The sequence below is a fragment of the Monomorium pharaonis genome, chromosome 2 (genome assembly GCF_013373865.1).
Source record: "Monomorium pharaonis isolate MP-MQ-018 chromosome 2, ASM1337386v2, whole genome shotgun sequence".
Taxonomy (NCBI): Eukaryota; Metazoa; Arthropoda; class Insecta; order Hymenoptera; family Formicidae; genus Monomorium; species Monomorium pharaonis.
This window is the reverse complement of record NC_050468.1, coordinates 11,729,553-12,017,910: the sequence shown is the minus strand read 5'-3', so window position 1 is coordinate 12,017,910 and position 288,358 is coordinate 11,729,553. Positions and strand designations below refer to the sequence as shown.

The 288,358-nt window shown below is 31.4% G+C and overlaps 19 protein-coding genes, 2 long non-coding RNA genes and 1 pseudogene across 57 annotated transcripts in view; 15 read left to right on the top strand and 7 right to left on the bottom strand.

The window, feature by feature from the left end:
* LOC105834880 (F-box/LRR-repeat protein 20) overlaps nucleotides 1–17,962 on the bottom strand; it is a 24,272-nt gene extending 6,310 nt beyond the window's left edge. The window contains exons 1-5 of one of the 2 annotated variants that reach the window (XM_012677705.3): nucleotides 17,788–17,962; nucleotides 1,565–1,819; nucleotides 1,148–1,215; nucleotides 632–761; nucleotides 71–532 (exon numbers count right to left, since the gene is read on the bottom strand). In XM_012677705.3, the coding sequence (XP_012533159.1) occupies nucleotides 71–532; nucleotides 632–761; nucleotides 1,148–1,215; nucleotides 1,565–1,819; nucleotides 17,788–17,817 (945 nt within the window). In that variant the 5' untranslated portion in view covers nucleotides 17,818–17,962. The remainder of the gene's footprint in view (nucleotides 1–70; nucleotides 533–631; nucleotides 762–1,147; nucleotides 1,216–1,564; nucleotides 1,820–17,787) is intronic. The other variant, XM_012677706.3, reaches the window with a different exon arrangement.
* A 9,839-nt stretch (nucleotides 17,963–27,801) lies between these two features.
* On the top strand, nucleotides 27,802–29,331 carry LOC105837134 (peritrophin-1-like). The gene is made up of 2 exons (XM_028193549.2): nucleotides 27,802–27,879; nucleotides 28,572–29,331. Exons 1-2 carry the CDS (start codon nucleotides 27,873–27,875, stop codon nucleotides 29,069–29,071), a joined length of 507 nt encoding a protein of 168 aa, XP_028049350.2. The 5' UTR covers nucleotides 27,802–27,872; the 3' UTR covers nucleotides 29,072–29,331.
* A 4,085-nt stretch (nucleotides 29,332–33,416) lies between these two features.
* On the top strand, nucleotides 33,417–36,197 carry LOC114255266 (annotated as a pseudogene).
* Nucleotides 36,198–40,864: 4,667 nt separating this feature from the next.
* On the top strand, nucleotides 40,865–50,688 carry LOC105831547 (mucin-2-like). The gene is made up of 2 exons (XM_036282935.1): nucleotides 40,865–42,286; nucleotides 45,961–50,688. The coding sequence occupies exons 1-2, from the start codon at nucleotides 42,280–42,282 to the stop codon at nucleotides 49,977–49,979; spliced, it is 4,026 nt and encodes a 1,341-aa protein (XP_036138828.1). The 5' UTR covers nucleotides 40,865–42,279; the 3' UTR covers nucleotides 49,980–50,688.
* A 4,119-nt stretch (nucleotides 50,689–54,807) lies between these two features.
* LOC105831538 (cell wall protein DAN4) lies at nucleotides 54,808–61,536 on the top strand. Its single transcript, XM_012671735.3, has 2 exons — nucleotides 54,808–55,074; nucleotides 60,127–61,536. Exons 1-2 carry the CDS (start codon nucleotides 55,068–55,070, stop codon nucleotides 61,428–61,430), a joined length of 1,311 nt encoding a protein of 436 aa, XP_012527189.3. The 5' UTR covers nucleotides 54,808–55,067; the 3' UTR covers nucleotides 61,431–61,536.
* Nucleotides 61,537–68,723: 7,187 nt separating this feature from the next.
* Nucleotides 68,724–77,404, top strand: LOC105837392. Its single transcript, XM_012682154.3, is given in 3 exon segments — nucleotides 68,724–68,978; nucleotides 71,759–77,311; nucleotides 77,314–77,404. Coding segments are annotated over 3 exon segments (5,700 nt in total). The 5' UTR covers nucleotides 68,724–68,893; the 3' UTR covers nucleotides 77,376–77,404.
* Nucleotides 77,405–78,145: 741 nt separating this feature from the next.
* On the bottom strand, nucleotides 78,146–161,512 carry LOC105834609. 8 transcript variants are annotated; one of them, XM_036283221.1, is made up of 6 exons: nucleotides 160,498–161,136; nucleotides 160,016–160,204; nucleotides 130,738–130,873; nucleotides 89,593–89,824; nucleotides 79,530–79,751; nucleotides 78,146–78,692 (listed from the first exon to the last, which is right to left on the bottom strand). In XM_036283221.1, the coding sequence occupies exons 5-6, from the start codon at nucleotides 79,718–79,720 to the stop codon at nucleotides 78,437–78,439; spliced, it is 447 nt and encodes a 148-aa protein (XP_036139114.1). In that variant the 5' UTR covers nucleotides 79,721–79,751; nucleotides 89,593–89,824; nucleotides 130,738–130,873; nucleotides 160,016–160,204; nucleotides 160,498–161,136; the 3' UTR covers nucleotides 78,146–78,436. The 8 variants fall into 8 exon arrangements, with proteins under 8 accessions (XP_036139114.1, XP_036139115.1, XP_028050427.1 ...); XM_036283222.1 differs by lacking the exon at nucleotides 130,738–130,873; XM_028194626.2 differs by lacking the exon at nucleotides 89,593–89,824 and having other exon boundaries at nucleotides 160,498–161,135.
* LOC105834606 (serine proteinase stubble) lies at nucleotides 92,514–106,946 on the top strand. The gene is made up of 10 exons (XM_036283215.1): nucleotides 92,514–92,622; nucleotides 96,795–97,117; nucleotides 97,991–99,452; nucleotides 101,071–101,208; nucleotides 101,570–101,722; nucleotides 102,629–102,705; nucleotides 103,115–103,215; nucleotides 103,748–104,019; nucleotides 105,211–105,365; nucleotides 106,072–106,946. Exons 1-10 carry the CDS (start codon nucleotides 92,514–92,516, stop codon nucleotides 106,234–106,236), a joined length of 2,955 nt encoding a protein of 984 aa, XP_036139108.1. The 3' UTR covers nucleotides 106,237–106,946.
* On the bottom strand, nucleotides 102,758–103,171 carry LOC118644532. The gene is made up of 2 exons (XR_004962306.1): nucleotides 103,039–103,171; nucleotides 102,758–102,952 (listed from the first exon to the last, which is right to left on the bottom strand). It is a non-coding gene; the product is annotated as an uncharacterized LOC118644532 (long non-coding RNA).
* Nucleotides 113,659–117,164, top strand: LOC118644531. Its single transcript, XM_036283216.1, has 3 exons — nucleotides 113,659–114,182; nucleotides 116,124–116,486; nucleotides 116,611–117,164. The coding sequence occupies exons 1-3, from the start codon at nucleotides 114,125–114,127 to the stop codon at nucleotides 116,913–116,915; spliced, it is 726 nt and encodes a 241-aa protein (XP_036139109.1). The 5' UTR covers nucleotides 113,659–114,124; the 3' UTR covers nucleotides 116,916–117,164.
* On the bottom strand, nucleotides 126,145–129,278 carry LOC118644533. Its single transcript, XR_004962307.1, has 2 exons — nucleotides 128,330–129,278; nucleotides 126,145–127,964 (listed from the first exon to the last, which is right to left on the bottom strand). It is a non-coding gene; the product is annotated as an uncharacterized LOC118644533 (long non-coding RNA).
* On the top strand, nucleotides 129,273–158,484 carry LOC105834608 (serine protease filzig). Of its 2 annotated transcripts, none has more exons than XM_036283214.1 (8): nucleotides 129,273–129,991; nucleotides 146,415–146,502; nucleotides 151,483–153,839; nucleotides 154,192–154,654; nucleotides 154,862–155,051; nucleotides 155,658–155,923; nucleotides 156,196–156,350; nucleotides 156,885–158,484. In XM_036283214.1, the coding sequence occupies exons 1-8, from the start codon at nucleotides 129,731–129,733 to the stop codon at nucleotides 157,044–157,046; spliced, it is 3,942 nt and encodes a 1,313-aa protein (XP_036139107.1). In that variant the 5' UTR covers nucleotides 129,273–129,730; the 3' UTR covers nucleotides 157,047–158,484. The 2 variants fall into 2 exon arrangements, with proteins under 2 accessions (XP_036139107.1, XP_028050432.1); XM_028194631.2 differs by lacking the exon at nucleotides 129,273–129,991 and adding an exon at nucleotides 136,026–138,056.
* An 81-nt stretch (nucleotides 161,513–161,593) lies between the features above and the next one.
* On the top strand, nucleotides 161,594–171,710 carry LOC118644053 (ITG-like peptide). 2 transcript variants are annotated; one of them, XM_036283218.1, is made up of 6 exons: nucleotides 161,594–161,731; nucleotides 164,739–164,930; nucleotides 166,523–166,652; nucleotides 167,448–167,597; nucleotides 168,284–168,372; nucleotides 168,726–171,710. In XM_036283218.1, exons 2-6 carry the CDS (start codon nucleotides 164,769–164,771, stop codon nucleotides 168,867–168,869), a joined length of 675 nt encoding a protein of 224 aa, XP_036139111.1. In that variant the 5' UTR covers nucleotides 161,594–161,731; nucleotides 164,739–164,768; the 3' UTR covers nucleotides 168,870–171,710. The 2 variants fall into 2 exon arrangements, with proteins under 2 accessions (XP_036139111.1, XP_036139110.1); XM_036283217.1 differs by having other exon boundaries at nucleotides 166,520–166,652.
* Nucleotides 171,711–174,452: 2,742 nt separating this feature from the next.
* LOC118644118 (zinc finger protein 431-like) lies at nucleotides 174,453–179,015 on the top strand. The gene is made up of 4 exons (XM_036283213.1): nucleotides 174,453–174,884; nucleotides 175,818–176,949; nucleotides 177,496–178,061; nucleotides 178,410–179,015. The coding sequence occupies exons 1-4, from the start codon at nucleotides 174,855–174,857 to the stop codon at nucleotides 179,010–179,012; spliced, it is 2,331 nt and encodes a 776-aa protein (XP_036139106.1). The 5' UTR covers nucleotides 174,453–174,854; the 3' UTR covers nucleotides 179,013–179,015.
* Nucleotides 179,016–180,238: 1,223 nt separating this feature from the next.
* Nucleotides 180,239–188,112, bottom strand: LOC105830958 (peptidyl-prolyl cis-trans isomerase FKBP8). Of its 5 annotated transcripts, none has more exons than XM_012670717.3 (5): nucleotides 187,833–188,106; nucleotides 186,569–186,892; nucleotides 183,749–183,945; nucleotides 182,291–182,592; nucleotides 180,239–181,333 (listed from the first exon to the last, which is right to left on the bottom strand). In XM_012670717.3, exons 1-5 carry the CDS (start codon nucleotides 187,854–187,856, stop codon nucleotides 181,029–181,031), a joined length of 1,152 nt encoding a protein of 383 aa, XP_012526171.1. In that variant the 5' UTR covers nucleotides 187,857–188,106; the 3' UTR covers nucleotides 180,239–181,028. The 5 variants fall into 5 exon arrangements, with proteins under 5 accessions (XP_012526171.1, XP_028048980.1, XP_028048981.1 ...); XM_028193179.2 differs by having other exon boundaries at nucleotides 181,029–181,333; nucleotides 187,817–188,112; XM_028193180.2 differs by lacking the exon at nucleotides 187,833–188,106 and adding an exon at nucleotides 187,639–187,766 and having other exon boundaries at nucleotides 181,029–181,333.
* A 3,346-nt stretch (nucleotides 188,113–191,458) lies between these two features.
* Nucleotides 191,459–193,801, top strand: LOC105827756 (peptidyl-prolyl cis-trans isomerase B). The gene is made up of 4 exons (XM_012665852.3): nucleotides 191,459–191,653; nucleotides 191,905–192,112; nucleotides 192,190–192,374; nucleotides 193,311–193,801. Exons 1-4 carry the CDS (start codon nucleotides 191,582–191,584, stop codon nucleotides 193,443–193,445), a joined length of 600 nt encoding a protein of 199 aa, XP_012521306.1. The 5' UTR covers nucleotides 191,459–191,581; the 3' UTR covers nucleotides 193,446–193,801.
* A 136-nt stretch (nucleotides 193,802–193,937) lies between these two features.
* Nucleotides 193,938–198,313, top strand: LOC118644052 (glutamyl-tRNA(Gln) amidotransferase subunit B, mitochondrial-like). 2 transcript variants are annotated; one of them, XM_012665851.3, is made up of 10 exons: nucleotides 193,938–194,875; nucleotides 195,236–195,383; nucleotides 195,524–195,637; nucleotides 195,713–195,885; nucleotides 196,428–196,576; nucleotides 196,657–196,889; nucleotides 197,323–197,511; nucleotides 197,584–197,720; nucleotides 197,784–197,907; nucleotides 197,998–198,313. In XM_012665851.3, the coding sequence occupies exons 1-10, from the start codon at nucleotides 194,868–194,870 to the stop codon at nucleotides 198,214–198,216; spliced, it is 1,494 nt and encodes a 497-aa protein (XP_012521305.1). In that variant the 5' UTR covers nucleotides 193,938–194,867; the 3' UTR covers nucleotides 198,217–198,313. The 2 variants fall into 2 exon arrangements, with proteins under 2 accessions (XP_012521305.1, XP_012521304.1); XM_012665850.3 differs by having other exon boundaries at nucleotides 193,938–194,880.
* A 170-nt stretch (nucleotides 198,314–198,483) lies between these two features.
* On the bottom strand, nucleotides 198,484–223,746 carry LOC105827753 (protein phosphatase 1 regulatory subunit 12A). Of its 9 annotated transcripts, none has more exons than XM_012665838.3 (22): nucleotides 222,566–223,745; nucleotides 218,930–219,060; nucleotides 216,394–216,512; nucleotides 215,594–215,753; nucleotides 215,238–215,382; nucleotides 214,331–214,464; nucleotides 214,093–214,238; nucleotides 213,682–213,813; nucleotides 213,395–213,477; nucleotides 213,173–213,299; nucleotides 212,987–213,095; nucleotides 212,546–212,680; nucleotides 210,362–210,532; nucleotides 209,749–209,880; nucleotides 208,762–208,945; nucleotides 208,234–208,386; nucleotides 207,845–208,031; nucleotides 206,326–206,435; nucleotides 206,025–206,096; nucleotides 202,828–203,151; nucleotides 202,126–202,218; nucleotides 198,484–199,803 (listed from the first exon to the last, which is right to left on the bottom strand). In XM_012665838.3, the coding sequence occupies exons 1-21, from the start codon at nucleotides 222,812–222,814 to the stop codon at nucleotides 202,126–202,128; spliced, it is 3,096 nt and encodes a 1,031-aa protein (XP_012521292.1). In that variant the 5' UTR covers nucleotides 222,815–223,745; the 3' UTR covers nucleotides 198,484–199,803. The 9 variants fall into 9 exon arrangements, with proteins under 9 accessions (XP_012521292.1, XP_012521293.1, XP_012521296.1 ...); XM_012665839.3 differs by having other exon boundaries at nucleotides 207,845–208,025; XM_012665842.3 differs by lacking the exon at nucleotides 213,682–213,813 and having other exon boundaries at nucleotides 222,566–223,746.
* Nucleotides 223,747–225,851: 2,105 nt separating this feature from the next.
* On the top strand, nucleotides 225,852–229,459 carry LOC105834735 (ubiquitin carboxyl-terminal hydrolase 35). Its single transcript, XM_012677413.3, has 3 exons — nucleotides 225,852–227,646; nucleotides 227,957–228,180; nucleotides 228,445–229,459. The coding sequence occupies exons 1-3, from the start codon at nucleotides 226,157–226,159 to the stop codon at nucleotides 229,380–229,382; spliced, it is 2,652 nt and encodes an 883-aa protein (XP_012532867.1). The 5' UTR covers nucleotides 225,852–226,156; the 3' UTR covers nucleotides 229,383–229,459.
* A 2,682-nt stretch (nucleotides 229,460–232,141) lies between these two features.
* LOC105834734 (facilitated trehalose transporter Tret1) lies at nucleotides 232,142–241,323 on the top strand. The gene is made up of 4 exons (XM_012677412.3): nucleotides 232,142–232,915; nucleotides 234,054–234,325; nucleotides 238,242–238,666; nucleotides 240,299–241,323. Exons 1-4 carry the CDS (start codon nucleotides 232,885–232,887, stop codon nucleotides 240,921–240,923), a joined length of 1,353 nt encoding a protein of 450 aa, XP_012532866.1. The 5' UTR covers nucleotides 232,142–232,884; the 3' UTR covers nucleotides 240,924–241,323.
* LOC105834736 (putative nuclease HARBI1) lies at nucleotides 240,776–284,600 on the bottom strand. Of its 14 annotated transcripts, XR_004962136.1 has the most exons (10): nucleotides 284,444–284,600; nucleotides 284,010–284,185; nucleotides 264,939–265,062; nucleotides 264,642–264,727; nucleotides 262,027–262,119; nucleotides 261,049–261,111; nucleotides 260,688–260,765; nucleotides 258,600–258,834; nucleotides 251,613–251,675; nucleotides 247,502–247,772 (listed from the first exon to the last, which is right to left on the bottom strand). XR_004962136.1 is itself a non-coding variant. In XM_036282672.1 (9 exons), exons 2-9 carry the CDS (start codon nucleotides 284,082–284,084, stop codon nucleotides 240,854–240,856), a joined length of 762 nt encoding a protein of 253 aa, XP_036138565.1. In that variant the 5' UTR covers nucleotides 284,085–284,185; nucleotides 284,444–284,600; the 3' UTR covers nucleotides 240,776–240,853. The 14 variants fall into 14 exon arrangements, 13 of the variants coding, with proteins under 13 accessions (XP_036138565.1, XP_012532869.1, XP_012532875.1 ...); XM_036282672.1 differs by lacking the exons at nucleotides 247,502–247,772; nucleotides 251,613–251,675 and adding an exon at nucleotides 240,776–240,861; XM_012677415.3 differs by lacking the exon at nucleotides 251,613–251,675.
* Nucleotides 251,150–253,534, top strand: LOC114255602 (myb/SANT-like DNA-binding domain-containing protein 3). Its single transcript, XM_036282673.1, has 4 exons — nucleotides 251,150–251,918; nucleotides 251,999–252,118; nucleotides 252,244–252,305; nucleotides 252,470–253,534. Exons 1-4 carry the CDS (start codon nucleotides 251,621–251,623, stop codon nucleotides 252,953–252,955), a joined length of 966 nt encoding a protein of 321 aa, XP_036138566.1. The 5' UTR covers nucleotides 251,150–251,620; the 3' UTR covers nucleotides 252,956–253,534.
* Nucleotides 284,601–288,358: the final 3,758 nt, after the last annotated feature.

Here is a 288,358-nt window from a genome sequence, read left to right as displayed (position 1 = left end):
TCTGAGGTGCGAGACGCAATTGTTCCTCTTTGCATAACATGCGGATTTGCGAAGTCAATGAGATAAGTACCCTGCATTCGTGTAGATTGATCGCTTCGAGATTAGGACAGTAGCGTGCTAAACACATCACGGCCTTATCCGTCAGCTGGCGGCAACCCTTGCTGAGGAAGCTGCGAAGCTCCGGGCAACCTTTGGCGAGTGCGTCGACCCCATTGTCGGTGAGCAGTTCACACCACGAGAGATTGATGTGAGTGAGCAGTGGGCAGCCTGCCGCAAGATCCTTCAGGGACATGTCCGTTATCTCGGGACAGGAGTCCAGATTCAGCCGCTGGAGCTTGGGGCAATGACTGCTGAGAGCCGCGCATGTTGCATCCGAGATCCTCTTGCACTGGCTCAAATTGAGCTCCTCGATATTAGGACACGACTGGGCTAGGGTGCGCATCGAGTTGTTGCCGATGCTTTGGCATCCCTTGAGCGAGAGCTGCCTGAGGAATCCACCGCAACGCCTCGAGATATTTTCTATTACTGGTCCCTACACAAACGTCCATCCCACCCAGCGAGTTAGTCTATTTTTGTCTTTTTTTTTAAGTAGTAAAGAATTCGCTGAGGGACAATCTCTTTCTTTATTTACCTCCACGTCTCGTTGAAAATCGAAGAGATCGATCCTCTGCCAATTGGACCCATCGAGCGCCAACACATTCCAGGCCTTGCTTACTTGGGCACAACGGCATAGCGATACGACATCGAGGTACGAAAAAATTCTGTCAATCACAGAAGATTCGTTAGAGCGAATACTCGCGCATTATCGCATCTCGCGATTGCTTAACAACTTGCGAATGCGGGAGGAGAACAGTGTGGATTTTAGTTTTTCGCGAGATGTAGCGAAATGTAACGCTTACAGATCAGCCTTCCGTAGCGCAAAAGAACGAAGATAAAAGCATCTAAAGATTAGATCTATTTTTAGCATCTGCTATCGAAGAGTGGGACACGAGTGTCCTGGAATTCCCATCTTTCAATCGGCAAAACCGATAAGTTTCACTCGTATCCCGTCGCGACAGAAACAACTGTGTCGCTTCCCAACCGTGTTAAGCCGTGGCGGAAACGCGAAGCATATAATCTCGCCGTAGGCAAACGCACGCCCACGTACCTGAGTAGCAATTCTTTTGGCAGTTTCTTGTTAATCTGCGCCTCGTCATCGTGAAACACCCATGTTAGCTGCAATGGAAAGACAGGTGATTAAATACAACCTGTGCTTGACGTGAGCCGGACCGCGCTATCGCGTTATCGCTCGCGGAGCAATCGTAGAGAGAAAAAGAGAGAAGAGTCAAAACAATTCGTCTTCGTTGTACATATATCCACGCATTGGCGAGAATGGGAAATAAAGGTAAAACGTGGAGAGAGGCAGAGCGGAGGGAGGGGGGGAGAGAGATAAACATGGGATGCAACGTTAGACGTACGCTTTTCATAATGGGACATCGGAGAGGCGCGGGCAGGAGCCGTATTATGATTGTAAAGCTTTAGCATTGGCATGCCCGGACGGACAGAGTTCTCTAAATTGACTAACCTGCATGTAGGATTGCTTCATGGTAGTGACAGGGTTGTGAATATGCGTTTGCGTGTAATAACCGCCCTGATGATGATAATGTTGTTGATGATGATGATGGTGATAATGGTGATGATAGGATGGATGCTGCTGCTTCCACCATTGTCCACCGGTACCGCCGCCTCCTTTTTCCGTCTCCTCGAACGCCAGTACCCCTTGTCCGACCCCTTGGCCGCCCCCTCCTCCCACTCCTAATTGTTGGAGACTTACTTTTTTCTAAAAAAACATCCCAATACGTGTCATCTGCGTTCGCGCTGGCACCGCGACAAACGGAATCGCGGTCTTTGAACAATGCGATCCCCCCCCCCTCCCTCCCCCTCGTTCTCCACGCTCGAAATCGGAGGATTTCACGCAAGAACGAGTCCGTAGGCTCCACAAGCGGTGCCAATACGGATGATTAACCGTATGGTCTCTATTTGGACCTCTCAATCACAAACTTGTATCATTGCCTTAAGATTCTCCTTTTCTAATTCACTTACTGTCGTATCGTTATTCTAATTTGGATTTAAGGAGATTCTTCAACTTAAAAAAATGAATAGTAGTCATGGTAAGATGTTTCGTATCACATCTTTTAACAAAGGAGCTTTTAGCGCTGTCATCTTCAAAACAGCAAATAATATACCAAATGTAAACAACAAAAATAGTAGTTCGTTATTTAAAAATGTTTTTTTATAATAGTGTGACAAATATTGGTGGGAAAAATTTAAAAAGAGTTGTTTAATGAACGTAATAAACGATATTTTCATTAGTACATCATATTTAGAGAAATAATTCATGAACAATTCATATTGAAACTCTTTTTTTAATTTCAAAAAATGTCTTTAATAAATCTCATTCATTCTTATGTACAGTTTTCCAAAATAAATTCATACATTTTGTTTGCGATTAAATTAAAACTCTCCTTTCCACAAAATTCAAAGTTATTTAAGGAAAATTATACAATCAAAACTTAGAAAAATCCATGAATACCCGTATATTAATTATAACTTATGTTCAAAATTTGATCAAGTTCTTATATGTAAAGAAGAATCTCCTTAACATGTTCCATATCACCCCTTTCTTATTCGCTTAAAGACACTAATAACGTAATTTTTATTAATTACAATAGTCATATTATCATGATCTCAAGTAATTCTTACACTTGCTAAATCGTGGAGACAGCTAACGACCTCGCCGTGTTCCAGATATGCAACTTCCTTTCGTCACGTACTAATCGCCAATTAATGATTCATCGTCGATCCCGGTGTGAACAATAGCGTATGCAAAGTCGGAATTCAAATGATTGCGTTATTCTGATGTTATTTGGATTGGAAAGTGATACAACTGTTAATTCGCAAGTAAACGTCGTGTTTAAATAGAAGCGAACGACTTCCAATCGTGATCATTCACACACATTCATACATCGCTAAATCTTAGAACGACACACTGGATATGATATGGCATACCTAGACTTTTTTTTTTAAGATTAGCATTTCTATAATTATATATATAAGATGACTAATCTATCTGAATATGAATAGGGCGTGTCGTTCTAGAATTAATATAGTCCGCATTGCAAAATTATATTCATAAAGGATTTTTATATATGCTCTTAATATTGTTGCTGTTATTTATCCGTGCAATATCAATTATCAATTGAATCTCTCCTAAAATATGTAATTTTTTTAGATAGTATTCTTTATGCTACAGACTATACTGAATATATCACGATCTCACATCCTTCATTAATTAGTGTGGGATGTTTTCTGTCCGGCTATTCGCGTTCAATCCTCATCAAAAAGTTACACGGAAAGAATTTTCTCTTAAAATTTACTCTCAAAATCTGCTAATTGTGAGATAATGTGTGACCTCGAGGAATTTTACTATACTTTTTGATAAAATTTACTATACTTTTAAGAAATTTTATTACAAATATAATGAACTTTACTATACTTTTAGTAACTTTTACTAAAAAGTACAGTAAAATTCCTTGAGGTCACACATTATCCCACAATTATTAAATTTTGAGGATAAATTTTAAGAGAAAATTCTCTCCGTGTATCTCATGTAATTGGGGGATGAACGACAAGCGTATCTCACCAATGTTACGACGATCGGAGTAATATTTTTTTTTCCATCTTGGTTGGCTTCTTCGCTCGGCGTTTCGTTGCATTTTCAACGAGAAGAGCGCGACATGCTTGATTATCAGAAAGTTAATAGAAGTGGAAACAAGCGGTGAAGAACGATGCGCAAAGCACAGCGCGCGCGATTCCGCAAAATATTTTCAAGCGCAAGTTGTTTCCAAGTAAATCCCGAATATTTTCTTTCTTTTTTACGACTTAACCTTGTTTCATCTCGGAAAATGAAATAACTGTACATATCTGTGTGCGTATGTCCATTGTACGCATGCGCATATGTATCCCCACACGTAGGGCCACCGCACAAACTCTTCCATAACGCGTTACGTTACGTTAAGTACTCCATACGAATCTAAGTTGTACTTAAAATTTAACTTAAATCAACGCACAAAGAAATCCTTAACGTAAGAACTTAAGAACTTACGTTAAAAGTTTCTTTGTGCGTTGATTTAAGTTAAATTTTAAGTACAACTTAGGTTCGTATGGAGTACTTAACGTAACGTAACGCGTTATAGAAGAGTTTGTGCGGTGGCCCGTAACAAAATATTGTTACCGATAAATAATATTAACAAGTCGCTTGTACGTATGTTTTTATGATTTCGTATCATATCATATGTGTACTATATGTGTGTGTGTGTGTGTGTGTGTGTGTGTGTGTGTGTGTGTGTGTGTGTGTGTGTGTGTGTGTGTGTGTGTGTGTGTGTGTGTGTGTGTGTGTGTGTGTGTGTGTGTGTGTGTGTGTGTGTGTGTGTGTGTGTGTGTGTGTGTGTGTGTGTAATGAAGAATTATGTGTGAGACAGTGACTTCAGTTATAAAAATTAAATACGGCCTTATATTACAGGCCCTATAATACAGAAAAGTTGAAAAAAAAATTAATGAGTTCGTATTTGGTTACAATATTAATATTAATATTAGTATTAAAACACTATTAAAAAATTTTAATACTTTTTAAATTTATGTTGTGATTTGATATTTGTTCAAATCACAAACCATACAAAATAATTCTCATAAATATTTTACCACTGAAAGTAAATCCGCTAATAAAATCACTTTCTTCTTCACATTTTTAAAAAAAGTAAATTTAAAAATACCAAAAATAACATTTTCGAGTAAAATAATTCCCCCCAAAAATATGATGTAAGTAAAACATGACGTAATTCTACAATTTGTTCTCTACAAATCTATGATTCTTGTGTTCGCTGCTTTGTGTCCCAAACAAAAAAGTTTTACTTAAATTAAAAGAAAGAAGTTTGAAATCTTAATAAATAACCTTTTGAGAACATAATGGTAAGAATTTTGTATTTTTTCATAACAAATACTGAAAAAATAATGCAATGTAGTAGTTTTTCCGTAGAATCGAAAAATGGATGCAATTTTATTTAAATCAAATTTATTATACAATGTTTAAACAATGTTATTAAAACAAATTATAATGTAGAACAAGTTTGACATCGAATTCATAATCAGCGATTCCAGAAATTATCATGCAGATAATTATTCAAAGCATGAGCGAACCATTATTTCGAAAGAATCATATTTATCTATTATGCATTTAAGCTTTATTTCTAAGCTTAATTTATTCATAATCTTTTACACAAAATAGCCACAATACACCTATTGTATAAAAGAGAATATTTTTTCTTAAAACTTACCTAAAATCATAGTAATCGTGGTTTAACTTTCAAAAAAAATTTTATAATTTTATTAAAATTTAATAAAATTTTAGTAAAATTTAATTAATTATTTTATATTATAAAATAGTTTGATAAAATTTTATCAAATCTTACAAAATATTACTAAAAGTATAACAAAATTCTTTGAAGTTCGTGTTCTTTCACGACTACTATAATTTTAAAAGTAAATTCTAGGAAAAAATGTTGTTTACGTAGATATTTTAAGAGAAAACAAATCCATTTGAATTATCTTAACACGTCACATTTTTTAACTATTTTTGCTCAAAATTATTAAAAAAATGTTATTTTTGACATTTTTAAGTACAATTTCCTTAACAATGTAATATAATGGTGATTTAACAGATAATTTCATTAGCAAATCTGCTTTTCGCTAAAAATCTACAAGAATAAAAAAATCCACAAAAGAAAATCAATTTACTTAATTCATGATCAAATCCATGTCGAATAATGTAACTTTAGATAAAGAAGTTAACTTTAGACAATTATATTCCGTGTTGCAAACTATTCGAGATAATACAAATATCAAATATTATTAGAATACAATTGTCCCGCGCGAGATAGAAACAGATTAATTGTTTTCCACTCGACAGCTGCAAAAGATTTTTTACAAATTTTTAAAATATGATCAGTCGTTTTAACCATCATGTCGGTGTTAAAAATAAATTAATAAATTTGCTTACGTCTGTGAGATACGTATATGAAAGTTATCGATACAATGAGAGAATTTCTCATCTTGCATATCATAAAGATAAGAACTAATTGTTACAAAATTATAATGCAGGTTATGAAATTATAATTGCCAATTGCTACTTTTATGAACGTTTATTTATTTAATGCCAATTGTGTGAGATAAAATTTTGTATCTTCAGTTTCCTCCGCCAATAGAAACTAAAGACGATACAAAGCATAAGAATTGTCCATAAAGAATTTGGAATATATTGTAGTAATGTATATTGTTACAATACGTATTTATACAATTGTGTTTCTTAAAAATTTACTGCCTCAAAGATTCATACGGATATATAACGACTAATAATTAACAATAAAATTTTTTTTATACAGCGAGATTTCTGCCCTCTGGATAAAGATACTTTCGCAACACGTTCTTGTAAACTTAATAACAAAAATATTACACGCCACGACGATACCTATAACATAAAAAAATTAAACAAAAAATTGCTTGAATTATATGTACTTTTACAACGTGACATTCTAAACAAAAATTGTCATGCAGGTGTGGTTTATGTAAAATAACATTAGAAAATTTATCGAATAACTTTAGCTGTTTGTTTGAAATTCTTTGATTACAGATTCTCGTGATTCTTCGTGTTAATAAGAATCCCTTAATCTTTTGTGAATTTTGAATCGTTAAATTTTCCAATGAATCTCTACATCCAGCAATGTCCGGCCAATAAGCCACGATCTACGCATGCAAAAGGATCTCTAGTGTCTGCAGACAGCGTTAAACGTATAACGTTTAACAGACAAAGCCTCGCGAATTTATTCGATACGTGTCCGCCTTGAGTTAGAAAATGATCAATCCGCCCGTGGATTTCGCGTGCGAGGGGTTTATTTTACTTCGGCCGCGAAATTGGGATATACGTCCATTTCGTCATTGTGTGCGTCCTTGAAATAAAGCCTGGAAATGCTTTTATCAATAATGGCCGTATGCACAGATCGCGAGCGGGCACGAGGGCGAGCTCTTCAAACTTCCATGCCTTATCGCATGAAGTATGCAAGCGCTGCATAAAATTATACAGGATAACGAAGGCGATGGCCATCGATGCGACGAAGATACGCTATTGCGTTTCGGCCTTAAAGCGTAAAATACGAGCGCAGCCTCGTGAATAATTATGACTCGTATAATCTGGAATGATTCTCGGTGCGCGGCGAGCGAAATAAGCAAAATAACTACTGGGCGCAAGAGGGCCAGTTTCTATTTTACATTCCAAACGTATTGTAATTATATTTTCTCTTAGTTTCTCCCCGAACAAATTTAATATCTTCCAGTAACCAAAGGTAACCGTAATTTTTGCAGCAGAGCTAAATTTTATTTTAAATAAATGTGTCATTTCGTACACATACTGCTGATCAAAACGATATATCTATTCGCAATCGTTTTAATGATCATACGATTTGTGTAAGATCTAAAAATATCGAACGTATGTAATATATGTAACATATGTATCGGAAAAAGTAACTTAGATACCGATAAACTTATTGCTGATCGACCTCGAGATTAGACAGCCTTTGTGTCTGCGACGGTGTAAACAAGTTGAACACACGTGCGTCGGCTTTAACGGCATATCGTAATTGCAAATTTTCCTGCTGAAGATTAAAGCGCATCTGCACGTTCCAATGAGTATTAATAACTGTATTGTTCATCGACTTAAGAATTCATTACCAATATGTACTTTGCGTTGCATAGTGCATCTCGATCATTACATTATCGTCCTCAAGATATGAACGAGCACTTTTAGCCTTCCAAAGCTGATATCAAATCTGTTATAGTTACTGACGTTGAATCTGTGAGACCTATTTAATTTATATCTTTAAATATAAATTTGTGTCTTTTAATCGGTATATATATTATATATATATATAATTTAAAAAATATTAGTTGTAACCAATAAATGATTTTAAAATCAGTTCTTATAAGACAGGTTTCATAAAAAATTATTCAAGATATCAAAAAATGTTTTATAATAAAATTATTTCTCTTTATTCATATAAATAATTATTTTTAAAAATACTTTTAATGTAAACAAATAGAGGTAATTTTAAAAAAATTTACATAAAACATTTCTTGTATCTTGAATAGCTTTTTTACATACACACGAAAAAGGATAACTGCTTTATAATGACTTATTATTTATTGACCGCAAGTAATGTATACAAAGTATATCTATATAAAATTTCATTAAAATCAATTTGACACCCCACGATATCATTCTATAAGTTCAAATAACATAAGTTTAAATAACAATATACTTTAAGATTTATAAATGACGGTGAGTAGATCCATTGTCAGCTCTGGAAGGTTAATTGCACGATACATCAAGTGCCATTCTCCTTTTTGGCTCGCGCTTCTATTTCTCGATTCCGCTATATATACGTGTGCGCAGAAGGATTCCGTACGGGCGGACTCAAAAGCGGCAAAATAAGCGGTCACTGATTCGGCATTCGCCTTAAATACACACAGCCGTTGCCGTGCAATATAACATATGCGCTGCGGACGTGTGCTAAAACGCGGAAGACAAACAGGGGCGCGCGGGGAATCCCGCGCGCGCGCGCTTGTAAACAAAGTACGCAAATCGCGACACAACGCGACGTGACGGCGACGCGTCGGAGAAGAGGGGCGGGAAGCCCCGCGCGACGCCGCCGTTTTCGCGATATACGATTGTCTTCTATTATTCCTTATCTTTATCAGAGGAAACCGCGAGCGGTATCACGGCAGCGAGCGCGAGAGATCAATGTGGTCGTCAAGAATCTCCGCTTCGCAACCGAGGGGGGAGGGGAAAAAAGAAATAAGAACGATGCAATAAAAGAAATCGCTGACGACTCGATAATCATGAAAAAAGAAATAGAGAAAAGAAAAACATCTCATATCTTTATTCTAGAATTCCGTTTGCCTGGTTTAATCGTGAATTAGAATTGATTTATTCATAATTAATGTCTAATTATGAATTGGAATCGTTCGTCTGAGAAGATACGTAGTCAAATATTATTGAATTTCGATAAATTTTATATCAATATGACTTTTTTATATCAATCGACTTGATACTTCTTAGAGACTGCGCCGTTCGCACTCATGCTGTTGTCACGTTATTTTTATCATTTTTATAGCGTCATTATGAGAGTAATAACAGAGGGTTCGTTCGTTCTCTCTCCCTCTCTCTCTCTCTCTCTCTTTTCTCCCCCCCTCCCGCCCGAGATCTGCGTTTTTCTCGCCCGCGGTTCGTCATAGATTCTAACACACGTTTGGCTTTCGGAGAAACTCCATTGCATGCATCGGAGCCACGATACAGCGCAACGTCATTCCATGTGCACGACCGAATGCATCGCGCGCTTCCTAAGATTTCTGTTTACGTGTCCACCTGCTGCGACCATCTTCGCCACGCGATTTTCTCGAAATCCCGTTCGAGGCGATATCTCCGCCGTAATGCCGCCATCCAATCCTGCCCGTAGATCGAAATCGAGGATATAACACGGTTTCGGGAGAGGAAAGAGGAAAAGGGGGAACGACGAGCCGATATTTAACTGCGTCGATCGGAAAATCGCATCGCGCCCTTTCGGATATTTGAGCATCCTGTTTCTTGTTGCGGGATCACGTTGCGGAATTCCAAGTGCAATGAAACTATGCAAACTATCCGGCGTGAAAAGTTAGGATATCGAGAGAAATAACGCGCGGATGAAATAGTTAGTCTTTGAGCGGAAACGCCTCGGAGATATGTAAGATTTCGCCGTTGTATTTCTGAATCGATTTAAACCAAAATGTTGTAAAAAAAAATTGCCAATTTTATTTAAATACCTACACTATTATTTATACTCCATTTCACGTATACGTACATACATCACTAATATCATGTAATCAGAATTATGCCGTAAATTTCAAGTTTATGTCTATATAGATTGTTTGCGTATTGTTTACATTATGTTCACACGCGAATATCTTTTTCATGTAGATAATACAACCAATGCAAATTATTAAATTAATAAGTAACTGCTAAATTAAACAATATATTATCGAATTAAATAATTTTAAGAATGTACAATTTAAAAAATTTGATAAGAGCTATTAAATATCAATTCAAATTGAGTGAAATAATGCCAATTAAATATTTTTGGTCATGTTAACAAAATATCTTTAATTGGCATTATTTCACTCAACATTTGGTGTTTATTATTAGATTCTTTCTCAAGGTATCAATAAATGTTACATTAATCCTAGAACGATAAACTTATTTTTTTCACTTCAAACGACACACTGAGTATAAATTTACTCTATTTGTTCCCAAGCGTTCTGCATTGAACAGATGGAAATCAATATTGTGCTATATAAATCTCTTCGTTTTTTCATGACAAAGACGATAATATAATTCACAATAATATTAATTAACATTAAATACATTAAAAATTAATTCAACCAAGATAAAGTTTAAAAAACGCAAAAATAAGTTCCTTTTAAAAATCTATTACATTTTCGTCAATTTTTAACGAATTCTTAAAAAAAATAGCTTTGGAAAAGTAAAAGATAGATCTAGAATTGGAATAAAGTAGATTTGGGATATTTTTTTTAAGTATAATTATTTTGACAAATAAAGGTTGAAAAAGCGATAGCTTAGGAAAAAGGAAAAAATAAACAAACAATCTTATTTTGCTTTAAAATAATAAAAAAATGTTTATTTTTTAATTCAGCACAGTAAAAGTACATTATTAAAGTAAAAAAATGATTAAAATATCTTCACGATTCCAGTTAAGCGACTTTCGATGTAAAAAATGCCACTAATACAAAGTCAATATATGCAAACACATTTACTACTTTAAGATGCAGACAAATAGCACGAGAAAAGTTGTTTTAATAAAAAAAAAACAGTGTTTTGTATTGCGGCGTTCCAACGAAATGTAAACACGAACGACAAACTAGGATAAACGCAGAACTGGGGTATAAATGTACCCCTCTTCAGCTTTACGTCTATACTGTTCGGAAGCTAATGACGCTCCGACGCTAATATCTCTCTGCATTCCTAAGACTTTAAATTGAATTGTGGTCGGTGTCTCGAGTCGATCCCTTCATCTGCTAAATTAGAAGATAAATTCAATTTGTGTTGGGGTACAAAACTACCCCAGTGTGATGTTTTACGGTTAAAATATATCCTACCAATTTTAAACAGTATCGATAAAATAAAATAAAAATACATGGTATTAAAAATTAAAAACCTAATATTCCTAATAAAATCTGCAATTTTTTCAACGAGATCTATACATTATTATTCACATAAATGACACGTTAAATATAGTTTACATGTATACATGTAATATTAATTGTTTATGCGTAAACTCTGGATAATATTTCAAATATTTCAAACTTATTTATATGACGTCAGATATTACAATAAATAAATACAATTTAACATCAAAATAAATCAATTCTAAATTATCGACGTAAAAAATTACATTGTATTACATCATCTAATTTGCACATTTACAAAACAAATATGTATACATGCCTACACGTTCTTTCTCTCGTTTTCTTTCTGTAGCATATTAAACAAAATCAAATAAAAATTATGTGTTCTCACGAGATCGATCAAGATCGATGCCGTAGAGAAAGGAGGGAAAAGAAAAAACGCATTCGGACAAATGTTTGTAGTTCTCGAGTTGATAATAAATCCGAAACAAAACGTACTACGTGCAGCCCACTCGCGCGACCTCCATTGCGCGTTGCATCGTTGTATCATTGATATGCCGTTACGGCTTCTTGCCCTCGCGAAAAATCGCATCGCCCGTCACGGAAGCGCACCGTCGAGATGCCTAGGCACAGGTTTATCTTAGAAGGTGCTCAAACATATCTATAGAATCTGCCGGCTAATAATAAGCCGCGATAAAAACATTACGAATAATGAATATCTCTAGAAATGTTCCCTGAGAAAATTGGCACCTATCCCGATTAGTCGTACAATAGACAACAGTGATTTGTAAATGCAAGAGATTTTCGAACGTTATTTTACGCTAGACGCGGTCGATATGAGGATATTTGAGATCTTCAATCAGAATCGCAACGGGGACGGCGAGGAAGACGAGATAGTAAGAAATGTGTCATTTTTGTAAACAGCTGGGGACAATCGAGGCGCGCTAATGCGCCAAACAGACCGTTGATAAGGAAATACAATATATCGCGTATATTGTATATCGTTCGTATATTGTATTTGTTCAGTTCTCCGAGGCGGGAGATTGCGGGGTCTCAGTACCACGAAATCTCAGGTCGCATCGGCGTGTCGATGGCCGAGAGAGAATCGTTCGTGACGGGCGACACGCGTCGATGCGCCCGCGCCCGCCTACGCGCATTCTCCTCCTCTTCGCAGAACCACGAACGCGTGTTGCTAGGAAATTAGATTGCGAAGAATTGCGAACGATGCAGTTTCCAGCGTTCGAATATATCCGACGTGATTATCAGTGGACGATGAACGTCCAAGCGGATATCCGTGAGAAAAGTTGCGCGGGAAAAAATCGGAAAACAAACGCAGCGCGAGTAAAATTCGAGGCTCGATGTACTGACAGAATTTAGTAATAATAATCAAGCTTGAATGATAATTATTAAGCTTTAATAAAATAGTTTAAATTAAATATTTATAATACTTAATATAAAATATTCAATTCATATACCAAACATTCAATAATATTTCGTAGCCATTTAATAACCGATTAGTTATTAGTATTAAGTATGATTAGTATTAATATGTGTGTGTAAATGTTTGGGTGTATTAATCAAATATTGAATTGATATATCACTTAACATTTGGTAGCTATTACTAAACTTTCTTTCGGTATAATCGTTCCCGAAATTGAAAATGTTTCCGAGACTTAATCCTCGAAGGCAAAACATATTACTCATTTACTACAACATAAATTTAAAAAAGTTTTTTAATTGGAACATTTTAAATTGTTAAAATTTCGTAACATTATTTTTAAATGCAACTTTGGTGTAATTTTTTGGCCTAGTAATTATAGAGGAATAAAACTATTAATCTGGTTTATTCAGTTAAATTTTTATTTGAATTTTTTATAGAAAATTCAGAAACAACAATTAACAATTTTTTAATTATATTGTAATAAATAAACGACATCATGATTGCAGGATTTAAAAAGTGATCTTTTTTACTCAACATCTCCAATCCTGGAATGTATACTTTTTCATATTAATACCCTTTTTATATTTATAGGATACATCGAGGTAATTCCACGAAAGAGTTTCAGAAAATCGAAAAATGTTATGTTTTATGTTTGGAGCTTAACAGCAAAGAAAATACTGTGGTCTACATATTCATATAAGTTTCAAAGAATATTTGTAAATCTGAAGGTCTGTGAAGTATTTTACATTAAGCAATAAAAGGTAGTGAATTTTTGTTGCTATTGTGTTTTATACGAGTATATTCTGCTGTCTTAAGCTTTTGTAATATCTACATAAAAACTAGAGTAAAAGTATAATCTAAAAATGTTCCCCACATTAACAATCGTCACGTTAATTAGCGGATTTTGTTAAATTGCTATAGTAATATATTATAATGTTCTATAGTAATATATTATAATGTTATAAAAAATTTAAATAATGCATGGTGTAATAAATATTTTAAAAATATTCTTTATGATGTTTGTTATATAAGATTTTTTATCTTTTAGAAATATTTTGAAGGTATCTTTTAAATTTTTAAACGTTATCTTCGAGATATTTTCAGATATTTAAAACAATTTTAAAATATTGCATATCTAAAAAATATAGATTTTTTTAAAGAAATAACAAATACTTTAAAAATATCTTTTAAATATACACAAAACTTTCTTGTTTTTTGGATACGTCTGAAATTGGGCGAAAGTTCCCTAATATTTATATCTCATCTACGTTAAAACACATTTTGTTATTTTAGATGTTGAAACATTATAAAAAAGAAAAGAATATTCGATTAAATTGGAGCAAAGAGAGCATGTCGTGAAAACTGTTACTGATGGCATGGTATTTAGGAGCTGCAGAACATGCTTTTTACGATGCATTTCACATATATTTCACGATTTCTATACGAGTTTGTACAGAAAAGTTTAATCTAAACAAAAACCAATATTATGTTGTAAAAATAAAGTCCTTAGCACTTGTGTTGGGTGCCCCCTTTCGTTTTGATATGACACTCACATGAGATTATTTTATTCTTTTACTATTGTCCTAATTTCTCCATTCAATATTTTGTCTGAAAAGTATAATTTAACCTCCAAAACACAATATAAATACAATGTCATCATCATCAAGTATCATTTATTAACATCAATGTTATGGAGTTCATTTATAATCGTTGTATTTTAATGTTATATGATACTAACATGATTATTTAATAATTTTTTTTAATTTTTATAACTTCTATTCAATTTTATCTGGAAAGTACAATTCAATTTTCAAAGAACAATATGTAAATAAAAGATTTGGTCTTTTAATATTGTATTCTTTGGTCTTTGTAATATTAATATTAATTTTCAGTATCCATATTACCTTTCAAAATTAAACTTCATTAAATTGTAGGAGTAAATCAGGTAACAGTATTATGTCGCAAAATTTAAAGAATTTTTCAACCATTGGACTATATTCCTTAATCATATGAGTTTATTGCTACATTTTAATGTAAGGATAAAATTATTTTTTTTTAATATTGTTCAAAAAGTCCAAAATTATTTTAATTATCCCGCTTTAGCCCACATCTTTTGTATTTTCTTTATAGATTTTAAGATGTTAGAATAATTGAACCAACATTCTTTTAATGTAAAAAAAATCTTATTAAACGTTATTATGAGCTATAAAAATGTTCATAACAAAAAATATATTAAGCTTTAATAACTCCTAGTTGAAAGTTCAAATGACATTCTAGTAATATTTTAGGATTAATTTGAGGTTTTAATATCGATGAGATAGCGTGTTCAGAAGATAAACGGAGTCGTGAAAAATAATAATGTCCCACATCACACTTTTGCTCGGGAAAAATTCTCTTCCGAGACTAACGGGGAATAATGTTACGTGTGTCCACTTTCTGCCAATTGTAGGGTACTACTCTGTACAGATCTGTTCCTTTTAGCCGCGTTCCGTGCAATTTTCTACAAATTTGATCCTTTCCTCTTTCTCTTACAAAGCCTGAACATGTAGTTTTTGTTTTGTATACTAAAAGCACGGCAGAATGCAGTTAAAAAAAGTCATATCAAGCGTTGAAAACGCGGAGGAAACTAACGAAGAAAGAAAGCGGCGCTGCTGCGAGAAAAAAAAAAGAAAAGGAAAGGCGGGAAACGGGACACAAAGAGATACGAATCGATTCGCGAAGGGAAGTCTGATTACAATCGAGATGGATCCAGTCGAAAATCTAATCTCGCGATTATCTAACAAGTACGCGCGACAACCTTCTCCGTGTTCCGAGCATTTTTATATTTTAATTATTTATTAGCGCTCTTGCGCGCGCGCGTGGCGTAGCTTGTAACGTTTGACATACGGCCGCGACAGGCTCCCATCTGTGCACGCCAATAACTTTCCGCAATTTACAACTCATGAATGAAGTAATAAAAATAGCTGACGCAGAAATGGACTTTTATTCGCCGCGGCTGCAATAGCGCAGCGGCGGCGGCGTCGCGTCGACGCGCGTCTTCCACGGTGTCCGGGCTGCGAATAGAGGCGAGAGACAATGAAGGAGGATTTGTCAGAGGCGCTTCTTCGGCGAAAAATACGTCTATTGTATCGACCTGCGTCGCAAGGATTTTTCGCTTTGTAACAGTGATACATAGCGGTGAATGTGTTGAACGTACACGTACACATGTGCGGACGTAATTTCAGGTATCACTATTGTTCTTTCGGACAAAAATAGGTATATTTTGTTTTGTTGAAACGTAAATCGTTCCCGGGCCACCGCTGGAAGGGCACACTTTTTCTTTTTACTACCAAGAAATTAATTTCAACCCAACGTACGCCGGCGGAGCAATTACATAAAGGACAGCCGGTGATAAATTATGCGTGTATACGATATCCCGTGCCATTTGAACATGCCGGAGCGCCCAATGAGGTCCCCGGTAACGCGTTATCAACGAGTCCGAATTATCTAATCCAAACAGCAAGATAGGGAAGAGTCCGCGGTAAAAAGGAAAGAAAGAAAGAAAGAAAGAAACGTGCGATCCGTCGCACTTATTCTCGGCGCTGTTTAACGCACGAGGCGTAATTCTTTTATTATCGCGAAGCGAGCGTAGCAGCGACGAAGAAAATGTGTGTACTCTCGCAAACACACGTAAAAGCGCGCAACACCCACGAATTGTTCGATTCCCTTCCTTCTCCCCTCCCCCTCCCCGCCCCTCCCTTCCCTCTGTTGTGGAAGACAGCGAGGTGGTATGTATGTGTTATATGATACACTACGGAAACGCGCGGGTTCATTCACAGCTTCTTTATCGCACTCGCTCGCAGACGCACGTTCCTCGTCGAAAGCTGTACGGCCACGCGCGCGTCTACCTGCTTGTTTACGTGACACAGGCACGCGCGCGCGCGCGCGCGACGACGACGACAACGACGACGACGACGACGATGTTGTTGTCGAGGAGCGAGGGAGCGACGTCCGAGGGACGCGCGCGCCAAGTGGAGCACCGTCTGCCGTTCGACGAGATTCGCAAAGGCGCGAGCAACAACGAGCTCATTGACATTCCGTTCGCGCGCTCGAACGTCGTCGCCGTAGCTGTCGTCATCTTTGTCATTAACGTCGTCGTCGGGATTCGCTTCCGTGCACCGGAGAGTACGGGGAAATTTTTGCGCGTCGTCGTCGTCATCGCTGCTCGGACGCTGCCGAAGCGAAGAACAAAGAAGAGGATAGTAGCAAGGGCGCGGGGGAGAGGGAGGGGGAAGCATGCATTTAACAACGAGAACGCACCGCTGGCGACGTAGCCACCGCTGGTGACCGCGAGAACGAAAGAGGGAGAGGGAGGGGAAGGGAGGTAGAGAGAAAGAAGCGGAGTGCGAAAAAGAGAGGAATGAATAAAGAAAGAAAGAAAGAAAGGAAGGAAGGAAGGAAGGAAGGACGGACGGAAGGAAAGAGGAAAGACAGGACAAAGAACGGAGCTGGCTGGCTGACTCAAGCTAGCCAGCAGGCTAGAGCTAGGTCCGCTTTGTACAGTCGCTTCGGCTGGTCGATGAGAAATATATACGTAACACGCATGAAAAAAAGAGTGACAGCGTGTTGCCAGCCTGCCAGCCTGCCAGCCTGCCAGCCAAGCCAGCCAAGCCAGTCAAGCCAGCCATCCAGCCATCCAGCCATCCAGCCCACCAGCCATCCAACTTAGCTGGCTATAGCCACAATAAAACGAGAATGCCCTGACGCATGACGCCTCCACTGTCGTCGTCCTTGTCGTAGGTCGTAATCGTCGTCTCGACGTCGTCGCGACGCGAAACGGCGGCAGCGACGAGGACGCCCGTGGTGCGGCCGCCGCGCCTCGCGGAGGCCAGGGGAGCGGATCAGCTGTTCGCCTCGGCAATGACAACATTGAACACGCACGACCCCCCCGGACTCTGTGTGTGGCAGCACACTTCGACGCGCGTTTCCGCGGGGCCGCGTTTTACGGCCGCGACGTGCGGACGGATCGCCCGTTGACTTACCTCGAGCCTGGTGCGCCCGGAGTGTATCATCCTTTTGCGTCGCGTTATTTTTGCAAAACTTCCGGGAGTACCCGCACGGTGCAGTCGCGAAAAAAAAACCCGTCGCGCGGCTGAGCGAGTCGCTACGCTTCGCGAGAGAAATGGCCGAGTCTACTGAATGCTCGACGTGCGGCCGCGACGGGGGACGGAGGGGCACTGGACAGTGCGCCGCCGCTTTCCGTCGGCGCCGCGGCGGCCGGCCCCGCCGATTGGCCGGCGGCGGTCGACTTGACGACAGCGCGGCCAATCGCCGCGCCCGCAGCCATTGTTTACACGCTTCCCATTGGATCGTTATTTTTGTGGGAGTAGGACGACGACGACGACGACGACGACAGCGACGGCGACACATGCACTTTGTGTGCAACAACGTGAGAGAGAGAGGCGCCGCGACTCTCGGGCGCGCTCCGAAAACAAGGGAGACGCGAGACCACGCGCACGCGGTCGGTGTTGTTACAGGTAGCGCTGTTATCGACGTAGGATTTAAAAGTTGTTACCAAGCGCACACCGTCCCAAATAAGCGCGCGCGCGCGGAGTTAAGATCGGCGCGTGTTGCTAGGTCCGCTTTGATTCGCACTTCGAGTAGCGAGAACGCGGTCGGGAAATAGCCCCGTTGACCTGGATTCAATTATGACTCGACCGAAATATTTAATTTACGAACAAGGGGGCAGAGAACAGCGGAGAAGGGCCGAGGCGACGCGCAAGGTCTCAATGATCCGAACGGTCGTTGCGCGGTAATGAGACTGATTAACGCTGTCTGGGCGCCTACACTTTCCTCGCGTAATAAATTCCGAACAAATGGACGTATAAAATTGAACGCTTCAACAATGAAAAAAAAGTAACTTATTCCACGTTAAAACGTTCCATGAATGATATCATTGATGGCGCAGAGACAGGATATTGCGCAATGTAATCGATAATGATCAATCGGATAGGCATCCGATTAATTGCGTATACGATAGTAAAACGCACATACATTATCGTTGAAAAAAAATATCTAAAAGCACAGTTTCCAGATTAACAAAACGTAATCAATATTTTATATTTGAAAAAAATATAATTATATGAATAAAATATTCTGTTTTTTTAATGTTACAATAATTATATCAAGTTTCAAAAAGAAAAAGGATTTTGTACAAAAACCAAATAAATCCCCTGATAAAGTTAAATTTGCAGGAAAATAGTAACTTATAATCATTTAGTCTAGTGTAAATGACAATTTTATTTTGTTTCTTTAGATATATATAATAGATACAAGAACAAAATTTTAAGCTTTGAATAACATTTTGAGGATCCATTTAAAAAAGTAAAATTAATTTATACCTTGTACTTATTTGGTTTTTAAGGGAATTTTATGTATATATTTATTATCTATTTAATGTATAATTATATAATAATTTACCTTTTTCTTGTGGAACATTAATGATAAAAGCAAAGAAGAAAATATTAAATAAAATGTAATGCAATACTTTTTTTCTTTTATTTATAAATTTTTTCACATTGTTTGTAACAAAAATATTTTTTTATATCTCTTTGTATAAATATTATATTTTTTCTTCTGGAAATATAATATTTAGATATAAAATCACAGTTGTAAATTTAATATTAATATTTTAAGAATTTATTTTAAATTAAAGCACAAAAAATTATGAAACATATTTAGTTCTTACAAAAATTTCATATTTTACTATCTATTTATATTTTTATTTTCTGCTTTCTATTCAATTTTGATTCTTTTCGGTACAAAATAATTATGATATTATGCTGCTGATAAGAACAATGGTTTGGTACTGTAATCAAGATTTAAAAAACAATAAAATTATTTGATTCTATAAGATATCCTCCAATTTTATTAAATATGTGAGTCTTCCCAAATTATGATCAATAAATATAGCTTCAAACTAACACTAAAATAACGTTAAGAGAAATTTTTAACATTCTTGGAACATATTTTAAGACAATCTTTTAAGAATTCTACCTGCAAAAAGAAAGAGTATTAATTTATCTTTATTTTTAGTTTTTAGTTTTGCTTATCTTGAATCAAAAATACCTTACACCTTATTTTATTCAAAAGTTAAACTATGATAAATACAAATCTAAAAACAAAATATATATTATATATGTAGTTAAATTTTTAAATACAACAAAATTATTCTTCCTTAATAAAGTTAAATTAATTTTTTGTACATACGATAGAATCATTTGTGTTTTGTGTATTAGGTTTCTTTAAAACATTACGAACATTGGCAAAAATAACAATTTCTTCCTAAAAAATATGGCATCTAGCTAGGTGGCAGACCTGGTATGCCGAATTAAATTCGTACATGAATCAAAAATTTATTTTGAGTCACGAGTGATCCTTTCGTGTATAGAATGAATTATTTTTCTGCACTTGTAAATATTTATTTTTCTTTATTTTTAGTTAACTTTTATATTGCAAGTAATTTTTTTTAAACATATAAAAATAACACAATAATATAATTAAAGATTATTCTATTGTTTTTGTGTGCTCTTCTGTATCTTTTGTGTGCTCAAAAATTCCTTGTAATTCAAGTGTAGTTCAAATGAAAATGCTAATGGTCAACGGTCTGGTGCCCATTCATATCAAAGAGACGAAGAATCAATCTCTATCAAATCGATCCTTCATGATTAAAGATTATAATCTTTATTTGATGCATATTCATGCATGCTTCTAGTGACTACCTTGGCAAAGTACTTTCGATGACTTGCCATTTCGTTTCGAAAGGTAATTAATAAAAAATCTAATGTGTTCTCTACGAACTTGAACTTGACTCTTTGATACAGACAACAGACATGCAACTTTTATGTAACAATCATCATACAAAAAAATCAATATGCACATAAACTCCAATAATTTGATAATATTTTATCATTTAGATTTTTTAAGATAAATATAGCTCTAAATTACAATTGATAAAGCAATAAGCAAAACTTATCATTTCTTAATATTTTGTAACATTTTTGATGAATTTGGCGAGACAATGCTAGAACATTATCGGCATCAGTTTACTCACTCTTTAAATTACAATTAATTTATTTACACTGATTTGCGTGATATACTTATAACTGTAATAATTAGTATCCACTGACTTTTAGTGATTTTTATTCAGAATTACGAGTAGTGTATAATGACTAAAAGATCAATGTATTTATTCCACTAATTGACAGGTTATAAGTATACCACTGAAATCAGTGGTATTTTCATTGATTTTAATGATTTTTTACTAATTGTAATTTAGAAAGTATATTTGTAATTTTCACGTTGTTGAAAATTGCTAAACTGAAGACATTGCACAAAAAATTTTGCTAAATCAATGTTATCTATTGCTATATTTAAAAAATTTAGCTGAATACACATCTGAAAACATTTTTATTACTCTTTATAAATTATAATCAGTAAAAACTCGACCAATATACTCATAATCATTCATTGATTATCAATTAATGAAACAAATACACTGATTTTTTAGTGATAATACTTCAATTCTGAAGTGCAAATCACTGAAAGACTGTGAATATTAATTGATTATCACAGTTATATGTATGCCACAGCAAATCAGTAAAAATCCACTGATTGCAATTTAGAGGGTAGCCATTAATTATATAGAACGTTCGAACCGGCTACTATAATATCAAAACTTTTTGTACCATTGCTCATCATGCATCTTATATAATTATTATAATGTTTTAACATTATTTTCAGATTTATATCTTGTTAAATTATATAGATAAATTTTTCATCACCAGTCTATAAAATTAAGTTTTATAAAATTAAAAATGTTTTTCTGGCTATCATCAATTACGCATTTTATCATAGTACTAAATTTTGTTGAGTTGTAGGAAAAATTGCAATATTATTGATAAGCCGTGATATTAATGTGTTTTTCAGTTGTACAGAGTAGAATAAAAGTAAATACCCAATTTGAACTGCCTACAACTTTTAAATAAATAAGAAATAATCACAAATTTTTTTCACACTAAGTTGTGCTATTTTTTTATAGCATTTTTTAATAACTGTATACCCAAAAATTTCTTTATGTTCTTTATTTTACAATAAATATTTGTCTTCAATTTTGTCAACATCTGTAGGATACAGCATAGTATCCTTTCAATATCCCTACAGAAAAATCAGGAGCAATTAATTCAGAAACTCACATTAAATCGCTAAAATGAGAATAAAATTAAATCCAGTATTTTTCAAAATTTTTATTGTCTTGGATGCTCTATAATATATGACACCATTTTATTAATACACATCCTCTACCGATTCTTTTAATTTAGGCACTAAGAAGTCTGCAATTATCCTTCGATAATGCTCACTATTTATAGTAATAACATCACCAGCGGAGTTTTTGAAAAAATATAAACTTTTGTAGCAAAGATGCCAAATCAAACAGTTTACTAAATATAATTTTTTTACTAAAAGAAAAATGTCGAAGAATTGAAAATCAAATATTTCTTATGATGTTTTCTTCGATATTTATTTGTTATAAAAAAATTTATTTGTGAAAACAAAATATATATTTCTGTGAAATGCATTTCATTTTTCTTACTAATTGGTTTATTTCTTGGGAATAAAATATTTGGAGTAAAATATACGCCATTTTCTCCATTAAAAAATTTTAAGTATTTTTCTCTAAGAAATGGTTCATTTATATAGGGCAAAATAAATGTTTTATTTCCAGCGAATAAATTATTTATTTTTACGCACACTGAATGTTATTTGTTTAAATAAGGTATATTTTACAGAAATATTTTTTAAAAGTACATTTCACAGAATATTTTACAGAAATGTATATTTTGTTTTTACAAATAAATTTTTTTATAACAAATAACTATCAAAAAAAACATCACAAGGAATATTTAGTTCTCAATACAACATTTTTCTCTCAGTGTTCATTCACAAGGTAGTTTCCTGTCAATGCTAGAAGAAATCATTTACTCAATATCATTTTCAATTAAATAATGTAATAAAAATTAAAAATTCAAACAAAATAAAACATAAAAAGACGTTACTTTTTGTTTATTTAAAAGTTGTATGTTGTTTAAATTGGGTACTTACTTTTGCTCCACACTGTAGAATTCAATAGCAGATCAGTATGACAATCGTTATCAAAGTATTAGATCAAAGCTGATAAAAAAAATAAGATATTTGTGACATGCCGCAATCTGAAGAGCTCTTTAATCTTAAACGGTTCTCAGAATTTATTTCAATTACGGAACGGTTTTGCTAAAGCGTAAAAAAATTTAACTGAATATAGATTTAAAAATACTTTTGTTGAATCATAAAAGTAATTATCTAGGACACTAAGCATGATGATGAACAATACTGTAAAAAATTTTGACATTTTAACAAACAATTTAAACATTCTTTATAACAATTTTAACAATACAAAAAATTATTTTTAATATGTAATTAAATTCTTAGACACTTTAGCAAAATCGTTTATTTAAAAGTTGTATGTTGTTTAAATTGGGTACTTATTTTTGCTCCACACTGTAGAAGTGTCGTTTTTTCCGTGATTAAATTTAATATAACATAGTACACATAATTTTTTAACAATACGTTGAATATGTGTTCAAAAAACCCTTTATTGAGCGTCATTGTAACACTGAAAATTTATTACCAATAGAAAACTAGAAAACACCATTTTTTTTATATACTTATAATTACCAAAGTAATTTGTATATAAAAAAAGATTGCAATAGATACGCAAGTATTATTTATATTTTTGCAAAACCTATTGTGATTTGTAATGTTTAATACGTAAACTATGATCTTATACTCAGACAGATTTATAGTGCCACTTCATATTCTATCGTAATCTTTAACATGTAATAAAGATTTATAACGTCCTTTACTGATGATTTAGAGAGCTTCTGTATCTTTTAATCAAAGAACCTTGCACCCTCACAAAAATTTAGACGTAGTTTATGCAATCTTGTCATTATCAGTGACATGACATCGCACGACATTTATTTTAATTGTCGGTATCGATAAAGTGACTGAAATCAAGAAATAACATATACATTTAATGAGACAACTTTTAAAAATATTTTTTACATTGACTTTACTTCTACAGAGTAACATTTATCGTATCGTTTTTATATATTTATTTCTTTTTTTTAATTTTTATGAATTTACACATAAATTTATATTAATTCGGTATTTAAAAGCACACAGACATTACAATCAAATTAAAAAAGCACACATTATTTTTAAATGAGTTAAAAGTAAGAATCTAGTTATATTGTATATCCAGAAGCTGAAAAAATGTTATTAAGTTTAAGGAAGTGATTGCCATTTTACATCAAATTTATTATTTATTGCAGTATATTACATTTAATTATTTTATATACATTAATATTAATTTCTTTATCTCTCATTTTTATTGCAAAAACTTGTATTTAAACAAAAAGATTATTAATACTTTGTTTTTGCCTTTTTTTGTTAATTTTCTTAAACAAAAGCTAAAAATAAAACTTAAAAAATTAAACGTAAACTAGAAAGTGTCTTCTATCAAAGAGTACAGCAATTTTTGTAATGCTGTTTCATATTTTGTAAAAATTAATGTTTTCACAACGTAATAAGAAATAAACATTTGAGAAATTGAGCTCCAAAATTAGCGTTTCTTTTTATGTTTTTTTAACATAAGTCATTTGTACAAAATATTTACAAGTTAATGTATATGAAAATTGCTAGAAACCCTCCATTTCGATGTAAAATTTTTTTTGCTTATTATACAAATATCTTATACTCCAATAAGATATGCGCTATTACATAAAGTTTAGATACATGTATATAAAGTTAAATTGTTTTTTTTTTAAATTAAATTTTATATAGAAAAAGCAGGGTTAGGTCAGTTAATATATTTTTTTAACTAAATTAAATTAAAGTTAATAGATTATAAAATTAAGTTAGTTAAGTTAAAAGTTACATAAATAAAAAACTAACTCAGTTAAAGTTACGTTGAGATTACTTTAAGTCAAGTTAAAGTAAAAGTTAATTTTGAGAAGCTTTATTTATATTAAATTAAAAAGTTATGTAATTTATTTAAGTCATATTACCAACATAATTACAGTATCGATCATCAAATATATTTAATATTTTATTTGTAAATTAAATTATAATATTAATTATATGAAATAACAAAAAATATTGTTTTTATGCAAGAATAAATTTTTATTTTATAATTTTTTTCTTTCGCTCAGATAAAATTTTTAATTTAGAAAAAAAGTTGATAATTTAAAGTTTATTTATTAAAAAAATAACTATATAGTTAAAATTAAAAATTAAATTATTTAAAAATAACTAAATTAAATAAAAAATTATTAACTTTTTAACTTTATTATTAACTTTCAACTATTTAACTAGTTACTACCCAACCCTGAGAAAAAGTCATAAATGTATAAAACATAGATTTTTATTTCCATTTTAATTATCTAAACAAATCATATTTTTATCAATGTTAATACAATGTAATATTTAGTACTCGAAAAGTAAGAGGGTGCCATTTTAGAAAATCTATGCTAATATTGGTGACATTATTCTACATGTTAAATATATACAGAAGTTTTAATCTTTTCTGCATTTAGTATAATTATTTAAATTTTAAATTCTCCCCTTTCTAGGTTTTTAAAAAATTTGTATCAAAATTTATAAACCGTCCTTTGTTTTATTTCAATGATAATTTTGTAAAATATGATCCTGTAAAGTGTAAAACCATAAGGAGAAGGATAAGCGATAAAACGCTATATAAGTTAACATTACATATGGTACGAGTTTTAACAAGGTATAAACATTGCTAAAGTATGTAAACCAATTTGTTCTTTTTTTATAAAGGTATTGTGTCTCACAATATATATAAATTTTGGTTTCGACAGTTTAAATCTGGTAATTTTGATATTAATAATCACGCTATGAAACATTACAAAAATTGAGAACTACTAGAAAGATTATTGGACGAAAACGTCTGTCACGTAAAAACTGACGAAAGTCGATCGTTAATAACTTGATCGACAAAATCAAACAGAAATAGTATGTACATTATGTAAAGTCGCACGAGTGCAAAAGGCTGTTACGCTTGTATTGTATACCAAATTTTTTGGTTAGCTGTGCGTTAATGTGGTTTCTTTAGTGTCTCGCAAATTGACAGGTTAGCTAAGATTAGATTCGTGAAAGCGACAAACCATCAGTTAATTTTGTGAAAGTTACGTGCTTGTCGCGAGATGACGCGCATGCGAGTGTTAAAATGATTAAATGTGCTGAAAAAGTTTGTGCTGGAATGTTTTTCGGGGGTTCACGCCATGTATTAGAGAATAAGAACTGTGCAATAACATTAAAATGCTGAAATCGACGACTTTACTTACCCATAAAAAGTGACATAAAAGGGCTCTGCTCAAAAAGTTTGATAGAAATTGATAGAAATATATAGAAATTTGATAGAAGTTAATACGACTTTATCTGAATCTATAATTTTTATCGGACACTAGATTTCATGCTAGATAGAAAAGTTAAAAAATTCTATCGTTCCTTTATCGTATCTGAATCAAGCGACGAAAACTTTATCTGAATGTAATAGGTATTTTCCTATGTGATCTTATCTAGTTATCTTACTGAATATAAAAGTTCAACAACTCAAAAGCTATAAAACTATATAAATTAGTCTGAAATTGTTCTTATACGTTTCTATCAAAAATATGTTATAGAAAAATAATTATTTTCTATTGTTATGTATATAGAGATATTTAAAAGATACAATACGATACAGAAATATAGAAAGTCTTATATATTTCAGATAAACAATCTAATATTTACGAACCAAAAACACGATTTAATTAAAATTTTTCCTTATCTGATTCTATTAATCTTTTGACCACTTTCGCCGCACATGTAACAAAAACTGTTTATTGGGTAAGTAAACTGGAAAGTCATTTGTTGTATAACAACACCAGGCCGCATGTAGCTTTTCGTTTACAGCAAATTTTTAACTTGTATTGGAAAATTCTCCGGCACATAGCGCCTTCAGATTATCACTTATTCCGATGCAGATTCTTTAACACTGTTCTCTGGACAGCGCTTTTGAGATGTAATTAAAATATGTCAAAAAATTGACCAATTCATTATTCTTGATCTGTCTTTTTTTTTGCAAAAGAATACGAAATTAATCCGAGAGATGACAGACAGTTATAGAAAACAAAAACAAACATTTTTATGATTAAGATCCATTTTTATGATTAAATTTATAGTCAAACTTGGTACTTGGCACTCAAGTTGCCGTCATCTTGTTGCTTTTCGTCCAATCACGTTCCGTAAAATAAGGCGATTGAGGCGACTGCCAAGTGCCAAGTTTGACGACTATAAATTCAGGTCTAAATATTATTGCATATGTTATGTATCTAAAACAAAAGTTTATAAAAAGACAACTTTTGCGTATATTTAAATAACATTTTGCTATAAATAAAGATTAAATAATTCTGTAATTCTGCAAATATGAATGAATGTATTTGATCGGTAAGTTTCTTCTCAAAAAGTTTATTTAAGTTATTTTGTAATGTAATCTCTTATTTTTATCGATGGCGTTGAAATTTCACGCGTCAATAACAAGAAATACGATTCTGCCCTGAATATTATCTAAAAACATTTTAAAGCTTTAAATGATAACGCAACGTAAATGCATGGAAATATATGTACATATATATAATATTTTATTGCGCTGTTAAAAATATTCTTTGATACTAATATTCTTATATTTTAATTACACTATTTTGCTAATTAATTCCAGTAATTTTAGTAAATTACTTTTATCAATTATCATCAGTATTATTTTATTAAACGAACGTAAACCCTAGGACAATCAATCGATTTTTGTGTAAGTAGATATACTTTTGGGATATGATACTTCACGCAAGATCACTATCAAACGATAAGATAATCGATATAAAAATCGATACGTTGCAAATGCTAGTTATTGTATTTTTAACTGTCGAATGTGTGATACGTTTTGATATACCAATTAATAACCATAATGAGAGGTGAGTTTCTGAAAAATCTGTACTATCTTTGACAACCGGATAAGTAACGTGATAAGTAACGATTTAGTTTTATCTTTAGTCTATAAGTTTAACGTCAAAATTTTACTCGTCAAATATTATAGTGTCTCTAGGTCATCTGATTGAGTTTATTGTTTATTTATTTATTGTTTATTGATTTAATCTTCTTTGTGAATATTAAAGGAGAAGATTGTATTACAGTCGCCTGTTTATATTTGATACATTAACTTTGCTAATAATTAATATTTTAAATTGAAAGCTTAACAATTATATTTGTTGAAGTATTTTTTAATAGAGAATTTAGACTTAAAGTTAATACATACTTATTACATTGAATCTTATTTATAAAAATGTAGCGACAGTGCATAATGAGTCAAAGATTCATGGGAAGAAGAAGAAATAGAAGTAGTGTAATTTAAAAAAATGTTTTATTGCAAAATTATACATTTATTTAAAATAAAGATAAAATATTGTAAATGTGTGTACATTTACGCTTTCCACATACACACTATAGTACTAAAAAATATAGCATAAAATTGTAATACAATCAACTTATCGTACTATTTTGATATAGACTCCGATAAATTCAGTTGAATTTTTAAACCGTTTTTTCGCATAGGTATTAAAGAACTTATTTTTTTTTAATAATTGAGAACATATTTTGTAATTTACAGCATACTGTGCGATAATCATCGTCTCATTGACGCTCACTATTGGGGAATTTGCGAGTCAAATTCCAAAAAAACTGCCTGCGAAGATGCCCGAGTGTCCGTTGTTAGGCACTATCAGGATGCCTCATCCAAAGGACTGTACTTTATATTACATTTGCCGAAACGGCAATCGTGAACTTCACTCATGTCCCGATGGTCTGCACTTTAATAACGTTATTCAACAGTGTGACTGGCCGTCCGCGGGATGCCGTCCCGAATTAAACCGACCGGAGACTCTACCCCGTGAAATCGAGAGTGAGGAAATTATTAACGGCTGCATCGATCCATGTCCGATTTCGGATCCTACAGATAAAACAATACATCTCCCTTATAATGGCGACTGTACCAAATTTTGCACATGCAGCAACGGCATCCCGATTCCTCAGAACTGCTCGGCCGGATTGCATTTCGACAAAACGGTGTCCGTCTGCAACTGGCCGTGGCAAGCCAAATGCAAATACTAGACAAGCAACGAATATAGCGCAAAAAACTTTGCGGACGAGAACTAGAAGTAGAAATACAATAAAAATTCAGTTTTATCAATTCTCGGATTCTCCATACTTTTATCAATTAGTCGAGCTAAGGAGAGGCAAGAGGTGATCAAAATCGACGATTTGTATGCAAGCACTCTCTCGTAGATTTTTATTAAGGACATAAATGTAGAAATGTGTAAATGTGTATTATATAAATAAAAGATTCTAATAAAATAAAGTAATAGTCTAAATTTATATGCATATTTGTATATTATTACTTAAGCAGAAAATTATTCAAATTACTATATTGATCAATACTATTAACTGATAACAATATATCGATACTACCCGTATCATCATTTGATTGTTGTAGAAATAATAATTAAATTAATCTGAATGTCATTTTATTATATCGGAATTTTTAATCAATTCTTCTCTCATTTGACATGGTTTCCACAATTCACGATTTTTGGTATATCAAAAGCTATCATTTATCTTAACTTTTCAACTTTTTTAATACTTTGCAACTAAACCCAAAGTTAAAATCTTATTAAAATAAAACTGGCTTAAGAAAATTTAATTTAATAAAACTAAAAGCGCGAGTTGTGTATGTTAATTATACCACTAAATATATTACGTATGCTTTTAATAAGAAAAGATGGTAATATAGTCCGTGCGGATAATATGGTTACCCATATTATCTCCATTATTATTTGACGAATTCTGATAATTATTTGTGGTATTATTTGTTTAGTAACCTAATGTTATATAGTGGCGCTAATATGACAAAGCGCAACAGCCAATATTTCTTATAAGACATTTTTCCAATCAAGAATTTTGAAAATTTTTTAAGGTACATTTTAACATTTAATTACACATACTTCCTCATTCTTTTTACACTTAAACGCATTATCACCTAAATGTATATACGTTTGAATATTTCTTTGTCACTTTTTATTCGGCTGTATACATATCTCGAATTATACAAAATTAAACAATAATATAAGGTTAATATAGTCATCTAAGCGTGCTGGTAATAATATAATCACTTTCGAGATCTCAATATCGAGACAATTCCTGGATAAATCGATTGTCACTGTAGTATTAACTATTCACGTGACAATATACATATCGAACATGTCTTACGACAGAAGAAAGAGGATATATGTAAATGTATGTATTTTGCAATATTTGATTTTTTTTGTAATTATAGCACCAATATATTTTGGATACGTTCAACTTAATTTTTGCAACGTTTGCGAGCATCCTTGTTATTTATCAAATATCTAACAATTTGTTCTTTCAATTTAAAAGTTATTTTTATTTAAGTTCTGTTAACCATAAATTAAAAAATTACTTGCTTTTATATAACAACATATTTTATATAAACATATAATTTTCTAACAAAATTGTCACTTTTTTAAACAAAACCGATTTCTTACATCTATTTTTGTGGTGGCCATATTACCCTTCCTGTTTCTCTTCGGCCTATTACGCAGTGTCGCTACATTTTTGTAAGTAATATATAATATGGTAAATATTTCATAATTTTGAATTTAAAATCTAATGAACAACACTTTGATTAATATATTCATAAAATTTTGACTAAAAATATTAATTATTAACAAAGTTATTATACAAAATGTAAATGGGTGGTGTCATATTATCATCTTCTCCTCTATTTCAATATTTTCTCAAAGATAATTTAGTTTGTTAATTAAGCATTCTTATTCCTATACCCTAATAAACTTTCTAAAGATGTTCTTAGAATGTCCTTTGAATTTTGTATTAAAATGTTCTACAAATTCAGGTATAAGTACAACATTATTAATTATTTCAAAATTATTGCACTCTAAGTTGCATTATTAGGTTAATATTTGTAAATAAAATTTCTTTGGTTCTAATAAAAAGGGCTTTTGGATACATGCCACGTCTTGGTACAACGTTGCGCCGTCAATGCAACATTAATGGCCGCAAAAGCTATAAATAAAAAAATATTTCTTTGCATTTACATTTGGGTATACAATGTGTGCTTGTTAATTCAGAAAATGTACCAATACTGAATAATTTTGCATCTGTTTCGATATGCTTGAGTGACTATTTTAAAAGAGAAAAGTTTTGTCAAATATTAGATATGATAAGCGCGTACTATGTGATAAGCGCTTATATAAAAATCATTTCCTAATGATGAATTCATTAGTTAGCAATCTAACAAGCGAAGAAATAGATAATAGTCTTCAATTTTAGCGAATAGGTTTTTGCGATGAAAGGTAAGTGCCCGCGCTATTAACAGAATTCTGGTAAAGTGATAAAGTGAAAACAATATGGATATAATTGTTGAGTGACGAATATGCAGGGTAATCATTTGGACATGTGGACAAAGATTCAGAGAATATTTTATGAAATACAAATAATTATGTTTGGTTGTATGTAAATGTACAAAAAAGTGTAAAGTAATATTTTTAATAAATATTTTTAAAAACTTAAAATGTTTTTTACCATAAAAGTTCTACAATCCATCTATCTATGTCATAAAAGTTCTACAACAGTCATATTTTAAAAAATACATTTTTTTCTTTTAAAAAAAAAAGAATTTGTTACAACATATTTTTATTTTTATACATTTTTTTTACTTTAAAGTCTTTTTTATACTTAATTTTTCATGAAATAGTCTTGTTTAGAAACATTAATAAAGAATAATAGAAAAACATATTTAAATTTCATGAATTTTTACCTAATTTTATATTAAAATTATTATTTCCAAAATTAAATAAAATTAGATAAAATATGACCTTTACATTTGAGCTACTATAAAAAAATTATTAAATTGTATTATTTCAACAATACTTATTTAAATACTAATTTGTACATGTTCTTCTAAATAACTTGTCCAATTATCTAATCCAATCTAAAAATTATAATTTCTTGTGTATATGTGTATGTTTTATTTTTATTTAACTTATCATTTAAAAATTGTTCTTTATAAATGTTTTTCTTATGTTAGTCTTTATGTTTTATCAATTTATATTCTTCTCTCATGGTATTAGTTTAAATCCTATAAATTATGTATATAATTATGTATAATATGCATTATATAATTCATATTTAATTTTTCGACTGTATCGTTGTTTCTGCTATCTTCGGATTGTAATATATAGTTGGGTATGCCAGATGTCATTTTCTTCATTTTAGAGTAAAGAAAAAACCTGAAAAATATTATAAAATATCTATTAACATTTAACTTATTATTCGTCATTTTGTACAAAATTGTTTATTGTTTATTTTATTTTTAATAAATTCCGAATACAAGTAAAAGAAAAAAATTGTTTTTAAAAATATGTAACATTTTTCCTATATGCAGAAAAAACTTTTAAAAATCTTTACTTCAAGATTCAATGATTAAAAAGAAAAATAATAATCGATATCTACGAGATAGTTGAATTGTTCAGAAATCTTACACAGAATGGATAATTTTTAAATAGAAAAGGATTGATAAATTAGAATTAAAATGTTAAATAATATACGAACTGAAATATATTTAATATTTAACCAAATTTTATTACGGATATAAGGGAGAGTTGCCATATGTGTAGTTGTATACCACTTAAAATATTTTTGATTATATTTTACATTTAATTAAATACTATTTAGGATCCAAATAAACATTATAAATTGTATAGCTCAATCTTTAAGACGCCTATTATTACATATTAAATTTTTTATTAATAACAAATTAATGTATTATAAGTTTTTTTTTGTAATATGCTGCTAAAAGGTACGATTTATATAGGAAACCGGTTAAATCGTATCTGTGTGTCTCCTACATTGTATCTCTTTTAAAAATACTTAATTCGTGAGAGAAAATAATATTTATAAATAATTAGTAACATATTACAGAAAAAACCTATGTCTCCTGAAATTTTTAAATATTTCTAAACTTATAAATAGTATTGTAATTGTCTCATTAATAGTTTTTTCGACGCATATGTAACAAAAAAATTTATACAGATTTTATCTTCCCTTTTCTTTCCTTTAACTATAGAATAAAAAAATTTATATATTTAATTTTATTTTTTCAAGTTGTTATCGTATTTGAATGTAAAATTTAAAAAATAGAAAAAAGTTTTCTGTGAGTAAAGAAAAATGGGAGTGTAACAATCGTATCAAAACAAATTTGTTTGTGGGATTAATTTATATATTTTGTCGTTATTTAAAGCAAAAAACATTTTTATTATATTACCGAGCTGTAGACTTTTAAGAAAAACATTTTTTAAATTTATTTATCACAATTAATTTTTTAAAAATAACTATTATTACCTGTGTATTATTATCAATTCTAGGTATTTATTTAGTGGCTGTTTTATACATAGCCACACTGAATGCTGCTGCCCTTAATGAATCATCAAAAGGTGATTTTCTGACAAAATGTCCCAAGGATAATTCAGGGAACAAAACAATTTTTATATCTCATGAAAGTGACTGCACAAAATTCTACAATTGCCATATGGGAGAAAAAGGGAATCCACTAAAGTGTCCTATCATGGGCAAGAATGGAAATAGATTACATTTCAATCCTAAACTTCAGGTATGTGATTGGCCGTGGCAAGCAGGATGTCAAATATCGTCATCGACTCCAATATCAAATACTCCGACGCCAACGACTCCGTCACTGAAAACTCCAACGCCAACGACGCCGTCACCGAGTACTCCAACGCCAACGTCTCCGTCACCAATTACTCCGACAACTCCCTTATTGAATTCTTGCGTGTCAGACGGCAAAATACATCTGCTTCCCCACAAGACTATGTGCGATCATTACTATTCATGTTTTGAAGGTGTAAGAAACCCCATCTCTCAAAAATGCGATGACAATTTATTATTCAATCCAGTTCTTCGTGTATGTGATTATCCAGAAAATGTAAATTGCGGTGCTATCATTCCACCTACTACGGATATTGTGTCATCAACTACCCGCTTAATTACGACTCCGACATCGTTTTCACCAACACCGACAAAATCAGTAGAGCCTGCTCTGTGGTTATGCGTACCAGAAGCTAAGCCTTACAAGGTTCCCCACAGGACTTGGTGCCATTACTATTATTGGTGTATTAAAGGTATAAAATATATAGTGCCAGTAAAATGCGAAAGCTCTTTAGTATTCAATCCAGTGATCAGAGAATGCGATCGCCCAGAAAATACAGACTGCGGTGCCAGAAGTACTCCATCGCCAGTACCTACAACACCTTCAGAAACTACAATAACGACGACACAAGTTTCTCCACGAGATCCCAACAAACCTCGTGAGAATTGTCCTCCGAAGGGTTCAACCGAGAAAGCGCGGATAGCTCACCCTTGTCTATGTAACCAATATTACGAATGCAATGACGGTGAAAAGACATTAGAAACATGTCCATACGGCAAGCATTTTGACTACGTGAGAGAGGTTTGCGATTGGGCCACAAATGTAAACTGTATTCGGCCGATTCCAAACTTCGACGTTCCAAATTTTGACGTTCAAATTAATGACAATAACATTACATGCGCTCCAGAGGGCAGAACATTTCAACATGAGACTGACTGTTCGGCCTTTTATTTATGTTCAAATGGTGAAAAAATTTTAAAGCACTGTATGGCAGGACTTCATTTTAACATGACTATCCAGATATGTGATTACCCACAAAAGAGTTGCGATCTAAAAAGTTCCCTGCCAACAATCGATATAGATTTGTGCCCCCCTCCAAATTCTATAAAGAAAGTATTTTCGCCTCACGAATGTAAATGCACACAGTATTATGAATGCGTTGGTGGAAAAAAAGTTCTTCGATATTGTCCAAGTAATCTGCATTTTGATTACGTTAGGCAAATTTGCAACTCTCCAACTGAAGTCAAATGTGAAAATCACATAGCTTCGACAACGTATAGAACAGTATCCAAACAACAAAACGTTTCAGCACGAAATTAATTTCTCTAAATATTATTTATGCTCCAAGAGTAAAAAAATCTTAAAATCCTATTTAGAAGGTCTTCACTTTAACGTTAGTCTACAAATGTGCGATTATCCACAAAAGAAATGTAATCTAAATACACGTCTGCCGACACTTAGCCTAGGCATTTGCCCTCCCACAGATTCCGCAGAGAAGATATTGTTGCCCCATGAGTGCGAATGTACGCAATATTACGAATGTATTGATGGAAAACAGATTCTTCGAGATTGTCCAAATGGCTTACATTATTATAATCTTATTCATCAGATTTGCAACGTGCCGGTAGAAGCCAAATGCGCCAATCCCGTACCGACAATTCTCACAAAACAGTCAGCCAATATTCTTGATTTAAATAAAAGTTACAATAGTGAATAATGAAATACGTTACGAGTACGATTGCAGATCTTACTACAAATATAGTAATGGCGAGAAGATTGAGAACGTGTCCCAAGAACTTATTCTTTAATACAAAACTTGCGATTTTCTAGAGAACGTCATCTGCACTGGATCTGAGAATGTATGCCAACATAAAGCAAGTGCAGCACGACAACAGGAATCCTCAAAATTCTTCATGATACTGATTGTAATTTATATTACGTTTGCGAAAATGGTGTTAGTACTCTTAAAAAGTGTCACTGTCCAAATCTCATTTTTAATCCTATTTTAAAAGTCTGCGATTTCCCAGAGAACTATATCTGCAACCTAACACATACAAAAAGCGACTAATCTTCTTGCATCGGTATCTGTCCTGAAGAAGATCCCAAATATGTAGTATTACTTTCGAACAATAACTACAAAAATGTTCTGTCATGTCAAACTTCAATCATGTCCTGAGCTTTCCTATTTAGATTCTGTTCAAAAGATTTGTAAACAGAAAAAAGACGTCGTATGTGAGGTTCGCTCATACAATCAAAACAGCGATTTCATGAATAAAATGAGCCATAACAACAATTTGGTAGAACCTCTTACAAATGAAAATATTGAACATGGGACATGTGACATCTCGATCCATCTACTTGTATTGGTACTTGTCCTGAAGAAGATCCAGAGTATGCAATACTGCTTCCAAAAGACGACTGCAAGAAATTTTGTTTATGCAGCAACAGCCTTGCGTACGTCCAGCCGTATCCTGAACCATTTTACTTTGATTCTGTGGAGAAGATATGCAAACAGAAGGAGGATTGCCATTTGTGCAGTATGCGTTTGGTCGCTCGTTAACCAACATTTCGTTGAAATCCTGAATCATCTAATTTCAATTCTGTCAAAAAAATTTGCAAACAAAAAAAGATACCATTTGTGGGGTACGTTGTTTAATGAAGATGACAATTGTCTGTATACTGTTTAATAAAAATGACAATTACTGTTTAATAAATAGTGTTTAATAAAGATGACAATTTATAGAAAATGATCAACCAGAGGATAAATCCATAATATTTCTGAGGCAACATGATGGCAAACACAAAAGTTATTTCAAAAGTATACTTTAACTTCAATTTTTATTTAATTGTTCAAAAGTTTGCAAATTATTTATAAATTGTTATTAGTAAATTTTTCACTTTTTTTATAATATGGTGTCTAATGCAATAATATTACATAAGTGTTTAATTAATTTAAAAAAAAGCGTTGTTAAAAAAAATAAAGGTGTTTATTGTATATGTATAAAGAAAAAGCACCGAATTTGGAACAGTTTCCTAAATTCAAATCCCCTTATTACTCGAAAACTAAACATTGCACCGTACAAATACGATAAAAACATGGTTTGCTTGGTTAATTAAAAACCTAAAAACCCATATTTCATACATTTATGCCCTTTTCTACGTAAAATCTGCTAAAAACGAATTCATCAAAAACGAGAGTTTTATTTGCACTATTTTCTCTTGCAAATTGCACAATTTAAACAATAGTGAATGTATTATCAGTAATTAACATTACCATTATTTCACATATTTGTAGTTTCCTAAAACTGTTTCTTTTTATTTTTTTCTGTTGTGTTTATTTTGTAGTACAATTGTAAACATAAAGTGTGTGTGCGTAAATTGGAACACTCCGTGAAATATGGGATCTAGTAATGATAATTGTTACTATGCCGTGATCATAGTATTGCTAGGCCTTGATCGTAACTTTAATATATAACCTATATGTATAATAACCTAAATATTTCGAGGCGAGAGACAATATGCCTGTTAAAAAATATGCTTCTTAGGCGAACCTAACGGAATAACATAGAGTCTATAAAACTACGTAATTTAGGTAAGATGTACACAGAAAAAAAAGCCAATAACATATGTAATTGCGGGCTGCCAACTACATAAAGTACTCAATATAATAATATTTACTGTTAATGCAAGTACAAAGTTGATACTGCAATACATATATTATTGTATTAAGTATATCTGTAGTTGGTAGTCCACAACTACATATCTTATTGGATATATTACTTTTTTTTTAGTGCATAAATCAATAAAATGTAACATTAATAACTTTATGTAACAGAAATAACTTCGATCGTATAAGTGTTCCAAATCAGGCGCCTATTTGCCAGATGCCCTTTTTGACATGTATTACAAAAACAATAATTACACAGGACCATAAAATTTTTTCGAAAGCTTACTCGGACTAGATCAAATATTTCTTACGGATTTTGGGTCGCTGAAATCAAATCTGAAGCCCGTCTAACCCCATCACATTAAATTTTTTATTTATTCGAGAAAACGCCAAAATTGGGGATAAAACATTAAGTAATTTGAATAGGTTAATAAGTTTATGGGTTCAGAGTTGATAGGTTTATGAGTTTATTCAGAGCTTACGAGTGCATTTATGGGTTTATAAGTAAAGGAGCAGTGTTTCAGGTAATTACGACTTGTTACTTGATGTTTTATCCCTGATTTTGGTGATTTTTCTTTGAAATAAAGATACTGACATGATGGAGTTAAACAGGCTTCATATTTGGTTTCAGCAAACTTAAAATCCATAAGAAATACCTGATCTGGTAAACTTTTCAAAAAATTTTGTGTTCCTGTGTTATTTGACAGAAGATACTTTCTAATTTAAATTAATATTTTCAAAAGTGTTTTTCTAATCATTATTTAAAAAATATAGTCCAAAAACAAAGTGGTGTTCCAAATTCAGTGCCTTTCCTCTATAGCGCCGCGTTTGCACCGCGTTACCCAATCGCACTTTCTTGACAAAATAATTAATTATTGTAATTACTCAAACTATTATAAATATAATCAAATATAAGATTTGAAAATTTTAGTTTTCTAATAACAGCTTAATATTGTGAAATTATTTTGAAGAAACGAAATTATATAGATTTATTTGAGGTGTAAATCTTATAAGAAAAGTATGTTAAGTCATTTTTAATCAATAAAAATTTAAACAAAAAATGGATTTTTCTAAAACTTTGTATATATCTTAGTTAAATCAACTACATGAAATAATATTAACCCTTAAACTCCTTTTTTTAGATTTTAAAGAGTTTATATCAAAATTTATATACCATCCTTTGTTTTAATTTAATGATGATTTTGTAAAATAAAATTATCATGTAAAACAATAATGAGAAGGATGCTGAACTACTCAGTCGGATGGCATTTTGACAAAGCGGAATCCAACTGCAACTGACCGTGAAAAACTAATTGCCAATACTAGCCAAACAAAGAATACAACGCAAAAGATTTGGAGGACGAAAACTAAAAATAGAAATAAAACAAAAATTCAGTTTTATCAATTCTCACTTCTATCAATTAATCGAGCTAAGGAAAAGCAAGAGGTGATCAAAATCAACAGTTTAAATGCAAACACTCTCATCCCTTATAGATTCTTATTAAGGACATAAATGTAGAAATGTAGAAATGTAGAAATGTAGAAATTTTTTAATTATTATATAATTTTTTAGAAATTTTAATTTTTTAATTATTATATAATTAAAAAATTCTAATAAAATAAAGTAATATTCTAACTTATATGCATATTTGTACATTACTTAAGCAGAAAATTAATTATTAAACAGAAAATTACTACATTGATAAATGCTATCAATGATAACAAATTGATACTATCTGTATCTTACATTTGATTGTTGCAGAAATAATAATTAAATTAATCTAAATGTCGTTTTATTATATCAGAATTTTTAATCAACTCTTCTCTTATTCGAAATGTTTTCTACAATTCACGATTTTTGGTAAATGCCAAAAGCTATCATTTATTTCAACTTTCCAACTTTTGTAATACTTTGCAACTAAGCCCAAAATTATTAGGTGTACAAATAAGTTTCCGCCGTTTGACAAAAGTTAGCGCCACCAGTAAATTATGGTTAAAATTGTCAGATATAAAACGCCATTATCGTAAGATTGGACATCTGTCAACAACATAACTTTGAAATATTAGTGAATTTTTATCAGTGTAATATATTCTTTTGTGTGCAAAAATGTCGAGTTTTGAGTCGAATAAGCGGAAATTGCGGAAATTTTCGATTTACTTCTTCAATTTGAAGAAATCTGCAGCTGAGGCGCATCGATTGCTTGTAGAAGCATATGGTGAGGCTGCTTTAAGTAAGAGAAATTGTCGTGAGTGGTTTCAAAAGTTTAAGAACGGTGAATTTGACATCAAAGACAAAGAACGTAGCGGAAGACCGAAAGTGTACGAAGACGCGGAATTGGAAGCATTATTGGATCAAAATTCATGCCAAATGCAAGAAGAACTTGCACTTACGTTAGGGGTGACTAAAGTTCCGTTCTTTCACAATAAATGTCCAATTTTTTATTAAAAACGGCGGAAACTTATTTATACACCTAATAGAATCTTATTAAAATAAAACTGGCTTAAGAAAATCTAATTTATTCTCATAAAAAAACTTTAAAAAGGTAAAAAAGATACGCCACATACATAAACGCGTGTTTTTACAAATTATTTTGAGGTCAATAACAATTAGCCAAGAATATTTTTAAAAAAGACTTAAAGAAATTTAATAAACATCGATTTAAAAATTATATAAATATAATTAAAAAGTAATAACATTAGATAACTATATTTTTAAAGAACTTAAAAAAACTCAATAAAAATTTATTTAAAAATTATTTGAAAAATGGAAATGTTATCAATGATAACAGATAGTGAAACAAAAATTCTAGTAAAAATGTAAAATCGGAGCGTAAGTCGAATGTAAAAGGAGAGTAATAGAAGCGTTAACAAACCTTCTACGAAGCGTAAATTGAAACAATGAAATGTAAAAGAAGCGTTAACACTTCTTTTACATTTCATTGTTTCAATTTACGCTTCGTAGAAGGTTTGTTAACGCTTCTATTACTCTCTCTTTACATTCGACTTACGCTGTGATTTTACATTTTCACCAGGGAAACTTGACGTATCCGGCTCGTATTTTTCTGTAAGACTCTATGTTATTGATATTGATAAATGTCTATACAAAACTGTAATAAATACAAGCCGGGCACGCCAAGTTTTTTATTATTATCTCTTATCATTGATAACATTTTTATTTTTCAAATAATTTTTGAATAAACTTTTATGGAGTTTTTCTAAGTTTTTTAAAAATATACTTGGCCAATTTTATTATTTTTTAATTATATTTAATAAATTTTACATTAATGTTTATTAAATTTCTTTAAGACTTTTTAAAAATATTCTTGGCTAATTGTTATTGACCTCAAAATCATTTTTTAAAGCACGCGTTTATGTATTTGGCGTATCTTTTTTACCTTTCTAAGTTTTTTGGAGGATTTCACTCCTTTTTGTAAAAATTAAAGAATTACTTTTTTTTTTAATTACATTAAGTTTCATTAAACATACTTTTGAATGTGTTAATTTTATATGTATGTATGTATGTATGTATATGTATATATTTCTATAATTTAAGATATTTTATTTTATTTTATTTATTCTGCAAAGAATATGAATGCATTTTTAGCATTTCAAGGCTAGTTGCATTTCACTATACTTAAATCATTCATTAACACCGCTTTTTTACGCTTTTAGTACATATCATATTTGTATAATGTACCTCAATTTTATTTTTACTGTGATGAAAGATTCAAGAAAACCAATCAACATCGTGGAAAACTGTCAACAATAAAATTGATAACATCTCCTTTTTAAGAGTGGATTTTTGACATTTATTACATATATATCATGTATTTGTTAATGTTATATATTTATTATATTTTTATTAACTTATTATACTTTTCTCGCGTACCAATATTCAGCATTTACATTACAAAATAACTTTTTATATATTTTAGTTTTATAAAATTGTATGTAGGCGCATTGTGAAGCCTCTTGAAGAACAAACTGGCTTTACGTGTGTGTACATGATATGTGAATCTGTGAAAAACTCAAGTGACCTTTTTTAAGTGCAAAAGATCTCGAGATCTCGGAATTGAGTGTATCAATTTTAATCGGACTGGTCGCAATCGAAAGCTCACATTAATATTATATAATAAAATTGCCATTAGATTTTTTATTATAATTTTAGTTTCTGAGATATTTTAACTGAAAATGAATTTGACAGCTAAATTTCAGATAAGGCTTAGTAGCGCCGCGACATTTGCGCAGTGAAGTTTGTGTCAAGCGGCACGATTCTTCGGTGCCGCGTCGCTACCGCGTCACTTGATAAAACTAAGTTAAGAGCGCAACTTGTGTGTGATAATTATATCACTAAATATATTACGTATGCTTTTAATATTATTACAATATTTTCTCAAAAATAATTTAATTAGTTAATTAAGCATTCTTATTCCTATACCCTACTAAACTTTCTAAAGATGTTCTTAAAATGTCCTTTGGATGTTCTATGATTTCGGATATGGGTATGATATTATTAATTATTTCGAAATTATTGCACTTTAAGTTGCATTGTTAATATTTGTAAATAAAATTTCTTTATTTACTCCAATAGAAAGGGCTTTTGGACCCATGCCGCGTCCAGATACAACATTGCGCCGTCAACACAACGTTAACGCGTGTTTGTTAATTCAGATAATGTATCTGATACTAAATATTTTGCATCTATTTCGATATGCTTGAGTGACTTTTCTAAAAGAGAAAGGTTTTGTCAATTGTTAGATATGATAAGCGTGTACTATGTGATAAGCGCTTATATAAAAATCATTTCGTAATGATGAATTCATTAGTAAGCAATTTAATAAGCAAAGAAATAGATATTGGTCTTCAATTTTAGCAAATAGATTTTTCGCGATGAAAGGTGAGTGCCCGCGCTATTGACGGAATTCCGATAAAGTGATAAAGTGGAAACAATATGGAGATAATTGTTGAGTGATGAATATGCAGGGTAATCATTTGGGCACGTGGCCAAAAAGAACATATTTTGTGAAACGCGTATAATTATGTTTGGTGTGTAAATGTACAAGAAAAAGTGTAAAATAATAATATAAATATTTTTAATTACAATCTGATACTACAATATTTACAATCTGGAAATTATTGTTTGTCTATGTGTGTATGTTTTATAATTTAGTAATTTTTCTTAATGAATGTTTTTCTTATGTTAGAATTAATCATGTTTTAAAATTATATCATTCTTTTGTAATATTAATCTAAATACTTTGAATTATGTATTGTATAATTCATATTTAATTTTCCGATTGTATCGTTTCTTTCGTTACCTTCGGATTGTAACTATAGTTTGACATGTCAGATGTCATTTTCTTCATTTCAAAGTAAAGGAAAAAATCTGAAAAAGATCACAAAATATCTTGTATTAATAACAAATTAATATATTATAAGTTTTTTTTGTAACATGCTGCAAAGGGTACGATTCATATAGGAAACCAGTTATCTAAATCGTACCTGTGTGTCTCCTAAATTGTATCTCTTTCGAAAATATTAATTTGTGACTAAAATTAATTTAGAATAAAAAAATAATAAAAAATAATAATAAACTAATGCTATTAAGTGTACAACTTTGCTTCTGCCGTTTTTTTTTTTTTCGAAATTCGAGGCTTTATTGTGAAAAACTGATTATACATTTACGATTTAAAATATTGTCCATTGCTGGCCATTTTCTCCTATCTTTCTGGCAGCATACAAATCCCGCGTCGAAAAAACTGGTCATCTTTTGAGACGACCCACGAATCGATCCAATTTTTCACTTCTTCTTAAGAACGGAAGTGCTGGTCAGCCAGGCCGTGTGTCATTGATCGAAACAAGTGATAGTCAGAGGGAGCAATGTCCGGAGAATACGGCGGATGGGGTAGGACTTCCCATTTCAATGTTTCCAAGTATGTTTTGACGGACGACATAGGGTCGAGCATTGTCATGCTGCAAAATCACTTTATCGTGTCTATCGTTGTATTGCGCCCATTTGTCTTTCAGTGCTTGGCTCAAACGCATCAATTGCTTTCGATATCGATCGCCTGTGATTGTTTCAGTCGATTTTAATAGCTCATAATACACTACGCCGAGCTGGTCCCACCAAATACAGAGCATGACCTTAGAGCCGTGAATATTCGGTTTAGCCGTCGAGGTGGAAGCATGACCGAAAAGTCCTTATGATTTTCTGCGCTTGGGGTTATCGTAATGAACCCATTTTTCGTTCCCAGTCACGATACCATGCAGAAATCCCTTTCGTTTTTGCCTTGCAAGCAGCTGTTCACAAGCAAACAAACACCGTTCAACATCTCTCGGCTTCAACACTCGCACGGCACCCAATTTCCTTTCTTCTGAATCATTCCCATAACTTTCAAGCGTTTTAAAATGGCTTGTTGAGTCACTCCCCACGATCCTGCCAATTCTTCTTGCGTTTGGCACAAGTCTTGATCAAGTAAAGCTTCCAATTCTGCATCTTCGAAAACCTTCTTTCTTCCACTACCAAGCCAATCTTCGACGTCAAAATCACCGTTCTTGAAGCGTTGAAACCACTCTCAGCACATTTTTTTTCACTAATAGCGGCCTCACCATACGTATTTGAGAGCATTTAATGAACCTCAGCCGTAAATTTCTTCATATTGAAGCAAAAAATTAAAACCTCCCGCAAATGACGAGAATTTGGTTCGTAAGCTGACATTTTCAATCGAGAATAACTTTATGATGCAAATACAAATCGACTAATATTTCGATGGAGTTATGTTTACAAATGCCTAAGCTTATTGTATGATGTCTACGAGCTATTTATTTCGACATCCACTTACCGCTACAGCCATCAATTGGAAAACGGCGGAAGCAAAGTTGTACACATAATATTTTATTTATTATTTATCAAATAATAAATATTATTTATCAAATTAAAAAGAATATCAAATATTTAAAAATAAAAAATAGTAATAATAAAAAAGTTAAATAAAAAGAACATAATATTAAAAAATAATGAAAAACCATTAAAATAAAAATAGCTTAAATTAACTTTTTTCGATTGATATGCATATTACCGGTACGACATAGGAATCCTTATCGTGGTATGATTTAGGAAATTTGATAGATTTTATAAAAATATGGATGTAATTTTTGTAATAATTGCAAATATGTATGTACTGTAAGTGTAAAAGTAAAATATATTACACTAAACTCTTTTTTAAAACATAAAATTTAAGTGTAAAACTATTAAATTACATTATTATCAGCTATGAAAGTAAATAGATAAAGGATTTACATTAAATGTATTTAATTTTTTAAAATGCTGATAGTATGCGCAAAACGAGATATAATCTGTAAATTTTTTGTTTACTTTATTTCCCATTTACTTCATATTTAGACTTTATGAAATATTGTTTAAGTAAAACCCAGTGAGAAATAGTACATCGAATCGACATCGATTCGACATCGAAATCATCATTTCGAAATCATCATCACCTATAAAAGTTTGTTTATATTGTATTTTGATTCTCTCTCTCTCTCTCTCTCTCTCTCTCTCTCTCTCTCTCTCTCTCTCTCTCTCTTTCTCTCTCTCTCTCTCTCTCTCTCTCTCTCTCTCTCTCTCTGTGGTACGAAATTACGATTTTGGCGTTAACTAAAGAAAGAAACAAAAACTCCAAATTTTTTAACAAGATATTTTAAAAAAAGTAACATTTTTTATAAATAATTAGCAACATGTTACAGAAAGAATCTATGTCTTTTAAAAGTATGAACTCTCTCATCCATTCAAGATTTTATCTGGCATTTAGCGATAGTCTGGATGTTTGACAACAACTTTACAAAGACAAATCCCAATTATCACGATTTTTTTAAAATGGGAAACAAACATACTGGCTTTGTCGGTTTTAAGACAAATCTTGACTTGAACGTCTCAGGCCAATAGTTACAGTGGAAGAGTTGAATTGAGAACATGATAAATAATATAAATTTAAACAAAATATGATTAGAAACACATTGATTAAAGAAGATTACTAAATTATATGCTAAATAACAAAAAACAGTAACAAAACTGACATTCATGAATCAAAATATCATAAAATTATATAGAATTTTTATTTACTTCTCTCATTTTTATCAAACACAAAGAATTTTGAAGCATTTCTAAATTTATAAAATAGTATTGTGGTTGTTTCGTCAACAGTACGTCTTCTTCAACAGATATATAGCAAAAAAAATTTAAACAGATTGTATCTTCCCTTTCCTTTACCCATAGAATAAAAAAATTATATTTTTAATTTTATTTTATCAAGTTACTATAGCATTTGAATATAAAATTTAAAAAATAAAAATAATTTTTTTCTATAACAAGAGGAAAAAAGGAAATCCAAAATCGTGTCAAAATAAATTCTTTTGACAGATAAATTTATATATTTTGTTGTTAATTAAAGTAAAGAATATTTTTATTATTATTCCCAGCCTTTAAGAAAAAAAATACTATTTTTAAATTAATTAATTACAATTAATTTTTAAAAATAACTAACATTGTATGTGTATTATTATCAATTTTAGAGATTTACTTAGTGGCAATTTTACATATGGCCACATTGAGTGCTGCTGCCCTTAATGAAGCATCAATAGCTGATTTTTCAACAAAATGTCCCAAAGATAATCCAGGCAACAAACCAATGTTTATACCTCATGAAAGCGACTGCACAAAATTCTACGATTGTCATATGGGGGAGAAAGGGGATCCACTACAGTGTCCTATCATGGATAAGAATGGCAACAGATTACACTTCAATCCGAAACTTCAGGTATGTGATTGGCCATGGCAAGCAGGATGTCAGGTATCGTCATCGACACCGTCAGCGAGTACTACGACGCCAACGATCCCATCAACGAGTACTCCGACGCCAACAACCCCATCAGCGAGTACATCGACGGCAACAACCCCGTCAACGAGTACTCCAACGCCAACAACCCCATTAGCGAGTACATTGACGGCAACAACCCCGTCAACGAGTACTCCGACGCCAATCACCCCGTCTACGAGTATGTCGACGGTAACAACCCCATCAACAAGTACTCCGACGCCAACGAATCCGTCAGCAAGTACGTCGACGCAAACAACCACATCAGTGAGTACGCCGTCGCCAACAATCTCGTCAGCGAGTACTCCGACGCCAACAATCCCGTCAGCAAGTTCGTCGACGCCAAAGACCCCATCTGTGAGTACGTCGACGCCAACGACCCCGTCTGTGAGTACGCTGACGCCAACGATTTCGTCAGCGAGTACGCCTACCCCAACGACCCCGTCAGCGAGTACATCGACGGCAACAACCCCGTCAACGAGTACTCCGACGTCAATCATCCCGTCTACGAGTATGTCGACGGTGACAACCCCATCAACAAGTACTCCGACGCCAACAAATCCGTCAGCGAGTACGTCAATGCAAACAACCCCATCAATGAGTACGCCGTCGCCAACAATCTCGTCAGCGAGTACTCCGACGCCAACGATCCCGCCTTCAAGTACGTCGACGCCAACGACCTCGTCTGTGAGTACGTCGACGCCAACGACCCCGTCTGTGAGTACGCTGACACCAACAATCCCGTCAGCGAGTACGCCTACCCCAACGACCCCGTCAGCGAGTACACCGACGCCAACGACCCCGTCTGTGAGTACGCCGACGCCGACGATCCCGTCAGCGAGTACGTTTACCCCAACGACCGCGTCAGCGAGTACACCAACGCCAACGATCCCGTCTGTGAGTACGCCGACGCCAACAACCCTGTCTGTGAGTACGCTGACGCCAACAACCCCGTCAGCGAGTACGCCTACCCCAACGACCCCGTCAGCAAGTACACCGACGCCAACGACCCCATCTGTGAGTACGCCGACGCCAACGACCCCGTCAGCGAGTACGCCTACCCCAACGACCAGGTCTGTGAGTACGCCGACGCCAACAATCTCGTCAGCGAGTACGCCTACCCCAACGACCCCGTCAGCGAGTACACCAACGCCAACGACCCCGTCTGTGAGTACGCCGACCCCAACGACCCCGTCTGTGAGTACGCCGACCCCAACGACCCCGTCAGCGAGTACGCTTACCCCAACAACCCCGTCAGCGGGTACACCGACGCCAACGACCCCGTCTGTGAGTACGCCGACGCCAACAACCCCGTCTGTGAGTACGCTGACGCCAACAACCCCGTCAGCGAGTACGCCTACCCCAACGACTTCGTCAGCAAGTACACCGACCCCAACGACTCCGTCTGTGAGTACGCCGACGCCAACGACCCCGTCTGTGAGTACGCCGACCCCAACGACCCCGTCAGCGAGTACGCCTACCCCAACAACCCCGTCAGCGAGTACACCGACGCCAACGACCCCGTCTGTGAGTACGCCGACGCCAACAATCTCGTCAGCGAGTACTCCGACGCCAACAACCCCGTCTGTAAGTACGCCGACGCCAACGACCCCGTCTGTGAGTACGCTGACGCCAACGACCCCGTCAGCGAGTACGCCTTCCCCAACGACCCCGTCAGCAAGTACACCAACCCCAACGACTCCGTCTGTGAGTACGCCGACGCCAACGACCCCGTCTGTGAGTACGCCGACTCCAACGACCCCGTCAGCGAGTATGCCTACCCCAACAACCCCGTCAGCGAGTACACCGACGCCAACGACCCCGTCTGTGAGTACGCCGACGCCAACGATCCCGTCAGCGAGTACACCTACCTTAACGACCCCGTCAGCGGGTACACCGACGCCAACGACCCCGTCTGTGAGTACGCCGACGCCGTCAACAAGTACTCCAACAGAAGTTCCTACACGAGATCCCAACAAGCCCCGTGAGACTTGCCCTCCAAAGGGTTCAACAGATAAAGCACGGATAGCGCACCCATGTCTATGTAACCAATATTACGAATGCGTAGACGGTAAGAAGATATTAGAAACATGTCCATTTGGCAAGCATTTTGACTACGTGAAAGAGGTTTGCGATTGGGCCGTAATTGTAAATTGTATTCGGCCGATTCCGACTTTTGACATTCCAAACTTTGATCTTCAAATTAACAACTATAACATTACGTGCGCTCCAGAGGGTAGAACATTTCAGCATGAGACCGACTGTTCGGCCTTTTATTTATGTTTAAACGGTGAGAAAACTTTAATGCACTGTACGAAAGGACTTTATTTTAACATGACTATCCAGACGTGTGATTATCCGCAAAAAAGTTGCGATCTAAAAGATTCCCCGCCAATAATTGGTATAGATTTCTGCCCCCCTCCAGATTCTAGAAAAAAAGTACTTTTGGCTCACGAATGTAAATGCACACAGTATTATGAATGTATTGGTGGAAAAAAAATTCTTCGATATTGTCCAAATAATCTGCATTTTGATTACGTTAGACAAATTTGCAATTCTCCAACTGAGGTCAAATGTGACAATTACATGACTTCGACAACGTCTAGAACAGTATCTATAACAACATCAACTACAAAAACTCTTGTTAAACCACGCATAACATGTCCTCCCAAGGGATCAACGGAGAAAGCTCAGCTTCCTCATCCATGTCTATGCAATCAGTATTATGAGTGTGTGGAAGGCGACATGGTATTACGAACATGTCCGATTGGCATGAACTATGATGACGCAAATAAAATTTGTAATTGGACTACTAAAGTAAAATGTATCCAATCACTTTCTCACGACATCCTAATTAACGACCACGATACTAAATGCTCCCCGGATGGCAAAGCATTTCAGCACGAAACTAATTGCACTAAGTATTATTTATGCTCTAAGGGTAAAAAAATCTTAAAATCTTGTTTAGAAGGGCTCCACTTTAACGTTGGTTTACAAATGTGCGATTATTCACAAAAAGAATGTAATCTGAGTACACGTCTACCGACAATTGGCTTAGGCATTTGCCGTCCCACAAAATCCGCAAAAAAGGTACTGTTGCCCCATGAGTGCGAATGTACGCAATATTACGAATGTATTAATGGAAAACAGATTCTTCGAGATTGTCCAAATGGCTTATATTATGATCATGTTCGTCAGATTTGCAAAGAGCCGGCAGAAGTCAAATGCGTCAATCCCGCACCAATTCCCAGAAAACAGTCATCCAATACTCATGAGTCAGATAAATGTTTCAACGAAAATAGTAAAATACGTCACGAATATGATTGCAGATCTTACTATAAATGCAGTAATGGCGAGAAGATCTTAAGGAAATGTCCCAGAAATTTATACTTTAATCCAAAACTTCAAGTTTGTGATTTTCCAGAAAACGTCATCTGTGACGCTGGATATGAAAACGTTCCCAGTATGCCATCATCAAATAAGTGCGGCATGACAATAGAGATCACTAAAATTCCTCACGAGACCAATTGCAATCTATACTACATATGTGAAAAGGGCATCAGTACTCTTCAAAAATGCCACTCTCAAAACCTTGTTTTCAATCCTATTTTAAAAGTCTGCGATTTCCCAGAAAACTATATCTGCAACCTAGCACATACAAAAAGCGCTAATCTTCTTGCATCGGTATCTGTCCTGAAGAAGATCCCAAATATATAGTGTTACTTCCGAATGATAACTGCAGGAAGTTTTGTATGTGCAGCAACGGCATGGCATGATTTAATCATGTCCTGAGCCTTTCTATTTTGATTCTGTTCACAAGATTTGTAAACAGAAAAAGGACGTCGTTTGTAAAGTTCGCTCATAATCAGAACGGCGATTTCATAAATAGATCGGTTTGTAATAATAATTTGTAGAACCTTTGACAAATAAAAATATTGAATACGGGATTTATGACAGATCTCGATCTTCTACTTGTATCGGTACTTATTGTGAAGTACTGGATCTTTACGACGGTATATGCAGTACTGTTTCTAAATGACGACTGCAAAAAATTTTGTTTGTACAGCAACAGTTTGGCCTACGTCCAGCCGTGTGCTGAATCACTTTACTTTGATTGTGTTGAAAAGATCTGCAAAAGAAGAAAAATGCCGTTTGTGCAGTACGCACATTTGATTGCTCGTTAACCGACAATTCGTTGAAATCCTGAACCTTTTGATTTCAATTCTGTCAAAAAATTTGCAAATAAAATAAAAGATGCCATATGTGGAGTAAGTCTATTTAAAAAAGACGCCAGTTTGTAAAAAATAATCAACCAAGATAAATCCATAATATTTCTGAGGCAACATCATGGCAAACATAATAGTTATTTCAAAAGTGTAGCTTTAGTTCCAATTTTTATTGAATTGTTTAAAAGTTTGCAATTTATTTATAAATTGTTATTAGTAAATTTTTCACTTCTTTCATAACATGGTGTCTAATGCAATAATATTACATAAGTGTTTAATTAATTTTTAAAAAAATTTGAAAATGTAAAAGCGTTTATTGTATATGTATACTTACAAATATACATAAATCGTATATAATTTAATAACTACGTTTGATATAATTCTATTGTCTACTAATCTATGTTAAGGGAAAGGCATCAACGCTCATAAGTTACACAGGACCACAAAATTTTTTCGAAAATTTGCTCGGACCAAGTGTTGTTTACGGATTTTGGGTCGCTGAAACCAAATCCAAAATCTGTTTAACCCCGTCACGTCAGGTTTTTTTTATTTATTCGAGAATGACATCAAAATCAGGACTAAAACACAAAGTAACAGATTACCTAAAACACTACTCGTTTACACATGAATCCTTAGATCCTAAACTCTAGATCCTGAACTCATAAACCTTAGGCCCCGAACTTATAAACTCACCTATAACTCCTAAACCCACAGACTCTAAAACCAGAAAGCTTAAGTCCATGAAACTCATACCTGTAAGCCCTCAAAGAATAACTACAAACCCTGAACCCAAATCCATAGACCCTGAACACATTAACTCAAAACTCATTGATCCTAGACTCATACACCTAAAATTCATAAATCCCAAATCCATAAGCCTGAGACCCATCGCGATCCCAAGAATTCCAGAAATTCCGTAACAGTTCTGTAACTGTAAAGCGTCAAACTCGCAACCTACATAGATAGAACATAAATAATAATAAATTATCTCTGATTTTGGTGTTTTTTCTCGAATAAATAAAGAAAACCTAACGTGATGGAGTTAAACGGATTTCGGATTCGGTTTCAGCGACCCAAAATCCATAAGAAATACCTGATCTGGTCCGAGCAAACTTCCAAAAAAATTTTGTGGTCCTGTATTATAATTGTCGGTTTCTAAGACAATCATTAAATCTCTGTAGATGTCTTTTTATAAAATATATACCTTTATTATATATTTAACGTTAATTGTGAAAACTCAACTGTAATTCATTCGACGTTGTGGTAATTTTTAATAAATACATGAAGAACTTGCAGGCAGTCAAAAGTCACATTTTATTTTTTTTCATGTGTTCATTAAAAATTACTATAACGTTGAATATATAATTATCTTTAAAAATAATTGCAAGAACATATTATTTAGCAATTATTGGAGAAATTATAACCATTGGTCATCTTCCATGGTCATTGGCATATGACCATCATACGCTAATTTAATCTAATTTGCGTAGAAAGATTAAAATAGCCGACCTTCAATCAATATGTAATGACAACTTGGATTTCTCATATTTTAATAACAAAAAGTAGACTTAATTTAAAAATTTCAGAGAATTAATCTTTTATAATAAACTACCATTTAATACCAAATTTAAGCCCGAATTCAAGGGTAACGAAACAAGCAATTTTTTAGGTCATTTTTTATTATCAATTGCAATGTATTACATTTAATTGTTTCATACACATTAATATTAATTTATCTCTCATTCTTGTTGCAAAAACTTATATTATTATTTGTACAAAAAAATCATCAATACCGGTATACTTTATTTTTTGCCATTTTGTTTTTTGGATAGTATTTCGTAAACAAAAATTAAAAATTATACTTTACAAATGTAAACCAGGAAGTATCTTCTATCTAAATAGTACAGCAAGTTTTATAATCCTGTTTCATATTTTGTAAAAAATAATGTTTTAGCAACATAATAAAGATAAACATTTAAGAAATAGGGCTTCAAACCTGGAGTTTCTTTTTCTCTTCCTTTAATATGAGTTATTTGTACAAAATATTAACAAGTTAATGTATAGAAGAGATAATGAAAAAATAACGCACTTAAGAAAAAGTGGAATATTTTCAATAAAAAATGTTTCAAATGTAATAAAATAAAGGATAAAATTAAAGTTCAACATCTTATCTGTTAGCATGTAACTGATTTAATAAAATTTTCATTGAAACTGAAAAGAGTTTTGATGAATTAATTGGAAATTTGGTAGGTTCAATTAGAATCTGAACCGTAAAGTCGAACCTATCAGATTTTCAATTAATTCAACAAGACTCTTTTTTCATATAATACAAGAAAATATTACATTTTGGAAAGCGTTTATCTGCATCTTATTATCAATACATTTCTACATTAAAAGATTATTAGGATATATTGATACTATTTTCCAATTTTGTATTGAATTGTAGTTGAAAAAATTAAAAAAGAAATTGTTTTTGTTTATTTATTATTAAATAATGCCTAAAATAACAAAATCAATAAAAGTTATAGAATTTTCTATATTTTTAAATTATTAAAATAGAGATTATTAGAATAGAGTTATAAGTTAGAAATAAATAAAATTACGTAATGTTTTAGCATAGATAGTTCGCATTTTTTAATTAATAATGCCTATAAAAATATAATAGATTTAGATATATTTATATATATTAGCATGTATAATATATTGCGTCTACGCCGAGTTACCCGAGCGCACCTTTTGAGAAAATTATTAATTGTTGTAATTAGACAAACGATTATAAATATAATCAAATATAGAATTTAAAAAATTAAGAATTCAGCTTTTCAATAAAAGCTTAATATCAGAAATAATTTTGAAGAAACGAAAATATATAGATTTATTTGGGGTGTAAATCTCACAAGAAGACCTCTGTGTTTGAGAAAAAAACAGAAAACAACTGTTTTCTGAAATTTTATAACAAATAATATATGTAGTAAAATCCTAAAACAACTAGAATTCTAATCATTCTAAAGATTTTGTTCGCAGTTGATCCTTAATCAACAACCCCAAAAACCCTTTACAAAGTTTTATTAAAATTAACATTAATTTTTAAGTTTTAGTCCACTATAATAGATTCGCAATGTTAAATTTTAAAAATCTGACAACGAATTTATAATCAGCGACCCTAAAAACCTCTATATATCAAATTTTATAAAATACCGATAATTGAAAAATTTGTGCTTCAAAAAGATATAGGTCTCTAAGTGACCTACTATAACGCAAAAAGAGTTAAACTTCAAATTCTCTCTCTTTTAGATTTTTAAAGACTTTGTATCAAAATTTATAAATCCTTTGTTTTAATTTAATGATGATTTTGTAAAATAAGATTTTGTAAAACAATAATGAGAAGGATGCGGAACAATTCGGTCGAATTGCATTTCGACAAAGCGGAATTTGACTGCAACTGGCCGTGAAAAGCCAATTGCCAATACTAGACAAGCAAAGAATACAGCACAAAAGACTTCGCAAACAAAAATTAGAAATAAAAAAAAAACAAAAAATCAGTTTCATTGATTCTTCATACTTCTATCAATTAGTCGAGCTAAAGAGACGTTAGAAGTGATCAAAATCGACTTGAATGTAAATACTCTTATCTCTCTTAGATTTTTACATAAATGTAGAAATGTATAAATGTATTATAAAAAAATTTTTTTTTAATAAATTAAAATTCTAATTTTCATATGTATATTTGCACATTACTTAACACAAACCCATTCAAGTGTCTAAATTGATAAATGCTATCAATTGATAACAGAGTATTGATAACAACTATCCGAATTATTATCTTACATTTGATTATTGCAGAAAAAATAATTAATCTAAATGTCGTTTTGTATCAGAACTTTTGATCAACTCTTCTTTCGTTTGCACAGTTTTCTAAAATTCATGATTTTTGGTAAATGCCAAAAGCTATCATTTATCTCACCCTTTTAATTTTTGTAATTCTTTGCAACTAAACCCGAAGTTAAAATCTCATTAAAATAAAACTGGCTTAAGAAAATTTAATAAAACTAAAAACGAGTTGTATGTTAATTATATCGGTAAACATATTACATATGGTTTTAATATCATTTCAATATTTTCTCAAGAATAATTTAATTATTTAATTAAGTACTCTTATTACTAAATCCTAATAAACTTTCGTAAACTTTCTAAAGTCGTTCTTAGAATGTACTTTGAATGTTCTATAAATATGAATATAATATTTTTAATTATTTCAAGATTATTACACTTTAATTTGTATTATTATAAGCAAATGTTTTTAAATAAAATTTCTTTGCATGCACATCGGTGGTTACAATGCATATTTGTTAATTTATATTACATAATGTATGTGAATATTTTTGCACGGCTTTTCTAAGAAGATTGGTTTTTGACAAGAAAGGTTTTGTCAAATGTTAGATGTGATAAGCGCGTACTACGCGATAAGCCTCATGCGCTTATATAAAAATCATTTTACAATGATGAATTCGTCAGTTAGCAACTTAATAAGCGAAGAAATAGATATTGGTCTTCAACTTTAGCGAATGAGTTCTTCGCGATGAAAGGTGAGTGCTCGCGCGATTGATGGAATTCCAATAAAGTGATAATGCAATGGAAACAATATGGATATAGTTGTTGAGTGATGAACATACAGAGTAATAATTTGCAAGGCACATGAATAAAGAGAGAAAATTTTGCGCAATGCAAATAATTACGTTTGATTCTGTGTAAATCGACAAAAAAAAGTGTAAAATAATAATGTAAATATTTTTGTAAACTTAAAATGATTTTTGTCATAAAAGTTGTACAACAGTTATGTTTCGAGGATATATATATTTTTTCCGACTTGACATTTAGAGATATTATATACGTATTTAAAAGGAACATTGGGTTTTATTAAAAAATTGCATATATTACTATTAGGATTTTTGTGAAACAGTTTTGTATCATTTTATACATTATTGTTAATAAGTTTGGAAACACTTGCGATTCTCTCACATATTACGGAAAGTTAAATATTTTGTTAAAAAGAAATAGTATAGAAGTTTAAAAAATGCAAAAAAAGATAAAACTTTAAAAATTAGTCATCCTTTTAAATTTTATTTTCAAAATATTTTATTTGTAAATTATCTAAAACTAAAACTTAATATCTTTTCAATATTTTTTTACAGTAAAACGTTGCAGCGTTTAAAAAAATTATACAAAAGTGACTTGAAAATTAAAAATTTTATAAATACAGAAAAGAATTTATTACAACATATTTTTTATTTGCATTCTTTAATTTTAAAACTTCTTTTATACTTTTTATAAAAGGTTTTTATAATTTTAAAACTTTTTTATACTTATTTTTTATGAGATACCTCTGTTTAAAAACAATAATAGAAAATAATACAAAAACTTATTTAAATTTCATAAAATTTTATATAATTTTATCGTTATCGTAAAATTATCTCTTTAGAAATTAGATAAAATTTGATAAAATTGAATCTATACATTTGAGATACTATCATTATCAATTTCTATCGTTTCTTAACAATATCTCTTGTTTAAATATTTAAATACTAATTTGTATATATTTTTTATATAATTTGTCAAGTTATGTAATCCAATTTGAAAATTATAATTTGTTGTGTATGTTGTTTTATTTAGCTTATAATTTAGTAATTGTTCTTAATAAATATCTTTCTTATGATAGTCTTTATGTTAGTATAATTCTATAATTTATAATTTATATTTAATCTTTTGACCGTATTGTTGTTGCTATCTTTTAATTGTAATTATGAGTCTGTCATGCCAGGGGTGCTATTCCGTACTTACCGACCACTTACCGACAACTATTGGTGTCGTTGCGCAGATATTTTATAATTAAAAAGCCTGCGCAACGATACCGATAATTATCAGTAGCCAATACAGAATAGAGTCCCAGGTGTCATTTTTTTAATTTTAAAGTAAAGAAAAGGATCTGAAAAAATTCACAAAATATCTGTCAACATTATTTTGTTCAAAATTGTTTATTCAATGTTTTATTTTTAATAAATTTTGAATATAAATAAAAGAAAAAAGATAATTTTTTTAACCCTTGCTTGACGGCGTTGGGGTGTCCTTTTAGGGTTCCAACCATAAACGCCGATAAATTGTACAATTTTTATGCAATTAACGTCAAAATTTGCATACAAGGGTTTTAAGAATTGCTGATTTCAAATCTGATGTCGAAAATGTAAAATTTTAAATGGCAGATTTAAAATGACGGACCTAAAACATTCATATAAACGCAGAATCAAAATGTACAAATTTTACACAAAAACATTCTTTTAAGAGCTTTTGGGGTTGCTGATTACTAATTTGATAAAATGCAAAATAGTGGATTTAAAGTATTTATATAAATGGAATCTCAAAATGTAAAAATTATACACAAAAACATTTTTCGTCATAGTAGGCGTAAAGTAAAATTTCACGCCTACTAGGCATAAGGATTTCACGCAATTACACCATCTTGTAACTACTACAAAATAAATTACGGATCTAAAACACGATGGCTGGAAATCTACGACGGTCGCTGAGAGTTACATAGATTGTTCTATTGAAAAAAATAAAGAAAAATTGAGAATTGTATTGCAAACACAGTTCAAAAAGACAATGATTTTAACGATGTTCCAGCAAAACAAATAAAACTAAATGTTAGCAATGCTGATACGACCATACTTGACCACAAGCAGCAATTGGTTAATCTTTATATAAATCAATTACTCTTTATATAAATTTAAGGTAACATAAAATTCAGCCAAATACTAGTTATTTTTTATTAATAACGTGTAATTTTCGTTATTGGAATAAAAGTTATAAATACAATGTAAGTTAAAAAAATATATAATTTTTGCTATTGAAAGAAATGTAATGAAAAAATGTTTTTTCTTTTAAATTTATTTACGCAAGTAAAGTTATATTTATTTTGACTTAATTATCTATATTCTCATTTATTTATATTTATCAAAGTTTATTTTATTTAATTATTTATTCTCTTTTTTGATTATTGTATAAATTATTTTTTTGGTTGGCGGGGCTCCGCCCCTCCAAACCCCCGGCGGGAGCTTTGCCCCCTGCACCCCACCAGGGACTGCTTCCCTGGACCCTCTCCCTCCTTCATCATCTTCACCGCTTTCCTCCTTCTATCCATTCAAACACATGCTGACAGTGATATAATTTCAATTAGTGGTCTAAATTAGTGGCATACTTTACACCTACTATAATAAAAAATAATGTTCGCACTGCGGGCGTACAACTTTATGCCCATGGTACGAAAATAACTAATTTCTAAGGGTTTCTATGTTTATATATAAATATTTTAGGTCCGCCATTTTGTTGCGTTGGGCCATTTTGTTCGACGTTACACTGTAACATATTTTCGAATGTCTTATGTGATAATTTTAAAATAGGTGATTTAATTGTCTTTGCGGAGTTACTATTCGATTGATTATTTCCAGCGTAGTATAAATATCCACAATAAACTGTCATTCAAAATGATTAATTCAATATGGTGACATATACAATGTATTTGAAAAGTCCCGGACCACTTGTTTTTCTCGGAAAATATAAATTTTATGAAAAAATGTTTCAGACAAAAGTTGTAAGGTTTAAATAGGTCTTTTTACTGAATTTATTAGACCAAGGTCATCTTGAATTTTTTAAATTGCACTTTCTATTTTTTTATTACTTATTCTTATAGTTTATCTTGAGAGCTTTCCAAAACACTATAATTAAGTTATTTTCAAATGATAAAGCTTAAAAATTTCAATATTTTGACACAAAAGTTCAAATTATATTGTAGACATTTCGATTTCGATTATTTTACCTTAATACTCTACATAGCACGGAATATAGTAATATCGCACCAAAATTGCAATACATCAACAATTTTACATATTACAGTAAAATATTACAGAAATATTATTGACATATTACACGTTTATAAATAACATTAAAATATTAAATTGTAGCGATATTACATTTTAAATAACAATACGTTAGAATTGATATCACTTACATTAAATTAAGTAAGGGTTTATAATAAGTGTTAGTACGCTTTAAGCCGTAAGAAATTGATAAATCACAGACAAAAATGAGAAAAATAATTGATTGTAATTGATTAAATGCTTACGGCTTAAAGCTTACTCCAGCTATTTTTAAACTCAACCTAATGTTAAAATGTCATTAATAAGTACGTTTACACGTTACCTTTGGCTGGTATTCATAGTTGAATTTTATTTAAAGATTGTCTCAAGCAACTTAAGATGCTAATACGGTGATTGGCTGATCTGTGATTGGCTGATGGCATTCTTAACAGTACTTAAGATAATCTTAAATATAAGATTCGACTATAAATACCGGCCTTAATCAAGTTTAACGACAATGATAGTGCTTAGATTTCAAATTACATTTTTCAATAAAATGAAATGGCTGTGATTGGCCAGGCTAACAACCGATATTACTAAATCCAATTAAGAATAATGTGTAAACGTAATCATTAACATTAAGACGATATTACTTTATTATTTAACAAATATGTATTATTTTATAATTTATAAATATTTTTTTTAATTATAAATATAGAAAACAATATAAAAAAATAAAAAATAGAAAAATAATATTACAAAAATACTACGTAAATATTACAGTAATACATTCGTAATATATCATTATATTACTGTGATCCATTTCGGCGGACATTTTAATACTGTAGTAATATTTTGGTAATATTTCTGCAATATTTATACTATATTTCATTGTAATATTGTAATAGAAAAACAATATTTCTGTGATATTACCGTAATATTCCGTGCTATGTGTACTTTTATACACATGATCAGAAGAATCAATTGGTATATAAAAATACAAAAATTGCTTATAAAAAAAATATAATTGCAATATGCAGGTGCACACTTTTTTTATAAGCGATCCAAAAAATCCCTCGATACAGAGTTGTATCGAAATTGATAAACAAGAATAATTTGAGAGTTAAAGGGTTAAAGGGTTAAAAGTTTCGAATCTCGCAAATTGACAGATTAAACAAGATTAAATTCGCGAAAACAAAAAAAAGTTGGTTAATTTTGCGAAAGTTACGTGTTGCGAGATGTGGCGCATATGAGTGAAATGTAGCGTACTGAAAAAGTTATGCTGGAATGTTTTCATCACAGTTTATGTTATTTATTAGAGAATAAGAATTATGTAATAATGTTAAACTGTTGAAATCGGCGACTATACGCACACAGAAGTAATATGAAAAAAACTACTTCGACACACATGTATTATAACAAAAATATTTTGAACATAGATTTTAACCTTTCTTTCTCCATCTCTCTATCCATACAATAAAAAATTTATATTTTTAACTTTATTTTTACAAGTTATTACATTTAAATAAAAAATTAATATATAAATAAAAATTTTTATTCTGTGAGTAAAAGAAGAGACAATTTATGTATTTTGCCATCGTTCAAAGCAGGGAATATTTTCACTCGGCTATATGCTTTAAAGAACAAAATATTATTTTTTAAATTCATTTATCACATTCAATTTTTAAAAAACAACTGACATTGCCTGTGTATTATTATAACTTTTAGGGATTTACTTAGTGGCTATTTTATATATAGCCACGATGAGTACTGCTGCTCTTAACGAAGCACCAATGGCTGATTTTCAAACAAAATGTCCCAAGGAGAATCTAAGGAACAAAACAATTTTTATACCTCATGAAAGTGACTGCACGAAATTCTATAATTGTCGTATGGGAGAGAAAGGGGATCCACTACAGTGTCCTATCATGGATAAGAATGGCAACAGATTACACTTTAATCCTAAACTTTTTGTATGTGATTGGCCGTGGCAAGCCGGTTGCCAGGTATCCTCATCGACTCCAACGTCTAGTATTCCGACGGTAACAACCCCATCAACGACTTCTTCTACAACCCTGTGTCCAAGTACTCCGACGTCATCAACTCTATTACCGAGTATTTCAACAACCCCGTCACCGAGTACTCTGACATCAACGACCTCTTCATCAATTACTCCGACAACTCCCTTATTGAATTCTTGCATGTCAGATGGCAAAATGCATCTGCTTCCCCACAAGACTATGTGCGATCATTACTATTCATGTTTTAATGGTAAAGTAAATCCCACCTCTCAAAAATGCAATCGCAATTTATTATTCAATGCAATTCTTCGTGTATGCGATTATCCGGAAAATGTAAAATGCAGCGTTATCATTCCATCGGCTATGGATATTGTGTCACCAACTATCCGCTCATTAATTACAACGTCACCAAATCCGCCGTTGACTTCAACATCGTTCTCTTCAATGCCGACAAAATCAGTAGAGCCATCTGACTGGGTTTGCGTACCAAAGAGCAAAATTTACAAGGTTTCCCATGAGATTTGGTGCAATTACTATTATTGGTGTGTTAATGGTATAAAAGATACAGAGCCAATAAAATGTGAAACCCATTTATTTTTTAATCCAGTGGTCGAAGAATGTGATTACCCGGAGAATACAGACTGTGGTGGCAAAGGGACTGCATCACCAGTATCTACAGTATCTACAATAATTACAATACATAAAAGACCTACAAGACCTAAAAAACCTACAAAGCCCACAAAATCTACGAAATCTACAAAACGTACAAAACCTACAATACGTACGAAACCTACAAAACCTAAAAAACCTACGATACCTACAATACGTACAAAACCTACAAAATCTACAATACCTACAAAATCTACAATACCTACAATTCCTACAAAACCTACAATATCTACAACAGAATCCACAACAACGAATACTACAACAACAACAGAAGTTTCTCCAACAACACAAGAGCTCAACAAATCTCATGAAAATTATCCTTCAAAGGGTTCAACAGAGTAAACACAGATAGTGCTTATGTCTTACCCAAATCTACGTAATTAATATCGCAAATATGTAGACAGTAATAAGATATTATACGAGGTAGTCTCAGAAATACCAGACCTAACAAAAAAAAAATTTGGAAAAAATATCTTTATTTCTCAATATAGTCTCCTTTTAACTCAATACACTTTTCCCAGCAATGTTCAATAGCTTCGATTCAATAGCTGCTCTGTTTATAGTAAAAACCGTCGAACTCCTCAAAATAGCCATCAACCGCAGATTCTACCTTTTTATTGTTGGCAAATGTTTTACCACCCAGCCATTTTTTCAAGTTTGAAGAGAGAAAATAATCCGAGAAGGCTAAATCTGGTAAATAGAATGTGTGAGAAAGCAATTCAAACTTTAACTCATTAATTTTGGCCACCGCGATGTGAGCAAATGCAGCACCCATCTTGCGCACAGCTTTCTCATCTCCAAATTTTCAGTCAATATGCGATGTATAGCACTTTTTGAAATGCCTACGGTGTCTGCTAGCTCACGCACTTTCAGTCGACGGCCATCCAATACCATTTTATGAATTTTCTTCACCATTTCTGGCGTGGTCACCTCATTTAGTCAACCACTGTGATGTTTGTCTTGGCAGCTCGCAAGGCCTCGTTTAAACTCTGCCACCCAATATTTTACTGTTGTAAACAAAGGAGCAGAATCCTCCAGAGTATAATCTAGTTCGGTTTTGATATTGGTTGAACTGAGACCTTTTAAATTGAAGTATTGTATCACGATGATCAATTTTTTCCTTGTTTCCAAATTTACTGAGAGAGTTTACTATTGATGGCTGCCAAACAAATATTAAATAACGTAGCGTCTTCAAACTTCACACTTAAGCTTTATAAAGTTGATACTTTTTACCACAGTAATTTTTTTTAAACAAATGCCATTTATACGTTAAGTCGGATACTTTTGGGACTACCCTCGTAAATATGACCAGTCAACAAGCATTTCGATTACGCAAGAGAGTTTTGCGATTGGGCCGGAGTAGTAAAATGTATTTGGCCGATTCCAACCTTCGACATTCTAACATCTGACGTTCAAATTAATAATTATAATATTACATACGCTCTACAGAGCAGAAGATTTCAACATGAAACCAATTGTTTGATCTTTTATTTGTGTTCAAACGGCGAGAAAACTTTGGAGTACTGTGTGAAAGGACTTTACTTCAACAGACTATCCAGAAATGTAATTATCCAAAAGAGTTGCGATCTAAAAAGTTCCCTGCCAACATTCGATATAGATTTGTGCCTCCTTCGAAATTCAATAAAAAAAGTATTTTTGCCTCACGAATATGAATGCACACAGTATTACACTGAGAGAAAAATATATGATATTTACGACTATAATTGCATAGTAAAATAATTATAGTTAGAAATATCATTTTTATAGTAATTATTACTGTAATATTGGTAATAATAACTATATATTTATGGTAAATGCTTATAATGGTCATTTTATGCTACAACTAGTGTATAAATTTTTATAAAAGTGTATAAAAATTTTAATTTTAATTTATAGCAACCATATCATAAGTTACATAAACTAATATTATGGTTATGAGAACTATAATATAATTTAAATCAACTATAAATTTATGGTCCACTGGCACCTCAACTATATTTTATAGTTATTCAACAATATAAATTAAAGTTATTATTACTAATATTATAGTAATAATTACTATAAAAATAACATTTCTAACTTTATAATTATTTTACTATGCAATTATAGTTGTAAATATTATATATTTTTCTCTCAGTGTATGAATCCATCGGTGAAAAGGAAGAGTAATTATTCAATTTAGGGGAGGCAGCTTCGATGACCTCAACCTTGACATATGTTATCAAGATCACCTTCCTGAGTGACCTTCAAAAGATTTTAGCCGTCGCTCGTAATTCGTTAAAAAGTTATTAACAAAAAAAGTTTTATAAATATGATACATGATAATTATTCAGTATAGGAGTACATCACATGGGTTTGCGACTTTCCACGCGTAACGAGATCCACTCACACTCTCTCCCTCTGCTTACAGAGCGAAACGATATCCACGTTTGTACTTTATCACAAGGGTTTACGACTTTAGATTTGAAATTGTGGCCAAATAGCGACTTTAAAATGTTTAGTTAGATTAGGAAAAAATACGGGAAGAAGGTGCAGGGGGAGGGGCAGAGCCTTTCCCCCGTTCACACATTTTCTGTACCACACTTTCATTATAAATTAGCAAACATGCAAATCACACATTTCATATATTATTAAGTAATATAAAATATATATATTCTAGAAATTAAGATATATAACAGTGTTTATGCAATTTAATTATTTTTCCATCAATAATAAAGACTTAAGAATTATAAATTTCCTACTTGTTCTGTATTACATGGATTTGTGACTTTATCTGATACCATATAGATAGAATTGTAGTATATATATATAAATACAATTCTAATTGTAGTATACATTTTAAAGTCACTATTTGGCCACAATTTCAAATCTGAAGTCGCAAACCCTTGTGGTAAAATATAAGCGTGGACATCGTTTTGCTCTGTAAGCAGAGGGAGAGAGATGTGGGTGAATCTCGCTACGCATGGAAAGTCGCAAATCTATGTACTCCTATACTGAATGATTATCATGTGTCGTATTTATGAAACTTTTTTTGTTAATAACTTTTTTAACAAATTACGAGCGACGGCTAAAATCTTTTGATGGTCACTTAGGAGGGTGACCTTGATAACATATGTCAAGATTGAGGTTATCAAAGCTGCCTCCCCTAAACTGAATAATTATGTCACTTGTGCCACGTTGATAAAAAAAAGATAACTGAAATCGCCAAAAAGCGTTTGATAGAAGGAGTTTTAAGCTTTAAAACACTTTTTGGATTTTGTTTCTGCGATGATTGTTCACTAAGTTCCAGCGGTTTGGGAATAGCTTAAATTTTCGGTTTACGAAAAGTGTTCCTTTTTTTTTTAGTAGTGTATAATACACATAATACCAGCCAAGTTTTAAGCATAATTTTCATTTAGATCGACATATAAAAACCAAACGGCTGCGGATGCAGTTAGAAATTTAGTAACATTTTTTCTTGTTTTGATGACTAGGACAAAGCGTTCTGCCGTTTAGGAATAAGCGTTTCCCTGCGAAGGGATATTCTTGCGACAACCTTCGAACCAGACGCATTCTCGCGCTAGCCGGATTTAATATATCTAATGTACGAATAATAAAGTGTTTTTTATTCCTGACAACCACTTGTCTATCTATACAACCCTTACATAATTACATAATTTTTATAATTAATTCCAGTAATTTTCGTAAATTAATTTTATCAATTATCAATATTATTTAATCAAACGAACGTAAGCCTTAAGACAATCTTCCGATTCTTTTGCGTAAGCAGATATATTCTGAAGATATGATACTTCAAGATTACTATCAAACAATAAAATGATTGATATAAAAATCGATATCGATCGTTACAAATGCTAAGTATTGTATTTTTTACTGTCAAATGTGTGATACATTTAGGGCGGGTTTATCAATGCTCAGCTAAGTTAAATTTGACTAATAGTTAAATACTAACTGTAAGCTATGTGTTTATCAAAGCGGAATAACTAACAGTTACGCATAAACTGTTGGTTAAAGTGTTTGTTACAAACACTTTAACCAACAGTTTATGCGTAACTGTTAGTTATTCCGCTTTGATAAACACATAGCTTACAGTTAGTATTTAACTATTAGTCAAATTTAACTTAGCTGAGCATTGATAAACCCGCCCTTAATATACTAATTAATAACCATAATGAGAGGTAAGTTTCCAAAAATTCTGTACTATCTTTGACAACAACTAGACAAGTAACGTGATAAGTAACGATTTAGTTTTATATTATTAGTGGATAAGTTTGAACGCTAAAACTTTACACATCAAATATTTTAGTGCCCCTAAATTATCTGATTGACTTTTTTTCTGTAAATATTAGAGAAGAAAATTGTATTAATTTTTGTAATAATTAATATTTTAAATTGAAAACTTTACGATTATATTTATTCAAATATACCTTAATAGACATTAAACTTGAAGTTATTACATAGTTATTACATATAATCTTATTTATAAAACTGTAGCGACACTGCACAATAAGTCAAAGATGAAGCAAGAAGAAGAAATAGAAGTGATATATATGTAAACTACCACACAAAAATAAATTAAAAAAATTGATTTCAATTAAAAAAAATGTGTAATTATAAAATTATATATTTATTTAAAATAAAGACAAAATAGTGTAAATGTATACATACTTTACACTTTTCACGTACAGGCTGCAATACTAAAAAATATAAGTCAACAGTAAAATCATCGAATAATTTTGATATGAAGAAAAAAGGCTGTTATTAGATCTATTGTAAGGTTAGCTAAAGAGCTATATTAATAAAATTTAATTATTTTTTAATTTTGCGTTATTTGAAATGTACAGATGAATAGATTAAATAAAAAAAAGATCAAGTGTAGACACATGTAGAATAATGCACTCAAATTTAAAAAATCTATGGAAGTAATGCGTAATTAAATGTTAGAATGTACCTTGAAAGAGAGTTTTAAACTACTCAAAAATAAAAATATTTTGTAACAAGTGTCGGTTATAATGTATTGGCATATTAACATCACTACGTGACGGCAAGCGATTAAACAAATAATTTCATAAGATTCCAATTACAAAAATTCCTCATTTAATAAATGAAAATAATACAAATGGCTGTAATACCTACGCGGTTTATAATATCTTTTATAACACCTTTTTATCTATATACGAAAATCCGCATTGAACTTGGACAAGATTTAATCATTAAATCTAAGTAGGTTATATTTCCGAATAAGAGATAGTCTCTTATTGTTTATTTAACGCATACTGGCAAGAACAATCTAGCGTCCTCAATCAAAAAAGCCGATAATAATTCTTTATTACGTAATGGAATTAAAGCCGCTTTTTTGTCATCAAAAAATAGACGAAAATATAGACAGCAAAAGAACAGACGAACAGATTTTTTTGCATGTACACTTTAATAACGTTATGCAACGGTGTAACTGACCTTCTAGAATATAAATATTAATATTGACTGCATTGGTACATACATGTCCGATTTCAGATCTTATGGATAAAATAACGTATCTGGCGTATAATGGCAACTGCATCAAATTTTACAAATGCAACAACGGCATCCCGTACCCTTAAAAACTGCTCGGTTGGATTACATTTTGACAGAGCGGAGTCCGTCTACAACTGTCCGTGAAAAACCAACTGCCAATACTAGACAAGCAAAGAATACAGCGCAAAAGACTTTGTGAACAAGAACTAGAAATAAAAAAAAAACAAATATTCAATTTTATCGTTCTCTATACTTCTATAAATTAGTCGAGCTAAAGAGACGCAAGTAATTAAAATCGACGATTTGTATGTAAACACTTTCATCTCTCGTAGACTTTTATTGAGGACATAAATGTAGAAATGTGTAAATGTACATATATAATATAATAAAAAATATAGTTATACACTGGCGCAAAAAAACGAGACAAAAATTTTGACCAAATTTTTAGGCAATCTTCAAAGTGATGCAACTTTGCAAAAAATCATCCAAATTACAATACATGTACCTTTTTTTTAAATTAAAGGGCAAAACTCTACATTGAGAATCCCTAGGCGAAAGTTCGATTTGTTAAGTGAACCTTTTGTATTGAATAAAAACCAAACATGTTTTTCTTTTAATTAAAAAAAGTAAAAGTTTATTATCATTTTTTACAAGTTTTTCGTTAAAATCTTGTTAATATTAATCCAGATTCTTAAAGTTTATTCTTTTCTAAGCAATTTAAAAAAAACATGTCAATACGATGTTTTTTGTTGATTGCACTTGAAATTTGCACTACATTTTAGAGTATATTTTAGCGAATAAATACGGTATTTCTTGAATATCATGAATTTTGAGTATTAATATGATATTGCACATTGATTTTATTCGTGTTTAACTTAATCATACCGCCGTCATCAGAGTGACTTAATGTGACCACGTGGAGATTGACGGCCGGATTTTGCATATTATGTAGCTCTGAAATTCATCGGTGGAAATTTGCACTTACTGATCTGAATACAGCGGATAGCTGAGGCGCCAATTTTATTCAAGTCAATAGAAGGTTCGCCATTTTAGCAGCCTGCTCAGATTACACATAAATATACACATACACATACACATACACATACTTATACATAAAAAATAAAAATTCCAATTTCATTTAAAAAATCGGCCCTTTTCATATGATGTGTAAAATCCGATCGTCAACCTCCACGTGGTGCTAATAACGGCGATATGATTGAGTTAAACACAAATAAAATCAATGTACAATATCATATTGATACTCAAAATTCATGATATTCAAAAAATACACTATTTATTCGCTAAAATACCCTAAAATGCAGTCCAAATTTCAAACTCGTGTGCAATCAACAAAAAACATTGTATTGACATATTTTTTTTAATTGCTTAGAAAACAATGAACTTTAAGAATCTGGATTAATATTAGCAAGATTTTAACGAGAAACTTGTGAAAAATAATAACAAACATTTATTTTTTTTTTTTATTAAAAAAAACATGTTTAGTTTTCATGCAATACAAAAAGTTTACACTTAACAAATCGAACTTTCGTCTAGGGATTGTCAAAGTAGAGTCTTTACCTTTTAACTTAAAAAAAAGTACATGTAATTTGGATAATTTTTTGCAAAGTTGCATTACTTTGAAGATTGCCTAAAAATTCGGTCAAAATTTTTGTCTCGTTTTTTTTGCGCCAGTGTATAATAAAAAATTCTAATAAAATAAATTCTAACTTATATGTATGTTTGTACATTACTTAAGCAGGAAATAATTCAAATTACTAAATTGATAAATGCTATCAATTGATAACAAAGTATCGATACTATCCGTATCTTACATTTGATTGTTGCAAAAATAATAAGTAAATTAATCTAAATGTCGTTTTATTATATCAAAATTTTTAATCAATTCTTCTCTCGTTTGAAATGTTTTCCACAATTCACGATTTTTGGTAAATATTAAAAACTATTTATCTCAACTTTTCAATTTTTGTATAATTTGCAACTAAACGCAAACTTAAGTCTCATTAAAATAAAACTGGCTTAAGAAAATTTAATAAAACTAAAAACGCGAGTTGTATATGTTAATTATATTAATAAATATGTTACATATGCTTTTAATATTATTTCAACATTTCCTCAAAAATAACTGATATATAAAAGACATACTGTATGAATATTTTTGCACCTGTTTCAATATGCTTAAGTGACTTTTCTAAGAGAGAAGGGTTTTGTCAAATGTTAGATATGATAAGCGCGTACTATGCGATAAGCGCTTATATAAAAATCATTTCGTAATGATGAATTCGACAGTTAGCAATTTAATAAGCGAAGAAATAGATTGGTCTTCAGTTTTAACGAATGAGTTCTTCGCAATGAAAGGTGAGTGCTCGCACCATTAAAGACATTTCGATAAAGTGATAAAGTGAAAACAATATGGATATAATTGTTGAGTGACCAATATGCAGAGTAATTTGGGCACGTGGACAAAGAAAAAGTATTTTGTGCAACGCAAATAATTGTGTTTGGTCGTGTGTAAATGGATAAAAAAAAGTGTAAAATAATAATATAAATACTTTTACAAACTTAAAATGGTTTTTGACATAAAAGTTGTACAGCAGTTGTTTCGAGGAATATATATATTTTTTTCTTTTGAGTTAACATTTACAGTTTTCATATATGTATTTAAAAAGAACATTGGGTTTTATTAGAAAATTGTATATATTATTATTTTGGTAAAATAATTTTGTAATTTATACATTAATATTCATAAGTTTAAAAACACTTGCGATTTTCTCACATTTCACGGAAAGTTAAGTATATTGAGTTAAAAAAGTAGAAAAACTTTTAAAAATGTAAAAAGAAAAGGTAAAATTTAAAAACCAATCTTTTAGGCTCCATCTCTAAAGCGCTTTATGTGCAAATTATATAATTAAAAACTAATATTCTTTTAATATGCTTCTTACTTTAGACATTTAGATTGTTGAAAAAATCAGACAAAAATAACTTTAAAACTAAAAAAATTATAAAAAAGAAATAAATTTGTTATAATATATTTTTATTTGCATACATTTTTTTATTAAAGCTTTTTATACTCAATTTTTCATGAGATATTCTTATTTAAAAACACCGATAAAGAATAATAGAAAAACATATTTAAATTTTATAAAATTTTATTTAATTTTATAGTAAAATTATTGTTTGGGAAAATTAGGTAGAATTAGATAAAATGAGACCCATACGTTCGAACTACTATAATGAAATTATTAATTTCTATCATTTCTTAACAATATTACTTACTTAAATAGTAATCTGTACATGTTCTTCTATATAACTTATCAAGTTATCTAATCCAATCTGAAAATTATGATTTATTGTGTATGTGTGTATATGTTTTATTTAACTTATAATTTAGTAATTATTTTTAATGAATGTCTTTCTTTGTTAGACTTCATGTTTTATCAAATTATATTATTCTCTCTATATTCTGGTATTAGTTCAAATGCTATGAATTATGTGTAATTTATTATATAATTCATATTTAATTCTCCGACTGTATCGTTGTTTTTGCTTGTTCAGATTGTAATTATACTCTGGCACGCCAGATACCATTTTCTTTATTTTAAAGAAAAGGAAAAAAATCTGAAAAATTTCTCAAAATATTAACATTATAGTCATTTTGCACAAAATTGTTTATTGAATATTTTATTTCTAAGAAATTTTGAATATAAGTAAAAGGAAAAAAGTTTTCTTTAAAAATATATAACTTTATCTATGTGTAGAAAAAAACATTTCAAACCTCTTTACTTCAAGATTCAATGTTAAAAAAAATATTAATAATCGATATCTACAGGAAAGTTTAATTGTTCAATAAGCTCACACAAAATAGACAATTTTTTAAATAAAAAAAGGTTGATAAATCAGAATTAAAATATGAAATAATATACAAAGGTGAATATATTTAATATTTAACCAAATTATATTATAGATACATAAAATGCATAGTAAAAAATAATAAAAGTTCATTTACATTTTGATTCTCTTTGTAGTACAAAATTGTAATTTTGGCACTAACTAAAAAAAGAAACAATAATTAAAAAATTTTTAAGGAGACATTCTTATCATTCTTATCTTATAAATAATTACTTACAGAACATCTTACGGAAAACGTGTTACTTACAGAAAGAAAACTTACGTTTCCTGGAAGTATGGGCTCTCTTATCCATTTATGATTTTGTCTGTTCGGCAATAGTTTAAATGTTTAACAATAACTTTGCAACAACAAATCCCATTTATCACCTACTTTTTTGAGATGGAAAACATACATACAGGCTGTATCGGTTTTAAAACAAAATATTATCTTGACTTGAATGTCTCAGACCCACAGTTACAGTCAAAGAGTTGAATGAAAAACATGAGAGATAATATGAATTTTAACAAAATATGATCAAAAAAACATTGATTAAAGATGGTTATTAAATTATATCCTAAATAACAAAAAAAAATCTAATATTAATGAATCAAAATATAATAGAATAATATAGATTTTTTATTTAATTCTCTCAAATTTTTAAAACTAAAATCAGAAATTTATAAGCATTTCCGAACTTATAAATGATATTGTGGTTGTTTCGTAAATATGTAGTTTGTTGTATTTTTAATTAAGTGTAAAATATTTATAAAAGCTATAACCGAATAAAATGGTAAAATTCCGAATCGATGTGTAGTTTTTTGAATGCCTCGAGTCTAGCAAATTGACAAATTAACTAACATTAGGTTTGCAAAAACAACAAAGCGTCAGCCATTTCTGCGAAAGTTATCATATGCGTGTCGTGAGATAAAGCGCATATGATCAAACGGGCATTTATTAGAGAACAAGAATTGTGCAATAATATTAAAGTAGTGAAATCAGCAATTTTACTCACAAAAAAGTGAAAGTAAAAGGAACCACTTTCAACACACATGTAACAAAAATATTTTAACATAGACTTTGACCTCCCTTTCTTAGAGGGATTAATATATATATTTTGCTATCATTTAAAGCAAGGAACACTTTCATTATCTCACGCGGCTATAGCTTTTAAAAAATAATTCTTTTTTATTTTTCACAATTAATTTTATAAAAATAACAAATATTACATGTGCATCATTGTAAATTTTAGGGATATACTTAGTGGCTATTTTATATGTGGCCACGTTGAGTGCTGCTACCCTCAACAAATCATCAGTGGCTGATTTTCTGACAAAATGTCCCAAAGATAATCCAGGAAACAAAACAACGTTTATACCTCATGAAAATGACTGCACGAAATTCTACAGTTGTCATATGGGAGAGAAAGGGGATCCATTAAAGTGTCCTGTCATGGACAACAATGGCAACAGATTACATTTCAATCCTAAACTTCAGGTATGTGATTGGCCATGGCGAGCAGGATGTGAGGTATTGTCATCAACTACATCATCAAGTACTCCGACGGTAACAATCCCATCAACGAGTACTTCTACGACGACGACCCCGACACCGAGTACTTCTACAACAACAACCCCGTCACCGAGTACTTCTACGACGACAACTCCGTCACCGAGTACTTCTACAACGACGACCCCGTCACCAAGTACTTCTACGACGACGACCCCGTCACCGAGTACTTCTACGACGACAACTCCATCACCGAGTACTTCTACAACGACGACCCCGTCACCAAGTACTTCTACGACGACGACCCCGTCACCGAGTACTTCTACGACGACAACTCCATCACCGAGTACTTCTACGACGACAACTTCGTCACCGAGTACTACAACGCTAACAACTCCTCCATCGGATTCTTGCGTGTCGGATGACAAAATACATCTACTTCCCCACAAGACTATGTGCGATCATTACTATTCATGTCTTAATGGTAAAGTGGATCCCATCCCTCAAAAATGCGATCGCAATTTATTATTTAATTCAAATCTTCGTGTATGCGATTATCCGGAAAATGTAAAATGCGATACTACCATTCCATGGACTACGGATATCGTGTCATCAACTATCCGCTCATTAATTACAACGTCGCCAAATCCGTCGTTGACTTCAACATCGTTTTCTCCAACGCCGAGAGAATCAATAGAGCCATCTGCCTGGGTTTGCGTACCAAACGGCAAGATTTACAAGGTTCCCCATGAGTATTGGTGCAATTACTATTATTGGTGTGTTAATGGGGAAAAAGGTCCAGAACCAGTAAAATGCCCAAGTTATTTAGTATTCAATCCAGTGGTCGGAGAATGTGATTACCCAGAAAATACAGACTGCAGTGGCAGAGGTACTCCAGAACCTACAAAACCTACACCTACAAAACCTACACCTACAAAACCTACACCTACAAAACCTACACCTACAAAACCTACACCTACGAAACCTACACCTACGAAACCTACGCCTACAAAACCTACTCCTACAAAACCTACGCCTACAAAACCTACGCCTACAAAACCTACGCCTACAAAACCTACACCTACAAAACCTACACCGACACCAAAACCCGACAAACCTCGTAAGAATTGTCCTCCAAAGGGTTCAACGGAAAAAGCACGGATAGCACATCCATGTCTATGTAATCAATATTATGAATGCGTAGACGGTGAAAAAATATTAGAAACATGTTCATTCGGCAAGCATTTTGACTACGTAAGAGAGGTTTGCGATTGGGCTGCAGTAGTAAAGTGTATTCGGCCATTACCGACCTTTGACATTCCAATATTTGACGTTCAAATTGATGACTATAATATTACATGCGCCCCAGAAGGACGAACATTTCAGCATGAAGCCGATTGTTCGGCTTTTTATTTATGTTCAAACGGTGAGAAAACTTTAAAGCACTGTATAGAAGGACTTCACTTTAACATGACTATCCAGACATGTGATTATCCGCAAAAAAGTTGCAATTTAAAAAATTCCCTGCCGACAATTGATCTAAATGTTTGCCCTCCTCCAGATTATATAAAAAAAGTATTTTTGCCTCACGAATGTGAATGCACACAATATTATGAATGCATTGGTGGAAAAAAAGTTCTTCGATATTGTCCAAATAATCTACATTTTGATCACGTTAGACAAATTTGCAACACTCCAACTGAGGTCAAATGTGTCGATCCCATAGCTTCGACAACGTCTAGAACAGTACCCATAACAACAACTACAAAAGCTATTGATAAATCCCGCATAATGTGTCCTTCCAAGGGATCAATCAAGAAAGCACAGTTTCCTCATCCATGTCTATGCAATCAGTATTATGAGTGTGTGGAAGGCGACAAGGTATTACGAAAATGTCCGATTGGGATGAACTATGATGAGGCAAAAGAAATTTGTGATTGGGCTGCCAATGTGAGATGTATCCGGTCACTTTCATTCCACGACATCCTAATTAGCGACCATGATACTAAATGCCTCCCGGATGGCAGAGCGTTTCAGCATGAAGTTAATTGCACTGAGTACTATTTATGCTCTAATGGTACAAAAATCTTAAAATCCTGCTTAGACGGACTTCATTTCAACCCTAGTATACAGATGTGCGATTATCCACAAAAGGAATGTGATCTAAGTACACATCTGCCGACAGTCGGTCTAGGTGTTTGTCCTCCCACAGACTCTGTAGAGAAAATACTATTGCCCCATGAGTGCGAATGTACGCAATATTACGAATGTATTGATGGAAAACAAATTCTTCGAGATTGTTTGAATGGTTTATATTATGATCATGTTCGTCAGATTTGTAATGAGCCGGCGGAAGTCAAATGTGCCAATCTCGCACCAACAATTCCTACAAAACGGTCATCCAGCACTTCTGATTCAAATAATTGTTTGAACGAGAAGAACGAAATGCCTCACGAATATGATTGCAGATCTTACTATAAATGCAGTAATGGCGAGAAGATCTTAAAAAAATGTCCCAAAAACTTATACTTCAATCCAAAACTTCAAGTTTGTGATTTTCCAGAGAACGTCATCTGCGACGCTGGATCTGAGAACGTCCCCAGTATGCCAACACTAAGTAAGTGCGGCATGACAATGGGAATCACCAAAATTCCTCACGAAACCAATTGCAATCTATACTACATCTGTGAAAATGGCGTTAGTACTCTTCAAAAATGCCACTCTCAAAACCTTGTTTTCAATCCTATTTTAAAAGTCTGCGATTTCCCAGAGAACTATATTTGCAACCTAACACGTGCAAAAAGTGATCAATCTACTTGCATAGGTACTTGTCCAGAAGAAGATCCTGACTACGCAGTGTTACTTCCGAACGACGATTGCAAGAAGTTTTGCATGTGCAGCGGCGGTGTAGCTTGGGTCCAATCATGTCCTGAACCTCTCTATTTCGATTCTGTCCAGAAGGTTTGTAAACGGAAGAAAGACGCTGTTTGCGCGAAACGTTCATTAAGTCAAGATAACGCATTCACGATTGTTAAAATAGGCAATAATGATAATTCGTGGAAATCTCTGATCGATAGAGACAATAATGAACATGGAATTTACGACAATCTCGATCCATCTACTTGTATCGGTACTTGTCCTGAAGAAGATCCTGAATTCGCAGTGTTACTTCCAAACGACGATTGCAAGAAGTTTTGCATGTGCAGCGGCGGTGTAGCTTGGGTTCAATCATGTCCTGAACCTCTCTATTTCGATTCTGTCCAGAAGGTTTGTAAAGGGAAGAAAGACGCCGTGTGTGGGATACGCACATTCAGTCAAGATAATATTTTCACGATTGCTAAAGTAGGCGATAATGATAATTCGTTGAAATCTCAGACATTCGAGGGAGACAATAATGAACGTGGAATTTATGACAATTTCGATTCATCTACTTGTATCGGTACTTGTCCTGAAGAAGATCCTAACTACGCAGTGTTACTTCCAAACGACGATTGCAAGAAGTTTTGCATGTGCAGCGGCGGTGTAGCTTGGGTCCAATCATGTCCTGAACCTCTCTATTTCGATTCCGTCCACAAGGTTTGTAAAAGGAAGAAAGACGCCGTTTGCGCGAAACGTCCATTAAGTCAAGATAATGCATTCACGATTGTTAAAATAGGCAATAATGATAATTCGTGGAAATCTCTGACCGATAAAGACAATAATGAACGTGGAATTTACGACAATCTCGATCCATCTACTTGTATCGGTACTTGTCCTGAAGAAGATCCTGAATTCGCAGTGTTACTTCCAAACGACGATTGCAAGAAGTTTTGCATGTGCAGCGGCGGTGTAGCTTGGGTCCAATCATGTCCTGAACCTCTCTATTTCGATTCTGTCCAGAAGGTTTGTAAAGGGAAGAAAGACGCCGTGTGTGGGATACGCACATTCAGTCAAGATAATATTTTCACGATTGCTAAAGTAGGCGATAATGATAATTCGTTGAAATCTCAGACGTTCGAGAAAGACAATAATGAACGTGGAATTTATGACAATTTCGATTCATCTACTTGTATCGGTACTTGTCCTGAAGAAGATCCTAACTACGCAGTGTTACTTCCAAATGACGATTGCAAGAAGTTTTGCATGTGCAGCGGCGGTGTAGCTTGGGTCCAATCATGTCCTGAACCTCTCTATTTCGATTCTGTCCACAAGGTTTGTAAAAGGAAGAAAGACGCCGTTTGCGCGAAACGTCCATTAAGTCAAGATAATGCATTCACGATTGCTAAAATAGGCAATAATGATAATTCGTGGAAATCTCTGACCGATGGAAACAATAATAAACGTGGAATTTACGACAATCTCGATTCATCTACTTGTATCGGTACTTGTCCTGAAGTAGATCCTGATTACGCAGTGTTACTTCCAAACGACGATTGCAAGAAGTTTTGCATGTGCAGCGGCGGTGTAGCTTGGGTCCAATCATGTCCTGAACCTCTCTATTTCGATTCTGTCCAGAAGGTTTGTAAAAGGAAAAAAGATGCCGTTTGCGCGAAACGTCCATTAAGTCAAGATAATGCATTCACGATTGCTAAAATAGACGATAATGATAATTCGTGGAAATCTCTGATTGATAGAAACAATAATGAACGAGGAATTTACGACAATCTCGATCCATCTACTTGTATCGGTACTTGTCCTGAAGAAGATCCTGAATATGCAGTGTTATTACCGAACGATGATTGCAAGAAGTTCTGTATGTGCAGCAGTGGCTTCGCGTGGGTCCAATCGTGTCCTGAACCTCTCTATTTCGATTCTGTCTACAAAGTTTGTAAACAGAAGAAAGACGCTGTTTGCGCGAAACGTCCATTAAATCAAGATAATGCATTCACGATTGCTAAAATAGGCAATAATGATAATTCGTGGAAATCTCTGACCGATAGAGACAATAATGAACGTGGAATTTACGACAATCTCGATCCATCTACTTGTATCGGTACTTGTCCTGAAGAAGATCCAAAGTATGCGGTTCTACTTCCAAACGACGATTGCAAGAAATTTTGTTTGTGCAGCAACGGCTTAGCGTACGTTCAGCCGTGTCCTGAACCACTTTATTTCGATTCTATAGAGAAGGTCTGTAAACAGAAGAAAGATGTTGTTTGTGCAGTACGCACGTACGATCACTCATTTGTCGACAATTCATTGAAATTTTTGATCGATGAAGACAATAATGAACGAGAAATTTACGACAATCTCGATCCATCTACTTGTATCGGTACTTGTCCTGAAGAAGATCCTGAATATGCAGTGTTACTTCCGAATGACGATTGCAAGAAGTTCTGTATGTGCAGCAGTGGCTTCGCGTGGGTCCAATCGTGTCCTGAACCTCTCTATTTCGATTCTGTCCAGAAAATTTGCAAACAAAAAAAAGATGCTGTTTGTGGAGTACGTCTATTTAAAGAAGATGGCAATTTATAAAAAATAATACTCAACAATGATAAATCCGTAAATTTCTGAGCAAAAAACATGATGACAAAATTAATCATTCCAAAATTGTACTTTAATTTCACTTTATATTTAATTGTTCAAAATTTTGGAAATTATTTATAAATCGCTATTAATAAATTTTTCACTTTTTTTATAATTTGATGCTAAACATAATACGTGTTACATAAGTTTTTGATTAATATAAAGATACATGTTTTTATAAAAAATAAATATGGTCGTTTATATATATATATATATATATATATATATATATATATAGTCATTTATTTATAAAATTAATTGTTATAATGTTATAATGTTACCGTTATATTATATTATAATTTATTAATTATTGAAAACTATTGTTCACTTTTTAATTAATATTATTAAATTATGATAAATTAGTTATATAATTCTGTTATTTCTTGTTTATATATTAATCACATGTTTATTAAAGTATAGATATTTCAATTCTATTCATTGTTATTATGCATCTGAAGTATCAAAATAGAAGAAATAAAAAAGTGATACAAAAAGACCACTTTCAACCTACAAATAACAAAAAAGAATTTTTACGCACAAGTTAAATTTATATTTATATAAGATTAAATAAAATTGCAAATGTGCTGTATGTCAATTAACATCATAATTTTATATAATTTGATTAATCTCAAGAATTATTTCTGGCATTTATTTTCAATTTAAATTTTAACAAAAAGTTACATCTCTATCGTTCTGGCGTGTTGTCTATCATCTTCAAACATACTTTTATATCTACTTATTAATCAATCAAATATCCAAAAAATTAAATTGCTCGGAGAAAGAAGCAAAACTTAATGACAAGCATTATTCATAAATGCAACAGGATCATAAAGAGTTTCAAGAATTTATATATTTTAATATCAAGAGGAATTTAATCACTACTAGGAAAGGGAGAAGGACAATACACGGAAATTATTTATTGTACATTGTTATAATATTTGCCAGCTTCTTCCGAAAGAGAGCCGGTAGCATCGTATTGTGTAGCATCGTACGAAGTATGTTCGTCGTCATTCAGGCTCGGAAAGTCGCGAAGCAGGATTTGCTCTTTGTTCTGCCTGATGTTCTGTTGCCTTCGTTGTTCGTTTTGCCGCTGCGCATCCTGAATCATCTTCAGAGTCTCCCAAGTAGCGTTCAGCTCCATCATCGGTACAGCATCACTTCGTTTGCCGTGCCTGCAAATAATTATTAAAATTTTTAATTTTTGTATAATTAATTCTGTTTTCGTAATTATGTACAGTCAGATTGCAGTTCTTTTTTTTTACATTTCAAAATAATCTTTCATGCATAATTTATTGAAATCACTAGTATTTAGTATATGCATTCCTTATCATAATCAAATATAATAATGATCTGTTATTTCGCGTGAAGCTTGCTTTAATCTAATTCTTAGAGAGCACACTTCCAAAAAAACGTAAAGAGCACTGTCTTTTCATCAGTGTCTTTTAATGCATGCTGTAATGACGCTATTGTATATTTTATTGTAAAATAAATTACTGAATAAAGCTAACGATATGTATTTTAAGGTTCAATAGGTTTTATAATAATTTTTAAAAATTAACTGTTTAATTGTTTAAAAATTAATTGTTTAAAAAATTGTAGAAAAAAATTGCAAAAAATAATTTTTTTCTTTAAGTTCATAACTTTAATTCTTAATATTTTTAAATAAAAATGTAAGTGGAAACTTTCGAGATATAGTACTTTAAAGGGAAAAATAATTGCAATAATGCACGTTTCAAAAAAGATATTTTATTTGGAAAGTTAAAAATAATAATTTTTTGAAAAAATTAAAAATTTTAATTTTCATGTTTTTGATTTTATATTAATAAATACCTAAAAATATAAAAAAGTTTGTATGAGGTATGCCTGTATGTCCTCTAAGAACTAAAATTTATGAAGTAATTATTATATGTATACTTATAAATGTATGTACATCGTATACGATTTAATAATTTAAAGTAATTTTATTATCTACTAATCTATTTTTAAAAAAACATCATAAATATAATTACCTCGGTTTTGCTGATATATAACGATTTCGAAGGCAATCAACAAATCTCTGTAGTAAGATGTCTGAACCAATAGTCTCGTCTGATCTGACCAATCTAATCGGTTCTAGTTCGGCAGAAACAATCGTCATTCCGATAACAGTGACAATAAGTAAGCAACATAAGAAGTGGTCCAAATTCATTGGTCTCCGCATTTCGAAAAGTTTAAAGTAGTAGTCTCGGTTGCTGCAATGATACGGTGAAACTTGTATGCAAAAAAATAAGCTGAAGATGACGTAGCTAAATTTACATGTGCAACATTTACATTATTAATCCACAGCAGAGCGACAAATCATTTTTCTCTTTTTTGCTGCAAAAGAACAATCGCAAAAATTTTCCGTCTTCAATTTTTTAAATAAATATGATGCTAAATAATAGTTCATAATGAAATATTAATCGCAGAAATTTTACGATGGGCATACAATTGGTTTCAGAGATGTAGAGGATCAAACATCTATTAAATGAGTTCTTTGAGCTTCTGATTACGAATCTGATGTCAGATCTCAAAAATTCAAGATGACGGATCAAATATAATAGATAAATAGATAATGAAATAAGTTTCTCCAAAAATTGTTATCTAATCATGAATTCACCATCTTGAATTTTTAAGATCTGACATCAGATTCATAATCAGTAACTCAAAGAATAGGTACTGAGTTTCGAAAAATTCAACAAAAGTTCATGCTATCAAGTGTCGATAGTGTCATACTTTTTTAGTAGATGTTAAACACTTTGACCCCCTATATCTCTGAAAGCAATTGTATTGTTGCACGCGTCGCCTGGTATGATGTCCGGCCGCGCAAGTCAGCTGATCCAGCAGATCGATATTATCGATCGTCCGGTTGCCATAGAAAAGCGTAGTAGTTTGGTGTTGATTTTGGAGCTATCAACTGTGTGTATTTTCGGGAGTTTAAATAAATAGAGAGGGAAGACTCCAAAACCTCAAAATAATTGGGAAAGACCTTATTCCGTCGTTAAGAAGTTGAATGATGTATTATATTGTATTCGAAAATCTCCGCGTCACAGAAAAAAGATGGTGCATGCTGATAGGTTAGTTCCTTTTCGCGAAAGGGAAATTAAGAAATAGATAGAAGCCCGTTAATTTGGATTGCTCGGATTTAAAAAAATAGCCTTTTGCGTTAATTTGGTAAAAGTTACTGCGTATGTTTCTTTATTCCAATTATTAAATTACTTTCCATGGGGCAAAGAACAAAAAAAGATTGCTAGATTTTACAAAAAAAGAGGTTACCTTCAGAAGAAGACTACCACACCTAGGGTTTTTGAACCGTGATTTTTCCCTCGGATCGAAGAGCAAATGCCGAGGTATAAAGAACTTAAGAACCTTTTAAAAGGCAAAAGATCCACGATAAAGAATTAATTCCCCGCCCTAGTCCAAACATCAAGTAAGAAGCCCACAAGAGTAAAGAAGAAGAAAAAAGGGATGCAAGAAATCTTCAAAGGAGCATGTCCAACTCTATCTAAGAAGAAGACACCGCTCAAAGGACCTTCTTCGTGTTACAGAAAGACGCCGCTTGGTAACCCGTTGCAGCAGCTTGGGGTAGAGCAAGGAGGCATCAAGGCCTTCCGCCTTGAATTGTCGGGACGACAATTCTAAAAAAAGGAGGCAGTGTTGCACGCATCGTCCGGTATGATGTCCGGTCGCGCGAATCAGCTGATCCAATAGATCGATATTATTGATCGCCCGATTGCCATGAGAAAGCGTGGTGGTTTTGGTTTGATTTTGGGGCTGTCAACTAGGTGTATTTTCGGGAGTTTAAATAAATACAATGTATCTCCTTATCTTTATGAAAGTGTCTGAGAGAGAGAGTGCAAGAGCGCGTGGCGTGAAGTGTTCAGAAGTGACGCGTGAAAGACAACAGTATGTTCATTGTTAAATTTCTTTTCTGCAATTAATGTTTTATCATGGACTATCATTTAGCATTATTTATTTGAAAACTCAAGAACGGAAAAAGGGGCATTTTTTTGCGGTTGTTCTTTCCTGCTTTGTGTGACGCACAAATCGGTGATGCATTTCAAAGAAATATCAATCAAAATTTTTTTCGCTTAATAAGTTTTCAAAAATTGTAAAAACTCAGAATAATCAAACACCACAAACTTTATCTCCACGAGTTTATTTTAGCACGGTTATCTTGTGTTCTTCAATTTTTAATATTCAAATTCATATATTGTATACCATCGGTTATTGATCAGTCTAAAAATTCTTGGAAAAATGTTAAAAAATATATTGTTCCTTAAAAATACCGTGCAAAATCGTTACCCTATAAAATATGTATTCTATAGAATATTCAAATTATTATATGTATACATATTTCATGCTTTTTATACAAAATAACATAATAATTTATAAAAAAATATAACATCACTTTTTATTCTTTTTCATTTATTTTAACTTTTGAAGTCAAATTATCCTATAACCATAATTTTAATTACAAATTGTTAAAACAAAATGGAATTACTTAGGCTGTGAATGACAAGGGACAAAGTACAATATTAATTTTAATTTGCTTACGGAATCTACTCAAAAAGCAACAGGCAAACCAGAATAAATTCGTTAAGAAATAAATTTGCCACCAGTGAAATGACAAGGAGAGTGGTGAGGCAGTGTAATTTCGCTGAATATGTAAAATTCATTGCGCCGCGCGCCGCATTCTAATGCATACGATTATACATACTAGTTAGAAATAGAGAATACTACGGTCGATTATGACAATAACAAAGTTATCAATCGCGGAATTCGATCAGATATGTTAACTGATTACACATACCTGCGAATTTTTTCCGCGGTCTGGAGAAGAACAATAAATTTCCATAATTTTTTATAAGCTAAATCTAAATCGGCAAATAAAAATGTTCTATTATGTCAAGTTCATTTAAACAATTTTTTAAATAACTTTTTCATTTGTTTAAACAATTTTTTAGAAATAATTTTTTTGTTTGTTTAAAAAATAATTGTTTAATCTTATGTTGCACAAATTTTTCTGCTGAACATATTTTATTGAATTTTAGTGCATAGAAATTTTTGAATTTGTTAATTGCAAATCTAAAGTAATAATTTTAAAAATTAAATTAAAATAGTGAATTCAACGTTTGCCAAATTAAAAAAAAATTAAATAATGGTTTATTTATGTATAATATTTTATATAAAAATATTTTTTAGTAAGCTCATCTCAGTAATTAGCTTAAAAATCATTAATTTTTAACACGCTTAATACGTAATTAATGCTTAATACATAACTAATAATATAACAGCTTTTTAGAATTTAAAGTACAAAATACATTGCAGAAATATAAGATTTTAGCGAAATACAGATAATTTTTCAAAACATAAAATTTTTTTTTTAATTCTGATTTTAATAATAAAATTTTACATAGATAAAACAAATAGATAAATTTAAAAGTGATAGATTAAAAAACAGAAAAATAATAATATATTTATGTCATTTACATACACGCACAAGTCTTAGGAATTTCTAAAATAATATCAAACATCTGGTGAAATTTATCAAATTTTCCAAAAATCTTTTCGCAAACTTAACAACACTAAAGTTATAACAATTTCTTAAATTCACATAATTAACGATCAGAACTCGCCGATTATCAAGTAATCTTTGTAACGATTTGTATAACAGATCGAATAATGAATCGAACAATTAAAAATAATATCACACTTAAAACAAGTCTAAATCTAACTCACTGACATTTTATAATTTCTTTCTCAGCCTCACAGTACTCTAGTGTATCTTCTAGATGTGTCGACAAACGTTTCAGTGGTTCGAATCGACCGCTGAGCCGTCGACGGGGGTATATATACCTACGAAAACACTTTCCGATGCATCCCCTCGCAACACGCGATCAATCCTCGAGGTTCAACCCATCAATCGTTTTATTTTGTTGACAGAAAACATCATTGACGAGAATCAAGAAATCCAAGAACTGAACGAAGGATTAGATATAGAATAGAATGTACACAAGGAATATTACGAAAGCATTTCTGATTATACAAAGTTAATGAGGGAAATTATAATATTACTACTTCAACCTTTTGAGAAATTAATATTGAACGCAATTTAAAGCATTAACATTAATTTTCTGCTGTTATTTAAATATTATTAAACATAATTAATATATAATATTATTAATACTTTCATATTTTTTAACAAAATATTTTATTGTAACCTTTTTTTTCAAAAACATTCAAAATAATCAATTCCTATATAAACAGTTTCAACAGTGATCATAACTGAACATGACAATGCCACATGGCGGTTCGACAGGTAAAAACTTACCTGATGCAGGTAAATAGCAGAGAAATATATAACAAATCACAAACATTACTTAATTAATTAATAAATTAATTTGTAATATTTTGGATTATTTGCGTTATTTTGAAAAATTAATAAAATATTTAAAATAAGAAGGTACCGTCAATATTGACTTAATTTTCTATAAAAATGTATATTTATTAATTTGTATTAAAAATCCGCGTTTACAATATACTTTGTTACTTTATAACAATAATTTAAATAATTATTATACAAAAATAAAAAAAATTATGTTTCTTTTTATTGTTTTCTTTTAACATCTCTCTCTCTCTCTCTCTCTCTCTCTCTCTCTCTCTCTCTCTCTCTCTTCATTTTTTTGTAATCTATGGCTAACAAATATTATTAGATAAAAATGATCAAAAGAATGTTTTAAAAAGTAAAAAAGTTGATAATGTGAAACAGATTCTACAAGAAATAAAACACAATCTATGATAAAAATAGCAGAAAAAAATTTTATTTAAAAATTTTCATGATCTTAGTGAACTTAACGTCATTTGAAAGAGATTGAGATAATTGAGTTCAGTCAAACAAGAGATACTTAATAAGAAAAAACTCTTCTTTTCTTTGTTAAGAAATTAAACAGATTCTTTCTCTATTTAAATGTGACTTTTATGAATCTATCAGATACTATCTACCTCAGTAAAGAAATCTATGACAATATATTAAGATAATTTTTTGCATGATATTATATGTGCCAAAGCTCTGCGAAGAAATAAGTCTGTTGTTATTAGGAAAAATAAACTTTTGCACGATCTTATCATGATCATTCTTGCAATGTACCTGTTCTAATTTATAGCTGTAATTATAACTTGACATTTTGTAATTATTTGAAACTATTTAAGATTATTTAAGATTATGGAACATACATTTATCTATATTTTATCTAAAATTAAGTATTTCTTCAAACTTAGACTCCTATTTTTTATATCCCACCTTCTTAAGTTTTATTTGGAAATACAGTATCGCTGAATATTTATTAACTTTAAAATATTTTATAAAAATGTCAGTTATTATTCTAAAAAGCTCAGAAGAAGTTTTCTTATTTCGTCCTAGATATTAGATGTTATTTAAATCTCAAATGCATATTTAGATATAAAAAGACTATTTACGATCCCGTTACTTGGAGTCCAGTTACTACTACATTATTTAAAATAATCACAACGAAAGATACAATTGAAAGATTCTGTCTTGGAACCCTACACTTTATTCGAACGATTTCAATCAAGTCTTGTAAAGTTGCAGATACAATCTTTATCCGATTATTGGAATATATATATTTATATATAGAGGAAAGTCATCAATATACATATCACTTTATTTTTTAATAGTATTATTTAGTAATAGTATTTCTTAAACACAAACTAAAAATGAAAATTTTAAAGTATAATTAAAGTGTCTTCTATCAAATGATATAGCAATTTTAATAATACTGTTTCATATTTTATAATAATTAATATTTTAGCAATATAAACCTCTGAGAAATTGGACCTTAAAACTAATATAGTAGGCAGCAATGGTAAAATTCATGGTTTGATAGTAAAGAAGTTAGCTATGAAATAAATTGAACTAAGTGATATGAAATATAATTCTATATATTAAACAACAAAGTTGTATGGAATAAAAAACTAGAATTAAATGTTTTAAAAATAAAAACAATTTAAGAACTAAAAAATAAAGATAAATAATCTATTTAAAAAATAGATAATTTGTTTGAAATAAAATTGTTATGAAAAGAACACACATCTATGATCTAGCTATTTTTATCAATATTAATACAACCCACTGTTTAGTTTTCGAGAAATAGAAAGCTGCCGCTTTAGGAAACCTATGTCAATATTAGCAACCTTCCTTTTTATTGTATTAAAATTCTTATGTCTAGTTCTTAAAACAGTTTCAAGCTTAGATAGCTTCAAGGCAGATCAATTTTCAATCATATTGATATTTCAATTATTGTATTGCTATTTAATATTATGAATACATAGAAGGATTGGTACTCGCCTTTATTAACCACATATTAATCTTTGATTATATAATCAAATCGCAATCGCAAGAAAACGTCATCATCTACTAATAAGCATCACGAATTCAAGGAGTGTAATCAAGAAGACAAAGTAAAAAAAAATAAAAAAACATAAAAAACTAAAGAAGACACCATCAACAGAGTATGAGCGATCATCCGACCTGCAAACAGCGACAACGAGGTCGTAGTGGGGAAGACGAGAGAAACAGCCAAGGGTGAGGGAACAACACACGAGCAGAAGAGGAAGCTAACTACAGTGATGATGCTCAAGTCTTGATGGTGATTGTGATGACGGTGGTGGTGGTGGTGGTGGTGGTGATTGTGGTGGTGGTAATGCTGGCAACAGTAGAGGGAACCTCCGCAACAGGTAGAAGGAAGAGGGGCCGAGGAGAAGGAGGACCAGGTCGGGACGTTCCAGGCGCGCGAGGGAGACGAAGAAGAACGCGGGAGAGAACGGTCATTGCCACCACCTCACCTCGAGAGATGCCCGAACGCTAGAGTCCTCGTCGGCACGAAAAGCGCCGACCCCGACACGGTCTACCGTCCGTGGCTGTCCCGCAGTTTAGTTCGCCGTCGTTTGTACCTACTCGGCTTTACCTCCTACCTGTAGGGGGGCTTAACTTCTCTCTCTCACGAGGACGTGAACGAGCGCGCGCGCTCGGCCGATGCGTGTCGTCGTCGGCCTGCCGATTCTTCGTGCAGGGGGAGCGAGCCCGCAAGCGAGCACCTGGATCGGGGATCGGTTGATCCAGAAGTCGTGAACCGAGTAAAACCAGTTCGATAGGTGCCAGCCGTGGCGAGCAGGTCGAACCGGCGGCTGCCAGTCCGAGTGTACTCCAAGAGGTATCCTCCTCTTCCCGGGTGCCTGTCGCGAATCTGACTGTCGCACGCGACGTATGATACCTCGTGTCTACCGAGTAGATGTCCCGAGGTCGGTCGAAGGGCGTTCTCCAAAATCTGTGGTGGTTGCAAGGTCACAGATGAGACGTGGGGGCGCCGAGCGCAGGAGACACCCGACAGGCTTCGACCACGTGGCCGCAGCTGTTTACCGAGAATTCGCGATCGAGGGTGCAAGATCTGGATCTAACTGACATCGACACACACACACACACACACACACATACACACACTACACACACGCACACACACACGCACGCACACACATACACACACGTCACACACACACACACACACACACACACACACACACACACACACAGATTTCATCGTGGAAGGCGCTAAGATTCTAATTCAATGAGTAACCTCATCAAAGGAAGATGATACATCGCGGTGCTAACTGACAACTTGAAGGAATTTTGTAGCAACGTTGCAGCAGAAGCAGAAGAGCAACAGCGGTCTGTCGAGCGGTGTCAGTCAAGGTATGCTTACGGCTCTGTCTCAAGGTCCCGAGATATGAAGAAGCGTCATACTTTTTTGCGCGAGTGACCTTCGTCGAGATTACAATGGTCGACGATCGGTGGTGTCGTTTTTTATTGTCAGGGGGCAACGCACCTTCGCGGATAATTCAAGATAATTAAATTGATTTGATCGCGCGACTGGCGGTTCCTGCGCTGCCGCAGGCCTATCACGGTGGATACTGAACTTGGCCGAACAGGTGATTTTCTTTGCGGTCTCTCGTCCTTGATCCACGGAGTCGGCACCGGTGCGATTGATGCTTTTTATTGTTTCTGCGGTCAAATAATTATTGGTCGATAACTATTGATAGACGTCTATTAACGACGTTTAATTCCTCCTGAACGAAAAATATATCACCTTTACGACATTTGTAGGACTTTGCAACATTTAACATATTGTGGCTGAAAAAGCAATTGATAGTTTCAATTTCTTCGAAATGGAAACACGGCTCCACTTCGATCAACGAACTTATAGACAAAACGAAATGATGACAGTTATCAAATATGATAGATAATAATTTTACAGAATTAAGAAAACAGGGATATTAAGCCACTTATTTCCTGTTTCTCTTGTACTTATTCTGACGGGATAAATTTTATGAACACTATAAGGGTTTCGATAATCCGCTTTAAAGATAAATCGGCTACGTTTTATAAATAAATCTTCTTTAATTGATATAAGAAAAATAAAACAAAAGAGACGGAAGTGAGAGAGAGAGAGAGAGAGAGAGAGAGAGAGAGAGACGCGCAAGCCACACTTGGTTAACCTTAAGCCAAGCAAAACATGAACAACGGACTACGGTGGCACGTCAGTACATACCATATTATTCACTTGATGAACACGGTTTATTGCGCGAATAATCAATCTGGTGGTTTACGTGTGTATACGCGGCCGTAGCGTGTGTATCGACGAGCGGGACGTATTGCAAATCCGTTGTCGAAGTTAGCCGCATGTTCTTCAGGAGATAGCGGTATATTAGCTCGTTTCAGCTGAATTTCATTCGTACGTGGCCGGGCACGCGCGTGTGCGCGCGCGTATATATGTGTAAACTAATGTCTGTCTCGATTTTACGCAGCTTCATGCATAATTCATGAAGATTCACCTGAGAAAATTCAGGTATTCCTCAATCTGTTTATTTCAACGAGATGGTCGTTAAGTGCTTCTTTAGGGCGATATGAATTATCGCTCACATATAACATGCATTATTGTTTTTTTCGGAATATCTGGAACATAAATCCGTTAAGAGGCAATACAAAAAACGATTTTAAATGTAAAAGTAACAGTTTTTTTAATTAGTCCCATGTGGAATCTCAATTAAGATTAAAATAGCGGACTTGTAAGCTCAATCAAATGGTTTCGTAATGTTCTTGAATAATTTTCACTGGAAGGATACCGGCGTCATTTGAACTTTCTGGTTTTGCGCTTGCCGCATCCGCTCGCAAATACATTATCCGTTGAAAAGAAATCAGTTAATGCGGAGCGGCTCGCAGCGCACAAGATTGAAACTTACGGTTTTATTTGCGCGTAGTGTCTCGGCGCCAACCCACATGTGCACCTCACATTAGATACGTGAGTACAAATGAAAGTGGCAGGTACCGTTACCGCGCGCGAGCGAGTGCTACGTTACGACAAAAGCTTTTTCTGCGCGCGTATACGCCACGCATACGGTACACACGTGCGTTCTCCGTCGCTTTCGTCCGCCAATTAAGACTCGCCGTCGGAGGATGTGTAATTTTTTCCCGCGCGAAGGAGAGCATCAATTCCATAAATATCTAAAAGTGTAATTAACACGCTAACGAGAGAAAAAGAGTACTTAAATTCATACGGCGAGGTATGTCCTAAGAGCTATGTAAAAATAGAAATCAAAAGGGTAAATAATAGTAATATTATTTTATATCATAATATTAATGTTACTCTAAAATCGCAAAAGTCATTAACCTTTTAATCACTGCTGGTGCATATATCCACTCAGAGAAAAAGTTTATTTTAGTCTTTGAGCACATATATTCGCTCAGAATAAAAAGTACTATTTTTATTTCAACAATATAGAACGTTTCTTCATTACACTGTTTCGTCAAGAAAAGATTAAATTAATTAAATATATATTTTTTTATAACTCTTCGTTATGTAAAATTTGATTATGTGCATATTTTCGGCAAAGCACAGTGTTTTGGAATTATTCAACTTAGAAGGAGAGAGTTCATGCATTTAACAATCAAGCATATTCAATGAATCAATTGAAACTCACTTAGCATTTTGTTGAATTAAGTATGCCTCGTTGTAGTCAATTAGCACGGGTGTCGTGTATTCGAAGCTTTGAGTAAAGAAAGAATGTATTTCTACTAATTAGAAATGCATTGACCACAAGATGTAAACCGTTGTCGAGCGTTTTAAAACCCGAGTTACAGAACGGTGACCTGACCATCGGCAAGCCAACGCAATTCACATTGATGTGACATTTTATGCAGCTGAATTTCTATCTGTAAATAACGGTTTTTATAATTTCCTTGCAAACATGCACACTAGATAAAATCATTGCATTTCTTCCAGCAACAGACTGATGATTCTTTACAGAGTGGCTGTTAAGTATTTTAAAAGATTTTAAGAACTGATTTCTCATACTAATTCAAGATAAAACTTTATATGCTTATATATCTAAAATAATTTATAATTAATTTCAAAGCTGTGGCATGTCATAGTTAAAAGAAAAATTTTATTTTTCTTAAAACTTTCGGATTATCTTGAAACTTTATGTATGTTTGAAACATAAAAATAACGAGTAGTTTCCGAAATTTTTAGAAAAAACAAATTTTTCCTTCACTTTGACACAACTTTGTATTTTTGACACTAAGCCGTATCGTCGTATAAAGTTTTCATCTTAAATTAATGTAAAGAATTACCCCTTAAAATTCTTTTAGAATATTCAACGGCCATCCTAATGTATAGGTATAATAGGTGCCAATACATCGTCGTACAATCGTTTTCTATAATTAAATGTAACTTCTCATTATAATAAAAGTATCAGATTTTAAAAGATTATTTATTCAATGGTATACAGTATCGAAATATAAAAATATGCAAGTATCTCCAAGTTTTTTGTTGAAGAACAATATAAAAATCACCCTTAAACGTTTAAAAATACAAATAAATATCATATTTTGTAAAATTTTATTTATAATATTAGTTTATATATTAAAAATTATAAGAAATATAATATACGCGTGTAAAAAATGAAATTCTTTCTTGATGAAAAATATGAAAAACTTCTTTTAATATTTAAAAATATATTAGTAAATCAAATTAGTAAATCAAATACAAACAATAGTAGCTTTTTAAACAAGTCACGATTGTAAAGTTCACAATTATTTATATTAATGATTGGCTGTAAGTGACGCGGTCAGATTCCAAAGTAAGCAGCACACGCGCAGATTGACTCGTTCATCGACAGATGATCGCCTCTTACTGTTACGTGATTCGAGCTGCTCGGCGAAGTATAACGTTACATCCAAATTCCTGCCTCCGAATAACTGTAACCCGGTTCTCGCCGATTGCACGGCTACGCTTATCGAATACCTAACCACATTGCCGATGACTGAATGATTAATATCTGGCGAGATGACGGCCCGGAAGAGAAAGATGCGAAATCTTAAGAATTGGGATTTAGAGATCGAAAACGAAATCACGATATCGTGATCCAGAAACGAGCTGAAATCAGCTGAAGAATACTTTTCCTGATGGTTTGGAAAGATTTCTTCTTTTATCTCTTTTTCATTTTTGTCGATGACATACTTGCCGAATGTATTCACGAAGTGAATGTTTCTCGCAACCCGGTCGTTGACCGAGCCGGCATCTCTCGTCAAACTCAAATTATGTAAAAGGCGACACTGTCTCGTGCGACTTTAAAATTATTAATTTCATCGCTCAGCTGATCAGTTGCATATTTCGCCGGTCTTTTTCTTGCCAAGATTTTCGACAACTGAACAAATTTTGTCTAATTAAATAGAAAAGATCGAACAACGTAACAATAATTACATGTATCTCCAATTTATTTCTCAGCGAGTCATGTGTTGGAGAGTCAAGTGTATTACACAGATAAACAGGAACGAATCCTGAACTAATTAAACCCAGGTATAATTTCACGCATGATGGGCAATTGGTTCCGCCTTATCATTTATTCCTTAACAGTTTTTACAATTCCGGAGATAGTAACAGAATGCGAATGTGCCGTTATAAAGGAAATCGTATTTAATCATCAATTAATCACAATTAATTATACAACGTGTTTAGTTCTGCAGCAAGTATCGTACACTTGACTTGATGCCTGCGATGTGCACCTGCAGTATTTCTCGCTTGTTTATTCTGTTTGTTGTGAAAGATAAATGAGCTGTACTCCTTGATGCACGATGCAACGACGATTTCGAATATCAATATCACTGTGACATCGAGGGCATCAATCCGCGCCGAAATTATCGTAATTATAATAGATTCAAGTGACACGCCGCTCACTTATAGAAAAGTGGCTCGGCTAAGTGACAACCAGTAGCGAATTGAAACGGGCCGTTTGCGAGTAGCGCCGTTAAGAATTGGTATCATCAAAGGCGTAGTCACGAGTACACTGACGTCTCGCTATAATCAAATGCAATTATATCATGTAATTACGTCCAGACGGAGAGTCAGAGTTCCTCGCCCCGTTCGTTTCTCGTGAGAATCTTCCCAGATTTATGGTCGTGCCGCGGATGTCATGGCCGCCATTATCTAAATTGCATGTAAACGGGCTTTACAAATTTTTGGGGTGAATTTTTAATTATGTTCGTGAAAGATACGTGAAGATCAGATCACTGAGAGATAAGGAATTTCAAACGACAGTAAGTTAAACTAGATCGTTCGTATAAACAACGCAGATACGTTAGTTGGCGCCAATTACGGTCTCGAGGCTCAATCTTGATGTCTATAATAACATTTATATTTTAAGATCGTCGTAAAATTTTTACAGTACAAGAAAGAATTTTAATCTTGCGGAATCTCGTTTTTCTTGCTACTTTGTGAAAGAGTAATAACCGATAGCATGAAAAAGAGACGTATGTAGCGACAGTAAGGATCTTAGAAGGAAAACATTAGCCTTTCTAAAGAGCGAATCTAATTTCTTCCGGCTTTTCGTCTGTGTTTCAGATGTGCGACCGGCGGAAACAGGCCTGGGCCGCCGTTGTCATCGGCAACGTGTTGATCTACACCGTTGTTATCGCCAGCCCGATCTATGTTCCTCAATTTCAACCAGGAAGTAAGTACTTTAGATCGCTCTATTATTCGAAGGAAGAATATCGATAGTTTTCTTCCAGAGATAGCATCGGCGCGGTTTCGGGGAGTTTCTCCGTAATACGTCGCGTTCAATGATCGTGATTCGCTGATTAAATTGCCGTTACGTCGTCTTACGGAAATTACGTCGTGCCTCCGGCGTATCGTCCTCCGATTATGAGTAGCTCTAATTAGACATAATCGCGAACGTAACCGAATTAACCGACCAAAATAAGATCGCCGCGTTCTTTTAAAATTATGGCTTCCTATGGCCGTTAATTGCAAACGGTATTAAGATCCTGTTTAAAACTGTTGCTGATCCATATTGCCGGTAATACCGTCGATATTTTGAGATACAAATTTATATATGACGTTACTATCTTTTTTTTTTTTTTTTCATCATATTTTCGAACAAGAATCTCACATAAGCAACGATATTTAATTCGGAAATAATATTTTTTACACTTGGGAATTCCTTATGGGCATATTATTTTCTATCAACATTTCTCCAAGTTTTCCAAAATCAGCATTGCAACATGCACATTTACAAGTTAAAACGACGATCTAATTGTGACGGGAATCTTAAGTCGATTCTTACAAACCGGTGACATGTCTCTTGCCCGTTCCGCTGGCTCTTTCACGCTCGTTGCATTTTCCTCGTGTGTCAGCTGAGTAACGGATCGCTACACAAATACCAGTAACCGGCACGGCGATCTACGCGTGTGCGTAAGGCGCTCGCCCGTCTTCGTCGTGCAGCGACATTGAACCTACCTTGAATTCGTGTTCGAACGGAACGTGGGCGGACTGGTCAGTTTTCTGTGGAGAAGTGGGTCAACCACGGTCATCGAGCCGCGTGACTTACAGTGATTTTTCCGTTCCCGTCAACCCTCGATTCCGTCGATTTTCGCGTGATCGTTCCCGTCATGGCGGCGGAGATCCGCAAGATGACCGATCATTATCTTTTGCATTTTATTGTTTCCAGTTAAAACGCGCACGCGCACAATGCGTATTGCGTTCGAACTCTTCTTATATAAACCTAATTTTGCGACGTCATTTCTCCAGCTGCCATAACGCAATCGTTGTGTGACAATATAGCGATATGAATCGCTTTCGACGATTTCTTTCTTCTTTCTTCGCGAGACTTCCGCATCCGAGTAACGTTTGTCGCGATCAGATAAGCACTTTCCTACAATGAGCTATGCCGCGAGTGAAATTCTTCGCGTACGATCGCGTGGGCGTGCACGCACGCACGCATACACGCTTACGCACTCCCATATGGCATGACACCGCTTGAAATTCCGCCAGCTACACATAAAGGCATCACCAACTTTCTTTCATGCCGGTGACTAACTAACACGTCACTTCCGTCAGCACACATTTTCTAAGGATGACCGAACATGCGGGACTTTTTGGGCGAGCGAGCTTGACCGACTGACCCGGTAGTGCGAACGCTAGGACCGCAAACAATTTTACGGTTGATTTTCACTAGCCACGAAACATCCGTCGACCTGACGAGAGCCGGCAAAAGAAAGTAAACAGTCACGGAAAAACTGCTATGCTTTAACGACCCATTCGTGCCAGTTTGGTACATACGGAAACCACAATTTATCTGGTTATACGTAACTGTCAACCTTACTACCGCTAATTAATTTGCACGTTACACTTGCCAATTTATCGATTAAAAAATGAAATGTAAATCTCACTTGGACGTGCAATTTCGTGATACGACACCTTAAAATTTGTGTTTTACATCATGTCTTTATACCTCTTTCATTCGCAGTCTCGTCTAAGCTCGATCTACGTAGCGTTATTCGACGTAAAGTCTCACGTTCACCATGCTAAGTGATTTGTCACTTTCTTTGCCACGGCATACACAGAGTACACCAGGGGAATACCGTTTACGGGTTTTCCATGTTTATACCGTGAACAGTCCATCCAAGCACCTCGGGTCAAGTATGCACGTTTAATCATACCGAACCGGAGCACCCTGGAATGTATACGGTGTTTTCGTTGGGCCAAAGACCTCAAAGAGAAAAAGAGAGAAAGAGAGAGAGAGAGAGAGAGAAAATGGGAGACGAAGCAAGAGAGGGAGATTGTGAGGTGTCTTAGAGGGAAACGGGCTGTTACATTAGGCTATGACTGTGACCCACTTTTGGGTCGGGCAACTAGCTCATACATTGAAACTTAACGGTACCGAGATGCTTCGCCTCGCCTGACATCAATTCGTACCCCGATATAATGCGGCATACGCCGTATACGCATTAGGGTTTTACAATCGACCGTTGATATAAAATCGCGATTGCGAAGGAATTCAGGTAGAAGATCGTTTCCAGTGAGATTCATGACCTCGTCAAAATTTGTAACAGTTAAAGATGTCATTCACTTCACGCTGTTGTGCGTAACTGTTGGGTTTTCTTTCTTCAATCTTTGCTCGCATTGATAAACTCAACATTTTCGTTTTGTTTCTTGGTAAAATCAATTTTATTAATTAAAATCATTGCTACAATAGACGTTGCAACTATCACTTATCTATCTGTAGCCTCTTAATACAACAATGCTGTCTGTTTCCTAAAGTTCACGTGTTATTTCGGAGCGGAGAGCACGCTTTTTTACCTTTCTCTGATGTGCGCTGCTCTTTCGTAGCTAACTGTATCGTACGACCGTATGAGTCATTGTCAAAGCAGACTTCTGTTCATTCCGTTACACGCCTCTGATATTCCAGACTTTTTAAACTCAACGTGACATCTGTTTGTTTATCCACTTTCCGTTCTGTCGACGCACAATGCGCTAAAGACCCAGAAAAGGTTCCTGTTATCCAATTAATGCACTTGTGATCTTTAATGATTTTTTTTTACCGGAAGCAACAACTGTTTTAAGATTCAATACACTCAGCACAAGTGATATTAGTAAACGACTACGAAGAGCTCAATAAATATTGTCAACAAGCTAACAAGTAGTAGTAGCAGTAGTAATAGAGTGAGACTGCACCAGACCCTAGAGAGTTTCTTTTTGACTCCCGCCGGAGATTACAAACTTAAAAATCTGTATATGCGGAATGTGTGTAATCGAACTTGCGACTTGTCACTTACAAGTCCATCGCTCTCACGGAGCCATACGACATTCCAACAAGCTAATAACTTCTGCGTTCATAAAATATCACAGTTATGAATTTACGCGTCCACGTGATATTGGCGCCTGTTACAATCTCAGTGCACCAGAGCCATCCGTCATCTTTTCAATCTATTTCCTTTTCGTGATTCAGTTTCGCAATTATACGTCCCGTCTATGCCATCCCGCTCTTATCATCCGTAGTGGAACGCTCGGAAAGATCATTAAGAGAGAATTATAAAGAGTAACATACGTTGACGATATGAGATCGAAGTGTTACGAAGTCGGGCGGGAATGTAGAACGTATATAGTGAATGAACAGTTATAGACACCGGGTGAAGGTTGATATACACTTCGGAGGAGACTGGGAGAACACGGAAGCATTTATCTAACCACCGTTGATGACCATTCGAAGGGGAATTCCACCTCGAGGCACATCCATTCGTAACGTTTTATTTCACGGAAGTTTTTCTTCTCCCCGCGGTGAAGGAGTCTTTACTTTCGTATTAATGTGTGAGATAATCTCCCGAACGGAAGAGTCTTCTGTCTATCGCCTGAGAGAATTGCGTATCGTCGTGAGGCATCGCGACGGCAAGTTCCGGTGAATTATCTTTATTAGACGAGAGTGCCGTGTAAAAAGATATTTTTATACGGTTCTAACCACGTAAGTCAGGAATTAAATGCCGATGGCGTGGTAAAAACAATGTCAATATATAAACAATATTTTTAAAGCATTTTCTGAAAACTTACAGCTGTGATCATCAGTAATTATTCTATCTTTCAGTGACTCTCATTAAGAGGCGGGTACTCTCACTGACCAGAATCAATGTATTATCACTGAAAGGCAGCGTATATCAGTATATATCAATGATTGATATATATTGATATAAGTTATAAGTACAGCACTGAAATCAGATTATTCGCTGTTTTTCAGTGATTCCCATTTAGAGAGCAGTCCATTGAAAAAAAAAAAAACATTTAAGAGAATTGGTCGGAAATCGGCTTGTCATAGAGATAAATGTAATGATAGCCATTCCTTCGTTTTTGCAGGCACGGGAAGAAACATCAGGCACTTGCCCTGCGTGTCACGCAGGAGCGGTGAGACCGGTGTGTGCATGTTTGCGTTTACCTGCGCGAAGGCTAATGGCACGCATCTCGGTACCTGCATCGATCGCTTCTACTTCGGTAGCTGCTGCAAGATTGACGACGAACCAGACATCTTCCCGCAGGACAATAGCATCGACGACGGTCCGCCGCCGCCAAGGCCGTTTATCACGACCCACAGGCCCATCGGGAGCAGCGGCATACCGGAATACTTCGCGAGGCCTAAGCCGGTTGATGAAAAGAAACCAGTCGAGACTTCGCAAATCACGGCAAGTAGACGATCGCTAATGAAGCGGCGCGAGCCGGCTTAGCACGTTTCGCCATGTGTCAATAGAAATGAGCGATGTGACAGCTTGAAGTTCCTAGAGACGATTCGATGGAATCAAAGTAACGTCCTTCGCAAATAACTACTCTGTCAGATCATACGCAGCGAACTTAGAGTGTACGATAAAACAGATGTGGACCGATAATAAATGATTTGCAAACCTTTTTTATTTAAAGTAAATATATTGCCGCAATTTTATATTTTATCTTGTAAATTTTAATTTTAGAAGAAGAAATAAGTGTTTTTAGACGACAGTGTAACTTACAGTAATGGTAAAGAGTGAAGTAGTTTGGCTTACGATGCGCGAGAAGGAATGAGACGTGCTATTTTCCCGGCGCTCATTCAATTATGTTATAATAACTTTCTCTGTAAGTGAGATCATCGAAATAGACACACAGTAGCTCGCGTGACCTCACAATTGATTAATGAGTTAAAGAAAGTTGCTCGTTAAAAGCGCTTAATAATCAGCATGTAATATGTATCAAAAAATCTAACAAACACAAGAATTTTGCAAATTTTTGGATACACTATTGGTATATTAAATCAAATCTCAGTTAGAGAATAACAATCTTTATTGTTTATTGACGTTCAAAATTCAAAATACATAATAATCTTTATTTAAAATGTATTTTCTTTAAAATATATGCTGCACTATATATGTATAAAATACATGTATAAAGTACTTAAAATTTTAATTTCTTTTATACATAGAATTAGATATAAGTTAATTACATTAATCAAATTATTGCTTTTAGAGAATTAACTTTTATCAAATCACATTACGTCTACGTTAATTAATAACTTTATAATTTTATAGACGACATCTGCAGTCTTGAGTACGCAAAGCACGCAGACTTCGGCAAATACGATGAGGGACACAACGAAGCTCGTGACAAAGAAACCAACGATTACGACGATAGAAATGACTACGCAGACTACTCGCCTCTCGACGTTCCAAACCGTGCAAAACGCTGCCGGACCTAGCACAGAAGCCACATCGTTTAAGAAAACCAACACTACTGTAAATATTCCATCGAGTGTATCTCCAAGTACAACGAGGCAACCTACGAAACCGTCCACTTTGTCCTCTACCGTACGACCTAGCACCGTGAATGTAACGAAATGGACAACTGTTGCGACATTTTTTAATCAGACCACGAAGAAACCGATTGTCTCCTCGACAACAGCACAGAGACCAACGGTGCAAATCTCCCAAAAACCTCTCTCTTCGACTACTCACAAACCGATTGTTCAATACGAATCGACCACGACTACGACGAAGAACGTTCTCGCGACTACTACGCAGAAAATAGTGCCTTCGACCAGATTTCCACCCAGAAATACGACCTCCGTCAAACCACTGGCTCAGACAATCACAAAAAAACCTAGCACTACTGGGACAACAAAACACCCAGTGGTGACCACAAAGAAACCTACTACATTGACAAAGAGACCGTCAACTTCTTCAAAACCTCTCAGCTCGAGTTCCAGCTTTGGCACAACATTGCCAGTAACGACGAAGCCTCACTCAACATCTGGATCGTTCAGCAATGTTGGATCTTCCAGCGTGAGTGCCGATCGAGTAACGGAAAGTACTTTAGCCTCCACTGGGATTAGACCATCGACTGCGACGACAGCAACTACGAGCGCAAGCAGTCAGAGAACTACCGTTACGACGAAGAGTCCAGATCAGAAAGTGACTATTACAAAAACGACGACGCCGAAAACAACCTCCAAGACAACAACAAAATCATCGACGATCAAGACAACCACCGCTAGATCGACAACAGCTAAAACAACAATCAACAAATCGACTACGCCTAAACCATTGTCGTCGACTACCACGACGAAGTTAAAACCTACTAAAATCACTAGTACGACAACGAAGACCACCAAACCCGATTACACGAGCACCACGACGACCACGGAGAGAACGAGGCCGTTGTCGTCAACTGTCGGTTCAACGGTTGGCATTACGAAACCAAAACCCAGCACAACGAAGCCAACACCCTTGACAAAGCTGCCCGTGAACACATCCAGCATCGTGGAGGTCACTACGAGTATCTCGAGTTCGATATCCACGTTTACCGTTAGGAATGAGAGCACCTCGACCCACGTATCTCCTACCAAAGGTCAGAATGTTAATCACACCCTCGAGGAGATCCCGTTGACTACCTATTCGCCAGGATTAGTAACGTGGAGCTCGAACTCTGATGAAATTTCCACGAAGGCACCCAACGTAACGTCCTCGTCAACGTCAACGGCAGCTACATCGTCAGGTGAATAAAATATCAAATGTCTTTCTCTACATCAGAATTATAAATTAATTGAAATTACACGCTCAAGCTTCCTTTACTTATAATAATTACAGTATTAATTTAATTGTAATATTAAAATTGTAAATGTTAATTGTTTTCGACGTTAATTCTCATATTAGAAGTAGGAAGACCTTAAATATTTAAAGATTAATATCGTCGATCTGAAATCAGAGGTGAAAGCAATACTAAATTTACACAGCAGTCCGTCAACAAGCTTTCGCTATTCCCAGCGTTATGATGCATGCTGCGTGCCGTGCCATGCAACGTGGATCGTTATCATGATTTCCTACTGGCAAGGGCGTCGCGTTGCACAATGAACGTCCGTCTTCTTCGATTTTCACCGGTCAGCATACGGACGTAGAACGAATAAGGCTGCTAATCACGTTTCCGATAATTCCTCGAAGGGTCGTTCGATGCCGATGAAGGGAGCATATATAAAATTCGCGACTGCCAAGTAGAAAAAGAGTACTCCACAAAAATTTATTACCGAATGAAAAAATTAAATATTCACTTTTTAAAATTTCATGAAGCTTAAAAAATTCCAGATTTATTTCAATTTGCAAAATTTTTATTTTAAATTTGAGATTATTTGAAATAAATTTTTACTCTTTATATTTCTTTTTTGCCTTTTTCAATGATTGTAATTTATATTTTTTCGTGTAAAATTATTATATTTTAGTATTATCATATTTAATTAAAAAAAAAATACTATTTATTCTCCAAAGCAAAAAAATTCAGTTTTAACAAGATTTTAATAAAATTAGTCATTCGGGAATTTTATCTTAATCGAAGTACTGCCACGCGCGCCAAGTTCAAGAGGAAGTCACACCTCTTTAAACGAAATAATTGTATGTCGATCACAAGCAGCGCAAGAGTTACGCCGTGTAACACAAGTAGGTAATTCGTCCTGCGTTCATTCGACAAGCGGTTACTTTATTCCACCCGAACGAACCGAGCTCATCGTAAAGCCAAGGTCGTTCCTCGGACCCTAGAAAAGATAAATCGCGTGGAGACTATATGTGGATCATGCCAATAGCGCGGCACTCAAATATATCGCCGGGATAGAGTGTCGTAACGGTTCACAAACCGGCCATCTCAGGCTCTCCACCGACATTATACGGTCGACTCTTATATATCTCTGTCCGTCTCATTGTGCGAACAACACTTCGAATTATGTTCTAATAACTACGATTTGCTTCGCTACCTCGCAAAAGAAAGAAAAACAGAACCTGCTTTTCTCTCGACCACCCCAAATTGGTGAATCAAACCGGTTCGCGCTGCCTCGAATTAGCATAATATATCTGCTCGAAACTAACATTTCCTGAGAAACATAAGTCCACGAACTTAAAAAAAAATTCTTTTTATTTTTTCCGGTATAAATACAAAAGTACCTTGCTGCGGCGAACCTTTACCTAATTTTGAAATTAATTTATTTTCTCAACGAGTCATACATGCAATAAATGATTTATTTCTGATTCCTTTTAGATAAAAATAATTTCTTTATAGTTATCTCTTTAGCTCGTAAATTTGCGATTAATTAAAATACAATGGATTTTGTAATTTATTACGTTTGCTCCAGCGGCTACTGATTGGTCACCGATAACAACTCCGGATGGTTGGGTAATGATTCAGTCGCCTACCACCGAAAAGTTACCGCAGACTCAAGAGTCGACGACCGAACCGGTTGCGGAATCCACTATACAGTCTTTGACTTCTGGTAAGGCATATTAATTGTAGCCTTTGTGAATACTCCGCGGTTTGCGAGTTGCTCGCGATCGAAGAACTTTCAAGAGTTAGCAAACATAATCATGCAAACGAGCAACAACTTGAAAGGAATATCCTCTAACAAGTCGTAATAACATAAGAAATCGACTAGAACTTTCACAGTTTTAGTACATACTGCGACTCCATTTCAAAAATTCCTTCTGTAAAAGCTTATAAATATCACAATTTAAATTTTATATAACTTTTATATAAAAATTGTGTTTCAAATACACACACACACACACACACACACACACACACGTTTTTTTTATTTATTGTAATATATTCTTATTTAATTAATCTCCTATTTTCAGTCAATCCGATAACAGAGAGCACTGTCATCCCCCACACCACAAAGAGACCAACTCCGTCTCTTGTGACCACTTCGTCAACGATCCCCAGCGTTACGATCGACATGGAACTTCCGGTACCGATGGAGACCCTCAATATGTCAGACTACAAACAAGGTTAATACTTAAATGCTGAACAGATTACAGTGTAATATTACGACGAGCGCTTCATGTACACGAACGGGTGCATGAATAAAAGAAATTAGATCGTTCCCAGACTGGGTGACCGGAACGAATCGTTACTCGACTAGAACTAGTCTCAGGACTAAAAACAAAATGACAGGTGAAATGCGGAACTGGATTCGGGTCACTGTCGGAATTCACGTTATTTCGTTCGATTTTGCCCCAGTTAAATCCTGAAGATGATCTAACTTCTATTCGCATAGCGACGGTTTCATCTTCTCCTCGTCGTAATATTAAACTTCTCGTTTGATAAGGCAAGCATCTCTATTAATTCTAACATGGAAATCGCACGTATATGTATATCGTATATGTAAAAGCTTTTTCTGAATACAGAAAAAGATTTGTGTCAAATTTTTTTATTCCTGAAATATATTTCGATATCACAATTTAATACTACCATATATTTTTTTACTGTTTATATTTTATTTAAGTAGTTATAATCGCATTGCGTGCGATTATTTATAATATGGTAAACACTATAATTTATGGATTAACGAGACTACCCGACCACTTTGTATACCATTATCTAACTTGCCATTATCCTTGCATGATCAACAGTACAACTTAATTTAAATAATGATAGTACGTAGCCGTAAGTTTTAACGTCAGTAATTTCCCGTAATCAATGCGATGCGCGTCGGAGTGTCGCGAGTACGCAGACAATACCGTCGATACAAAAATTCCAATTCCGCCTGCGGGCAGATAAAAGAATTATGTGAGCGACGCATTCGCGCAACGGCATCGGTTAATCCAGTCGAACAAACACGCCGCGTCCGTTCTTCAATATGACCGTTCAATTGGGATTGATGCGATTTAATTCGACAATGCTTGTTCTTGCAGTGTGCGGACGAAGATTGTTCCCGGAGCCCAAGATCGTCGGCGGTGATCGAAGTGCCTTCGGAAAGTGGCCTTGGCAGGTGAGTATCGAAACTATTCGAATTTTCATTTTGCTTGCACGACATTATTTTATTTGGTTTGAACATTAATGTAACATAATTATTCAGTTCTTTTAGAATCCTTTACACGTTTTTTTGAATCAAATTTACCGATTACTTCATAATTAATATTGAATCCAGAATTTCAAAAAATTAATTAAAAAAGAAGTAAAATCAGGCCTTTCTGAGATTGTCACAGATTATAACTTATCGTCATTCGAGTCATCGTCTGCAACAATTGATTATTTTATATATGCAGAAAGACGTAATCATGATGACGGTCTTTCACGTCAACGACAACAATCATTTCATTACGTGCTAGAGATAATGCGTAGATCGATCGCGTTGCGCGGCGACTGTGATTTCCTGAACGTGGCGGATTTCCTTGCAGATCTCATTACGTCAATGGCGATCGCAGACGTATCTGCACAAATGCGGCGCGGCATTGTTGAACGAGAACTGGGCCATTACCGCAGCGCACTGCGTCGAAAGGTAAGTGTTTACCATGGTTGCGATACTCATAATCAAGTTTTCTCCCACTCGCATGGTCAACTCAATCATCCATAAAGAACATCCGCGATGTTCTTTAACGCGCGTTGCAGCGCAAAGTCTACTCGCGACACAGGCACGCGCTTATGTCGCTCGCGCGATAAAAAGAGATTGCCTCCGCCCCTACCTGCATAAATATTTTCTCATCTATTTCTCATCTATCAAATATATATTGAGAAGCGTGACCAAGCTTATCACGTGGATTGTCATCCTAAAGTAGAGCATCATAAGAAACTTTACGTTATCTTTCAGAAGAACGAGAGATTTTCTCTCGAATTTTTTTGTTTGTATTGTCACACCTCGATCTCTTTCCTAGAATTCTTTTCAATTGTTTAATGCTAAAACTTTTGATATACATTTTTATGTGAAATATTATGTGAAATCCGAAGGATTGTCAATAGTGTTTTGTTTCCAGATGGAATTTCCTAATAGCTAGTTAATGCACTTAATATGTACTTCGATATGTATTTTCTAGCGTGCCACCAAGCGATCTATTGTTGAGGATCGGCGAACACGATTTAGCGAATGAAGACGAGCCGTACGGGTATCAGGAGAGAAGAGTGCAGATTGTAGCAAGCCATCCGCAATTTGACGCGCGTACCTTCGAGTACGATCTCGCTCTATTGAGATTCTACGAGCCTCTTCTACCATTCCAACCGAACGTCTTGCCGATTTGCCTGCCCGACGATGATGAAACCTACGTTGGTCGTACCGCCTACGTTACTGGCTGGGGTCGACTTTACGACGGTATTAAAATGCACCGTCATAATTAATTAAAATTAATTAATGTAAAATGCAATACTCATTTGTATTTTACTCATTTAATTAATATCCCATATGCGAAAAGAACGACGTCGCTGAAGCACTAACAATTTAGCTAGATACAGGTCTAAAAGTAATTTTGTTGGAATATCAAAATAATTATGTAGAACACTCGAATACGATGATAATACTGCAAAAAGTTTTTAATATTCTAGTAACATCTAATATAATTATTTTGATGATCCAACATAATTATTTTTAGATCTGTATCTATAACATTGAGAAAATAATTGTTAACTTGAATAAATCAAACTAAGTTTTGCAATATAATTAAATTTCTTCAAGAATTTATGTTTTCAATTTAGGCCAATTTACATCAATGTAGATCAATGTTAATCTTAAACTCGACTTAACTTATCTTTTATCTTTTTCTGTTCTAACAATTAAAAAAAATAAAACGTAAATTAAACTCAGTATAAATGAATCTATATTGATGTAAACAAATTTAAATAAAATTAAATACAATTAAAGTTTTTATACAGGATTGACATTTGTCCCTACTATATTTAGGAAATGATTTAGGAAAAACCAATCATTTCAAGAAACTACTATCACAACTCCTCTAAAAAAGTCATTATCGAAATAATCGAACACGTGTTTTTTCCATTTTTTGCCATTTTGAACCGTTTTTAAATTATAGAGATGAAAATAGATTTTATAGACATCCTATATATATATTTAAATTAAATAGATAAAATATATTTATGTATATGTAAACTGAAAAAATATATTAAGTTGAAAATATTAGTCAAGTTAACAACTTTTTTCATTGTAACTAAATTTTTCTTTAGTAAGATTATTCTTTCGCATACACATTAATCAATATTGAGAATATTGTAGACTATTTTTTGTGTATTGGCGCATATATATGTTCAGGAAAAGAAATTTATTTTGATCTCTTGGCGCATATTATATAAACTCAAAGAAAAAAGTTTATTTTGGCTATGCAAATATGCGCTCACAATAAAAAAAGCTATTGCTTAGGTTCCGACACAATATTTCTTTATTGTGCTGTTTTAAAAGAGTTAAATATGATACTTTTATTAAACTGCGAGATGAACTACTACTATCACTCATCGTGTAGATGCTTAAATAAATTTTTATCTATTTTTGCAGAGGGACCACTACCGTCTGTGTTGCAAGAAGTTGCAGTACCGGTTATCAATAATACTGTATGCGAAGCAATGTATAGAAACGCAGGTTACATTGAGCACATTCCGCATATATTTATTTGCGCCGGCTGGAGGAACGGCGGATTTGATTCTTGCGAGGTCTGTTTCCATATCTTGTTTGCAATTTTATACAAAAAAATCATTGTTTGAACTCAAATTTTCAGAGATATAGAATAACTATTAAATAAATATTTAATCTAAAAAGAAATATATAACTTTAAGATATTAAAATTTTATTTCTGTCTTATTTTTTAAATACTTAAAAATGTTTTAGCTTTAAATGATATTTAGAATTAAAATACTATTTTGGTTTGACTTATTCTTTATCTTTTTCTACTTCTAAAAATTAGAAAAAGATAAGGAGTAAGTTAAACCGAGATTAAAGTTAATCTATATTGATAGAAATAAACATAAAACGTTTAAAACGTATAAAACTGTTAAACTTCAGTTTTAGTATTTTTAATCTAAATACCATTTAAAATTAAAAATATTTTTGATATATAAATATAATAATTAAAAAAACGGAAACAGAAATAAAACATTTTAATATTTTTTAAATAAACACTACTTTTTAATGTTACTGCTATATAATGTATTTTCAATTATAAATGTGTTTGTAAATGTATTACTATTGTATAATCACATATTTTTTAAATATTCTAACAGCTCTCTAGAAGATTACAACGTTTTTTAGGTAATTTTTGGATACCTTTGGAATATAATAATTGTGTAGGAATTCATTATTGTTGATTCAAAAATTTATAGCAATAATATACTTTAACACACTATTTTCTATTATCTTCAGGGTGATAGCGGCGGTCCGATGGTCATCCAAAGAGCGCGAGATAAACGATGGGTTCTTGCCGGAATCATTAGCTGGGGAATCGGTTGTGCCGCGCCAAATCAGCCTGGTGTTTATACGCGTATCTCGGAATTTCGCGAGTGGATCAATCAGATCTTGCAGTTCTGAGCATTTCAAAGAGCGTGCTTGAAATTCGCGCTTTTGCGTCGCGCCGACTCCTACGGACGTTTGTAACAATCGCCAAGCGGACGGACGGCACCATCTGCCGGAGCTGTGAGCTAAGTGCAATTTAGTGGAAAAATCTAAGAAGTCTCAGCGCGGGGATTCACAGAGATCTGTGCGCGTGTTGCGAACTCGGACAACATGTGGAGCCACTGATTCGATTTTCGCGTGTGAAGTCGCGACGTATGTACGCGCGATTTACCGAATAGATCCGATATGTTACAAGCAACGATACGGTAAAGGAACAAAAAATAGTATCAATTTTCGATATCGGAAACACTATCAGTGATAAGCACATTGGACTTTGTGACAAAGAATCGAAATTCTCGATCAACAAAGATTCCTTTATCTAGAATCAATTTAAAATAATTAACTTCAGGACATGGCACTACTTTCTTTAAGTAAATTATTCTTTTAAATATCTAGAAGCTGTTCAGTACATTAATTTCTTAAGTTTTAATCTTCTATCAAACATGTGTTGATTATTTCTTTTTAATGTGTTCAGTTTGCTCAAAGCCTGATTTAACGAAATATGAAAATACATGTGACTGCGCTAATGAATGAATCTAGAAAGAAAAGTTAGATCTGTTTTTAATTTGTTATTAATTTAATAATATAAAAAATACGCTAATTAAATATGTTTATTTAATCTCCGCAATAATTTAATCAATTATTTCCGAAAATAATTTTTAGAATTTAAACAAATTAAAATAATATGAATTAAAATACAATGATATATTTAATTCGAGAAAGTTAACAAAAAAATTTGATTTAACTTGGATTAAAATTGTTATTCGATATTTATAGATATGTTTGCAACGTAATATTCTGTTTACTTTCTTATTTATCGTTTAAAAGAATTAATCGTACAGCTACTGTGATTCAGAATTTACATATTTTTTAAACATGTGGTTACATAAAAAAATATAGTACTATAGAATAAGCTTTTGAATCACAGTATGCGCAAAAATTGTCTATGTAAATGTTGTTATGCAGTAAAACAAACATTCTATGTTCGATATAGTCAACAAATACTTGAAAAACTTGAGCACTTAAATATTATGTAAAAAAATATAATTTATAAAAATCCATATTTCTTAAAATAAGTTTTTAAACTTTTCCCTTTATCAATGAATCGTTTTATCTGTCTTTAAACATTTTTTATGCAAAAATTGTGAGATTTAAATGAGACCGCCCGTATACAACAATATTTAAATTTTAAATATGCATATAGCCGCGAACAGAATATACAGAGTATTTAAAAATTGTTGGATGAAAAAACATCGAGCCAAATTTCTCAGTAAAATTATATTCGATATTATTTTAAAATAATTTGATAAAACAAATAATCAGTATGCACTTTATGTATGTATCATTTATCAATTGTTTATGAAAAAATTTATACATCAATACCTGCAATGTAATCGAATTGCAACTGTTAATGTGATTTAATATTCCATGCTGACGTCAATCACATGCAGTTCCCCTCGTTACAAATTTACATAGCAATTCCCAGCAAATTCCAATGGGAATTTCAGTACATTCTTCGAAGCTCATGAATATCCAGTCATCCCAATTGATCTTGAGAAGAAATGAAGAGAAATGCGACCAACTTCATAAATTCTGTCTCTTTCTCTTCCTTTCTATGACGAGCACTTTCGTAGTTACTTGAGTCTAGTTTCAAGTGAAAATGAATTGACGGTGCACTGGTAAATGACAAAAACGTGCTCATTAATTTCAACTACTCGTTTGTGATCGACATCAAGCGACTCATTACATTTTGATTTAAAGATTATATACCACATAAATATATTGTGAGATAAATTTGATGGAATCGGAAAAAAGAATCGGGAGACAAGTGCACTGGTGCATATATATATGTACCGATTATTATTTAATTTAATTTATAAAAAAATCTATATATATAAATACATAGATTATATTATATATACATATGTATACACAGCGACATACATGCGCGTATACATGTACTTAATCGCGCACGTATTTCAGATGGGATTTATGAAGAGATATTCTGTACTGTTTTTTAGCGACGTTTTTTAGAAACACACCTTATATGATTGTACCGATTTAGTGCCGATTCTACACGACTGCGATTACTCGAAAAATACATTATGCTCGCATTCTCGTTATCGCGCGGGAGATATTGCTAACTTAATTAAAGGCATCGATAAATGTCGCCGCGCGAGATGCTGCAATCGGGATAACACGTTTCCGTTGCACATGTAAATATTCGATATCGATCGGATGTTGCGGTGCGGCAGGTTCTCACACCTACTATCCGCTTTTCATCTCTCGCCGCCACATCCGCCTTTGTATGTGTTATCAGACGAGCATTAAAAAACGATCGTTCGCATCCGCAAAAGCGGTATACCGAGTTGTATCGATTATGCGCCTACCATACCCATTTTTCTTTGTCTCTTTCTCTTTCTATCTTTCGCGTTTTACGTATGTACCGCGTTCATTATATACCTCTCTTACGTCATCGCTGGTGCATCCCCGCGATGCATGGCAAAGCCAACAATAGTGTGGGCGTTTGATATTTGCACACTGAGGGAGTTCGTGATTTCGAATATCGCCCACGCGTCGCAAACGCCTACGTCTCTGATGGCAGGTTGCCAGCGGCAAACGGGGACAGACGAGGGGTGGAATTTTGCAAAATTGAGTTCACTGTTTTAATGAACGGGACTCGATAAACTCCTAACTAGGTGGGATAGGCAATACGATGCCACGAGAAAGTGTTTGACACGAAAACCATTAAAAGTGAATTTCGAAAATTCGAGATATTCGTCTAACTATCTTTCTCATTCAAATATAAATAACATATTTTCTTATAAAACTTTGTCGAAACATATAAAACTTTACTAAAGTTATAGGCCATAAAATTTGCAATTGGGATAAATTAAATTTGTACATAAAAAGAAAACATTCTTGTTTTGAGAATATCTTCATTTTCAAAATGTTAAATAATGAAATGATATTATATAGTGTTAAACAAACATAATTTATTTATATGAAGAAATTTTGTACATTCAAGAAAAATGTGTTTTCATTATTTAATAATGATTTTCAGAAATTAAAGAAGAGAAAATATTAAGTAAAAAAAATTATAATATCTTCGAACTAAGAATTACAATTTTTTAATATTATTAATTATTATCGAAACAGTATACTATTTTTCTAAAATTTAGAATTATCAAATTCTTCAAGGATTAAATTATGTATAAACAAAAATATAATTTCTTATTACATAATATATATGACATCAAATTGTTAAAAATACAATATATTATAGAATATATTTTAATTTCATAGAGAAAAGTCACCAATCAATATCGACATAGATCTTTTAAAGCAACACCACCCTTATTTCTTGAGAACTTTAATTTTATTAATATGATAGAATTAAATATTAACATAATGTGCTTAGATAATTAAAAAACTATAAACCCCTTTATTATTCAAACATTTATGACTTTTATAAATCTGCAAGATTCTTACGAATTCAAAACGGCTAATGTTTCTGCATGCCTGTGTATGTAGGATAAATTAGGGTAAATGATGGGCATATGGAGAAGATGGCCAATGGCTTATAACTTCTCCAATAATTGCTAAATAATGTGTTCTTGTAATTATTTTCAAAAATAATCGATATTTACTATAGTTTACGTGCGTGTACTATTCATAACAATATTGTGGATACTATATCACGTTTTTACTTTTAACCCTTAAAGCGGCTTGGGAGTCTCCTGGTACCCCAAGCATTTTTTGAAAAAGTATATCACGTTCCTGTAGGCGAAATAGATGCCTATGACGTCACATAGTATTAGTTGGACATACCTTCTTTACAGTGGAGCGGTTTGTGAGCGTCGGTTAAGCTCCGGCTTCCGTGAAAACTACGCGGAAATTAAATTGGGGGCTCAAAAACCCCACTATGCACTAAACGTTGATTTTATTGAAAAAATATTTTTTTTTGTGTTTGAGAGACAATAAAAAAAAGATATTTGCTTTATATGTAATCGTCCGATCTGTTTGAAATATCGTGCATACACCTGTCTTTATTGTGCCGTCACTGAATAATGTTTTTTTGATTTCCTCTAAACTTTTTTTGTACTTACTTCATATTGTTATTTACTTTATATTACTTATATTAATTTACTTGTATCCTTAATATCGAAAAATTTTAATTTTCAATTGAATAAATTAAAAAAAAGTGTGTGTAAAAAGCGGTTGTTATAAACATTCATTTTTTTATAAAATTACACACTTTAGATTTCAAAATATATACCTTTTTTGAAACATGCATTGTAATATTATTTTTTCCTTTAAAGTACAACATTCAAGAGTATCAGGACAACATTTTAGCTCAAAATATTAAAAATTAAAAAAGTTATGTTTTATGTAAAAATAGTGATTTCTCATTATTCGAAATTTATGATTTTTTCCAAATCAAGAAAGCTAATTTTTGGCCAATCTAACAATTGTTTTTCAAATAGTTACTCTAAAACAGTATTCCAGGATTTTTCTAATAATAAGTAGAAATTTTAAGCCGTTCTTATTGCTATAAGCATTTTTTTCATGGGGGCTCCCATATACACCTTATAATATTCCGAGGTACGTGTGTGCTTTAAAGGTTGACTGCTTGCAAAGTTTTTTATGTGTTCATTAAAAATTGCCGTCGAATAAATTACAGTTGCGCTGTCACAATTAACGTTAGATACGTAACAAAAGTATGTAAATTGTAATGTGTGATTATATGTTCTATTTTTATTTCTATTTTTTAAATAAATGTTATAATTATCTTTCTCTCACACAGTTTAGGTAAGATGGAAGATGACCCGTTCTTTCGGAGTAAGTATATATATTAGTCAGTACTAAAAAAAATATCTATGATATATTAAATTTAAAATGTCCGGTAACTTATGACGAATTCGGTTGGATTGCACCAGTGCGCATTAGTGCGAACTGAGTGCGCTCTCGTTTAGTGCAGTTTAGTTTTTCCCATTCTAAATACAAGCCAACAGAATACGAAACACTGAATGAGGCCGCACTGGTGCACCCAACCGAATTCGCCATTAGTTCTCATCTTTTTTATTTGTGTGTGTGTGTTTTTTTTTATCTCTCTTTCTCTCTTTTTCTTCTTTATGTAAATAATGCTTTCCTTTTTTTTGACAAATTAAAAAAAAGTTGACAAAAGTAATATGGGAAGAGAAGCTCTATAGGAAATAAATTCTATCAAAAACGTAATAATAATTTGCATACAATAATATATATCGCAGAGGCAAGTACTATATCACCTCGCATATGGCTAAATTGAAACTATACCATAGTTACAAAAGAATGCGTATTGTATAAATATTATTTTATATGAATTTTGCGTTTACATTATATAAATTGTATATTTTATAGCACAAAAAATTGACAAATTACAAACCAAAGTTGACAAAAGTAATATAAGGAAAGAAGCTCTACACAAAATTACAAAGCATGCAGTATCAGGAAGTTATATAGTAACAAAAACTTTAACTATACTTTTAGTAAATTTAATACTTTTAGTAAATTTTATTAAATTTACTAAAAGTATAGTAAATTATTAATATATTTAATAATTTTTTATTGCAAAAATGTATATACTCTAAATAAGATGCTTAATACTACAAAATGCGTGATATCCAAATAAAATTGCCTTTTTTAAAAAAAGGTAAAAAAAGGCGCCAAGTGTGTGTATGTGTGTAAAAGTATGGAAAATTTATTTCCATATTTTTATCGTTTAACATTGATGGTTTATTGCGTTTTAACGACTCGGGTACGCCAAGTTTTTACTTATTTTAATCATTCAATTATTTGATCATCAAGCCCGTTTATTATTAAATATTTTAATAAAAAGTTATAATAAGTAAATTTTGTATAAATATTCTTATAATTGGCGCATTTACTTTATATCATTATTTGTGTAGAGAAGACAATAAAACAATAGGACAGTAAGACAATTTACCTAATATAATAGTTTTTTCTTAGGGGCGCACATACACACACTTGGCGTCTTTTTTTACCTTTTTTAAAAAAAGATAATTTTGTTTTATTATTTACATCACTTTAAATAATAAATTTATTTCAATTAACTCAAAACAATAAATATCTTAATATTACATTTGATCTAATAATATTTTATTATGTATGTAAAACATTATAATTTACATTTAAATATATTAATATTTAATATTTACATATTAATTATTGATATTATGTATTATATAATAATCTTGTATATAATAATTTTTGCATATTATATAAAACCTGTGTCAAAATAATACTTAATAGAAATTTAGTATTAAGAAGGGAAACTCGTTTAGGAGGTCAAAAAATAGCATAATTTTAATGATTTTTTTACAGCCACAGTAAAAGTTATCTTTTACAAAACATACTTTGGATATGTTTTACTTACATCTTAAAGTATACAAAAAATTTTTTTGTAAAAAGATATAAACATTTTGTTGCAAAAATGACGCAATGTTTCTGGCGCCTCGCCGCCGAAATAGACTCACTGTGTACCAAATGGCGCTCGTTCTCTTCATTTAAAACAAAAGAATCAAATTACTTCTTAAACCTTAAGCCAATATCTTCTAGGTGAACAAAAAAAATGTAAAAAAATTAAAAAAGTGAAAAATTTTAAGTAATTTAAAAAAAAGTTGCAACTTTTACAAAAAAATTTAATATTTTATAACAAAAAAGTTATAGTAAAATTATTTAAAAATTTTTTTTTTCATTTACCTAGAAAAGAATCTAATTAGCTTTTAAATAAATCAAGGTTTATTCAAATCGGTTTATTAGATTTATTTTATTTGGTACACAAATTACAAAAGCCTTGTTTTGAGATCGCGTTATTCTTGCAACAAAATGTTTATATTTAAAAAAAAATTATTTTGTATACTTTAAAACGTAAAAATGTAAAATATACCCAAAGTTTTATAAAAAATAACTTTTATTGTAGCTGCAAGAAAGAGCATTAAAATTATGCTATCTTTTCGCTCTGCTAAACAAATTTTTTTCGTTTGGAAATTTTATCTAACTTTTATCTTGCATACTAATGGAGATCATTATAAATCACTATTAAGTTTGTTAAAATATGTACGTCAGCAAGATTTTGATTTTATCACTTCTGTGGTATAGTTGGATGTTGGAACACAGTTTGTCTTCAATAAACATATAAATATAATATAATATACATATTAATTACAATATATATTGGCTAAACAAAAATTTTTTTAAAGATAACTTTATTTTTATTTTTTTATTATTATTCATGAACTTTGTTTTTAATTCAAATGTAAATTTTATTTTAAATAGTCTGGAAGTATGAGAACTTAAAAGTAAATTATTTGATTACAGAGAAGCTAATTTGATGAGATACAATCAAGTTCAAATATAAAATGTATGTATGTACTGAAGAAACAAATTAATTCTAAACTTTTTTATGTTTTTCTTTTTCTTCCCAAACCATTAAGAATTATAAATTAAAATTCTCTTCTTGATCTGCTCTCCCTCTACAACTTGTTGATCAAAAGATCATGCGCAGGATAAAAAGACACACTAAAAGACGATGTATAAAAGGATACTTTGATTCTATATGTGTCATTAAGATCAGAGTGCGTATTGAGAAAACATTTCAAAAATAATTTTGTTAGTATAAAAACTTCAGTATAAAAGGTCGATTGTTTTGCATTACGCTTCATCTTCGCCGTACATTAGTTAAAATTATTTTGTTGTTTGGTGTAGTTTTGTGCTACTTTGCAGAAAAATCTTTCTATGAGAAATGTTTGCAATATTCTTTACTTTTATGTTCGTAACAGCATATGCGGCAAATGAAATACGTAAGTAAATAATAATAAGCATCTGTTACACGTTTACATTTCGATTTTAATTTATTTAATAAAGAGTGAAAGAAATACGTTTGTTTTAAAATTGTATTATTTTATATTGTGTAAACAGATCTTAACGCAATAATTAAGTAGTTTAACAATTTGGCAAATCTTAACAATAAAAATTAATAAATAACTAATAACTCATTTTGTTAAAGATAAGTTTAACGTTAATTGCAGTATATACAAATATAAGAATATAAGTTTATTTACTTTGTCTTACATAAATCTAAATATTATACACTTTACTTTTTTTGTAAAATTCTCAAGCTTGAAATAAAGTTTCACAATCTTATACTTTTTATAAATCCAACAAAAATGTATACACCGATTGTATTTTCAAAGATTACACACTTTGCAAATTATTTAACACATATCTTTAACTTATTATTTATTAATTAAAAAATATTTGTTTTTATAAAAATGTTTTTTAAAACTTAAAATTGATATTTTTAAACAAATGTTTGTAGATGACGTAGACTACGTTTTATTTTGTGTTTGCAGCAATTGTATCATATTATTAGAATTTAATGTAGTCAGTGCAGTTTAGTGTTTGATCTATAAATAATGAAACGGAAAATAAAAAGATGTCTCAGATAACATTATATGTTTTATAGATCAGTATTTATTATTTTTTACTAATTAATTTTTAATCTTCGTAAAATCGAAAAACAGTGTTTAAATAAACTTTAATATTTTAAAATTGCATTTTTTTACATTTGTAGAAAATAAGTCTTAGGCCGGTATTCATAGTTGATTCTTATATTTAAGATCATCTTAAGTACAGTCTTAAGATGATCTTAATGCCATCAACCAATCACAGAGCCGTATTAGCATCTTAAGACATTACTTGAGACGATCTTAAAATAAGATTTGACTATGAATGCGGGCCTTAGAGGAAGTTCTATGAAATCTTATTTTACTTATGTTTCATAACAATTAAGAATATTTGCTAATAATTTTGCTAATAATTTGCCTTTTAACCCATTGCGGTTACTAGGAGTCCAATAAATCCCACGCTTATATCCCAAGTATTTATTTGCGTATACGATTTATCTATCTTTAATAAATCTAATATTCATTTATTCACGTACTTCCAACTTTTTTTTCTAAAAGCTGCCATGGATTTAGAAATCCATTCAAAAGACTGTTTTAAATAAGTTCCTTTTTTTCAATAAAATAACAGCCATCTTTATTTTTCTTATTACCTTAATTTAAACACAATAGAAACATTCTTCGCCTCTCCCGGTCTCTCCCGTCTCTCCCGGTCTCACCCCGTCTTTCCCGGTCTCTCCCCGTCTCTCCCCGTCTCTCCCGGTCTCTCCCCGTCTCAAAATAAGATTTTTTGCAACAAAAAGTTGCAAGATTATTTCTTTGAGTGTCCTTTTCTCTTCTTAAAATATAAGATATCTCTTCATAAAATATCTCTAATTAAAATATAGTAAATATTAATTGTTACATTTTACATAAAATATTTAAAATAACATTTTAATAATACAAAATTGTAATTTTGCAGCAATAAAAAATATTTTTACTTAGAAGTTTGTGCTTAAGTAATAACTATTATACATGTAAAAGCACTACTTTAATTAATTTAGTAGTACTTTTTTGTTACTTAGCGAAAAATTGACACAAAAATTAGAAGAAAATTATACAGAAGTCACGTAACTTCGTTTAGTAATCACATTGAAACATAATTATTAGCAAATACTTTAAATAATTCAAATAGTTATATACGTTACATTATTATTTAATTTCATTATTTGAAATATTTGAATTGATATTGGTAGTATGCAAAAGTAAGTAAAATAAGTTTGCTTTCCGCTGTTATCTACCTTATTAAATATTTAATCCAAACTACAAGCTAAACTAAATAATTTGAACTTTTTCTAGCTTCCTACATCCACCCGTGTGGTCGAAAAGATCCCAACTACAGTCAATGTTTTGCAGACAACATTAATAGTGTGAAGAATTATATTTGCACAGGAATACCGGAATTGAATCTTCCTCCGCAAGAACCACTAATTATTGACAAAATTGATATTTTTGACACGAATAATCTGAAATTGTCTACGAAAAACTCAAAAATAAGAGGAATTTGTAATTTCGATGTAACTTCTTATAATGTATCTTCTGACAAGCTTCATTTCGAGTTTAGTTTCATATTCAAAAATATTTCCATGGACTCCGTCTACAACGCTGAGATACGTTTACTGGTGTTACTTGCTAATGAAGGACAAATTCACATTACTTCAGGTATCATAAAATAGTCAATCTTATATTAAATTAAAACACAAGTTTATTAAAAATATTTACTTTAACATAAAAATTTATAATTAGTTTCTTTCATAAAAATTACTATTTATGTTTTCCTCCGTAGATAACATAGACGGAAAGATAAGTGCAGATGCGAAAATAGTAATCAAGAACGGTAAAAAACAATTATATCCATCAAAAATAAATTGTAGTCTCAATATAAAAAAATTAAATTATAAGTTTGATGAAAGCGAGAAAAACTTAGATCAACTACACAAAGTTTTTATCAAAACCATAAACGAAAATACAGAGGAAATAATTAATATAATTACGCCGAAAATAGAAGAGGCGGTGTCTAAATTATTGATTTTTGTTATTAACACTATTGTCTATAATAGATTTGAACAATTGTTTCCCGATGAAGCATAAAATGTCTCAGATATTCATATTTTGTTCTTATTTAGAACGATTCATCTTTAGATACTGTATGGATCATTTCACTTACTACAGAGTATCTAAAAATATATACAAACCTAAGACAATCTTATATTTAAACTCCAACTATGAATACAAGATATTGAAATTCTTCATCATAAAGTCGTTTTACGCATCCCATAATGCAATCCGATTTAATTAAAGAAAAATTAAAATATGTTACCTGTAATATATTTTCATTATATTATTTTATATCTTATAATGCGTTCCGATTCAACTAAAAAAGAATTAAAACATATTAGCTATAATATATTTTAATTATATTAATTAATAATAATATTATAAAAATAAGCAAAATGTTTTATTTAGGTTAGATAATAAAAGAAAATATCGTTTAATCATTATAGATTACTAGCGCAATAGCACAGATTAATATTTCATTATTATAAATTACTATCGTAATGGATTAGTGTGAAATAATATGACATAGAAATATTATTTTTATCTTTGTTTTACTTTGAACGTTATACTTATTACAATAAAAATTTAAAATTATGTTATCTGATATGTATATATCAGATAGATAGATAATAGTTGCAAAACACATATTTAAGAATTGGTATATTTAATTTTTGTCAACATATATTAGTAAAATTATAATATCATATTTTGTAATCATAATTTTATACTTGAAATTAACAATGTCTCTTACTTAACAATGTTTAAAAAATTAAGATCGATAAAATAAGGATCGATGTTCAATGTAAAGATGAAAGAATTCATATTACTCTTGGCGCCTAATAATATGGTGAGCCTTAGTATTATTAAAAAATTGTTTGTTAATATACGTATATAATTTTATTTTCCCGGATTAAGGACGCAGTTAAAAATACTGTGTTTAGAGATGCGGCATGCAATTCATGTAAGCTGAAAGCTGTGAAAATTTATGAAAAAATTATTACATTAAAAAAAATCGAGTATTTCCAACTCTGAACATTTCAGTTAAGTTTTTAACAACTAAATATTTTGTTTTATCTTACAAAATCTTTAGTTACTTTTATTATATTTACTTTTCTTATGTGTATTCTAAACCAAATAATTTTATTCTCAGACTTTACATCCAAAATTTAAACATTTTTTTTACTAATTTAACTTAAATAAACAACATAATAGTGAAATATTCGTTTATATAAATTAAAATACAAAAAGACAATATTAATTCTCTATACCTTAAAAACCTTTTTATAATAAAAAAATATTATGTGACAATTTCTTTGATTTTTATTAGGTATGAAAAAGCCTTGTCATAACAAAATAAACATGTTTGTAAAATAGATCTTGTAAAGAGATAATACAGCGTGCGTAAAAATAAATAATTATTTGTTAGAAACAAATTTTTATTTTGTTATATTTAAATAACAATTTGTTATAAAAAAAAACACAAAAAATTAAGTTTTCAATATTCCCATTTTTATATCTCAATGTATGACAGGCAGTGTACTCGAGCTATTATCGCCAAAGTTGATACTAATTAATATAATTTTTATCTTAAATTGTTTTTTTACACATTTTTTTTATTGCTACAACACAAACGTTACAATAAAAAGAATAACACAATATGTATAAAGTAAATAACATACTTGTTTGTTTAACAACTAAACAATTTTGTTGGGCATATTTTAATTAAAATGTTCTGTCGTTCTAACAAAATTTTGATTTATAAAATAAAACATTTTCCCTAATGTAAGTATTGAAATCTTCAAATTGATATTTTGGTTCTCTCATCTTTATATTCTCTTACTTACACTACTTACACTGTATTCTCTGACTTAAGTCCATAAATTTATTTATAAATTTTATTATATTATTTTTGTATATTTATAAGTACACTGAAAGAAAAAGTTGTGAAATCAATAAAAAAGCAACTTATTGTTTCAATTAAACGGTGTAGTTGCGGGCTGCCAACTAAATAAATGATACATGCAATTTATTTGTTATTCATTGCAACTTCTATTAAACAAATTATGTATATAAACGAATCAATGACATATAATATTAGTAAATACATATCAGAGTGTAACAAATTTTCAAAGTTGAAAATTAAATACTTTATAATTATGTAATAATGCTAAATGTAAACATTACAATCGTATTTCAATATTAATCATGTACAACTTATACTTGATTTGATTAAATATACAAATAAATGTATAAGTTATAGATTTACATAATTTATACATATGATTGAATTAAGGCGATGCTGGATTGCCTCTCAAACTTGATCGAGATCGATAATGTAGAGTCATTCGTGCACATCATTAATGAGATTTTGTATACATATTTTTTATAGATTTGGAGATTCTTTTTCAGAATTAAAGTACACATATATTAATATCCATCTGTGAATTGGACTTTATATCGAGGACAAAAAATTTTTTTTTTATTGCTCTACTTATCCGACTTTTTACGCGTATATAACCTATAAATTTTCGCTTCACAATTTCGTCTCAATTAGGCACTAAAATCTAATTTTCAAAACTCGACACTGTTTGTTCTCGTCGTCTACTACCCAGACAGCACAGGACATCCTATGAACGTTCATTTTGTGTCCATTTTGAATCCACACGTCCATGGACATGAAATGGACGTCCATCTTATGTCCGATTTCAGACATTCATCAATGGCCAATATTTGGACGTCTATAGAATATTCGATCTTGGGCCCGTATTGTCAATTTTAATTATTAAAACAGTCTTAATTACTATCTCAATACACGTGATATTTTCCAGATCCTTATACAATGAGTCCCAGTATACATAGAACATAGCAGCATCATTGCAGCAAGTTATAACATTGTAGCAATATTACAGCAATATTACAAAATTGCAATATTGCAATGTTGCTGCAATATTCTGTGTTTGCTGGGGTCGTTCGTGTCCGTCCTTAATTTTTATCATTTCTATATATAGAAATTCTATATATAGAAATATATAGAAATTATTAAATGATTTGTATGTATCATCAAGATATATGTATATATTTATATATGTAATATTTTCAAATTTTATCGGTGCCTATAATTTATATATAACTTTAAATATATTTATAATATCGATCTGTATTATTAATAAATAAATATATATATATATATATATATATACATTATATTATATAATATATTATATTTATTAATAACAATTTTTTCTCGTTTTTGGAGGAAACTCCACTCCACAGACTGGTAGCAATGCGTATTCTGGAGAAGGATTTCCAAATCCATAAAAGAAATAAAAAGATATTGTTAAACAAAAATTACTATCTTTTTGTTGGTAAAACAAACAACTCCAGCATCCCCTTAAGCGTTGATTTTTGTTTTGAAAATAAAAAAGTAATTGTTTTGACAGAAAAGATTTCTGGATGCAATGCTATTAGCCTTCAATCTAGAATAAAATGAGATCGATATAGAGCCAATCATATTTAGTGTTACAAAGAAAATATTTTAATCTTAAATAGAAAATTCTTAAATCTAGAATAAAATAATCTTGATGCTATCGTTTTATAAAGATTTAAGGTACGATAGAAGATTCTCAAATCTAGAATAAAATAATCTTTATGCTATCTCTTTAATTTTCTCAGATGGATTCAAATAGAAATTTGTAGCAATCTTATATAATATTCTTGCAGAAATGATGTTCGATGTTGTATCCTTCACCAACGCCGTACACTCAAGAAAGATAAGTTATGATAAGAGAGAAGACGTAATACCGATTCACCGATGTCCAATATCCATTTCACTCGCACTCGATACTAATGCCGTCTCTCGCTCAAGTGCGAGTGTAACGGATATTGGACACCGTCGGTATCACGTGTTCTCATCATAACCAAGGTTTGTAAATGAACAACGGGAGGAGAAGGAAAGTCTTCCCACTCATATTTAGTTATTTGGTTCCCAAATGGCGGCCGTAGCTTCCAACTGTTTAACCAAAGTCAGAGCTGTCAATGAATCAATATATGTATGACCAACTGTCTTATAATACTATGGTCATCTTTTCCCTAAAAGTTGTGAAAGATGACTTGTAAAAGTTGTGAATGAAAATATAAAATTTTCATTAAGTATTTTCTCTTTAATGTCGATAGTGTTACATGCTATAAACTTCAGTAAAGTAATATATCAAACGCTATTAATAAAAATAAAGGTGTTTTTTGCATTTTTAAAAACTATGGCCCGAGTTTACCCTATTCAATTTGTATACATTCGCAACCAGGATGATTAAAATTTGTGTACAGTCTATACAAACTTACAATTAAAACAGTGCAAACATTATAAATAAAAAAATAAGCTATAAATAAATACGCCCACACATTTTGTACGACAGATTCGATTTACGCCTTTACCATGATGTTTCTCACGCCGGATATTAAAGTGCTAAATGCATGCATTGCATGGAGTTAATATCCTTGGCGGCTATAAATTTTCCCGATATTAACGGTACGTTAAAGATCGAGCTCGTGTTTGACAGGATCAGCTTTCCTTCTCGTGTGAAATATATTGATCGATTAGCCATGAAATATCTCTCAGATACAGTTAAAATTCAATGGACTCGTCTCGGAGCATCTATCTCGCTCGTTGTTGTGTCGAGATAAAAACTTTAACAAGTATGTTATTTATGATAAATTGCGATATGTATTTGACAACTATTGATGATTGTTATTGTGGTTCCCATATCGTTCGTATGATTGTAACCGTAAAATTGATTCCAAATTAAATGTAGCAGAACAAATACGTCCCTTATTTTAGAGACTTGTTCACTAGAGCATATCTGGCACGAAAGCAAATATACGAGAGAAAATTTCGCTTAGTGAAAATCTTCATTTTTTTCAGCTGAAAGTAAAGAATAAAAAAAACCTTTTCAATTTCTTTTTTATACAATTTTCTTGTTGGAAGAATATTTCAGAAGAAAAATTAAAATGCAGTAAAATTGTATTCAAATACCATTTTAATGAATAAATGCACGAGGGAAAATCTTTTCGTGATCACAAATAAAAATACACGATGTTATTCAAATGTCAATCTGTCTTTTCATAGCATGCAGAATTATCGTAGAAAGATGTAGAAAGTTAAATTGTAATTGCAAATTGGTAAAAAAGCTATAGTACTGTTTCAAATAGACTTTAATAAAATTTTAATTCGTAAGATTATATGCTGTAAGGAAAGATTGTCGTGCAGAATTTGTAGAACAGTAAAGTGCATAGTATATATACCACTATAGACACTACGCGATAGACATAAAAGTAAAACAATAAAGTGAATGAACAGCATTAATGGGAATCGAGATTGAAAAGTTTGTTATTTTACTCAACTCAAATAGAAAAGAGAAAGAGAAAGAAAGGCTCCATTATAATTTCCAGAATAGGTAAAAAGGTTCTTTCTATGTTATTTCTCACTATATTTATCATAGTAATGAGTTTGAAATATACGACTTGTGCAATGTGTATATGTGTGTATAGATGTTTATCCATGTAGAGCTCCATTTATTATTGTTAAATATTCATAGATAAAATCTTTCGAGCCAGTTAATTAATATCTCTCTCACAACACTGAAAAATTGTCACAACAAGAATATTTTTACTTATTCATTTAATGTAGCGTTTTAATTTATTAATTTAAATGTTTGTTTTTTAAATTATTAATCAGTATAATATATATATATCTGTAGGTTTTTCTATGCAAACCTCGATTTATTGAAAATTAGATCAAACTTTTCAAGTCTGTTAATTAATATTTCTCTCACGATGCAGAAAAATTATCAACAAGGATATTTTTAAAAATTTGTTTTACTTGTTAATTTAATGCTATGTTTTAATTTACTAAGAAATACGTTATTAGCCTTTTGAACGTCAAATACAATGCTCTCTGTGCGCGCACGCACAGATTTTTTTAAATATTAAAATAATCTATATACATTTTTCATATAATTTCAACTTAGTTATAAATTTTGACGGATTAATATTTAAAGATGGATTAATATTTAAAGACGGATTAATATTAAAGATCTGTAAAAATTCTTTAAAAATATGAAAAAATTAAAAATTTTCTTTCTTTTTTAATATATCAGTCAGTTATAAAACACACACACACACAGAGAGAGAGAGAGAGAGAAAGAGAGAGGGGGGGAGGGAGAAGGAAGAGGAAGAAAGAGAGTGTGGGTCACAATTTTAATGCAACAGATATCCTACATTAATTATAAATATCTTTCAAGCCTTTGCCAAAATAACTTTTTTTTATAATTTTTGATGTTAAATTTTGATAATTTCAAAAACACATTTAATTTTGAGCACAATAAAATTTTTCCAATACGTCATATATTGTAATTAAAATATGCCAAAATACAGTAAAGTAGCACTTTTCTTTGACTATTTTTAAAGGTTTTTGTTACATAGGATGTGTGTATAATATAAGCTTTATAAACGATTGTACTATTGAATTTTTATCACAAATTCTTAAAGTTGTTTATAATAAAATAATTTAGTAAATAAAATCGCATTCACGTTTTAAAAAATACGGAAAACAATTATCCTCATTTTTGCTCAAAAATAATTTTATTGAGTATAATTGTTATTAGTTTCGAAACTTTTAATTACTTTCAATAGAGCAAAATGTAGTAATCAGAAAACTTTATAATTCTGAAAAGAAAAGCAACTTTCGTTTTACTATCTATAATGAAGTTTATACAAGGAAAATAATGACGCTTTGTATAGTATACCCCGATCAAAGTATGAACCGGCCTAGAAAGAAGAGAGAACCGCGATTTTTAAATTATATTTAATGGGGTAAACACGACACAATCATTGCAGACTATTTATGCGATAGTACAATTCTTTCGGAATGTGACTCTCTCTCTCTCTCTTCTCCTTTCTCGTGATTTCATTGGCACGCTGTGACTCGGGCGCGCGGTAAAATACTAAGCTTGTTAAAATAATGTTTGCACTCAAAAGCGATTTATGTGAACAACTTTTCCCCGGCACAATGCTGTAATGAAATCTAGTGATATTCATGTTACTCGAGTCTTGATCGACACGTCAAATGACTCTATTCGACTTTTTTCAGATCGGCTGTACATCTTGCACTCGTGCGCAAAGAAAATGTAAATTTCTAAACATTGCTGTAAGTTTTCTTTGATATATAATTTTTTTACTTGAGATGATGGGTGTTCCGCGTCTACCGATTTACACTTATTACTTTTCTCTTTACGCTCTATCATGTCTTTTTTAGATCAGAGTTTCCGGAATGCTGCCTCCATTCCACCTTATCACTTCCGGCTTAGCGTGTATTTATAATTATCGATTCCATACGGAAAATAAGTAAATTATTATAATTACCAAATTAACACGGACGAGTGATATCACCAAATATTTTATAAACAACCTAAACCGACGAGTAAATTTGAATTAAGATAAGCACTTGATATTGATAGTAAAAAGTTAAAAAATAAATATCTGAAATTAGATCAATGTCTATAATAATTAAACTTGATAAACTTTCTTTACAAAAATAATCTCCGATACTATTAAACTTCTTGCAAAGCTCTTTAAACTTATTATTTTCATCTTACTTCATTACTTTTAATTTTACTCAAGGTGCTTTTTACAGCATGCATTACGTTAATATCTTTAAACTTCTAACAAAAGACAGTATAATTATGTACTAATTAGGTATTTATAGTCTTTTAATGTGTAGAGAAATATTAGCGCTCATTAATATAATGTATTACATTCCTCAATATTATTACAATTTACCAATAAAATTTATTTAAAAATATCATGATAAATAAATTAAAGGCATTTTCTGTATATATTAAAACATTATTGCATTCCCTTCTTCTCCTTCTCCCTCCCATACATAAATATCAATATTGCATCACAGCACAGAATTCAGTAAAATAATATATTTTTTTATTTGTTATTATATCCGCTATATTTATCTGCTATTTTTAATTTAAAATTTTTTGCTATAGATTCGATGACCTTAAAAATCTTATATACCAACTTATATATATAAATGCAACAAAATTTAGCGTTTTTATTCCACACGCTAAATCCGCTATTTTGAAATTAAGTAACAGATTTTTTTATAGCTTTTTTATAATTTTTATATCAGCCTCCAAAATAAACTTAGAAAAAAATTGCTATCTTAATTTATGGATTCGAGACATATGCATTTTTTATTTTTACTCTATTTTAATATTACGAGATATGCAAATTAAGGGATGAAACTAATAAGAGTATTATATAATTTATTAACTTTCTAACATTTATTTAATTTTTAAATGTTATTACTCAACTCTTGTATCATAACAGGGAAAAAAAACTTGTGAGATAAATCAAAAACTGGTGAGATACGACAATTTAGCCACAATACAAAGTTTTATTTAAGAAATCTAGAGAAACAGATTGCTCAGAAATCTTTCACAATTTTTTTTAACAAACTGAATAAATTTACAAAAATAAAAAGGCGATAGGTAAAATTGCTCGATTTTTACTGCATAAATATAACATAGGTTATACATATCATCTTTTGGGTTTCTGAATACGGTGGTAATATTCTTATCCAACTAAACCCATGAAAAAGGGGTCGAAATTTACTTGAAAAAAATAAAAATAAATCATTTTGATCCTTTTAAGATAAGGAATAAGTAGAATAGTAGTCGACAAGCTGGCTATATTTTATTGTAAATCACAGTTTCACGACGTTTCCGCTATAGGATTTGGTCCTTCTCAAGTGCATTAATTAATTACAGAGAATATTCGCAGGACAACAACTGTTCATAAGCTCGTGCCAACGAATTCATAAAGGTTCTATAAAGTAACAAAGGAAAAAATATATATATATGTATATGTGATAGAAGCAAAAACCTAATAATGAATCCGTGAATTTACGATCTCATGATCAAAAAAACAAACAAATGTATAAATAAATTACAAGGCATTCAAATCAGTAAAATAATTTAAAAAGATGTTACAGACGTAATTTAAAAACGTAATATAAAAAAGTGTCAGGCACAATCAAAGGCAACAGAAAGACTGAATATATTTTTCTCATTGGGACGGTAAGAATGTCAAAAAGTTAAACATTAAGGGGCCTTGATTATACCGTTGTAAATGGTGTTTAAATTTTCTGTATCTTTCTGCAAATTGATAGCACTTTTATTCCTTTTTATGAAAAACATTTCAGCTATCTCCCTTTTTCTTCTATTCTTTTCGCAATGTAAGATATGGAAAAATTTAAGATAAATTTAAAATAAATTTTGAGCACTTATGCATGAGTTTAAATGAAGAAAAATATTACCACTGCATGTAATAAAACCCAAAAAGCATAAGAAAACGTATATAACTTATATTGTATGTTACTCTTGTAGAGCCAAATTCGATTAATCCTCGTTATTCAAGGGACATTTATACAATGTATAAAGAGTAGAGAAAAATTTCTTATTAACAAACACTTACATAAATGTATAGCTGAAATATACTCTGTTTTTCAAAATCACAGTTTTGCAATGATAGCTCGTTAATCCGATTATGGCAAACTTAACTAGAAACCTTCAGGAAGTTTGCTGCTATCACAGATAAACCACTATAAAATAAATCGAATAAAAAAAATAATAAAATGGCAGCTGTCACTAACAAAAAACTTGATTTTCAGTTTAAACGTTTTGTTAATAATAACTGCTATTTTATTAATTTTTATTCACTCTGTTATGTAGTAACTCATTTAAAATTTTTCAAAGATTTCTAGTTTTCACTTTCGTACATTTATTCAGTTCGTCTGAAAATTTGTTAAAGACAAGTATTTCGGGCAATCTGATCCTCTGCTCCCGAATGTCACTCGATGATCGAAAAGTAATCATCTGCCACACAAGGGCGAACGCACGATGTTCCCCGATTATTACGGCCGATGCTAAACTACTGAAAATGTCACAGGCGTGACGGGCCCGGTGGATGGATGTTACTGGATCGGGTTAAGTGGCTTTGGTGAAAGCCAGCTACCTCCGCCTTTTCCTTATGCAGTCACGAAACCACCGGGTACCTCTATGCCGCGCGTATCCGTCGGCAAACCGTCACGTCGACCTTCACCCGACGGTCGCGTCGCGTCGTGTCGCGTCGTCGTCGATGCAAATCGACGGGGAATAATAACGCCGCGCAGTCGTAAGTCGAAAGGTTTTATTTCCCCTAATCGGGACAGCGGGTAAGTCTGAGACGCGTGGACTTACATACGCGGGGATCTCGCCTCTCTCGCGCGCGGTGGATTTACCGGTGAGATGTACGTGAAAGTTGTACGCAAGCCTGCCGATTGATAGCGACGCGAAAGCATCTCGATGATTGGGATGTAAGGCGATATTCAATCGCAGTGTTAGAAATATGTATTTGGACAGCGAACATGTCAACAAGAAAAATATCACAGCTTTCCTAATCTCAAATCTCCCTTTTGTGACAATAAAATTAGGAGGTATTGATTTTTTTTTGCTATTTATCATTATAATGTTGATCGCTGGTTTGTCCATTTCAATTGTTAAAAAATGTTAAAACTTTTAATGTACTTTTAATACATATGTACAACACTGATGAGCATAATTTGGTATCAAGTCTTTTTAAGTATAAAGCGTATGCAAAAGAATCTGTGCTTTCCTGTTAACGCGATGGATCTTAATTAAAATTCGTAAGTAGCACACCAGTATTAACATGCAAACTCAGAAAGAAAAATTTAAATGGTTTTTGCAAAAATAAAAATTAGCTACGTGGAATAAAGCAACTGGCAGCTAAAGTATAACAGTGAAATGCGTTGTCATGAGTTTTTTTCAAATAAATCGTAAATTAAGAGGAACTCCGGTAATCGCGCAATCATGCTATTTATTTGAAAGTATATATATTTCCTCGACACCGAGTAATCACAAGTTTGTACCTTATCATTGCTCGTCGTGCCGCTCTCAATTTTTCATCGAACTAAAAAAGGCGCGTTGCGGTTCAATTCTGATTCGAGATCAGGATGACCTGCATATTTTGAGAAAAAAATTCCAGGAAATTACTAGGAAACGTAATCATTCTACATAGCATCTTTAATGATCTTTATTACGTGCGTTTACTGTACACTTCGCGTGTAAAAAGCTAACTTCACGAAACTGAGAAAATTATTGCTTATTTTCGCACTGAGAAAATTACTGCTTATTTTCGCATTCAATAATTATTGAAGATTTAAGTTAAATTAGCACATTAACACAAAAAGAATCACAATCATAAATAAAAAAGAATCTGTAAAATGTTATCAAACTTTCAACGCCTTCTAAAAACGCTCAAGAATGAAAGACGCAATTAATAAATGTAGATGAGCGAGAATGGAGGTACTCCGAAAATCGTACCTTTCCCGAGGGCCGATTAAAATCCCATTAGTTTAGTCTGTTGAAAAAAAAAAGAAAGGAAGTATATTTTCGATCGGCCTAACGGTGATTTCCGAGTTGCGTGTAGCGTAATCACGAGTGACCAATCCGCCGTAATAAAAATAGCAAAGGTTGCGGGAACGGACGGTTTGCTTCTGTAACTTGCTTCGTAGTGCTGGAACCGATGGAACCGACGAGATAGCGAGCGCCTGGGAGCGCGAAATGCGTCGGCGCTCCGCGCGCTGTGCCGTGTGATCGATCAACGGATTTTCTTCAGGATCAGCCGTGGCGTAGCCGTGGCGCAGGGTCACGGTCTGACCTTGGTGGGATACGCGATGACGTCGCGGGAATTTGTCGACCGGGCACGCGTTTGGGATGACGCTCGACGTTCCTAGGCAACCACGTGTCATTTACTTAAAAAATAAAAAAGGACATGGTTTATGAAAGTAAAGGAGTTTCAAGAACGATACGTTATGGGTATGGCAGACGTTTTCTTCAGATTGGCATTTTTATAATTTTAAAGGTTGATTAATCTACCTAGCGGATTTAAACACACCAAGATAACCTTTCTCTTTAACAGCGTTAATCAACGAATAATCTTTAGATAATAATCACCGAAAGTTCGTACTATGTCATACCGAGACGTGATGTTTGTTTTTGAAAGCCTAAGAAGCAATTGTTTCACTCTCAATTAATCTGTGTAGTAAATTATCTAATAACTGTACGCGTCTGTGTGTAGATATTTATCTATTAGATGATTTTAATAATTTATGACAATTTATTCAGAGACAAAACAACTGGCTCTATGATATTTTTTTTCTTTAAAGTTTCTAATTTTCAGAGCGCTACAAGGAATCTTTTTTTCTTAATTTTTTTTCTAATAAATATAAATTTTTGAAAAAAAGATTAAAAAATTATTTTTTTGTAAATGTTTAATCAATAAAGATATAAACATTAATTTATTATCGATGTATTCTTTGATAAATTCAAAAAATTACGATCACTTTTATGAAAGTTAAAAGTAATTTGATATACTGTACCCAGTGTATCGTTTTTAAAGACTTTTCAGAGAAAATGCCTTGTTTTAAAAATAAATTGCGAATAAAAATAAATTTTGATTACTAAATAATGAGGCCATAAGCAAGACAGTAAGACGGCGCGATCTTTTCGGTTCTTTCGGAAGGGAAGATGTAGAAGAGACAAGAAGAAATGTAAATTATAAAGATCGTGACATATACGGAGGAAGAGATGAGGAGGGCAAAATCTTTTTGCCCGCTTTATGAGAATCCGCCGTGAGCGTCTGCACGAGGAAAAACGAACGCTCACGTCATGTGAAAGGGCACGGAGCAATCCTGACCCAGTTTTCCAGCCGTGTCCTGGGTCATGACCATCGATTGTTTTCCCTCTCTGGTCATGGCTTCGCGACCCAAATGTTTTGGATCTTCCCTGGGATTAGGCGCTGTAACGATCGCCGGAAATTTATGGCGTTGCGAGGTGTCGTGCGCGCGAACGTGTGGTAGTAGCTCTACCGCTAAGAGAATACTATATCCACCACCATCACCATCACCCATCGCGCTCGTAGTTGATATCGTAGCTTGGATCTGGTCGAATCGGTTACAGGTGTCTCTGACCGGCGCGTATGAGGTGAGTTTAATTAGGATTTATGTCGACGGTGTATGTAGTCTTTCCGGATATTTCGCTGGTAGCCGCGGGAGAGACTGGCGCGAGACTTTCGAAGCTTCTCCCGGGATGATCTTCCGCTGAGAAACTTGTCATTCGAGTTCGCGCGTGGACTGTGAATTAACTTGGACACACTCGGAGAGCGAGAAGAGCGAGGGTGTCTTGTTAAAATTATATGGCATTTATCGGATGGCCTGTTATGTCTAATTGGAAAATAGCACATCTTGCAGGCCCAATTCTCCCCCTCCCCCCTCCTGACTGGACGTGCAATATCTTGTTTACTGATAAAATAGTCACGATGCCACAGGCATATATGACTTTGAGAGGTAGATTAGATCATAAATAAATTTGCGGATACTTTATTAAACAGCCGCTATAACTTAACGTTATTAATCAGCGTATCTAAATAGCTACATGTGCTAGGTGAGGTATAATAATTTATAGGACAATAGAGACTTCGAATCTGTTAGTGCTTTAAACAGGCATCGGCAATATCTCGTTATCATGTAAATTACCGTAAAGGTGTAGGTAATACGATGCGTAGCTTGTGTACCCTGTTTCATTGCTATTGTTGTCCGTGTATGGTACACGCGGTGCGATCGAGGCATCGAGTTTCAGCGATAATAAACGTAATGTCGTGTTACTTTCTACATTTCTTTTCGGTTCTATAAAATACATTTATACAGAGCCACGGGCCTTAACCCACTTACCGAAAGTCACGATCACGGTCAATGCTTGTGTGCTCGATCTTGCAGCATGCGTCATGTTATGGAGAGAAAAGTATCGTCTACATCAGCCGGAGAGAATTATTTGATAATTTGATAGTTTCACTAGCCGACGGATCAGCTGCAACAAATTGCGTTAATAACTTGCGTTAGTACCTTTAATACATAACGTTTAAGGCGTTAAAGATTAATCGTACGTGTCCGGCCAAACTTGACTAACGTAGTTGAGCTAATTAAAGTATGTTTACTATGTGCGCTAGCGTCGGAGGAGAAAATGAAAAATCACACGCCCGATTAACGCAATTTACAGTGTATCCTACGCAGATATAAAGCACGCGGTAACGAGGTGCTTGTATGGCGCACCTGTACCTGTGAAATAAATGAGATTCCATTCAGTAGTGGACAGCACCGTGCGCCAAAAGATACAGGTCCTGACCCACTTCGGACCAGTCACGTTCACGATCAAGGACTGAACTTCTCGTATACTCTCGAAGAAGGCGTATTCTCAAGGCGGAAGCTGATTTCGATGATAATGATTATTCATTTGGGATCTCCGCGCGATGGTCTTCGAGATTAATCTCATATGCGTAAAGAAAAACGCTAGATGAGATGTCATCTCTCTGGAATTCTCTCACAGTCGAAAGTCGCCAAGTGAGACTAAAGTACCGTATGGGCCTAGCACACACCCGGGAACGTTGTGTGATCAGAAATTTCTGTTCCCAGAATCACAGCTCAATTTTAAAAACGTTGACCGTGTATTATTATTTTCGTAATCAATAATATTAATCTTCTATTTATACCCTTTATTTATTTTAAATATCTCTATTTATTTCAGGCGACTGAGTAACTCGCATAAAAATTAATTTTTATTACTTTTATAAAAGTATTAAAAAATTATTCAGTAATTCTTATGTATACTTCAACATTTTTAGTATTTGTATGGTTAATTTTAACAAATTGTATATAAATGTTATAACTAATTAGCTCTCTGTCAAAATCAAAGAAATGCACATTTTAATTTAAAATTTTATGACTTTAAAATAAAAATGACTTAAAAATAAGTACTTTCATACCGTGACATTTCAAACTATAAAAAAAAAGATTCGAGTGTCGACTAATCAAAAAGTTAAATTATTCAGTAACCTGAAGATGACATTTTTAATAGTTATAATTTGAAAGTGTATTGTATTTATATGTTAAACAATGCATTTTATTAAACTAATATTGCAAAATTTAAAACTCCTTAATTATAAGAATTCTTGACTATAATAATTTATAACATTTAACGCAAATATGATAGCGACGTTCTTCGTATTTTAGCTCAAAATTATCGCTTAAAGTTTAATTTATTTTTAATACTTCGTAAAATTCTTTCAACATAAACAAAAATTAATTAAAAGTAAAGAAATATATAAGTACTCAGGCACACGATAGGATGTATCATGCGTACTCTAAAGTTTTTATACGCAAAACATCCTAATTCAAGATCATGTTTGAATTGAAACCAGCAACATACCAAACAAATATTTTGCATTTATGCAAAATATCCATATAAAAATGTAAATAAAATGTGAAATTTTTTTTGTTTACGATATATTTTATCATAAACTTTGATCAAGTTACATAATGTTTTATATAAAATTTTAAAATGTTATTTTGAAGATTAATAATAAAACTTATATTATTAATCAACTTAAATAAATATGTTATCATATAAAAATGTAAAAATGTACAAGATTAATTATTGTATAACACTAGATTTCGAAGTTACTTTGAAATTATTAGTAAAATACTTTACTAATATCATTCTTCCGTTCTTCCCTCATGAGAAAGTAAAATAAAAAATATAAAATTATTCAGGAGAAAAAAAATAAAATTGCGTATTTTAAAATTAAGTTATTTATTATAAATTATTGAAAAATAATTATGTAATTTTTTTCCTTCTTCTGAACAACTTTATATTTTTAACTTGTGTCACATTTCTCATAAATGTGCACATGTATAATACTTCATTTTTTTATCTTGTGTATGCACAATGTTTCCAAAATTTCAATTGTCGACAAAATTGTCTGAAAATCATGAAGATGTTGGAAATTGCTTAACATCGTCATTTAACATCGAACGAAAAACAGATTCCCAATAAATTCAATGACAATGTGAAGAAGTTAAGTTTCGCGATATCATTCGAATGCGTGGTCAAGCATTAATACAAAACAGTACCTGAAGTGAAAGAGCTATGAGAACCGAGACCGTTATCAATTACGCATTCCTGCGTTGCAAGACTGCGTTTGAGAGAACCATACATGGATTCTTCGAGGCCCGTCATAATTTCACTATGATTATAGAGGAAGCAAATGGTTTCGTGGTTTCACCATCTCGTACGAATTACAGGATACAATTGTCAATTATTGATGCAAGTTCACGATGACGGCGCGTTGTCATTGCTTTGGAACAAAATTGTTGATTTCTATGAATCATATTTCCTGCTGTAAACCCTAATCAAATTTTATTAACAGCTAGCTACGACTATCATCTAATATCAGAACTAATATTGATAACGGTTTAATTACACTAAAGCTAAAGTATTCAATAAACGTGAATAAATATCATAAACGCAGTTAATGTCACACAGTATTTATCAAATATTATTAATTAATATCTTTAAAAGTGCTATTCATATTTTTCTTACATCAAAATTACTGGTAAAAATTTATCCACAAAATTCAGAATTATTCTTATAAACGGAGAAAATTTTATATCAAAAATTACTTATGTACGATAGTATAACCACGGACCATAAGAAGAAATTTCAGAGAATTATATCATAAATCAAGTAAATACTATAATAATTTGATGAAAAACACAGTAAAAATTTTCATAGATTCTTGATCCGCGCTTACTATTCACCATAGTAATTTCCACTCTAAACTTTTCTCCGTGTATTTTAACATATTATTTTTACTTTTTTTCTAATTCATAGGTTACAAAGTAGTAGAATAATTAAATTTAATTGTTAATATTATTTTAATGTAGATAAAATTTTATTAAACGTTATTTTAAGCTCTCAAAATGTGAATAACAAAAACTATATTACTTAAATTAGCACATGGGTGAAAATTCATAGTAGCACTGCAGAATTAAAAATTATTATAGATATTAATGTGCCAGTAAATATGTTTCTTAATAAATAACACATAAATATATTTTATACAAATTATTAATTATTAATAATTATACAAATTAAAATTATTAATAATTATACGAGATTATTATATAGATAATTACATAATTTACATTGTAATATTTCAGCTTTTCCTCTTCTCCATAATATCTTTTAAAAATTTAAACGACAACTATTTAACTATTTCAACTATTTAAATAGCTTTACAATTTAATAATTACTATTATTCTCACACACTCTCTTATTATATTGTAAATTTTATAATTATATAAATAAATAATATAATCACACGTGTATAAAATACGTGTATAAAAATTGAGTTCCGACATAAGTATAATCACATAAAATCGACACGGTCACGACGATCTGATTCTGAAATGAAGTGAAATTCAGTTACAGTATACTAATTAAAATTCCTGGTAGCGAATTGCTATCCGCGAAAGCTGTGGCGTACCTTGTCGAATGTTTCGTCTCGCTCCGATTACACAAATAGGATTACGAATAACCTGTTTCCTTTGTAAGCAGAATATTTCAATAAACAGCGTGACAATAATGCGTACAGTTAAAAATAATTTAAAAATTTCAAAAGACAATTTCTAATACGCGAGATAATTAATTAATCCAATACAGACATTTATCAATTTAGTAGTGTATTAATTATTTATTTTTAAATATCGAAAGCACTGTTTGTTAGTACTTTTAATGCTCAAAATAATTAATTAATACAGCATTAATTAATACATTAAATTGGAAAATTTCTATAAAGATAATTAATGTTAATAATTCATTGTACATCGATATTATATAATATTATATGAAATGCATAGCCATTTCGCTACAATATATGCACATATGGAAGAGCTTAATAGTACAAAAACGACAAATAACAAGATATAATTTTTTTATGTTATAATAATATATATATTATTAAAATGATAAAGTAAAAAGGACATTAAAATTTATTACAATATCTCCTACTAATATTGTCTCCTCCTCCGTCCCTCTAAATTTATTACTCGATAAATGTTTAACGATACAAAACGCGGCTTTAGCAATGCAAATTTGCTGGCATTGTTATCTCGACGCATTATATCGTCGGCTTCTCTCGTACGCGGTGTATGCGCACGCTGAAAGCTCGAAAGTAATCGGAATCAGGCAATATTGCAATCTTTGCATGCAACTACCATTATTATGATAATAAGAATATATACGTGAGTTTCGTACTTTTCCCAGTATTGCAATGTGTGATAAAAAGGCACTTCAGACTCTTCTCCTCGGTTAGCTGAATATATATCATATTTTCTCTCATCTTCTGTGCGTACTTGCGAAAGTTAATTTAATTAAAAATATAATTTCTAATACACGAGATAATTAATACATTAATTAATAATCATTCTACCGCAATGAAATATATATATACGTACAATGTATGTACGAAAGTACGTGCGCATTGCATATTCATGATTTTCATCCAATAATCCGCATTCCGTTAAATATGTACCATTAACGGTAATGAAATAATATCATTAGTGGGACAGACCTTTATATCAAGCAGACGACAGACGCGCTATACAAGTTGTATTTATCTCGTAATACAACTCGTTACAGCACTCTATTGTAATTACCCTCTTGTATCTGGAAATAGGAACACTTACGCGATGAGAGAAACCAAAGACGCACAAGATACCGGAAATTGGACGTTTATTATTAGCCGTTGATGAGATCTCCGTGCGCATGCACAAGGAAGAAAATTGCGAAGATATTAAATACTGTTGATTGTAAGAAGACTGAAAATTAATTGCTACACTTTCAAGATAAATTGTAGACAAGTATGCGGAAGAATTGTTTTTCTGTCAGATATTTAATTAAAAAATAGTTTTTTTACTTGAATTCTTCTTCATTCAGGAATAGTTGTTTTTACATTATTTAGAAAAATTACATTATTTAGAGGTCAATAGAATATCCGATTTTTAAATTCTTGAAACTAATTAAAACTAAAATATGCATTAAAAAAAATTAAAGATTTGTTTTTCTACCAGAAACTTAATTAATAAATAATTTCTTTTTTTACTAGAGTTTTTCTTTATTCAGGAAGTCTTTTTTACATTATTTAGAACGAGGTCAATAGAATTCGGAATATCCGATTTTTGTTCTTGAAACAGACTGAAGATAAAATATGCATTAAAGAGACTTAACGTTTATAAGTAACAAAATACTAATAGTTTCATAACTACAATATTTAATAATGTACAAATGTTACGGACGTTTCCGATACAATAACTACTGCTCGAAAGAATACTCGAGCGAATAACATTGTAATATGCCAGAAAATGTGTGCTTATATTACGGGACTTGCTTTTCCGCTCTATATCTTCTTAATAAAGAAAACTTATTAATTTCTGTAAGTTATGATAAAAAAAGTACTTTAGAATTTTTCTAACATAATAAGGGAAATTCGCGTGCATTGATTTCTTTTAGAACGCTTTCAAAGAGGCAATCATTGCTCCCTTTGTTTAATCAAGATACGTAAAGTTTCCGTTAACAATTTATGTTATTACAGAAATATCAGAGGTCGACGGTTTGTTATAAAAAATGTCGTCGAATTTTTATTAAAAAAACAATTGGATGCAACCAGAAGTTGCACGGAAAGTCTGAAACATTTAACATAAGCGATATCTCTTGTGAAACGATCATCGTTTCACAAGAGACGGGAATAAATGACAGAAAAAACTAGAATTCTATCATCGGAAATGTATTTTCTACAGAACGAAATCTCAAAGGCATAAAACTCATTTAATTATGTTTCCGCGTAAGGAAGCACTCACTTGCAGAATATATTTTCACGCACAGTATATTGAATCGGTAACCATGCATCCCTTCTGTTATATCTATTTGTTGGCATCTTTATTTAAAGACAATAGTATAATATTTTGACGTCAAATCTGAATCGTTTCAATTATTCAATTTGCCACCTTTGTTGAGTCTTTATTAAGCGGTATTACTTTCATGAGTCGTAGATAATACAAATGCTAATGCGGCACAGAATCGCGCGACTGATGAACTGCGCAGCCTTGTCGCTGACATTATCAGCTGACTTATATGCTGTCATCGCGCTCGTCGAGCGATTCTCATTTGGCTTTTCCATTCGGAGGTCTCCTTCTCTTCTCCGGGAAGAGTAGCGATGAGAAGGCGTCGAGTAGGATCGCATCTCATTTTCACGATGATATCGCGAAGCGTTTCCTGAATGGGCAGACAGAACCTGGAGCGGCCAAGAGCGGCCGGTGGATGAGTAGGACAGTGTGTCGCCGTCCTGCACGTTGGGCCCCGTTCTTCTCCACGTGACCTGGCCACTGACCCACTTTGGTTTCTCCTGGTTCCCTCTCTCTCTATCTTTCTCCCCGATGGTCCCCCTCCCGACCCCCACAGTTCGTACTCGACGGCTTCTGTCCTCTGTGAAACGGTGGTCCTCCCCCCCTCCCTTCTTCGACGCACCGGGCTTCCGTCGAACGTTGCATTGCCACCACCATAAACGACTTCCACCATCGAACCGGCCACCACCACCGATCTTCGAGTCGAAGGCGCCGCTTATGACTTAGCCATGCGACTCCAGCAACACATGCCGTGGCACAAGGTACGACGGCCAGACAGGTACCATCCCGTTTGCTAGCCGGATGGACGATCGCGCGGTACAGATCGGTGCGAGCGCGTAAGAGTCACAGAGACAAGATCTCCAAGTGCGAGCAGCAAGTCCCGCGAGGACGAGTCCTGGTACCGCTGATGCCGCCTATGGGCTGACCAGTGTAAATACGCGCGCGACAATAAGAGCTCAAGACACGTGAGATCGGTGCACCGGTTCGGGATTCGATCGCGGGTGTAGCGCACATGCCGGCGACTCGACTGACAAGACGAGAGCGAGTTGAGTGAAGAAGTGCGAAAGGGATCAGTGAGATCTCTCGATAGGGGAAGCCACGCGGAAGGGACGATCCAAGGGCAAGGTCGCGTTTCCACTCTCACGCGGAAGCAGACCGGAAGAGCGGACCCGTCGTCTGCCGGAATCAAAACGACGTTATGAGACGCGCTTAACGTGCCCTCTCGGTTGCATCCAAGGTTAATGCGCTGCACGGTAAGTGGGCTCGGCTCTTAAGGGATTGTTTGATCGATAGTGCGGATGGTGCTACGAGCACGAGATAATTTCCCTCGTGTGCTAACTCGGAGGTACTACTCCATCTTCATGATGCATTGCACTCTCGACCGGGGAGCTTTTAACGAATTTAGCAGAATGTGAATTAAGTATTTCTAATAAAAGCGGCGCACATGCAAGTAAGTGAGAAAAGAAAAGAAGGAGATTTGTGTCTTCCGAAAGAATGAATGAATAAAAGGTCATCTTGGATTTTTTTAGATGTTTAAACCGCTTATTTTTTATAATTAAAATTTATTTCTTGTGAAATTCTAGAGAAAATAATTAGTGTTTTCCTTTTGTTTCATATATATCTAAACATAAAAAATATGTATCGACCCTTAGATCATTTTTAAAATTCTTTTGTAACAAAATTTTTAACATCACAATTATTACATAACACAATCAGCTTTATTAAATCAAGAATTTCAATTTAATTAGCAATGTAACAATTGGAGTATTTCGTTGGTAGATCAATCTATTCCAAAATTTAAATGTGTCATAAGTGTGTCGCAAAATCATCCACTCTTAAATGTGACATATATGTGTTGTAAAAAACTCTCACAAAATTGAATTAATTAATTAAATTAAAATGTACAGAAACGGTATATTTAAAAATCGTGATTTTACAGTTCATCAGCTTGCGATTCATTTGTTCTCGCGGGAGAAAGTTCAAGCAAGGTAATCGACCTAAAATTCGATATCGACCTCAGGGATCGAACCTGTCTATCAAAACTAGGATCGAGAAGCCAGCGTAATCGCACGGATAGTAATTTGACCGTGGAAACGGGAGAAAGCCGCGTTCTCGACAGTTAAAACGATGCATTCCGATACACAGGTAGAAGAATACCATTTGGTATGCCCCGCTGCATCCGCGCGCTATCTCGATCTCATCTATCCCGTATCTCTTTCTCCTTCCGCGTATCTTTCGTCCATTCGTCATTAAACGAAAGCGCGCCCGGCGCGACGCGTCTGCCCGAGCTAGACGCCGAAAGTTGCCAGGAAGATTTCTGCGGCACAGAAATCGATGACGCAAGTAACAGGTATCGGCGACCTGGCACGCCGCGCGGACCTGCCCTCGTTCGCCGGCAGACGAGACGCGCGGCAAAGATGCACCGACCGTGAAACTCGCACACCTGAGTCACGAGAGACTCGGCACCGCGAGAATTATTTACGCTTCCAGCTTTACGTTACTTCCAATTTCGTGCGTGCACGCAGCCAACGGTCACGCATAAAGCTGGCGAATCTTGTGCATGGCATACGCCATAAACACAGTTGTGCCCGGTAAATATTATTAAGTTGTTAGAAAAATTAAGTAAAAAGACGTCGACGTTCTTCTGCGCCAATTTTTACTTGACCGTCTATTTTTTTAATATTCTTCCACACACCCATACTTTGTTCATATTATCATTCTTTATTCTTTATTATATATGTATATATAAATGCTCACTATTTAACCAAACACTTCATGCGTGTACGAAGAAGAGAAATCCTAAAGAAATCATAGTAACGATTGATTTTGTAAAATCAAGTCAAATTTTCACTTTTAAAAGTTCTAAAATCCCCTCCCATACTTGACGAGATACTATAAATGGACGAAACATCTCCCATGTTGACCCCTAGCAGCTCCTAACCGCGCACATCCTTTACGCACGTGCACGTCCAGTGTATACCTAAGTCAGGTATGTGATGGCGGGTCGTAACGGTTGTCTTCGACAGTTCGTTGTCACTCTTTCCAATCATGTAAACTCATTCGCGCATTTAACGCTTCTACGCCTTTAACCGGTTAATCCCCAGAAAAAGATTTGCATTTGTAACACATGGTGTCTTTCAGCGTTAATTCATACGCAAACAGAAATTCGTCCCTAATACGGATGTCGTGCGGGCAAAAAAGAAGAATTGAAAAGAAGAAACCTGTTGAGTTTTTTTTTTATGCATAACTCATGTACGTCGATATCTCAACATCTCTTTACGTACAAGATATCTTAAACCTTTTAATTTTAATAAAAATTTAATTGGGAAAAAATACATATAATATATATACATATAAGAACGTTGTAAATCTTCAAAAATTGTATTTATAAAATTGTAAAATGTGAGATTATACAAATAAAGAGGTAAACCAAACTCAATCTGTAAAACCATTTATCTGTTGAAATTTAAATTGTATAAAAATCGTATTGAGAACAGGATTTCCGTCTTGGATGAAAAGATCTCTTTGTAACAAAATTGCACTGATAAACCGCAAATGATTACGCGGCTTTCCGTGCCGTCGGCGTTGGCACGTTAACGTGCAATACCGGCTATCACTTTCGTTGCTTCATACGAGGCGGGCAGATATTAAGCCTTCCGTGTTGAAATGAGGAGGAATCGATCGGTTTTGCACGAACGATCGCGCTCGAAATGTCTGAAACGATCGAGTGAAAGCGGCGGCCGTCTGCATCTTCGTCCTAGGTCTAGTTTCGCGCGGTCATTTCGCGGACTTCTGGGTTCCATTCGAATGGCACGGGTTCCCTACTTTCTCAGATTATTTCGCTAATCACCGCGTCGTCTCGATAATTGACGCTCGTGCTTGCATTAAATTCGCGGAGAGAAAATGGAGGCCAAAGGCAGTTCCGACTTGTTGGATTAATTCAAATCGCGCTTATCCATAGTGAAAAGTGAGGAAAAATCGCGGAAACGAGACTGAAGCGTGTGAAAGATTCTTCTTCAGCGCGTGAGAAGAAAAATCTTCTTTCACTTGTAGAATTACCGCCGAAACAAAAAATTCGAAACCGCTCTACCGGTAAATACATTATAAAGATCTCCAATTATGTTAACAAAGTTGTAACGAGCTGAATTTGAAGTAAGGCACATTGGTCTCTGTACGGTAACCTACGGCGTTAAATTAACGTTTCGCCGGACGTTTCGACGCTCATCAATCACCCACGCACATGTGATCGATTAATGATAAAGCATCAATCGTTCAGGCTCCTCACGACAGGTTGTCGAGGACGAGGAAGCCTCCGTTGAGGCAATCGGGTCACCCAGATCCAATAATCAAGATCCAATCACGCGTCGAACTAAGCTTTCTCCGAGGCTCTGTACGTATACGTATATACAATATATCTATGCGTGCGTATGTATGCACGCGGCGTCGCGTACGCACACACTTTGCATTTAGCTCGGCATTGACGGACGGCCAATGAACGCGGAAGAATTTTCGATTCTGTTGACTCGCGCCACGCCGGAGGTCGAGGTCGGCGGAGGATCCCTCTCGGTGAGGATCCGCCGTGTGACGACTCGGTGCAGACTCTCCCGCGGCAAACGTGGGATCCCGCCGTATTTTCCAGCGGAGCCAATTTTTCCCGATTTGCCCGAGACAGAATTCTCGCGTATGTACGTACACCTCCGCCGGCAGTAAAGCACACCGAGAGAGAGAGAGAAAGAGAGAGAGAATGAGGGCTGCTCGTTTACCATTGATCGCCGCAGCAGATAGCGCGGAAAGTAATGTCCGCGGGAATGCAACGTCGCGGTTTTACGCTGTCGGCGATCAATAAACGAATAAAGCGACGAAGCGCGAAGTAGCAACATAAACGACAACACGTTGTAAATAACTTGACATATTAAATATAAAACATTAAATAAAAACACATATATCACGTATTAACTGATCGTATTTTACGGTAGAAGGAAAGAATAGGATTAAAAGTGAAGCGATACACGCGGAGGATGGAAGTAAGATGCGTTGAATTCCCAAGTTGATTGAGATAATCGTCGACAACGACCGGAAAATGTTACGCGAAAACGAAACACCTTTGCAACGAAAGTGACTTCCGTATTCGCGGCCGTACGTAGGGCGTAGGAAAGGATCGCGCTTGTGCGTTAACAGCGTAACGTGCGGTATAACGTTCTCACGATGTAAGCGCACAGCCATTATGTAATATACCGGCGTTATCATAATTCAATCGACCCTGAATCAAGGTAGCTGTGCATAATGAAGTGTGCGTTTAATCTTACGCTTAACATTATAGTTAAATAGAGTGTTTCATAATTATGGATTATGTTAATATAGTTAAATACTTATATATTATGTATTTATAATCTACTACGATCTCTTTTGCGTTATAAAAATTCTTACAGGGAAAACCAACCAAGTGTCCTTCTCCGATTTTAATAAGCTGTAATTAAAACATAGAAAAAAATAAAATACGCACCTTTTACAAATACTTTCTCGCGCGAAAATCCTTTTGGAAAAATTGATTATTTTTTATCGAAGCGAATTCTTTCGCTTTTGAGCAATCGTATAAAATAGAAAAATATACAAATAAAAGTTGAATATTTTCAAGAGTATTTTATAACAATAAAAAATAATATATAATAATTTTAGATAATAACTTATTATTATAAAGTACTCTTGAAACTGACTATTTAATTTTTTATTTTTCAACAATATTTACATTAAAAGAAAATAATCTTTTTTTTTCCCAAAAAGTCTCACTTACTAAACGTACGAGAAAACACTTAGAAAAAAATATCTCTTATTTTTATTTATATTTTAACGTATTTAAAACTTATTAAAACCGGAGCGAAACTGTTATAAATCTCTTGTTAGTATATATGTAAAAATAAAATTAGAACATATATATATATATATATATATATATTTATTATCTTTCTTTAGAAATCATACTAAATATATTATCTTTCTATCGTGCGTCAAAAATTTTTTCCTCAATTAATAAAACTATCGTTATAAAATATTTTGTTAAGCATTTTTTAACTCGACAAATTTCAAAACATTTTAAATGTTTATTTAAATGTTCAAAATATTTATTTTAAATATATAAATTTTGCCGTAACGAAACAAACAGCATAATTTAAAATGCGAATGCGAGTCGCATAATATAACTCCGGTACATTTGATGTGATTAACATAATTGTTCAGTATTTAATGAAATTAGCATAATCATGGTACATTTAATCAACATAGTATAAATCGACCGGATGTTCCGTAGTTTTTAGGTTAACGGGTGAGAGTATTAATAGTCATATCAACTCTCATGTATGTGTCTGTGTGGAACAACAGTTCGCTTTAACGGATCGCATTAAAAATCAGAGCGGCACGAACGCGGGCCGTATATGGATGAAATCATTATGGCTTATGTCAAAATTATCATTTGGTAACCGAGCAGTCACTATGTAAATATTCCATAGCTGTTCCCGTCGTTATAATTCATCTCTGCTACTTAATAAAAGTCAATTTTGATGCTATCGCATCTTTTCGATTCTTCCATTAGCTATTTTTAGAGTTTGAAATGTATTGTTTATTTGCTACAATAACAACATAATTTACAAAATATTTTCCAAAAAATAAGTTTAAATATTTCTATATGTATACATATATACATATGTACACAGAGAATTTTTTCTTAAAATTTACCCTCAAAATCTGGTAATTGTGGGATAATATGTGACCTCAAGGAATTTTAATATACTTTTCAATAAAATTTACTAAAAGTATAGTAAAATTTATTATACTTTTAGTAAAATTTACTTAGAGTATAGTAAATTTTATTAAAAAGTACAGTAAAATTCTTTGAGGTCACGCATTATCTCACAATTACCAGATTTTGAGGTAAATTTTAAGAGAAAATTCTCTCCGTGTGTGTATGTATGTATATTAAAACTTTAAATTATTAAATTAATTAAACTGACATTTTTGAATATGATTTTAGAGTAGTGATATTACAGAGAAATAAAAGGCTGCGTTCCATTTGGCGCTCACAGCGCTGTGACCATTATTTCATGTTATTCCTTGTTGTTCATAATGATTAAACAAGGACAAACAATGCTTACAAGCGCTGTAAGCGCCAAAGGGTACGCAGCCAAAGTATCATATTATTTAGTGTACTGAATTTTTATTTATTAAAATAAATTTATAAAAGCAACTTATTTTATTTATGACTGTTAATGCAAAATTCTCTTTTTTTAATTCCTTCAATTTTTATAAGCTCAGTTATGTTGTTCTATCAACAATAAGAATATCTAATACATGTAGATTCTTTTCTTGCAAATAAATTAAAAGTATGTAACAAATTTTGAATCCCAACAAATGACCACAAGTGAATAAAATTAAAAATGCTAAAAAAATGGATGTAGATTCTTAAAACCCACAGATATTTTCCAATGCCAAGTTGCGATGTTGATTTAAATGAATGACAATAGTTTGTACGTTGCACGGTGGACTTTATAATGATTTAATAAAGCCGCAATGGGAATGAGACAGAACGTCGGTGAATTGATAACTGGGTCACCAGTGTCTTGGTGAACCTGCGTTAAAGCAACCAGCGGCTCATTCCGATGCTCATTCTCGTATCCTTGCTTCTCATCGTTTCTCCGTTCTTCTCCTCGTCTCGTTCATCAAGGCTCTTGTACGATCGTCGAAGATCTCCGGCAACTTTACCTTCAGGTTCCTTCGATACCTCCGTTCCCGTTCCTCCGCCTCGTCTACCACTATCGCACATCGGGCCTGTGTGACTGACTGTAACGGGATTCCGCGAATACACACATGCAGCCCTGTCGTCCCGTGTGCTCGTGTTTGCTTGTGTGAGCGTGAACCTCTCCAAGGAAAAAGAGATACATAGGTCCAAAGCGCGATGTTTGCTCTTCATACATTTTGACGATGCGCGTGTGAAAGGCGTATACCCCATCTTTTGTGAAATTTCGAGAGATTTCAAAAGATTTCAAGAGATTTTCAAACTTAGGTAATATAAATTTAGGCAAAAGCAAAAAAGCGACAATACGACTAAAAATTTTAACAGCACGATTTGCCGGCTCTATCTCGTTTTAATCGTCAATTTAAATTCTATTTTTATTCACATTGTTCCTTGATAAAATTAGCTACAAATTTATATTTTTATAAAAGTAATGGTACCCGCAAAAACTTTTTTGACCTTTTACTTCTTGCAAAAATTAATAATAGAACTATTCATGCTTGTATATACTATTACATTGTGCTTTTTTGTGCAAACGTACACCTACGCGATACAGAAGGAGCATTGATCCATATTTGTGAAATAGTGGTTAACCCTTTGTATATTCATCCATTGTAAGCATTACATTATTGGCTATTAGATTTCGCCTCTGTGTGAATTCATATCATAACAATAATTCGAAATGACACGTTACATGAATCGAGCATAAACCCTTTTATCTTTCTCCGTTTTAAATTGTAAATATTTTTCGGTAGAATTGGCATGAATTTGTATTTAAAGTTAAATATCATGATGTTTATTTTTCAATGTATTTGTTAAATAAAATTTAAAGTTATTGTATAATTTATAATTTCCTCCTGATGGGATATTATATACATCATTATTTTTGGTATTATTTATATATCACTATCATCATTATTTAATATTGTAATCAATACCCATTTCATGAATAATAATTATCTACAATATCTATATTATACCACTTGACTCTTTAATTAAATTTTGAAAGTAGGTTACTATATGTACTATATCTAATTGAGTTTTAAATAATAAATGCAAATTGTAGTGAAATTAGCTATTATTTTGTAAGATAAAATTAATTCAGAGAATACGCGATGGGAATCATCTTACGACTCCCAGTTATTCTATCATACGTGCGAGAGGCTGGTACTCTGTACCGTTACGAGGGACAAATATACACCGATATGTAGATCTAATAATCAGATCTGAAAAATTACGGCTGCTAAACGATTATGCAGAAGATAAATTTAAAAAAAATAGACGCAATTTTTATTCAGAGTCAATCAACGCAGAAGTTATTTTCATAAATTGCTCATTTGATATTTGAAAAGAGAGAAATGATATAAATGGTTAAATAGATATCTTCTAAAAATGTGAATGCTATCTCTCACTTATTTTCTACGTGAATTTTTTTTTATACAAGAGTGAAGAAACTTTCTGACTAAAACGTAATGCATGCTTAATGGATAGAATAAGCAAGTTTGTATCGGCAAAGAAAATGGTAACTTTTATCAACTTTTTCTTGTGGATATAAGCGCATATCTTTTGCGTCACGTTTTACGTTTCAAAGTCAAGTTTAAAACTAAAGGGTACTTTAAGATCGCCGTTGAGCTGGTGCCAAGGGCCGTCTTTATAAATAAATTAACGTTGACTTAAAGCAGAGCTACCTTTAAGTTTGATAAGAACTTTTTTTTTAATTTTAAGTTTCCTTAATCTTTTTTAGTACAACTGGTATAAATCTTTTAAGACGAATGTGCGCGTCTTTTCTTTATAAGTATATTTCCTTCAAATACTCTTCTTATTACAGATGGTTGCTGAGAAAGGTATTTGTCTGCTGTTCGTCATCCTTACTCTGACGTGCGTCTTTTCTCATCCCTGGACGCCTCAAAATGAAGGTAATTACAGCAATCAATACCATCCGCATTTCGTATATTTACTTTAACAAACATGGTTACATATAATTAAATTAATTCCTAACTCATCAGATGAATATTAGTAACGTATTCTTTTTTCTATTCCATATATATTGAAAAAAATAAAAACTAAACTTGAATAAGATAACTTATGTAATACATAATTTTCCAAACACATTTTTTTCTGCATAAATCTTCCTTCTTTGCCACGTTAAAAGATAATGAATACGCGGAAACGAGGCAAACTTGGATTTCTACTTTTACAAATTGTTCTCGCATATGCATTCTCATTAACATGCATGCCAGTGTCCGCGGCTCGTATACGAAATGATACGTTAAAGCGGCGGTCATTACTGACACCAAATTCTACTTTCCGTCTTTCTTTGAGCAAAATCAACAACAAGAGAGGTGGAGCCGAGAAGGAAGCTTTTCGCCATATGCCATTTATTCCGGTCGCGCGTTGAGCGTACAGAGGAGGTGAAATTCGATTTTCTGCCGAGCTGCGCGAATATCGATGTCTCACGTACGTCGCTTTCGGTCCCTTCCGGCGAGCATGAGAGGAAGGTCAAGGGTCGCCGGAGAAAAGCCGCGCGTCAGTGTTTCATCATTTTAACACGTCGCGTTTTTACGAATTTTTGACACGGCAAATATTGACACTGTATTCTACTTACAGCCTCGTTCATTCTCTCGAAAGTCACAAGAGAGATGTTTTCGTGAGTCTATTTGTATGAAACATGTGAAAATTTTAAGACATGCCTACGGTAGTCAAGATGAAAGCGGTAAAACCTCGAGCAATATCGTTCCAGATATATAGATTCCACATTCGCTCAATTATACATATTATTGGGGACATATTTATGGGGGAAATAAACTTCGAAACGTGATAATTATTTTAACAGTTACATCGAATTATTAAACGTAATTATTTAATGTAATAGTATCATCACTGCACTAGTCAATAAACAAATAAGAAATTAAACCAATGAACAATGAGTAAACAACTTAATGTAATTACATATTCAACTAAAAAATGAAGTTTTAATCAAATCTCATCACATGAAAATGAGATCTAAAAAAGTTATACTTAATTTGCAACTTATTATTTTAAAGTCTTATTTTAATATTTATCTTCAATTATTGACTGATGTTTAGCAGCAGATGCAGTGACCTCAATAACAAGTTATTTTAATCTCGAAAATAAACAACAAATAAATGACAATTTTGTTTTAATATAATTTAATTAATTGAAATAAAATTTAAAATTAATGAAAATTAAATTACAATTGAAACATTAACATATTTATTGTTGGAAATTAAAAAGTAACGATGATTCTTTACAAGGCTACTATAAGGAGAAAATTGACTTCAAATTTCTCTTTAAAAGCAGCTGAAAGGACGACGATTCTAGGACACTTTTCTTTATCGACGGCGAATTTTGGAATGTCATCTATCGAACACGTTTTCCATGTCAAGTCTCAACATTATAAGTCCGAAAGACGCTTTCTCTCTCTCTCTCTCTCTCTCTCTTTCTCTCTCTTCTTTCTCTCTCCCCCTCCCCTCTCTGCCACTCAAAATTATTCTTGCGAGCCAGTATATATCAAACTGCATTTTAATGCTCATTAGCGTATGTGCGATGACTCTGCCCTATATATCAGAAATTCACCTTTCTCCACTTTCGCGCGTTGATTTGTGTCAAGAAAGTTTGTGGCTCGTGCGACATTCACAATGACATTTACAGCTCTATGATAGTTTACGATGACATTTCTCGCGGCGCACGAAATTCCTTCTCGCTGTACTTTCAATCTATTTGCTATATAATCTATACAGGATCTATCAAAATTCGACTGCTATCTTCCTGAACGTCTGTAATATGTAACGTAAATAAAGTTTATAAAATTGAAAATATTAATTATAAGAATAATAGACTTTCAATGACGTCAAAACAAAAAGTTAAAATATTCTTGAATTATTTATTAATAAATGCGATTTTTAATTACGGAAATGATAATAATTACCTATTTATTTATTTGCTATATAATAAATTATATTCAAGTTTATATTTTATCGACTATTGACTGAATTACTATCAGATTTTGGGGCACGATGAAAACTTCATATGTAGGTTGAAATTATAAAATGTAAAATAATCCATCCTTTTAATAGTAACCAACTTTTCCGCATTAATTATACCGGTATTATATTACCTGCTTTTATCTTATCTATTTCGAAATACGAGTTGTACTCCGTCAACACGGAAATACACGTGGGAAATGCATACGGGAGCGAAAAGTTTAACTATAACGGGTTAATTATTACTATTATTTGTCCCCAACATATATGTTGTATATTTTGTCTTCAACATATATTTTATCGTTGTGGTATACTACGATAAAATAAATGGAAGACTTACACGCATCTTACAGGAAATTGTGCATCATCTTCTTTATTACGATACTCGTTTAACACTTTAATAAGTATTTTCTAAGGTGTTCATTTTCTCGCAATCCGGTTATTGATTAAGATCAATAAACTACTGACTGCATTAGTATCCCTTCTTTTTACTATACAAGACATATCTAAAATGCAAAGCATAATTTGAATAATTCAGGTAAACCTACATGAAACAGCGTAGATCTTGAGAAACGCTTGAGCAGTAACACGATACGTTCGATTTAATTCACATAAATAATTCACGAAGCTGGCTGCTTTTGGGCACCGTGTATATTTAATGGAAAGCTCTCCCGTTTTAAGTGCATGTCTATACATAATATCGACAATAGACATTTAATACTCACTGTTGCGTCACACGTCTCGCGATGGTTAATCAACATGCATCGGTATGATGCATGCGCTTTATGCTTTCATAAAGATTGTCCAAAGATTGTTCACTAACTGGTACGCCACATACTTCAGAATGAACATAATCTTGTTTCTGTGGCTCATGTAGACAACCCATTTTTCGCGAAACTGTGCACAATCCCACAGCTAATCTAAATTGCAAATTGCTCTCTCTCTCCCTCTTCTTTTCCGCGTCGCATATAGAAAAGAAAGTTGAGTGGTCCGTGGATCACGACGGACACCGCAAAAAATATGCAAATTTTACGTGAGAACATATTTGCTTATCTGTGACATGCAGAAAAGATGGATTTTTTTCCAAAAGATAAATTAATTTTCCAAATTTTTCATTCATTGAGAACTTAAACTTTTTTTACACTTTTACCACAACTTAAATAATATAATAAATCATTACACATTATTTTTCGTGTGCCGTTTTCCATTATAAATAAAGAAGAATTCATCGCGCAAATATTTTCATTGCTTTTCATTTAATGGTATTTATTTTGTATATTTTGTGTAAAATACACAGAAGAATACATACTGTAAATTACTTAAGTTAAATATTACTTATTTCAAAATATTTAATAAGTTCATATATGTGCAATTATAAATTCATTATACATAACTTATTCAAAGCATTACGTTCTAGCAACTTAATACTTTAATCAAAAATATTAAATTAAAACTTGAATTTGATATTCTGACTTTTCTTCGATAAAATTTGATAATATTGTTGGAAAAAATATAAATCTTTTTATTTTAGTACTACAATTTAATAATGAATTTTCTAAATTTGTAATATATATTTTTAGATTTATTAGCAAGAAAATATTTTTTGTAAAGATAACTGTAATTAAAAAAAAAAGAAAAGTAAATTGAGTGTTCGCTTTTCTTAGGAGTAGAAATGATATTCTTTTATGTATACGATAATGCAAAAATTTAAAAGACGCTTATAAAGTATATATCCAGAACACATTCAAGAAATGCAAAGTATCTTCGGGACGAGGTTACAACGAGGTTTTAGCGTTTTGAGTTCTCCAGAGTACATGCTATTTGGAAACGACGAGCCCATGCAGCATACCGAGACTGATAAACATGAAGGTGGATCGGTAGGAGGCGAGAGTCCGCGTATAGCAAAAATCTGGAACGCCAGCCGCGGGTATCCAGACAAGCATCGCGGACGGATCGCGGAGTAGGTCATCATATATTGGCAGTGTGCAAGCGTGTAGAAGGCACGTGCGGCGAAGCCTACATGCCTGCTCGTCTATATGCTTTGGTCAGCTAAGCATAACCGGAAAAGATAGCCGCGTATGTGCAAACACAACACACGCGCAAACGGGCGTGCATCTCATAACCGACGTTTTCTCGCCGATATTAACTCAACATTGACGCCGATTCATATTTTCTCTCGCGTGCTCTCGAGAGAAACAAGCAAAGAGGAAAGATATCATCGTCTATAAATCTATATATCATGAGAATTAATGAAGATAGCGCGTAGATGATTTTTTTTTTCTTTTTGAAGAAATAACCTTTCTTTCGCTCTGCTTTCTTAAACGAATCAATGTCTATGAGATGTCTATTTATAATGTTCTTGCCTCGCTCGTTCTGTGTTGCAACATCGATGGCTAAAACGGAAAACGTTGCAAGATAAACGACGTCTATATATTTTTGGCCCACGCGAAAATGGTTATTTAACGTTTCCACTACGGGTTGCATATCGCAACCAATAAATCCTCGATCCGATATTCGATTTCTCTTCCAAGGGTAAACCGAAATTTGGGGCAGTGTCTCGAGTTACGCGTAAACGTGGTACTCTTCCACAACCCAAATACCAAACGGAGCGAACTTCGAGTGCTCCCTCCTGTTCGCAACGTGCTAGGATAATACTTTTATGGAAATTTACCTTTTTTTACTTTTTACGCTTTCTCAAAAATTGCAAAAATTACGTGTAATATTACGTGTATATGCGTAAAATAAATTTACCAAATATAAAAATATCGTGTAAGTTTCTTTTTACGTGAAATAAATATTTTTCGAATTTTTTTGCAAATTTTAAATTGCACGAAATAAAGAGGAAAGTCGTGAGTTCTAGGATTGTAATCTTTCACTCTAATTATCTTTCAGGCAGAAAGTTGTTTGGCGGCTACACGATAGTGCCGAAGGCGTGCCGGCCATCGTTGCCGTCGCGCATCAAATCGAGCGAGCCGGCGATATGCATGTTTAATTACGAATGCACACGGCGTAACGGTGAGGTCGTCGGCGCCTGCATGGATGGCTTCCTCTTCGGTGCCTGCTGTCAATTACCGCCGAAGAGCTCGATGAATGGCAACGACGATCCGCCAGGCACCGAGGAGCTTCACGGTCTGCATCCCATCGACCATGTACCCGACATACCAATCCTGCTGAACCCAGATGGCACACCGGTTGGTATGTCAGTGTCGTCGAGCGGCGACACCACGAAGATCAACAAACCAAATGTCTCAAGTGGCGACGAGATATACACAAAGATCTCTAGTTCGAATCAAGTCTCATCGCTGACACCACCGTCACTCGATACGACGAATAATGCCGAAAAAACGCAGCTGCCCCAACAGGCAGACGTAAGCCATTTAACCGAGGATTTCCCCATTCTTCTGGGCCAGCAGGATATCATCGATGACCTAAGATTGCCAGGACTATTGACGCATTCAGATTCTAGTAACGATATTCAGAATCATCAAGATTCATCGGCGGCAAGACCGATCGCTACGTTGCTAAGTACCGATCAGATTCTGCAAATAGCGGATCCGGTCGATCAGCTTCCGGCATTGTTCTCGTATGGACTAAGTCAGAACAATCACAGTGATCCAGAGACGATATTATTAAATGAGAATGGCACAGTGCTCGAAGAGATCAACAATCCGGATGAGATCTTTCAACCCTCCACTGAAACGTCAATCGATAAGATGGTCACGCAAGTTGGTAGCACGTGGATTAAATTCTCGGAGCAGCCCGCGTCTTCCACGGTGGAATTGAAATCCACGTCGCAAGCTCCTAAATCGACATCCGTGATAACGAATACGCCTGTGGTGAATCATATGTACACCAACGTGCAAAAAGTTACGAGCGATTTTCCTAGCACACCACCGATCATAACAAGCACGTTCGAGAAAACGAGCACAATCGAAAAGAGGATATCTACGAAAATGGCATCGGATTCAATAAAGATCGAAGCTACCACGCCCATGACCTCTTCCAGCATCAAGGATGACTTGGTGAAGGTGCCGACTATTATATACGATTTGCCGTCGGGCAACAAAAAGAAGGATGACGTACTCGACAAAGAAGAAATTGCCATTAATCACATAATTTCCATCCTAAACGATACTACGCCAAATTCGGATGTAACGGTGACTCTTCCAGTTCCCAATTCCTCGCCAGTTCAAGCCTGGGTGAGTATCGACGAGACCTCGAAGCCCACCCACGTCAAAGTCAGCTCTTCGAATTATCGACCCACGACGCCCGCATCTTCGACTTTCCCGTACAGCTTTTACAAACCCTCCTTACAACCCAAACCTTCCTCGGCGTACTACAACTACGAGCTCGTACCGACCCAGACGACTTACACATCGTATCACCCGACCTCGAACGGTCCGCGACCATCCACGCAAACCTACTCCGGCACCAGCAGTAATTTCATCAGCAATCGACCTACGACGAACCCTCCGGCGCCAACGGTGATAGTCCTTGGTCCGCTTGGAACGGGCTTTACCACGCAAACTACTCAGAAACCCGTCACGAGGAGGCCTTCAGGCACAACTAGCAAGCCCGCTTCAGTTTCGATTAAAACCACTCCCGTTAGACCTATCACATTAATCACTAGGAAACCCAGCGTGACCACTACCATAACTCACAACATCAGCACTGTCATCTCCAATGTCGTCAATAACAGTAATGTGGTCTCCACTAGTTACATTAGCGTCAATTTAAAAGATAGTACTAGTGCGAAACCATTAGTCGAGGTCAGCACGGAGGCGATCGCTACCCAAACGACAGGCACAAAGACTCGGCCAAGCACGAAGAAGCCCGTGATCTGGACCACGGTCTCTTCATGGTCGAGCAAGCCAGCGTTTAATCTGAAGCCATCGACGTCCAGCGTCAGTTGGCTGAACAATAATTTGACGCCGATTAATAATGTTATATTCAAAGATACACCGAACAAGGCTACCACTGCCGCACCTTGCGAGGATGAGACTGCGGCACCGGATGATCTTATCAACTTCCCGCCAGTACGGAATCCAAATCTCAACATCTCCATGCCAATTTCGCAGCAAGAAAAGCCGACGATTGTTGAAACGTACAACAATACTGGGTATCCGGATATCGAGTTGATCAGCGAACACGATATACCGACGCCCACGTTCGTTGAAGACGACGTGCTGACGAACAAAGTAGACGCTTTCGTTAACAAGCTCGTCGAGTCGCTGCAGGGTAACTTCCAGGTAACAAGATAATTTATTTTTACCGAGAGAGAGAGAGAGTTTTATACTCCGCACCATTTGACAAAGTTTTAAATTGCTTGGAGTTTTGCGCGGACATAGTTTAGTTTTCAGTACTTTGAATGTCACGAGCGGATAAACACAGTTTACATTAACATCTCATTATTTTTATAATCAACTAAAAACACTGCAAGCTTGTTAGCTTTAAATTATTCATATTTTTTCTAGATTTAAAAAATTTTTCTACATTTTACGCATTATTTTTGCTCGAGTAAAATATAAAAAGCAGCAAATAAATACTTTGTTACTACAGAACACTGAAGTTTGTGTAATTTGTTCTTTTCCGTCACTTTAGGATCTAAAAGAAATGGTCTACACTCGAAATGGCACCGTAGAGACTTCAACGATATCTTCCACTGTAACAAGAAGACCGACTAGTGGAAATACCACGACGACAAGAAGACCCACGCGAAAACCCACAACTAGACCGTCGTCAGCGTCGTCATCATCGGCGACGACGAGAAGGCCATCCGCGACTACGAGGAGACCTACTCGTCCCACCCAGAAACCGTCATCCGAGAGACCGGCACGTCCCACTAGAGTGACTACTCCGAGACCTAAACCGAGCACATTGCAGAACGCCACGACGAAAAGGCCTCAAGTGACGACAACCAGACGACCGAAACCGACCACGAAGAAGACCACGACTACGCCGTCCAGCAGCACACAGCAGATTCCGCTGGAGGCGGAGCAGAGTCTGAATACGAGTGAAAGCAGCGTTGCAGGGACGGAAACGGCCGAGCCAAACTTTCGGACTCGTAAGTGAGCAGTCGACAAGTTTGCAAAGCTTTTGTAAAAAAATTCTAAAATACAAATAAAAAATCCGAAATCTGAATCGGAAGCATGTTTTTTCTACTTTTTCTACTAAACCTTGTATAACTATTTCAAATCCTTTTTACGAAATTAATCGCAATCGCCACGACTGTCATTCATTACGGTCAACATAATACTTGTTGCGATAACAGAATGCGGCGTGAGACCATTGGTCTCAAGAGCAGGAAAAATAGTCGGCGGAAAGGGCGCGCAGTTCGGAGAATGGCCATGGCAGGTCTTGGTTCGCGAAGCGACCTGGCTCGGCTTGTTTACGAAGAACAAATGCGGAGGTGTACTTATCACTGATAAATTTGTGATAACGGCAGCCCATTGTCAACCAGGGTAAGTTATACAAGTTTACTTTAAGCTTCATCGAAAATTGGTAATAAAATATTAATGATCTATTTATGTCTATTATAATATTAACTCTACACTGAAAAACAAGTGTAATACATTCAATAAGATATGTTGTTGCGGGCTGCCAACTACAGATATACTCAATACAATAATATATGCTATTGCAGTATCAACATTGTACTTGCATTAATAGCAAATATTATTGTATTGAGTATTTTATGTAGTTGGCAGCCCGCAATCATCTATGTTATTGGCTATATTACTTTTTTTCTGTATATAAATTTCTCTCTCTCTCTCTCTCTCTCTCTCTCTATATATATATATATATATATATATATATATATATATATATATATATATCTTTCTCTTTCTCTCTTTTTCTCTGGTTATGAAATAATTTCGTACTTCTATTTTGCTTCATAAAGAATATAAAAATATGAAGATTTAATATCCAGATTTACGACTTCAATTTTTATCACTTTCTTAACTGGAGCAGTATTAAATTAAATAACAGGATATTTTGTCTATACAAGTTAATATCAAATAAAACAAATATATCGCAATATTCTACTGTTAGCTTCCTATGCACAGATTCCTGGCTTCTTTGGTCGCGGTGTTCGGCGAATTTGACATTTCGGGCGAGTTGGAGTCGAAGCGCAGCGTAACGAAAAATGTTCGCCGTGTCATTGTGAACCACGGCTACGATCCGGCAACGTTCGAGAATGACCTGGCGCTTCTCGAACTGGAGTCACCGGTGAAGTTTGACGAGCATATCGTGCCAATTTGCATGCCGGAGGACGGCATCGACTTCACCGGTCGAATGGCGACGGTCACGGGTTGGGGCCGGCTTAAATACAGTAAGTGATCGATTTTCGTTTACCCAATTCATAAGTTATGAGCGCCTTTGTGTATACGATTCGTGCGGTAAATTTCCTGCAAGACTAGAAAGTATAAAATGGAACAGGTTACCGTGACAAGAGCAGAGTAACAACTTTCACGATGACTCTCCTCAATGACTCGCGTAGCCTCCTACGCATCCAAATTCTATTCGCGGTTCTATTGTAAACTTTCTTTTCATACGTCAATTCGCCATTCAAGGTTTTACTAATGGTATCGCTACATTCGACAGATGGTGGCGTGCCGTCGGTGCTGCAGGAGGTCCAAGTACCCATAATGGAGAACTCGGTTTGCCAGGAGATGTTCCAAACTGCCAATCACGCGAAACTGATCTTAGATAGCTTCCTCTGCGCCGGATACGCTAATGGCCAGAAGGATTCTTGTGAGGTAATCGAATGAGTTACTCCCCCGCCGTATTCCATTAGCTTTATTAATTGTTCCAGCTGTTAGCGGTGGCTCTTTGATCTTACGGCAAATAATATGATTACTCTGTTAGCCGCACGTGCGAAGCTTCAGTTTAATATTCAATATTACCATTCATAATCTGTTCATCTTTTTTATTAGTCTTATTTTTCACTCTGAAGAAAAATGTCAAACGCATTTATTATCAGCTTTTATCATGACTACCTTTTTTTCTACGTTAAAGTAACGTAATTAATCTTTTCCGGCACCATAAGAAATTCATATATTTAGCATCCCTGATAAATCTATTCCTATTCTTAATAATTCCTATTTTTATCATTCTTTTGTTGTAAAATATTTCTTTTCATCCAAATCTTCAACATTTTGATGATTAATTCGTCTCCTCAGTTTGCCATCGATGCGGCTATGAATAATTATCTTGCGTCTCGCAACGTTAATATAACCAAAATAGGTCTTGCGCCAACAATTTTATGACAATGGTTAATGGTTTTTCTTCAGGGTGACAGTGGTGGCCCGTTGGTGATGGAACGACCGGACGGCAGATGGTTCCTAGTCGGGACCGTTTCTCACGGTATTAAATGTGCGGCTCCGTATCTACCGGGTGTGTACATGAGGACGACTTACTTCAAGCCCTGGCTGCACAGCATCACCGGTGTCTGAAAAGCTGGGCCGCGATCATCATCTCACGTTCTCGCGTAATTATACGCGAGCGGCACCGGATGCCATTCTGTATAAATGTACAAAGGAAGCCTAATTTATTTCTCTTCGAGATAGAGTGTACGAAACTCAATTAAGTAACACAACCGCAGACTGTAATCAGACTTGAACGTCAGAGGGCTATTTCGATTTCTAAATAATAACGAAACGCCCCATTCTCTTACGCATCCGTTATTTCGTGTTTTCCATTAGTGCCACGGAAGTAACACTTCCATAAGCAATAATTTATACCAACTAAACTTTACTATAAAACAGAGAAAGAGAAAGAGAGAGAAAAACGAGGATGAAGAGAGACAAGTGCATTAAGTTATTTCAAGTTCAAAATTAAATTCTATGAAATCGTCTGCGGTAAAATATTGCTTCTCGGCGCACGACCAGTGCCTGATGTTGCATTTATGCGTATTAATGTTTAATCTCGCCCTTATGCATGTGTATATGTATTCATAGAGTTAGTGAGATTGAAGTGGATAAGAGTAACAGAGTATCACAGAAACTCTAAATCGTTATCGCTCCTAGAACAATAGATTCCTATCGTTCTCCTTACATCTTTTCACGATCGACGAAACGGCAATGCAAATAATTCATGATTTACGTCAATGTTCTATATAGCGAATTCCTTTTGCAAACCTGAAATCGGCTTTTCCTTAACAGAAATCTTTAACAGAAATTTTATTATTCAAAATAATTGTTAACTTAGAAATTATTGACTCTTAAACAGTTCTATTTTTAAAAATTGACTCCAAATTAACGATATTTCAAATCGATATCGGTAGGTAGCAATCTTCTTAAAAACACATGAGCGAATTTTAAATTATTGCGTATTGAAACTCAAGTGAATTAAAAAAATCGCAGATATTTCTTCTGACATTTTACGTCTCTGTCTGCTCTGCGAATATTTCCGCTGGCTCTATATTACATACATAAGTGCGTAAAGAAGAACTACAAGCCCTATTTATTTCATTGTTAGATGTTATTTATTAAATACATTTTTATACGATAACAACATGTGGCTATTTTATTCACCACCAACACTCCGCGCACGGAAATAAAAGACATCAACGACTATTTGACGTCACGTGGCTGTGCATATTACGCGCTGCAATCGTCGAGGTGGTACTCCTATTAAAAATAGCGACAAATGTTCTCCAAATCGATCGAACTTTTAATATACTTATCATCATTACATATGAACAACGTCATCGCATTGATTACGTCGCTGCTTCCGGTACTTTCCATCTTTCTCGTCGTTCGTTTGACACGTGTTTGAACTAAAAGGTCATGACACCGACAAAAATCTTCAAACGTATGAACCGCAAGACACCCACCTACAGCACTAATTCTGTACCGTTCGTATTCTCAAAAAATAAAAAATCGAAAAAAATCGGAAGCCACTGCAGAGTTCAAATATCACTATGCACCGCCAGCGACTTTTTCTTTTCTAAAAGATGAAACACTAACTGTTATGTAACTTTACAAAAATTTGATCGTTTATTAATAAGAAAGAATGGTTTTATATACTAAAATATCTAAAAATTCACTAGCTACAGAATTAAAAATAATTTTGTTAGATCATCGAAATAATTATAAAGAACGTCCATGACGAATAATATGACAACAAGTTTTGACGTTCTAGCGACCAGCTTGAAAAGCCTACATAATATTATTTTGATGGCCTAATAAAATTATTTTTAGATCTGTATCCAGCTAAACTTTTAGATACTTTAGCAAAAACTACTTCTGCTTTTTTCTGTACATGTGTACATGAATAAAAAATTCATAATATCTACAGCTTTTTATTATTATAATTAATTTTTAAAATATATATTTCCTTCTGAAATATATATTTCAGTTAATCTTAGAGCAACCCCTTGTAATCTTATTATACTGCGATCATTGGTTCTGTGCGTAATTCGATAAATGGGGCGTTAATAGCAGTGTGAATAACTAGTATGATAGGGGGAACGAAATGTCGTGCTCCCGATTAGGATCCTCGTGAATATGTACTACTCTCTTGTTAAGCCACGTGTAAAGTACGTACGACTATTCTATTCAAGACGAAACAACGATTTCAGCTATTAGTGTTGCATTATAACTGCCGATATTAGCTGGTTTCCTCTAGGGAAATAGGGTTATCATAATTAGTATTGCAACTTGGTATTGCAACTGACATTAGTTCCCATCGGAAATACGGTTATCGTTATTAGTATTGCCTTACAACTGATATTAAAGAGTTCCTCGAAAAAATCTCGCGAGATATAAGATATTACGAAATCATACGTGCCAATCGCGGAAACTAAACTGCGTTTCTTGATTGTATATCGAAACGTCACTAGTATGGTTTATGAGTATATCTAAGCAGAAGATTGATAAGATTTAAAATAAGAAATAATATAAGTAAGATTTACAATATAAAAATTCTTCAGACAGAAATTAATATTAAGTTATGTTTAAAGATATTAAATAAATAAAAACAAAATTCTCTCAGATGTAATATAAGATCATTTGACACGTTAAATTAATTGAATGACTTTTTTGTACGTGTATAAATCATATATGAACGGCGCGCGGCATTAGTATTATATTTTCGTTTAATGCAAAGGGCGCGGTAAAGGACCACAAAATGGCATGTCAGCTGACCTTAGCGCGGAGCAAATTTCACGTAAGTGATTGGGATCACCAGACGAGTATTCGTCGTGCAAGAACATCCCGGTGTATTTATGCGCGTGCGAAACAATACACATTTATATTCCATCATGGTGAACACGAAGTTTCTCGGAAGTCTGGGACCTGTTATCCGCGGCACGCAAGGCCAAAGTAACGTTCGAAGTTACGCCGCGAAACGTCAAAAGCGGAAAGAAGTGAGGCTATTTAATAGTACGTACGTACCGTACGTGCACTGTACACGTACTTACCTCCATACCCGGTGCACTCGCGAGGACGCATGTATGCACCTCATACGCTTGCCTGCGTACTCTGGCATTTCGTCGCACAGGTGGTTGCATCGTAGATGAACGGTGAGCGTATTTGCGACCTGTCGCTGGGTGATTTACGCGCATCTAACAACTCGTTCACCTCCTCCACGAAAATGTTCACTCAGTGCCCTTTTCAAGAAAAAGGAAGAATAAATGCCGCAATTAGAATTCAAGGTCAATTGTTACTTGCAAGAAAGATTAAAGTTGAAGGAGTAAAGGATATCGTACAATCTAAAATTATTGATTATAAGTTGTAATTATTTTTAAACGACGTAAGTTGAGAACTTTTTTAAAATTTACAAAAGAACTGATACAAAACAGGGTAATTGTAATTTGAGCCATTTAAATAAACTTTCCTTAAATTCCACATAAAAATGAAAAAAATTATTAGAAGTAGAGAATATTATATAATTTATAATTACTTTTAAACAACACAAGTTGAAAACTTTTTACAAAATTTATAAGAAAACCGATACAATAAGATAATTGTAGTTCACTTCAGGTACATGCTTCCCTTAGCTTCAAAGTAAAAGAGCATGTTTTTACACTTCTTCACAATTATATAAATGCAATTCGTGAAAAATTCAGAACTTAAGCCCGAGTTCGCAAGACTTAACAGCGAGACTCTCGCGATTTCTGCTTCGTGACCATCCAGTATATGTGAAAGAGCACGCGGGAATATATGGAGCAGGAGCGACCGCCCGGCGGGCACATCAGGATCCACCTTGGATCAATACGACCAAGAGAGAACGAAACCCGTGGCGATGTAAGGAGCGCGAGGAGAAGTGAGCTGAAGCGAGCGAGGTAACCCCGTTGAACGGCGGGAACGTGTCCTGGCGCACGAAAATGAAATATTCGATTGTCCTGATTGCCGAGGATACGTTCCGAGGCAAAAATAACGGGCGGCATTAAGAACCAAAAAAATTCCGCGGCATACAAAGAACCCTCCCGCAAAGTCGCGGACTCGCACGAGTGGCGAGCGAGATTACTTCGTTATCTGTGACCTTTCGAAGCACCGCTTGCGTTCCTCTGGATGGTGCGATTCCTAAACGTATTTGCCAACGGCAACGGCTATCCCAAACGAATTCGCAATTATAGTTTGCAAAGGGAATGAATGTGCACGCGAGCCTGAGAAAAATTTAGTCTTCGCACAAGCAACGAAAAGGGTATGATAAGCTAAAGAGTTTCAAATACAACTTGATTTTAATATAAAAAAAATCAGTGGTTCATTACCACTCGTCGCATTTGAACACGTTGTCGACGCTGCATGCGTCGTCTATCAATATGAGTAGCTCCCCGAGTAGATTGATTCGAGCAGCTCCTTCGACTAGCTATCTCGCTCGATAGGAAGCAGGAGATCTGAATGAACAAAATGTCACGTAGGTCGCGATAGGGTGGTACGAAAAAAAAAAAGAGCAGAAGACGGACCGGCGGCGGGTGGCGCATGCGTCACCGTGTATATGCGCCCGTGTGACGGTAACCGGAACGACGTAGAAGTATAGATTGCCGAAGCGAGCGCAGCACGGACTCAGTCCTCCAACAAACTCCATCGAGGACTTGTTGAACTTGTGTGAACCTATCGAGGGGTAGCTAATCCTACCCGGCCGAGGTGTAAAGGCGTTCCAGGCAAGCTGAGCCAGGGCGCAAGAACGTTTCGTAAGTGAATCATGGTTTAAGTTCGTTGGAAGGGGTGATTTAGACGTTCAGAGTGTCACGATGCTGTAGGCATTGTATCGCGAGTGTTTTAGGACGAGACACGACCAGAGTACATTGTATGTTAGATTTTTCGAAGCTTCTCCTTGACATGTTGAGATATGTCTTTTCTGATCGTTAAAATGTTAAAATAGAGTCAAAATAAGAGTAAACTAACGATTTATGATTGATTTGATGTTAAAATGAACGGTATTTAGATATGTTTCTGATCCAACTAGTTTCATTATTAAAGGATAATTTGAGCTGTAGAAACCAGAAATTAAATTTAACTTGATAGAAATGTATATTAAACTTATACTATTTTATCTAACAACTTATTTAAATAAAATGACATGTACTAAATATTGTGATAACTTTCACCGCAAACAAAAATAGACAAGAGAGAGATTGATGAAATAAGAATTATCGATTATATACTCGAGGTTATTGCTAGTATTGACCTAATGTAATTCGTATCATATACTATCGTAAATTGCTTTTAGTCCTTGACTAGAATATGCGCGTAACTCATTACTACGTTATTTTTGCTCTTTCATAAACAATTTGACGTTGACATTTAATCTTTTAACACGTGAAATATTTCTCTCTAAAAATGTCTACCATATTATATCTAATTCTAATTTTGAATATTCAAATTGAACAAATATAGGATTCTCTAAGGGTTGGTTGTTCCAACTTCTAAATTTATCTATCAGGTAAATATATGTTTGTCTTTATTTATTTAGGAAAAGAAATAAAGATGGACACATACTTATCTGATAGGTAAATTTACCAAGAAGAGAACAACCGGCCCTCAATGTTTCAATATTAATGGCTTAATTAATACTGCAATAGATTGCTATCGCACAATAAAATTTACTAAGCAACAGTGAACCTTATAATGAATTCGCGTTGATTGAATTCGCTTATAGTTGAATGCGCTTGTGTATACTGGTGCGAACATTAAAACCATTGTACACGATTCGATGTGTTTAATATAAATATATAAACGAATTAAACCCGCTCAATTTTCAATTTATATGGTTTGGTAAAACATACGTTGGGCATTTTATCTAAATATTTGTATTTGACTTTTATACTCAAATTAAATCAGTACGTAATGGTTTTAATATTATGTACCGGTTTGCGCGCGCGCATCTGTATGTCCAATTCAGAAGACATGTATTGTGCTGAAAAACTTGGGAAAAATCCCAAAATTTAAAACATGATACATTATCCTGAAAAGTCAAAATCCCGAAATTTAAAACTCGAGGCATTTTCCCGAAAAGTCAAAATCCCGAAACTTAAGACTCGAGACATTGTCCCGAAAAATCAAGATCCCAAAATTTAAGACTCAAGGCATTGTCCCGAAAAGTCGAAATCCCAAAATTTAAGACGTGGGACAACAATGTCCTGAAAATTGAGTCTTATAAATCTTTTCTATTATACCATCGATAGACTGGATGATGGTTTACCTATTGAAGATTTTTAAACATTAATAAGTTCATTAATATGTAAAAATGCGTAAATATATTATGATAAATAAGTTATAAGTTATAAGTTATAGTTATAATTATAAAAATTATAATATTAAAAAATTGAACATTTGTAATTAATTTCAATTATATTTTAATTTTAATTATATAAAGCTACAATTAAAGTATAATAAATATAAAAATTATATAATTAAACATTGATATTCAATAATTATAATTAAATTATAATTAATTAAAGTTGCAATTGTATAAAAATTAGATTCAATTACATATTTGTAAAAAATTCTAATTATATTTATTTTATAATTATAATAAAACTTTAATTAAATTTATAATTAACAATTTCTACAAACACACCCCCCCCCCCACACACACACACACACACACACACACGTATATACAGACACATAGTTTGAACAAACAAAATAATTTTTTCTATTTATTTTAAACAAAAAATTAAAATTTGTTTAATGTCTCTAAAATTTGGGAATTTTACAATGCTTCGAGTCTTAAATTACGGGATTTTTACTTTTCGGGACATTAGCTCACTTTTCAAATTTAGGTACATTTTTTTTCAAGACAATGCATGCTTCCTCCAATTCATTATTATAGTAACCTTTAGTGAATTCTGCTAATGGTGCGACGTAGGAAATAAAAATTAAAAAAATAAATAAGTGATAGACATCTTGTAACTTGTGTAAAGAACGCTCTTACCGCTTTTTCATCATGAAACTGTATTTAGCATCCGTGAAAAGATCACGCTGAGAAAAATAGTAAAAGCATTACATCACCGGCATCTAATATGATAAGCCATCATGTGAAACAGGTTCGATGCTAACGGCTAACTGCGTCTTACGGATCGCTGCTTGCAACAAAACAGTCAATATAAACAACACGGAAATAAAATATACTTGCGAGAGATACGAGGGAGAGAAAATCGAACGAAATTCACATTCCAATCTAAACGATAATGTATTCCTTTTCCGTTTTCTAATTTAAATATTCTGTTTTCATCCTTATCTTTTGCGAGCTGCAGCGTAATTTAGTTTCACATAGAGTTTTTTTAGACAAAGTTAATTTCAATACATTATTGTCAGCCATGTTTTCAAAGTGTTAAAGAATTTGTGTGATAAAAGAATTAAATTAAACTTTTAAATAAATCTAGTGATAAATTAAAAAAATTCGGAGTGCTTGGAAATTTCTGAATTCTGGTACCGTTGTCAGTAAAGTCGGCAATCAATTCCACGTGCTTAGAAAATATACTTTAATAAATTTCAGACTCAGAGATTTTTTTCTCTTTCTGGATCATTTTGGAATCATTATATGCACAACGTATTTGTACAAATATTTGTACAATCATATGTAGTAAATTAATGTTCACTTTTCAATAATGTGTAGTTACGTCGAGCCTCTCCAAGAAATTTAAATCGATTTTAACGAGATACGAACACCCTTTCTCCCTCGGATGATTACAGAGCGCCGAAGATCAGTACATCTCCAACGGCATGAAGGCGTGTGCGATAATAGCGCTAGTGTTTGTGGCAAACACAGCGTATATCGGTGTCGAGGCATGGGGTGGGCTCTTCAACCGTTTCAGTCCCGAAATGCTGTCTAATCTCGGCTACGGCGGTCACGGTGGTTTCATGAACCGTCCTGGACTACTTCAGGTATTAAGAAACCTTGCTTGAAAAAGTAATGCTTTTGTGTCCCCGCGATCATTATATTTTATCTTAAGATGTCTTTGCAGTCTTGCAGATTCTGTAAGGACGTGTGAAATACATTCCTAAATGTTCTTCACATATATTTTAGATGTCAAAATATCTTTATCTTTCAAGTGCTCTTTAAATATATCTTAGACATCAAGAATAAAAGCTCAAAAATCTTTCCCTTAACCGTTTATTATAAATTCGTCTTTCTAAACTTCTTTTAATTATTTAGAAGACCAAACAAAGTTAAAAAATTTTCTTATTCCTTCAAATGCTCTTCATATATTTAAGACATAGATTGAATAAAAGTTTGAAGTATCCTTCATTTTGCTTAGATGCCCTTGATGAGTTTTTTTTAGTCGCCATTTGAACTTTTTATTATTTGATTTAATTAGCACCGTGCCGCAATACGGGTCACGCACGATCGATACTTCATTTTCGAGCCGCGTGCACTTGTACAACCGCGAGAAGAATTCTCCAATGGCTCCTTTTATTTATTTCGTTTTTCTTCGACCGCGAATTAACTGTGAGATTGCGATCCGGAGATTGAGCAGAATCGCCCCCGCATCGCGATATTTGCAAAGTTACAGCTACTATAAAAACTTTTACTGCGTTTCAACTGCAGTGAGGCTATAACTTCCGGATTACTCGAACCCGACAATATCCGTGCACATTTCAATTTGCAATTCTATTTACTTCAGATTAAGTTCGAATAATTCTCTTCGTTGTGAATATAATTAGATCGTATAAAATTGTTTTATTTCATTAAAAATATAAATATAGTGATACCTTTTTCTTATACTTTTTTGGAGACAAAAAGAATAGTTTTGTTAAAGTCTAAAAATTTAGCTACATACAGACTTGATAACATTCTTTTTATTGTTTTTTATATAATATCAAATAATTTTGAGAGATGTTCAAATATAATGAGCGATGTTGCAAAAAGTTTTGACATTTTAATAATCAGCTAGGATCCTTATTTTGACAATCTAATAAAATTATTTCCAAATTTATATTCATATACATATACATACACGTAACTATCCATTTTTTAATATTATACGTTTTTATATTGGCCCCGTTATTTTGCTTATATTTATTTGTTTAAAGAATAAAATTTGTAAAATATTTTAAAAAAGATTATACAAAAATAAATCTTATATAAAAAAAATAATCTAACCAAAGGATATCGAATGTATTATCATTCAACTCACACTTGATCTCTCTGTAAAAGAAATCGCGCATCACGCGATACACTGATAACATTAATTCAGCGAAATTACGAATATGAATAACACGGGAATCGATGAGTAAATAAACTGAAATCAATGGAGAAAACGATAGGTTACTATTTTTTAGAGATTACAAAGCAACTATTTTTTATTTAATTAAAAAGTAACTTATTATTTTTTAAAAGCAGATCTTTTTACACATACCATCCTATTTCTCAGTTTTTCCTAACAAAATTATTTCGCAAACTCAAAATCCATAGTATGTGTTCCTAAACAGAATGCATTTAGGGTCTTATAAATTATATATTTTAAATAAAGCAGTCGGATCTTCAGGAAGGATTGGGTGGTATGTACGAAGGAATCGAACCAACAGAAGAACCTTGCTATGAGAGGAAATGCGTGTACAATGACCACTGTTGCCCGGGTTCCATTTGTGTAAATCTCGATGGAGGTAAGTAAAAAAAGAGGACATGCCAATTAAAAATTTATCTCTATTAATTAAGGGGAATGGAAGATTGAAAATTGCGCAAAAATCAATTTTTTATAACAAACTGAATAAACATATCAAAAGTAAAATTTTGAGGAATATTTATACAAGTAAAAAACTTATTTGTTTAAAAAAATTTCTTGCTTATATGTATGAAACAATGATAATTCTCGCTTATAATACATATAATTGAAACATTTTTTAAGAATTTGATAATCTTAGATTATATCAGCAGAATATTATATTTTTATTTTCGATATTATAATATTATAGTCATCTGAAGAGCACAATATAATTATTCTGATAGTAATGATGTTTTAAAAAATGTTGATTTTTGAAGATATTATTTGAAGGTATTGTCATTTTCTATTCTATTTATTCTCTTTGATATGAAAATTATTATTGAATAATAAAAGTATATTACTCTTAATGAAACAAAAGTCTTCATATAAGCAAGTTATACCTATCTAACGCTATGTAATCTCACTTTAATTATTTATTATTTCAAAAACAAAGATATTCTCGAAACAATCTTTTTTTCTATGTATAAAATAGAAAAAAATATTTTCTATTAACAAATTATCTTCTACTTTCATACATTTATGTAATTTGCCACAAAAAATTATCAAAACTAAACTACGATTTTCTAACAATTTTTCTAATCCTTTTGATTGAATCTTTTCAATTAATAAAAATATCCTATTTCTTATTCTTTTTGATAAGAAAACAATCAAGAGTCATATAAGTATAAAATTCCAGTTGTTGGAACATGCGTCTACGATTTTGGTATGAAACAAGGCGAGCTTTGCAGACGGGATACCGATTGCGAAACTGGATTAATGTGCTCCGAAATACCTGGACGCGAAACAAAATCGTGTCAACCGCCAACCAGTTCAAACAAATTATACAGTACGTATATTTTGTTTTTTGAAGTAGAGAACATATATACACCGTGTTTCGATATACACTGCTAATATTAAAAATCTAAGTTTACACGCATCCCAAGTAACACAGTCTAACTATATTAGCTGCGACAGCAAAAAAGTGGTTATAACAATGTTATAACGTTCGGCCAGCTTTGATTTACAGCAAATGCTATTTTGCTATTTTTAGCTGCAAAAGCGCTACAACAGCTAATAAAAATGTCAAAATACTGCAACAGCTATTTCAGCTATTTTGATAGCTGTGAAGTCATTGTGACAGACACTATTTTACTGTGAAGAGGTTATTATAACTTGTTTATAGCAAAATAGCTAAACAGTCAAATAACAGCAGCAATATTTTGAAAACCTAAAAATGTTATCCCATTTTTACTACTACAACATTGTCAAAACGTTATAATAATGTTGTGGCAGTAGCTGTGCTAGAAAAAAATGCTGTAATTTAAACTGCAACAATATCACAGCTGTTTTACAACTTTACGTGCTACTTGGGATTACATACATTACAAGTTTTTAATGCTGAAAGTGTGTGGCAAAAAATGCAACCATAGTTTCATATTTATATGTATATATATATATATATATATATATATATATATATATATATATATATTTTGTAAGATCATAAGAAAATTATATTTTACGTACTTACAGATGAGGAGTGCACTATATCAAGCGAGTGTGACATCACCCGTGGGCTATGCTGTCAGTTGCAAAGGCGACACCGGCAAACTCCTAGAAAGGTAACAATACCTAACTATTATAATTATAAAGCGTAATTACGTCTAAAATTTATTATAAAATTTTATTTCTCTTTAACAAAGTTGTGCGCATGGTAAAACATTTTTTTTTACATCTTGATCTACAAATATAACTTTTTTAAATGTCAAGTATAATCACCAAATAAAACAATAGTTTTGATAATTGTAATAACTATATGGAAATATTTTCTCTTTAACAAAGTTGTGCGCATGGTAAAACATTTTTTTTTTTAACATCTTGATCTACAAATATAACTTTTTTTAATGTCAAGTATAATCGCTAAATAGAACAATAATTCGATAATTGTAATAACTATGTGAAAATATTTTGGTAGGTTTGCTCGTACTTCAAAGATCCCCTAGTTTGCATCGGGCCGGTGGCAACGGATCAGATAAAGTCCGTGATCCAGTACACTTCCGGCGAGAAACGGATCACCGGACAGGGCAACCGTCTGTTCAAGCGGATGCCGTTCGCCTAAACGCTCGCTCGTCGACTCACGACGAATGGGAAGTATAAGATAAGCTACGAGAAAATCAAATCCTCCTTTAGTCGTTGTGAAGATACCTAGGTCTAAGTCTGTCGATTCGACATTATCTCGATCTCCTTTCTAGTCCTAACTCTACTCTATGCCACGATACACCAGGAAGTATAATAGCGTGCGACAAAAAAGTTGAATTAAATGTTACTCGGGGAGATGTTACTTCGAAGAGATTTCTTCTTCGAATATAGCGCGACTGAAAAAAAAACCTATAACACATATCATAATAAGCCGTCTTATAGGTCTCTAGGGATAAGGGACATGCTAGTATAGTCGTGATAAAGATGAATGCGCTGATGTTTAAAAGCGCCATTCGACAAAGATGTTTCTTAATATGATATAGAGGTAAGAATCTTGCTACGAAAGGAAATGCGTGTACAATGATTACATGTTGCCCAGGTTCCACTTGTGAATCTCTGATGAAGGCAAAGCAAAAGTGGAAACAAATCGCCAATTGAAAGTTTATTAATTATTAATTAATTAAAACTTTTCAATTAATAAAAAATAATAAAGATCTTCTCCCTTTCATGTAGGCGATTACCAGTTTTGAGAAAAAGGATTATCTAACCGGTTTATCGGTTGGGTTTTTCTTTCGAAATGTAGAGAGAGATTAGTGGAGCACTTTATTGCTCGTGATAAGTCAAGGTTATAGAAATAAGATATAATAAGTGAGAGAAAGAGAGAGGCGTGCACAAAGAAGAGAAGTGGAGTCTTTCTTATCGTCGCAGTGTCAACATTGATTATTATTTTATTCCATTAATCAACGACAATCTCGTTATGTTGGTCTGTGTAAGATATTTTGACTGACAAAGTCGATCTTTTGAGAATTTCCGAAGCAATAGAACAATAAATTATGACCATAGATAGACATAATGATACCGTATCCCTCAATGACGTGAGAACTTCAATGTCGATACCGTGAACGATAATATCATTAAAATTGTGGGAGACTGTACTTTTCAGCTGCAATTTCATACAGTTTCGCTACATGTACTACAAAGTGTGTATTAAAATTTACTTAGAATTTTCAAAATTGTGATATACAATATGATATGCAAGAAATGCTTTTGTATTTAAACATGTATTAGATGGAAAGCCTAATCAAGATCTAAAAGAACAGACAAATAATTCTAAAAGAGACCCTAAATTTGAGATTAAAAAGCTGTTTTCCTCAAAACAACTTCGAACTTGTTTGTAAAATATTTTGCAATCTTGACAAAACAACAAAATGAAGAAAGTGCAACTGAAAGAAACAGAGCTACCGTTAATGAATTGACTAAAAATGTTTAATTGGAGATCAAGAAACTTCAATGAGTCGGGATGCCAACGGGATATGACGAAAGAAATCGTTAATCACGTGCAATGGCGGGATTAAAGTCCAAATAAAATAAGTGAAATAACATTTCTAGCAGAGCCAAATCATATTTTCAATTATGACGGTTTCCATTTTATTGCTGAATATATGAAACATTTCATGTACAAACACTCGTAAGTCAACCCAATAATTTGAGAAAGCCGTCAGTAAGACTGGAGGCCTCTAATGAGACTCCGATAAACCGGTTATCCGTAAGTCCGCCACTGCACGTCCCGTTCATTATTCAAACGCACAGATCAAAGTATTTATTTTTCTTTCTGGTGCTTTACGAATGGTCGTCCGGCGGACGTCGCAAGAAACGCGAAGTGTCATTCAGACGGTTTTAATGGCAGAAAAGTATTTTCTACTGGGGGAAGAGAGCTGGAAGAGGCGCAAGTACCTTATAATTCGGTCGATGTTTCGAGTTTACCCTTAGGAATAACTTAGACGTTTAAATCGACTCTCTAACGTCGAATACATTTACTCCTACCCTTCTCCAAAAAAAAAAACTTCGCACACTATCAGTGTGTATATTGTACTCGTATATTGTAATCTAAGTCTACGTCATGGAGTTGAAAAACGATACATTTTAGACTGTAGGAGGATTAATTACACTGTAAACAATACATATCAAAGAGGGAGAAAATTTTCTTCGCTACCTTATACTCAGAGACATAGCATTATATATAAATATACACATATATGATGAGAGACGAAGGGAAAAGAGGAGACATTTTAACTCTTAATGGCAAATATAGGTGTATTGTTTGTTAAAAAAAAAAAGATATCCCAAGCAAGTACCAAGAAGAGGAAGTTATTAAAAAATCGCGGAAATCGCTCTGTAAAACATAATCGCGGAAATCACTCTCTGTCGAGTTATAATATTGCGGAAATCGCTCTTAATTGTAGTAATGCTAGTGAAATCGTAATACTAAATACACGATGCATATTGTCTGTGGCTATTGTTATGTGAAATATTACTCTGTGGAAAAAACTTCATTATAATATTAATCGTTGTCGTCGACACTTGAGATCGATCATACAATGTTTTAAGCATAATCGTGGGAGGACGCAGTGTTAAGAGTTTTCCGAAATCACGTTCGCATACAACAATAACACAACAACAACAGCAAACAAAAATGTATAATCTCAGAGTATGCGTAGAATAATCTGTTCTTTGTCTCATTATTGAAAGAAAAAAGCTCTCGGCGAACCGCTGCTTTCCATGTCACTGGTGCTACAATCGTCAAGAGTCCCCTGAAGACATATTATCCTCTACTCTCGATATTTTCCGAAACGTTAATCTACCTGTGTAAGAACTCAAAACATATCATACGAAATGCCTAATGCATTTAAGAACATATCAACAAAATATGAATGTGTATTACAAGATATATTATCCTATTGGAATTATATACATATATATATTTTTATCTTTTGTCCATATGTATACCTAAGCTCTATATATACGTATTTACACAATATTCATATATTTTCTCGAGAGCGTATACCTATCAAATCATATATATATAATGCACGCACACAAAACACACACACATACACGCATATTTACATATCCACTCTGTTGTATGTAAAGTTCATACGTATGTAAAAATTTCAAGTGAATTTGTTGAGATTTTATTAATTTTGAACGTAAAGTTTTCTTATCTTAAATTGCAGATATAAAATTATTTATTAATGCGGATCGATAGCTAATCATATAAATTTACAATTTTAATTATAATTAATACATGACATTTTATTTACAATGTTATAATCTTGATGACTTTCCTCTTACCAAAAGAAGTATGAAATTTCATTATAAAATGTTTTAAAGCTGAAACCCTTTCAATTATATACTTGTTTCTTGTTTTATCATGTACAATGCCATCTGATTTTACGGTGTATGAAATTAATTACAAGTTTTATAAATATTTTAAATTAAAATTGTATTATTCCATAAACATGTAGAAAGAAATTTTCTTATAATGTTGAACACATAATTATTTATGGCATATGTTGTAGAATACATCTTCTCGTTAGGTATAAAACAATATATACTTGTCTGCAAATATCTTATTTATATATATTTATATATAATATATATATATATATATATATATATATATATATATAATACATAATTTCATAAACAGCATATGTATACATGCATGTGTGTATGTATGTATATATATATATATATATATATATATATATATTTATTTATTTATTTACACACACACACACACACACACACACACACACACACACACACACACATATATGTATGTGAATATATATAGACACATTTTATCAAAAGTCTTTGTTCTATCTGAAAATCTTCTTTCTCTTATTAATCTAATTAGTCGGGCTAAGGAACTGGACTAAGAAGGCATTGTGAACTGCACTCACAAAAAAGATACATATCATAGCTTGTAAGATTCTTTGCCTTGTAAGGAAGTTCAGACGCATGTTCACAAAGCATAGAATGCGAGATGATGGCAAATACAAAGCCGAATGAATCAAGCTGTCGCAAATTTTACGAGAAATTTGGCCATCTGGCCTTGAGTCGAAAGTACCTCTGCCGAAAGAGTTAATCCAACATAAAACTTTATGTGTTTATGACGTATATGTAAATGTATCGTTCAAAATTATAATATCTATAAAAAAGAGTTCTAATAGCTAAATGTGAAATACACGATGGTGCATATGAAATAAACTGAATATATTTCTGTCACTCCTTCTGGTCAAGTATTTTCTCCTCAAAAAATACTTTCCGCTGCGCGCTCATGTAATCGATACTCGAATGTTTGTTCATTCATTTTTTAATGAAAAGGCAAAACTGCAAGAGTTCCAAAATAAATTTTTTTTCAGAAATAAACCGTTACAATATTTGATAAAAGTAAATCTCATCGATTCTTTAAATTTAGAAAATTGTAACTTTTTAACACAATGATTAAAAAAAAATATTATGAGTAGAATATATATAATATTTAATAATTATATATATGTATATATATTAAAATATTTTATATGTATATATTTTACACACACACACACACACACACACACACACACACACACACACACACACACACACACACACACACACACACACACACATATATATATATAATATATATTGCAAAACATTTTTCGAAGCAAATAATTAAAATTTCGTTCACATTATAAATACTTACAAATAAATATTTATATTCGACATTTTTCAATGTTGGCTCCTTTGACTATATAACAAAGATTGGCCCGTAATAAAATAAGGCTAGTCGTAATCGATCACGTTCAAGTATCGATTCGATCCGTTTTAATAATGATACGTCATCTTGCGGATATTAAAGCAAGCTTAAGTTAGATCATTCATGTCACATGATAATGCAATACGAATTAGAAAGCGATTCTAGCAAAGCAAGATTGAGTTTTATTTTACATCCTATATTGAGACTAATTCTTCAAGAAAGAATGAATATGACAATCACTCACTCCGTATAGTTTCTCTGCCATCGTTCGATGTCTCCTCCATCAAATCTCTTGTCCTTTACGTTTACGTCATCATGGCTCGATCCTTTTCGCAAATGAACAAGGAATTTACGATCGCGCACGCATTGTCGAAACACAATAAACGCGCGATACATTGCACAGCATTCCAACACGCGAGAGACACATATCTTCCTACCAAAGCGAAAAAAATACGCTCGCGTAAAACTGCAACTCGCTCGACTCGCCGGTGTGCTCGCGTTCGACGGATGAATAACGAACGCAGGCGAAAGAAATTCGAAATTTACGCACCCGAAGCTACACCTCGATGCTGTACCTGTGACACTTACAGCACTTTCTGTGCTTCAAATTAACAAATGTGGATTGTCTTATTTTATAGCAATTATTATTCCTCATATAATAATTTAAGTAAAATAAACATACGTATTGAAATTTAAGATAAATATTTATGGAATAAAATATTTGAAAAAATTATATTTATCCTTTTGCTGATCTCTTGCGGATTTGAACCGTTCTCTCAAAATATTTTTTATTTATTTTTTTACTTTTAATTATAAAATACAACTGTACTTTTGATTTTGAGTAAATTTTTTGTTGTCACATAAAATATTTTTTCCCCGTTATATACGATCATGTAAATATAATTTCTAGAATTTGTATTAGTTAGAACTTTGAGACTAGATCTACTTTTCTTACATAATTAGCAATTGAAAACTCTATAATTATCTAAATATTTAGAATTATCTAATATTTTTTAACTCTCTCATTTTTTTGGTTACGAAACGACTCAATTTGTATTTCCAGTATACATGCGCGACATGTATATCTACAGTATATCAATATTTTCAGCTTTTTGCACAGCACTTTTTAGGTTATGCGCAGTTATGCGTTATTCGTCGTATCTAATATTCTACGAATATTTCGAGAAATTTGCAAGCATGATCTTATGAATAATCAATATAACGAATTAACAAACTAAATGTACCGTCTCCTGTGTTACATAACAATTATATTCTTGTGCAAATATCAGATCGATTGTTAAGACTCAATAGTCCGGAATGATGACGCTACGTTTATTTGACAGCCAGGTAAGTTGACTACAGAAATTACTTTTCCGAATGACTTTTGGCGGGACAGCTTTAGTTTTCCGAAATGATTATCCTATTGTCCATTCAATTATAATCTGATTAAACAGTATTGTGATATAAAAAATCTAATTTTGATTTAAATTACCAAAAGATCTATGTATGTTGTAAAGCTTTATTATTAATCTTAGAGTGCTACTCATATCTTTTTACGTTAATACTGGATTAAGAATTTAAACACGAAATTAAAAAATTTTTTAATACTTTTTTACTTTATAAGATGTCAGAATAACAAAACTAACCTTATTTTAATAAAAAAGCAAGAAAAAGAAGATACAAGAAAAACTATTCAAATAGCCAAATTATGCAGTGACCTGAGGGTACACTAAACACATATCAAATTCAAAAAAAGAAAAAAGTTTATTAAATGCTATTTTAAACTGTTGAACTTTTAATAACAAAAATTGTGCTAAACTTGAATTAGCACTTGGATGAAACGTCACCTACAAAATTAGGATACTTTTTTACACTCTGAAGTTTTTTACATTTTTCTACTTTATACAAGTTGCAAGATGTTAGAATAAACTGAACTAATTATTTTAAACAAATTCTAAATAAAATCTTAAATGTTATTTTAACCTATCAATATTTAAATAATAAAAATTAAATTAGTATTTAAAAATTGATCCATGATAATACTTTAGGATTAAACCTTTAGGATTAAGATAAGAATTTTAATTAAATATAAGCAATTGTACTGTTCTTTAAAAATAAATTAAATATTCTTGTTTATCTACATCTGTACACATTTATCCCCTTCAATATAAAATTATCTTGCTTTAAATTAGAAAATATCTGATCACATTATTTATGAAACGTACTAGTGCGTTAGATGTCATCTAGCAATTTTTATATTATATATTATCTATCTTTCAGGATTATTCGGCCCTGGATACTATGTCAAATGTGTGCACAGAAAACAACGAAATTGAAAGCTATGATTATTTGAGAGATTGCATTGGGACACTCGAGAATAAAAACTCTGAGGTCACTCTAGCAACTACTCCAAATACACAAGACATTGGTTTACAAGGAGATGGCTTGGACGACATTAATTTGAATAACATTGATTTCAATTTTATGAAAATCGACAGTTTACTGCTACATAATGAGGAGTCCACAAATTGCACAAAGAGCAATGAGGAAAAAACAAAAGAGGACAGATCAATGGATGTTAGTGTTTCACATTCGATTCGATATTTCAATACTATGAGTTTTCCAAATTTTGTAAATGATTCAAGCAAAGAATCGGATAGTGTAACATCTATTAATAACAATGAATTCTATGCATTTGACAAAGATCAATGTCTAGAAAAACATAAAATAGAGAGTTACAATTGTCCTGTCAAACTTAACACAGAAAATAATACAGATACAACTTTTCACATAAATCAAAGCAATAATTGTATAAATCAAAACGTTACATCAGAGTTAAAATATGAAATAAAAATTGATAATTTAGAGTTATCAAATGGAAATGAACAGATTCAAAGGTGTGGACAATGCTTAATGACATTCCGATACAAAAGACACTTGGATCGTCATTTGGAGGGTCACCTGAAAAATAATTGTCCTCACTGTAATGAAAAATTCGCCAGACGAAAGCATCTGGAGATCCATCTATTTCGCGCACATGGAGAACGCGCGGTCAGACATTCTCATTTATGTGACATGTGTCCAAAAAGTTTCCCTAAACGCGCCCTACTAAACCGTCATAGAGCAAAACATAGCTATCAGAATGGCAAGGTGTGCTCGGAATGTGGAGATATGATAAATATAGATATGGATGAAAAAGAGCACAAAGAGAAACACTGCAAGAAAAGACAGTTCAAGTGCCAGCAATGTTTGCAAACGTTCAGTACTGAGCAAACATATTTGTCCCATATTCAGAATCATGATAATTATAAGTGTGCACACTGCGATATTACTTTTGCGTCGAAGAAAAAGGCGCATGAACATTTTAGGGCAGTTCACGTTTCAAAATTAAGCGAACAAGAATCGACAAATGGTGAATATTAACATTATTATAAATTGAAGGATTTTCTATAAATCCAAACAAGTTTAAAAAATAACTGCAAAGGCTTGTACAAGTAATTTATTTATTGATTTATTCGTTAGAGCCAATAGTAATTTACAATTTATTTCAAAAAGTAAATTTTTCAAGAAACAAAGAAAAACTCTTTAAACCGTTCATTGTAATATAAATTTTTTTTTTTCTAAAAAATATATAATTATATAATAGATATAAAAACAAAATTTTTTATTTCAATATTTTATGGATCCATTTAAAAGAAAAAAGAAACAATGTAATTTGATTCTCGCGAAGATACCATATTTTTATTTATCCATTTTAAATTATATTTCTCGTTTGATTCTCCCCAGAGTACAATTCTTCACGACAGATGCTATTAGTAGAAAATGATTTAATTTAATGATTAAAAAAATGGGGTTTTGTTATATTTTTGCAAATCCTCCAATTATATTATATTAAGGAACAAAAATCAACTTATTTCATTACTATTTAATAATATAATAATATAATAACATTTTACAGGTCCATATTTTTGTGCCGCTTGTAGACATACGTTCATAAAAAAAGATGACTATTTTCGACATTTGGAGTCCGCGTTGCATCTTAATAAAGTCAATAGAGAAATATCTATACAGGCAATATTTTCTTGTGCAATTTGTTCGAAAAAGTTAATCACGCAAAGAGCTCTAGATCAACATATCAGACGCATTCACAAAGGCGCAAAGCGATTTGCCTGTAATATGTATGGTTGTACGTTTCAGTGTGCCAGAAGGACAGATTTAGATAGGCACAAACAATTGCATGTAGAAGAGCGAAATGTCGTGTGTGAACATTGTGGTAAAACGTTCACCAGTGTCAGCATCTTGAAGGATCATGTACTTTACATTCACAGTAAAGAGCGGCAATTCATTTGCGAGAAATGTGGCAAGGCATTTAAGAGAAATAGTTTATTGAAAAGACATAAGTTATCGCACGAACAACATAGGCCATTTGCTTGTACGCAATGTAGCACCGCGTTCAAGCGTTCGCATCATCTCACTCGTCACATGGAAACTTGTCATAGAATTACATTGGAAAAAAAGAAAAAGGTAAAAAATAATTCTTGATATTTTACTGAAAATATTTTACATGTATAGGATATTCAGTGGAAGAAAACAGATGGGAGAAAATTTAAGGAGTGATTCTAGATAATACAAAAACCAAGACTAATATAATTAAGACTTGGTTTTTTTAATTATGTTTAAATATTTACATATATGGTGTTTAAAGCATGTGAATATTTAGACAATAAATTATATAAATTATAAAATATAAAAAATAAAGTTATAATCACAATTTTATTACACATTTTTATCTTATTTTATTATTTATAGTCATTCTTTAAATTTTCTCTCGTTATCGAACAGTCTGCATATATACTTTGTTTTAATTTCAAGGTAGTAAAGCTCATGAAAACAAAGGATGGAAATCTTGTGCCAGTGCCAGATAAATCAAATAGATTGGAAACTAATAAACAAAAAACTGGAAGAAGACGCGAATTAATTCCAAAGAATAAAGAGAGAGATTATTCAATTACAAATGAAGATAAACAGACTATAAATGACAATTCGCAACTACAAATACAACAATTGTTAAATCCTTCAGAGGAAGCCTCTGAATGTCCAAACTTGTCATTGGAACTTACAAATTTATCTATTGTCGATTCTATTCCACAAGTTCTTTCATTAGTAGACGTAAACACGGGACAAGTGCTCACTGTAGAAATCGCTAACAACTCGGAATTGTTACCTGCTGCTAATGAACTCATTGATCAATTTGGAACAAATTGTAATGAAATTTTAAATTTACCAGATTATCAGGATATAGAATTCCAAAGTAGTCCTTTGAATATTGATCAAATATATTATAACAATACAAATTATTCAGAAATATCGTTGGAAAATATTGAAAGCTCATTTCCACTTGTAAGTAATAATAGTAAAATGGAAACGATAGAAAGCTATTTAACTCATGAATTTCCAACATTCCTTAATATTTGAAAATTTATGCAGCGAAAGTTTATTGTTTAAGTAATAGTATCACGGTTACTAAAATTTAATATATCACTATATTATTGTATATTTTATTAACATATGAAATTATTTATTTTGTTAATGATGAATATTATTAAATGTTATAAATATGTAAGTAATTAAATTTTATAAATATATATCTTATATTGCAAAATGTAATCTAACATTTGATTTTATAATTTTTGAAAATAAATGAATAAATATATTCTTTCAAAATAGAATTTTATTACTCACTGCAATAACAAACATTTCAATATTTTTATTATTTTCCGTATTAATATAAATAACGGAGTGGTCCCAATTGCCTACAGCTTCGTTTGCACACAAATTTTGCAGAAATTCCCGATTGCCTACAGCTTCGTTTACGCACACGAAAACAATTAAAGTGCAAAAGTACGATTGCATACATGAAATTATTGTGCACATGTATATTGCACACATGATACTATTGCGCTCATACACATCGAAACGACATCCACGTTTGTACTGCACTACATGGGTTTGCGACTTTCCACGCAAAACGAGGTCCACCAACACCTCCCTTCTGCTTACAGAGTGCATGTGCGCAATAGTGTCATATGAATAATGTGCATGTGTGCAATATATATGTGTGTAATAGTATCAAGTGTATGTGCGCAATAATGTCGTGTGCAATCGTACTTTTGCACTTTATTTTTGTGTGTGCAAACGAAGCTATAGGCAATCGGGAATGTAGAGCCTACATTGTAGGCAACCAAAACTTAATGCATATTATTTTATTAAGATGCAAACGTAAAATTTAATTAAAAGATTAGACTGTATATACACTAAGTTAATATGTATTCAATATACTACTTACTTTATAGTGCCAAAATATTATAAATGTAACATTATCAATAATCTATATATTAGTGTATATTTTTAAAATTATATTTTTTAAAATATAAATAAACAGGATTGGATAGTAATTATTTTAAAAAATTAGAAATTTATTAAAATTAAAAGTTCATAATTTTTAACTTAATTTAGCCAATTCTAATTAAATAAATTGTTAACTAGTTATTTTTAAGGCACATAAAGGGCACATAAAAAGGCACTTTTTAATTTATTAATTTTTTTTTAAATAAAATTAATTTGTCTATGTAAAAGAAAAAATTGTAAAAAATATTCTCCTATAAAAACATTTGTTATTTTACATAAATTTAACTTACAAATTATTTATTTAATTATTTATTATTTTGATATTTAAAGTAATCTAATTTTAAAAAATCATGTGACTTTCTAATCTAATACAAACAATACTTATTAAAATTAATTTTTGATTTAACTTAATCTTAACGCAGCTTTTAAATAAGTTAGTTTTTCATTCGTGTAACTCTTAACGTAACTAAATTAATTTTATAAGATATTCAAACTTTAATTTTATTTAAATTTAATTTTAGAAAATTATAAAATATATTATAAAATATATTAATTCACCCAATTCTGCTCTATTCTGCTGTATTAAGCATATTCGAAATTAGTTTTTAAATATGTAAAAACATAATATTTGGATAAAATTAAATTCTTAACTTTGTTTTTATAGATATATATCTTGTTATATATGTAATATGTACACAAAATACACCATACATAGAATTTATCAAAGAATTATTAATTTATGTTGCAAATAATTATATAAAATAACTATAATAATTCGAATATATATACATTACGATTTTATAATTATTAAAAATTATCAAGTCAAGTTTTTTGTATTCATTATTTTCCGTATTTGTTTACTATTTATTAGTTCAAATATACTCATATCGCACGTTGGAAATATATAATTTAATATTACAATTATAAAAATTTACATTACTTTGACTAAGTTCAACAAATAATATTTGTAATATTTGTAATATTTAACTATATATTTCTGTTATTATAATACAAAGAAAATTATTTTGCACCTCATTGACTTGGTTTGTCTTCATTTTATCTTGTTTTTACATTCCCTTTTTTTCACGAAATGAATCTGTGTACAAGTATACCGCCGACGACAGCAGCAGACGCTCCAAGCAGAGTCCATAGAATTCCTTTAGCAATTTTTCTTTTATCTTCTACTTTTACATCCTTTGATGACTTATTAGTATTCACACCTAGCATTTTAGCATATAGATGCTTCTCTTTCCTATTTTGTTTTAAAACTTTTTCTTTTAAACTTATCAGTTCTGCTTGTAACAATTTCATATTTGGCTCCAACTTTTGCGCTTCAACAAAGGTCAAATAAGCTTTTGAATATTCCCCTTTAATTTTCAATATTTTTCCTGTAAACAATGTATATACAATGGCACAACATATAAAAATATATATTTGTACTACAAAAAATATGAATCAAGAATATTCCCATTAGCAAAGCTTGTCTAACCAAAATTGCATAAATCTGTGATTGCTGTACCATTAGACATTTGCTGTATATTTGTCTTCAATGATTTTGACATTGAAACAACATAAGCAACAATATACATATATATTGCCAGCAGTTTAACAGCGAGGTAACAGTATCAAAATTAATTCGCGTTGCTATTGTAACCTAACAACAATGTAATTCTACAAATTACCCAAATAGCACAAAATATTATCATAAATATTTATAAATATTTTACAAATTTATTTTCAAAAAATATTTTTTAAAGATTATATAATTATTTTCATAAACCATTTAGAAATGATACAAAAATTATTATCAACAATATATAGAATATATTTTTAAAATGTACTGAAAAATATTTATGGTATATGAATTGAAATATTTTGAGTTGAAGTATATGAAATTGAAATATTTTTTATATTCTTTAATAATAATGATATAAATATTTATTTTAAATATTTTCATAAATATTTATCATAATTTTTTTATACCTGACAAACTCGGACATAAAAATATGTACAAAATATTTATCATAAATATTTTCACTTCTTATAAATATTTTTTAAATATTGTGCTATGTGGGTATTATAGTAACATAATAGCAACACAAATTTTAATAACAGTGATTTCAAAATTGCCGACATGTTGGCAAGTTGCTATCCAAAGTTGTTATATCATGAAAACACCATTTTCCCAATAAATTCAGATGTTACAATAGTAACACACAATATGATATAATTGCAATTATAATTGCGAACAACATTGCCAATAACAATATAGATATGTTGCTCTCAGTTAAGAGTTAACTTAATAAAAAAAATAAACTAAAAGAAATTTATGTAAATTTTACTACCTTTTCTAAGTAAAGCTTTCTTATTTGTTGGTTGATACTTCAGAACTCGATTTACATTTTCTAAGGCTGAATCATAGGCTTCTGTTTCAATTAATGCAGCTGCCAAATTGTTGTATACCTTCATACTATCATCTAACAAAGTCTGCAGTTCTTTAGCAGTAACTGGTACTGTTTCTTCATATTTATTCCATTTTGTATCATCATCTAGTTGTAGATATTTCAATGCTCTTCGATAACATTGTATTGCAAAACTGAGATCCTTACGAATAAACCACCAATTTCCACGCTCGCGTTTCCTATTGCTGTAAGTCAGAGTTAGGTAAGTTAATATTTTTTAAAAACTAAATTAAATTAAAGCTAATGACTAAAATTTAGTTACATTAAAAGTTGCATAAATGAAAAATTTACTGTGAGTCAAACATTGCATTCAAATAAACTTAGTTAATTAAAAAAAATATTAATTATATTAAATTAACATGTATAAGTTTTAAAAATTAGATTACTGTAAATAACAAAACAATTACAAATTATAAATTGTCAAATTTAGTAATTTGAAAATTAAATATAAAATAACAAAAAAATATTGTTATATATATATGTGTATGGAAATGTATTTTTTTCTTTTACATAAATAAATTTTTAACTTAAAAAAAATTAATAAATTAAAATTCAACTGTTTAAAATAACTAGTTAAAATAAAAAATTAGGTTAAAAATTGTTGACCTATTAATTTTATTTCAATAATAATTTAGACCAATATGTGAATGATATAAGAAATAAAAAATGACATTTTTTTATTAAAGTAAATCTTAGTAATTAATATTTTTATATCGATTACTAAATACATTTTTCAGTTTTATAAACTGTGTGCTGAAATAATTGTTAGACTTGAACCGCAACTGTAAACTGAGCTTAGAACTGTATCAAATTAATTTGCTAAATTTATTACTTAATTTTTAATTTTTTAATTGATTATATGTAAATACTATCCAACTCTCTCTACTGTAATAAATAAATTATAATACAATGTAAAAAAATCGCATAAAATCTTATTTTTTAATAGCATGCAGTTAAGAAAAATTGATCTTTATAAAAAAAAAACATCAATATCAATATGTATATACAGATCTTCTAAAGATATTTCCTTATTTTTTAAAGATTAACCATCGTATTTTATTAATTTATTAATACCAATAAAAACATTATCTACTTAAATAAATGAAAATTCATGTTTGTTTATTTTACGAACAACTTAATTACTGCAAAATTCAAAACGATATTATTAAAACTGCTATATTATCTGATAAAATACACTTTCTTTATATTTTTGTTCCAAAAGTTCCATTTTTAATTTCTATATAAGAAATAATTTTTAGAAATAGGCATTGGCGATTTTTCTTTTTCCATGGTATATAACCAAAAATTATTACCCTATATATTTTATAACAAAACTATTACCCTATTTCTCTCCTTTGTTCAATACTTAAAGTCTCCATCTCAGGCTCATCTTCTATTGCTTTCAAGTGAACCGTGTACGTAATAGTGGAGTCAGGTGGTATAGATTTATTTCCATGAGGACCATAAGCAAATCTGGGATGGATTAGAATTTCAGCTATTTCGTTCAATTCCATCAGTATAATCGTTAAGTCTAATCCCTGTAATTTAAACATTTATATTGAACAAGAGACTAACAGTTGTAAACAAAAAGTAATTGCAGATTTTCTACAAAAATCCAAATAAATGTTTATAATATAGATTATAGTGCCAAATCATTTTTTATCAGTAGCATCATATCATAAATAATTTTACTTTAGAAAGAATCTCAAACAGAAAACAAATATAAATAAAAGCAAGAATCAAACAAGCCTATTTTTTCTTTTAAACGTGACCTCAAAATATTGATTAAAGCATGAAACTTTGTTCTTATGTTATTATATATAACTATTTTACAACAATTACGTTTCTTGTCACACGTTCCTTGTTTTTTGGGGGGAGTTTGTTAACTTTTATCTTGTTAATTTCATTAAAACAGTAATATGTAAAGTGTCTTCACATACGGTGAAGAAGCAAAAAGATAATAGATAAAAAACAAAAAACAGAAACCAAAGAGCACATTATAGATCACTAGCGGATTCTGTCGTCGATAATAAAGGGGGAAGGAGTTAATAAAATTTTTCGCTGAACATTGTATATCAGACATCGGATAGTTTGAACACAGTGAATCCTATGAATAAAAATTTAATCCACAAGCGTCCGCGTTAATCGCGGACTGCGGCCTGCATCATTTTACTTAATTTTTTTTTAACAGATCTAGTAAGACTAATTTTTTAATTTAAAAGAAATGGGGTTAACTCCAATCCCCCTAGAATCCGCCAGTGTTACAGATTAATTTCAAAATGTTTGCAAACGTTTAAGAATGTTAGAAAAATATTTCATTAATCGTTAAAATAAGTATTTTTTTTTATAAAAAAAAACTTAACTCATTATTTTTCAAAGTTTTCTTAAATGTCAAAAAAACTTTTTCAATAGTTAAAAACAAGCATTTATCTAATTAAAAAAAAAAGTTTAACATTGAAATATTTTTTTAATAAAAAAGAGGAACTTAAACCCTTTTACAAAATTTTTAGAAATATTTAGAAAAATGTTTCTTAGATATTAAAAAAAATATATTTTAAGGGCATTATTTACTGATGAATGTTAGGGTATATATTCGGAAGATTACTAAACCTAATATACTATACCTAAACAGAAGGAAATATAAATATGTTTTGTTAAGAGTAATATGTAAAATTTTGTAAATAAAAAGTAAACAAATATTGTTTTATACCTCGAATAATATTTCCTTCTTTATCTTTATTATTTATGTTAATGAAAAAAGATAAATATAAAATATGTAATATGTGTAAAATATAAAATGTAACATTGCATGTCTACTTGTGCCAAAAATTTAAGTTTAAATCTATTTAAACTTTTAATTGATCATCTTTTTGGAAACCAATGGTAAACTACTAAAGTACCTATGCTAAGATGATTATTATTATGCATGTATGAAATGCAGATTATAATCCTCAATCATAATCGACTAAAAAAGTAAGTTTAACAAGTATATACAATATGTATATGTGTGTGTGTGGTGTGGTGGTGGTGGTGGTGGTGGTGTGTGTGTGTGTGTGTGTGTGTGTGTGTGTGTGTGTGTGTGTGTGTGTGTGTGTGTGTGTGTGTACATACACACATATATATAGATAGAGGGGGGGAAGGGAGGGGAAGAGAGAAATATAGTTAAATAATATGTAATAAATTTAAAATTTCCGCGAAAACCAAACAAGTCTACAATTTCTTATTTATTCTCTTAAATAATCTATAAAAATATTAAAATTTACGAAATATTAATATATTAATCTAAGGCTAGTATTTATATTTGAATCTTATTTTAAGAATATTAGAAAAATATTTCCATCTCAAGTAATGTCTTAAGATGTTAATATGGCTTTGTAATTGGTTGATAGCATCTTAAAACTGTACTTAAGATAATCTTAAATATAACTATGAATATCATCCTAAAACCTTGTGTTTATATATGTCTAAAGAAAAATTACTATATTTACATAATAAATAAGTAAAGATGAATTTTTTGTTTCTTAGAAACATAACTTTTGGGAGTAAATAGTTGTAGCAGATCTTACAAGGAGATACTACAACTTGATAGTAATTGATTTTAATGAAATTTGTTGTATTAATAGGTCTTTATGTCAAGTGTTATGAAATAAAGTAATAACATGTACTTCTCAAGTATTCGCAAAAAAAACGAGAAAAAAATTCAATGCGCCTTAGAAGCTAATGTAATAGAGCATATAATTAAAAAAACTTGTAGTGTAGTGGTAGCATACCCGAGTTATAATGTCCACATTGCAAAAAAGTATTTCAGGAACAAATTGTTTAAATTAGCAAGAATTACTTGAATCAGCAACTCGACGTTATGCTATCACTGTGCTATAAGCTCGATTTACGTTCTATTCCATTAATTCCTAGGGTATATAAAATTTTTTTATCTCGATTTTCTCACAAACGCTTGTAACAAAAAATGTATGTTATACTTTATCTCATAACATTTGACATAAAGACCTATCAATATAATAAATTTTACTGAAATCTATTAATATCACATAGTGATTCCTTATTAATGCTTTCCAATTTCCACATTTTCCAATTTATTTGACTTAACTTTTTAGACTTGTTTGGTTTTTGGTAAGAAAAACCCTCCAATTACAATTACAATACCTGTATTACTTCCATGTCTCCTATTTGTATAGTTAAATTATTGTAGTCTTCCACAACTGTACCATCGTCGAGTTTACCAATCATCTTTATTGTACACATATCACCATTGTGCGGCTTTACATTTTCTTCACCCTTTTGTATAACTTTCTTCTTCAGCTGACCATTGCCAAGAATATCTAACCAATCATCGCTATCACATTGCAGATCCTTCTCAGAAGATTGTTGGGGATTTATTGCAGAATCCTTGGAATTATCATTGTATTCAGATACTTTGTAAGGAACATCTGCCTGTATTTCTTTCTCTGGTGTCCCACTTTCATCCATCTTAATAAGAAAAAAATTATTTCAATTATAATCAATAATAATAATTAAAACTAGAAATTATTTTTCTATAAAATAACCAATTTTTTTCGATCTTTCATAAAGAAGGCCTTACAAAAATAAAGCAATAAATTATAAGTATGATTTTATAATCACAAAATATAATTTTCTCAGATATAACTTATCTGAACATTTAAAGTTCTAAATACATACAAATGCAGTATATTTTTTTTAAACTAAAAGCATTGTAATTAATTATTACATTTATACATAATTTTTCTTAATACTGTATATGTATCCTATTTTTTAACACTTGTTTCTCTATACACATTGAGTTAAAACACTTCTAAGTTAGTTTTCAATATTCTTTTAAAAGTATAAAAAAATTCTTTGATGACTCTTATATGTACTTTAACATAACTAGAAAATATCATTTATATTTGAAAAAGTGCAAATATCATATAGTGCTCTTGGTCCCTCCTCTCCAAAAATAAATTTACAGAATAAAATTGTCAGATTGTATGTGATATTGAAGAAACAAGTATACATACACTTTTTAAAGATGTAAAGTATACGTTAAAGTTGTTAAAGTGTAAGTCAATAAATAATTTTTATACTTGGAAAAAGAGATTAATTCAAGTGTGACCCAACGTGTACAGATATGCAGGTTAACCACGAAAATTTCTCGTGATAAACACAAATTCTTCTCGAAATTGTAAACTTTGTAATATATTTTTCTCTAGGCTTACTTTAAACAGAAAATAAATTCTGTGAGAAGAACCTTACACTCTCGTCGAGCGATGCTTAGCGCAGTGATAACGAGAATGAATAAGCATGACAAGACATATTTGCTTCGTGATAAACTGTTACGAAAACCAGCTTGATCGCTGCTTTGATTAACAAATCAAAAATTTTATCGTATCCTACCGTTATATTTTTTTACCTTGGTGTGCAATGTGATGGTCATTATTCAAAAAAATCAGCAATCAGACGTAGGACGTAAGAAATTTCGTGTTACGTATTCTACTAAAAATCACTGGAAGATATACTACGGCAATGTGCGGCAATGCACGTACCGTACGTAGCCCCAAGGAATTGCACGTGCATCTGTCGAGAGTTAAATAATTCATTCAATCCATAGTCAAATCATTATTTAAATCGCCTGATAATGAAAGTTCTCGAAGATTCGTAAAAAAAAAAAATCGTTACATAAAGTTCTGAAACGAGTTTGTGAAAAAATTATGAATGTATAATGAGAAATCAGCCAGTTATGTTTGCGAAGGATATAAAAACCATTTAATAAAAACGATATAAATATCTTAGTTTTCTTATATTTCTCATTTATTAAGCATATAGATATAAAAATATTATGTTATAAATATTTTTGCCAAGTTTTTTTCGTGTGAATGATTGAGAAAATATAATCCATGCTTGAAGAAATTAGGTTTGTTTGCGTTGCTTGAAATCCCCAAATTTGCACTTTAAGGTGCCTTTTCATGGGCATCAATTGACACCAATATTCTGACCTAGGCTGCGGTCCACTTGACACTACAAATGCTTCGAAGTGTTTGATTGACTAATCGAAACAAAGATTTTTACGAATTGACCAATCAAAGAATGCTTCGAAACGTTTGTAGCGTCAAGTGGACCGTAGCCAGCGTCAAGTGGACCGTTGCCTATACCCTAGTTTACACCGAGCACTTGGGCTGCGTTTCGATATTCACTGCCAGTACTGAAAATCTATAGTTTACGTCACATACACTGTAGAATTTCAGTACAGGGGCCCGATTCTTGAAGTCATTCGCAAAAGAAACGTATACGCAAATACTCGCTCTAACAGAAAGTTGTAAGTTTATTGGTTAATAGCCATACGATAGCCAATAAATTTCCAACTTTTCTGTAAGAACAGAATTTGCGAATACATTTCTCTTGCGAATGAATTCAAGAATCGAGCCCCTGGGATTGTTTGACACTTCTGAGCTGCGTTCCGTTTCAACGCATGATGCGCATAATGCATTGTTCATCCTTGTTTAACGTTTGACAAACAACAAGGATGAACGATGCATCATGCGTATTATGCGTGAAACGGAACGCACCCCTGTATATTTAAGACGCCATGTTTTGTCGAACTAGAATGAGATGGCACGACTCTCTGTATAGGGACTCTAGTGTAAACTAGGTTTATAATACAGCTAAGGAACATGCAAATGTGAAGCTGTGCATGCTCATGCTGTTACAACATCCTGTATCATCATCGTTTAATTTTGTATAACTCGAAATATATACAACTGAATAAAGAGTTAAATAATAAGAAAATATTCAAGTATAATACATTTGGGTGATAATGCGGTTAAGTTTAAAAAGAATGAGGAAGTATATGTGTAATTAAATGTTAAAATGTACCTTAAAAAGTTTTCGAAATTCTTAAAAGTAAAAATGCTTTATAACAAATGTTGACTGTTGCGTTTTGTCATATTAGCATCACTATATAACAGTAGGCTACTAAACAAATAATATCATATAAATAATTATTAGAATTTGTCAGCTAATAACAGAGATAATATGGGATAGCCATATTATCCACACTGGCCATATATTACCACTTTTCCTCATCTATTAATTTTCAACATTAATCGATCTGATAAATGAATAATGAAAGGAAAATCTGATGGAGAAACACCACGATGAAAGAAAAATCTCTCCCCTCGGCAAGATGGTATTTAAATATTATCATCTCGTAACCTATTTACGAGTAAATGTATAATTGTATACTTCATGACACCTGTGAACATTCGCGCAAGTTATTAGATATTGCAACACTTCACTTGCTTCGCGTTCATGTTCAGTAGCGTACAATCCGTTAAAGCCCATGTTTTTCACATCTAAATTATCTCGAAAGAACTTTGATATAATCTGCTTTTCTATTGCAAGAAATTTTATTTGTTTAAACCTCAAATATGACAAAATTTTTTTAAAATTATATACAACACTCAATACGGTACACGTACGTATTACGTATTATAATTTTTATTTAAAAAATAATGAACAGAAACTTATATAAATTAATTAAAAAATTAAATGTTAAAAAGTATTAATAAAAAACTAAATAATAATATAAAAATTTTTTCGTAAGTATAATATAAAACGATCGAGACAACGAGCGTGCAAATTTAAAGTGCTGACTAATTGTCGTATTGTTGCCCGTTGTTTTTCTAGTTTTGAGAATGTGTTGGAATGTGTCAAATTGCTAAACAAGTAAGATTTAAATCCTTGAATTGTGGATGCGTAATAAAAAATCAGCGATCATCCCGAAGATTGGAATTCGGATTAATATATGTGAAAAAAACAAATTGCGTTTCTCGATTTCCTTGTTTTAGACTTTTACTAAATATAATATAAGGGCGAGTAATAATATAATTTATATTAGAGTCCAGCCTTATATAAATATTTTTTTTGTCTTACCCGGGAAAAAATGTTTCATATAAAAACATAAATATATAATGTCTATATATGTTTATACTATTAGTTCGCTTTCTTTTGTAAAATTTTTATTTGATATAAAAAAATAATAGTTATTCTGAAAAGATAGAAACTTAATAATTTAAAAAATAATTTTTGCATTGCTTCTTTAAAAAAGCTAAGCGTGAAAAATTGTCCATATATATAATTAGATATATTCCGGAATATATATGATTATATATAGACAATTTTTTACATTTATAGCTTTTTTAAAAGAAACAATGCGAAAATTATTTTGTAAATTATTAAGTTTCTATCTTTTCAGAATAACTATTATTTTTTTATATCAAACAGAAATTTTACAAAAGAAAGGAAACTATAGTATCATATATGGACATATTTTATATACATATATTTATATAAATATGTTTTTATATGAAACATTTTTTCCCGGGTAATTTAATTTTAATAGTAATAAAGTGCTTTATTCAGTCAATGAAACGATCGTATTAGTTTCTCAAAATCGCACTTATGATCTTAATTATAAGATAGAAATTATAAAATAAAAATTAATCAGTTAAAAATTTCTCATCAAGACAGTACAATGTCCAAAATAGAAATATAAGATGTCTTTAAACGTCTCTTTTACACTCCTTTTAAAAATGTGGCTGAAAGACATCATAAAGACATCTTAAAGACTTTAAGAATAAGATGTCTTATTATATTCTAATTTTAGACTTTGATATTTTAGTTATGACAGTTAGGGCCAGTTCGATCAACTCCGATTAATTTTAATCGTTGATTAAAGGGTTGCCAACGTAACAAAATATAATTTAAACCAATTAAATGATTCTGAGAAACTGGTCGGTTTGAGAGGCAATCAAAAAGAACTATTAAACGAGAAAATTGTTAGTTTATCGCACGTATTTGTGCTTTGGCGTTGAATAAACTGTAATTAAATTAAGTTGTAGTTGATTATTAACCAAATTGAGCCAACTATAAATACCGCCTTGTTCATTTATTGAATTTATTCTCATATGGGCCCTAGCGGTGGTTCTCTTGCTACGTCATCGCCAGGGAAACGGGCCAATTGAACGCTCCCACATTTCTAAGCGTGCACACGCGTATTCGCGGCACCGTAGCATCCGGTAGCGGTCCACTCCAATAAACCATCGTGGGACGTAGGACAAGACAGTTGTGGTATCTGGTGGTATCTTTATTGTCCATAGCACCATGAGGCTGCTATTGTTTCTCAGCTTAGCCGCTCTTTCTTATGCGAGCAACGGACCAAAAGTCACCGATAAGGTACGACGTGTAGTTTCACATAGGATAGACGGCAGAGAGTAATCTATGAAACATAAGCTCGTGATATGAATTGTGAATACGTGGCACTTTATCTTACAACTGCGAGATATTTCTGTTGCACTATGGAAAGATCCATGCGTCACTTACGAATGAGCAGTTGTCTTTGTTTCTCGCCAGCAGCGTGTATTTGCATCTTTCAACAAAGAAAGTTTACTTGATGTCAATTAATGAATAATTAATTGAATTTTTAGGTATGGTTTGATATCAAGATTGGTGGTGTTGACCAGGGCAGAGTAGAAATTGGTCTGTTTGGCAAAACTGTTCCGAAGACTGTAAAGAATTTTGTGGAGCTTGCCAAGCTTCCAGAAGGTGAAGGATACAAAGGCAGCAAATTCCACAGAGTGATCAAAGATTTCATGATCCAAGGAGGAGACTTCACTAGGGGGGATGGTACCGGAGGTCACTATCTTTAATTGTTTAACATTGGTAGATGCATCTGATTCTGATTGCTGATCTTTAATTTGCTTATTCATTAGGTCGTAGTATCTACGGAGATCGTTTTGCTGATGAAAACTTCAAGCTGAAGCACTATGGTGCTGGATGGCTGTCCATGGCCAATGCCGGCAAAGATACGAACGGTTCTCAATTCTTCATCACAGTTAAGCAAACACCCTGGCTTGATGGTAGACATGTTGTCTTTGGAAAAGTTATCAAGGGAATGGTAAGAAACCGACTATCTATATTACAATAATTTATGTGAGAATACAAATTTGTTGATTTCACATAATAATGGTAATAGAAGAATTATAAAAATAAAAAATTGAACATTGTTGATGGTAAATTTTTAAATATAAGATTGTTTTTAATTAAAATTTATAAATATAATTATTGGTAAAATAAAAGTCTTTTACTTTGAATTATCTTTAGTCAAATTGCAAGGAAAAAAAAAGTTATTTTATGTTCTCAGGAATTCCATAGTGAGTCTTTACTTGACTGCTAATTCAAAAAATTTCAGTTTCATATTTTGTACATAAAATAACTTAATTTCAGCGTAGTTTTTTCTTTGGAAAACAGAGTACTGCAATTAGTTATATTTATATATACATTTAACAAAAAATTAATATCTTATAATGTACAAGTGTTCTTTTAAGTGTTAAAGTACATGTGAAAATCATTGAAAAATTTTGTTATAATTGTAAAATAATGAAAAATAAATCCAAAGACGGACAATCTCTGTATGTAAAAAAGAAACCAAAAATAACCTGAGGAAAATGGATAAAAAATAATCGTAAATACATATGTTATTTTATATTTATATATACACAATTTAATTATGCAATTAAAATATATGTAATTAGTTCTACAATTAAAATATTTATATGATATATATATATATATATACATATATATATATAAAATTTATAAGATATGTGTACAAAATAATTCTTTTGATAATGGTTTAAAGTAAATCAGTTCAAACGTTCATGAGTGTATAAATTTTAATTAAAGACAGTCTTCTATTTCAGAATTCATGCACTGCGTTTGACTTATAGTCCTATTACTGTTTTATACAATTATTTTATATTAAATATAAGACGTGACAATTAAATGTATCTTCGCTTTGGTTTTGTTAATAATTAATTGTATTTCATTACAGGATATAGTACGCAAAATTGAACAAACGAGCACTGACTCGCGAGATAAGCCACAGAAAGATGTAGTCATTGCCGATTGCGGTGCAGAGACTGTAGCGGAGCCATTTAGCGTATCTAAGGATGATGCCACTGACTAAATCTCAATATTCGCCAACAGCCACATTATTCTTTATGATCTCTTTATTTCATACAAAACGATCTCTTAGAAACTGCATGATTTAAACAGTCCTGTTTTCCAAATGAACGAGTGACACCAACAATTATCTTTGTATCACAATTGACTGTTTAACAACATTCTAATTACTGCGAGGAACAACGCAACAGTGATTATCAACGAAACAACGTTTTGTAGAGTCATAAGACGTTGAAGCAACAATCAAGTAATAAAATAACAGTTTTTATTCTAATTGTTAAAAATTACGTATAACTTGCACGATAAATTTTGTACGTAAGATTTTCTACATTCACGAATAAACGTAAGTTGTTTAAAGTATTGTTTTGCGTAAGCAATTTATTTTTCTTCCTGTGTAAGCAAAATTGAGTCGCATGCTGCATTGAATTAATTTTAAAGAGCTATAACGCTAAATATTTCTATGTAGCACTAGTGACCATAGGTATTTAAGTATAAAACACCTTATTTAAAGTTTTATTAAAAAAATTTGAAGTGACTTTGGCAATCTAAGGCAAATTGATATGATCAATAAATTTTTTGCATTCTACAACTTTTGAAACAGTTTGTAAATTATATATTTTATATTTTTCCTTATATTTCTCAAGGTCCCGATCTTTTTGAAAAATCTTGTATATATTTGTAAATCTTTCTGATAGTATATTTTTACAGTATTTAATAATGTCAATATGTGCTAAATGTAAACAATAAACATACTTTTAGTTTTGATATCTATAGTTTATTACAAAACAAAATGAACTTTTTTGCAAAGTGTTCAAACAACCTATTTTATTACTTTTGGGAGTTTTTTCAAGCTTTCCTGAATAAATCAGGAAGCTTTCTTTCATAAATGTACAGACTTCTAAATAATGACTTACATAGATCTTAAGTATCTAAAATTGATCATTTTTTTTACTGTCTTCTTTATCAGTATAAATTATTTAATCGTTAGAGATGTATATATCATTTTTAATATTTTCTTTTGCTTGCTAGATCTATTGATCCTTTCATTTTTATAAACTATATACGCTACTGCAAAACTGCAATACGCTACTGGGTACGTTCCGTTTCACGCATGATACGCATGATGTATCGTTCATCCTTGTTGTTTGTCAAACGTTAAACAAGAATGAACAATGCATTATGCGCATCATGCGTTGAAACGGAACGCAGCCTAGGCAAAACACGTGCAATAGAAGAGAGTGCGCTATTGCGCATGCTTCAAAAGTTATTCGATCTACGAATACTGGATTTCGCAATTTAAATTTTATGTTAACAAATCGATGAAAAATGTTGTCGAGAAGACAATTATGCCTTATTTTCATGCATAAATGGATTCGAAAGCAAGACGTTATTTCGCGGCGGTTTTTCTCATCCAAGATTAAAAAAGATGCAAAAGTACGGTGAGCAGCTAGGTTATGATCAGTTTCGTCAGGTTATAAATATTTATAATAAATATAAAAAGTTAGTGTTATAAATGAATACAAAATTCCCCAAAAATATTACAGACCTTTGTTTCCTTTCCTAAAAATTCTTTAAAATTCTTTATTTTCCTAAATCTCTTCTATACAATACAAAACTCAAAGGGAAAAAAATCTCCTAATTTGGCAATTCTGGTTATGATAAATGTTACGCATTCGTGAATGTAAACAATTTTTGTTATGTTGCTCCCGAGATATATCGTAGTTTGTTATTAAATATTCAGGATGCTCTGGAGTTACAGTTGCGTCATTAATTATATTACTACTTTATAATTAGGGAGAGATGGAAGTCCACAGTTGGATTGGAGGTCCATGCTCAGATTGCCACGGAATCAAAATTGTTTTCAAGCGCGTCCACCGACTTTGCCAGTCCTATTAACTCATGCGTCTCATTCTTCGACTGTGCCACACCAGGAACGCTACCTGTAAGTTGTAAATAATTGATTAACCACTTAAAGATGCTCTCTCAGGCAAAAAAATAAAAATAATTATTTATATAAATTGTTACAGTAAATATTTATTATTGTAGATACTATATTATATCGTAGATACAAATGTGTTGCAGGTACTGAACAGAAGATGCGTGGAGTCGGCGGTGATGACTGCTCTAGCACTGTCCTGCCAATTGAATGATACTTCCTTGTTTGAAAGAAAGCATTACTTCTATGCAGACTTGCCTGTGAGCGATAGGGGTATCACAAAATAGATATCTTATGTTATTACTTTTATCATATTGCAAATCATTTAATTACAGGCAGGATTTCAAATTACTCAACAAGGACGCCCTATTGCAGTCAATGGTGAAATTAAGTTTCATGTTTTCACTCCAGGGGTGCACAGGTCTCCATACATGAAATATTCCAAGATTAAGCAAATCCAATTAGAGCAAGACAGTGGCAAGAGTTTGCATGATGAAAATATAGGAAGGTATTATTAATCAAATCGATTGCTACTTACAAGATTTCTAACTCAGAAATTTAAAAAATTACAAAACTCACAATATATACATATACTGATATGGAATAATAAACAAATAAAATAATAAATAATATAAATACGGAATAATAAATAATAAACTTTTTTGCTATTTGAATTCATGAAAAATCAACCCTTGAAAATTGACTTGTTTTTTTTTTCTTATTAAACAATTACATTTTGATTGAAACAGTTATAAATTGGACAAATTTCATTGAAAGAAATAAATTTTAATTTAAAATTTTATTCTACTTTGTTTTGTTATAATAACATAAAAATAAAAACAGATAAAAAATTTGTCAATTTTTATGAGATGATGTTAGAAGTAATCAGGCAATAAAATAGTACACAGTTTATTACATATAATTTCTGTGTATTACTACAGTTTTATAATTAAAAAAAATTTTGAATTAAAGTTCTTTATTTATTAATTTTATTCAAAAGTTGGTAGTAGTTTGATTAAATTTTAGAATTTTAGCTTGATATTTTTATAGAAGTCTAATTGACCTCAATCGTGCTGGAATACCTTTGATGGAATTTGTATTTGAGCCAGATTTGGTCGATGGTGAGGAAGCAGCTGCCCTTGTGAAGGAGCTTGCGTTTACATTGCAATTATTGGGTGTCTGTAGCGGCAAAATGGAAGGTTGTTTGTAGATATTATTTTCAACTTATAATTTTCATACAACTTTATATTAATGTTATTTTGTTATTTTTAAATTGTAGAAGGAGTACTTCGTGTGGATGCCAACGTTTCTGTAAGCAATCAAGACAGTTTGGGGGTTCGAACGGAAATAAAAAATATTGGTAGCGTGCGTGCTGTCGCTGCGGCTGTTCAATATGAAATAAATAGGCATATTTCTATCCTCGAGGCTGGTGATGAAATGTTCAACGAAACTCGCGCGTGGGACGCGATAAATAAGAAAACTATTCCAATGCGTGAAAAAGAAGACAAAGAAGTAATGTGACAATATCATATATTATTGTGTATACAATTTAAACTGAAAAGGCACAACTGGTTAAAATTGGATATTAGTATTTAATACTTCTTATTTGAATTTATATACATATATTATCTTCAAATTATGTGTCGAAATAATTTTAGTCTTGAAACAGTAATTATTAAATAGAAACAGAATAAACAAATAATATTACAATAAAAATTAATTTAATGATAATAATGCTAATAAATATCTATTATGACATAAGCAATATCAATAAACTCTCTTTCCATAGTTTGAAACATTAGGTAATGTATATAAATTCAAGACAAGAAATATTAAGCTCCAGTTTTGATTGTTGATTACGCCTTTTCATTTTAAATCAAATAATATATTTCGATTTTATGTTATCGCTCTTAATTGAATTTGCTGTTAACATTTCATTTTTCAGGATTACCGATTTATGCCTGAAACAAATTTGCCACCTTTACGTGTACATATTAGAGAAGATTTAGCGAATAAAGACAATTTAGTTGATGCGGTAGTACTGAGAAGACAACTACCTGAATTGCCAGAACAGATACGTCAAAGACTAAAGGATATTTTTAAGATATCTCCTGAAATAATCATAGCTCTAATGGTAAATTTTAGTATGCTCTGTAATTAGACACAAATACATAAAAATTGTTTTTAACATTATATTTTTTTATAGAGTGACTTCGCATTATTACAATTATTTAATGGAATAATTAAAAAGAATAAAAATCGTGATCCACAATTAGTCGCCAAATTTCTCGTCATGGAGTTGTTGACGTTTCTTTATAAAAATAAACTCACAATTGAATTCTGGTAAGTCTTTTTATTTAAATGAAATAATCTCTAAATAAAAAAGCTCATTTAACGATTTTTTAGTATACCACATAAAAATTATCTTGGTCAATTAATCGATTTATTACAAGACAAATTAATAAATTTAATAACGGCAAAGAAGATTTTAAAGGCACTAATAACTGATTCAAATAAATTACCAAAACAGGTAAAAATCTTATTCTTTTATAAAAAAATATGTTTACAGTTTAAATATCTTTTTTAATTCTCATATAATTACCTTGTTTATTATACATAGATCGTTGAAGAACATAACTGGTTTCTAATATCAGACGAGAAACAATTAGAACAAATATGTTTAGAAATTCTAGAAAAAAATCCAAAACTTGTATTGGGATATAAAAATGGTAAAAAAAAATTATTTAACGCATTAATGGGAGAAATAGCAAAGGTTACGGAACAATGTGCAGATTTAGCTATTGTTGCAAAAATTATGGAACGATTATTGAAATCGTAATTGGAGATAGCAGAAATATTGAAGCTGCTAATTAATTAGTATTGTGATATATTGTAAATAAATAAATAAAATGTTTGTAAAAAACCGAGTGTAAAAACAGGTTTATTAATTACTTACCTTTTATTGCTGTTATAATCAATCACAATATATAATATTATTTAAAAGTTTTTTAACAATATAAATATTTTTCGAAAAATATCATATAAACATACAAAGAAATTCCATCATTGATATGACTTAAGTTTATAAAATAAAAATAATAAAGGCTTACAAGTAAGTTTATGTATTAAAATATTTACACAAATATTATTTTCTAATAAACTTCATTACGAAATAACTACATTGAGTCATTTTTTTTTACAATTGTTTGCAATAATATCATTAAAAAACATGCCAACTGTCAATTACACATTCCACATTATCCAATATTTATAAATTCGTCTTTATCCAGAGCGCGTGTTGGACATTATTGCTATAAGAAAATAATAATAGGTAACAGCATTTTATATCAGACAGATAGTTAAAAATAATAACACAGATTCTACATCAACAGTTCGAACTGAAGTTGCAGCTCTAATACATCAGTAATTTTAGCACTTTAAGGAGATGAAAATCCCGACGTCTAAAGTATATTTTACATATCTGTGACATTATATAAGAAAATGTATTATATATTACAGAGTAATTAAAAACATTTACTCCCGTATATATGCATCAAATTTCCGTCTATACTGCAAAAATGGCAATGATGGAAGGATTTACAAATTGCAGTCTTCAGAGAAAGGCCACTTGAGTAGCAAGGTCATGTTCTTTGACTCCTTTATCACCTGCGTAATTTAGTTAAAAGTAACAGATATATCGCTTATTGCTTCGGTAATGTAGACTTATTTACTCGATATACCATGGATTAGCTTGTATGCAATATTTCAAAAACATACTTCGTGGGTAAAAATTCTTTTTTCAAATTACTAAAATGCCACATCACCACTGTCTTTATCCATATTTACAAAATGTCCTTATAAAGAATCAACATCAATAACGTGATTTGTTAAAAAAGAAAACTGTAAAGATCAACAGTTCTTTTTTCTCTTCCTATATAATAGTCAAATAAAATAAACCTGACTCCTTTTTTTTACTATAAACCATTAAATTGATTTTTTATATATTGGATTATAAAATTCATTCTTCTATAATGTTAAAAAATAATTCCACAAAGTAAAATTCCTCTAAGTCTTTTACGATCAAGTATTCACAGTCTAAGATAGGAGTAACATTTCTTTTTGCCTTTGGCACAGCCATGCGATTAATTGATCTCATAACTGGAATAAGTTAAATTACTACAAAAAAGTTATCGATATAAGAAATAAATTTATCGATAGCATGATGCACATTTATAAGAATATTAGCGATAATGATGATGCTGCTGTTAAGCAATTCATTCAATTATAGTTGTAATACAACGTAAAATTTCATTACGATGTGTAGCTGAGACTACAAGATTTATTTGGACAATTTGCTGATTACTCTGATCAAGGCACCATTTTCATCTTTTAGCCTCTGATTTTCGCATTTTAGTTGGTCCATCACCTAGAAAAAAAATGCCACACTAATTCTTATGTGCTAATTAGGAATGTAATATTATATAGAGGAGAATACAGAGAAATAATGTCATAAACGGAATAATTTCAGTGCTCACAAAACAGGAGGATAAACAGAAAGAGGCACTCTCACAAATATTACTGCAACCAAAAGTCATTAAAATATTTGGGTGGTATACACTAGCAGAAAATTAATAAATATTCAGATAAATACTGACACAGATAAAAGAACTGAAAAAAATATCACGTATATTCAAAAGTGTTTCATTAATTCATGATCTTCGATTACAGATCTACCTGAATTACAAACTATATTTTTCTTTTAATATTATCGCTTTTCTCGAATATAAATTATTTAAATGTAAATTTGACAGTTGGTTTAAATGTCTATACATTTTACATTTTCATAAAATTTATAATACACGTTTATAATACAAATATTTTATAATAAAATTTATATTGTTTGGAAAAAAATTATTCTCAGATTTATACACAATCTAAGCGAGATTCAATTAGCGAGTAATTAAGTTAGTAGTTCAGATAATATACATACAATTAATAACAATTTGACTTGAATTTCAGGAGCATTTCATGTACTTAAATGCAAGAAATAATTTTGTGTTATGGTTGCAATTGACTGCAATAGACTGTAATCATTTGTCATCTTTTTGTTGTTGAGCACTTTTAGAACACTACAAAATAATACCATCGATACGAAAGCTTTCTAATGCATACTATAAAATAATACGTATGCAATATTATACGTGAAAGTTAAAGAAGGATTAATGTCAACTTCGTAGACTGATTTTTTTAAATTTATAAAGTGCAATAAAAGTGCAATAATTTAACATTTAACATGCTTTCTTAAAAAAAGACAGAAGTGAGATAACGGTGAAAAAATCTAAGTTAATAGAGTGTAACAAGTGTTGATTTTAACAGACTGAATATGTTTCGGGAATTGAATGATTTTCACACAGTTATGATTAAGATGAATAAACTGAAAAAAATAATTAACTGCATAGTCATAGCTTTCTTTCATGTGAACGTGCTAAGAATAGTCGATGCTTGGTGATTGGCATTCAGTTTATTGATGTTATTCGGCGTGTTGGATGGTTGTTTTACATGGAGGAAAGTTTCCTAAAGTTAAAACTGTGGTATCTATATTCATTCCTATATATCTTATAAATGACAGACTGCGTTCTTCATTATCTCTTGTTAAAACTTTTTGTTTCTTTTTTTTAGTAAATGTATTATTAAATAATTTATTTGTAACATGCATCACACAATCAGCCGGGATTATTTATTACAATTATCATATTTGGAATTTCATAACAATCTAAAAAAATTATATACAGTCACATGAAATTAATTATTCGGACACAGAAAGTTTATTTTATGCTATAAATTCACTAAATAGTATTATTTTGGGGGGGGGGGAATTCGATTGTAGAAATAAAAACCTTTATCAGTGATATATTTTTATATTAACAGTTTTGCCAAATTTTGATTTGTAACATAAAATAAATTTCCAATTAGTTCTATAATTGTATATAACTTGTTTATTTAATGTTATTCCGCCATAATTTTGCAATCTTTTACACACATTTTCAGACTTAAAGACAAACTTAAAATAAAAATAGATGAAGCCAGACATAAGGTAGAATTGACGCTTTATTACAATTTTATTTAAATACATTTTTAAATTTTGGTTTTGTTAATAACAAGCTAGTGAATTTTTTAATTTGAAATTTGTTTTTAATACAAATATATCACTGGTAAGAATTTCTACTTTTAATCAAGTCTTCCTTAAAAAATTATAATAATTGGTCAATTTGTAGCATAAAATAAATTCCTAGTATTCTGTGTCCGAACAGTTTTGCGATATGTATATAATATATAGATGTATATACGTAGTTATAGACATAATTATTTGTGAAAGAAAATTCCTTCGATATACATTGCAGAAATATACTATTGGTATCATACCAATAAGACCGTAAATATCGATTGTAATATTCAGAATGAGATATATGTATTATAATAAGCTTGTGAAGTATTTCCATTGTAAAAATAAATTGGTGCATCTTTAGTTAAGAATTAATTAACGATCGCGTTATATGTTGAAATGCGCTTTGCAAAGCTGATTTGTACAATAAGTATAATGAGTATCGTTTCTGTTTTAATATTGGCGATCAGAACACAAAAATTATAATTAATCATTCAATTAAGAAAGTAATTAATTAATTAATTAATGCTGTATGTGAGATACGATGCCTATCGTTAACGCAGATGCTGTCATTGTGTCCTTTACCTATTTAGTATTGGTGAGTTTGGATACGACGCGGGTAAGTGCCCGATTTTCGGCTTTCAATCTCTCATTTTCAGCTTTGAGCTTTTGCAATTGCTGTAAACAGTTAAACGATTAGCCTAAAACCCCGTCATTATTTTTGTTACTCCCAAAAATAGCCAAAAAACAAATAACTAATTCGCGTTTCGTTAACAGATGAGTAAAACCGCGTGCAATTTCCCGCTAAACTAAGCTACTAGAAATTCTGAGAAGCGGAACTTAGGAGAAAATGTACAACGGGGGTACTAAGAAAATTACTATTTTTACCCGTGAAAAAAAGAAAAACGAGTACCAATCAAAAATAGAGAATAAGAGAGTAAAGCGTCAATTTGCGTAAAATTGCCAGGTAAGAAAAAGCATATAACCGAAGCAAAATCGGGTCTTCGTACAAAAATAACCATTGCTGTTTTTGCTTGTCGCTTGCAACAAAGTTACAGCAACACAAAAAAAAAGATGACGGTGTGTAACTAACTAAAAAAATCTAATATTGTAAATATACTGATATGTATATTCGTACACATAAAATCACAGACAATAGTGTCCAGTCTCCTCATATTATTCAATTCAATATATGAAAGCACTTCTTCCATTCGCTTTCACATACATAACAGATTCATAATAAAAATAGTGTCATAATAAAAATAAATATCAAATCTGCGAACTCACCTTTAATTCTTCTTCCATCTCCGAAAGCTTTCTTTCCATGGCTCGCCTTTCTCTTTTCTCCGCCTCGGAGAGAATTACTTTGTTTTGATTAATTTGTGTTTTTTCCAGTAAATGCCTGACTTCTTTTAATTGCTCGTCGGAGCGCTTTAATTTGTCCTTTAACCTTTCGTTTTCGACCTGAGATTCCTCGTATAATTTCTTATAATCTAATTCGCCGTTTTCGGAACTATTGGATTTTAATCTGATTGGTGTTGACGAGGTCTCTGATGATAGCGAAGATATCGAACCTAATCTAGTGGATCTCTCAGAACGATCGTTTCCGCTCTAAAACAGACAATATTAAATATAATTAATTTTTATTAAACGTATCATTGCAAATTCTTATTCACTTTTAGAAATTTTTTTCGTATAGAGAATATGTTTATATTAAGAAAAAAAAAAAGATTTAAAGCTGCATTACATGTACAGTTCCTGCAAAGTAAAATGAAAGTGGAAATGTGTTAAGAAAATGCTGGAGACAATCCGTTTTACTGATTAAACAATAATTTTAGTAATAAGATTTCTTTTATAGATTTGAAAATTTTTTTTTACAATTAAAGTTTAAATATTAATATTAGTTTGTTAACAAACATTTTTTATATAAATACTTTAAATATTTTATATAAATAAATTTGTTTATTTATAGAACAACTAGTTTTTATATCGCAATGAAACTTTACATGATCGTTTTGAATTTAAAGTATTTATATAAAAAATTAAAATTTTTGTCATTAATTTCTTATTACATTTTCAATAGAGAATATTTCTACTTCCTATTAAAATAATTTTTAATCCAAATATAAAATCGCTGCTAAATTTTTTTTTTAATTCTTCAAATGCAATACAGAACAATCTATTTAATCAACTAATAAAACATTATTTAGAAATATTCCAAAATTCTAATGGTTTTACACTTCAGTATAGATATAGCATATAAAAGTTAAGAAAGTCGCTTACAGCGTATCCCTCAGAACTAGTTAAACTTTGTAAACTGGAACTTCTCGATCCGATACCGAAATTCGGCTTTATTTTAGATCTGCTGAAACTTTCGGTCTTTTGTACATGTGGTCGAGCGTTTAGATTCAAATAATTGTAACTGGTAGATGGACTCAGATTCAAAGAACTGATAGTCGTGTGAGAAGGTAAAGTCACACCACCATATCCCGTTGACGTTCCTCCATACGTCGTGAAGAGATTCTGATAATTCGGACTGTTCGTGGATTTTGTGTACGGATTCGCTCGGAACAGGTCGCTACTTTTTGTACTTTTATTAAAAAAACTAGACCCGGGGAATAAATTCGGAGTCTTTACACTTAATAATCCCGTATTAAATGTTAAATTATTCTGATTTAATGAACGTAAACCACCAATCCGTGACCTGTTTCCAAAAATTGATTGCCCATTTGTTGACGCTTGAGCTCGCAAGCCCGCAGCTGTTGTTGGCTTAGTTTGTGCTCCCTTTCTGCTGTATGAAGACATCGTTTGCGTCACGTGCGAAGTTATTATGAGGCACTATAGTATCGGCAGCTTTTTCCACAAAAAGCTATCTGTTACACACGTTACATAAACGATTTGCGATAAATTTCGCTACAGCTTGCGATATTTTTAATGCGAAATTTTTCAATTTTTAGAGCAGAGTCACAGTATGCAGTATCGCAGATAGAGTATGATAGACTGACGGAGACTGGGCAAGGAAACCCAAGACATTGGGTTCGCTTTAAAGCATCATTACTATGTGCTATTTTTAGAATGCACGCGGAGACGTACACAAGTATCAAGGTTGTATGTTTCGGAGAATAAGTGCAGCTTGTACCACAGTTTAAAAATTTTTTTACAACAGTTTAAATACGGACATTTATAAATAAACGCGATCTACATTACGATATACCCCATTTTATGATAGGGATAAGTTTAAGTCGGAAAGGGAATGAGCAAAAATTTCGTAACATTAAATAACAACCTTCACATATATAAGATTTATATAGAACACGTTAACAACCTGTCTGTCATCGATATATAAAAGACTCAAACGTTTTAGTAATGTTCATGAGAACTAAATAAACGGTATATGTATGATTCTAAATGTCAAAGCGTCAGAATGTATTCCAAATGCGTTGGATAGAAAATACTTTTAGTCAGGTCATGTTAACGCGATTATCTTTTGGCTTCAATTGACAAAAAAATTACCATGTATAAATTCCTTGTTAATCTTCAATGACTTTATATTTAGAATAGTAAAAATATTTATATCGAAATTAAGAAATATTATGAGTTGATGGTCAAGTCATGTCAACGACTATGTTACCTCTTTTTGCCTCAATTATCGATTAAATTTCTATATGTAATTTAAACTTGTTTTCAAAATTAATTCGAAAAATTTGTATATATATAAAATAGCAAAAATATCGAGGTAATATTATACATTGACGTCAATCACGATCATTTTTTTGTGTATTTTCATATATCGCATTTCCCGAACGTGAGTGACAGAATAAACGAATGCTGGACTATTTTTGTCGAGAATAGAAGCTATTCTTTCAAGAAACTAAAAATAACCTGAAGCTGTGAAGAAAACCCAGTGAAATTTATACCCAGTAAATAACAAAGTTGGAACAAGCTACCACAATGGTAAAAGAGTAATTTTTGGATATTGAGAAAATTCTTTCGTGTTATTTGCGTCTCTCAATGAAAGAGTAAATGCTCGACAATCAGGGCATTGTGAGATAAAAAGCTACCAGTATCACGGCCGAAATAAAGTAACATCTTATATCCTATTCTGTCTCCGATTTATAAGTGTTGTGTTTCTTTTTGCGTCATTCAACTGCGTGTTATCCAATTTTGGATTTTTGGCACGTGCCTGGTAAATCTGTGGCAAGAAGCACGTAAGTCGAAATTCAGAGAGACGTTTTTCATGAATTATAATGGTTTTATAAACGCCGATAAAATAAAAAAATAAGATATTTTGAACCTATATATTATTGCAGAAATTTTTAGTTTATTCATGCATTATTTCAAACCAAGTAACTTGACTTTGAAATGTTATATATATTTTAAATGTAAAAAGACAATGACTAGAGTTAATTAAATGGAATTTGGAGAGAGTTGGCACACACTGTGTAACTATGTTATAATTTTATATTAAAAAATAAATTACTTACTTCGTTGTGATTAATCTTAGAATCATCGCAATCACCACCAGCAGTTATATCTTGCTTTTCTGGATCAATTTCCTGTAAAAAAAGTATAATCTTTTAAAACTTTTCAAATATATATTTATATATATTTTTATCAAATAATTTTTATTAGAATTAACTTTGTTTAATAAAGCTTCTTTTCATTAAAACTTTTAAAGTATATTTTAATAAAATTCGGTTTCTTATAATAATAAAGAAAATTATCTTATAATAATAAAGAAAACATAAACTACTACATAAACCATTACATAAAATTATTACTAACATCCATATCCACATGAACTACGCCTGTCGATCTTCTCTTAGGCCGACGTCTCCTTTGAATAACTGCTTGTGTAGCTTGTGCGTTTCTACTATCATTTTCCTTATCTTGTTCTGTAACACATATAAAAATTCCATCCTTTTACATAATCATCAATACTACATTATCTTCTTTATATTAATATATATGTGCATATAAAATTTTTATTATATAAGAAATTATATTATTTATTAAGAAAATATCTGTTTTCAGTATCATTTTTGTAAATTTTTTAAAAATATAAAAGCTATAAACTTGTATAATACCCAAGATGCGAGCACACGTGCGGTGATTTTGCTACGAACGTGCTACGAAAAAATATTAATGAATTAACGGTTTGTTAATTCGCTCTGCAACAAGGATAAAGTTTGTCACTCGCAATTAAGAGGAATGAGGAGAAGTTCGGGTGGCAAATTTATAATAATCTTAAGTTTCAACACGAATATATATAAAATCACTACCGATTTATTCTTTTTTCTTTTCGTATATGACTCGTCTGAATTGTCTAAGCTCCCTCATTTGACTCCTCTCCGAATCTCTATTCTATTTTCCTAACGACTCGCTGCTCTCGAATTTGTTTATATGACCCTAAATATTGTTTCTAGGGTTTTCGTGTGTTCTAACCGTTATTGACAATCTTAAAACTTCTAACTTTGTAATTAATTTAAATATCTTAATTTTTCGCTCTCTGATTAATTCAAATGTCTAGCATGTAATTTCGTCAAATTCATGCTCAATATTTCGTTCTGTCTAGTCGCGAGTCCATGTATACAAACTTGGCGTTTAAATGCCTAGCTTATTACTTCATTAATTCGTGCTCGTGTTATACATGCTGAATACGCATATTTTCGGTATATATAATATATGTATACTTCCTTTAGGTAAATTATGGCAACTTATTATCGCTAACTTGAAACTTGATACATTAATTTTTTTAATATTTAAATTTTTTTTAAAAGAATTTTTTTAGCAATTACTTGCTTTGTTTGAGCAAATAAAAAAATGATTTAAGTTGCAGAAATTATCTAAAGTAAATGGTTCAAAAAATTCTTAATCTATATAAATGTAATTTTTGCCCGACGTATAAGCCAAATTAAATAAATTTGCAAAAATAATAAAAATTTTTGATTTTTTTCAAGTCTTTTTTACCAGAAAAGTTAAATCTTTTATTGAATTGTCAAAAAAACAAATGTAAATATCTCAAAATGTTAAGATTTTAAATCTAATTTTGGAATAATTTTGAGTTAATCAGATTAAACCTAAACGAGTTATGGCAATACTTTTAAAAAATGTTGTTTCAAAAAAAATGTGTTTAAAATTTTGTAAACAATTTAAAAATTAATAAAAACTTTTGCCAAGAATTTTTTATGTTCAATCTGCTATTATTCTTAAGGTTCAGATAATTACAAAATATTCCATTTGAAAAAATCAATTTTTTAAACTCAAAAGAGAATATTTCCTTAATTATTTTATAAATTCTTACCTTTGTCATCAGGTTGCTTTAACGATCTCCTAAGGGGTAAAGTAATTGTGGTTTCTGTACTACCAGTAGCAATAGTCTCCACTGGTGCTGAAGACGGTCTAGGTACACCAGTTCCACCAGACGGTCTTCTCATGTAGGTCGTGTTTGTGTTATCAGTAGGTTTATTATTAGCATCTTCTAACTGAAACTATACATATAACAAAAAAATATATATAACAAAATATAAATCTTAATTTTTGTAACAACACCTTTGTGATATATTTTCCATTGTCGATTAAATTTCCCTGCACTATATCTTTAAACACATTGTCGTGTAGCACCGATCATAAAGATAACCATGAATGTTTGCAGATTAATCACAAATAATCATTTTGTAAGCGCACACACACCTTGCTTCCATTGTCTACCCTTAATCTCCAAGACGGTCGTCTTTCAGGTAAATTACATTCTTCGGAAACTTTATTTGGAGTAGTCACGGTAGTAGAAGTCGCTGTTGTTATCGTAGCTGTGATCGAAGCTGTATTGCTGACGGTAGTAGTAGGCTGAATTATTTAAAAAAAACATGAATAAATCATAATCTCAATTTCTATTGTCATGCTACATTGAGTTTGTCTTTCATAAAAATATAATAAAAAATAAAATATTATATACTTTCGATTTTAAACAACACAGGTACTCCATTGAAATTGTCTGATATTTAATTAGATACTCATGAAATTTATTATGTCCAATTGTTAATGCCGTTACGCCCTACGTTTTAATATTCACTATTAATGTTATTATCACACTGAACGAGTCTTCTTTGATGTTATTGCACATCGCTTAGTAATTCTTTCTAACATATCAGTTTAGATAGTTAGTTACTTTTACAATCACACGATAAGACCACGCGATAATAACACTGATATGATCTTTACCTGCGTGGACGGTGTTGATGTCGGTGATTCGTTGTTCTGTTGCTTCTTCTTCACTAATTGCTCCGCGCTCTTAATTTCATCCAATGTCACGCCTTGTGTAGATCTTCTGGTTTCTCTTACTCTCTTTGCATGGGCCTTCCTTTGAGTTTCGCTTTCTTCATCGCGTACCGGCGGAACGAAAGATCTGTACATATACATGCAATGACACATAAAATATCAGCTTATAAGTTACAACAAAAGATATAATATTGTCAGATTGTTTTATCTGTGCAAAAAAAAAAAAACTTTTAGTAAGCATATTTAACACAATTCGTAAGCAATGTCAAAAGATTTCACATAAAATAACAAAAGTATAATCCTGAAAAAAATAGTTAAGATATCTCTTTTATTTCAGATGTATTTTTGATATCACATAATTTAAATTTCTTCCTTGTAGTATAATAATTTTTTAATTAATTATAAAAATAGAATAGAGCTATAATAATCAATATCACTAATAAAGAATTTTCTTACTCGAAAATTTTTACAAAGGATTTTTAACTTTCGTAGTAATGGACTAAACTATATTGAAAATATCATAAAAAATAAAATATGTCATTTTTTTATCAAAATTGAGATAATAGGGACGTAGATAATTTCTTGTAATGATCTCAATTTCAATCGAAAAATTGATTTGTTTTTCAAATAACTAATTCATTTAGTTACAAATCAAATATTATGTGGATAGTGTGTTCATTTACCAAACTACATTCAGGTAGTATTTAGACAATTTGATAAATTCACAGATGTGAATAAGGTGACTATCCAAGTATATAAAGAGGATCCAAATATATATAGGACGATTAATGTGCAAATAAAAAAATAATCACACTGAAAAAGCAAACTTCCATGCTACTGCCAGCAAATTAACGTAATTAATACGTAAATATTTGACAATATGCAAAAGTCATATATTTTGGGAGGATCTTCCGAGTAGTGAGTACCCACTTGAAGAAATTCTTGAAGATATTTCCTGGACTTAGCTTGCTCCCTCCTGGTGTAGTGGGAGTTCCAGGAGCAGTTGTTACTGCATTATTTGTATTCGATACAACTGTAGATGCAGCTTCCACTGGTTGAACGCTATCCAGCCACATTAATATTACAATGCACAATATAGAATGTATTTAAATACACAGTCATTTGTGTGCACATGTAATAATGTACTTAATGTTGTAAATAAGAGTGTTTAAAAATTCAATTAAAAAACCTATTTTAAAAATATTTATGAAGTTATTAATTATGTAGCAAATAAAAACACGAATTAAAATTTTTATATAAAATAGCTAAAACATGTTTAGAATTTTTAATTTGTGAGAAAAAATTAAGTAACATAAGCGTGAAAATATTATGCGTAAAAATTCGATTTTAACAAAGTTTAGTGATATTGTAAAAAAATGATCAAAAATTTTATGTCTAGTATTTCTTCACATTTTGTAAAACAGTGAAATACTGCAATCCACTTATAATTTCATGTAAAATATATTAAAAGATGTCCTAACATTTAGATAATATTTAAAATATATTTAATAAGTGTACATCTTTAGTATAAAAATCTATTTACCTGCGAATTTGATTGACTGGAATAGGACTTGTTGTTGTGGTGGCAGTGGTAGTTGTTGTAATGGATGACAATAGACTCGATGCCAATGTTTTAGATGCAGATGTTGGTGAAAGTGTATTGCTTCCTTGTGGCAGTCTTGATAATTCCAAATTTAATTTCACGTCTTTTTTTCTGTAGTAAAAAAAAATAATTTTAAAAATAATATATAAAATAATAAACTATTGGAGAGGCATATATTTTAATAATGTTGCTGTATGTAGAAGTATTAAATAAAAATAAAAATACTTTTGTATTTATTAATATTTCCATATCTAAAATAAAATAATGTCTTGTATTTTAACAGGATTTTTTTCAAATATTTTAATTATATAATTTTTTTTTTAAAGAGTCCAAAGTGTAAAATATTATTTTATTACCTCAGTAATATGTTAAAGGTGAAGAAATAGCGATAGTAATCACTACCAATAATTATCAATAGTTTAATATGTAACTATCGATAATTATCGATTGTTTTCAATAGTGTCAAATATATTTATAAAACGTATTTTGTGTATTACATAACGCGTTTACAAAATTATTCAAGTTATACGTACAAATACAATATTTTAAAAAATGTTTAAATATAAATTTGTAAGTTTTTAAAGACACTAATAAAATTTAAAAAAATGTGATTAAAATAAATTAAATAAATAAATAAATAAATAAATAAAATTTATGATTTGATTATATTTTACAAAAAATAATAATTTAATAAAAAAATTTGTTTTTATTATATTTACTTACATAAAATTATATATTATATTATATTTAAATTGTAAGAATTAAAAAACTTTATCAAAAAATTTCAGCTAAACATTTGATTCTAGTAGCAAATATTTTTTGCTGTAACTGCTAAATTTTAATAACTAATAAATTTAGCTTCGGCAGAAACGACATTAGCTGTCATAGCTAAATTTATTTTAAAAACACATCTTAGCTAAATTTTAGCTTCCGTAACAAATTTTTTCTGCGTGTATATTCTGCTCTTTTGCTTCTATCATTATTACAATTTGTCTTTGTAATAACATAATGGCAATAAAAAAATAAAACAAGCTATCGATAATTGCAAAAATGCCATCAATAATTTTTGATAGTTAAAACTATCGATAATTATCGATAGTGCATCAATAGTTTTCCACCTCTATAATATGTGGTAGATTTAAGAATAACATTAAAAAAAGAATTACTTTATGTATATTTAGAATTTATTAAGTTATTTTCTCGTGGTTGGTATTATTATCTGATTTAATTTTAGGCTTTTTTAGATTGCAAGGATAATAAATAGCAAGCGACATTAAAAGCTTATTAGTACAGAATGTACAAAAAAAACACACTAAAATTACATCTGTTACATTCTCACACATTGTCAAATAATACAAATAGTATGATACTATTTTAGTAGTCCATATAATATACATGTTAGACAAGTTGAATAGAATTACCAAATTAACATAAACATGTCTGCAGCAGGATATTTAATCAAATTTTGTACAAAAATTGTTTAAAAATTTCCGAATTTTATAGAAATTTTACTCAAAATTTTCATGTAAAACTAGAGAATTATTAAATGTAGCTTTGAAATGAATTTATTTTATTATAATATTTCTTTTAATGTATGTGTGTGTTCTTTTAAACATACAATTACAAAAAAGACATTTAAGTTTTATATATATTTATTAAATTTGAAAGAATAAAAAAATAATATAAATGGATATAATAATCTATCAGCAATACGTGGATCTAACTTATCGGAAGTATAGAATCTGTGAAAGATAATAAAGTACACAAACTAATTTAAACTACTTTTTTTATAACACCGTGTAAGTCCTCAGAATATACGTAGATGTATGTGCCATATTTATTGCTAATTAACTGACAAAATTTTGCATTTAAAAATAATCAAAGAATTGTATTAGAAAGAGAGATAGGTTTTAAATTTTAAAAGTAAAATTAAAAAAAATTTTTTTGATCAAATACCAAAATCCCATAAAAATCGCAAGTAAAATCCGATAAAAATCCAAAATTTTTTAAAACAAAAAAGAAATTTCCTAACAATTCTAGGTTTTCTCGATAATAAATATCCTGTTGTTGTTTGTATTATTCAAATAAAAGCTGTAACTCTGATTAGAGGCATGCGACATATACCTGTGTGTTTCGCGTAGAGATGCAGAGCGAGTCGTAGCATTGGTGTGAGTAGGAGTAGCTGCATTGCAGCGATGGAGGGTAGGGCACGAGAACGCCTTGATGCGGGCACGTAATGCCAAATACTGCTCATAAAACCTGCATCACATGCATCACCGTGCCATGCATATATCTCTACACTAATTATCATTAATAATATAGGGACTTACGTTACAAATACGAAATGCTAAAATCCAAAATTAATGCGGACACAGAGTATGCGTATTATTACACAATATCTTAGTTTGAACGCAGCACCACTGTTAATAGCATTAAATATTTGCCGATATTAGCAAATAAAAAAAACATAAATGCTACAAATTTAATTGCTACAAATATAAAGCTGCGAACTTACAATATAAAAAAATGACATAATGCATAAAGCAGGGATTTGATCAAACTTACTTCTCATCCGTCTCGAAACTATGCGTTCTTCTTAATACTACATCGGGTTCTCCACTGACTTTGTTTGGTGTTGTTGATATCTTAATATTGTTATCTTTATCTTCAAGTTCTGTGAAACAATTACGTGCAAATTTATTAAAAACGCAATATGAAAGTTTGTATAATGGTAATAATCGAAAAACATACTTGTAGATGCAGAATTAGTAGTTTCAGTACTTTGCATTCTATTTCGAAAGGAACCTGAACGTCTCCAAGATGGTACAACACTGTCCTCGTTATTATCAGTCTGTTGTTTTGGAGGCAATATTGGAGCCTTAAAAAAAAATACATATATAATAAAAATTAGATATATATAATTAGCCGAATATAAAAAAAGGATTTATTTGATTATTAAAACAAATATTTTACCTGATTAGGAACTTTATTGGTTTCGACTGGAGAGATTGGACTATGGGGTGCATTTTCATCTTTGTTTACTCTATTTTTCTTTTCTGTAAAATAATTAATTAAAAATTTTATAACTCAATAAAATTTACGAAAAAAAATTTTAAGTCCAACTTTTTAAAGCAATAACCAATCCAGTAAGTTTCATTAAAAATGCTCTGTTATAAAATCTTTATATAATACATGCAATAGTAAGCGATAATTCGTATCATAAAAGAAAACAGAGAAACAGTCTTACAGATCAAACTTACCGTCATCTGTAAGACATGTCGCGTGGTTAGACTTATCAGATTGATTGGAGAAAGTGGAAGAGTGTGATTCTGAGCTAGTCTCAGATTCACCTTCACCATCACTCTCTTCCATGTGTGTTTCACGTGTTGCTTCTGCCCATGCAGCAATGTTATAAGAAATACAGATTACAGTTAACAATACATAAATTAGATTCGCAAAACTGAATAATGAGATAAGAATTTGTGAGAAAATTTGCAAAAACATATAATTATATTCTTTTCTGTTTCTTTATATAAAAGATGAACATGGAAGTTGCAGAGAGTAGATAGTTATTTTGTATTAATGTAATCACCTCTTAAAAAAAGAAAAAAAAAAGGTAAACGTGCGGATTAGATTATATGTTCGAAGAAACAACATAAACAGAATCTTACCAACGTCGCTGTTTGTACTAGTGCTGGAATCTTCTTTATCAGATTGAATCTCTAATTCAACCTTTTTTACTTTATTTGGCGTTTCTTCTTCAAAGATTTCTGTAGTTTCTTGTGCCGCTACTGCACTATCAACATTCGTTGAAACACTGTAACATTTAGATAAATATATTAATGTTTTATGAAAAAAAAGAAAAAATGTTTTACATTCTATTATTTATAGGATTATTATATTACTCACCGTTTCTTTGGTATAGACGATTGCTTTTTATTATTTGTTTGTGGATTTTCTTTTACGATAAGTGCTTGTTGTTCTCTTAAATTTTCAAGCGATTTGAGGATATCTGCATCAGCAATATCGAAAGCAGTTTGATCCTAAAAACAAGATATTGATGAAAAAAAAAATCAATAATAAAATCATTATATTTTTCAGACAAAAATCTAATGTGGATTAGAGAGATGTACAGTATTATTACTGTGATTTTTTTTTTTTTGAATCAAAACGCAATTGAATTTTTAATCACAAAATTGAAGGTAATTTAAAATCGCAAATATCACTAAAATTGCCTTTGTAATAAAATATTTATTCATTAAATATTTATAAAAAATAAAAGAATTTTATGTATAATTTTTACACATGTATACGTTTATTTATTATTTAAAGTAAAATTTTTATTACACATTTTGATTTTTTTACATTAAATTTAAAATTATAAATAATTTAAAAACGTCAAATAAAATTATAAATATTAAACAACTAACTTTTTATTAATGTTTAAAAGTTAAGTTTTTCAAAAATTTTCCAGAATATTAATAAAATCTAATAAAAATCTGATAAAAAATAAATATCTTGATAAACAATAAATAAAATTCTCTAAAATTTTTGTTTTTCTGTTTTCCCCCAATAATAAACACCATAATTTACAATAAAATATCATTACAATTCAAAATTACATTTATGATAAAAATTATAATGTAATATATCACATTTTTAAGGATCGCAATCGCAATGCACAATTTTGAAAACGCATCTCTAGTTTGAACCCAAATTAAATTAATCTAAAGACAGACAATTTAAATCAATAAGTTTAATCAATTATTCAATCCAATTTGTATTGTATAATTATTACAAATGTTTATTTTCTTACGGCGTAATTTTTTATATCCATATCACAGCCGTTCTCAACAAGAAGTTTGCAAGCTTCCAATTGACCCCAATGCGCTGCACCGTGCAAAGGCGTCCATCCGTCAAAGTCCTGTGCATCAACATTGCATCGAGCTTGTAGCAATATGCTGCACAGAAGTATTTAAAAAATTCAATAAAATGAATTAAATCCAAATCTGCGCTTAAAAATATCAAGAAAAATTGTTCAACTTTTAAAATAATTTCTAATAGTTCGATGCGCGTACATTGCGAGTTATGTATTCAACAAAAGATATAATTTCTTCCGATCTATTAAGTGAACATTAAATAGTCGTTTTTAATTAAGATATAATATCTTACTGCATGACTTTGATGTAGCCTTTGGCAGCGGCAACATGGAGTGCAGTGGCTCCTGATCTTGGATGCATGGAATCTTTGCCTGGCGCACCTGATCGCCAAGCTATTGCATCATTCAGCATCGACCGTTCTTCTTCGCTTCTGGCCTGATCGCAATCAATGCCTGCACATAAAATAATTCGTTATAAAAAAATTTGATCAAAATTTATTTCGTATATTTAACAATTTATTATTTTTGTTTAGCAAATAAATCTGTAGTTTGCAATCAATTTAATTTTTATTTTATTAGCAAATTTAATACTTTGAAGAAAAACACTTAAAACACTTTTGATGTCAATATCTTAAAATATTTCTATACGAGTATAGACATGCAAAGTGTGAATGAGGCATGGCATTGCTTAAGAGAATATTTCAGCACATTGTATGTAAAATTATGTCAACATTACGAAAAGGGGTCAATGAAAGAGGGTATCTTTGCCAACGTATGATTTGCAGTGTCTGAACGTGCAAGCTTTTAGCCGGATGTTGAGTTTTGGGTGCTTAATGTTTTACACGTCTAAACGTTTATATTTTATACAGTTTCATATATAACATCTAACAGCTTTATAAATAGTTTAAACAAAAAAGTGATGAAAAACGATGGCTAATTGCCGCTTACGCAGTTAAATTGCTTGTAAAATTATCGCAGCAGAGATATTTCAGTACTAAGATTTCCAGCTCCGATTTTCCTCAGAAGTCTATAATTAAAAGTTTTACGCAATAGAGAAGCCTCAAACATCCTGCAGGTATACATAAATACAAACCTGCTTTATTTATATGCTGTTGGAGCATGTCTTCCATCTCGTCGCTTTCTGCGATATCCAGCGCCAGTTCACCATCATTGTTCACTGCCGCCAGATTACATCCTTGCTCTATTAAGTATCTGTGAAATAAAAAATTTCCCATTTATTATAATAATAAGTAAATTTTTAAATAAAAGATTTCATCCAAAAATCAAAGTCGTTTTTTAAAATAAAAAGTTGACTTTTTAAAAATTAAAGTTATAATGCCAAATTAGTCTGTTAGTAGTGATGTTGTGAAAAATTTTGTTCCGACAAGAATCAGAAACAGAAAATGGAAAATATAAGTAGATAATAAATATATAAAATTTTTGCAAGAATCAAACAAATCTCCAGATTTTCTTCATCTTTCTTTTATAAATGTGCCCGTAAAATGTTAATCAAAATCTAAAATTTTGTTTCTTATATTTATTATATATATCCAGAGAAAAATATCATATTACACAAACATGAATATAAAACCAAAATACAAAACAAGATTAATGAACGAACTACGTAAGGTATTATCTATAAAATAAAATTTATTAGAATGCAAGTATTTACAAAATTACGAAACATTTCGATTGTACTGTTTTCTTCAGTCGCAAACTACATTAATCGCTATTAACAATAATACATAAGTGATAAACGTTAGAAAGAGAATACAAAAATATCGACATATATATAACAATAATTTAATTAAATAAAATAATAATATAATAAATTAAAACGCTAATTAGAGTTTAATGTAATAATAAGTCAAGTAATAAAATTGAATGCAGTAAAAAAGCAAAAGTTATTTGTATCAAATTAATTAAATTATAAAATTACAAATATTTTTTCGTTTGGAGGCAAGAAAATGGAAATTTAGAAACAGCCGGTAAACAATTATTTTTAACGTCATGAGAGCACAGATATCAAAGTATATATTAAAAAACAGTTAAATGTATTTATATGTAGAAATTTAAAAAAAAAGTAAAATTCAGGTTAAAAAACTTACATGCGCCTTGATTTATTAAATAGAAACAGTAAGACGTTTAAATTACAATTCCATGTTGTAGATTGAAATTATAATAGATGTATGTATGTAAAACGGCAGTCAAAAACAGTATGATCGTATGATACAAATGAAACTTATCTGGTTTATGTTGTTATTCGAAAGACCGTGAAATAAACAAGAATAAGAATCATCGAGCAACTCAGTATTCTTCTGCGAGTTTATACCATTTGTTTGTTCTTTTATGTAAATCATTTCGGAGATTAATTTCTTGTAATAATTAGATTCATAATAAAAAATTTTAGTATTATCTCAATCAAACAAATGATTCATATCTATTCTAATTACACAGTTTCTTGATGACTCTAGTTAAAAATTGTTTAACTGTTTTTTTTATACTTCGATATTTGTGCTCTCATGACATTAAAAATAATTATTTATCAGCTGTTTATAACTTTCCATTTTCTCGCCTTCAAATAAAAAAATAACTTCAACTAAGTTTATAATTCGATTAATCTGATACAATTGATCTATGCTTTTTTACTGCATTTTATTTTATTACTTGATTCCTTGTTACATTTAACTCTAACTGACGTTTTAATTTATTATATTATTATTTTATTTAACTTAATTATTATGTATATATTTTTATATTATCTTTTCAACATTTATGACGTATGCATTACTATAATAGCAATTAATATAGCTTGTACGCAACTGAAGAAGACTGAGTATAGTTGAAACGTTTCGTAATTTCTTAAACACTTGCATTAGAATAATACCTTACGTAGTTCGTTTATTGATTGTTTTGTATTTTAGCTGCTTTTAGCACAATCGAGCGTTATATCTTAACATGAATACAAAAGAATGTTTTTGTTTGGAACAATTTGTAAAACTTTGTAAATAAAAAGTAAAAATTAAATATTGTTTTATACTTTAAATAATATTTCCTTCTTTACCTTAATTATTATTGATATTAAAATGGTAAATATTATAAGGTATAAATAAGTATTAAATATAAAATTCCTGTAAGAATCAAATAAGATTCAGAAATTTTTTAATATTCTTTTGAATGGATCTTCAAAATATTAATCAAAACCTGTAATTTTGTTTTTGTCTATTACATGTCTCTTACTAGAGAAAAATTACCATATTTACACAAACAAAAATACAAAAGAATGGTTTTGTTAAGACCTTTTGTAAACTGTAAATAAAAAGTAAAAGAATTTGCTTTATATTTTAAATAACATTTTATTTTTTATCTTTTTCTTTATTATTGTCATTTTTATTATTGCTAATATCATTATTAATTAATCATAAAAAAGGTAAAAATGTAAAAAAATGACAAAATATTGAAATTAATAAGTACTAAAGGTAAAATTCTTGTTACTATGATCTTTATTGTCTGAAATTTTAACTTTTTGCACTCGTTTGGTTTTTGGTTCAGTAGAAAATCCTGCAAATTACCAATATGAAAGACATAGAAAAGCATTTTTGTAGAATCCGTTTAAAACCTTTACTAACTTTGCAATAGATATGAATCCGCAAGATGCTGTGGCATGTAAGGGTGTCCAGCCTTCATTATCTCCACGATTGATATCCGCCCCTTGTTCCACCAAAAACTCCACCATATCCAAGTCATCGTCAATACAAGCCTGTTATAATAACATAATGTGAATATAGTATAAAAATATCATATGCTGATTATATCAATATGCGTGGTACAAATAAGAGATGAAAAGCGTGCGCGATTGGCAAGATATATTTCGAGGTCTCGACATCGAGACTGCTGATTTTACTCGGTCTAGTCAGGTCTGGTCGCAATTCAAAGATCGTATCAATGTTGGTATAAATGAGCTGTTATTTTCGATTGCACCATTATATTTTAAAGCAGGGTTGAATAGTATTTAACTTAATTAAAAAATTAAAAGTTAAATAACAATGTTAAAAAGTCAATAACTTTTAACTTAATTAATTTGAAATAAGTTACTTTTTAATTTTAACTAGTTATTTTAAATACACAACCTTTAACTTATTAACTTTTTTCCTAAAAATTTATCTATATAAAAAAGTATTTTCAAAAAACAATATTTCTTTGCTATTTTATATAAACTTAATTTACAAATAAAGTATTAAATTTATTGAACGATATTAAAATTTGCTGTAATTTGTTTCGTTATATAGAGTAATCTAATTTGTAAACATTATTACGACATTCTAATTTAATGTTTTTTAAAATTGACTTTTAAGTTTTAATCTTACTGGAACTTATAACGTTTTTAAATTAATTTTATAAACCATTAATTTTAACTTAGTCTAAAAAAAATATATTTCCAATCTTTTTAAAACACCTTAAACAAAAATATTATTTATATACAAAAGGGATAACAGAATATTCTATCGTGAGATATATAGTAAAATTATGTATCACAAAATTTATAAGATTTTTCTTAAAAGATTTTAAATTTATTTTCAAACGAATCTGTTAACAGAAAAAGATAAAACATAATTGTTGTTTAATCACAATCTTTGTATACTTAATACTTAGCAATCTTTTCGAAACAGATTAAACGTTCAGTAAAAGTGTGAATTATTTTTCACAACATATTTAATGTATGCAAATAATTCCCGCGATTTCGACATTACCGAGATGAAAAAAAGTTAGATACATATTACAGCATTGCTAGACACAGAGAATTTAAACTGAACACAGATGCTGCAGCCTGTGACTTCTAACAGAGAGCTATAAATAGCATTTGATGCCTGATGTATTTTCACATTCTATTTTCGCAAATCCATGAAATGCCTTAACTTCCTTCCTTCTCGCTTAAATAACAGCCATAAATATTGGTTCACATTATAGAAAATGTTATTCCGTTTAATAAGGCTTGGATAAGATTCTCTGCAACTATTACTGTACCTAAAATACAGAAGTATCTGCGCTTATATATTGGCTGATTATATTGAACTACATTTTCATAGTTTTTCTTAAGCTCTATTTCAAAATCGTTATGGTGGTTGATTAATTTAATTGGCGAATATATACATTAAGAAATACATTAATCAGAAAATGTAAAACAAAGTTAATTATATATTGAATTAAATATTATTTTTTATAATAATTTTATTTCTTATAAAAATAGCGTGCAATATGATTTTACATAATTTATGGATCGCGAGAGATTTGCTTATTAAAACAATTATTTCTTTTTAGAATATAATTATTCTTTTCCTCTCCGCATCAGAAATTCTTACACGCTAACCGGCCTTATTCTCGTTAATGTATCCTTATTAATTACTTAGTTCTGTAATAACCGTTATGGTATACATGTATCTACAAGGTGTCCCGGATTACCCAGTTGCGTCCGCTTTGGGAAACACCCCGAAATAGATTGCTTCGTAAAAGCTGACCATTCGCGAAAAAAATTATTGCCAGTGTGATAAGGAAATTGCTCTCTAATCTCGTAGCCTGTTTCAGAATGATACACATTATAGTTATTCAAATCCTTAAAAAATTAGCATAAAATTAGTATAAAATTAATTCTTTTTCTTTTTAGAACTAATTCATGATAAAGTTTTAATCTTAATCCCATAATGTCTCAATCTAAAAATTAGTTTAAAGAATTAGTTTTGGCAATTGGCTCATTCAAGAAGCCATTGTAAGCCATAAGAGAAGCATTGAAATAATAAAAATTTAAATTATTAAATAAATAACTAAATAAAATATGTAAAAACAACTGTGCAATCAATCACTCAAGACAGAATAAGTCAAATGAATTGTTACACAATATTACATACATCCCATTAATAAGAATATTATAATATATGTTGGAACCAGCAATTATTTCATATTCCAACATATTCTCGACATAAATTGAAAATTGTATGGATATGTTTCACATAACATATAAAGATATAAAAAATTTCACTCATCATATGCTTCATAAAGATAAATTTCATTATATTTTATGAAATAAATAATATTTCAATAGAAAAATGAATAAAATTAACAATAAATCGTGTTCATAAATTACTTCATTAGTAAAAGCAATTAACTCTTTAAATTAAAGGAATTTATTCAAGAACTACAGTTTGTCATGCCAAGATTTGCAGAAGATTAAATATATTTTCTGAATCAAACCATTTTTCATAATTAAATAAATTTTTTAAAGATAAGTATTTCTAAAAAAAATTTAATGCATTTTTAGAATACATTTTATATGCAAGATTCTATATCGCTTTTTTTGGTTTCATTGAATACTTTTCCAATGCTTGCATTCGTGTGTACACGGATATTAAAATTAAACGAAATTTGATATAACGATAGTTTATTTGCTTAGTGTGGCTTTATGTACATTTTACATTTTTTCGTATAAGAGAAATAAATAATATTGAATTCTGATGGGTATAAGTACAAAAATGATGACTGACAATCGTGCAGAGTCTTACGATATGTTGTACTTTGGAGTAAAACACAAACAAAATTAATAAAATGTTAATAGCAAAAGATCTGGAAGAAAAAAAAAGATAGTACCGGGTTTTACTCCGATCGTACGGTGGACACGCTCGAGTCACGACAGCTAGCGCGATACGTCAAAACATCTTGCAATAAAATTAGCATTTCGGTTACACAAGAGAGATATTACCGCCTAAAGTAGCCTCCTCCCTAACACGTAACGCGGTAATTAACGGTTGAGAGCAGACGCCGCGTTTGTGATCAGCGTGGCGGTCTCTTGACGAGATTCCAAGAGAGAAAGAGAGGCCGTGAGAGAGAGAGAAAGAGAGAGAGACCTGTTTCCTTTGACACCGGCGTCTCGAATCGAACGTGAGAGAACGGTGCGTCACGTCTATGTGTCTCTCTCTCTCTCTCTCTCTCTCTCTCTCTCTCTCTCTCTCTCTCTCTCTCTCTCTCTCTCTCTCTCTCTCTCGTTAAACCCCTGTCGTCAACGCAACCCCTTGTAGAATCATTTCCGCGAATAATAGCTCGAATTAGACAGCTGGAGCTCGTAGTAGCCATTTTGCAGAATTACGTTTACAATGGAGGGAGGAGGGGAAGAAAAAAGAAGCACCACAGAGAGAGAGAGAGGATGGCAGGACGCGTTCGGGGAGGGACAGCTTTGAAAGCTGTCAAAATCAGCAGTGGCAACTCGCCACCCTTACCTGGTGCAGCGCGGTGAGCCCATCGACGTTCCCGGTGTTTATGTCCGCCCCCTTCTGTAGCAAACGCACGACTTCCTCCTTGTCGCTGGCCGCGCACGCCGCCAGGAAAACGATGTCGGAGGAGAATTTGATCTTGCGCGCGACCTGACGCGGCTGCGTGGGCTCACGGTTCGTCTCGGACTGCTCCCAACGTTTGAGCTGTTCAGCTCGCTTGAACAGGGCCGAGCTCGAACGTGTCTCGAGAGACATTGCCCTGACGGCGACGACGACGACGACGACGACGACGACGACGACGACGACGACGACGACGACGACGACGACGACGGCGATGACGACGACGACGACGACGACGACGACGACGGCGACGGCGGCGACGACGGCGGTGGTGGCGACAGGCGACGAGGAAAAAAAAAGCACGCTCCCTCGCTCGCTGTCGCACGCTCCTCTTCTCAAGGGGGCAAGGTAGAGAAGCGGCAGACTACTCCTATAATCGCTCCTTCTTTTCACACTTGGCACACGCGCACGGCCGCGCGTCACACATGCAAGCCGACGGACACGCGCAACACGGTCAGTCACTCATTCACTTGCTCTCGCTCGCTCTCTCGGAGCGCCGTTCCCGTTCCCTGGCAGTCTGTTTTACTCGTCTCTCTCTCTCTCTCTCTCTCTTTCTCTCTTTCTCTCGCTCCCCTTGTCTCCCTTGCCCTTCCAGTGTCTTCTTCCACTTTGCTCCGTTCGTGAGCCGACGGCGGTGGCGGCAACGGCGGCAGCGACGACGACGACGACGACGACGGCGGCGACTGCGCTACGTGAACAACACGCACACGCACGCACACACACGCACTCGCGCTTCACTCCGCGCGACACGGCACGTGAAACAGGCGTTTCCCACGATTTTGCTCCATATATGAAAGAGAGCGGAGGGCTCGCGCCCGGAGCCGTCTTCCCGTCCGAGTGTTGTTGCCGATCTTGCGCCCGGAGTCTCTCTCTCGCCTGGACGGGTTACCCGGAGGGAGCGGTCGTGCACGGTCGCTTTCAGTCGAACACACACACGCACACGCACACCATACACACACACCTCCTCTCTGCGCTAGGCACTCATTTACCGAACGGTTTAGACTCGCGTGCTCCTGGCTATTCTTGGCCGCCGCGCTCCCTCGCGCTCTCTTCATATGCCGGACGAGCTCGGAGCAAAACTCCGGACTCGCGGCTCGCGGCGTTGTCGCCAACCGTGTGCTGTGAGACGCGACGTCCCTAGACGCACTAGACGCACTAGTGTGTTTTCGTCCCTATGAGGCGGATTCTTTTATTAACCGATTAATGACGCTGAAATCTAATAAAATCATAAGGTCAATCACAGCCATTCTTTTAAAGAAGGGAATAACTGTGATTGGCCAGTTTCTAGAAGAAAAAAACCTGAGACGGGTTAACTCCAGCACCGGTCGAAAACGCTACAACCAATTATAATTGAATGTGAAAAGAACAATCGAATATAATTGGTTAATTTCTTAAGGCTTAAGGTTTACTATATCTATTATAGACCCGGCCTAAAGCCTGTATCAGACTAACGATTGGGATTGAGATTGGATTGAAATTTGACGAATTAGAACAAAGTTTTTAAAATTTTTGCTTAATTTACTTTCTCTGATTGGTTAGATTTCAATCCAATCTCAATCTCAATTATTAGTCTGATACGAACTTAACCCCTAGTCTAGATTAAAGAATTTAAGCTTTAAGCCATAAGAAACTGACCAATCACAGTAGATTTTTATAAAAATACTCAATTGTGATTGGTCAATTTCTTACGACTTAAAGCTTAAATTTTCATTGTAAACAAGACCTTATGCAGAAGTCTGTGCGGTGGCCCAAATCGTTAATTAAAGGGTTAAACGTAAGGCGTAGTCTACAAAAAAGATTTAAGCTTTAAGCCATAAGAAATTGACCAATAACAGTCAATTTTTATAAAAATACTCAATTGTGATTAGTCAATTTCTTATGACTTAAAGCTTAAGTCTTCATTGTAGACTACGCCTAAGGCTGGATCTACAATAGGTGTAGTAAGCCATAAGAAATTGACCAATTATAATCGAATATGAGAAAAATAATCGAATATAATTGGTTAATTTCTTATGGCATAAGGCTTACTACACCTATTGTAGATCCGGGCTAACAAAGTACAATGGTAAAGCTTTGCTGTAATTGGTTGGTTACAATTGTATTTTGTTACGTTGTCTACCTCTTTAACTTTAATCAAGATTAAGGTGCCTTTTCACGTTGACGCTTGACGCTCATTTTTAGCATCAAAAGACATCACGTGACTAAAAATAAAGATATCCATTCGTCATTTTTAGTCACGTGATGTCTTTTGACGCTGAAAATGAGCGTCAAGCGTCAGCGTGAAAAGGCATCTTTAAAGTTAATCAGAGTTGGTTGAACTGGCCCTTAACTTTCTTACTTTCCATCACCGGAGACACTGATATATTTCTATTCCCTATACACTTATTTTTTTTTATTCGGTATTTTTTTTCTAAAAAAGGAGCTTATTTTTGTTCACTCTCGAAAGCGATGGAAAATGTGTTCAGTCCTGAAAAATTTCTGAAAGTTGCTAATTGCAATCAACTACCTTTGTATGCCAAGAACGTTTTTGTTTTTCCGAACCGAGTTTGTATCCAAGTCCTAGGCCGGTATTCATAGGCTTAGTTTACATCGTGCATTTGATACGCGTATCAGGTACCATATTCGTATCAAATTCGTACTAAATATTTAGTACGCACGATGTAAACGCTGCCGGATCAATTTGGTACGAGCGTATCAAGTAGGAGTATCGTACTAAACTGATACGCGTACCAAGTGATACAAATGTCGATGTAAACGCATAAAACGCATTTTAGAGAGAATTTAGCAATTGAGCATAACCTCAGTGCTAAAATCTAAAAACCGGTGTGAAAATGTCTTAGTAGGAGACATCACATGAATTAAATTTGTATTATATTTTTCACAGTACATGCTTAGTACATTCGATGTAAACGCGCCCGTACTAAGGCTTTGGTGCGCACCAAACTTAATACGCGTACTAAGGTTTTGACGATGTAAACTAAGCCATAGTCGAATCTTATTTTAAGATCGTCTCAAGTAATGTCTTAAGATGTTAATACGGCTCTGTGATTGGTTGATAGCATCTTAAGACCGTACTTAAGACGATCTTAAATATAAGACTTGACTATGAATACCAGCCCTACATTTCTTTCGTATGATGTTTGTGTACGTGTATGTGTGTATATATGTATATATACATACATACCGATAAATTTAAAGAAGAGACGGCGTATAAATCGCGCTTTATTCCCTAGTCGTGCGGGAGTTTTGTAAATATTACGACATGTATCTTCTCTTTGGACCATTACATCTTGAGTAGCATATGATTCGTGCCGTACTTGCTCTTTTTTTTCCTCCTTTACTGCCTTTTCACCACTATGGGATAACTTTGATTTTCTTGAGACTCATCGTCGATTGAAGGTTAATTATCCCGTGTTTTTAATTGTAAGCTAGGAATAAGCGACGTGACGAGGTCTCGAGTTGCACCCGGTCGACGAGATGGACACCGAGTACGTAATGAAGAACGATATCGGGCACTGCTTGAAACTGATAGTGTCGGGGGACGACGCGGCGGTTAACGACGGCTGGCTGATGCTGCAGAATCTGCAGGATCGCGAGGAGCTCGGCCAGCAGTTGACCGACTGTGAGGACACCTTAAGGGATATCCTTCGGGGTAAGATAGCGAACATATCGGAGGTGCCGAAGATCATGGCCTGGATGTCGAGGCACATCTCCGAGAGGCGTTTCAACATTAATCCGATCTCCAACGACGTTGCCCTGCTACTGCAGAACACGGACATCGACGACATGTCGCACCTGACCGAGCTGCTTGGTGTGCTCACGGATCATCGGGTATACCTGCCCAGGTCGGCGAACCACACAAGACTCTGCGAGGCGGTAGTCACGAGCCTGTCCACCTTTCAGATGCCCTTGGAGCCGAAAAAAATATCCGAGTTCTATGACAACACCGCCAAGGTCTTGCAGTTTCTCAAGACGCTCTGCTCGAACACAAAAAACGGCGAGCATGACAGTCTAATGTTTACCTGCCTTCAGACTCTGTACCGTATTATATCCGACACAAACAGAAAGCAGGAACCTGGCCCGGGACTCGCCGTCATATTACAGGTGGTCGAGACCTCCATTATCCCACAGGCAGTGGACTGGATTTTGTCCCAGTCCCACACTGACCATCAACTGATACAAGCCTTAAAAGTTCTGTGCAATTGGCTACCGAAATGGTGTGAGGATCGGCTAAGTGTTTGGATTATGGAATTTATACGTGGTTTGGAGAAACAGCACAAGTATACCACTCTGCTTGAGCTAACGGAATCTTCGATAGACATGCTAGCGTTAATGTGCCGAGTGTTGCTGATACCAGTGATTCGCCAGAATGCCTCCAACATTATATTTTACATTCTGAAGCGGCATTCGTCATTGTCATTCGTTCAGAATGTAGTTAAAAGAATACCGGCATTGATAAAAGACCTGATGAAGGAGAATTCGGATTCCAGTAAAGAGTGCATACAGAATTTGGTTGACATCATGAAAGTGTACAGTCAGAGATTTCCCACCTGTGTACCTTGTGGCAACACAGAAAATTATCCCTTCCCCGTACTGCCACGTATGCAGGTTGTTCGAGAACTTTGCAGGGAGCTAGTGTGGATAGACGAGACAAAAGAGTTTGAGTCAGTTGTTGAACCAGAAAGGCCATTGTCTGAAAAGGTTGGCTTGTCCAATCTGGGTAATACCTGCTACATGAACAGCGTACTACAGGCTTTACTGATGACCAGACAGTTCTGCCAAGAAGTATTGCATTATCGTCCCTTAAATGAATCAAGTAAAACACTTTTGATAGAGAAACTTCAAAATTTGTTTGCATTACTTTTATATTCCAAGCGAATAAGTTTGGCACCGACCGAGGTATTACGAGCGTCACGACCAACATATTTTTTACCTGGCCAGCAACAGGACAGTTCAGAATTTCTTTGGTTAGTACATTGTTTTGGTCAAATAGATTGTTGTCTAAATTAAAAAAAATAATTTCTATTTGCTATTTAGAATTTTTTTGGTTTCTATCCAGATTTTCTCTGGTTTTGTTACATTGTTTTTGTCGAATAAGTTTTTGCTCCAAATTGTAACTTAGACAAATCCAACTCAGCATAGGAATACAAATTTAGAAGTTATGAATAAAGTATATTATAAATAAAATTTATATTTTAAATAAAGTTTAAACCAATCAGTATAGTTAAGTAAAAAATATTTATTTAATATAATTAATAATAAAAATGTTTTTCACAGTCATCTTTTGGATGTCCTGCATGAGCAAGAAAAGTCCATTAATTCAAACTGTGGAGGAAATGATAGTACGGCTCTTAAATGTAAAATAGAGAAGCAGGAAGACGACGTGACATTGCCGATGGAATCAACAAAAAGTATTATTAAACGTTGGACAACTGAAGAGGACTTAACAGAAGGTTTGGCTTTGCAACGGAAAACACAGTCATTGGCAGATTTTACACGAGGTAATAAATTGTTATTATAAAATATGCTTTTGCTTATATATTATTTAATAGATAAATATTTTTGTAAAAATCTAATAATTTCATTGATGTATGATATTGTTTTTTGTATAATTATAATTATACCATTATATATATAATAAATATTTAGTTATAATTGTAATTATAAAGTATATTTTCGAAATTTGTCTACTGTTACTATTTATATTTATATTTACAGTTACATTCCATATTTGACTTGAACATTTGAAATGTTTTTGTTAACAGGTGAAGAGCTAGGACAACGGCTTAGCGATTCTCATTCAGATTCGACTGACAGCGGTATACAATCTGTAGGCGGTGAAGAGACAGGCATGCACACGTCTCTTGTACATAAGGTATTGGGCGGAGAATGTCAGATTACTTATCAATGCGCACAATGTGACACCAGTTCTCGCAATACGGACAAATTTCGCGACCTGCAGTTGTGCTTTCCCGAAGAGATACAGGAGAATCAAGAGGTTTCCGTTCAAGATTTGATCAACTATTATCTCACGCCAGAAAAGCTCACTGGGGAGAATAAGTATCGTTGCGACAAGTGTATGAAATTATGCGACGCACAGAGAATTATCACGATTTTGCAAGCACCCGCGCACTTGATTCTAACGTTAAAACACTTCCGATACGACTTTGATACTCGATTAAGGACGAAACTTCGACACAAAGTAGTATATAATGATACCATACAGCTGCCAGTATCGGCAATTCCATTTACTGTAGCCGAAACGTATCATCTGTACGCCGCTGTCGTACATTCTGGATACAGTATGGATTACGGACACTACTTTACATACGCTTGTGATTCTAAGCAGAATTGGTACAAATTTAATGATAGCTTTGTAACTCAGACTACGTTCGAAGACTTCAAGAGCATGAAACCACCCGACACGCCGTATATATTGTTCTACGAGAAATCCGGAGCTCACGACGGGATTTACGAGGACGATAAGCCCGAATTGTCGACTCTAAGTAAACGTATACAGGAATTGATAGCGAATGACACTACGGATTACATTGATGAGCTCAGACGTCGAGCGGTAGCCTCGCAACGTAGTCAGCTTCCGACAAAACAATTGAGACAGCACAACAATTCCGACGATGATAATCCGCCACCTAGTAGTTGTCGTGGTGCAATTGACGTTCCAGCGAATCGCTTTCTTTATTGAATGAGAGAAACTGTTATGGCGATAAATTTTGCTGATTGCAAACAACTCTGTATTTGTTCTAAATAAAAAAAAAAAAATATATATATATATATATATATATATATATATATATATATATATAGAGAGAGAGAGAGAGAGAGAGAGAGAGAGAGAGAGAGAGAGAGAGAGAGAGAAAGAGAGATTTATAAAACAACTCGCAATTTTCCTGTATAATCGCAGAAAGTCGCGTTTTATCGTTCTACACCATATCGTATTGCCGTGGAAAATTTCATTAAGAATCGATATTAGATTTTTCAATTTGCGTTTACTAAGTGAGTATATATACATATATTACTGTACATGTACATCACAGTACTGTAACTCGATGATGTTATGTTGTCTGGAAAATAGTTATGGTAGCTATGCAAAATAGTGCGAAGTGTATGGTAACCAGAACTTGAATCTGTGCAAAACGGATATGTACATAAAAATATAAATGAATACATATATGAGTAATGATAACATGAATGAGCAAATGCATTTGTAATATGAACTTCATATACGAGAAACGAAATACGCATAAAGACTATGAAACAAAGTGTTTTAATTTATTAGTCACTGATAATGTATTAAATGTGTTCAGTATGTTTTTAAACTAGTGTTGTTAGGTTGTTTTTAAATTTATATATGTTACTAAGGAGAATTATGTACTGCAACATCTCGAGTTTTATTTTTATCGTCATTGTTTTTATAAAATTTTACGTTAAGCATGCACGCGCGTATATGTACGTGTATATTCTATTAAATTATGTTTCCTTTAAGACAACATTTCTCATTTTACCTTGGCAAATATATTAAATATTTTTAACGGAATTATAATTTATTACGTACAAAGCGCTATTAATTTTTGAAATATTTTTGTATTAAAAAAAATGCAATGTATTTTTTTTATACAACAGTAAATTTTATTTATATTTGTTTTGATAAAGTAGTTTATTTATTTGTAATACATTTTGGTGGAAGTTGTTCAGGAGAGATACATTCCGTTTCATGCGTAACGAGCATGGTGTATCATGCATTTTCGTTTAACGTTTGACAAACAACGAGCATAAACGATGTATCATGTGCATCGTGCGTGAAACGGAACGCACTCTATTTGAAATATTTTATATAGTAGAAAAGAATTTTTTGAGAACGTTACTCTTTTGTTTCCTTGAAGATGTTTTCTCGAGCGTTATTTCTGAATTATTTTGTTAGAAGTCAGAAATCAAGGGTGAGCAAATGATAAAGTGCCTCACTCTACATATACAAAATATTCCAAATTCTATTGATGAGAATTTTTTGATGTGTACTTTATCAATGGTTATAGTATTCCTGACACTTTATATCAGTAGAATTTTGTGAAGTTTTGTATATGAAATGTAAAATAAATTCTCGTCTCGCGATATAATTAAGTGACTAATTCTATATACAGAATGTTCGACAACAAGTAGGAAAAAAGGAGTGATTCTAGATGATTGATTAAGATGAAAATGAATAAAAATTGTTTTTTATTATTGCATTTTTAATTGTTTTTGATGTCTCAATATTTGCGTGCTTTAGGCACTTTTACGCGAATATTGAAACATTTATAATTAAGAGAAATCTTAGTCGCAATTCTTTCTTAGTTTTTATTTTATTTTATCATTTAGAATCATTTTAAATTTTCTGCTATCTATTGCCGAGCAGCCTATATGTACTGGTTACTTAATTATACATATATATATATATATATATATATATATATATATATATAGGATTTGTTGTTGATGTTAAAAAATAGATACATCATAACATCGTTAAATTGAAAATCAATAACTCACAGATTTTATAATACGTGAATTTTACATATTTATTAAAAGAAGTGTCATTCGCCAAGTGCTTGTGTGAAGTTACCAGTGTTGTTACGAAAAAAAAAGAAATACGATCATCGGCTGTGGTTCTTTGTACATGCATTGTGTTATTGCAAAACAGTATTTACTTATAAGTATAAGAGATATTACCTAATTTAACATTGTTGTAATTGTTATGTTGCGATCGCTTGCAAATTTATATTGAATGCACCTCGTATAAAAAATTTATAAAATAAAATTAGTGTAGTTAATAGGAATGTATATATAATATGTATAAGCGTATGCGTCTTTTTACAATATATACGATGTTTGTCTAAATGTGTCAAAATGAACTTTTTATTTATTAGCTCGATATTTATCTTGTATATTTATCTTTAAACTTGTAAACCTTTCTAATATTAATGAGAAGCCTGTTTTTTTTAATAACAAAGTTGAATATATTCATATTAGTGATTTATAAGTTATAACAAAATAAAGTTACTTTACGCTTGAAAATGACAAAAGTTGAAGGAATATTCCTCAATATTTAGGAAAATAATGTTTTTTTAGTTTTAATTATATAAGGATCATTGTGTGCAATGTATAATACGTTCCAAACTCTTCGTGAAACTGTAATAACTTTTTTACTGTCCAATTGACAATTATTAACTTTTTAATTTACTGAAATGGGTACGCGCGCACGCGCATGGATTGTTTAATTTATAATTTAAATTTATATACAATCTATACAATTTCCGTTAAAGCTGTTATATTTTAACGAGTATAGTTAATGTTATAATATTGAAATAAATTAAATTATATTTGTGACAGAGAAAAGAAAGATCAATTTATTGACGATATAATTAATGTTAATTCTGCAATATTTAATATTAATTTTAAAATATAGTTTGCAGAAAGATTAATGCGTGTGTGTATGTGTAAGTCTAATAATTAAAATAAATTTTCTCAAAATGTTATTAGATAATTATGTTGTTTTTGTTGGCATTTTGCGCTATGCTGTTTATTCATTCTTTTTCGACTTGTGATTCATTGATAATTTCTTGAGATAGATAGATATATGACATTCTAATGTGATTACGCGATAAAAAATAGCCAAAACAATAAATAAAATATTGTTTTATTATCATTTTACAATTATTTTACTTTTATTATCATTTTATAATCAAGTATATACACATAATCAGGTATTTAAAATATGAATTTGCACAATTATGCACAACACAATATTTAATCATTAAAACTATATAACAATTTTATAAATCTAGACGTGTAACATATCTCTTTTTAATACCTTTTAGAAATGTCTTTAAGACTTTACTAATAGATATATATAGAACATTATAAAATCTTTTCTCTGACACTTCACATGATGTTTAACAAATTTTGGATATCAATGCATTGGAGCATGCAATGAGCGACTTTCGACGTTTTGAGCCATGAAATCAACGATACGCGTGCATAATGGCCTCTGGACTATTCCGTTTGATAATGACAATTTTATATCAAACTCTTGAAATGCTTCAGATAATGCTGATATGATATTATCTATGTCATTTAGACAGAATTTTATACATCGTTACAAACTCCATCATTTAATATTTGACCGACGGATGTGGTAGTAGTGAGAAAACATGAAGAAGTTATATCTTGCTGCTCTAGCAGGTATATATACATTAAGATAATTATATAATAGAAAGGGATTTTTTGACATAATTGCTCAATATTATTCAATATAAATTACGTAAAACGTGAAATAACTTAAGTTCCTTTTTAATTAAAATTATTTAATTTATTATTTAATTTGTTTATCTACATATTTTTCATATTTTTTGTATATCATTTAATTAGTATTAGTTTAATTATATAACTTATTGTGTATTTTGTTCAATAATTTTAATTATTTATTAAATATTTAGACATTTTATTATTTTATTTTAAAATTTGTGTTTCTTAGTTGTATATAAACAAAATTATTTTATTGTTTTTGATTTAATAGAATTTAATAGAATTTTATGAGTAATTAGCAAAAAAGCATACTCTTTATCGATTTAAAAAAGCAATTTTTTAAATCGATAAAGAGTATTTATGAATCAAATTTATGTGGGATTTTTTTTCTATTTTTTAATGATATCTAATTGACATCCCGTAGGAAAAAATTATGCAAAAATTATTGCACAAAAAATTGCATATTTTTGTGCATAAATTTCTGCAGTTTTTACAGATTTTTGTACAAAGTTTTCGCTTTCAAAATTTTTCTGCAGAATATTTTGCAGAATTTTATGTAATGTTTTCTGAAGTTTTTTGTTTTCAGAAAAAATTACATAAAATTCTGCAAAGTATTTTGCAGAAAAATTCTGAAGGCGAAAACATTGTACAAAAATCTGTAAGAACTGTAGAAATTCATGCACAAAAATATCCAATTTTTTGTACAATAATTTTTGCATAATTTTTTTCTACGGGATGCTTCAGAATTCTCATTTCTTTTTTTACCTAATGTTTAATATAGCTGACAAAACTCTAAATTAATAGATTAATGTATAAAATTATTGTAATTTTTTTATTTTGAAATCAAAACTCGAGAAATAAGATTATGTAATTTAAAATTATATAAAATTATGGAAAATGTTTGTTATAAACAATTTTTTACAATGTAAAAAGAAATTTTGAGTAATTGAAAAAACATTTTAGTCTCTTAGAGCTGCGAATATTAATTATGGTCTATATATTATACATATATAGAAATTAATAAAATTAGCGAGAGATATATCAAATCCTCACAAAAAACCCATTATTTTAATAGGAAATCTAGGTATGTTGTCAGTCGGCCTATTTATCGGTTGGGCATCGCCATCGTTGCCTTTACTGATGAATGGTGGTGACAGCAAGTATTCTGTGCGTTTGAACATAGAAGAAGCCTCTTGGGTGACATCCTTACTTACTATCGGTGCCGCCGTGGGTTGCGTTACTTCTGCACTGATGGTGAATATTATCGGCAGAAAAAATACCATGCTATTTACAGCTGTGCCCTCAATCATTGGCTGGTTGCTGATAGTTTTTGCAACATCATCGTGGGTAATTTAATACCTAATTGTTTTATATTTGCTAGATACATCCAAATACTTTCTGCAAAATAATACACAGAAAATGTGTAAAAGTATTGAAAGTTGAAAATTAAAATATTTATTGTAAATATTAATAAGACGTCAGTTTTTATACTGAGTCATAATAATTTTGATTATTATGTGTACATTCAGTTTAATTTAATCTTAATTAAATCTACGGTTAATTAAAGCGTTTGCACAATTATAACAATTGTAACTAGTACATATATATTTTAGAAAGTTAATAATTTAGAAATAAAAAAAATGTTTAAATAAATCAAATAAACTAAAAATATTTAAGAGAAATACAAAATAATATGTTGGATATATATAAAAGCATTGGAAATCAAAAATTAAAATTTATGAGACGTCAGTTTTACACATAATCATAAAATTCTGTTTGTCATATAATTCTGTTTATTTTTTAATTTTTTAAATAAGAACAAAGTTATTCTAGTTTTTCTAAAGTTTTGCCGAAAGTATCCTTGAATTATACAATCTAGTTTTGGCGTAATTTATTTCCCACACCTCTTTAATTGTTTGTAATTTTCAGTTTAAATTCCAGACTTTATCTGTAATATGCAATCAAATCTTTAACCTCGATAATTTTTAAGCGACGAAAGATAATCTTCTTGTTAACGAAAAGAGTTTTGTTTGATAAGCTTACTGTGATTTATATTTGACGATTACGTTGAAATGTAAATTATTGTGAAGAAACATTTTATCGTCAGATTATTATCCAATTATATTACTTAATGAGTGTCAGTATAATTTCTCTGAGAAGATTTATCTAAATAATATCTACGAATAAATTTATGGATTTCTCTTAAATTAAATTTCAAAAAATACTAAGAGTATTACTAAATTATACTAATTATGTGCTAAGCTAAATAATTATAGTTCTTTTAGATATTTTTATTTCAATTTATTTAGATAAAATTTTAATTTTTGGGATATTAATATAATAATATTTTTAATCTATTATTTGTATTAGATATAGGTTGGTATTCACATATATATGTGCAGCCAGTTCTTATATACAAGATTATTTTAAGATTGTCTTAAGATGTCATGAAGCAATGACAGAATAATATTAATATCTTAAGATATTATTAAAGATAGTTTTGAAATAAGAACTGAATGAGATTATATCGATAATAATCGTCGCAGTTTTAAGCGACAATTAATCACAGATCAAATTAAGATTCAGGTAAAAATGATAACATACGCGTAATCATAGATAATACGTTGTCAGCAATAAAATACATTTTTAAGACTATTTACTGTGTGTATAACTTTTTAAATAAATTATCGATGTTTAAATAGTACACTTCTATTAAATATAACTGAAATACATCATAAAAATAATTTAAATATTTCAAGTTAACAATAAAAAAATAAGTAATTATAAATATTATAAATATAATTCAAATTTAATTATTATAAATTTATTATTTAATTATTATAATTATTATAAATATAATAAAATTTAAGGAGCTTTTAACAAAATTGGAAAATTACTGGGAGGGGGGGAGGGGCTTTGTTTGCCTACAATCTTAATTGCCTACAACTTCGTTTGTACACAAATTTTGCAGAACTGCTCGATTGCCTACATTCCCGATTGCCTACACTGCCTACAGCTTCGTTTGCACACACGAAAATAATTAAGGTACAAAAGAGTAGGATTACACACATAACATTATTGCGCGGCATACACATTGCACACATGATAATATTACCCTGATACACATTGCACACATGACATTATTGCACACATGCACATTGCACACATGACGTTATTGTACACATAAGTTAAAGAAATAATATTACACATTGCACACATGACATTATTGCACATGTGCCCATTGCACACATGGTATTAATACACTCATACACATTGCACACATGATATTATTGCGCACATACATAAAATAAAGAAACAGTATTAACACATTGCACACGTGACATTATTGCACACACGCACATTGCACACATGATATCATTGCGCTCATACACTCTGTAAGCAAGAGGAAGGTAGTGAATTCCAAATGCGCACAGTGTAAAACGGACATCAATAAAATTTTATAAATTTATCCTAACATTAACTAAAGCAGTATTTTGATTAGTGGCCGTTTTACTGTGCGCATTTAAAACGCTCCCGGGGAAGGTGTGAAGGCACGATTACAATAACTTGGGCGCCTTGATTTGATGATGGTTTCTGATAATATTTTTTATGCTGAACAAAAAATTGTATATAGGGCTAACTGTTTTAGTTTTCGAGATGTACCATATTAAAAATAAAAATAAAAGTAAATTAGAAATAAAAAAGGAGGTAGACCTTGCTTTGCATGGAAAGTCGCAAATCCATGTGTGAACAGTACGAAGCGTAGACACTTCTTCGTGTAACCGCACACGATACACACACACACACACACACACAACACGCGCGCGCAGCTAATTCTTGTATAAAATATATTCCACACACAATTTGAAAGTATCGATCTCTGTCACTTTCTTGCAAAAGTACAATATATTTTAAATTTTAATTTACAGAGTTAAGATCACCAATTAGTATATCACGTTATTTTTTAATAATATTTCTTAAACAAAAACTAAAAAATAAAGTTTTAAAGACATAGATATAAATAAGAAAGTGTTTCCATCGGGTGTAGCAATTTTTATAATTCTGTTTCATATTTTATAACAATTAATGTTTTATTCTAATTAAAAATAAAAATTTTTCTTCTTTTTTTTTATGTCATGAGTCATTTATACAAAACATTTACAAGTATATAAGGATTCCTAAAAGTCATTTATTTTAATATAGAACATTTTTTGTTATTATATATATGTATATTACAAATATCTTACTGTTCTGTAAATGCAGCTTGTAACTTGATTATATATAAAAGTTAGATTAAATTAGATTTATTTTTAGTAAATTTTATATAGAAAAAAGCCACAAGTGTGAACTATGAGTTTCTTTAATTATCTAAGCAGAAAATTAGTTTGCTTATCAGTATTAATATAATATGCAATGCTTAGCTTTCGAGAAATAAGGGGTGTCATTTTAGAAGGCCTATGCTAATATTGGTGGTCCTCCTCCATCAATAGTTGAACCAGTGCTTAACAGCCCTCTATTTATTATAATTGTAATGATAATTTGTTTGTGAGATAAGTGTAAAGATTTGTTCTGTTAAAAAAAGCTCCTCAAAAATTAATTGAGATAAATATAATACACAATATTAATTTAATATTTATATATAATTACACTAAATTAAACGTTAATTATTAAAAAATTTGGATAATAAAATTCTATTAAAATATTTATAAATATTATAAAGAAATAAAGTTATTAATAAAATTAATAAAATTGATTTCTGAATTAAACTTATACACACAAAAGTATATGCAATTTTTATGAAAAGTATACAATTTATATAGAAACACTAATATTACCAAATATTACTAAAAATTAAAGTATTTCTTATGTCTTTTAATAATTTAAAATATTTTATTAAAATGTGTGTATGTATATATTTATTTTTAAAACTTTTAAATCTAACATGTAATATTTTTATTTATTCATAATATTATAACATCTTTGAAATTTTTATATTAATTCATAAATTGTTGACACAACTACAGATCGAAGTTAAACTTATACACACAAAAGTATATGCAATTTTTATAAAAAGTATACAATTTAAAATTATTTATAATTATATAATTTATAATTATTATTAATTTTCATATAACGTTACTCTTCTAAAAGAAAAAAAATGATGTTATTATACCTACTTGAACGTGGAAGATAAATTGCGTAAAGTGGAGATTTATTTGACCCGTTTAATCTCCCTTTATCCTCTTGTCTCCTTTGTTCTCAGGAACTGTATATATCGAGGTTTACATCCGGACTAGGTATGGGCATTGCTTATTCAGCTACGCCGATGTATTTAGGCGAAATTTCGCCGGCAGATGTTCGCGGTAATTTAGGATCCTTGTTGACAGTCGCTGTGAAACTCGGGACTTCACTCGAGTTCGTAATAGGCCCGTTTGTATCAGTGAGAAATCTCGCCCTCATCTCTTTGGTGGGACCGTGTCTGTTTGTGATCGCTTTCATCTGGCTACCGGAATCACCGTACCATTTAATGCGTTGCGATGCCAAACAGAAAGCCATAAATTCTCTTGTTCAATTGAGAGGCAAAGAGGATGTTCACAAGGAAGCGGACAGTATTGAGCAATCTGTAAAAGCCGATTTAGCTAACGAAGCTGGTTTTCATGAGCTTCTATTTATACCAGGAAATCGCAGGTAAGACGTCAAACTTCGATCTGTAGTTGTGTCAACAATTTACGAATTAATATAAAAATTTCAAAGATGTTATAATATTGTGAATAAATAAAAATATTACATGTTAGATTTAAAAGTTTTAAAAATAAATATATACATACACACATTTTAATAAAATATTTTGAATTATTAAAAGACATAAGAAATACTTTAACTTTTAGTAATATTTAGTAATATTAATGTTACTAGTAATAATAATATTAATAATGTTTTAAAGAATTGGGATTGTTTTTTTATACAGTAACATATAACTTTTTAGTAACAGAAGAATTCCATTAATAAATTTAAAACACACAAGAATAAGCAATTAATAAGATAGAAAATAAAAAGATTTTATTTAAACATTTAATAATAATAATAACGGTTTTAATTTTATTCAGTCATTATCAGCCGCAATTAAAAAATAAATTAACATTATTTTTACATTAATTTGTTTGTTTATTATTTACAGAGCACAAAAATTTTTAAAAATATTTAAAAAATATTTTAAAGAGGTTACATACATATATTATATTTTTAAATATAATCAATAATATTTGGAAAATGTTTTATAGATATAATTTTAAAATAAGATAATATGTATATTATTTAATAGAATATTACTTAACTGTTGTCATTAATGCAAAGTTTGAGATACCATATATTTGCAAACGTATTTCTAAATTATTTGTAATATGGTTAAATTGTAGAAGTAATTGTAGAAGTAAATCTAATATAAAAACTAAGAAATTTGATTGCATTTACTTTTATTTATTATACATATATACTACCTATGTATATAAATCTTTCTTGGTATTTAATTGTAGAAAAAAATAGAATTTGTAATACATAATTGAAAAATATATATTTGAAAACAAAATTATAATATTTATTAAATACATAATATTTTGGAGTATGGTTAAGAAACAAGAAGTATGTAAGTTTCCTCTTCCCCCTTCCTTTTTTAAAAAGTACACGTAACATCGATACTCGCATATATCGAAGTTTATTGTTGCCACTTTTCCGCAATGCCAATTGATTTTTTCGTTGCGTTTACTTCGTGTTGCAAGAGTAGTTGTCATTGCAATTGAATTCTGACAGCTGTCAAATTTCTATAGATTTTCACTATATAATTATTGTTGTAATTTATTTTTAAAAAGTAAAAAGTAAAAAGTTAACTAGCAAAGCGCACGTCTGTAGTGTCTAGTAATTAATATTTTATAATATGAAACTAAAATATGTTATATTTTAATTAATATTTTTTGCTAATATATAAATATAATAGAACACAAAAAAATATTGTTTTTAAGTTTCTAAAAATGCTTTTAAAAATGTTATCTTTTCTATGTAAGTTTTAAAATTATTTCAAAATATTGCTAAAATAGTAAAATAAAAAAAAAATTTGTAATAAAAAAAAATCTTTTTCAAACATTTTCCAATATTTTGTGTTTTATAGGTGTACTCGATGATGACTGAATAAAGTATTGAAACGTATTGTTTTTTTTATTATTATTGAACATTTTAATATATTTAAAAAATTTTCATTATATTAAATGCTCGTTTTTTTGAGTTTGAGTTTAATATTAATTCGATAAATTTGATCAAATTTTACAGAGCTCTAATAACATTGCTGTGTCTGGGCATGACTCAACAGTTGAGCGGCTCCCAAGCCGTATTACAATATGCTCAAATAATTTTCGACCAAACAAACGGTAAACTGGAGGGCAAGTATTTGACTATGATACTGGGCGCTGTGCAACTAATCTGTTCGATCATCTGTATGGCGATCACCGATTGTAGCGGCAGAAAGTCATTGCTGACAATCTCCGCCATCGGTTCGGCGTGCTCCACCGCCATGGTCGCGTCATATTTTCATCTTCAATACAATCACGTAGATACTAGCAATATAACATGGTTGCCTGCCATCGGCGTGATCCTGTACGTGATTATGTACGTCATGGGTTTAGCGTCAATACCGTTTACCATGGCCAGCGAATTGTTCCCTACGAACGTGAAGGCCCTCGGTAATATGATAGGCATAATGATGATCCACATCACATCCTTTGCAGTGACGAAATTGTACCTGGTCATAAGCGAAAGTGCCGGTGTACACACGCCGTTCTGGATATTCACTGCGTGCAGTCTTGCCGGTGCTGTATTCACGCTTCTCTACGTACCTGAAACCAAAGGCAAAACGTTGGAGCAGATACAGGAAAAATTGCACGGTCTGTCGAAATAGGAAATAAAAAATAGAGTACCTGCAAGCGTTGATTTTCCATCGACAAATATTTGAAGAATATTAACGAATAACCTGTCTTTGCATATGATTGAACTGAATTTGCACTTAATCGAAAAAAGTATCCTGCGAGATCGGATTTATACTTGCTATAATTTTTTTTTCTTGAAATGATCTGCCACCCTTTACTTTTATTATTATTAAATGTTAGTTACAATGTTTAAATGTAATATTGACGACATATAAGACAAAATAACTTAATGTTTATAAGTAATTGATAATACGTTCGTGTGATGTATAAAAACGTTTATATTAAACGTTTTAACATCCATTTAATGTCTATTTAGTTTTTATTAAACTATTTAAATTTCTCGTGAACGATATTTTAAACAAACTAATAAAAAAGATATTAAAAGGTTATTATTAGAACATTATTAAATTTTACAAAATATTTTTATAACGTTTATTAAATGTATTATAAAACCTAACTGTGTTGTTTTGGAATTTTAAATTTATATTCCACATTTGTGTCGCGTTAGAGAATAATTTAAAAAAAAATTTAACCAATATATTTATAACAATAAACTAAAAATTGTTGAAATTAAATTGTATTTTAAAAAAGACAGAAAATTTGAATACGTTAAGGAAGTTTATTATCTTGTTAGAAGAGAGGAAATTATTTTTACATATTTTACATAAATATTTACATAATTTACACATATTTTACACATTATTTTACATAATTATTTTACACATATTTTACATTAATATTTTACATATAAAATTTACCTTTTTGCGGGTGTGTACGTTATGTGCGTGCGTGTGTGTGTGTGTGTGTGTGTGTGTGCATGCGTAAATTAATTACTTTTTAAATCTGTGTGAAAGTTTGTACTTTAATTTATTAGCGCTAATTTACTGTATTATTTTTTTAACTGCAACGATTTATTCTGCCTCGGACTTTCTCAGGATTTTTCTTAAGATATTTATTTAACGGAAAAAATTATTTTAATACTTCTTTGGAAAACTTTGAATATATCGAAGTGTCTGTGAAGTCTCTGATATTATAGAGTTATGACATTATATGATACCACGATATGAAGAAGAAAATAATGCATTTTATCGTTAAGTAAGACTTGAGTTAAATAAGGCTTAGTTAATTTATATCGATTGTGGAAATTCTATTCATAGAGATATTATAAAAATATTAAAATAAACATTAAGTAAAAATAAAATTTTTATTTTAACCACACACACTTATAAAAATTATATAAAAATTAAACATAGATAAATTAATATTTCTTACATAGTATATTTATAAAGTAACAAAACAATTTTTTTCAATTCTAATATATAAAAGCTTGATATTAAAATTGAAAAAAATTATTTTGTTACTTTATAAATGTACTATGTAAGAAATATTAATTTATCTATGTTTAATTTTTATATAATTTTTATAAGTGTGTGTGGTTAAAATAAAAATGTTTTTCTTACTTAACGTTTATTTTAATATTTCTATAATATTTCTAAATAAAAATAACAATAAAATTAAATATTATTTTTAAAATCAATTTCAAAATAATTATTGAATTATTAATCATTATTAACATTAATCATAAAATTCCTTAGTATTTAACGTACCCTTAAATAAGTTATCTTTAATTGATCATTTAATCTTTGAGATTTCCAGCTATTTGGGTACAATTTGGTACAATCTCAAAAATTAGCATCATTGAAATTCATTATTTTCCTCGAACCGTATTCTATTAAAAGATTCCAGCATATTTTTGATAAATGTGACATTATTAAAAAAGTATGTAATATTAATTATAAGTATATATTATATATAATACATCATAATGATGGAAAAGCTAAACTTACATATAGGAAGGAAAATAAAAAAGGAGTGATAAGAGTAGGGAGATAAATGGATCGTTCGAAAGGGCGATTTGAAATTAAGATAGGAAAGCCAAAAGGCCTTATAAAGGCCAAAAGAGAAGCTGTAGATTATTCTTCTTGCGAAAACAGGAGAGCGGTTGAAAAAAATCTGAACTAAGAAGAGAAGAAACAGCGTCTATAAATTGTCCCGCATGGAAGGTGTTCTACCTGGGCTATCTGGGTTAAAACACATTATTTTAAGCTTGCTTAAAATAATGATTTATGGATCATTATAAAGTTCTCTCCTCTCGGATGTTTCCATAATCGGTTCTACAAAGCTCTTTTGCCGTAACGATAATTTCGTGAATCTTTTTTGCGATAAATATAATGATTTGTAACGTTTAAACACTTTTGTATTGTAAATTTTTATTATGTTGAATTTTGCATAATCGTTTAATGATGATTTTCTTTGATTTATCGTCTGTTCACACACACTCGAATTTCTTAGAACCGTTTAATATCTACTCCAAAAAATCGGTATATAAATTGTTATCTTTTATAGAAAGTTAAATAATATTTTAATATTATAATAAAACAAATAAAATAATGTATATATAATTGATGTATAATGTGATTTTTATAAAAAAAGGTCTACATATGTCATTACAAAGTTTTTGTTGCTGAACAAATGTGTTGTTGTCGATTGTTATGCCTTTATCTTCCTACCCATTTTCTATGATGTTTTTCAATTTACAATAGATGTAATAAGTCTTAAGTCATAAGAAATTGAGCAATATCATAGCCGATTATTCTGCTTATATTCAACTGTGACTGGTTAATTTTTTACAATGGGGGAGATCCCGTTTGCCTACATTCCTAATTGCCTACAACTTTGTTTGCACATTAATTTTGCAGAGGTGCCCGATTGCCTTCATGCTCGATTGTCTACATTCCGATTGCTTACAGCTTCGTTTGCACACACGAAAATAATTAAGGTACAAAAGTACGATTGCACACATAATTATTTTGCTCATACACATTGCACACATGACATTATTACATTCATACACATTGCACACTTGATATTATTGCGCACATACACATGACAATATTGCGCACATAAAATAAAGAAATAGTATTAACACATTGCACACGTGACATTATTGCACACACGCACATTGCGCACATGATATCATTACGCTCATACACTTTGGAGGCACAATTCCAATAACTTAGGCGCCTTGATATTAATATGTTTATACACATGATATTAATACGTTCATACACATTGCACACATGACATTATTGTACACGTGCACATTACACACATAATATTAATACGCTCATACACATTGCACACATTACATTATTGCTTATATACACATTGCAAACATGACATTATTGCACATAAGCTAAAGAAACAATATTAACATATTGCTATAATATTAAAACGTTTATATATATTGCACACATGATATTATTACGCTCATACACATTACACACATGACATTATTGCACACACGCATATTGCACACATAATATCATTGCACTCATACACTTTGTAAGCAAAAAGAAGGGAGTGAATCCCAGCGCACAGTGTAAAAACGGACATCACGAATCAAATTCTATAAATTTATTCTAACATTAACTAAAACAGTAATCTGATTGAAACGACGTCCACGCTTGTACTGTACTACATGGGTTTGCGACTTTCCAGGGCAGCCCTACCAACGGGTGGGTGCAGCAGGGGGAGGGAGGGGCGAAGCCTCCCTCCCCTTGCACCCCGCGTGTGTATATGTGTGTGTGTGTGTGTGTGTGTGTGTGTGTGTGTGTGTGTGTTTGTGTGGCCACAGCAAAGACGTATTCACGCTTCGTATTGTTCTACATGAGTTTGCGACTTTCCATGCAAAGCGAGGTCTGCCTACTTTTTTTATTTTTAATCTACACTTTTATTTATTATTTTTAATATGGTATACCTCAAAAACTAAAACAATGTGTATGAGTGTAATAATGTCACGTGTGCAATGTGAGCGAAATAATATCCTGTGTGCAATCGTACTTTTGTTTCTTAATTATTTTCGTGTGTGCAAACGAAGTTGTAGGCAATGTAGGCAATCGGGCATGTAGGTAATCGGGCACCTTTCAAAATTTGTGTGCAACCAAAGCTGTAAGCAATTGGGCAAATAAAACCCATTCTTGTAAATTAACTCTTCAGTATGTATCTTAGTAAATTTTTTAAGTAAATTTTTAAATGCAAAATTTAAAAGTAGGATACTTAACCCTTATGTGCACACTCAACGTTTACTACGTTGTTACACACCGAGGATACCTGGGTGTCCACCATTAGTTTTTCTTAATTCCTGAGTTCGTATGTGAAACGTAATCATTTGGAATCAATTTACTTTATTAAATAAACATCAATAGAAACTATCTGAACCATTTCCAAGTCCCCCAGCCCGTTACAGCTTTCATGAAAAAAATAGAAGTAGCGTCTCCGAGCGGTGCGCAGGTAGAGCGCGGTCAGTTTTGACGAAATGTCAGTTGATATCAAAGTTATCGAGAAGTTAATATTTAAAGTATATACTCCAAATAAAATCGATTATTATGTGTAGACACAGTTAAATCGATATCTACAGGTTTTTCAGCTGCTTATTCATTAAACTTCACGTAAATGTGTTTGGGCGTATGTTAGTTGTGTTGGAACCTGTTCTATGATTTTGTGCTGTAAAGCAATTGACAATTAGAAATTAGTTATTATATTATTTTAAAAAGCAAAAGATATCACATTAGGCAAAATAATTCACAGCGTACGAATAGCGTCGCAACAGCATGTTTTTTGTAATGGAAAATTAGTTCTCACAATTTTTATACATTATGCAAAACTATTTCTCTATGTAAATATATCGGAAATAATAAACATAAATTAATTTAAAACCTGTTAATTTTATACAACATTAATATTAATATTAATAGTAAAAACAGACGGTAATGATGCCAATTAATTGGACAAAATATTTGCGAATTGATAATTGACTTAACCTCGAGACAGTATTGGTAGAAAATGAATGACATTTTTATCATGTTCACTACAAAGAAACTGCTCCAAAGACGCAGAAAATCATGAAAATGTTGTTCAGTTTGCGAAAAGCCTGTCTGCGATAAACACTGTGTATCAACAATTAAATATGTATTGATTGCGCTAAATAAATGTAAATATAATCTAATTTACTTTGAAAATTGTTGTAATTGCTTATTTATTAACTCTTGTTGTTTCAATAAAATATTAATTAATGTTATTAATTAATTCTCGGGTCAAAAGATCATTTTTCATCTAGTGGGTACCCGGATGTGTTCGCTAAGCACATGTATTTTAACATAATTTAGTTTAGGTTCAAAAAATTAAAAAACAAATTACCAGTGTGTTTTTAGAGTTAAATAATGGGGATTCAAAGGTTTATGTCAAGATTTCAATTTTTATTCAAGTTATAAGAAAAAATGCGACAAAGTGAGCACTCGGGTACCCAGGTGTATACATAAGGGTTAAAATAACAAAAAACTTTTAAAATAATAAAGACTATTTTTTTGTTTCACATAATCTTAATTTACGCATAAAATATTAAATTTATTTGATTATTTAAATTATAATAATTTATAAATTATAATAATCAAATTTTAAATAATTATAACTTTCTCTAATTCAATATATATTTATTATAATATATATTTAATATATATATTTAACATGTAAAATATGGTTTTAAAAATTGATTTTAAATTTACATTAAGTTAATTTAAATTTAACGTTACTTTTAATTGACTTTTTCTGTTTATTTAATTTTTAACATAAATAAATTTAACTTAATTTAATTAAATAGAGTATTAACTTATTCAATATTTAATAAATTTAATATTACTTTTTATATTGACATGTATTTTTCTTTTATAATTTTTTTATATGAGTAAAGTTTTGACTTAAAAAAAAAATTAATAAATTAAAGTTTATATGTTTAAAAATTATGAGTTAAAGTTAAAAATTAAACCATTAAAAATTAATTAAGTTACTTTGATATTACAAGCGTTATGTACTGGAGAAAAATAAATAATTATTTCTTTTAACTTGTAATTAAATATTTTTTCCTTAATTAAATTTTTAATTGGATTTACTTAGAAGTGAAAAGTACAGTCCTGTCTTCAGAACTTACAGCGTGCTGTTTCCATCATTCTATTCTTGTTTTACGAGTAATGAATGATAAAGATATAGAATGACATAATAACACGCTACATCTTTATAAGCAGATTTTGAATATGAGTTTATAAAGCTCTGAATACGTTCTAAATACTTTGGGAATTAAAAAAATGTTTTTGGATTCTCTGTAATCTAAGCAGTCAAAATACATATGTACTTTTTTCTTAAATAAAAAAATTAATAATTGCAATAAGAAAATAGTATTCAGTATCAAGTTGAAATCAAATTATTTTGAGTTAATGAAGTTTATTGAAAATTGAGATATCAAAATTAACTAAAATTGAGTATTTCAAATAATTTTTGATTCATATTTTCGATGTTAATTTATTAAATAATTATTTTTTTTGTTTGACTATCTGCATTTACTATCTCAATTTCATGAAATTGAGAAATTTCTCCCTTTTCTTCCTCTCCTGGGAACATTATTATAAAAATTGGGAGAAAAATAATTAAATTGAGATCAGTTTGATTTTTCTTTATCCATCAATAAATTCATTAACATATTTACAACAATAGTAATATAATAGGTCTTCCATGGAGATCATACAATCACATACATGTTATTAATAATTATATGTAATTATATCTATATTTTTCACGAGCAATTATTATGCTCATCGTCGAGGAGAATTGGTAATCAGGGTTGTTAAAATATCGTTGAGTTGCAGCCATGTCCTCGCGTTACGCTCAATTGTCGACGAACAGTTTGTTGGGATCTCTACTATTGGATTCTGAAACATTCATGTACAATTTATGGATATTTATATCTTTAAACCTTTTGTCTGTCTATTTAATATTTATATTAAAATTGAATTAAAATTCAATAAGCAAAAAGACACGAATTTTAGTCTAATTTTATTTATTCAATGTTTTGCAAATAATGATGTGATATAAAAAAGATACCAAATTAAAAAAAAGAGCTTTATAGAATTTTGCGCAAATACTAGTGCGCAGATTTAAATACCTCTAAAAACATGAATATGTTGCATTATTATATTATTACATATATACGATATATGCAACACTCTACAATAAAATTCTAATTTTAATGTCATAATAAAATTCTGAATTTTAATATCATATCCTTAAATTTCTCCCTACACAGCCATTTAACTCTCCATTGCTCTCGTTTGACAAGCATACATTTTCAAAGTCTTTAATAAAAATTGTACTAAATAAAATTGAGAAAATAACCATACGAATATAATCTAGAAAATTGTAAGCAAAAAGTTAAAAAGCTTCAGAGTTAACTTTTTTATGTCAAATCTACACAATTTGAAAAAAAAAAAAACAAATGTGAACTAAGCGTTTATCTCATAGAGTAATGAATGGTTAATTATTGTGAGCAATGTATTAGTAACTCTTTTTACATAATTCTAACCATTATTTTTGATATTACTCTACCGATTTTTTAAATTTTATGATCTGAAAATTCTAAATTGTGGTTTAAAATAGAATCTAAACATGTTATCGTATCGTATGTAATAATATAATAATGTAATATATTTGCGTTATTAAAAGTATTTAATATTAAATCTGTGTAGCAGTACCTATAATTTCTATACTTAAGAAACTCCTCTTTTTTAACTCAATTCTTAAAACCAAGAGCTGTTATTGTTTTGTTTATAAAGAAAAAACATTTTCTTATGAGATAATTTTTATAACGCTGCGTATACACATAATTATTAGATAATGCAACGTAACAAATTATTTTATAGTTTTACGGTGTTGGTCGTTCATTTGTCTATCCATCTGTTTGCAAAATTTTTCAGAAATAAAAAATTGTTTACCGAATTTGTGTAATTACAGAGATTTTTTACTGCATCACTTACTTACATTCATTGTAAAGAATTTATTTAGAAATAATGAAACGTACCTTTGAACTATGATTATTTTCGGGATTGCAATATTTCTCGTAATTTTTATTTAAAATATTTCTTTATTTGGAATACTTTATGCATGTTTTCATGATTTTCTTTTAACTCGAGCTGAGAAGAAATCGATGCTTCAATTTTCAATGACAAGCGAGGAGATCTATGATAAATGAAAATTGATGTGGGACTTTTAGCAGATTGATTTATGAAAATGGCATGTGTCGTGAAGTATGCGTGCGCGATATTTCACCCGTGACAGCAAAGATACGACATTTCTTCTCTCTACTCACGCTTCTAAATTTGTAACTTTCTGTTTAGTTCTTTTTTTTCCAGATAGCACGTAGGTGAACTCTAGCGAAAAATGACTGATCGAGTTGAAAATTGTACTGAAAACAGTTTAAGCTAGAGTGACAGAAGATTTAAGGATACTAGAGCGTTTCAGAAATTGCTCGAAAATCATACTTTGACAATTTTTGTGACGAATTGAATAAATGTAAGAAAGTGAAATTTTGGGCGATATTTGTATAACAAATAAAGAGTGGAAATATTTTTTATTAACTTTGTGTATGTGTGTGTGTGTGTGTGTGTGTGTGTGTGTGTAGTAAATTGTAATTTTTAGATTAAATAACTCAATAATTATATAGAAAACATATTTAAAGTTGTAGTATTATAGAAAACATATTTGATTAAACATATTGAGTAAAAAACATATTTGAATATTATTAGTATTTTATTGTTCAGTAAGATATAACAAGAAATGACAGATAATTTCTTTATAGTAGCTTAAATCCGATTAAAATGACAACTTTATTATAAAATTATATAAAATTTAAATAAAATTAAATCTGTTTTTGAATTATTGGCTGAAGTTCCGATTAGGACCTTCAATTTTTTTGAAACTATGTATTCTTACATATTTTGGTGCGCTGATTACGGATATGATAGTGAAAATTGGCGCAAATTTGATTTTCACGACAAAAACCATGAAAAAAACATACCAATTATGGTTCTTTTCATTTATTTTCGTAAATAATGGAAATTTTAAAAATTATTTCAGATAAAAGTTGTAGATCTCATTGAAATACATATTTTATGCCCATATTTTATGAAGTTCAAAACTTCATATAATTCATCCAATATAATATGATATCCTCTTGCATTCCGTCCACCCGTTTCCTGTGCCACTTGGATTTGCGAAGCGAGGTCCACTCACACCTCCCCCTTGTTTACAGAGCGAAACTACGTTCACGCTTGTACTGCCCCTCATGAGTTTGTAACTTTCCACGCGTAGCGAGGTCCACTCACCCTCTTTATTACCGTCTTCAATATTTTAATTTTTTGAGGTAGTTTCAGTAAGCAGTAAAATTAATTAATAAAACTTGGTTTGTGTTGGATGGGTTATATGAAGTTTTGAACATTTAACGTTGTTGTTCTTAAAAACTATTATCTTTATGGCAAAAATCAATAAAACATAAACTATGTATTTTAATAAGATCTACAACTTTTATTTAAAATATTTTTTTAAATTCCCATTATTTACTGAAATAAATGGTTTTCCATTTATTTATGAAAATAAATGGAAAAAATCACAATTTTTATGGTTTTTCATGATTTTTGCCATAAAAATTCAATTTGCACCAATTTTCACTGTCATATCCGCAATCAGCGCACTAAAACACGTAAGAATACATTATAGTTTTAAAAAAAGTCCGACCTATAATTGAAACTTTATTCAATGTATGCGTATTAAAAGATCATTATCATTACAATTTTCATTTTCAGCAGTAGAACCATCCCTGTTGTAGTGTATATACGTCATTTGTTATTGGAGAATTTAATTTTACGAATAATAATACGGAAAGAAATTCATTAGTGACATTTACTGTATCTACATTTAATAATATAATACTGTCATTATTCCCAACTGTCTAGCACATACATAAATATAAATTTTATGTATTTGTAGAATTAGACTTTATTTGTGAGCAATAGCAGAAGGTAGAAAATATGTCTTGTATTACATTTTTTGCGATACAACTGTCGATTATTCATATATGCTTCGTATTTTTACACATTTTCTAATAATTTTTGTAATGATTAAACAACAATAATAATGGTAAATATTGAAATAAAATGTGTTAAATGTAACATAAACAATTCTTAAAATATATGTAACATAATATAAATATAAATATTACCTACATATTTGAATATATCAGCATATAGCAATTTCGAAAGTACACTCAGATAAAGTATACATACTATACATTCTGGGCCATCGAACATTTTTCTGTTTCTATATAATATTGTGAGGACGTTCCGCTTGATCTAAATTCTGAAGTTCTAAGCGACGTAGCACGAGAAAAACATTAGAGAGTTTCTGGATATTGCTATGATTTGAATCTAGATCGTTCCCTTCTTAGGCAGCCACAACTGTTTCTTATTGATACTTCTGTACGTTTTATCTAAGGGCCAATTTCACCAAATATTTTGTAATCGGCGATTAGTAAAACTTTGTTTTACATAAACGAAGATTTTAATCTCGATTATGATCGATCGAGTTTCACCGGTTTTACAGTAACGCAATTAACTCTAGTTTAGTAAATCGAAGTTTAAGGCTAAACGAGCACCGACAACGTCGCAAATATATGGACATAACCTAATATTGGCGTGCATAGTAAAAGTGAATACCCTTACCGGAAAAAATGTCTAGTTCAATTTCTATAAGTGTCAAGCGTAAAAGAGATCCAACATTTCAACCTGCGGAAAAAAAAAATTTAATTGACATAGTTTCTAAGCACTACAATATTGTAGAGTGCAAAAAGACTGATGCTCTCAGCACTCGTGCCAAAAATGAAGAGTGGATGAAAATTGCTTCAGAATTTAATGCAAGTTCTACGTTCATAGATAGGGAATCGCAGGTGCTTAAAAACCTGTGGGAAAACTTAAAGAAAAAAGCTAAATTTGTTATGACGCAACAAAATCAAAGCATTTTTGCCACAGGTAGGTTGCATATTAAAATCATAAATTCTAAGTGCATTTTAGCATGGGTAAACTTCTAATCACCAATTCTCTTGCTCTAGGAGGCGGGCCACCAAAGAAATTTAAAGAAGATCCAACTCTGGAAAGAGTCATTACATTGATTCGACCCAATGTTCAAGGTTTTATGAATACCTTTGACAATGATGGACCTACTATCTCAGGTAAAAATTTACGACATTACTTATTATTCTTGTCTACATTTTGCAATTTGTAGGATATCTCTCACACTTTTATAAATGGAAGCATTAATCTAAATCTCTCACAAATTGTATTAATTTCTTTACAGTCTCTAAAGAAAATGATGAAGATACTGATATTACTCATGACGAAGTAGAAAATATCCCTGAGGTAAATTTGTGGCTATTTTGTTTCTCCTCGATTATAAGATTTTATTTCAACCATACATGGAACATTTTTTAAGTGTATGAGCTGGTCTAAATTGCTGTGAAACATTTTTCTGTCATTATTTATTCTATAGTTTTGTACTAAATAAATACACTGCTTTATTCCAGGATACTTTAAATGGCGATTGGTCGACCTATACACCATCAATGCTCAAAACACCTAGAGCCTCTGTTCTTCGTCAAAATCAAGATTTGAACATCATAAATATACCAATTGAATATGTCGCTGATTCTGAAGACATTTTAAAAGAAAACACACAAGTACCATGCTCCACCTCTTCAGCCAATTCAACAGAAATTACGTCTTGTTCCACAGTATCCACCCCTACTATTAAATCTAAAAAGTATTCAACTAGTCGAAGGAGGCCAATCCTTAAACAGTCAGAGGGAGATGTACTTGCCCACACAAAAATAAAGACATTGATTGCTAGCAATGAGCAAGCAACAGAACAACATGAAATAACACTGAGAATTCTGGCGTTGCAAGAAAAACAAGAACAAGAAAAATTAAAACAAGGAATTGAGAAAACAGAGCAAGAGAAACTGCGTACTGAAATGCTTCGAGAAGAAATGCAAAAGATGAAGAAACACTGAAGAGAGAACATGGACTGTGAATTGCATATATTGTGTGCATTATATGTTTTACTTTTAAAAGCCACTTGCGCTTGAATGTATAATTTAATTTCATATTGAGTTCATTTGAGACTTCTCTTTTTATTGTATGTTTCTAGTCTCTATATATATTTTTTGTAACTAAGTGCAATTTAAATTGAATGTATTAAGTTTTTATCTAAAAAACTTGGAAATGCACATTCAAGTACACCAAAGATTCTTCTAATTTTCAAAGTTGTCTAACAAATTTTCCAAGTAAAAACTTACAGTTAGTGATATATTCTAGTTGTCTAAGAGTATCGCGTTTGTTAATGTAATAATAAATGTAATTGCATGTATTACATTTTTTTTATTACATTTTGTGATGATTTATCTTATGTTATGTTATATGCATTTCAAGAATTTTATGTTTAAAGTCATTTATTATACAAACTAATGTCATTACAATATTTTTTAATTTTCTATTATATTGTGCACAGCTTTTCTTCTTGCCACCTTCCTTTTTTTATTATACTATATGTAAGAGTATTTGAATTGAATAAAGACTTTATTTTCGTTCAATATCTCTCGCACCCTAATAGCTTTTAGCTTCTATTTGCCAGTCTGGAAAGATAAAAATTATACGATAAAGAAAGCAACAAAACAATATAATAATACAATAGAATATAATATTACATTTTGCTAAAACTTACTTCTCAAAATAGTTATCGACAAGAGCACGGCGTTCTCGATGATTGGGATTTTCTCTTTGTCTAGGCCTATCTAAGCGGCATTGAAGATTGATTAAATAATTTTCATCAATGTTGCCTTCAGCTAGGAGAATGTCCCAAGGGGCAGGTAGTATTATCTCATGATCGTCAGGAGGAACATCTTCTCCAGCACGTCGAGCAATATTGTGGAGTACAACTGTGGCTATAATTATAGGAAAAGAATTCTTCACACTGACTCGTAATCCAAGAGCCATAACTGGGAAACGTCTTTTCCATACACCGAACAGTCTCTCAATGGAATTCCTTGTTCGAATTTGAGATTCATTATATAAATGTTCAGCAGCTGTATTACATTGATCCAGTGGAGTCATCATGTAACTCGTACATGCGTACCCTCCATCTCCAACAAGCACAGCATTACCGTATCTTCTTTGTTGATACATAGCTTTCCGATAGCAGTTATTGAAAATATGGGAGTCATGTGTGCTGCCTGGCCATCTTGCAACAATATCCGTAAACTCCAAATTTGCATTGCAAATAGCCTGGACATTTAATGAGAAGTATCCTTTTCTATTGCGGAAAACCTCCGCATTTCCACCACCTAAAATTTAAAACATATACATATATACTAACTATGATATATATAACTATGATAATATATATACTATGATAAAAAAGTACATAGAAGAGATATTAATACCTGGTGACTTTATGAACTTAACATGGGTGCAGTCTATTGCACCAATAACTCTTGGAAATCTCGCTTTATTGTAAAATTCCATTTGTGTCTTGCGGATTTGAGAAGGTGTCTCAGGAAAAAGAACATGAAGGGGTCGCAAAGAAGCTATAGCACAACTGACCCTGTGCACAATTCTATGAGCAGTAGAAGTGCTGAAACCACATAAATCTGCAGCAGTTGTTTGGTAACATCCAGTGGCATAGAAACGGAGGGCACACAGTAGTTGATTAATAGGAGACACACAATTATTTCTGAAAAAATAGATTTTTAATAATATTTTTGCAACTTGAAACAAAACTTTGTTAAAAGAAATTAATTAAATAAAATAAAACAAAGATAAAAGCCAAAATCAAAGGTAACTACCCACATACGTAACCTCCAAATACAAGTATCTTGTACTCTTTACTGTGAGGAAAATGGCTTTTACTTACTTGTCTGTTCGAAATTCGAGTTGATTTTCGATCGTCTCCAAAACAGACAGCACTGTTCGTTTTGACAATCGAAACCTCATTACAAAATCTGTATCATCTAGGTTGTGGAAGTGATCTTCTCTGTCTCGTATCCACCTCGGTCGACGAACAACAAACTCATCCTCATCATCATTATCTTCAAAAGCTAGCACGTTCGCTCTTTGCATCCTTATTTGTATTTAAAATATATCACTGGGATTTTTTATATATATTAAATATATCACTAAGATATTACAATGCTTGCAGTCGCGATCGCGGTTTAAGCTCGTTAACCGACCAAAATTGGTCAGTTAATTCTTAAACGTCGATCATTTTTAAACTTGATTAATTGCTCTTGGTGAAATCTAATATCAAGGATTAGAAGCGTAATCGAAGTTTAATTTCAACTAATCGCGGTTTGTGTTGTTGGTGAAATTGGCCCTAAATATCCTATATTATTTCTTATATAATATTCTTATAATATAAAATTTTAAAGGTATATATAATGACAATTCTAAATATGAGTTGTTTAAGATATAAAAGTGCTTTTTATTAATTTGTAAATTTTATTATTATTTATAAAGGTTATTAATATTAACGTAAGCAATAAATGTTATAATTTCACAAAAAATTTATATATATATAAATTAATCATAAGTTTAAAAAAATATTTAAAAATGTTTATGTATAATTTCAAATTTTGAGTCGACATAATTAATAATTTGTTAATATATGTATGTTAATAATTATTAATAAAATTATGAATAACATACAATACATTAAAAATTAATAATCATTAATTTTTAATATATTGTATGTTATGATATAATGCTATTGTATGTTTAGTGTACAAAATATAATTTAGAAAATATTGTAATTTCAAGAAATTAAAGGAGAAGGTATGTCTATATGTATAATAATCATTTGTACAATGACCAGTTTTGTTATTAAGTAACAAATTTTTGAAATTACTAATAGAATCATTGATTTAAGGGGGTCTTCTATTGTAAGTATTGTAACGGGTCAAAAAATCAAAAAAATTTTTTTTGCATATTTTGTAAGTATTGAGTATAGAAAATAATATGTCTACAAAAGGATTTTGCCAGATTCACAAAATTAATAAAGTTACAGCACGAAATAAAGAGCAGTGTTTGGTGCGCGTTTGGCGCTCAGAAGTCTACACCCAGAATGCAAGAAACGATGGATCGTAGGGATCAGCTTTAAATTAGTTTTATGAGAACAAGGAAGATCCACTGTACGGTGCAGGAGGCATGGCCGATTAATGTAAGTAACATTATTTGTACGGTCATATCAATCATACGAAATCAATACAAAAAACTTTAAACGTGTTTTTCTCAAACCATGTTTTTCAAACTGATCACAATGGTATCTCGGGTTCTAATCGTCCGATTGATATAGGATTTTGCACACGTATTTAATAAATGTCGCTATAGGCCCTACCTTAATCAAAATAAAAAAATTATTTTTTTTAATTTTACAACAATTTGTTTACAAAAAAAATCATGAAAAAGTGAATTTTTTCTTTCAAATAATGCAAATTTCAATTTTATTAATAACAATTCTAGTAGAGGCTATAGCCAATGTCTTACTAATTAAGAATCTTTTTGTTTTTTTTTTGTTTCAGATAACTACAAGAGTTGGAATTGTGAAAATTTAGACACTTTTTTTACATGCATAATTTTGCAACGTTATAACTTTTCTATTTATTAATATTTTTTAATAAATAAAATATTAAAATAAACTTTAAAAGTGTACTAATATAATAGAAAAAACCCGGTCCCAAAAAACCTTATAGGTTTCTCACAAAAAATTTCCAAAAATAGCGCTGAAATTCGCTGTTTACAGTAGAAGATTCCCTTAATAAGCTGTTATGCGTTAATATGTCAATACATAAGCCAATTTAGATAGCACAGAAATTTGTTGGAATATTGTTGCAACTTTGCAAAATTATTAAAGTATGTATTTGTCAAGATTTTTTGCAATATTATTTCAGCAATATCGCAATAATGTTTTAAAAATATTGTGAAAAATAATATCATCTGTTTTATTCGTGAGCAATATGCACTATCCTTATTAAAGACAAAGTGCTATTTCTCGTAATTAAAAGCTCACACAATTAGAATAAAAAGCGCAGCATTATGAGATTTTTATCCCTATCGTATTGAAATAATTCTTTAAAGGGGCGAGTTCCTAAAATTGGTTGAAGACAAATGTAAATGAGATTTTGGTAGTAAGATTTTTAGTTTCTTTGTCTAAAAATTAATTTAGGTACATATAATATTCCTAGAAGTTATCATATGCTAAAAAGTATTAATACAAAATGTCTACAAAGTCTATCCCTACTTCTTGTATTTTAAATATACGATACATATATATTAAAACAGTTTTTTCAAAATTAATTTTAAAGTAATGCGAGAAAAATAAACTATAAAAAATTTTTTAATAATAAAAAAACTTTAAATCTATTATTTATATTAATGTAAAATATTCATATAAATATTTTAGCTATAGTTACATGGAAAATTAAAAAATTATATAAAACGAAATATAAAAATCAATGAGATTTACTTTTGGGAACGCTGTTCAAACTCAATTTCTCTAAACCACAGAATTATGAAATGCAGTGACCACAATTTTTTTCCCTGTTTTATGGAAACTTTAGTTTTAAGAAAAATTTATGAAATTATTATATAGTCAAAATGTTATACTATACAGTAAAAATATATTGTAAAAATATTGTATTAACTGTATAACGCAATAACTTTATGCATTTATAAAAAGAAGTACATTTTACCAATCTATATTCACCTGAATAAGTATAAAGAATAATAAAATATGTTTAAATCGTACAATATTTTAGTTGCAAAGTTATGTGTATATTAACTGTGTAATCATTTATTAACATTTTATAGACATAGATTATGTGCATTATATTTTCTAACCATTTATATATTAAATATTTTAAAATTAAATTCGTTTTCAATAAATTTGTTTGTTTAAAAAAGTACGTAAGTACTTTTTAATTGTAAAATAAATATATTTTTGTAGAAAAGGAAAAGTAGATAAATTCTTTAAATTAAATCCTTTTTTTCATTTACTTTATATACTGTTCTTCAGCATATAAAGCATTTTATTGATTTTATATTAAAATTGTATATAAACATAATGAGAATATTATTATTATACAATATTGTATAAAACCATAAAAATAAAAAATGGTTATTTAGTATATTTATACAACTTTTATACGTTAATTAATGTTTAATACATGTATATTTCTATGTATTTATATTATGTACTTATATAGGATACCTCTTACTTAAATTAAATTAATCTTTTAATAATTTATTTAAAATTATTTAAAATATTTGACAAGATTTATGCAAAGTTTTAGTGCAATTTCGAATTTAGTTATTTTTTAAATAAATAAACTTGAGTCGAGACAAAATCGCTCTATGTTCCCATTTTCGGTAACAACCGAGGAGAGCTGTGACAAGTGAAAGTTATCATGCAAATTTTAACAAGCTGAGTGATGAAAATGGTCCGTGTCGTGAAGTATGAATGATGTTTCATCCGTGATACAATTGAAATAAGGAAGGTACAATGTTTCTTTTCCTTTCTCACGCGCGCTTCTAGATTTGTAACTTTATTTTTAGTTCTTTTCAAAACGAGAAATACATGTACATACACCTGAAAATGAAGCTTACCTGGCCTCTCTATCTGACTCGATGATGGAAACTGTACATGTTTTCGTGATACACGACTCCCAGTACTCGGACTTTTCTCCGATAACAGAGGATTGTGACATATTGTGGGACTCTGAGTCGGTGTTGCCTTTGTTTCGTTATTGGTCACACCTCTTCGTGAACTTGGACACGATGTGGTGGCGGTCGTAGTTGGTGGTTGAGTCACATATTTCACTACTGGAACCTTCAAAGGATACTGCATGAGTCGTAAATATGTATTGCACGGGGAAAATGAGTAATATCCCGTACAACACCGATGTTGAAGAAAGTTTTCAGAAAGGTATCAACATTTTACATTTCATGTGTAACAATTCTGAAAGAATTCTGCAAAGTGTTATACAAAATATTACAACAGAAACGTTTCTAAAATTTTGTGATATAAAATATTGTATAATATTCGAAAATTTGCTAAAATCTATTACATACAGTAAAATTTGGACCTAAGCAAAGTAAATAACATCATCACGACAATAAAATAACATCAAAATATTCCAAAATAATTATTAAAAGATACTTCTCAAACAATAATTTCATTTTTATGTTATTTTGACATTGTTATAATTTATTACTCTACTTTGTTGTTTGTTGGTTTTTATGAAAACTCAAGAGTATGAAAGAATTCTATTTATATAGGATTAATAATTTATATAAGGAAAGAATTTAATGCGACATATCTCTGATGTAAAAAGAGGGCTACTAATATAACAGAATCTGACATCGACGATCGATTCTTTCAGAATACGGGACAATTGATGTAATAACGTGGCTATGGATCTTGCTTTCATTGCTTGCTCAGCTTTCGGAAAGCATTTAATCGTATCTTTTTCATAGATTTTAGCTCTTTTTCTTATTCGTTTTATACCATTTACTATTACATGGCTCCATAATTGTATAATTAATTTATGGCAAGTCATTTTACATTTAAACACAAAAGAAATTTGTTCTACTGTAAAGCTTTTAGAAAAATAATTAGCTAAGTACAATTACTTAATTAATAAATTATGTGACATAATAATAATTATTTAACAGTAGAGAAAAAAAGAGAACCTAATTATAAGAATCTAATGCTTTTTTATTATTATTAAAATGTGTATTTAATCACACTCTATACAAAATTAAATCGCATATTACATAATGAGTACCGATGTTTTGAATCTTGTTCAAAGAAAAATTTATTTTCAAGTTGCGGTTATGAATAATAAAGATATTCCATGCCTTTGGAAGCCAGTGGTAAGTCTTTATTCCTCTCAAATTTAAAAGTTCAATCTTAATTTAAATGAACTAAAATCGTAGTATTCATACGAAAGATTTCATTTGAAAATAGAATTGTTTTCATGACACAACATTAGACACATCTAATATTATTGAGATTCGGATAACAAACGTTGGTACTCATCATAATACGATAAGTAGATCGAAATTAAGTTGCATAATATATTTATATATTAAGTTATAATATTATATTATAACATAATGTATAAATATTAATATTATATTATAATTATACGGCTTAATTTTATACAGAGTGAAATTAAATGCATATTGGAATAAATTTACACAAAGAGAACGGCGTTAGATTCTCAGGGCCTTTCTTTTGTATTGTTAGTTGTTTTAAATAAGAGATTGAATCAAATTTTGTTCTATAATAACAATTGCATTAATTAAAATTAGGTCAAGACATAAAAATAATTCTATACATGTTTCTGTTTTGATAATTTTAATTTATTAATAAAAATCGTAATTTTTTTAGACAATATAGACTATTAGTTTTATATGACTTTTACATTAAAAGAAAATTTTTGTAATATTAGAAAATAATATGATTTATCATATTAGTTTGGAAATTGTCTTATTGTTAGTATTAAAACACTTTGAGAATTATTTCAATTCATGGATCCGACAGTTATATCTTATAATAGATAAAATGTTTGCAAATAGAACAATATAGTAGAATAATTTTACTTAATTAATCAATCATATTTGTTTTTCTATAGTTTTACCAACTTATTTCATATTCTTTCTTCTATATATAATTTTCAAAATACTGACCCTGTATTCGTGTGCAGCGGTGCCACGACCAGCTGAATATTCTTGATACTGTGAGATGACACATAATAGCGAGTATATCTGTAATAATATTTGTATTTAGTTACGCGGGAGAGAGATTTTATGCAATGCATAAATGAATATATTTTCTCAACAACGATATTTAGTTGCTTTATATTAAGTTTTCAAGATTTTTACTTGTTTTACTGAAAATTCATACTTTCTGTGTTAATGTATGTAATTATTTTTTTTATTAGAATTGTGTATAATTTTATTTTATGAATCTGAAATATTTTGAAGTAAAGTTATTAGTATGATTTGAAATGTAGCAAATTAGAAATCAAAATAAGTAAAATGTACTCACATTTAAACAAAGTAGAAAGAAATTTAACGTGTAGATCATAACTTTTGTTGGAATAAGGTCACGCTGTAACAGATTAATTAAGCAAAAGTTATATACATGAATTTGTTTATAAAAACTTTATTTAATAATTTGAAAAAGAGCATAAAGTATACATTTACATCTGTCTTCAATTTAAATGCATTTATTATGTTTTATAATATTTCAAAAGACTGCCAAGTTTAATTTTAATATTTTTCTTGAAAAAAACATTGGCAAAATAGTTATGGTAGCCAAACATTCACAAGTACCACAAATGTTTCAAAACGAGAGAAAAATGAAAAAAATAAGTGGGAAATAAAAGAATATATTTTAAATATTCCAAAACATTGTATTGAAAACGTTGAGTTATAATGGAATGGATCTAAAAATTCTAAAACAGAAAGAAGTTTATTGAAATTATATAAATTCTTCATAGACTTGACGTTGGCTTAATTATAAATTCAATATAAAAATACAGTCTGAATACATAAAGTAGATTTTGTAATTCAAAAGATTACGTGCGTTTTTATATTTTTTATTAAATTTTAAAAATTAATTTTTACTTTTGTAACGCTTGTGTTGATTAAAAAAAGAGATTAACGGGTAATATATATATATATATATATATATATATATATATATATATATATATATATATATATATCGCGGGATATAATAGCGGGATATAATATAATATCAGTTTTCATTTGATCCGATAATCGGATCTTTACACGTATCAAATATTTAAGATTCTCAAGAATTGTTTGTAAGAAAAACAATTCTTTTCATTATGTTTCTTACATATTTGTAAGATACACAATTCTTTTCATTATGTTTCTTACATAGTTTGTAAGATACACAATTCTTTTCATTATGTTTCTTACATGTAATTATAAGAATAAATCAATTATCATTATGCAAAAATGTATACATATTTTAGAGATTGCAATCTGAACTTACTGTGGCAATGAGTAAATACAAGGTATGTATTAGGTCAGTGATACCGGTCGTGATGATTACGATAATCCATGGTAACAGCAACACTTTATGATCCTGAAAACAATTATTTGTATTAGAACAAATGATAATTTGTAAAAGTATATGTAGAAAAATAAAAAATTTATATTAATTTTGCTTCGATTAATCGTTTGAAAAATTTTACAAAATATCTAATAAAAAGATTATTTTCCTGAAGTATTAAAAAATTTAGCTAGATAGAGATTTAAATAATTTTGTTAAATTATTAAAATTATTAAGCAAACGTTAAAGCGTAATAAACAATACCGCAAAAAGTGTCGACGTTCTAGAAACCTGTTTGATTTCTATATAATTATTTTCATAATTTAACAAAATTATTTTCAAAATTATATTCACGCACATACACAAATTTTTATTATTCAAACATTTTTATTTAAAAAAATTTAATTTAAAATTATTATTATATTTTTGGCTAGATATTTTCGTAAAAAAATCGTTCTTTCCATGAATAAGAAGACGTAATATTACACGAAAAAAATTTTATAGTAAAAATTATTATGTACTATGACGGTAGTCACGGATTATAAGAAGGAGAATTGTACTATAAAGACTAATTTCATGATTAGACTAATCGACGGTCAAAATGTCCTTGTCATTCTTAATGTTAAAGTATTCACATCCATTGGCCGCTTTAATAACTTTGACTGTCAGTTGATCTAACCGTAGTTAGTGAAATTGGCCCTTAGTAGTGTAAATACTATGATGATTTGATAAAAAGCATAGTAAACATTTTTATAATTTGTCCTTGGCACTTACTATTCATCATAATAATTTTTACTTTAAAATTTTCTCCGTGTATCTATAAAAATTCTTTTACAACCATTTATTTTGTACTACATTGATATACTACACCAGATTCTGAGAATTTTAATTATACATTTTTTATTAATAATTCTTTTGTTGAAATAATACAAACAAAGCACTATGTGTACTAATGAAGGCACGTTCTGTAATATAAAACGCAATGTGGAGTAACAAGCCAAGTATGTTTATTTCCATTAAATTAAAATTAAACATCTTTTGTAACACTTGCAAAATGCTTCCATGGTGTATATATTTGGTGTCTCTTATTATTAATATTAATAAATGTATACAAAATTTGGTAATTGTGGGATAATGTACGACCTCGAGGAATTTTACTATACTTTTAGTAAATTTTACTAAAAAGTATAGTAAAATTCCTCGAAGTCATACATTATCCTACAATTACCAGATTTTGAGGGTAAATTTTAAGAGAAAATTCTCTCCGTGTACTTATAAAGTACATTTTTTTCATATAAACACAGCTATAATTTGTTTCATTAATAATATTTATTATAGTGAGTACTCAGTAAGTACTCAGTACAAGTAAGTACTCAGAATAATTAAGATCCTTAACGTGTTCTCGTTTCGTTTTTTTTGTTGCTGATTCGCTCACGTATATTTACGATTTTTATCGTTCGTAATATTATCACGCACGCAAAGCGGATTATGTAGCACGTTATTGGTGACTTATATGTATACGTTACTGTATAAAAACTTTGTTGATCAATAGAAAAGCAACGTGTACTATATACAACTTAAATTAACGGGAAATTAAGATAAAAAGATCAATATATATCCTATTTTATTTATGTTTTTATCCCATTCTTAATAATAATATAATATAATTAAATAATAAAAAGCTTTAAGTAATTAAAAGTCATAAATACATCTTTAGATTAATAAATACTTATCTTATTATATATATACTGTTTAAGAATATAGAATATAGAAGTATAATTAAATTATAGTTAGAAATCATTTTAAACCAAAAGATAATTAAAAAATTGTGCACTCTATTAATTATTTAATTATGCTATTAGAGAATATGTCAAAATTAAGGAAAAACAGAAACTAATTAGAAAAAGTAAGTTTTTTTGTTAAGAGCATAAAATATTAACAAAAATGTATTAAAAGTAGTGTATTGTTTACTCAAACGTCCGTTCTACGTTACGTCTAATGGCACGAATCTCTCGGGAATAACGCGTGTGCGTCATACCTGCAGCTTTCATACGAATGATCCATTCGGGAGCAGAGATAATACTGTTTTATCACGTATCAAATGGAAGCGTAAGTATGTTCTATCACTTCTACCATTCTTCGCATTCAAAGTTGAGTTTAATTGTAAATATAAGAGATATAGATCTAAAAATATTTACTAAAATCTACATTTTGAAAAAGAGTAAATAATAACATAAAGAATTTTTATATTTAATAATAACGTAAAACAATGGGATGCAATGCCTGATTTTTTAGTTAAACGTAATAGAAATATAATAGAAAGTATTTACAAGGATTATTACATGTAAAATAATAACAATTTAATAATTAATGTTAAGTAATTTTCTAATATAGTAAGTGTTTAATGCAACAATCTAATGTAACGATAAAAATGGGAATAGACGGAATTCTACTGCATTTCTGAAATTAATTTTCTGTACCTCTTCAACAATTATAAATAAAAAATGGGCATTATTATACAACACGTTAATTAACACTCCGAAATTTCGCCCTACCTTGAACAAACCGTATAAAAGAAGGAGACTGCACAGCACGCCGCAGCAGGAGCAGATAAGCAGCATTCCGTTGAATCGAATCGTCGCTGAAGCAATGTAAGCAATACAATATCGTTTAAGCGAAGCTGACTACTTTAATGTAAACAATTACATGCACAAAAATCGAGGAATTTGTTTCAATCGAGATTCGAGAATATTAGGCGGAGCGAAAAAATTAAATACTGTTAACTAGCTGATGAATATATATACATCTACTCTTTCTCTAATACATCTACTTGTTATCTACTTTCTACTTACTCGGCGATATAGTCCCCGATTCCAAAAAGCTGGAGGATTTCGGCAGAGAAACATTTCCTCTTAGGTACTGACTTTCCTCCAAAAAAATCGTACTTGTAGTCCACGCTAACAGAGCGTAGTATATCTAAAATATGGAAATAGGATATGTTAATAGTTTACATTAAGAAACAAATTTCTTAATTAAACATATTTATTAAAATGTATTTATTAAATTTATGTTTAATTTAAATAAATAATTGCTTTTGATAGAAAGAACTTCCGAATACATGTTGCATTTCCGGATGCATACAGTGTTGCGTTGACGTTAAATAAATAATGTTTAAAGTATATATATAGGGTGTCGCAAAACATGTGGCTCGTAAAAAGGTAGAAGGGATCGAGATGAACATAAAAGTCCAATATTGTCTTGGGTTAGGTCTTGGATTAGGTCCACCGATAATCGAGGTATTAATTTTTCAAATTATGTGAATAAGAACACGCTGAGGAAAGAGCTCGATCCGCTTGAGCCATAACACGGAAGAAAAAATCTATCGTGAATGTATGATAAACTTTTATTAATTTACTGCTCACAATTTCTATAATCTTAAATAAATATTAATTCTAAGACTTAAACACGTTTTATTTCCATGTTTAAAATCGCTACTTGTAAAAAATGGAGATTATTATGTATGATAATATATATTTACTACATTTACATTATTTAAAAAATTATATTAGTATTGTTTAAAAATCGTTAATTTAAAAAACATAAAATTTATTTTTTAATAAGCCTTAACTGTATTGTATAAAACAAATAGGTTTTTTATATAAATAGTTTACTTATAGAAAAATTATATTCTTTAATGTTTTTAATGTTATGTTCTTAATTTTTTTTTGTACGGTGTTAAAGCACGGACCCTCAAAATGGGCACGTTGAACCGTCTAAAAGGTTTCGAGATGTGGTTGATTAGACAAATGCTACGAATCTCCTGGATCGACAAAGTTACCAACGATGAAGTTTTGAAGTGAGTGCATAGAAAGAATTACTGATCATAAAGTGCAGAAAAATTGAGTATCATGTTTTAAAGGGCGAAAAATATCGTCTCCTCCAACTAATGTTAAAGGAAAGAATTGAGGGCGTGGAATTGGAAGGAAAAAAGCTCTCATGACTGAAAAACATCAGAGGATGGACCGATGTACGAAGTGCGGAGGAGCTTTTTCGAATAGCAATGGACAGAATAATCATCGCCATCGTCCGAAAGACTGGATAGAGCACATAAAGACAAAGAATATTCTTCAAATAAATTAATACAATCTTTTATTAAAAAAAATGCATTTATAGTTATATGCAAATAAATGATTTGCTTAAATTACTTTTTTTAAGTAAATCGTTTCTCAATGTATATTTTTAAAATCGTGTTAACGCGATAAAAATAAATTAAGAACATAAAATACAACTATCAAACTATTTGTAGAACTACATTACACGTCGTCGAAACATTGTCTATTAAGTAAATTAAGATTTAATTTATTGCAATAAAACTATTAATTAAGATTAATTTATTAATGTCATTAAACTTTAAATGTAATTAAATTTTAATAGAAGATATCTCCACATTGTTTAAACGGATTATTTGGCATAATACATCCAATATATCCTTGCATCGCATCATTAACTACGTGATTAATATTAACATTTGCGATTTAATCTCTCCCTATTGTGTGACACGCACATTTAATCGCGCAGATCTATTATGGTCCTGTTTTTCGACCTGTGCATTGATATTTTAGATTTGATGCGGGAGAGACAAGTAGAAGGACAACAATCGGATGACGCGAGTTCGATATCCGGAGAATAATTCGATTTCGCATCAGTAAACTGGCAATCCTGTTACCAATGTGGGAGGGAGAAATACGTATATACCCGTCGCAATAATCCGAGTTAGTTTAATTCAAGGAGCATTGGTAGGGGAGATCTCATCGATGTCATCCAATTCTACGTAGACATCTCGTGGTCGGCAGCACAATAATTCGCCGATATTAATCGAACATCCTCCCTTTCTTTTTCATCATCTTGCGTTACTCTCGTCCCTTTATCCCTGAAAATAATTGTGCGTCACAAGTGTCGGCGACGCGTAAGTTTTAGAATTCTAGAATGACAAGGGGCGAATTGTGTTGCATATGAAAGGCAAAGATTTCAGGAATTTACAATTTTTGTATTTATGACGTTCCTTTACAGTACAAATTCAATCCAGTAAAAACTGTCTCTTTCATGTGTAGTGATTTAGTTTTCCTTGCAAAACTAAATAATCAGCAAAATGTGTTAAAGCTGTACATTTAAATATGTAAATTCATCTTTCTATGTAGCATAGTGTGTTACTTCAACAGAAAAAATTAAATTACACACATATGCACGCACGCACACACGAGTAAAACAGTTTTATATACTTGGATTTTATATACTTGGATTTAGAGTGTAACTACTTACAATCAGTCCCACGCAATTACTTAAATTCAGAATTACTCTCAGTCCGATCAGTATTTCATCTATCGATATTGCAATATTGCGAAAAGTAAAAACAAGATGAGTCCAACACAGTCCGAATTTAATATCGTGCTAGAATTATCGGATTAATACGGAATGGCTTTACATGATTTGATATGCCGAAACACGAACGCGTTGGAGAGCAAGCTGCGAATTTAAAATGTCAAGAGATGTTAAATCATCATTATGCATTCATGCAGTCAAAACGCGCAAGAAGCGCGCTCCGTATTGTGAAGATCATTGCACTTCTATTGCGTTCTATGGAAACCCCGTCACATTTTTTTTATATTATCATTGTTCCACGCTCAAAGGAATCAAGTTCAGAACAATTTTCGAATCGGGCTTTGTCAAAAGTAACAGAAAACCCCCAAGAATTTTTTCGTCGAACGGCAACGACGACAAGCAAGTTCTTGTCGCACAAAATTCCCGGAAGCTGGTGCGTAGGCGAACGTAATGCGCGTCACGCGAGCACGATGTAAATAATTCATAAAAAATTAATATAGTGAACAAAATTGTTAATTGTATAAAACTAAATTTTTGGTATTTTATTCAAATATTAATAAGTGGAGCTTTCTAATTTAAAAATTAAAATAAAAACTTTGGCAATAAGGGATAAATATGTAATCCTTTTCTGCTGTCCCGAAAGAATATAATTACCCTCTTAAAATTGCTCCATTTTTATTTTTATTTTATTATTAAACAATTATGTTTTGAACGGTTTTTCAATCAATAAATCTGAAAAAATGTATTTTCTCTATAAAATTTTATTCTATCTCCAATTGTATTTGTAAATAATAAAACGAAAACGAAGAGTGAGCCAATTTTCAGAGGTTAATTTTATTCCTTCAGGGTAAATTCGAACAGCAAAAAAAAACAATTTATTATATCAGGATATTCTCTATATATTGCCGAAGTTTCATAATTTTTTAAATTACTTTCATCTTTATTTTATTATTGTAAGAAATGTGTACGTTAATATATTAAATTTTCTAAGTTAAACTAATAATTCTTCTAAATTAAATAATTCTTCTAAATTAAATCAAAGAATTAATAACTTCTAAATTAAATTAAGTTTTTTTGTTACATATTAATTGGACTGGCAGGAATAACGAACTTATGTTGATTTTGGAGATCAATGGAGATTTTGTGTGGTGGAAACCTGGAAAGTGCAGTCAACTGCAGTTCAGCTATCGATTTAGCAAATATCGATTATGCTGATTTTTCTTTTCGAAGAAATAACATTTCCTTAGAAAATATTTACAGTTTATCTATTATTATTAGGAAATCTTGTATAGAGTTAAATTTCACATTTTAATATTAAAAAATTTATAATATAATAAAAATATGCCTATTTTTTATTCGATATAAATGTATATGTGTAAAAACGTTTTAAAAATGAGCATCAATCGCTAAAAGATGACAGCACAACTAACAAAAAGTCAAATATTGAACGTGTGTCTCCTTCTTGTACAAGATCGATGTTTGACGAATTGATAGCACAGCAGGCAGTTAAATATCAGTATGTTCATATTATATACATGACATGCTAACAAAAGAAAGTTGTGTCGAGAACTCGATCGATATAATATATTTACGTTACCATTGTTGGTAGATCGGGAGATTCTTTATTATCGTTAGATTTCATCGCAGCGTAGCATGTGGCAGTAAAATCTTCGGCCAAATAATGGGAATCTCCCATCCCATGACTTGATTCCTTAAAAAATTTTGATCTAACCCGACTTATAAGAATTTAAAACGAAAAGATGTGCAAAGGCCATCTATTAGAATTTAATGGATTTAATTAAAAAAGAGATCCTTTCACGGAGAGTGAGATGTGCTGGGACGATCGTTAGCTAAGTAATTCATTGAGCAAATTTATGATCATGTGAATAAGAAAAAATGCATGATAGTGCGTGAAAAAGTAATATCGAGAGTGCCGCATGAAATAACAGGTAAAATTTATTCCACAAAAATTCATTTCTGAACAAAAAGAACATCATAGAATCCCATTGATTTGACAAATTCTAATTCTGATTTTTTTCAAAAATTGCATAATTAAAATTGACCCAATATTGCAATTATAAAAAACTGCGACAGCATCTAAACGTAATTCTTGAAAAACAATTTTCCAAAGCTTCTTGGCAGGAGAGAAATGTAGAAAATTAAAAACAAAAATTAGATTTATCCGTATAATTTTATTTTTTATAGCGTTAGTCTCCGGACTTTTTAAATAAATTGTGTACATACACGCACTCATACTCACAATAAAATTATAATAAAAATTAAATACTTCTAAAAAATTAAACATATTTTACTTTTTAAAACGTATTAATATCATGTGTGCAATGTGTTAATATTGTTTCTTTAGCTTAAGTGTGTAATAATGTCATGTGTGCAATGTTTATGTGCGTAATAATGTCATGTGTGCAATGTGTATGAACGTATTAATATCATGTGTGTATCGTACTTTTGTACCTTAATTATTTTCGTGTGTGCAAACGAAGTTGTAGGCAGTCGAGATGTAAGCAATCGGCCATGTAAGCAATCGGGTACCTTTACAAAATTTGTGTGCAAACAAAGCTGTAGGCAACTGGGAATGTGGGCAACTGAAACCCACTCTTTATATATAGATTAAATGTACATTTTGGGATATAATATTAAGTATACAAAATAATATATAAAATTCTAATCAATGTTTCATTTAATTTGAAATAATCCGTTACGGTAAAAAATTTAATTTGCAAAAGTGTTTAAATTGACGTGTTTTCTTACATACGCGAAGCTTGACCGATCGATATGATATGTGCGTACATTTATGTTTGAATGTTGTAAGATCATGCACGGAGAGAATTTTCTCTTAAAATTTACCCTCAAAATCTGATAATTGTAGGATAATGTGTGATCTCGAGGAATTTTACCATACTTTTTAGTAAAATTTACTGAAAGTATAGTGAAATTTATTATGCTTTCAGTACAATTTATTAAAAGTATAGTAAATTTTAATAAAAAGTATAGTAAAATTCCTTGAGGTTACAAATTATTCCACAAATATCAGATTTGGAGGGTAAATTTTAAGAGAAAATTCTCTCTGTGTGAAATCTCCCATTCTTTTTCTGTTACTACGAAGTTTATCGAGAGTTTATAAGAATTATGCTCATAAGAATCGTGAAATCTCACCGTATAATGATATCTGATAGTGAGATCATGCTCAAGATGATGGAATCCAAGTTCTAACCTCTTTTATTGCTAAATATTTTGATCAGGATTCAATTTAATCTCATATCAGATTACTTGCTTCATAGTTGTTCGCTTATGGTTCTCGGATGTTGATGGATCTATTTCAGCCAGTTATAATGCAGTGAGTTCTGGTTGCGGTTGTCGATTATGCTTGAGACAGTCGTCTATTTGTCCGGTTTTTGATTGTCAATCGAGAACCGTAATCGGCATTCCGTAGTTTGTTACAAGTTTAACAAGGATTTAAAACAGAAAAGCGCTTAAGGTTCGCCTGGAACTTAAGCCCGTATGAGACTAAAGATTGAGATTGAGATTGAATTGAAATTTAATCAATTCAAAGAAAAAGAAATGAATCTTAAGTTTAGTTAACTTTGCTTTGTTTATTCTTTTTTTTTTCAAATTCCAACCCAATCCATTCTCAATCTCAATTTCTAGTCTGATACGGTCTTTAGGTCCGTTTGCACCGGTGTTTGTACCAACTGGGTTTAAAGTTAAGCTCTATTGGTGCAAACGAGCTTTAGTGGGTTAGTTAAAAGGAGAGCCCTAAGTTCCTCCTCATACGCGCAGATAGAATTCGGCAGAATTGCGAACGAGAGTCGAGGGGAGAGAATCGGGGATAACGAATGGAATCTACAAACGATCGCCAGCTAGATAATCAACGAGTAGATTTACGTGAATAAGATGAAAATGCGGAATGAAGCGCGCGAAAAAGTAATTTCCGCAATGTCGAAATAGCCGGCGAAATCGGGTGCATTGTTCGTGTGTGCGTATATGTATGCTTAATTAAGCGTGTGCCGATGGGAGGATGACTGGAGAGAAGGATTAATCAGGAGCACGAAGGAAAATGGAATACAGCAAACACTACTAGGGATGGTAGCAGTCGACGCATCGACCGGTACATGAATACGTTTGCTCGATTCGCGCGGCGAGTATGCTGATCCGTACGCGAAGATTCGGCGCACATATCATCAGATATCGCGAGACGACATGTGAGGACAACGATAAAAATATATATACGTTATAACCGCAAGAATGTATTTAAACGTTTAAAACCACGATCGATTAATAATTTATTGGACCTCGACGGTCTCTTGTGCTACAGCGGGTCCATACAAAAAATGTTTGATAATTTATACATCGAGGGAATTTTTTGCGTTTTACACGGAAAAATCAATTCGATAAAATTTAATGCATTTGACAATCGTAATTGGGAGACGAGATACAATCGACGTAACTCGACACGTTACTCTATAATTAACGCAGCTCATCACGCGTGACATTTTCAACATCGCGTGTTGATTTAATAATTAAAGTGATGCTGTTAAAAATATCACTGGTTTTTTTTTACGACTTTTAATAAATTTTCAAATTGCGCGATCGAAGCGCGAGCTTAGCGCGAAATTTTTCGCCGAGGACACATTTGGACTGAAAGGATCAAACGACGGTGGAGGGGTAAAGGAAGAGAAAGGTCGCGGTCGTACTCTATTAGATAAACAAATTTCCCAAGGGTTTATAGTCAGAATTCGCGCGTGCGCTCTCTTGAGGTGTTTGTTTGCAAATAGAAACGTGCTCACAATCGAAAGTACAAAATTTGCTTACACGACGCAGTATTAATTAATACTGCAACGAGTCGCAATAAGCGTATCATGTACGCTTCCGGTACGCTTTGAATTAAACGTAAAGTCGGATGACATATTACATCGTATTCGTCCTGACTGCTACGTCATACCGCGCAGAATGTCGCGCAATGTGGTTTAACATTTTCCGACCGCATTTCGTTACGGCATGTGCGATTCGCGTTCCGTAAACAGCAGGAAAGTTGTTCTCGATAATGTTATTGCGAATAAGCATTGAGAATGTATTGCATGCATTTTTGAAATAATAAAAAAATACAGATTGTTCTATATTACATTTTAATATAAAAAAACTAGGGGGACAATTTTCTATTTAAATAAAAAATTATTTCAATAAGAAGTAGAAATGTGTTCTAATAAAAATGTAATTAAGAATTAATGACAACAACATGATTTGTTTTGTAATTATGTTTATAAGTACTTTAAGTATTTAAGATAATATACTTTACATAAAGTTTCATTACGCTGCAGAAATTGGTTGCTTCGTAAATAAGCAAAATTTATTTGTTTAATTCTTTACAGGACAATTAAGCTTAGAATCATAATGAACTTTGCATAACTCCTTTTGATATTTAAAGCACTTACGAAAAGATTGTGTTCTTTATATCATTATTTATTCAAATAATTTAATTTTTAATAATGCGAAAATAAAGTACATAAACTTAAAAATGTTTTGTTAAATAAAAATATAATATTATTCACACTACTTTCATATACAATTTAAGTATATATATACATATATATATATACATATATATACATATAATATATATCATATATACACATACATATATTAACATATTTTCAATTTCAATTTATTCTGCGGGGATTTTACGTGTAATACATCTTTCAACTTGAAACCCTAATCGAAAAAGGTATTTACGGAAAGAAAATAGAAAGACTTCCGTTCCACGAAGATATAATTTTTCTCGGTGGCATTCATTTATAAAAACAAAAAGGAAAGTAAGAAATTAAGGACGGCAAGCCACGGGAAAGACTGCATGAAACAATTGATGACTGCTCGAATACTAACTTAAAATATCATTATTTTATGCTAATTTATGTGGGAGCAGTAAAAGCGTGTATTTTTATCTTCGAGTATCTTTGCATTGCATTGATCTTTGTAAAATTTATCTCATACACACACACACACACACACACACACACACACATATATATATATATATATATATATATATATATATATATAGATTTATGTTCAACATCTTCATCAATACGAAAAAGTACGGATCGATTTATTTGATTTTATTACCTAAAATCTTAGGTAACAAAATCAAATAAAGCGATCCGTACTTTTTCGTATTGATACTTTTTCGTAATGATGAAGATGTTGAAATGAAATTGAAGAGATAAAAGAGCTGCGAGATAATAATTAATTCTTTTTGTCTCACAGTTCTAATTTTTTATTCCATTACTCTTCTTGTCTAATTATATAGAAAACGTACCTCTGTTAAAATACTCGTAATATATTTGCTTTAAAAGATTTCTCTCTTGATGCAAAAATACTGAATAAATCTTTAATTTTTTTACATACACGTAGGTGAGAGTTTTTGAACGGCTACCGGTTATTTAAATCAACTTCATTAATACTTTACATTTTTATATAAATATAATAAATAAAAAATAAGTAATACAAACAAAAATTGAATAGATTACATCTTGTTTTGTAATTACATGCTAATATTTTTTAAAAATCACGTAAAACTGATGTTAATTTTTTATCAATGTAACTGATAATAATATCTACAATTTATGCAATTTTATATATTAAATTTTTTATTTTTATTTTTGTGTTAAATTAAAAATAGATTTATTGTAATATATTTTACATTTATTATCTACACACACACATAAACATTTTAATATAAAATAATTACTAAAGATTAATTGACATTTTTATAAAATCCCTTAAATTATTTAAATTATATCACTATACAAAGATTTTACAATAAACAATATTAATGTAAAAATGATGAGTAATAATAAAACTAATAATTACATAAAAATAAATCTATGTTACTTGTAAAAATAAATTTAAATCGATTTTATTTTGACATTTTACTCTTTTATTATATTATAAATCATTATTTATTAAATATTTTAGACTTTTTTATAAAAATAATTAATAAAATATTTATTTGTTGATAATTTCTTATATTTTTAATTATTTTAATTCATAAATTTGGTATTTTCAAAGACAATATGATAAAAGACTTACAAGTATAATTTAGGATTTTAAGTGACTGGTGGCCTAAATTAATAGTCAAATGTAATTAATCACTTCGACATGTATGTCAAGTATCCAAATCAGATTTTCCTGCTCAAGTATATTAGGCTCTTAAATCTCGAGTCAATTTTTTTTTGCTAACGTCCTGTGCACCATTAAAAGGTTCGATGGCGCCAAGGCCGCTAAAATTGTGCACAAAGTCCAGTAAAAGGGGAAAAGAGGCAAAAACGTGTCTGAAAGCTGCTGTCCCTTCCGCCTCGCCACGTCTCTAGTATCCACAAATTGTTGACCGAGCATATTGCGCGCCACAGCCTTCATTTCAGGTATTATGGTGGTCACTCATATTTCATTTTATAGATCTATCAAGCGGCGCATATCAAACGAACTTTTATTAAATCACGATAATCAATAGTTTGATTTTACGTAAAAATTAGCTAAAAAATGCAATATTTTGTCACGCTATATAGCAACTCATAATTAATCAAATTAAAAAAAATTTTGTTTTCTTTTTTGTAACAAAAATGTGGTCGTTAAATGTCGTTGTATCGCAAATGCATGATGAGATTAAATCGGTAATTAATCTTCGATAAGAAATTAAGCAGGTAAAAAAAGGTGTCGGACTCTGTATTACTTGCGTAAAAAGAAATGTCCAGAACATTTCGGTCTTACAAATTTACTCTAATTTGCTCTAGATTTACCGACTAGAATTGTTTTATTATAAATCAAATGCCTTTATTGATTGTTGCGCCACATAATCTATATAATAAAACGCGAATTCTATGGATAAATTTAATAAGAAAGTAATAATAAAACTGCGTAGGAGATGTTCTACACACCCCACGTAAGTAACATAACATTTATAATTAGCGCGTAAAACATGATACATTTTTACATTATTATTTAAAAAATACATATTCCAATAAACATCAAGAGTAATATAATTTCAATTACAACTTTGTATTTAAATATAAATATGAACACTCATAAATAATACACATTATATGTATATAATATAAATATAAATATATATATATATATATATATATATATATATATATGTTACAATTTTATGTATGTACATTGTTGAGTAGAAAATGGCATTGATTGTGCGTGTTACTATTAATTGATGTTTACTGTATCAAATTAATTCAGATAATATTAATCTGATTAATGTTTAATAATATAATATAATTTAATTTAGGATAAAATAACTTAAATTTAGATTTTTAAATTCTAATTGTAAGATAGATTAGAAAAAATTACAATTTTTTGCAATAATTATTCAATAATATAAAAATCTAAAAAATAATAAATAAATTAAAGAATGTCATAAATAGTTTTTATATAGTTTTAATGTAATTTTAATGTAATTAATATTTATTTAATTTTTTAAACAATAAATTAAAATCATAAATAAAGTAAGATATAATATGTATAATACATAAAGTTAACATTAAAGTTTAAGTATTATTTAAACAAAAAATATTTAACTTAAATAAATTAGAATTAATATAACCTGATTTCTAATTTATTTTCTTGTAAAGTAGTTTTATTTTGATGTTGTATAGAATAAGTTTAACATTTTTAATATCTTTTAAATAACGAGATTAAATTTTTCTCGTAAAAAGAATACTACACCATCATTGTATATAATACATCCGTATATGACTTGATATCTTTTCCTTTGTCACAGGAATGTATATCTTAATTTTTATCAAGGGATGCTAAGAGCACTGTACCACGTAGTACATCCTGAATAGTTCTAAAATAGTCTTACATACAAAATGTAAGATTCTAGCTAAAATTATGGTTTCTTAAATTATTAACCGTACAGAATCATTTTTTCTACTATGTTTAAATCATATAATATTGCCATTACTTATCAGTAAAATAATTATTATTTCCTGTCATTTGAGGTGTAATTTTAATTATAATAATAATTTTTTATAGTGTATGTGCATAAAATTAATACTTTGTTAACACCTTTCTTTCTAAGAAAAAAGAGAATTAAATTTAGGATTAAAAATATAGTTGAACTTCAAACTATTTATATTTTTCGAATCAGTCAATTAAAGCAGATAGTTAACGACGCGATCAAATACCAATTTAAGTCTGTCGTAGTGGAGAATCAATGCCACGCTGTTGCAGAGTAGTAACGAGAGCGCTGTAATTAGCGTTCCTGGGACGAATAAAATTAATGGAATTGAGTAACTAGAGCGTGTTTTTCGGCTTTCGAGGTTTCCGACAAATATTTCGCAGTAATGATCATAGCAATAGAGTTATAATCGTGAAACAACATTTACGTATGCGATCTAACGCACTAGATTAAAAAGCAACGATAAAAGAAGTTATTTTTATCATTCAGATTCGTTTCAGAAAGTAATAAGGAAACGGTAAAGAGTTAATGAAGGTAATTAGATTAGATCTCAGGATTCTAGTAATTACGGTTATCTGCACTTTAACAAAAGTTATTTGATATATTTAATTTTCTTCGCTCTAAAACCTCACCGACAAATGATTGTCGCGCAACTTTTGTAAACTATAATATGTTTCACCAGCATCATTAATTTCCAAGATCCCATCTAATTACGCAAACCTGTTGGACAACAGTTTAATGAATGAAGTTTACTTTGTGTTTTCGCGGTTATTGTGTTTAATTCTATACCTTCTATAATCCCGAGAGGACAACTCTTACAATGAGCACGTTGTGAATTGTAATAACTGTAATAACGTGAACAATTGATATTTTATAAGAGATTATCGATATGTAAAAATTGTTTTACGTACTGGAAATTAAAATTTATAACCACAGTTTTTTATCGAGAGTTTCGCAAGCAAAATTTTTGTAGAAAAACAAATCTATTTATATTTTATTTATATTTATTTATATTTTATATTTAGGCAAAAATGAAAATTTTAACCCGTTTCGGTCTAGAACGACCAAAAATTTGTCTTCTTTTCACCCCACAGGTTCTTTGAGGAAAATATCGATGGATCTTAATGAAATTTTACACCCTATAGTTTTTAGCTATGTTCTTTTTGAATCCAAGCTTAGTTTATTACTATTTCTTATTATTTTTCCAATATGACGAAAAAAACTTTAAAAAATTGAGAAAAAATCAAATTTTTTTTGTTGAATATTTTTTTAAATAAATCCACCGTCGAATCATCTCAGCCATCTAGATCTAGTAACATAATAAGTTGCAGTAAACGATGATTCTATTAAATTCAATATGACGGATTCAAGATGGTGGTAATAATTCCTATTTTTTTCACGTTTTTTATTATTATCTCTGCACATATCTGCATATTTCATAGATTTTCACGTGTATGTAGATGCCACTTTAACAAATGTAGCGAGAAAAATCAGCTCAGTACAAGAAATCCAAAATAGCGATATTTGCTATGTTTTCTTTGGAAATTTTTGTGTTTTCCTATTTTTACACTTTTTAGCGTCATGAACTAGTACATTCAAAGTTTTTTTTGACTGAGATATTAATACTGTTACCAGACAATATCTAAAATAAAATATTATAATTATATGTCCATGTTTAACATATCTTTTAAATCATTTGTTATAATTATATAATAATAGTAATAGCAGTCTCTCGGCTTATCCCTTTATTTAAAAAGGGGATGAAACATGGGATAAATAGAAAACACATTTTTGTCGTTCTGGACCGAAATGGGCATATATTCTTACATAAATTAAATATATCAGAATAAGAAATAAACTTACTTGTATACTCAAATTTGTCAATTTTTTACAAAATAAAAAAATTATAATTTTTTAATAAAATGTAGAGAAGTCCAGACTGTGGTCTATTTTTTACAACAAATTCTTTACAGTATTTTAAGACATTTATTAGCATAAGTATTATTATTATATTATTTATTAATTTGTGATATTATGTCATTAAATTATCCTGTTTTAATTTAGAACTCTCTTTCAAGATCAACAAATATTTGGCATAGAGTTGGCATGAATTAGACATAAAATTTATACGAAATTACTTAGTTAGCTGTGACAAAGATAATTTTCTTTTTCGTACATATATTGGATAGCTATGACAGCTAACTTTTTGTTGCTAAATAAAATGACTGTGACAGATATGTGTGTTTTGCTAGCAGATCGATATATTAATAACAGCAGCAAAACTTTTGTATGTAAGAGCTAATTTAATAGATACTGCAGCAAATGCAGTTTCAGCAACTCATGATTAGCTATGACTACAACAATTTTTTTTTTCTGTGAGGACCAAGATATGTTTTGATAAAAAAGGGCAGACTAGTTTTTTTTTATGGATAATTTTTTATCAGAAAAAGAGGAAAGAAAATAGCAACATACTGCAATAGCATACATACTTGAAAAGTTTCCGAATACTGTAGTGATTCTGTTCGCTATCGAAAGCTTTCAACGATATTGCAAAATAAAGCTTCTATTTTTTCCGATCGATTGTCCTATTAGTTTCGTGGAAGAGCCACCAAAAAATCTGCCGTGTAAATGTATGTTCAAGGAAAAGTACACATATTTACACGTATATATGCATAAGATAACGTGTTCATTATAGAGATATATATATATGTATTTTGACTAGATTGATATGTGCCCAAGGGAACGTACTAATCAATAGTTGTTACTCGGTTCAGTGATGTAACTGGAGTACATGTACTGCGCGATGAAATGTTCCATAGATATTATTAATAGATTGTTGATTGCATTAATGATAAAATGTCCAATACCATGCGCTATATTTACACCTGTAAAGTAGATATAATTCAGGTTGTCTATCCTGCACTATCGTTATATTTTTAGTCATACTTCAGAAATCATTTCGTCTTAATAATTAGTTAGCGTAAATATCATTTTTATCTACTTATTAATATTTTACTTTATTTTATTTTATTTTGTAAAGAACAAATACGCGATAAGTATTCTTCAAAAAAATTTTTTATTGTTATTGTATAATCAGTTTGTTCCTATGATTTTGTATTCTATATTAATATTATTTTTTATTAATTTATTGCGCTGCACAAATTTTATATTTTGTTTTAAAGCTTTTATTATTCAAAATTTTTATTCAGATTTCGTATTGAAAAAAATTAAGCGCATACCGGATAATAAACAAGAAATAATTACAAGCCTGTGTAAACTTTTTTTAAATAAATATATAAATTTCTACTTTTTACGATTAAAGTTATTTAGACATTTATTTAAATAAGAAAGATTTAAAAAAACGTCAATGAGATATTTTTAAAAAGCAATTTCAAAAATTTCTTTAGTGAGAAGATGCATTTTATATTTTCTTGAATTTTCCTATCTTTTAGTTCTTTAGACGATTGTAATATCTTGGAAATGTATTGCAGATATGCTTGTTAGGAAAGCTGCAGGATTTCAAGCTTCAATTGCATCATGACGTTACGTTACTCGGTTAACTATAACTACTATAGAAATTGTCACATTTAGTAACGTTTCGCTTTAAGAGTGCTTCTCGTTTATGAACAGTAACGTTATATTCGAGTCAGCAGATATCTTGATGTAGATATTGCGGTAATATTATGCATAAAAGATATGGTTGTGAACTTCTTATATAATTATATTACGAAACTGCATACTATATTCTGCCAAGGAATGTATCGTAGCAGTATTCGCTAAATTTGTATTAAAGATATTAACAAAAAAATACTATAGAAACAAAATTTTTTATTATAGTGACCTTCCAAATATTATTTTATTTATGCAAAAAGAAATATTTGATATTTTATGTTACTAAAATCCATTTAAGCGTTTCCGGAAGAAGTAAGTATGATTTATAATTGACTAGTACTACTTGTTTCCTTTACACATTTTATCGGACTTGAATAAGAGTGGAAGGATCAGGGGAAGAAAGGGGAAGAAAGAAAATGTTATTTCCATAAAAAAAATCCGTAAAAGTTTTTCTCTTTCTAAAATTACTTGTACCATTTGTACATATTGATAATTAAAGCCTAAAAGATGTTATAACATCTCTAATGCAAGTAATTTGTTGTGTAGTATTACAAGAATCAATATAATCGAGTAATCCACAAATATCAATGCATGCAAAATGACATTTATCAACATATTTTTCAATATTTATATAACATTTTTATTTAAAAATACTTTGTCTTTCTGTGATAAGCTTAATATTGTATTTTTTAAATAATATCTCTAAAAAATGTACTTATTTTAAGAGAAATTTGAATTAATATCTTGGTTTTTTATAAGTAAGTTAAAAAAATATAATATTTCTGTAAACGTAAAATAGACGGCCAAATTTGTAATAAAGATATTTTGATATTTTTAATAAGAATTTTGTTATTTTATAATTATTGAATATATAGCCCATTGCTACCAACGTAGATTAATTTTAGCCCCGGTTTAATATTCCCATTTCATATTATGCTAACTTACACTTTATCTTTTTTTAATTATTAAAACTAGAATGAGATAACAAGTGAGTTAAGTCAAGATTGAAGTTAATCTACATTGGTAGAAACAAGCTTATGTCTTTTAAAATTACATGTTTCATGTTTAACAAAATGCACGTTTTTTTAAGCTATTGATAAGGATATATAAGAAACAAGATATAGTTTCTAAATCTTCTAAAATAAAATTTATAAAACAGATTTTGAAATAAGTTTTTTCACAGAGTTGCATTAACCCTATCTGTAATTGTAAATCGAGTGATCTACAAATATCAATGTATGTCATCGTGAAATGATATTTAATGATATTTAACATCTCTTTCGATATCCATGTAACACCTTTATTTAAAAATACTCTCTCTCTCTTTCTCTTTTTTCTATTTTCTCAATTTATAAGCTTAATATTTTTTAAATAATATCTTTAAAAATGTATTTATTTTTAGGGAAAAATTTTTCTATTTTAAAAAAAAGAGATTATAACAAAATATAAAGCAAAATCATTTAGAAAATGCTTTTTCTTCTCAATGTCTAAAATTTCTTGGGAAAACCCTAGGAAAAGTGGGCTCTTCTAGATGATTTAAATTTTCCAGGAAAATAGTAACACTAATGTATGCACAGCTATTATCATTCTCCTCAAACACAAAGCGTTAAGTGAATAATGACAAGAGTATTATTAATTAAAATATTATATTTGCCAAGGTATGTATCACAATGCAACAATTATATTTGACAATATAAATAATATTTATAGCACAATATTATACAAATGTTTGATAAATTTGTTAACGTATTCAAATTATAAATAGGTTTAATAGATTTAAAAATTAATACAAATTAGTAAGGGCTAACGTTACGTTAATTATTTGTGCTATTATATACGAAGATATTATATAAGTAAAGATTTAACATTTCGTATTATGCTAAAGTAATTTAGAATGTTACCAGGAAACAATCTATTATTGATTCTTACTACTTGTTCTTTATACCGTTTTCTGTTTTTTATATTTTATCGGGCCTGTAACGGGATTCTGTAAACTCGTTATTTCGTCGTTATGTGCTCATAATGACAGTTACGTAGATATTTTATATGATAAAAAAGCTGCGCAACGACAGTATAACGATACCTCTTAATGAGTTACAGAATCGCACTACTGTGGCTTATTCTGTAACTCTTAACAATTCTCAGTATCGTTATATTGTCGTTGCGCAGCTTTTTTGTCATATATAATATGTGCGCAACAACAATATAACGATATCGTCGTTAAGAGTTACAGAATAGGCCTACTGGTAGGCCAAATAGAGGAGTCAATCATTAAATATATAAAATATTTATAATTCCGGTATTTACGCCGCAGGACGATTTATGCCGCAGAAGTCATAAAAAATGGAAAGAATAAGGGTAATTTTATTGTCACTCTGTTATATGTTCTTATGTCATATTAGTACTGTACTGTAATTTTAGCTTTTTACTAATATTAACAAAACCATCGCAAATTGAAAAATATATCAATGTTTTGAGTAACACAGCGATATATTACAACCTACATAAAATGATTATTCTTTCTGTAGAGAGTGCGAAAGAGTGATATTTTATTTCGTGACACGTAAGTATGAAGAAATAATAAAGAATAAAGTATATCAAAATATAAACGCTTAGCTTTTGTATTCTTTGTTCAATTTGATTTTTCTATTTGCATTTCTTTTATATACAACAAAATGCAAACTTTATAAAAGTTTTTTTCCAAATATAAGAAAACAAACACTTTTTTAAAAACTTTCTCTATAAGTAGTAGACAGTATAAAGTTTTTATTATTGTTATAATATAACTTATTGAAAAGTGAATTATTATTTACAAATTTACAGTGTGCTAAAATATCATATATCAAAACAGAATACGTTCAAAAAATTATCAATTTTCTAAATTTTTGAAAGAAAATAAGTAAATCTAAAATTTTATTTTGTCTTAAAAAAACAAACTTTTAAATATTATTTTATTCTATAAGATAAATATATAAAAAATTGAATAGTTTATACATAAGATTACCTAAAGTAAAGATTATTTAAAATATGTACAGTATTTATATAAAGAAAGAAAGAAAGCTAATGATTAAGTGTGTAAAATTTGCACTTCTATGTTATAAAATTATTAATTTTTGTCTTAAATATGAATTATTAAACAAAAGAAAAAGTTATAGTTTTTAAAAATAATTTCGTTTATTACAACAATGAAAGTAAACGGTTGTAGCAAGAATGTCAAAATTTTTGCAGCATTGTTCATCATGCTCAAACGTCCTTTATAATTATTTTTATAGTCTAATAAAATTATTTTTAGATTTGTAATAGAGTAAAATTTTAGATATTTCAGTGAAATGCTGAGAGCACATGAATCTTCTTTCCGTATAGAAACACGATTTTTACAGTTACATAAATTTCCATTATCACAACTTTTTGTATATCAAGGTCTGTTAGAAAAATTAAAACTTTGAGATATCTTTGATAATTGAAATATTTTTTCAACTAAAAACCACAGAACTCTTGCCAAAAAAGTATCGAAAAGTGTGTAATTGTTTTCAAAAGTATGTCGGAACTAAGCACATATTTAATCTTGATATGTGAAAAATTGTAAAGTTAATATTAAATAATAATATTAAAAACTCGTGATAATATTAAAAACCGCATAAGATAATCGTAAAATTACATTCTCATTTTCTATATGTATTTCATTGCTATAATAAGCGGAATTTTTAAAAATTATCAAGGACTTTTCCTTCTGTTTTAAATAATCTAGAAAATAGAACTAATTTGTATATAATATTTGATACGTAATTTTGTAAGGCTGCCAATTTTAAGCATCCCTAAAAGTTCATATCCAATTAAATGTACTGAAAATAGCGCAAGCACAAAACTTTATTTTCATTTATCTTTACCTACAATTTCAGTACTAATTACGTTCGCAATACTCCAAGTAAATTGCGATACTTACTAGAGTGTAAATGGCACAAGCATAGCTGCCTTTGCGTACAGACTGCCAACAGCAACAGGATTGCATGATGGCCATGCTGGGAGCACATGGATCTTCTGGCGAAACGGCGAAACTGTCCTATCTTTCACCACGCGACAGTTCTCACTCGCGCAGCAGAATTCTAAGGGACGCACTTTCTAAATTGGAATTAGTATATTATCTACTGAAAGAACAATTGAATAATATAATTTATGCTATTTTAATGCTACATTTATAACTATATCAACTAGCAATACAAGTCTTTCAGCGATAATACACTAATTCCGATTACTCGTCTTTTAATTAGAATCACTAAAAGACAATAAATAGTCACTGATGATCGTAGTTATAAATATAGCACTGCAAATTAGTAAAATTTCACTGATTCCGATTTACAATAAAGAGCGGTTTCTTACATGGCGGTTGATCGAAAGTCATAAACGGTGAGTATCATCGCGCCGCGAAAGGATACGTAAAATCAAGCAGAAACAACAATATCGCGCGAGAACGGCTCGGCGCCGACTGTCGGTGCGTTCCTCTCGTGCGAAATTCTCTCCTCTGGAGTTATCTCGCCGCGCAAAAAGCCCGGTGGTGACGCCTGCGCAATTGTCTGTAACATCCGATCGTGTGTAAGTACGTGTATACATACATACACACGTAAACACGAAACCTACAGGGCACTTTTGTAGCCACGAATACGATCCGTTGACACGTATTGTATTACGAGAAGAAAAACGCATAATTGAATCGGGAAAGAAAGGTTTCTTACTCAAGATACGCGTACGAGACGTCTCCGTTTCTCTTTCAGCTGGTAATGGAAAAACTTATTTGTGTAACAAGGTTTCCACCGAGAGTCATCAAAGAATTTCATAATTATTTTAACTAGTCACTGTCTAGAGCCAATTTTAGTTAACTTTATTATGAATTGTTGCAAGTCACAATTGTTTTACTTTTTGCAAAAAAAAAGCAAATAAAAAAGAGATTTGTTTTATAATTATTTCAAAAAGGATTGTGTTTAGTGATGTAATCCGGATGCATGTGCTAACGTTGTGTTTCAAAACGTGTTACTTTTAATCGTGCCTCAAATGTGATTTTCATGATCCCTGTTAGAAGTAAATGTGTGAGTATACACGGATGTGTGCTCCTCGTTTTAAGATGACTGTGAGTGCGCGACTTTTTCAAAAGTGTGTGAATAATATGACATACTTAATGCGTAAATTTAAAAATTCACACACTCAACCGTCTTAAAACGAGAATTACATATCAGTGTGTGGTATTCACACACTTACTTCTAATAGTGTAAGTACATTAAAAATTTTCTTTATTATTATGATATAGTTATATTGTTACAATGTATAATATATTATTATTATACATATAAATGTAGTTTGTAACAATGTTGCCAGCAGTTATGACTTTATTGAATTAAAATAACGTTATTAAAATGATTCATTGCTGTTACAAGAGATGAGCTTCTACCTTTACGGTGCGTGGCTTGTTTGCACAGTTATTACTTTGCGGCCAATGTTTCATTTTACTATTGTAAAGTGCTATCATCTCCTTTTATTAATCAGAGATACAATATTGCTCTCATATTTCTACGTTATCAGACTTTTTTTCGAGAGATGTATTATTCATGCATATTTTTCCACAAAAGGAAAAGGTACTATTAAATGGTTTGCATTAAAGAAATACTGACAAGAGAGCTATTGTTCCAATTTTATCATTTTAAATTTGCGTTTGAACTCTCAGCTTGCACATTTTAATTGTATTTGTATTAAATACGTAAATTTTCATTAAATCTTTTATTAAAAACTAATTGAATTTTGAAAAAGACATTTATCGTAGTTTATCGTTCGCGACAAATTAAATTCTATGAATATTAATCTTGCTATTCTGTTTGAATCCATTTGACCCAAAATATATTATATTTTTTTACATGAAAAGAATGACTTTTTTGTTAATCTAAAAATTTAGTTAGATACAGAGTTAAGAATAATTTTGTTAGACCATCAAAATAATTAGAGCACTCAAACTGGCTGCTAGGAAATTAAAACTTTTTTATGCATCATACCTAAACGTTCTTATTATAACATTTATTTTGATGATCCTGCAAAATTATTTTCAGAGCTATCTAATAGTTGCATTTTTAGATACTTCATATTTTATTTCGCATATTTTAATAAACTGTTTCTTTATATACTAATATGTTATTTAAAAATCTTTTCTTTAATATTTGATTTGATGTTTTTGTTAATGTAAGATCTTTTTATTTTTTAAATTTTTAGACTTTTTAAACGTATTGAACCAAAAATGTGATAAAACATTTAAACATAGAGCAGCATAGTTAATAAACATTTTTTTATTGTATTTAACACTTTTTGCTAAATAAAAATTTATTTTTATTTATAACGTTTTTTGTATACATTTTCTACACTCTATGAATTTTTTAATCAACTTTTTATCCGTACACAAAGTAAACTTGACGCAAGCGTTAGTGTATGAACAAACATTAATTAAAGTTTTAGTCTACTGTTTTTTAATTATTACTGATCCGCTGCATGATTTATATTTATAGAGATTCTACTAATAGTTGTTATTGTTACACACACACACGCACACACACACACATACACACACAATATCAAGCACAATTATATATTTATTTTTCCAGACTGTCTGTGTATATCGTTCTTAGCCACTTTAGACAGTTATCATTATTTTAATCCGATTTCCATTATTATCGGCGTAGAAATTGTTATATACACATCGATATTGTCGCCGTCTACGTTTAATTAAAATGACCTCGTGTTATAAATGACTGAACAAATTGCAAAATTACAAAATTTACATAATACGACGTTGATACAAAGTCTGATATTATTTTTAATTATACATACATTAATTGCATGTTGTGCGAACGTGTAGTATGATTCGTAAATTTATTTAATCTGTACGTGATTGATGGATTTATATAAACGAAATTACAAATCATTGTAGGATATTACATTATATAAAATATAATCTTTGAAATCTGAAATTGGCGAGAAACAAAATTTGTGTCTACTTCCAAAGAAAATCTTCTGGGGGACCCGGGTTCTTGAAGACGTGCATAAAATTATAAATTCGACGAAGATATATAATTTCATGGAGGCGGAATTTGATATTTGTTTGATGGAGAATCTAATGAATAAACAAGCTATAGATCCGTCGGTGCATAAACTTTCCTACTTCCCTCGTTCTCTCGCTCCGTGACGTGTATATCTTTTCGTGCCGAGTAATAAGGTATCGAGAGTAACTTTACGGCGAGAAGTAACTTCTAACACGTAGAATACGTAGATCCTTACATTGCATAGAAAGTATCAGGTAGGCGCGCTCGACAAATAGATTAAAACTTGTATGTATGAAGTTAGAGCAGTAAACTATTTCGCTTTGGGCAAAAGTTGTACCTTTTAACCGTTTAGTGCATTCCAAGATAGAAAATCGATACATTTATTTTATTTGTGAGAAGCGGGTGAAATGGGGGCTTAAACTTGGAAGGTATTCCGGAAAAGAACGCGGAGAAAACGAAATTACGTGGTTTCACTTCGCGAAATTGGAAACGTTACGAAATCGTTATCGATTATCCGCGATTATCTCGCCCAAACCTTTCCGAGTGAATCTTTATGAACGTACTATCGATCTGCGTCTGTATATATAGCTTTCTTGATTCTGAATTATGTCGGCACTACGCAATAGGGAGAGACGCGGTAGATAGAAATCGACGGTATAAAACTGATGCTGACGTTTTTACATCAAAGGCTCATGCAATATTGCTCCGTCACAATAATTTAGAGACGATTGAACACAAAGTCGGGAAATTATGGACAACGAACAATTAGTTAATTACAACGTGTATCGATCTTGTGTATATTGACGCAAATATTGAAAGCGTAATCAAAGTGCAACATATACGCTATTAGCTTAAATTTTCATTATTTTAAACATGCATCTGCGTTAAAGTTGTTATAATCTTCCCAAATAGTACGCAGACGTTTTAAAAACGTATTAAGAATATATGTAGTGATCGTACCATACATATTTACAACATACAAATCAGATCCTTAAACATCTTTAGAACACTTTAAAGACGTCCCGTGTTACTTTTCTAGAAATCTTTAAAATATTCATTTTAAGTATTAAACGGAACAAAACTGGATCTATTTTGATCATTAAAAATAAAAAAAGAATTATGTAAAGATAGGTAGAGTGTTTGTTTTTATTTCTTTTTTATATTTACTTCTTACAGTAGTTTTGTTATAAGAAATACTATATATGTATATATATATCAG

Excerpts from the sequence above, each read along its gene's own strand:
- LOC105834606 (XM_036283215.1), top strand. The coding sequence starts at position 92,514 with ATGTGCGACCGGCGGAAACAGGCCTGGGCCGCCGTTGTCATCGGCAAC. Across the intron at positions 92,623-96,794 it reads TCCTCAATTTCAACCAGGAA|GCACGGGAAGAAACATCAGG; the intron begins GTAAGTACTTTA and ends TCGTTTTTGCAG. Across the intron at positions 97,118-97,990 it reads TCGAGACTTCGCAAATCACG|ACGACATCTGCAGTCTTGAG; the intron begins GCAAGTAGACGA and ends ATAATTTTATAG.
- LOC118644531 (XM_036283216.1), top strand. The coding sequence starts at position 114,125 with ATGTTTGCAATATTCTTTACTTTTATGTTCGTAACAGCATATGCGGCA. Across the intron at positions 114,183-116,123 it reads ATATGCGGCAAATGAAATAC|CTTCCTACATCCACCCGTGT; the intron begins GTAAGTAAATAA and ends AACTTTTTCTAG. Across the intron at positions 116,487-116,610 it reads ACAAATTCACATTACTTCAG|ATAACATAGACGGAAAGATA; the intron begins GTATCATAAAAT and ends TTTCCTCCGTAG.
- LOC105834608 (XM_036283214.1), top strand. The coding sequence starts at position 129,731 with ATGACCATCGATTGTTTTCCCTCTCTGGTCATGGCTTCGCGACCCAAA. Across the intron at positions 153,840-154,191 it reads CGCTGCAGGGTAACTTCCAG|GATCTAAAAGAAATGGTCTA; the intron begins GTAACAAGATAA and ends CCGTCACTTTAG. Across the intron at positions 155,924-156,195 it reads TTGGGGCCGGCTTAAATACA|ATGGTGGCGTGCCGTCGGTG; the intron begins GTAAGTGATCGA and ends TACATTCGACAG.
- LOC105834609 (XM_036283220.1), bottom strand. The coding sequence starts at position 160,083 with ATGCCAGAGTACGCAGGCAAGCGTATGAGGTGCATACATGCGTCCTCG. Across the intron at positions 79,752-160,015 it reads CGAGTGCACCGGGTATGGAG|CAACCGAGACTACTACTTTA; the intron begins GTAAGTACGTGT and ends GTATCATTGCAG. Across the intron at positions 78,693-79,529 it reads TATATATCAGCAAAACCGAG|GCACGGCAAACGAAGTGATG; the intron begins GTAATTATATTT and ends AATTATTTGCAG.
- LOC118644053 (XM_036283217.1), top strand. The coding sequence starts at position 164,769 with ATGAAGGCGTGTGCGATAATAGCGCTAGTGTTTGTGGCAAACACAGCG. Across the intron at positions 166,653-167,447 it reads TTGTGTAAATCTCGATGGAG|TTGTTGGAACATGCGTCTAC; the intron begins GTAAGTAAAAAA and ends ATAAAATTCCAG. Across the intron at positions 168,373-168,725 it reads ACCGGCAAACTCCTAGAAAG|GTTTGCTCGTACTTCAAAGA; the intron begins GTAACAATACCT and ends ATATTTTGGTAG.
- LOC118644118 (XM_036283213.1), top strand. The coding sequence starts at position 174,855 with ATGATGACGCTACGTTTATTTGACAGCCAG. Across the intron at positions 176,950-177,495 it reads CGAACAAGAATCGACAAATG|GTCCATATTTTTGTGCCGCT; the intron begins GTGAATATTAAC and ends AACATTTTACAG. Across the intron at positions 178,062-178,409 it reads CATTGGAAAAAAAGAAAAAG|GTAGTAAAGCTCATGAAAAC; the intron begins GTAAAAAATAAT and ends TTTAATTTCAAG.
- LOC105830958 (XM_012670717.3), bottom strand. The coding sequence starts at position 187,856 with ATGACCATCACATTGCACACCAAG. Across the intron at positions 186,893-187,832 it reads CCATCACATTGCACACCAAG|ATGGATGAAAGTGGGACACC; the intron begins GTAAAAAAATAT and ends TTTCTTATTAAG. Across the intron at positions 182,593-183,748 it reads GAACAAAGGAGAGAAATAGG|CAATAGGAAACGCGAGCGTG; the intron begins GTAATAGTTTTG and ends TCTGACTTACAG.
- LOC105827756 (XM_012665852.3), top strand. The coding sequence starts at position 191,582 with ATGAGGCTGCTATTGTTTCTCAGCTTAGCCGCTCTTTCTTATGCGAGC. Across the intron at positions 192,113-192,189 it reads TAGGGGGGATGGTACCGGAG|GTCGTAGTATCTACGGAGAT; the intron begins GTCACTATCTTT and ends CTTATTCATTAG. Across the intron at positions 192,375-193,310 it reads GAAAAGTTATCAAGGGAATG|GATATAGTACGCAAAATTGA; the intron begins GTAAGAAACCGA and ends ATTTCATTACAG.
- LOC118644052 (XM_012665850.3), top strand. The coding sequence starts at position 194,768 with ATGTTGTCGAGAAGACAATTATGCCTTATTTTCATGCATAAATGGATT. Across the intron at positions 195,384-195,523 it reads CCACACCAGGAACGCTACCT|GTACTGAACAGAAGATGCGT; the intron begins GTAAGTTGTAAA and ends AATGTGTTGCAG. Across the intron at positions 195,886-196,427 it reads CATGATGAAAATATAGGAAG|AAGTCTAATTGACCTCAATC; the intron begins GTATTATTAATC and ends ATATTTTTATAG.
- LOC105827753 (XM_012665838.3), bottom strand. The coding sequence starts at position 222,814 with ATGTCTCTCGAGACACGTTCGAGCTCGGCCCTGTTCAAGCGAGCTGAA. Across the intron at positions 215,383-215,593 it reads GGCTACATCAAAGTCATGCA|CATATTGCTACAAGCTCGAT; the intron begins GTAAGATATTAT and ends ACTTCTGTGCAG. Across the intron at positions 208,032-208,233 it reads GGGTAGACAATGGAAGCAAG|TTTCAGTTAGAAGATGCTAA; the intron begins GTGTGTGTGCGC and ends TTATATGTATAG.
- LOC105834735 (XM_012677413.3), top strand. The coding sequence starts at position 226,157 with ATGGACACCGAGTACGTAATGAAGAACGATATCGGGCACTGCTTGAAA. Across the intron at positions 227,647-227,956 it reads GACAGTTCAGAATTTCTTTG|TCATCTTTTGGATGTCCTGC; the intron begins GTTAGTACATTG and ends TGTTTTTCACAG. Across the intron at positions 228,181-228,444 it reads ATTGGCAGATTTTACACGAG|GTGAAGAGCTAGGACAACGG; the intron begins GTAATAAATTGT and ends TTTTGTTAACAG.
- LOC105834734 (XM_012677412.3), top strand. The coding sequence starts at position 232,885 with ATGAAGAAGTTATATCTTGCTGCTCTAGCAG. Across the intron at positions 232,916-234,053 it reads ATATCTTGCTGCTCTAGCAG|GAAATCTAGGTATGTTGTCA; the intron begins GTATATATACAT and ends TTATTTTAATAG. Across the intron at positions 238,667-240,298 it reads TTTATACCAGGAAATCGCAG|AGCTCTAATAACATTGCTGT; the intron begins GTAAGACGTCAA and ends CAAATTTTACAG.
- LOC114255602 (XM_036282673.1), top strand. The coding sequence starts at position 251,621 with ATGTCTAGTTCAATTTCTATAAGTGTCAAGCGTAAAAGAGATCCAACA. Across the intron at positions 251,919-251,998 it reads TCAAAGCATTTTTGCCACAG|GAGGCGGGCCACCAAAGAAA; the intron begins GTAGGTTGCATA and ends CTCTTGCTCTAG. Across the intron at positions 252,119-252,243 it reads TGATGGACCTACTATCTCAG|TCTCTAAAGAAAATGATGAA; the intron begins GTAAAAATTTAC and ends ATTTCTTTACAG.
- LOC105834736 (XM_036282669.1), bottom strand. The coding sequence starts at position 258,700 with ATGTCACAATCCTCTGTTATCGGAGAAAAGTCCGAGTACTGGGAGTCG. Across the intron at positions 255,061-258,599 it reads GAGTCAGATAGAGAGGCCAG|GATGCAAAGAGCGAACGTGC; the intron begins GTAAGCTTCATT and ends AATACAAATAAG. Across the intron at positions 254,674-254,853 it reads CTCGAATTTCGAACAGACAA|AAATAATTGTGTGTCTCCTA; the intron begins GTAAGTAAAAGC and ends CTATTTTTTCAG.